This window comes from Rhinopithecus roxellana, chromosome 18, assembly GCF_007565055.1.
Source record: "Rhinopithecus roxellana isolate Shanxi Qingling chromosome 18, ASM756505v1, whole genome shotgun sequence".
NCBI lineage: Eukaryota > Metazoa > Chordata > Mammalia > Primates > Cercopithecidae > Rhinopithecus > Rhinopithecus roxellana.
The window spans coordinates 93638653-93909796 of NC_044566.1; the positions used below are offsets into that span (position 1 = coordinate 93638653).

Sequence of the window (271144 nt, forward strand, 5' to 3'; positions counted from 1 at the left end):
AGAAAAAGAGGTTTAATTGGACTTACAATTCCACATGGCTGGGGAGGCCTCACAATCATGGCAGGAGGCAAAAGGCACTTCTTAGATGGTGGCAGCAAGAGAAAAATGAGAAAGATGCAAAAGTGGAAACCCCTGATAAACCCATCAGACCTCATGAGGCTTACTCACTACCATGAGAACAATATGGGGGAAACTGCCCCCATGATTCAAATTCTCTCCCACCGGGAGATCCTTCCCACAATACATGGGAATTAGGGAGTACAATTCAAGATGAGATTTGGGTGGGTACATAAAGCCAAGCCATATCACTTCCTCTTTCTTTTCTCGCTTTCTTTCTCTGTCTGTCTTTCTTTCTTCTTCTTTTTTTTTTTTTTTTAAGAGATGAGGTCTTGCTTTGTTACCTAGGCTGAAGTACAATGGCATGATCACTGCTCACTGCAACCTCGACCTCCTAAGCTCAAGCAATCCTCCCACCTCAGTCTCTCAAATAGCTGGGACTACAGGTGCATGCCACCAAGCCCAGCTTGAATTTAATTTTTAGAACAACCACATGCAACAGCAATTGCTACACCATTTTATGGAGTAGGAGACTGATGTTCAGAGTTAATTTCAGAGATAAGTATTTTGTGGGGTAAGTATCATTTCAGCGATAAGCATTATGCAGAGATAATGTTCAGAAAGAAGTAATTTGCCCATTGCAGAGGCAGAAAAGGTATGATACCTTTCCTCAGTTATCCTAAGGGTCATGGTTGAAACTCCTATAATGAAAGAGGGGGTTAACAAGGGAAAAGCTTAACAGATTAATTCAATCAAAGTTTTATATGATACAGGAGCTTTCACAAACGAAGCCCCAAAGACCCAAGGAAAACTGTTTTTATGCTTCTGTTCAGTGAAGAATGAACAGCCATGTAAAAATGCCATTGGACAAAAGAGAGTGATCGAATTGTAAGAGACTAACAGGAGAAACCAAGCAAGGCTTGTCTGTTCAGATGCTTCTTGGCCTCTCTGTAGAGGTCCTTCCTCCTGGCTATGGGGCAGCAGCTCTGGAATGAGGGTCCTCCAGGGAGGAGGGAGGAGAGAGAAGGGAAAGAGTGGCCTTCCTAGGCTTTATGGCTGCTCTAGCAGAGATGAGTTTGAATTTCTATGATCTGCCTTAGGGAAGAGGAATTCCGGTTTCTATGACTTGTTTCAGGGGAGAGTGAGGGATAGGAGACAGGAAGATGGAAGAAGGTCTTAGAACGACTTTGCTTTTGAGGCTTCCAATCTCCTTTAGTTCAAGGGACTCAGCATGCCAAGGCACCAGATTTAGGAGCATCATTTTCTGAGCCCCAGTATTCCCCTGTCTGAAACTTCTTGGGAAAAGTCCAGAAATGGGATTGGTGGATTGTCTCATAAGCCACTGAATCAGTCTCTCGGTTCCACGAATAGTTCAGGTCAGTTAAACACTTAACAGCTGTGTCTCATTTTAGGAGGTAGTTTTGCAGACGGGCTTCCACCTGTATGTGGTTAGAGCAATCAAGTACTTAAGAAGAGGCATTTCTATGAAAATAAAAACAAAAAAACACACAAAGATTTGTGATTAGAATGAACTATAAACTCAGTTTTTGAGTCCAGAGGGCAGCCAGTCAAGAGGATTTTTAGCTGTTAGGCCCAAAACATCTTCAGCTGGAGTAAGACCAGTCAGTGGGAATCTGACAGATTTTCCTGGTCTGCAGTTGGCAGCAGCTGTGTTAGTGAACTTTGCGAGTAGTCCATACAGTAACACCGTGAGGCTGTCCATGAATAAGCTATTGAGGCGCTTTCCCTGAAGTTTACATCAAGTGGCCCAACTTCAGCTCACAGGGATTCAGAAACAGAGTGGTCTTAATTTCAATAATCCCAAGACTGGAGATGGGAGGAAAAGTGGAACATTAGTTTGGAGAGTTGTAGTCAGATATTGGAGGAAACTAAAAAATGTAGGATCCAGTCTAGATTTTAGGTAGATCATGAACCCTCAGAAACAATGAGGTAGAGTCTAATAACGAGTGCAGTATAGTCTCTTCCAAAACAATTTTTCTCTCTACAGCCGCTCCCATTTCTACCAAAGATAATCAAAGGAAGACTGATTTGTTGGCAAAATAGGTTTAGTCTCATTAAAATTGGCATGATAATTTACATAGGTGTGGTGAGAAGAGTGATGGGCCATGTAAAATTTGCTTTGCTGGAACTTTTGATAAGAAATCTCAGGCTGGACCTCCCAAGGTTAGGAAGCCACAGTAAGAACTTACCATCAGACTATGTCTATAACACTTATAGATTTGGGTGAATTCCTCTCTTCCCAAGGGCCCCAAAATATCATGAGGTCCCTGAGCCTTCCAGGAAGTGACAATCCTTACTCATCTGTAAGGCTGGGAACCCTCAGGCCATTTTTTCCAAGGGCATCTTTATTAGCTCTGTAAAGTCAACCTTACTTAGTTCTTTAAAGCTACCTGGTCATATCCGAAAATATGACATTCTATCAAAGCCTTGGTAATATAACCAGGGTTTCCAATTGTATCCTGTTACAAGGAGAACACAGTCTAATTGAACTTAGGCAAATAACTATATTACAATAAAAATAAGAATACTTACAAATAGCTACTACGTTCTGGAGGGATGAGGTAGGGAGAAAAAGTAAATGCTTCCATTTTTGTTCATAAAAGTATACTTTAACAAATTGATGTAAGCTATAGGTAGCAAAAAAAGTTTTCTTGGCTGGGAGTTGTGGCTCACACCTGTAATCCCAGCACTTTGGGAGGCCGAAGCGGGTGGATCACTTGAGGTCAAGAGTTCGAGACCAGCCTGGACAACATGGTGAAATGCCTTCTCTACTAAAAATACAAAAATTAGTTGGGCATGGAGGCGTTCACCTGCTACGTGGGAGGCTGAGCAGGAGAATCACTTGAACCTGGGAAGCAGAGGTTGCAGTGAGCCGAGATCATGCCACTGCACTTCAGCCAGGGTGAGAGAGCAACTCTGTCTCAAAAAAAAAAAAAAAGAAAAAAGAAAAAGAAAAAGAATCAGCAATATCCCAAATATCCTCATTGGTTCATTTAGTCTCGTGTAATTAATTCTTGTTCTGCTTGATGTTGGGATAACAGTTTCATAAAGCTATCAGTTTCTTCATTAGAGTTCTAGAAATTCTTATCCCATCCAATGGTATGATCTCAAAGCTATTCGAAATGTGTATTCAAGAGTACTCATTCATTAGTCTTTTCTATGAATCTCCATGAAGAGAAGTAATTTGAGATGGTAGCTGATCGTAAATGCTGTTGGAGAAGAATCAAAACAATAACTAGATCACAAAGACTTGAAATAGCCTTGCTTAGAATTCTGATGAAAGTTCATTACAGGCCGAGTCCCCTCGCCAGCTTCCCTCCGTCGCCGCCAAGATGATGTGCGGGTGCCCTCCGCCGTGCAGCCGGCCACCGCCGAGACCCAGGACATCGCCGACCGGGTGAGGTCCCAGCTTGAAGAGAAAGAAAACAAGAAGTTCCCTGTATTTAAGGCCGTGTCGTTCAAGAGCCAGGTGGTCGCGGGGACAAACTACTTCATCAAGGTGCACGTTGGCGACGAAGACTTCGTACACCTGCGAGTGTTCAAATCTCTCCCTCACGAAAACAAGCCTTTGACCTTGTCTAACTACCAGACCAACAAAGCCAAGCACGACGAGCTGAGCTATTTCTGATCCTGACTTTGGACAGGACCCTTCAGCCAGAAGACTGATAATTAAAGTGATCCTCCGGGGACCAGAGCATGCACTTGTGATCCTAAAATAAGCTTCATCTCCGGGCTGTGCCCTCGGGGTGGAAGGGGCGGGATTCAGCAGCTGCTCTTGCATTTCTCTTCCTAAATTTCATTGTGTTGATTTCTTTCCTTCCCAATCAGTGATCTTAATTACTTTCAAAATATTTTCAAAATAAATGTATTTTGAAAATCCTTAAAAAAAAAAAAAAAGGAAAGTTCATTATAAACAGCAATTAGCAAGGAAATTCGGTTATTTTTGTGGCATATAGCATTTAACATAGTAACTAAAATTATGACCAATAACGTTAGATTTCTAGGACTCTCATACAATTTTGGAACACTCATATCAATAACATACCCATACATATAACTTGAAGCTTTAGCAACACCCATTCTTTGACAATATTTCCCCTTTTTTTTTTTTTTTTTTTTTTTTTTTGAGACAGAGTCTCGCTCTGCCGCCCAGGCTGGAGTGCAGTGGCCGGATCTCAGCTCACTGCAAGCTCCGCCTCCTGGGTTTACGCCATTCTCCTGCCTCAGCCTCGCGAGTAGCTGGGACTACAGGCGCCCGCCACCTCGCCCGGCTAGTTTTTTGTATTTTTTAGTAGAGACGGGGGGGGGGGGGGTCTCACTGTTAGCCAGGATGGTCTCGATCTTCTGACCTCGTGATCCGCCCGCCTCGGCCTCCCAAAGTGCTGGGATTACAGGCTTGAGCCACCGCGCCCGGCCCTCCCATATAATTTAACTTATCAAAAAAGCCTAGTCATTTTAGTATTTATCTTTTACAAGGTAAGAGACCCCTTTGAACTTTTCAGGAGCCCAGTTGGAAAATCCCAAAGTTAATTAGAGGTCATAAAGGCTTAATTTGGAATTTGATTTTGGGAAATCAGCCAAAAATGCCAGAAGGTTTAAAACACTTGGTTAAATGTGATCTTGGTTATCTATTTAATTAAAGTGACAATAAAATATTTTAAAGACATACAGAAAGTTCCATAGTTGTGAATAAAAATTTAGCTCTTTTAATTGAGAAGACTTAGAAATTTTTTAAAATTTTATTTTAATTAATTTATGTATTTTGAGACCAGGTTATGAGACTGACTAATTTTTGTATTTTTGGTAGAGATGGGATTTTGCCATATTGCCCAGGCTAGTCTCAAACTTCTGGCCTCAAGTGATCCACCCACCTTGACCTCCCAAAGTGCTGGGATTACAGGCGTGAGCCTCTGTGCCTGGCCTTACTTTTTTAAGTAATCAAAGACCTAATAAAAGACAGCACAAGCACAAGAAATTATCTTTATAAAGCACAAAATCTGTTTCCTAGGCCAATTACTTTAAAATGAAAAAAAAAAAAAAAAAAAAAAAAACTCTTCACATTCTCAGACCAATACTTCAAACAAAAAAACAAAAAAACTTACCATTTCAACAAAGAAGAGTAAATTCCACTTTTTTTTTTTTCTTTTTTGAGATGGAGTCTTGCACTGTTGCCCAGGCTGGAGTGCAGTAGTGCAATCTCTGCTCACTGCAACCTCTGCCTTTCAGGTTCAAGCGATTCTCCTGCCTCAGCCTCCCAAGTAGCTGGGATTACAGGCACCTGCCACCAGGCCTGGCTAATTTTTTGTATTTTTAGTAGAGATGGGGTTTCACTACGTTGGTCAGGCTGATCTTGAACTCCTGACCTCATGATCCTCCCGCCTAGGCCTCCCAAAATGCTGGGATTACAGGTGTGAGCCATTGCGCCTGGCCTAAATTCCACTTTTGCAGCAGTGTACTATTAATACTAAAGCTAATTTTTTAAAAAATCTTAAACCCAGGCAATCTCAGTCAGCTTTGGCCACACAAGATTTTTGCAAACCTTATTATAACCTTTAAAAAATATCCATTGGCTTTTCTTTTTTCTCTTTTTTGAACAAAAATGCATTCTTCATAACTTTCCTTATAAGATACATTCTTTATTTCCTGTATACAGAGCTGTTTCCCTTAGAACAGTTTTAATTCTATTTATTAACTATAATGTTATTTCATAATAACCTTAATTTCTGGTGAAAGCCAGCAAGCGTTGTGAATGGTCTTATATCAGCATTCACCATTTCATAATATCTAGAAAGATGTTTCCCCAATCGTTCATGTATCTTAACAGAAACAAATATATTTAGTTTTTGCCATATAAAAACAAGATACCAAAGTATATAAACTTAAACTTATGCTTATTTATTAGTATTTCAGTATTTTAACTTAGAAATGATTCAGCCATTTAACACATACCTATTACTTAATTTCACTTTAAGGTTTCAAGTTACCAAAACTATTTTTGAAACTGTTTTTAAGTAGACCTCACATTTCCCAAAAAGGCTAATGAAGTTCCATATTATTCTTAGCAAAAATCAGGCCAACAAGAAAGGAAGCGGCCAAGGGCCCAAGCATGTAATTATCAGGGGTTCGAGAAGAGAGTTTTCAGTCAACTGAGAAGTTCCCACGGGAGAAGCAGGATCCCAAAGAGAGAACAAGAGCAGAGAGGCCTGAAAAAAGCACAGCGTCAATATCATCTTCCAATCAAGCCGACTTCTGACCATAGAGCTCTTTAAAAATAATCCTGGCCGGGTACAGTGGCTCACACCTATAATCCCAGCACTTTGGGAGGCCGAGGTGGGTGGATTACTTGAGGTCAGGAGTTCAAGACCAGTCTGGCCAACATGGTGAAACCCCCGTCTCTACTAAAACTACAAAAATTAGCCAGGCATGGTGGTGCACACCTGTAATCCATCCTATTAGGGAGGCTGAAGCAGAAGAATTGTTTGAACCCGGGAGGTGGAGGTTGCAGTGAGCTGCAATCTCACCATTGCACTCCAGCCTGGGCAAAAAGAGTGAAAATCCGTCTCAAAAAAAAAAAAAAAAAAAAAAAAAAAAAAAAAAATCCTTTGAAATATTGCACTATCAGATTTTAGCCAGGACAAACAGCAAATATTCCTGGCAGTATTGTACTTTTCCTCCTTTTTTAAAAAAGAAAGAAAACCAAAGGTATCTGCCAAGTGATTTGGAAATCGAAACCAATAAGCCTTTTATGACTCAACCAAGGATGTGTGGAGTCTCTCTAAAGAAGTGCAAAGACACAGCCCTCTCAAGATCAAGCCCTCCCAAAGACAGCCAAAAGAAGGGGAGACAGGTAACTCCCGGAGCCGGCAGCAGCTGGCATGCTTGCTGCATAAGGGGTCCCACCCACGTTCCTGTTCTGCTCTCTTCTTGGTGTTTGTGTAAAACAAAGACCATCTCCGAGAGGGAAGGGATCATAAAACAAGAGTTTTCAAGCCAAGAAAAAATCACCAGAGCCACAACCCCCAAGAACTAGTTCATACAAATAATTTTCTCCTGCTAATCTGAATTTGCAAAGGAAGGGATAAAGAGAAAATTTTACCTTCCATTCTCAACCGGGCACTGCAGGCAGAGATCTGGGAGAGCTGGCCTTGGTTAAAAAAAAGTTTTAAGGGTCTTAGATTTTCCTTGCCAGCGTTCTGTCAATTGTCCCAGGTTGGTGTCTGCAGGCTCTGCCACGGTCAGGTGTCGTAGGCGCTCCAGGGTTGGTGGCAGAAACTGTAGGGATGGAAAAGTGTGATCCCTTTTTCCCCACCATAACATCACAGCCCACACGGCTCTAACAAGGCAGGTTACCTAGAGAAAAGCATAATAACTTCTTTATGTATTTATTTGTTTAATCTATTATTATTTTTTTGAGACGGAGTCTCGCTCTGCCGCCCAGGCTGGAGCGCAGTGGCCGGATCTCAGCTCACTGCAAGCTCCGCCTCCTGGGTTCACGCCATTCTCCTGCCTCAGCCTGCGGATTAGCTGGGACTACAGGCACCCGCCACCACGCCCGGCTAAATTTTTGTATTTTTAGTAGAGACGGAATTTCACCGTATTAGCCAGGATGGTCTAGATCGCCTGACGTCTTGATCCACCCGCCTCGGCCTCCCAAAGTGCTGGGATTACAGGCGTGAGCCACTGCGCCCGGCCTGTACTTATGTTTTTAAAAAGTAGAGATGGGGTTTCGCCCATGTTGCCCAGGCTAGTCTTGAACTCCTCGGCTCAAGCGATCCACCTGCTTTGGCTTCCCAAAGTGCTGGGATTACAGGTGTGACCCACTGTTCCCGGCCACAAATTTATGTAATCAAAGTTTTATGTGATACAGAGCCTTCAGCAAGGAAGCTCTAAGACAAGGGAACACTGTTTTGATGCTTAAATTCAATGAAGAGTGAACAGCCATGCAGAGATGGGAGTGGACGAAAGGGTGTGATCTAACCGCAGGAGACTGCGTGGGGAACCCAGCAGGGCCTGTCTTCCAGATCCTTCTTGGCCTCTCTGTGCAACATTCCTTCCTTCTGGGTGTGGGGCAGAACTTCTCTGGAATGAGGGTCTTCCAGAGAGAAGGGAGAGTGATCTTTCTAAGTTTGACGGCTTGCTTTTTATTTTTAGGAGAGGAGCTCTAGTTTCTATGGCCGCCTTGGGGAAGAGGAATTCTGGTTTCTATGGCTTGTCTGGGGGTGATGGGGACGGGTGGCAGGTGTCAGGAAGGCAGGAGAAGGTCAGAGAGACATTGCTTCTGAGGTTTCTCCTGAGGCCTTCCAATCTGCTTTAGCTCACAGTTCTCGGCCTGCCGAAGCACCATACTTTGGTGCATCGTTTTCTGAGCTCCAACACCAATATTATTTAGGATTTACATTAGGATTTGAAGTTGTATCCATGGAAACCAAAATTATGCCATCCAGTTTGGTAAGGAGAGAGCCCTGCTCTATGTAGAGTTTTGGGGTTTGGCGACAATTTCTCCCCTATATCCTGACCACAGGGAGGCCCGGGGGCTGAAACCACTTTTGTGATCCTTAGGAAACTTTGCTGTCAATTCAGAGGCCTCACCCAGCAAGTTGAATGCCAGAAATAGGTGGGGCTCCCCCTAGGAATGCATGGTCCTCCTTCTCCATTCTTGTTCTTCCAGGCAGAAAGCTGCAAATTTGCTGTCTCTAGTGGGCCGTGGGTTCTGGGATAGATGATGGGAGAAAGAGAAGGATAAAAAAATGTCCTGTTAATGTCTGTGAAACTTTGCCTAGGTGCTCTAGTGCCCTCTTCTGGATATGTTGGAGTACTGCGGCTCAGGCCGAACTTGATGGAACCCCTTCGGCATTCTGGTGACGCCTGCAGACCTCTTTCCGGAATTATGTTTTAAAATGCATAAGATAAAGAGAATAATAAGGAAAATCATACTGAAATAAAGTTATGAAAATATCAAAATATTTTAAAAACACATTTATAGCTTATTTATTACCCTATTAGATTAAAATATCTAGCTTTGGATCTAGTAACTACTATAATTTCAAAGTAGTGATGAGCTTGAACAACATTTGCAGATATCTGCAGCAACCATCATCTTGCATGAAAATATCCGTGATTTCTGTTGGTGACAAACTTATACACAGTGTGTCTATGGGTTCCCTAGGGCTGCCATAAAAAGTTCCACAAACTAGGTGGCTTAAAATAATAGAAGTGTGTGGTCTGACCGTTCTGGGGGCTGGAAGTCTAAGTGCAACGTGTCAGCAGGACCATGCTCCCTCCGCAGCCTGCAGAAGAGGAGGCTTCCTTGCCTCTCCCAGATTGTGGTGGCCCCATGCATTTCTTGGCTTGTGGCAGCACCCCTCCAATCTCTACCTCTGTCTTTCTACGGCCGTCTTCTCTCTGCATCTCTCTCTTCTTATGAGGACTCCAGCAGTAATAGTATATAAATTAATATAACAAAAATATAATATAATAATATAATCCAGGACACCCTGAATTGTATCCATGGAGCATAGATTAAGATCCTCTAGAAGTTATTTTAAGTTAATAAGTATTCATCACGTTCATACCCTGTTCCCAGGAGAATCTCAAGGAATGTGAAGACATGAAAGATGCGCTTCCTTCCTTTGTAGAAGTTTTCTGTCTAAGTGGGATGAGATTTATACATGCAAAACAACCAAGAACACTACCCAGCAGTGTGAGACTTTGTGGCGTGAATTTCAGCGTTTCATCCCTCCAGAGGCCCAGAGAAGGGAGAGGCTGTGTGGATGGGAGCAGCGGGCCATGTGTGGATGGGAGCAGCAGGGCATGTTTTATGGAGGCTGGGGGACTTGGTTTGGGTTTAGGATGCCGGGAGGATGGAACCCACCAGGACATATGTCAGGTGGTGGAAACAGCATGAGCCAAATATTAATAAAATCTCAGAGAACGCAAGTTAAGCACCACGAAAAGATTTAACTCATACAAAAATGAAACTTGGGAAAGCGTACCACATTTAAAATCAATGGAAGATCTAATCTCCAGAAATAAATAAGAAAATGAGCTTGCATAATCAATTATGCTATTATAATGAACTCTACACAAAATGAGAGAAAAACATTCCGTTTAAACATTGTGTAATTTCCACTTCATTCTACAAATACTCCATGCAAAGGCTTAATTTCCCTAGTAGATAAGGAGCTCTAGATACAAACCAACAAGAAAAAAAGGACAAAAACAAAATGGTCAAAGAAAATGACCTGCCTACTCACAAATACAAAGGATAAAAGGCTCTGAAACTTATAAAGAGATGTGCAATCTTACTCATAAGAAAAGTACAAATTAAAATTATACTCACGTCATTTTAATCTATTAGATTGGCAAAGATTAAAACATTTGATAATATACTGCGTTGGCAACTCATTTCTTGCAGGAGGAGGGTGTAAATTGGTATAATCTCTTTGGCGGTCATTCTGGCAATATTTATCAAAATTGCAAATACATATACCTTTTGAAACCTTTTGAAAATCCACTTCTTTTTGTTGCAGGTACCCTTGCATGCATGAATATTACTTTTGAAAAGGTAATTAATTGCTCTTTGGCTTGCAAAAGACTGGAAACAAAATGTCCACATAGCACATCTATACAGTGAAATAATAGGCAACTGTAAAAGAAAAAAATAATAAAGGAATTCCTTTAAAACACTGCTGTAGGTGGGGAGGGGGAAATATGTGCCTTCTACACTTCTAGGTTCTCAGCTGGGGCCCCTGTAGCAAAAGACAGATGAACAAGAGAAAATAATACAATTTCATTTAAATTTTACCTGACCAGGAAGTCTTCATAAGGAAATAGGGACCTGAAGAAATGGTTACACCTGAGTGTTTCAGCCTCGATTTGATGAAGAGTGCTGAGTCATACAAAAATGTAGTAGGAGAGAAAAGGTATGCGCTAAGAGCAGTAAACTGGGGGAAAGTTAGCAAGGTCTGTGCATTCAGATTTTTCCTGGGGTCCCCTGGTCTCCAAAGATAAGGATGGTCTTTTCCTCCAGGAATAGGGAGGGCACCTCTCACATGAGGGTCTCCTGACCTACTCTAGGGGAAAGTCAGGGAGCCCTTTCTCTACTTACCTTTTCTCAAATTTCTTTGGCTTAAAATATTCACTATGCCAAGCTGCATATTTTGGGGTAGCATCCTGAATGTCCCTCCCTACTACGGAATGATTTCTAAGCTATCGTGAATGGAAAAAGCAGCAGTGCATGTATGTTTTCGCTCATAGATGAATAAGATATCCTACGAAGATACACGTGATGCTGGCAACACTGGTTGCCACTACCAAGACCTGGGAGAGGGACGTGCATCCTTCTGCACCTTCCAAATTTTGGACGACATCAATGCATAACCATATGCAGTAAGCTGATCACAATTTGGTAGTACTTTTGAATTACGACTGCTGTTACTAGCTTGTCTTTGATCCATTTATCCATTCGGCCAGTGGTTACGTGGCCAGCACAGAAGCACAGGGGCCGATCCAGCACCATCGTGGAAGGGCTGCTCTTGTCCGAAGTCTTCAGAGCTTCTGGTGTCCCAGAGTGGAGACTGTCCCACCATAAACCCTCCTCTGCCTAATATTCACTGACTTTCAACAGCAGTGGGTTATGATGCTATGAAAGTCTGTCTTTCTGCCCTTTGTGTCTTCAAATCCCCACCTCCCATAAGCGAGGGACTAAGAAACCGAGGAGTTGCCAGTGTAAAGAAGCACCATCCTGTACACTGTAGAAGGACCGTGGACACTAGGAGCCACCGAGGGCCCTGATACGATGGAGCATGGCCAGATTTGCCCTTTGGAGACAAGATTTGATGGCCAGGCAGGCACCTGCTGCAATTATTCCAGTAACATCAAAGGTGGGTGAAAAACAAACCCATGTAGAACAAGCTGTAGCCGCCGTCAATCCCAGGTTATTTTAATTATGCATCCCTGGACAGAACTGATAAGTGGTAACTGGCTCTCTCCTACAGAAATGAATCAAGCCAGTGCCACAATACCTGGCCAATATGCACTTGAGTGAGGACATTTGCGCAGTCCTTCACATTGCAGAGATTTGCTTGCACGGTTATCATGCCAGCTCTGCTGTTTTGGCCAAAGGTGCACAGTTTTGTCCCACTTTGTCCTTCTGTCAGAAGCCTCTTGTCCTCGTGCTGTCAGCCTTACCTCTGATTCCAGCCCAGGTGAGGGTGAACCGTTCCAACAAGTCTCAGCTCAAGCGAGCGCCATTTGTCTGTTGCATCCCATCCATGGTAGGCTGAAAAATGACCCCCCAAAGGTATGTCCATGTCATAGTTCGTGGAGCCTGTAAATGTGGCCTTATTTTGGGAAAAGGTCTTTGCAGATGTGACTAAAGGTCTTTGGATGAGGAGAGTGTCCCTTCTTATTGCCAGATGGGCCATGGATGTCATCACAAGGGTTCTTTTAAGAGAGAGGCAGAGGAAGATGTGAGGACACACAGAGGAGAAGGTGATGTGAAGATGAGGCAGAGGTCAGAGTGACAAGCCCACGTGGCCACAAGCTTAGCTGGAGGAGGTCAGGAAGGATCCTCCCCTAGAGCCCTTGGAAGGAGGCAACAAGTATCTACAACAAACATGGGAATGCAGGTGTCTTTTCAAAATACTGATTTTGCTGTCCTTGGGTATATACCTAGTAGTGAGATTGCCAGATCATATCCGTTCTATTTTTCATTTTTTGGGAACCTCCATACCGCTTTCCATTATGGCTGTGCTAATTTGCATTTCCACCAACCGTGTGAAAGGATTCCCTTTTTCTCCACATCCTCAGCAACATACCTTTCATCTTTTTGGTAATAGCTTTCTAACAGGTGTGAGGTTGTGTCTCCCTGTGGTTTTAATTTGCATTGCTCTAATGATTAGTGATGCTGAACAATTTTTCATAGACCTGTTAGCTATTCATATGTCTTCTTTTGAAAAATGTTGATTCAGGTCCTTGGACCATTCTTCAAATCAGAGTATTTGTTTTCTTGCTATTGAGTTGTTTGAGTTCCGAATATATTTTGGATGTTAACCCCTTATCAGATGCATGGGTTTATGATATTTTTTCCTATTCTGTAGGCTGTCTCTTCTTGCTGTTGCTTCCTTTCCTCCACAGAAGGCTTTTAATTGGATGCAATTTTGTTTATCTGGTTCCACTGTTGTTTCCTGTGCTTTGGGGGTTATATCCAAGAAATCATTGCCCAGACTAACTCATGATTTCCCCCTATATTTTCTTCTAGCACTTTTACAGCTTCCAGGTCTTATGTTTCAGTCTTTAATCCATTTTGAGTTGATTTTTGTATATGGTGTGAGGTAAGAGATATTTCATTCTTCTGCATGTGGACATTAAGGGAATTTTTATAAATGGAAGACTAAAGGATTAGCCAACTAGAAATGTGAGTATGATCACTATTAACTGGACAAAGTGACACCTATGGCTTTATTATTTTCCCATATTGTAGACTAGGATTTATTACACGAAGGCCCATTAAAAATGCTTGGCAGAGTGGAGGGAGGTAGGTGGTGCCTTGTCACATGTCCTTTGGGAATTAAATTTGGTGATGTTTTCATGTCCGTGATAACCTTAAAAAATGAGTAGGTTTTTTTTTTTTTTTTGAACCAACTGGATGGTGCGTTCTAGGGAAGTACAGTGCTTGCAGGGTCAGGTCCGTGCTGTGTCGATGGTGGGACGTGCCTACCGATCTCCTGCCCTTGCAGGGTTTTACTTTTAACGCAGTTTCTCAAGTTGAAGTCTCCGTTTATTTATTTTTATTTTTTTTTAATTCACAAGAAAGTATTTTCTTTCAAAGGAGCCTGCATGGATCTTGCGTTTAAGACAGGCCACTCTCACCATGCCTGGTGGGACTCGTGCAGAAGGTAAGTGGTTCAGAGCGTGGGTCTGGCCTGGGGTTAAGTCCTACACCCATTTCCTCTGTGCTGCGTGCCTCTGGACCGGCAACTCAACCTCTCTGAGCTGTGACAGCTCCCTGCTCTCTACATGGCAATGCTAACAATAGTTACCCAGTAGCGTTGTCATAGATATTTCATGAGATGGGGTTTGGAAAGGGCTTCCTTAGCACAGCGCCCACTGTATAGCTAAAGTTATATTACGCTCATGAATACCAGTCAGCCAGCACAAAGTGTGGGGGTAACTACATCAGTAGGGGGGCTGACATCACAGCAAGGAAACTGTCAGCGCCCTGGCCAGTCACCGCGTCATGCTCCCTTCCCACCACAAGGGGGCGCAGGCACTAGCTCAATTTATTTTACGAGCAAGAACCCGGAGCGTCCGCTGGGGGGCGCAGGTTTTGCGTCCGCCGCCTTCCTGGAGCCCCAGGAACAGTGTTCTAAAGTCCAGACTCTCATCGGAAGCATCAATAATAAAAAATAGCTGTAATTTATTTCATATCTGCTGGGCTCTGAGTGAAGCTGCGTGTGTGTGTGTCTGTGGGTCTGTGTGTGTGTGTCTATGTGTGTCTGTGTGTGTGACTGTGTGTGTGTGTGTTTGTGCGTGGGTCTGTGTGTGTTTGCGTGTCTGTGTGAGTCTGCATGTGTGTGTGTGTGCACATGTGTGCATGCAAGCACCTGTGGGTACATGAAGCGGTGGCCTGCCCCTCCACACCTGTGGGCGTTTCTCATTAGGTGGAACGAGAGACTTGAGAAAAGAAATGAGACACAGAGACAAAGTATAGAGAAAGAAAAAGTGGGCCCAGAGGACCGGAGCTCAGCATACAGAGGACCCACGCCGGCACCAGTCTCTGAGTTCCCTTAGTATTTATTGATAATTATCTTTACCATCTTAAAGATAAGGGAGTGGCAGGACAATAGGATCATTTTAGGGAGGAAATTAGTAGTAAGACATATGGATAAAGATCTCTGTGATGTGAGTAAGTTCAAAAGAAAATGCTGTGCCTTAAGATGCATATGCAGACATCTCCATAAATCTTTTAGTAGCATTGCGCCGGCAAGTCCCACCTTATGCCGTAAGGTGGTTTTCTATCTCAGTAAACAAAGCATACAATCGGGTTTTACACAGAGATGTTCCATTGCCCAGGGACGGGCAGGATTTTTAACCAGCAAGCTGCCTTCAGGCACTTGTTTAACAAAGACACATGCTGCACAGTCCAAAATCCATTAAACCTTGAGTCACCACAGCACATGTCTCTTGCAAGGACAAGGTTGGGGGTAGGGTCACAGATTAACAGCATCTCAAATACAGAACAAAATGGAGTCTCTTATGTCTACTTCTTTCTATATAGACACAATAACAGGCTGATCTCTCTTTCTTTTCCCCACAGGTACATACATACATATATACAGAAACATCATATGTACATATACCCATATAATATATTCTAGGTATTTAGTACATTTCAGGGTGGAGTGCACAGCATAAACACAATGAAGAAAAATTATACAGAGAAGCAGATATTCTCAGGACCTAAATACTTTATTATTTATTTAGTTATTTGTTTACTGAGACAGTCTCATTCTGTCCCCCAGGCTGGAGTGCAGTAGTGTGATCACAGCTCACTGCAGCTTCAACCTCCTGGGCCCAAGCGATCCTTCCACTGCAGCCTCCTGAGTAGCAGGGACTACAGTCACGCACCACCAAGTTTGGCTAATTTATTTATTTACTTATTTTTAGTAGAGACAAGGTCTAGTTTTGTAGCCCCGGCTGGTCTTGAATTCCTGGGCTCAAGTGATCCTCCTGCTTCAGCCTCCCGAAGTGTGGGATTACAGGTGTGAGCCACCGCACCCAGCATTGAGAAATTATTTTCTCTGAATTATCAGCCTGGGTTAAATAGGTACTCATTATCAGCTGAGAGGCTTGAAGTATCCAGATAGCTTTCTCAATAGTGTTTCTGGTGCAGGAGGAGATTTTTATTGTCCACAGGGTGGAAGTGTGAGATAAGACCCGGAATAGACAGGTATTTAATCTGTTGTGAGATGAAAAGCTATTAAATGTAGCTCTGCTATAAAGAAGATCTTTTTCTTGGAGGTTTGAGAAGCCAAGTGGTTACTCTAAGATACTCTGGGACAGTTATGGAGAGCTCAAGCAGCTGAGGAAAACAGACTCTGTGGTCTTGACTATATTTTCTTCTTTGTGTTTGCAAACATATCCCATGCTTTCTACAAGAGCATGAATTATTATAGTTTAAAGATTCACATTAATCAAAGCTAGTCCCAGCTGAGGCAGATACAGGTGAGTGATACATGATGGGGTGCACCCTGAGGTCAGGGAATCCGTTCATCAGCACGTTTGTATTCCAATCTCAGTGTGTGTATAGCACTGCGCTTGGTGATGGGGGAGACAGGAGGAGGAGCCACCGTTCTGCCATAAAGGGGAGGAAAGGGATGGAAGGGAAGGGAACTTTAGGACTTACTGTACCCCAGACACAGTTTATACACACGTGACTCCCTTAATATTCACAAAGGACGTCTGTGGAGCTGTTATTATGATCCTCATCCTGCAGAGGAGCAAACTGAAGCCCAGAATGGGAAGCTACTGTGCCAGGTAACAGCAAAACCTGCACCTCTGGAATCCCTGCCTGCCCTGCCCTGCCAGACTCGGGCCCGTGAAGGGTTCCTTAACAATGTCAGGCAGGCAGTGTGGGCCCTGGCAGGGGGAATGCTCCAGTGGGAAGGATAAAAGAGTTTTGGCCATCAGTCACTCTTATTTGGGAAACCAAGAAATTGCCCAGACTTTCCCAGAGGCACAGGGAGGTTTGGACGTGTTAAACTGGCCCCCACGTGGTGGTGCACACCTGTGGTCCCAGCGACTCTGGAGGCTGAGCTGGGCTTGAGCCCAGGAGGTCGAGGCTGCAGTGAACCACAGTCTTGCCACTGCACTCCAGCCTGAGCAACAGAGTGAGACCCTGTCTCAAAATAAAAATAAAAATTAAAAACGTGGAGCCCAACTAGAGGCAGAGACAGGCCCAGCAATGAAGAAGCAGGGGGCTGAGAGGGGTGGAGAGAGTGGGGTCCCTGCATGCTTGCCAGAGTCCCCCGAGGCACTTCCAGTTAATAAGTAAAATGTATTTAAAATGTGAAGACTGGCTGCCAATCCCTCATGGAACTCCCGAACTGGACTTACTTTCATCATCCTCTTTGTGCTGTCAAGCCAGGTGTTTCCAACAGCCCTGATAAAAGACAGCCAATGGCGTAAGACTTTTCTTTTTTCACATAAAAACCTACTAAGCTCCCCGCAGACATCAGGCCTTTCACCTGACTCAGGGCCCACGGTTCTCTGTGTGTAGACCTACGTTAGCAAACAGCAGCTTATCGGAAGTTGGGCCCTCTGACATCAGCCAGGAAGGAGCAGGCTATGCTGCTGGGAACTGCAGGCCTGAAAGGCTGTTTTTCTTACTGAGTGAGCAGTAAGGTCACTCCAATAACCCACTCCTGAGTCACGAGGCCTTTCTGACCTATGACTCTGGAGGGCAGCTCTGTTTATTTCTTCTTTGTGGTGACAATGTGGGTGTTACCTTGGGGAGCCCATTGAAGAAGTTCATAAAGTGAGAAGGCTCGGTCGGGTCTCCGGGGCCGCCGGAACAGACTCGGGGCCTCTGACGACAAAAATGTATTTCCTCGCTGTCTGGAAGCTGGGAGGACCTGGTCAAGGTGTGGGCAAGGCTGCTGTCCCCTGAGGCTCTCCACAGCATCTTCCACCAGGGGCTTCACGTGGTCTTCCCTCTGTGTGCGTCTGTGTTCTATTAACCTCTTCTTGTAGGGACACCAGTCATGGCACCTTGTTTAATCACAATCACCTCTTTAAAGACCCTGTCTCCAAATACAGTCCCATTCTGAGCTACTGGAGGTTAGGACTTCACCCTACGAATGTGTGGGGTGCAATTCGCCCCTGACTTCGCTGGAAGTGATGGAGGTGATGTTGGTCAGTGGGTTCCAATGCTCTGCTCTCCCTACGCTGATCGGGGACCAGCCTACGTCAGGCCTTGCCAGGTGACTGTGCCCACCCACTGAGAGCCAAAGATGGAGGCTCCCAGAGAGGATGGTCCCAGCCCTGCCCCACTGGCCTGGAACCCATCCTTCCAGCTCAGATCACACTCTGAGGAAAAAGATCCCTAATCCAGGCAGCTCAGACACCTGCTAGGACCTTCCAGACCCCCGCAAGAGCACACCCTGCAGTTCCGGCAGAGGGCAGAGTCAGCCACACCTCAACAGCACTCCACCTGCTCAATGGCATGACACAGTTCCGCGTCCACTGGACCTGGAGGGGGCGTCTTTCTAGGTCACCTACATGCAGGGCACCATGACGATTTGCAGATACAAGCGCCACACAGAGAGAGAGAGCCACAGCCTGCCTTATTCTGCTGCCCCCAGCATTTTTTAAAAAAATAGACAGGGTCTCACTGTATTGCCCAGGCTGGAATGCAGTGGTGTGATCATTGCTCACTACAGCCTTGAGCTCCTGCGCTCAGGTGATCCTCCCACTTCAGCCTCCAGAGTAGCTGGGACTACAGGTGTGCACCAGCTAATTAAAAACACTTTCTTTGTCAAGACAGGGTCTCAATACAATGCCTAGGCTGGTCTCAAACTCCTGGCCACAAGCAGTCCTCCCGCCTCGGCCTCCCAAAGTCCTGGGATTACAGGTGTGAGCCACTGTGTCGGGGCCCTGTCAATTTTTGAAGGATCCAGTCGCATTTCTTCATTCATTTAACACATGTTTGCAGAAGGCAAATTCGTGCTAGGCATAGATGCTTGGGATTCATTAGCCAACAAAACAGACAACAACCTGTGACCTCATGGAGCCTCCATCCCTATGGGGAGGGGTACAGCAGGGGGCTTCACCCAGAGACTCTTCCTGTGAAAACGCTCACTGGGTCCTGGGGAACCGGGAATCCCCGGCGGCTTCTGCACAGGGCTCCTGGGTGGTTTCCTGTTTCGGCTCCACAGCCGGGGGAAGTTTCTGCTGTTTGAGCCTCTGCACTCTAAGCCGAGACGTGCACACTCGCAAGCAGGGATTTTTCTGGTTAAGGAAAGTCCTGCGTCCTTGGGCACACTTTCGCAAGTGTGAAAATGCCAGTTCAAATGTGACTTCCCGTGAGAAACCCTGCCTGGCCTCCCGCCTCCCCGGCACTCTCAGCATGAGTCGCGTCCCTTCTTGCCATTGTCTTGCTCATCTGTGCCTGCTGCATTCCCTGAGTTCCTCCTGGCGGAGTCTCGGCCTTGTTCACCTTTCGACCTGGTGACCAGCACAGAGAATGTGCTCAAAGAATGTTTGCTGGATTGAATGACACACCCTCAGGTCCAAGCGGGCCATGCCCCTCTGCCTGCAGCCTGGTGGCCGCTAGGGTCAGGGCTCCCACGCTTTCTGATACCCAGGAGGATGGGTCTCTGACCACGGGATTTTGAAAAAGCAATGAGCCTGAACAACATTTTGAGATACTGGCAACAACAAAAGTGTGGAATGAAACTTCCCGTTATTTCTGCTGGCTAATACTAAGTGGTTGCCACCTATGTTCCTAATACAAGGAACTGCTCAGTTTCAAAGAGAGGTGAATGAAAACAGACGTCTTATTTTTTCCCATGTCAGTTCATGAGCCCTCTGGGTTCTACTTTCACGTAGCTCAAGGGTCCACTTGTGCTCCATTTAGAACCTCCGGACTCTACCGCTCATCCCCCAGCTTATCCTGTCGCCTTTCAACCCCCAGGAGCTCAGGTGTGAGTGGCTTCGCGTTGCAACTTAGCCTTGGTGTAAGTCAGGTGCCCTCAGCTCCTGCCCCTCTCCCTGAGTGACGTCCTCTTTCTACAGACAGAACTGGGCACCTTCTCCTGCTCCCCAGTGGACCCCAAGACACGAAAGCCTCAGCAAGCAGGGAGTGACAGGCACAGACCGCAGCAACCACCTGCAGCTGGAGCAGACTTCGTGTTCTCTCAGAGGCCCTCCTTGGTGGCTTTGGGGAGGCCTCAATGCCAGGGTTTGCATCTTTTCTTTTTCTCCTTTTTCCCAACCACTGCTGTGCTTTCTGGCTTTCCGCCTTCCTTCTTTGCTTCCTCTCCCGTCACTCCACAGACAAGGAGGCTCTGTCCAAGCTCATGTCCTGGCTCGCTCAGCCCAGCCTTTGGGTTCTCAGCCCAACACGAGGGTCTCCTTGGGTAGCCAGCTCAATCATTTCAAGCTATTTATCAAAGGATTTCTCCTGAATGCACCCAGAACTCTCCTCAAGGTTAGTTTTGATGAATACAATGTCCTCCGTCTTATTACAACAGGTCAGGGTCAATGGTTCTTTGAAGAATCTTGCTCCTTTGGGACTTTCCTCCACGGATGTGCCCTCTTTGGGGTCAAAGACATGATCCATATCTATCAGTATCTCCTTTTCTGCAATCACTGGACACCTGTTCATTTGGGGCAAGCTAGCGCAGCCCAGAGTCCCTGTGGAGTCCTTATCACATCGGGACGCTGGGTGGGACACAAGTAGTTTATGGCAAATAGGTTTTTCTGACAAATGCAAGCATGAGTGATCATTAGGGAATCGACCAATGTAATTCACTGCACTGAGTCATACAGACGTCTCAATAGACACCCCAAAAAGCATTTGGCAAATCTGAATATTGTTGATGAAGCTCCTAGCAGTCCGGGCTCAGAATGCTGCATTCCTAGCTTGGTAAGCGTGGCTACAGAAACTCACACAGATTAAGACATATAACAGCGAAACCTAAGCGAACAGGGGTGCCTGCCATCACTGCTTCTCTCCAACCTTGTAATGTGGGTCCTTGTCAACGTAGTAAAGTCAGAAAAAGGGGGCACGAATACTAAAGTGAGCAAAACCAAAACTGTCACCGTTCCAGATGATGTGACAATATGCCTAGAAAATCCCAGACATCCAACGAAAACATAATCTGCGAGCTTGGTGAGATGGCTGGATTCAAGATTGCCATACAAAACTCAATGGCTTTCACATCCATTAGGATGGCTATTATCAAACAAAACAAAATAACCAGTGTTGGAGAGGAGGGGCAGAAATCAGAACCCTTGTGCGTTGTTAGTGCGAATGCAAAACAGTGCAGCCACTGTGAAAAACACTATGGTGGCTCCTCAGAAAATTAAGTCTAGAATCACCGTAGGACCCGGAAATTCCACTTCTGGGTACGTATCTAAAAGAATTGAAAGCAGAGACTTGAAGAGAGATTTATACAATCATGTTCACGGCAGCTTACTCACCATAGCTGAAAGGTGGACGCAGCCCAAGTGTTCATCAACAGATGGATGGAAAAAGAAAATGTGATATATGCTTACATCAGAATATGATTCTGCCTTCAAAAGGAGGGAAATCCTGACATATTCTACAGCAGGATGAGCCTTGAGGATGTTATGCCAAGTGAAATAAGCCAATCATGAAAGGAGAAATACGATGTGAATCCACTTGTATGAGGTCCCCAGAGTCATCAAATTCTTAGAAGGTAGAATGGGGCGGGGGTGCCAGGGGCTGGGAGAGGGAAATGGGGAGTCTGTTTCATTGGTACAGAGTTTCTGTTTGGGATGAAGATAAAGTTCTGGAGATAGATGGTGGTGATGGTTACACAACAGTGTGAATGTATTTAATGCTATGTAATCATTTTTAAATAGTAGATTTTACATTATATGTATTTTACCACAACAAAAAAAATCAATGATTTTTTAAAAATCATTTTTGTTTTGAGACAGGCTCTTGCTCTGTCACCCAGGCTGAAGTGCAGGGGAGCGATCACAATCATGGTTCACCGCAGCTTCAAACTCCTGAGCTCAAGTGATCCTCCCCGCTCAGCCTCCCAAGCAGCTGGTGAAAGAGATCAAATGAAAGAAACTAAAAGGCAGAAATGAAGTCCACAGGCAAACAGCCCGGGCGGCGCCCTGACAGCCCGGGTGGTGCCCTGAGCCTAGTTAAAGATCGACCCCGGACCTAACCGATTAGGTTATCTATAGACTTCAGACATTGTAAGGACAAACGTTGTGAAAGTCTCTGTCCTGCTCCAATTACCGGTGTCTGCCACATATCTTAGTCCTGGGCCCAGTACAAACACATTCCTCTATTTGTTCCAAACTTCCTGAGCCCAACACAAACACATCCCCCCAAACATCCTAGAAACACCACCTAGAGAGCCCCTGATAAGGTCACAACCGTTTGTAGTTTTATTAAATGCACGGGAACAAATAGAAACTGTTAATTGTATAACTTAGAATATTAACCAATTACCAATTGTGATACTGTGACCAAAAGAATTTCTTTGTACCTCTGTAACCTTACATATCCTGTATGCATCGGGCTATAAAAAGCGGGCACATGCATCATTCAGGGCCCTCTTGTATGTTGTAGAACAGAGGGACCAAGTTCGAAATTGCGTTAAAGATCCTTGCCGCTTGGCTTTGACTCTGGACTCTGGTTGTCTTCTTCGGGGAACAAATGGTCTGGGCATAACACTGGGACTGCTGGCACCAGCCACCATACCAGGCTAAAAATCACTCCTTTTTAATGAGAAAATGAAGCAGGAAAGGAAGTTACTCACAAGAGCAACAAGAGCCATACTATAACCAAGAACGAAACCAGAATATAGTTTTTGTGATTAGAACAGGCAAACAAAAGAACAAAGCTGAGTGGAGAGTCCAGAATTCTCAGCCACCCCACTTCAAAGAATCGACCCTGTTTAAAAGCGGACACGTGCACAAAGGGATACGTACAAAGAGGCTCAGAAATAACATTTGCAGGAGCAAAAACATTGAGACCAATGTGAGTTTTCGTCAGCAGGAGAATGGTTAAATGAATCATGTTACCTCACATTTGCAGTTGTTTTATTTAGAAAGGAAGCATTGCTGTGAGTTCTGACATGGAATGATCTCAGCGGTATATTGAAAAGCAAGTTCTAATATAATTCATCCAGCGTAAACAAAAACTATATGTTGATATATTTATGCGTAGAGATAAATGCATAGAAAAATGCCTGGAAAGATACATGTCAAACCATTATTGTGGTTAGTTCTGGGGGCCATTTCCTTTAGATATTTTCTATGAGAATGTATTCGTGTAGTACCTGTCAATTATTTTCTTTTTAAATAAAATAGTAAGACCCAGGCTTCTTAGTGTCTCTGTCTCCAGCAGGGGAGGTATGGTTGGTGGCTCAGGGTTTCGGACGGTGCCACACCATGGTGTTTGCTCCAGCCCATCTCCTTGGGATCAGTGTTAGTGTGGAGGATGTGAGGGACCACAGCTGTGACCTCCTGGGTGGGCTTCCAGAAGAGGAGGTCTGGTGGGACTGCTTGGGGCAGGACCAGAGATTCCACTCCCTGGAAAGGAAGGCGTGGGATTCTGCCTCATGGTCCAAGCCAGTCAGTTACTTTAGGTTCCTAATAACTATTTTGTGCAGTTGTCGATGACTTTGACGTTGGCTGAAGATTGGAATCGCCTGGGGTTCAACACCACTGATGCCTGTCCGTGGAGAGAGTCTCATTTATTTGCTCCAAGGGTGGGGCTGGCATTGGAAGTCTTAAAAGTTCCCTGGGTGATGCTCTGAGGACCGCTCTCCCGAACCCCCAAAGTGCTATCTGGTGCATCGACTGCAACTTTTGCAATTGATATTTGAAACAAGTAAGAGAGTTGTAAAGAATATTGGACTTAACTGGTTTCTGCTCATCATTCTGTCCCACTGAGATCTTTCTGATCTGATCCGCTTTGCCATCCAGTGTATTCGGGCTGGGACAGCCATGCTTTCTGTATGGACGTCTTTCCGACGTCTGTATCCATAAGGAGATGCATCTCTGAGTTTCCTAGACATGGAAGCCTCACCCGAGCCAATCTTCCTTTTAGTTGTGTCGTTGTCAGAAGAAATGGTTTCTATGTGACTAACAATATCTTCCCCCCATTGATAAAAAACCAAGGCCTGGGAATACCATCCAGCAAAATAAAAATAATCGAACTACAGACAGCAGCATGCTCCAACAGGAACCGTGGAAACGTCGTGCTCAGCAAAAGAAGCCAGACACCAGAGACCAAATATTGTTTGAGTCCATAACAGGAGGTGTCCAGAAAGGCAAATCCATAGAGAGAGAAAGTGGATCAGAGGTTGGCTGGGGCCAGGGTGGGACTGAGAATAACTGTGAAAGGACACAGGGCTCTTTTTCAGTGACTGGAAAGGTCTAGAACTGGATTGTGGTAACGCTGCACAACTCGGAATTAACTAGAAATTGTTGAATCACACTGGAAAAGGTGAGTCCTGTGGTATATAGGATTCACTCTTTTCACCTTCACTTGGAAAGGATGAGTCCGATGGGCTCCCGGCCTCCCAAGGGCTGTGCAATGCCCAGGAATGGTGGATGCGAAACCTGTGACCTGTGAGGCTTGTTCTCGGGAGGGAGGCTGAGGCGCGCCACTCGCTGGCTCTGGCTGCTTCCTGGCTGTTTCCAAGAAGAAGGGGTGTGCCCTGAGAGGAAGCTGGGGTCCATTCTAAAACAGCAACGTGACTGGCTAGAACAGGGGAAACTCTCAAACTATTTTTCATGGAGTGACCAGAAGGGAGAGAGCTGTTCAATTCCTGCTGAAAACGGACTCCCTGCCCTCCCTCCTCCCTTTCATCCTCCCCTCCGTCCTCCCTTCCATCCTCTTCTCTCTCCTCTTCTCTATCCTCCCCTTCCTCCTCCCTCCAACCATGCTCTCCGTCTTCCCTTCCATGCTGCCATCCCTCCTCCCTTCCACCCTGCCCTCACTTCTCCCTTCCACCCTCTTCCCTTCTGCCCTACTCCCCCTGCCTCTCTTCCACCCTCTCCTCCCTCCTCCCCCCACCTTCCCCTCTCCTCCCTCCCGCCTCCCCCTCCCTCCTCCCTCCTCCCATTTATTCTCCCCTCCCTCATCCCTTCCACCCTCTCCTCCCTCTTCTCTTCCATCCTCTCCTCCACCATCTCCCTTCTCCCCTGCATCCTCTCTTCTCTCCTCCCCTCTCTCTTCTCCTCGCCCCTTCCCCATCTCTCCTGCGACCTCCCCTCCCTTTCCCTCCCTGCTGGCTGGAGGAATGTGCTGGGCATGACTCCTGCTGGACCTTGTGCTGGAAGGTGGTAGAAGCAGGGAGCAAAACCAACTTGGCCCCTCCTTCAGAGCTCGCAGCTCGCTGGGGACGAGATAGATTCATCTCATGATTACACACATCCAAGCCTGAGGTGAACACATACGGTGTCTGAAGGACAAGCCTGCCATGTAACCGGGGGTGTAACTTACAGCAAGGTCCTTGAAACGCTCTTGGCCAAGGGGATACTGAGGTGGAGACTTGCAAGGCGAGAGGGGCCCCCAGGTGAGGAGAAAAGAGGAGAGACGAGGAGAGTGGACAGAAAGGCCCTAGGCCACTTAGTGGCAGGAGAGGGGTGCAGGGCTGGGTGCGGAGAGGGCAGGGGAGAAGGCAGTGGAGGAACGAGGGGGGGGTCTGGCCCCTCCCCAAGCAATCTGCATGGCCTTTTCCTCTCCCACTAAAGGCAGCCCCCAGAGAAACACACTCCAAGTAAAAACAGTGGCTGCTGCAGGGACAGCCTCAAGACAGCCTGTTCCCCATCCCGTCTGCGGGTCAGAGATGACCAATCTGCCGTTGGTGGGTCTTGTCCTCAGACATGGGAAGGCATTGCTGAGGTGTGGACTGGGGTCAGCCCTGACCTCATTTAGGTCAACGACAGGCTGGGGAGCAGCTCATGCCTCTGAGCTGAGTGACGAGGGATGTTAGATCCAGGGGGGCAAGGTCACCCCTCCCAGGGCTCTGGGGTGGACTTGGGGTTGTGGCTGCATTTGGGGTGTGGCAATCCAGGCCAGAGAGCTTGGGTTAAGCACTGGTTTCGATGGGCTGAAGAAGAGCCTGGGAAAGTTTCTGGCCAGGGATTGGGTAGGGGCCTCCTTGGGAACTGCCCCCTGAAAAACCCCGCTGGCCCTTGATTTAGAGACAAGCAGGTGTTTTGAGAACTTCCTCCTCTCGCGGCCTCCCCTCCTCCAGGTCCTCTATTTATAGCGCTTCCTCTCTTGAGCTCTGCGTGAAAAGTGCTCTTGAAACACATAGAAGAGAAAAATTCTGAAAAATGTCAAACCACAGGTCCTTTCCCCTAAGCTTCTGTTAAATTCTAGGTTTGTACTATTCCTCGTTGACCCCAAAGTAGACAAGGTCAAATGGGGCATGCTCGGGTTATCACAGCGGTGTTCAGAAGGTGCTGGCTGAGTCCTGGCTCCTCTCTGCAGCCTGTCTGGGACTAACTCAAGGGGCAGGAACAGGAGACCCTTTTCCACCAAGAACATACGGGGTCATGAAGTATTTCGTGAAGTATTTTGCCTGATCTAGCACGTGAGTTTGGTGAGATGGGAGTTGGAAAATATCGGACCCTGAACTGGAAGCCTGATGCCATGTTCTAGTTCAAGCTCTGTTTGGGATATTACTTCTGTCTCTGAGTATATTTCCCTCTCTGTAAATTAAGAGTTGGACTAGACCCGTGTTTTACAAACTTTTAAAACACAGAGCACACACAATGGAAACAGAAGTCATGAAACAGTATTTGTCCTTATTACGATGCATTCCCTTTTCTGTTCTGTTTCCTTTTCTCTTCTATCTCATTTTTTAAAAATTCTGATCATGGCCCACTAAAATGATCTTGAAACCCACTATAAATTGTTAAAGTAGTAAATTTTATGTATATTTTATCACAATTAAAACAATTTTTTTTTTTCTTGAGAGAGGGTCCTGCTCTGTCACCCAAGCTGGAGTGCAGTGGTAGTCATGGCTCACTGCAGCCTGCATCTCCCAGGCTCAAGCAATCTTCCAGCCTCAGCCTCCCGAGTAGCTAGGACTACAGGCATGCAGCGCCACACTCAGCTAATTTTTAAATTACTTGTGTAGAGATTGGGTCTCACTATGTTGCTCGGGCTGGTCTCAAACTCCTGAGCTCAAGGGATCCTCCTGCTTCGGTCTCCCAAAGTACTGGGATTATAGGCATGAGCCACCTTGCCTGGCCCAAAACAGTTGTTTTTTTTTTTTTTTTTTTTTTTTTTTTTTTTTTTTTTAACCAACTAATTGTGGATTTTAACCCAATGGTTGAAAAATACTGGACTACACATATTTAAGTTCTCCTCCAATTATTTTTATTTCATTTTATTTTATTTTTTTTGAGACGGAGTCTCGCTCTGCCGCCCAGGCTGGAGTGCAGTGGCCGGATCTCAGCTCACTGCAAGCTCCGCCTCCCGGGTTCACGCCATTCTCCTGCCTCAGCCTCGTGAGTGGCTGGGACTACAGGCGCCCGCCACGTCGCCCGGCTAGTTTTTTGTATTTTTAGTAGAGACGGGGTTTCACCATGTTAGCCAGGATCGTCTCGATCTCCTGACCTCGTGATCCGCCCGTCTCGGCCTCCCAAAGTGCTGGGATTACAGGCTTGAGCCACCGCGCCTGGCCTCCTCCAATTATTTTTAAAAATCTAATTGTTCAATCACAGAGGAAAAGTGCCTCTTTGACAAAACATTGATCATTTAAAATTTTATTTTCAGTTTTTTAAAAAATCAAGTTTTAAAATGTTTTCTTTTTAAAAAAAATCAACCGAGGGTAGTTTCAACTAAAGCTGAATCGAAATACCCCATGGCCCAGCATTTCTCAATCTGGGTACATCCTAAAGAAAATGAGTATGTAAGTTCACCAAGTGACGTGCACAGAAAGGTTCACAGCAGCGCTGTTTGTAACAGCCCTGCATGAAATACAACTCAGATGTTTATTAAAAGGAGAATAACTGTAGTCCCAACACTTTGGGAGGCTGAAGCCGGTGGACTGCCTGAGCTCAGAAGTTTGAGACCTGCCTGGCCAACATGGCGTAACCCTGTCTCTACCAAAAAATACAAAATTAGCCAGGCATAGTGGCATGCACCTCTGGTCCCAGCTACTTGAGGGACTGAGGCAAGAGAATCATTTGAGCCTTTGAGGTCAAGGCTGCAGTGAGCCATGTTTATGCCGCTGTGCTCCAGCCTGGGTGATGGAGCGAAAGCCTGTCTCCAAAAAAGAAGCAAAAAAAAAAAAAAAAAAAGAGCATGAATGTGTAAGTGTTGGTACAGCCAAACAAATGAATAGTATATAATAATGAGAGTGAATGAGCTACAACTGTTAGCAATGTAAATGAGTTCCACCTGTTGGGCTCGGCACCTGATACCGCAAAACATGGCACCTTGGCAACTGATGAAGAAACAAGATGATCACAGACCCTTCCCTCACCCTTTTATGTGACCGTTGGCTATAAAGGAATCCTCTGACCTATTTCACCAGAAAACAGATCGTAAGATCCTCCTTCCAGGACCAGGTGTGGTGGCTCACGCTTATGATCCTGTTAGCACTTTGGGAGGCCGAGGCAGGAGGACTTGAGGTCAGGAGTTTGAGACCAGCCTGGCCAACATGGTGAAAACCCGTCTCTACTAAAAATACAAAAGTTAGCTGGGCGTGGTGGTGCACATCTGTCATCCCAGCTACTCAGGAGGCTGAAGCAGGAGAATCGCTTGAGCCCAGCAGGCAGAGGTTGCAGTGAGCTGAGATCGTGCCACTGCACTCCAGCCTGGGCAACAGAGTGAGACTCCATCTCAGAAAGAAAAACAAAAAACAAAAAACAAAAAAAAAAAAAAAAAAGAAGAAGGAAATTGAAGAAACCTAAAGAAACAGAGAGACCTGTGATTTTTCTGTGCTTAGGTTTGATGAAGAGTGGATGGTTTTGGAGAAATCAGATTGGAGGGTGAAAAGGGTCTGATCGAATGGGGAAACCCTGGGGGACTGAGCAAGGCCTGTTTGCTCAGGCTCCTCCCTGTGACCCTGGTGCCTTCAGAGGTAAGGATGTTCCTTTCCTCTGGGTGTGTGCAGGGGACCTTTCAAACGAGGGTCTGTAAGCTGCTTCGGGGGCAGGGAGGGGCATAGTGGGGGGTAAGGGTGACTTTCTTGCTCCTTGTGTTTTCTTAAATGCCAAGATGCCATATTTTGGGGTAGCATGGCCTGAACCCCATCATACTCCATGGGCGCTGACCCCCTGCCATGGGAACTGTAGAAAGAAGAGTGTCTGCATTCACCCAGTACACACATGGGGTGCTGGCGACTGAGTCAGGCACTGGGGGAGGACGCCACCTCCATCCTGCTGGAGGAGCTTGCTGCTAACGAAGTCTGACCGGGTGAAGAGACTCTCATCTGATGTTACCGACTCTGCACCTTTCAGGCTCTGAAGCTGCCCGCACAGTAGGATCACAGGTCGGGGATGGTCAGGACAGGGGATTGTGTTGAACCCAGGGATCTCCCCAGAAGTTGCTTTTCTGACTAAATAGCTCCTTGGGGCATTTTCTCGTGGAATTTTTGCCAACTGCTTGAACCACTCCTTTGGCATTTCCCTCCCGATCTTGGTTCACTGACTTGTTCCCACGCCCTGAAGCGAGGGTGGTTTTGTTTCTTTTGGATTATCACCTGGTGGCCAGCAGGGTGCCTTAAACATAAAAGGTGCTTAAATCACAATTTTTGATTAAAGGAGAGAAAGAAGAAATAACTCCATTAAGTTGCAACTTCCTCTTGAAGGAAGGGGGCAGGGAAAAAACACGGTTGCTTTCAGATATTTTGAGGCTCCTCTTACGCCACAGCATGTTGCACAGAAGTGGAAGGTGTCCACGTCTGCCTTTTCCTAAAGAGCGTTTGCTGCGGAGATCTGAGGCTGGTCTGCGTTGCAGTGACGTTGGTGGCTACCTGGGTGACTGCAGTGACTCAGTTCACCTCTCTGGGTCTCAGCATCCTCATCTGCAACCTGGCCGGACTAGACAGGAGCCTCGATCTGATTGCTCTGTGTGGTGACTCTGTGAGGCCAAGGGGAGACATAAGGGTGGTTTCTCATCCCCAGCTGTCATCCCCACGTTCAGTGCCATGTGGTTCTCAGTGACTTTTGGGTTTCTCAACTTTCCCCTCAACTTTTAAGCTCCTTGCAGGCCATGGATGTGCCTTCACACGCCCTCCCCAGTGGCCAGCACAGGGAGCTAAGCAGATGCTTGATGTGTCCTGTGGGAAGAAGTCTCTGGATGATGTGGGCCAGTCTCACAGCCACCCCTGAATTCTGGCCCCCACCACAGGCTGGATAATCTCTTCCGCCCCAGCAGAGGATTTATGTAAGAGCCTGCTGCCGTTTCTACCCCATGGAACTCAGCTGGCTGAAATGAAATGTCTCTGCCCAAGAAACAATTAGACAATAACCCAAGACAATGTGGCATTCTGTGCGTGGCCCCAGCGATAAACATAGAAGGAAGGACCAGCAGGAGTGGTGGGGGAGCCGCGGCACTTGGGGCAGGGTCTGGTTCTGTCAGGTTGCCTGGGCCTGTGGGGGCTGCAGCTCCCGCTTAGACAAGGTCCCTGATGGGCAGCAGAGACCATAACTTGGCACGGGGCGGGGCAGACTCCAGGCCCTCCTGTGTGGGATTCCCCTGCACATCCCTCCATCACTTGTACACAGGCAACTTAGCGCCCGTGGCTGAGGCCAGCTGTGGCTCAGTAAATGCTTACTGAATGAATCAGGAATAAACCCCGTGTAGGCGGGATTCTACCATTTCTTGCCTTTTTTGGGGGCCTTCTAGGTCTCTTTTTTTTCAAACATTTAATCCTAAATGTCATGAGGAGCCCCAGGACATTTCTCCTGGAGCTTGTGGTCTGTGGACAAGTCAGGCACCTTTGGAAACTGCCTCAGCTCTTCCTTCTGGGGGTGGCAGGAGGGGAAGGTTTATGGTAAAGGTATATGATAAGACAGGACCTTTTCATCTAAGTTATCCCCAACAGGCCTGGAGTTTTGGGGGCATATCTGAAGGCCCAATTTACGTATGGGGAAAACTGGGTCCCGTAGCCTCCGTCAATGGGAGGCCAGGTAAGGGAGTGTGTTGACCACATTCTAGATTGGGGGAAGCTGGGACATAGTGGACTGGGGGCAGCTGTTCCACTGGGCTGGAGAGCTGGGCTTCACGCTGGGTTCACAGGCAGCCTCAGAAAGAACGGGTACACTTACCATGTCAATGATGACAATAATGTAGTGAGGGCCACATAGTCTTAATCAAAGGAGCTGCTCGGTGCCTCATTTATTAGCTAGTGATATGGCAGCGAAAACCATTCTTGCCCTTTGAAATGAGAGGAGCAAAAGAGCGGTGGCCTGGTGGCCGCAGCCCCCAGCCTTTCTCTGCTGGGGAGTGGTGGGTTTAACCTGCAGTCCCGCTGCCCAGCCCCTGCTAACTGCTGCTCTCGGAGCACTGCCTGTCTGGGCTGCAAATGCACCTGTCAGGCCCCATCAAGGCACCTTGCCTGGTCACAAAACCCGGGAAATCCAGAGCCAGGGCCATCTCCCCTCCACCTTCACACACGGAGCTGAGAGTGCCTGGGTCCCCGGGGGGCACTTCTTGCTTTCCCTTGCTCACTGCCCCAGTGAAGGGAGGACGGTGGCTGCTTTTGATTTTTCTGACTCTAGTGGCTTCACTGTCACATCTATGGGCTGAATCCCAGCCTGAGGGGTAGGCAGGGAAATGGAGCTGAAAGGAAATTGGCCTCCTGGGTGACTTTCCTCCTCCTCTCTTTTCTAGGGGATGGTGGGGGACTCATGGCTGTGCACAGGCATCCTGTGGCAGGGGATCACCTTGGCTGATACCCTGGGTGGATTTTTTCTCTCTCTCTCTTTTTTTTTTTCAGCAGGGGTATAAAGGGAGGAAGAGTGTCGAGTCTCGTGCCATGAACAGATTCCATTTCTGCAGAGGACAGTGTGCATGGGGACACCCTCTGAGGCTTTGGAGCCACCCGGGAAGGAGGCTGGCTGCTCACAGGCCTCCACCGGCCTCCTGGTGCATGTTCTTGGTGGGTGAGGTAAGCAGGCCAAGGGGTCTTCCCAGGGCATGAGAAACGTGCTTGGGCTCGGCTTGCAGCTGCTCTGTCCCCATGGCCTGCTAGGCCGTAGCTCACTCTGCTTCCACCCGTCGTTGGTGTACAGCATGCCCTCACCTACACGGATACTCCAGGATCCCAGCCACTGCTGTCAGGCCAGAAGGAGCAGAGGCCAGCATCAGCCTCCAGCCACCGACAAGACCAGGCTAGCTTTGCTGGGTCACCCCCTGGGAGAGAATTTTAGACAACTTCTGGAAGCACTTTTGATAATTCTCCCCCTTCATGACTGCATTGATTGATCATCTCTGAGCAGAGGCACGCCTGGCACGCTGCACCCAGCGCAGTGAGTCTCGGAAGGCAAAGGACCTTGTGAGAGGGAAACCTTCTCTCATCTAACGTTACCGACTCTGCACCTTTCAGGCTCTGAAGCTGCCCGCACAGTAGGATCACAGGTCGGGGATGCCTTCAGATGAAGGCACAAATAACCGACGTTAGGTCCTTTCCTGAGAGCAGATGGGATGGGGGAAGGGTGAGGTGCTTGTGCTTGTGGGGAGAGACCTGGCAGGCCTGTAAGCTGGGCTGCTTTTGTCCTGGGAAATGGTTTCCCCCGGCTGCTTTCCCCAGGCAGGCGGGAGCCACCTGGGGGCTGTCCTTGACTCTTGAGCTGGGCCGAGCGCTCCGAGATCTTGCCATTCCTTCCGTTTGTTCTCTGCACTCTCCTTCCCTGGGAGCAGCTCATGAACTGAGGCAGAGGTGGCTTCTCTCATCAACTCCAGGGCATGGCTATTTACTTAGTTAAGGGGTTAGAATGCTAGAAAAACAACTCTCTTACCTGAGTGTAATCTGTAAAAGAAAGAACAATAGGAAATAAAGTAGCAAAAGGATCATTGCGTGGGTTTTTACATATTTCTTATGGTATTGCCGTTTTATCAGGGCCAAACTCAGAAGAAAGCAAAGCCTGAACAGCTCTAGCCACAGCTTTGCTTGAGCGATGTTTCCCCTGCACGTCTTCTCTTCTCAAACAGGTCCTAACACTCTACCGCAGGCAGTAGGAGACCATCTTCCAAATACAGCCAGTAGCTGGCACAGCACTTGGAGAATTCTTGATAAAATTAAAAATACGTTTAAATTCAATTTTCAGAGAGCATGACTATCTCTACCTCTGTTGATATATCAGCTCTATCTTCACCTATCTATATCTATCCAGCCACCCATCTCTCTATTCGTCTATCCATTATCTCATCTATCACCTCTAGATCCATTTGACATTATCTATCTATCTATCTATCTATCTATCTATCTATCTATCTATCTATCTAATCTATGGATTCATTCATCCTCCATCCCTCTATATCTATCCATTATGTAATCTATAATCTCTATATCTCTCTATCATCTGTCTACCTATCATCTATATATCTAATCTATCTGTCCATCCATCCTCTATCCCTCTATTCATCTTTCTATTATCTCTATATCCATCTATCTATCAGTCACCTGGCATCTCTATCTATCAACGCTGTCATCTCTATATGTAAGTAATCTGTCATATCTGTCTACCTACCTATCTAATCTAGCATCTCTGTCTCTATCTATTCATCTATCTATGCATCCATCCAGCCACCCATCCATCCACCTATCCTGAGGTTCAAAGGGCTTTCTGGTGCTCCTCTCTTGGGTTAGCCAATTCCTAGAGACAGTAAACAACTCACCCATGAACACGCTCTTCAGTTCTTCAAATGCAAATACAATGGAATAGCACTCAGCAATGAGAATGAGCAAACTACAACTACACCCAACAATGCGGGTGATGCTCACAAACTAACGTTGAGCCCAAGAAGCGACACACATAAGATCATATAGCATGGTTTCATTTATTTAAAGGTCAAAGGCATGCAAAACTGAGTTGTGATTTTACAAGTTAGGAGAGTGGCCACACTTGAGTGAAGGTGGAGGTTGGGAGGGCAAAGGAGAGTTTCTGGGAGGCTGTGAGGTTGTGCTTCCTAATCTGGGTGCCGATCACATGGGTGAGTTCACTTTGTGAAAATTGACAAGGTGTGCTTTTAAGATCTGCACCCATTTTTGTATGTATGTGTTGTGGTTTAAAAAATGGCTGTAGGCTAGGTGTGGTGACTCACACCTGTGATCCCAGCAATTTAGCAGGCTGAAGTGGGCGGATCACCTGAGGTCAGGAGTTCGAGACAAGCCTGGCCAACATGGGGAAACCCCGTCTCCACTAAAAATACAAAAATTAGCCAGGTATGGTGGTGCACACCTGTAATTCCAGCTACTTGGGAGGCTGAGGCAGGAGAATCACTTGAACCCGGGAGGCGGAGGCTGCAATGAGCCAAGATCACACCACTGCACTCCAGCCTGGGTGACAGAGTGAAACTCCATCTCAAAAGCAAAAAAAAAAGCTCCAAATTCTTCTACTTTTCTCCCATGGAGAAGTGAAGACTATTCTGCCCCTGTACCCCTTTGAATCTAGATGAGTTTGTGACTAGCTTGTAAGTGATAGAAGGCAGTGGAAGTGATGATAGGACACTTTCAGGACTAGGTTAGAAAAGACGAGGCAGTGTTTTAGAATAGAGAGTATTCATAGAAAATCTGGGGCCAGGCACTGGGGCTCATGCCTATAATCCCAGCACTTTGGGAGGCCGAGGCAGCTGAATCACTTGAGGTCAGGAGTCATGGTGAAACCCCATCTCTACTACTTAGGAGGCCAAGGCATGAGAATTGCTTGAACCAAGGAGGTGGAGGTTGCAGTGAGCCAACCTCCTCTGCACTCCAGCCTGGGTGACAGAGTAAGACTCTGTCTCAAAAAAAAAGAAAAAAAAAAAAAGAAGAAAAGTCGAGGTTCAGGAAGGCCAACAGGTCAGCAGATAACTGCCATTGAAGGACAGTTTGCTGCTCACAGATCCCAAGAGGAGAGGGCACACCCCATCACGCAGGACCACCGGGGAGACAGAGGGTTGGTCAGGAGGTAAAGGGAGCAGGCAAAAATGTGGGCAAGGGTAGTTTTAGGGTACACAGGCTTAGGATTGGCTGGTTTGAATCATTTCAGCAAGCTCTGAGACACGGGGACTGTCCCCAGTTGTGTGGCACCTGGCCCTGGGGTGGTTAGGGCAGGTGGATAGCGTCCTGGTGTGTGAGAGCCAGTAAATGGAGCCCATGGAAACGAAGGACTCTGGATTGGTAGGTTTGCATTTGAAGAACTGAAGAGCGTGTTCATGGGTGAGTTGTTTACTGTCTCTGGGCATTGGCTAACCCTGGGAGAGGCAGTCCCTCCACAGTCAGCGAGGTCCCCAAATATCAAAGCATCAGAGTACAGAAAATAAAAGACGTGGTTAACACATGCAGCTTCTGTCCTGTTTGCTGGGACACTCTCTTTCAGCACCTCGAGTTGTCATATCAGAAGTCTGATTACCCTGAGGCTGGCATGCTGGGAGAAGCCATAGGCATATGCTCCAGTGGACAGCCCTAGCCCAGGTTCCAGCCAGCAGACAGCTTCAACAGCCACACACGGGAGTGAAGTCACTTCCAGGAGGCCCCAACCCCTGCCCCGGAGTAACCCCCAGCTGTTGATCCTTCCCAGCAGACACCTCCAAGATTAGGGAGCAAAGAAAAGCCATTCTCACTGTGCCCTCTTGAATATCCTGACCCACAGAATCCACAAACATGATAAAACTATGTTTCCAGTTGCTGTTTGGGGTAATTTGTTACACAGCCACAGTAGCTAGAACAGTGTGTTGCATTTCAACAAAAAGCTTACTGGAAAAGATATGTTTTATTATACTTGTGCGTGTTGCCTCAGCAAAACTATTCATTATTACAACTCCAGAGGCACAACTCCACAGATACAGTGTTTTTTGTTTTTGTTTTTGTTTTTGTTTTCTTTTTTCCTCTCCGGGCACCTGCGTGAGATGGCTTCTGGTGCTGCTGGCGTGAGCAGCCTCCCCGGCAATGCCAGCTCCTGCCGTCCTCACCTCCCGGCTTCAGTGGCCGGCATGGCACTCTGTTCTACACAGCCCTCCTGGTCTTCAGTACCCCGGGGACATCCTTGCCCTTTGTCTTACCTGTCAAAAGGGCAGGAAGATCAACTCCACAGGTGTCTACCTGGTGCACCTGGCTGTGCCCGACCTGCTGTTCACTGTGGCCTTGCCGGGAAGGGTGGTGTGTTATGTGCTGGGCTTCAGCTGCCCTTTCAGCGAGGGGCTCTGCAGGCTGATGGCGTTTGTGCTCTACACCAACACCTATGGGGTGCTCAACCTCATGGCCTGAATGAGCGTGGACCATTAGCTGGCTGTGGTCTGCACCCCACTGGGGCCCGTGGCTCCACACGGCTGGCCTCGCCGGGCTGGTCTGCATGACTGTCTGGACCTTGGTGCTGCTGCAGACGATGCCCTTGCTCTTGATGCCCATGACCAAGTCGATGGCGGGCAAGCTGGCCTGCATGGAGTACAGCATTGTGGAGCTGGTCCTCGGGCTGCCCCTCATGGTCCTGGCGGCCTGTGCCGTTGGCTTCTGTGGGCCAGTGTGGATCATCCTGTCCTGTTATGTGAAGATCACCTGGAAGCTGTGCAGGACAGCTGGGAGGACCCAGTGACCAGCGGGAAAGGATATCACCGGCGGGACAGCCCGGGAGGACCCAGTGACCAGCTAGAAAGGATGCCACCGGCGGGGCTGCCCGGGAGGACCCAGTGACCAGCTAGAAAGGATGCCACCGGCGGGGCTGCCTGCTCACGCTGCTGGTACTGGTGGCCGTGGTGGTCTGCTTCAGCCCCTACCACCTCAACATCATGCGGTTCGTGGCCAGAGGGATGCTCCGCCTGCCATCCTGTGCCGAGCAGAGGGCTTTCGAACTGTTCCTTCAGGCCCCCGTGGCCCTCATGAACATGAACTGCAGCATTGAGCTCATCATTTACTTCTTTGCATCCACGTTTTACAGGAAATGGCTCCTGGGCATTTTAAAGCTCAAAGTGTCTTCCGCCTCCTCCTCCTCTGCCCCAGGAAAAGCTTCTTCAGAAACACCAAGAGTCACGCAGGCCAGAGGTTCTATGTCCTTAGTGGAGCATGTGGTCTAACGTGTCATTTGCTTTACGACTATATCTAGGGAGGGGTCCAGCGTGGGGGTATTGAAGTTGATACATTTTGGGCAAAAGGATCTTTAAGGAAAAGAATATAGAATAAGAAATATAAAATGAGGCCAGCGTGGTGGCTCACTCCTGTAATACCAGCACTGTGGGAGGCCGAGGGGCAGATCACCTGAGGTCAGGAGTTCAAGACCAGCCTGGCCAACACGGGGAAACCCCGTCTCTACTAAAGTACAAAAATTAGCCAGGTGTGGTGGTGGGTGCCTGTAATCCCAGCCACTCAGGAGGCTGAGGCAGGAGAAACACTTGAACCACAGGTTGCAGTGAGCCGAGATTGCACCACTGCACTCCAGCCTGGGCGACAAGAGCGAGACTCAGTCTCAAAACAAAAACAAAAACAAAAACAAAAAACCAAAAAGAAAGGAAATACAAAATTAGAGGCCGGGCGCGGTGGCTCAAGCCTGTAATCCCAGCACTTTGGGAGGCCGAGACGGGCGGATCACGAGGTCAGGAGATCGAGACCATCCTGGCTAACCCGGTGAAACCCCGTCTCTACTAAAAGGTATAAAAAACTAGCCGGGCGAGCTGGCGGGCGCCTGTAGTCCCAGCTACTCGGGAGGCTGAGGCAGGAGAATGGCGTAAACCCGGGAGGCGGAGCTTGCAGTGAGCTGGGATCCGGCCACTGCACTCCAGCCCGGGCGACAGAGCGGGACTCCGTCTCAAAAAAAAAAAAAGAAAGAAATATAAAATCAGAGACAGGGTCTTTGAAGGGACAGTGTAAGGATGGAGTCCTGAGGTTTGGACTTCAGTTTCCTGACGACCACAGCTCTAACATCTCTTAGTAAATGGCAGTGGAGTTCCTCTGCCCCTAAGGGGTGTTTTTTTTTTTTTTTTTTTTTTTTTTTCCCCGGGAAAAGTCTATTTTCATGTCAGTGCAGAAGAGACTGGAAGAAATGGCTGAGCACTAGGTCAACAATGGAGGCTGCTTCCAGTTTTTGGGGTGAAATGCTGTAAAGAGCAAGAACACTTCCCCTTCTCTTCCAAAAAAAACCTTCCCAATTCTTAGCATTAGCATTTACTAAAATGTCAAGGTTTTTCTGAAAAACTTGGAAAACAAGGAGAAGATGCACAGCCAGGCGCTGGGCTGACCCTCTGCAGGGGGTCGGGAGGGGCTGTGCCAAGCGGGGAAGGGACTTTGTGTGCTTTTGTGTGGTGGTTTGGATCTTGGACAATGCGAAAGCATTCACGGATGCACGTGCCATTGGGAAGAACACTGGGGAAAGGAAAAAGTCAGAAAAGCAGGCACTTTTTTTTCATTTGTTTAGTGTGTCAGAAAGGCTGTATCCATTTAAATGCTGCTTACATTAGATGAAAACAAACCTTTGCAAGAACGAACTTTGAAAGAAGTTTCATTGCAACTTCTTCAGACTAACTGAAGCATTTTTTTTTTTTTTTTTTTTGAGACAGAGTCTCGCCCTGTCACCCAGGCTAGAGTGCAATGGCACAATTTCATCTCACTGCAACCTCCATCTCCCAGGTTCAAGCGATTCTCCTGCCTCAGCCTCCAGAGTAGCTGTGATTACAGGTGCGCGTCACCACACCCAGCTAATTTTTTGTGTCTTTAGTAGAGACGGGGTTTCACCTTGTTGGCCAGGCTGGTCTCGAACTCCTGACCTCGTGATACACCCGCCTTGGCCTCCCAAAGTGCGGGGATTACAGGCATGAGCCACCGTGCCTGGCCAAGTCGGATGCCATTTATGGAGCATTTTGACATGGGTGACATGGGTAATTTTGTGTTTTGTAAAGTATTAGGTTGGTGCAAAACTGCGGTTCTGCCGTGACTTTTGCACCAACCTAATAGAATGTGTGCTTTCCTGTCAAGCGCATGTTCCTGACAGTCCCTGGCCCTCCCTGACAGTCCCTGGCCTTTCCCTCTGTCCCCACCATCCCTCCCACTCTGGCGGTTCAGACAGGAATAAACATGGAGTCCTGCCTCAAGCCCTCCCCAGTCACTGTCTCCCAGAGACCCACTTCTCTCCTGATGCTTCTTGCATCTTCCAATTTCCGGCTACGTTTTGGACATTTGACTCTCTTCAAGGCAGGACTTCACATACACTTTCTTGAGTGGGGAATATCTCATCCTGTGATGTTGTGATCAAATAAGGAACATGTATTTGGTCTTTCCCCTCGTTCCTGGCATAGAGCTCCTAAAACCCTTGGAATTTTCTAAGAGGTAGGGGTGAGAGGGCATCTTTCTTTCTTCATCACAAGCCCTTTTCGATCACACTTGAGTTTATGCCAATGAGGCGACTCTTGCCTGGACCCAGAAGATAAGGTTGGTTGCTGGAGGAACCACCATGTGGTTAGAGGGTTGGAACTTTCAGCCCCATCTCTTAGCTCCTGGAGAGAGGAGAGGGGCCGAAGATTGAGTCCAATCACCAATGATTTAATCAGTCACGTGTCTGTAATAGACCCTCCATAAAACCCAGAAGTAATGGAGTTCTAGAAGCTTCTGGTGGTGAATTCCACGTCTGGAGGATGGTGCACGTCAAACTCCATGGGGACAGAAGTCCCTGAAATCAAGCCCCTTCCCAACCCAAGCAGCTCTTCATCGGGATGTTTATCTGCATCCTTTATGTATTATATCCTTTTGAATAAGCTGGTAATTAATAGTAAGTAAAATGCCCCTTGAGTACTGTGAGCTGTTATAGCAAATTATCAAACCTGAGGAGGGGACTCTCAATTTGTAGCCAAGTTGGACAGAAGCGTGGTAACCTGAGGACCCACTACTTGAGACTGGCATCTGAAGTGGGGGGCAGTCTTGTGGGATAGGGCCCTAACCCAGGGTCAGGGGGCTGCACTAACTTTGGGTAGCTAGTGTCAGGATTGAATTACATTGCGGGACACCTAGTTGGTGTCCTCAGAGAATTAATTGTTGGTGTATAAAGAAGCACGTTTTGTTCCACTTACATCCTGGCAACTGGATTGCAAGGTCCTGAAGGAAATGTCTGCTGTGGCACCCTTGCTTGATGCCCCAGACAGCTGGCACTACCCCACGCAGGGAGTTAGCGCTCCGGATGCCCCACTGGTTTGAATGGACGAGGATCGTTTCTCTTATGAAGTCTGATTTGTCAAATCCTACGAAAAACCCTCAGGAGCTCATGTTGAGGTCCTGGCCACACTTCTCCTCCATGTCTGCTTCCAGCTTGGAGGCAGAGAGGCTCAAAGGCTCAAAGAATTTGGAACTCTGCTCTTGGAGCCCTGTGACTTCAAGAGTGAAGAAACTCAACTGAACGGCCTCCTCTGCATCTGCTGGTGGCCGTGCTGAACAAATCCTGTAGGTGCCTAGTAGTTTGCTTCCACACCTGGCTGGGGCTAAATGCAAAGCACACACCCCTGATGCATTTGCACTAACCGATCTCTTCTCAAAGGGCATGAAGGTACGAGAGAGCCTGGCCAGCCAGTGGTGTGAAGAGGAGGAGGGACCAGGGGCGGCAGAGGGGCCTCCAGCAGGGACACCGAGGTCTGGCTGCCTCTGGACATTACAGATCCTCCTTCCTGGGCCACCTCTCAAGTGTTTCTCACACCCAACCCGGCCTGTTACAGCTCCAAAGCTGCGTGGGGCTCGCCTGTTACAAGCATGAGGAAGCTGGAAGGAGACAGTCATACCAGAGGGCATTTGAGAATGAAACAGGAGCAGGAAAGAGGCCCAAGATCGCGAGGTCTGGCAAGAAGAGGTAGAACCGGGTGGGAAGAGAGAGCACAGCCGAGATGCCCTTCTGCTTGCGGTGCTGGCCATGAATGGCAGTGGGTGTTCTTTTTAGCGATGGCCATGATGGGTTGGATTTACAGAGAGAGGTCTCAGTTCTGAAGGCTGAGTTCTGAATAGGGACTGGATATTTGCATTGAAATGTGATCCCCAAGGTTGGGTTATGGGGGCGGATCTCTCATGAACCGTTTGGTGCCCTGTCCATGGTGATGAGTGACTTCTTACTCAGACAGGCGAGATCTGGTTGCTTAAAGAGCCTGGCACCTCCTTCTTCTCTCTCTTGTTCCCACTTTCACCGTGTGACCGCCTGCTCCTGCTTCACCTTCCACCAGGAGTCAAAGCTCCCTGAGGCCTTCCCAGAAGCCGAGCAGATGCAGATGCCGTGCTCGTACAGCCTGCAGAACCCGAGCAAGTTAAACATTTTTCCTGATAAATTACCCAGCCTCAGACATTTCTTTATAGCAAGGAAAACAGAGTAACCCAGGGCGATGGGAGGAGGCACCTTGCGAAGGATCTGCACCCACACCTCACTTTCCTCATCTGTTAAAGGAAACTATCATATCTGCACAAGGGACTATCATATTTGCCATGTGGAATATTTGTGGGGATTCCATGGAGCACCATGTGTGTCAATTCTTTAAAACTAAAAACTCATTTAAAATGGAAACAGATTGTGGCCACTGATATTTGTAAGGGGTGCTAGACCAACTCACATCAGTGGGGATATCAGTGTATCTTTTCTTGTTACTGGAGTTAGAAAGTGTGAACACCCAGGCCACCCCCTCAACCCAGGAGCCGCGGTTCTCAGACTGTGGTCCAGGGACCAGCAGCAGCAGCGACTCCAGACCCTGCCCAGATCTGCCGAGTCAGCCCCACTAGGGTGGGGCCTTCACTGTTTTACCAGCCCTCCGACGGACCTTTGGAAAATCCTAGTGCCCAAGTCTGAGAACCACTGGCCAAGATGAGTTCAGTCAGCATCTCTAGGAGAGGGACTCAGGCACAGGTTATTTATTTATTTTTATTTTCATTTAATTCAATTTTTTTATTATACTTTAAGTTCTAGGGTACACGTGCACAACGTGCAGGTTTGTTACATATGCATACATGTGCCATGTTGGTGTGCTGCACCCATTAACTCATAATTTGCATTAGGTATTTCTTCTAATGTTATCCTGCCCACAGCCTCCCACCCCACTACAGGCCCCAGTGTGTGATGTTCCCCATCCTGTGTGTATGTGTTCTCATTGTTCAATTTCCACCTATCAGTGAGAACATGCAGTGTTTGGCTTTCTGTCCTTGCGATAGTTTGCTCAGAATGATCGTTTCCAGCTTCATCCATGTCCCTACAAAGGACATGAACTCATCCTTTTTTATGGCTGCATAGTATTCCATGGTGTATATGTGCCACATTTTCTTAATCCAGTCTATCATTGATGGACATCTGGGTTGGTTCCAAGTCTTTGCTATCATGAATAGTGCCGCAATAAACATACATATGCATGTGTCTTTATAGCAGTATGATTTATAATCCTTTGGGTATACACCCAGTAATGGGATGGCTGGGTCAAATGGTATTTCTAGTTCTAGATCCTTGAAGAATCGCCACACTGTCTTCCACAATGGTTGAACTAGTTTACAGTCCCACCAACAGTGTAAAAGTGTTCCTGTTTCTCCACATCTTCTCCAGCACCTGTTGTTTCCTGACTTTTTAATGATGGCCATTCTAACTGGTGTGAGGTGGTATCTCATTGTGGTTTGGATTTGCATTTCTCTGATGGCCAGTGATCCCAGTCACTTTGAGTGGATTTCAAGGATTATCTGAATAGATGGGGAAGGAAGGAAGAGCGGGACCCTAGTGAGGGATTCGTGTTTTCTGGACTTTGGACAGGTCAGAAGGTGGGGTCAGTCTGCTTCAACTGTGGGAGGGTTGAGAAAGGAGAGAAGGTGAATGCAGGTGGGAGGAGCAAGAAGTTGCAGAGAGGAGGAGGTCATGGACTGAGACCCAGACTCACCCCCAAATCCCACCAGGACTCTGCTAGGCCAGCTGACAGCGGCTGGGAATGCTTGGCACCCCAGCCCTAACCGTCTGGCTGGTAAGGCAGGTACAAACCCTCCCACCTGAGTTCCCATCAGTTCTTCCAGCACAGACGTGGCTTCTGATCTTGATATCCTGCTGAGATTAGGAGATGAGATCAACTGTCCCTGTTCTAATAACCATCTTCTGCAGCTGCAGAAGATCTGAGTAGATCTGAGGCTGGAACTCGCCAAAGTAAAGCTGCAGTAGACAGTATTAAACAGGCAGGGAAGACTTCACTCAAGGCTACTGCAAGAGTAAAGAGGCCAAAGCTCAGTCGGAACTCAATTCTGTGGAAGTAAAGGGTGGAGGGTTTTAAACACCATAGTGAGCCAGAAAAGTCCTGGGTGATGTTGGGGGAGGTCCAAGGTCATCTGCGTTTGCTAAGTGGCTTTCTACAAAGGTGAAATAAACTTCTCATAGCTTTTGATGGGGGATAGTTGTGCAGGGAGCAAGGGGCCTGCCCTGCCAAAGGGACCAGGAGGCAGAGGCACTGTCTTCCTTGACGATGACATTTCAAAGAGATGGCTCCTGGGTCCTTGAGGAGGACAGTCCTGTTTCATACAACTGGTTAGAGGCTGGGAGAAGATTTCTGTGTCATAGAGGCAGAGAAAGAATTGACAATTGCAAGTTTTCTTTTTTTTTTTTTTTTTGAGACGGAGTCTCACTCTGTCGCCCAGGCTGGAATGCAGTGGCCGGATCTCAGCTCACTGCAAGCTCCGCCTCCCAGGATTACGCCATTCTCCTGCCTCAGCCTCCGGGTAGCTGGGACTACAGGCGCCCGCCACTGCGCCCACCGCGCCCAGCAATTTTTTTGTACTTTTTTAGTAGAGACGGGGTTTCACCGTGTTAGCCAGGATGGTCTCGATCTCCTGACCTCGTGATCCGCCAGTCTCGGCCTCCCAAAGTGCTGGGATTACAGGCTTGAGCCACCGCGCCCAGCCGACAATTGCAAGTTTTCTAAAGTAAATGCATCAGGGGCCTGTAAAGGGAAGGTCAAAGGCCTAGAATGAGGAAAGAGCCTGCTGACAGCCGAGTCAAGGCGAGGAGAACCTTAGGGCTGTCTTGGTCACACCAAGCCCATCAGGCCCTCCTGGTGCAGCCAGTGTCTGCTAAGAGCCTGCAGTGGGTGGGGGGCCCGCAATGGCTCTAACTGTGCTGCCGGCCCACTGTTGACAGCAGCTCTCCCATTTACCGAGGCTTTGATTTTTCCAGGCCCTGTGCTAAGCCATTCACAGAGACGATCTTTTTTTGCATTTCTCATGATTATTTCATTTAGGCATCATTATTATCAGCACACAACAGATGAGGAAACTGGGCCATCAAAGTCACACGGGGGTGGACAGCAGAGCTGAGATTCAAAGCCACCCCTGATGGCAGAGCCCACGTACAAATTCACGCTCGTCACAAAAAGGCTGTGAGCGCAGGCCCCGAGCTCATGACAAGGTCAGCGTGGCCCACGGTCAGCCCCCCACACCCCTGGGTTTCCACAGAACTCATCTATGGCAGCCTGCCCCGGGACACTGACTGCTTTCAGTTCGTCCTGGACAAAGCTCCTCAAGTTTCAACGCTTTAATGTGGACACAGGCATCGCCTGGGGTCTTAAGATGCAGCTTCTTCTCCTGTCAGTCTGGGCTGGGGCCTGAGAGTCTGCATGTCTAAGCTGATGCTGATGCTGCTGATCCAGGCCTTGTGCTTTGAGCAGGGAGCTCAGCGGTGGTGGGGCCCGTGGCCTCCTGGCCTGCTTTCCTCATCAAACCATTGGTCCGCAACTTTGGCTGCACATGAGAATCGTCGGGGGACTTGGAAAAACTCCTGATGCGCACCTGGGTCCCCCCCGCAGAGATCTGATGTAACTGTTGTGGGTGTGGCTGGTGTTAGGATTTTCCAAAGGTCTCCAGTGATTCTGATGTGTGGCCTCTTCTGAGAACCGGAGCACTAAAGAAGGGAAGAGATTTAAGAGACATTTCAAAGGAGAAATCAAGAGAGGAGGCCCGCCTGTGTTTTTTTTTTTTTTTTTTTTGAAAAATAAAGTGAGGGATTATATATTAGGGGTCTCCAGAGAAACAGAAGCAATATGACACACACACAACACACACACACGGATACACACACGTGTGTGTTTGCACCGTAGGAGTAGTGGGACCTCGCAAATCTGAAATCCACAAAGGAGGCCAGGCAGGCCGGAGACTCGAGCAGGACTTCTATGTTGTGGGATTGAGGTAGAATTGCTTCTTCTCCAGAAAACTCAGTCTTTGCTCTTAATGCCTCCAGCGGATGCGGGGAGGCTCACCTTCCCCCTGTTATGGAGGGCAATCAGCTCTACCCAAAGTCCACTGATTTAAATGTTAACCTCATCTAAAAAATACCTTCCCCACGACATCTACAGCAGTGTTTGTCCAAAGAGCTGAGCATCATAGCCTAGCCAAGTTGCCACAGAAAATGAACCATCACAGGTGACTACAAGGTCAAATGTCTATGGGAATGTGAATAAAACTAGGAATGATTGGCAGCGAAGTGGGTTTGGGGAGAATGTGAGTGAGTTTGACAGGCCAGGTCCAGGGCCCCTTTTTGGAGACCTTTGCCAACACCTGACTCTGGCCCACTGTGTAGTTGGTTCGGGCTGCTGTAACAAAGTGCTGTGAACGGTGAGGCTGAGACACAACGGAAACTTCTTGTCCCACAGCTCTGGAGGTGGAAGTCTGAGATCAAGGCACTGGTGGGGCTGGTTCCTTCCGGGGGCTGTTAGGAAGAACCTGCCCGTCCTCCCCAGACCGCTGGTTCTTGCTGGCGCTCTTCGACATTTCCAACCTGGCAGATCCGTTGCTCCAGCCTCTGCCGCCATCTTCGTGCGGCCTTCTCCCCCCGTGTCTCTCCTTTACCTGGTGTTTCTCTCCTCGAATAAGGACACCAGTCGTGCTGGGTTAGACCCACCCTAATGACCTCATGTTGGCTTGATTACATCTACAAAGACCTTATTTCCATTTAAGAACATACAGATGCCAGGGGTTAGGATTTCATATCTTCTGGGGGGACCCACAACACCCACCCATTTCTGAACACCCCTCTTTCCAGACACTCTCCTGTTCTCTGATTCTCATCTAATCCCTGACGCCTCCCCCACTTCAAGTCCCTACACACTGCCTCAGAGCCCGACTGCAAAGGTGAGGCTTGGAGAAGGAATGGGAGGGGTCTCTTTTAAACACTAGTTGCTTTTTAAAACAAGTTTAACTTGTATGGTTTGTTTTTCAGACCCTATCAAAATAATCTCGTGTCAAAATGGAAGCACGAGAGGAACCACTTCTAACGGTTTCCTCATCCCACAGGATCAGGACAGAGGCAGGGCACAGGCCAGGAGCAGCCCTGTGAGCCAGGGCTCCACATTACTCTACAGTAAGGAGGCCTCGAACCCTGTTCCCTGTGGGCGGACAGTGACCACCCAACCAGAATGTCCAAGGACTTTACCACTGACTGGAGGATGGTGTAATGACACCTAAGAATTGTAATCACTTGACATTTTAAGGAGGAAGAACAGAAAGTTTCATGAATCATGTTTGTAGATTCTCACATGTTCCGATGGGCTCTTGACTTTCTCCAGAAAGCACATTTCCACCGAGAGTCCCACTTCCTGGGTACTGCTGCACACCGCAGGTACCCACTATCCAGCTTTCACTACGGTTCTCTCACTTCACTAAGTCACAGCATACCGGAGGGACACAGAGACTAACAAGTTCCCCTGGCCTGTGACGGTTGTGGGCAGCCAGGCTTGGGGCAGGCCGTGCCACCTGAGGGCACAGCAACCCTGCGGCACACGAGTCAGACCACATCTCAGGCAACGCGAGTGCCTCTTGGTGTGGGCGCCCTGTTCCTCTGTAATTGAAGAAATCTGGAAAGTCACATTTTCTTTTTTTTTTTTTTGAGACGGAGTCTGGCTCTGTCGCCCGGGCTGGAGTGCAGTGGCCGGATCTCAGCTCACTGCAAGCTCCGCCTCCCGGGTTTACACCATTCTCCTGCCTCAGCCTCCCGAGTAGCTGGGACTACAGGCGCCCGCCACCTCGCCCGGCTAGATTTTTGTATTTTTTTTAGTAGAGATGGGGTTTCACTGTGTTAGCCAGGATGGTCTCGATCTCCTGACCTCGTGATCCACCCGTATCGGCCTCCCAAAGTGCTGAGATTACAGGCTTGAGCCACCGCGCGAGGGTCACATTTTCTAATGCCAAAGGCCAGTTTCACCTTTTGAGGCTCAGATCTGTGGATCCTAAGGAATCTTGACACATGGTCTGCTGAGCTCTGTGATTAGCAGGACAGGCAGCAGGGGAGTTGGTCTCAGGGGGTGAGGAGTCCATGTGTATGTGTGTGTGTGTGTGTGTGTGTATGTGTGTGTGTATGTGTGTGTGTGCGTGTGCAGTAATACCTGATATAAGCCTCTTGGGTAGGTTGCACATAAGGTGTAAAATGCTAGAAATTGACCAAGGTAGAACATTGCCAGAACTTCAGTCCCAGGCTGACTCAGCTCAGTCCCCGCGTGTAAAGGACTGCCCTCTGAGACATGGGTGAGGACGCATGCACAAAGCGCAGGGCGGGAACCTTCTTCAGCTCTAGTAATTTACGATTTTGTCTCTAGGCCAATACTCATCTTCCACATTCATTCCCACATTCATCCCGTGTGGTCCTGGGTGTTAGAGACATAGTGGGTAGATGTCGTCTCCAGTCTCGTGGCCCAGGTAGGCCAGCAGGGGACACACAGAATTGTAATCAGACAATTACAATGTAACATGCAAAGTGTGTTAGGTGCTGGGTGGAGACTGACATCGGAGAAGGGGTTAGGGAAATTCTGGGAGAGCTCCCGGGTTTGGGGTTGGGGGACTGGATTGAAGGTGCTGTCACTTCCTGAGATATGGAGTGTGGAGTCAGATGAAGTTTGAGGGTAGAAGAAGTGGGCTTAGGGGTCCTGGGACAGGCACATGGCGGTGTCCAGTATAAAGTGGGACATACGAGGCGTGCAGTCTGGAAGAGCGATTTAGGGTGAGGGCACAGGAGGGGTGAGGCGGACGACAGTCCCAGGGAGGCTTAACTGTAGGCTTTATTATTACTCACGTATGATGAGGCCAACAGATGAACCGCCGAGCACCATTAAAAAGACAGTTCGTTACTCACAGCTCCCAAGAAGAGGGACACACCCGGTCGCCCAGGGCCAGCGAGGGGAGCACCAGGGCTGGTCAGCAGGCAGAGGGAGGGTCAGGAGAGCATGGGCAAGGCCTTGAATGTGGTTTCCAGGGGAAGCCACAATGGCAGCGGGGGGCATGCAGGCTCTGGGGCAGAGGGGCTGTCCTCAGGTGCCTGGTACCTGGTACTGCTTGATAATGGCCTGGAGTGTGAGCGCCCCAGACAGGTGGTGGAGGTGGGGGGTACAGGCATTGGGTTGGCTGCCTTGCCTCTGCACAGTGTGCTCCCTTCAGGCCTTTTCCTGTCTCTAGGGATTGGCTGGCCCGGGGTACAGGGTTTGTCCCTCCAGGGTCAGTAAGGCCCCAAGATGTGAAAGCACTGGAAGGCAGAGAGTCAAAAGCCCTGGCTCACACGGAGGCCTAGAAAGGACCCAGGAGCACCAACATTGATGGGGAGGGAAGAGGCTGAGGAAGCTGCGGGAGAGACAGAGAGGCAGTGATGGGGGAACCAGGACAGGAGGCCGCGGCTCCAGCCATGGAGTTGAGGGGGTTACCAGCAGCCCAAGAGCAGGCCATGGCATCCAGCCAAAAACTGGCTGGTACGGACGGAGGCCAGGTGTTAGGGAGCTGACAGAATCGGGACAGCACATGTCACAACTCGTTTCAAGGAATTTGTCCTTAAAGAAATACCCAAGACTGGGTAATTTATAAAGGAAAGAGGTGTAATTGACTCACAGTTCTGCATGGCTGGGAGGCCTCAGGAAACTTACAATCATGACAAAAGGGTGAAGAGGAAGCAGCCACCTTCTTCACAAGGTGGCAGGAGAGAGGAGTGAGGAGCGAAGGGGGAAGAGCCCCTTATAAAACCAGTAGCTCTTGTGAGAACTCACGATCGTAAGAACAGCTTGGGGGAACCGCCCCCACGATCCAGTCACCTCCCACCAGGTCTCTCCCTAGACACGTGGGGATTATGGGTATTAAAATTTTCTTTTTTCTTTTCTTTCTTTTTTATTTTTTTGAGGCAGAGTTTTGCTTTTGTTGCCCAGGCTGGAGTGCAATGGCATGATCTCGGCTCACCACAATCTCTGCCTCCCAGGTTCAAGCGATTCTCCTGCCTCAGCCTCCCAAGTAGCTGGGATTACAGGCATGTGCCACCACGCCTGGCTAATTTTGTATTTTTAGTAGAGATGGGGTTTCTCTACGTTGCTCAGGCTGGTCTCGAACTTCTGACCTCAGCTGATCCGGCCGCCTTGGCCTCCCAAAGTTCTGGGATTACAGGTGTGAGCCACCATACCCGGCCTGGGGATTACAATTTTCAAGATGAGATTGAGGTGGGGACAAAACCAAACCATATCATGGTCCTTTTTCTTTTTTTTTTTTTAACCAGAGAAATTGTTAGGGAAGGGTCAGTAACAAGGGCAAAGGGGGAGACTCAGAGAAGGAAGGAGGAGATGATGGGCAGAGGGCTCCTGAAGCACCCCTTTTAAACACAAACCTTTTTTCAGGGGACAGGAGGTGGTGGGCACAGAGACAATTGCACCGCTGGCAAGTGCCTGGGGAGGGCGCCTCTGTCCCCCTGAATCTTTTCCCGCTTGGTGGGAACACTTTCCAAGGCCAGCCGGTTAAAGATATTTCAAAATCTTTATTATTCACTTTCAAAATCAGACCCTAGCTTATTATTCGTTGGTATTTCCAGTGGTACTAAGAATATGCCACAAACGCAGCATTTGACATTTTAGGAAACAGAGCCACACTCCCCATCTCCCTCGCCCTCCACGGGAGCACTCCAGCCAGGTGGAGCTGAGCAGGGCGTCTTCCCATCTTACAGAAATGCCCTGACATCCAAGCCATGCAGCCTCAGGGGACAAGAGGGGCTCTGCCTGGAATCCCAGTGTGTTTGATGGCTGCGTTATAAGAGGTCTGGAAAGTGAAGGCCACCCCTTTCTCTTCATTCACCTCTGTGGCCTGTTGGGTGACAGCTGCAATGTCCTTACTTCTCCCCTTGAGGTAGAAGCCTTGAACAGGAGGGATAAGGTTTGGGAGCAAACAGGAATCATCTGGAAAGTGTGAGAATCCGTGGGTAAACACCGAGGAAAAGCTTTGCCCTCTCCCAGCCGCAGCAGGGGCTGGAAACAGAGCTTTCACATGAAAGGAGAGGAGCGGTGTCAGAGGCTCTCCTAGACGGGAGTCTCCCCAACTCTCGGTGCTCAGGCTCCAGGCTGGAATCCCTTGCACCACGCTGCCTGGTCTACACCCCCGTCTACCCAGCTCCAGAGTTCTGGAGCTCTCCCAGGGAAAAGGGGTCCAAGATTGTATAGGAATCTCTGGACGAAGTTGGCAAATGATCAAAGAGGGGAGAGAATTTATCTTTGGAGAATTTCAACTTTTGATTGAATACATCATAATACAAAAGAGTACATACAGGATATATGTAGGACATTTAAAAACCAGTAAAACAGATACCCTGTACCTCCACCCAGCTTCAGAAATTCAAACTCCTGGAGCTTCTGAAGCCCTGGGGTGCCCTGCCCCAGCCCTACCCACTGTCTTCCCCTGCCCCGAAGGCAACTGTATCCTGATTTGCTTTTATCATTTTTTTTTTTTTTTTTTTTTGAGGCGGAGTCTCGCTCTGTCGCCCGGACTGGAGTGCAGTGGCCGGATCTCAGCTCACTGCAAGCTCCGCCTCCCAGGTTCACGCCATTCTCCTGCCTCAGCCTCCCAAGTAGCTGGGGCTACAGGCGCCCGCCACCTCGCCAGGCTAGCTTTTTGTATTTTTTTTTTTTAGTAGAGACGGCGTTTCACCGTGTTAGCCAGGATGGTCTTGATCTCCTGACCTCGTGATCCGCCAGTCTCGGCCTCCCAAAGTGCTGGGATTACAGGCGTGAGCCACTGGGCCCGGCCCCTTTTATCATTTTGAAGTAGTTTTGAGCTCTGAATTTAGAAATTTCATAATTTGAAATGTCATAATTTGAAACGGCCATTCACATAATCAGGAGTAAGACAGGCTAGGAGTGAGTACCTGGCTTTCTTCTTTTTTTCTTTTGAGACAGTCTTGCTGTCGCCCAGACAGTTTCGGGTGATCTCCAAGTAGGAGCCTCATCACGCCTCCCCCAGGGCTGGAGAAGGGCTCGCCTTGGCCGCTCTCACTGTGTTAAGGGGGTTGGTTTTTTAGAATTGTTTGCTAGACTTTTTATGTTTAAGCAAAACAAATGCACCCCTCCTTTAAACAGGCCTTAAGAGTTAATATCACCTTCATCTTTATGCACATTTAAGCACAGTAGGGGCCTACCTCCAAAGAGACTGCCTATTTTGCAAAAGATCTCTGTGGTTCCGACAGCTTTATTCATATGAAAAACTGGGGTCAGCCATAGGTTATACAAATGTGGGTTTTACAAAATCTGCATCGATAGTTTTAGGCTGATCAGCTTCCGGATATAATATGGTGCTTCTGTTTAACATCATATTAGCATCGTATGATAGGAACTCTGTACACAGAACTGCCAAGATAGCAAAAGAGCAAAACTGCCTATAGCCCCATGAAGCACTGAAAGCCTTGTTGAACAGAAAAGTCCATCACGTGGGCTCTGATATGATTGTCTAGGGACAGGGGAAGGCAGAGGATGGCGGGAGCTTCTCCCACCGGGGAGCAGAGCCGTCTCTGATGGGGCAGGGCTGATCAGAAGGGGAAGAAGTGGCTTCCCTGGGCTCCCTAGAAGCAAGAAGCCAGTGCCTGGGGCCCGTTGCCATCACCTCCCAGGGCCCTTGCCTTTGGTGTTCCCAGAGCCTCTGGCAACTCCTCCCTTTACAGCGGGCTGGTGAACACACTGGACAGAAGCGAGGGAAGCTCTCCCAGGCCTTCCCTGATATCCGCAGTCTCCATGCTTCCCTGAGCCTGGGTCTGTCTTTGGTGGATGCAAAGAGGTGTGCAAAGGCTCCATGGCTGCACATCATCTGGGGAAAACCCAACAGCAAATCCAGCTTTCTGCTCAGGTTCCAACTGGCCACCTTTGCAAAGGTGAATTGTCTTCAAGGCGAGTTGAATCTCAGGAGACACTGTGTCACCACGAGCCCACTTTAGCATGTCATGGGGCCATCATCCTGAGTGGCAGGAGAGCACCTTTGATTCCAAGGCCGAGTCTCCCATTCTGTCTGTGGCGATAGCCAGGTGGGCATGGCTTCAGGCAGATGTAGTGGGTTTGGAAGAAAACTCTGGCCCCAGGGGAGAATCGGGCCTGTGTTTCACTGCCACATCCCTCCGGGCTCCCCTCTTGCACAGACGGCAAGGAGGGCTGGCCTGAAGAGGAGCCGTGGGTGCTGCTGGGCACGGTGTGGGTGGGATGAGGGAGCAGGACAGTCCCAAGAGGAGTCTGAGGGCCAACCTTGGGGACCTTCTTGCTCTCCTCCCACTGCCTAGGTTGAGGGGAGGCCCAAAGCAGCCAGGGGAGGGCTGAGGACAGGCCTGGCTCAGGGAGCTGACTTTGGCCTCAAGTCCATCACGGCCCTCGGGACCCCAGCCGAGTTACCCTGGCACCTTCTCTGACCTGTCTCCTCAGCTGAAGAGGTGGGCTACACCAGATAAATGTTCTCTGGTTCCAACATTCTAGGAACCTGTGAGCCCCGTGTTTCAGAACAGACAGACCCTTGGGGAGAAGCGGCTGGGCAAGGGTGCTGTCAGCTTGGGGAGAGTCCACTGTGCCTGGGCCGAGTGCGATGCTGGAGGTTTTCTCCAGTCCTTCTGCCTGGAGGTCATGCAGGACTGTTGCTGCTGCTTCTGTTTCGCTGTGGTGAAGCTGGAGGCCCTGGAATCTGTGGGTCTGGCCATTTGGGGACAGCACCTTGTCTCTAAACAATTTTTGTGTCCGGGTGAGGACTATGGTGGGTCGTAACTCAATTTGCTGGTGTTAGTCTGGGGAGATTCCTATTGCAGACCTCTCTCCCCTACTCCTCCTCCACACACCTAGGTTCCTTTCTTCTCTACTACTCCAAGTACACTCAGACTCCCAGGGCAGCTCACACAGAACATTCCAGAAAGGTCACAGAACTGATCAACTTCCCTGGGAATTGTGGACTGGCTATCAGGGGCCTACACACTCCAGCTAGTTTCTTGGCATTGTGTAAATCTCCAGGATATTTGAAATTCCCATTAGGCAGGGGGTTCAGCAGACCACAACACTGCAGTTAATAAACAAAAGAGGGCCGGGCATGGTGGCTCACGCCTGTAATCCCAGCACTTTGGGAGGCCAAGTGGCAGATCACCTGAGGTCAGCAGTTCGAGACCAGCCTGGCCAACATGGCGAAATCTCTTTTCTACTTAAAATACAAAAATCAGCTGGGTGTAGTGGTGTGCGCTTGTAATCCCAGCTACTTGGAAGGCTGAGGCAGGAGAATTGCTTGAACCTGGGAGGCAGAGGTTGTAGTAAGCCAAGATGGCACCACTGCACTCCAACCTGGGCAACAGAGTGAAACTGTGTCTCAAAATAAAAATAAAAATAAAATAAAATAAAATAAAATAAAATTAAAAAGAGGCCAAAGCCATTGTTTCTGGCCAATGTAGATCCTTCGTGCTTCTCTCATTTGCAGATGTCCGTCCGCTCTCTGTTAGCCCCCAGGCCCTCCTCTATTAGGGAGCTAAAGACTCCAGGACAGGAGTTTCCTCGCCTTCACTCCTCATTTTGCCCTTCATCTTCTCCTTCCTCTAGGTCCAGGTGACTGAACGAAGCATGCTCCTGGTTCCTGTGGTGCCCCGCTTCATGGCTCCTGAGTGCACTCCATTCTGGGCCTGGATCTCATGGTCTCTGTCCCTGGCTCTCCCCTTCCCCCCTGCCAAGTGTCCTTGTTGAGCCTGTGCCCCACCTCCACTTTCTCACCAGTCTTTACATTTCCTCTGGAAGCCACCACCACTCGGCCCTTGCCCTTGCCCTTCCCAACAGTAGCGCCCCCAACCCTTGACTCTCCCACGTCCCCACTTGAGCTGCCCTCTCCTGATCCTCCTGCCGCCTCTCAGCCTCTTCCTCCTCTCCAGATGCCGAATTCCTCAGGGTTCCATCCTCAGCCCTCCTCTCTCCTAATTCCGATTCACTCCATTATCCCAAGAGCAGGACTTGTGATTTGGCTCTCTAGTCCCCGCCTCTGTTCAGACTGATTTCCAACATCCAGTGACCCCTTCCCCCATCCCTTCTACCTGAATCCCAAGCCTATTCGTGGCATTGTTAAAACGTAGCTGGTGGGGTTGTTTCTCCATCAGACAGGGCTGTATGGGCAGGTTATAAATTCACATGCTTCTGGCAATTTTCATCGCGTGTAAGATTTCAGTCTTAGAGCTGGAATTTTAGTCTGAGCTGGAAAGCCCATTTTGGCATTCTTGGTCCACCCCTTTACAAAAACGCTACTGGCTATTGGTTAGGGGAACTTGGAAGTGAAGAAACTACTCCTGACTCTCACAAATTAAATATCAGGTAAGCTCTCAGGTTAAGATAGAATTCTTAAGTCTATGGTTTAGACACTTCCATTTCAACTTAAGAACAACTGTAGGAACATAAACTCAGGGACTCACAGAATATTCTAAATGACACTGGAGTGTGTTCACAATTTTGTACTCAATTTCCCTAACATCTCCACCTTTCTAACCCAAACTCACTCTAGTTTTATGATTTGGAACTTCACAGGCAGGCTTTCCTTAATGTCAGGAGCAGGGGTCACTACGGACAATCTTCCCTCCTTTTCTCATTTCACAATCTATAATCTGCTCACCCGAAAATTAAGCCCAATCTGTTACCGTGTACACAAAATCCAAAGGCTAAACCTTTTCTAGACCTTAGGAAGCCGAGTCAAGCGGCTCACTGGCGCCCTCCTCTGGTTGGCATGGCTGCACAGGTCTTCCTCGCGGGTGCCATCAGTCTGAAGAGTCCCAGTGTCTCGACAAGAGGTGGGGGAGCTCTCAGGTATTCAAACTTCTGCCGGGAATGCCTGTGTCAATGCTTTTGTGTCAATATTTGCAGGAAGCAAGAGTGGGTGAGCTACGCGAACCCCTGTAAGACAGAAAACATGGCCAAGCGTGAAAAGGTAGACGTGTCTGTGTGCGTGTGACTGTCCAGACGGTGGTGATGGAGGGAGAGTGGCCTGGCAGTTGCATGACAAGGATGGAGAATCACGGGCCACCACTGCAAAGGTGAGGACTTGGCAGCTGCGAGGAACTGGGAAAGAGGCTCAAAGAACTAAAGAGAACAAACCAAGCCTGTAGTTGTCTCCCAGCTCTGCCACGATTTAGGTCCTCAATCCTCTACTCTCTGAACAACCGACAGAGGGTCACTAAGGTTCCCGTGGGCACAAAGGTCTCCAAAATACAATCTCATTCCCAAGGGAATCCTGATTAGCAAACACTCAAGAACAGCTGGCAGGTGTGAACTGAGGTCTCTAATTAGCTACTTGCAAAGGGGCTATTTGTTGCCCCCCAGTACCCAAGGGAGACCTTTGCCTCTGGTTTGGTTTTACTTGGCTAGGTGCTGTTTGAAGGGGTGGCATGCAGGAGGGGGTGTATTTTTGGTTGTTCTCTGCCTGTGCCCCTTTCACGGGGAACACAGAGAGTGGATTTTGGTTTGCCTCAGAGGTCAGACCCACATGGCTTTGCTCAGCACTCTCAGGAGGTGTTGAATGAGGCCTGGTTAGTGAATGAGGTCAGGGACGTCTCCACCACCGTCAATCGTTCCTTTCAACCTGAAGTGGCGCAACTCAGATTCAAGGAGGGGCTTGTGCGTGGGACCAGCTGGGCTCCAAGAAAGTCACCTTGACCCCCATTTCTGAGCAGCTCAGTGGCCCCAGGCAGCCTCAGTGAGACCAGGCTTCCAGGTTTCCACTGCTAATGCCACTGACCTGGGGTATTCTGTGGGCAGTGCTACTTACAGGAACAAAAGCGCTTCACTCACTTCAAACAAGCACTCAGTCTTCTGAAGAAAGACGAGCAGTGCGGAGGATTTGGGTGACTGGTAAATGCATAGCCTGGAACAAGGCTTTTATTTGTACAAGTCTGATAGAAAAATACTGAAGAGTGGGCCGGGCGCGGTGGCTCAAGCCTGTCATCCCAGCACTTTGGGAGGCCGAGACGGGCGGATCACGAGGTCAGGAGATCGAGACCATCCTGGCTAACACGGTGAAACCCTGTCTCTACTAAAAAAAATACAAAAACTAGCTGGGCGAGGTGGCGGGCGCCTGTAGTCCCAGCTACTCGGGAGGCTGAGGCAGGAGAATGGCGTAAACCCGGAAGGCGGAGCTTGCAGTGAGCTGAGATCCGGCCACTGCACTCCAGCCTGGGCGGCAGAGCGAGACTCCGCCTCAAAAAAAAAAAAAAAAAAAAAAAAAGAAAAAAAGAAAAATACTGAAGAGTAAAACACATTAAAAACTTTATTGTAAGTATCAACATCTAAATTTGCATCAATTTGATACATCGTTGCTCATTTTGCAGAACATAACAGTTGCACATTACAAGAGTCAACTTGCTTCGGGTCTTTTCATGCTCAGGGCGGTCCACCCCTGCCTTCCCTCTCCCCGACCTGCATCCCGTCCTCCACAGTCTGCCCTGCCTCCTGCCGCTACAGGTTCAAGACCCAAGCCCTGAGGAGAACCTGCTGCCAGAGGGGCTGACTGGCTACAAGCTGAGAGGGCCAGGCAGCTAGCCCTGCTACAGGAACAGGGCAGGCAAGGGATCGTTTCTCCTCTTCCCAGGCTGAGCCCGTGCCAGGCCAGCCACAGAGTGCCCTAGTCAGCCCATGTGACTCTAGAGAGCCTGCTGTTCTTCTCCATCCCATTTCACCCGCAGCCTAGTGGCTAACTCTGGATATTCTGAGCAAAATTAACCCAAGTTTCATGGAGAACTCCAGAACCTTGAACCAGTGCATGGTTATCACCATTCTTTGTTACTAGATATAGGAGAAGGTACTGCGGAGTCTCCTGGCCTGGAACAGCTTGGGGGAGGATTCAGCTCCCCATTTCTCCCTCACTCCCAAGAGATTTGAAAATAAGTTTGAGAGAAGAAACAGTAACTAAAAAATTCCATGAAGAAGGATCTGACATGTCCTTTGTGAAATAACATCCCCCTCTCCCCATCACAATGCAGGAGATGACATGTTACAGTAAGAGGGTTACAGCAATTCCCCATCTGGAGTGCCATTCGACTGCCTGCAGAATCTTCCATTTTAATACATTTTAAACACATTCAAAACGAGTGATGACTCTCCAACCTAGGGAAAATGCCCAATAAAAAATATAGGTAGAAAATACATGCTAATGTAATGGCAAACTTATTTCCATACTATAATGGCAACAGTCTTGGGGTTGAAGGCAGGGGTGCGGTGGAACCTCCCTCTTCCCACAAGAACGTCAGCACCAGAGGTGCTCGGTCCCCGGGCTGATCTGATGGTGGGGACCACGCACTGTCATTCGGCGGCCGGTCCGGTCCCAGTGTTGGCCTGGGACTATCAGTGCTGCAGCAGGAAGTTGGTGGCGACATTGAGGTCATTGTTTGAAGCTCTCAGGGCTTCCAAGGCATCACCTCTGGAAAATCCCATCTCCATGAGCCGGGCGACCTGCAGGCAGAGAAAACCCAGAAACCTGAGGGCGCTGACGACACTGCTGGCCCCAAATGGTCCTCAGGGGAGCCTTGTGGCAAAGGTCAAAACTGTTTACAAAAACCATTTTCATTTCAATATGGAATCTGATACTTAAAAGTTATACCAGGTACAAATTTTTCAATGTTTACTAGGGGTAGCTGATATACATGCATTCTCGCATGTAGCCCTCATTCTACAGACGAAGACATAGGGTTTCTGAGGGTCAAGTGGCCTAGTGGGACCAGGCCTTGGGAGCAGGTCAGCATGAGCTGCCTAGGCTCACTGCCAGGCCACACACCTCAGCGTCAAATGTGATTCCCTAGGATGGTGACACACGCTCAGCCCTGGCATCACACTTCTGGCGCCACTGCCACAGAACTGCCTGCCTTTGGGTGCTCCGACTACTTTTAACAGCTGTCCCACTCGCAGCCTGGGGCTTACACAGGCAGCAAAGTGGGGCTGAGCCTGGGGCAGCAACCGAGGGAAGGAGGTAGCGAAAGCCACCAGAAGCAGGGGGGAGCAGGTGTGCATTGTTTTTGACCACAAATCCTGATTCTGTGCATATGGAGATTTCCTGTACTTTCCTCTACAGGCAGTCTCCAGTATCGAAATTGGCAGTGTTACTAAAGCTTATTTGCAACCTTTTTTCCCAATTAAGAATGTATTACAAAAATATTCATGGCCCCAGATTGCCACGGGAATACGTTTTTTTGTACTTACATTAAAATAAACTGCACTTGCAATAACATCTCGTAAAAGTCAACAGTCTTGTACATGTTGAGTTTTTCAGTCACTTGCGCATTAAAGAGGCTTTTGTGGGTTCACCTGAGGACTTAGTCAGAGTTTCCAATTTTTTTTTCCGAAAGACAGCGAGCTACTTGGTGTTACATGGTAGAAAGAGAAGGGGCCCAGTATTGCCACCCCTTCCCCTGCTCAGGGGACTCGGGGTGTGTGAGTGGGGACTATGGCATGGGGTAGCTGGAGGAAGGGACGGGCATGTGTCTCCAGAAAGCCTGCTGTTCTTCCTCTCCATCCCATTTCACCCGCAGCCTAGTGGCTAACTCTGGATATTCTGAGCAAAATTAACCCAAGGACCCAGCAAGGTGAGGAAGAAGGTGCAGCCAGGAGAGAGGCAGGTGGGGGAGGGAACCCCCCAGTGACCACGCAGGCCCAGACACCCAGACCCCTCCTCCTCCAAAAGCCTTAGGGAAGACCTGAGGGCAAACAGGGACACACAGTGGACACTGCTCAGAAGCTGGAGTCCAGCCAGGGCTTTTCCAAACGGAGGTTGCTGCCCATGTCATGGGACCATTCAGTGGGTCAGGACTAGGCTTACAAACGCACGCACTGAGTGTGCTCCTTCCTGGAACATTGCTTTCAACCCTTAGCACAGGGACAGACGCACAGCCCTGGCTAGGAAGCTATGAAGGGCTGCTAGGTGTCCTCTACACGCCTTGTGGTGGGGAGGGTTGTCTCGGGGCAGCAAGAGGCCCAGCACCTGGGACACTATGGTACCCTCAGGTGACTCACGCTCAGCTGCCTGGGGCTGGTGGACAGCGTACAGCGAAGGCAGAAACCTTCTAGTTTTGTTTTCCCGCCAGAGGAGAGAGTGGTGTAGCTAACAAAACAATAGATAACAAAACTAGAATTGAAAAGAATTCATTTTGGTTGGCTGGAAAATGATCAGATGGAATTTAACAGAGATATGTACAGTCCTAGACTTAAAAGGTCAGGTAGGATTTGAGAGACCTGACCTGAGAGCATTTTATGTGAAAATTCCTGAGTGCTTTCAGCAGGCCCAGCTTAACTGGCCACACCAGTGATGCGGCTCCTTACACAAGAGCGTGCACAGACACACACACACACATGCACACTCCTCATGCATCATATGCACATCAGCTGTGGCTGAGTGCCCTGGCCTTGCTGCCAGGTGGCTGAGAACGCTGCCACCCTGGTGTTCTGCCTTTCATGAGCTGCCATTCGCACAACACCACAGCTCTTGATTTTGCCCTTTGAAGTAACCGAGAACAACCCTATTCTCTTTTCCTACATAAAGTGCTTTGCGGGTGTGACAGCCCTCTCCTTCCTCCCTCAACCCACGGGCTTTTCTCGGCCCCACCCTGGCCTGTGGGCACCGCGGCTTGTCCTGCCTGTTGCTATCTCTGCCCTCTGCCCTGAGCCTGCGGACTCCTCTTCCCCTGGTGAGTCTTGAGGCCCCTGCCCTTTCCCATGTCTCCCAGACTAGAAGGCTACCAGAGTGAAGTCTTCATGGCCCCACTGCCTTCTGTCCTGGGCTCCCTGCAGCTGTGTCTGTGGGGCGATAGCTTCTCCCCACCGCTGTGAACTCCCAGCATGAGGGCCGTGGCTGCCTTTGCTCATTCCTGTGTTTCAGGATACAGTTCCTTTCAGCCCAGTCCCCTCGCATTTGTGCACACCATCTCAGAACACCGTGCCCAAACTTGAGTGTGACACCATGGGTGTGGTCTCACCGGGGCAATGAGCAGTGGGGCTGCTGCCCTCCGACAGTCTGGCCCTTAGCTTCAATGAGAGCAGAGGACTGCATGAGGAGTGTGCATGTGTGTGTGTGTGTCTGTGCACGCTCTTGTGTAAGGAGCCACATCACTGGTGTGGCCAGTTAAGCTGGGCCTGCTGAAAGCACTCAGGAATTTTCACATAAAATGCTCTCAGGTCAGGTTTCTCAAATCCTACCTGACCTTTTAAGTCTAGGACTGTACATATCTCTGTTAAATTCCATCTGATCATTTTCTAGCCAACCAAAATCAATTCTTTTCAATTCCAGTTTTGTTATCTGCTGTTAATCATCTCCCTCAAACTTGCATATGCCTAAATTTGATTAGTAAACCTCTACAACTTTGTTCAAGTTATTATTGATGAAAATGTCAAACAGGTCAGGTCAAAGAGTCCAGAACTCTGTGTTCAAGGGGTTAATGAACATTTTTAATCAGTTTCAAACCCACTTTATTGCACTATCATTACCCATTCTGCATGTCACCAACATCTCTCATAAGCTGATGAGATGTTGTCAAAGGTCTTGGTGACATCTTGCCAACGGCATTGGTTTGGTGTCCTAGGCCACAGCTCTCTTTTCAATGTTCACAAATCATCTATTTGATAATAATCTGTTCTGGCTTTTGCCAGACGTGAAACTTCAATTCTGCCATTCGGTTCTCAGAATTCACACTTTCCTTTTCCTTAGGAACCATTTTCAAGCTAACTGCTTTCTCAAGCCTCCATCAGGTTGCGCAGGGAGGGGGCTGGAGGACTCAGGTTGGACATGTATCACGTGGAAGGAAAACTCTCTCTGATCAAGGTGGTCTTTCCAATCTTGGGTTGAAATAACCTGTATGATGTTGCCTCCAGTTACTTCCAGTTAAGGACCACTGTCATTGGTGGAGGTAACTCAGGCCAAATGGGAGGTGGCCTTCCTTCCTTCCACCTGTTATCCACCACCATGATGCCACGGCCCCCAAACAACTTGGCCACTCTTAATGACATTTATTTAAATGGCTTGGAAAAGCTACCTTTACTACTACCTGTAGTACTTCAAGCACAGCTGAAGACTGGCTGCTTCTTTGCACCCAGCCAGCAGAAACAAATCCATCTGCTGTCCACACTCAGCAATTTGGAGATTTGGTAAATCACGATTCATAATCTGGAGTGATGAAGTGTGACCTTAGGCCACAGCTCCACCTGGCACTTGAGCTCTCCCTCCACTGATGATGCATCTGGTTTGGAATCCAGAGGATGCTGATAATGGGCTGGCTGCACACAGGCCACCAAGACAGGACAGCAGCATGGACTGCACGCAGGCCCTGCCCTGCACGCAGGCCCTGCCCTGGAGAGGGAAGAAGCCCTTAGGTCTGGGATGGCTAGGCTGGGTTGTAAGTCATGTAGGTGACATCCTAGAGCAAGAACAAAAGTTTTCCATGTACACGAGATTTCCTTCTGAGTTCATTCTCTCTCAGACATGAATGACATGTGCCGTGGTGCTGGTTTTGACAACTAAGACTGGCTTTTCACAGGTCTCGGCAGAAGAGAGTGTCTGCTGTCACAAGCTTGCAGCAGGTTTGCTCTTCATCCTCTGAGGGGTGGATTATGTTCCTTTAGCCAAAGCTGGCTTCAGAGCTTTATGCAATTTTTATGGGTGAGAAGACAAGTGTGATAGGAGAACTTTCACTGCCCACTCACCTGTATTTTCACCAGATTAAAAACAACTGCTAAGTAGCAATAATGTTAGCACAGTTCTCTAAAAAGAATAAACAATTATGCTAAGAAATGGTACCTGAAAGTGTCCTCTAGTGTCCAAAACTAAACATTCATGGCAAACTGAAATTGCATGCTTCGGCTTGGGTATGCGATGACAACCAGCCAGCAAGGACGACGAGGGTCAGGGGATAGGTGTTCCGATGGGTGCTTACCCAATACTCCCCAGTGGAGGGGTGTGGTGCAGTGCTCACAGCCCTGCAAGTTAGCCAAGTGGCCCCTGCTGTCCTTTCTCTATGTAGTTTCAGTGGTTCACAATACAGACAGTAAGAACTGGAGTAAAAACTAGCAACACAAGAACAGTTGTCTACAGGGCTCTTTGGCAGACACTAACCATTACTGCTGGCTCTTACTATTCATCTGCTTAGAGAAGTCCAGCACAACCAATCCCCGCCCATCTCATTATGGTCTCTCCTGGGAAAGTTTATTTAGCATGTGAAGCATCAACTCCTGTGCTCAAATTACAGAAAGATGAAATTGAGGCCTGTGCAGATGTGCAGTCAGGTAGCAAAAACATACATTAAGCATTCCTAATCTGAAAATTCAAAATTGAAAATACTCCAGAATTTGAAACTTTTAGAGTACCAACATGGCAGTACAAATGAAAAAAGTTCCACACCTGACCTCATGAGATGGGCTGCAGTCAAAACGCAGGCCACAACATGTAGTTTATTCAGTGTCTCCAAGGGAAAAGAGACCCTCTCACCCTCCTTCAGCTGTGACGTGCCTTTTCTGCACATGCCCCGATTCCCCCACACAAGCACATGCCAGTGGGCAGGTTCCCCACAATGCCCTGCATGGGGCCAAAACCCATGTGCATCACTCACTGTGTTTTTTTGCTTACTTTCTGCTCTGTGTTATAAAAATGTTGTTAAAATATCTAAAAGGCCTGCAGATACCCTTCTGGGTACAGTGATAAGAAAAAGATTTATGTTTCTCTATAGCACAGAAAGTCAAGCTGTTGGAAAAGTGGAGAGCAGTGTGAGTGTAAAATGTCTTACAGGAGAGTATGGAGTTGGAGTGACCACCATATAGGACCTAAAGAAACAGAAGGATAAACTGTTGAAGTTCTGTGCTAAAAGTGATAAACAGAAATTAATGAAAAATAGAGGAACACTGCATAAAGCTAAAAATGAAGATCCTGATCATGTACCGAGGATGAATCCCTTGGTGTTGCAGTGAACACCTGCCACTTAATGCTATGTGGGTCAGGAAACAAGCAAGGATCTATCAGGATGAACCGAAAATGAAAGGGAACTATGAATATTCAACATGTTGGCTGCAGAAATTTAAGAAAAAACATGGAACTAAATTTTTTAATGTGGTGATAAAGCATCACGAAGCAGCAAAGAAATTCACTGTTGAGTTTGCCAAGGTCATTGCTGACGAAAATCTGATGCCAGAACAAGTCTATAATGCTGATGGTATCACTGTTTTGGTTTATTGTTCCAGAAAGACACAAACTACAGGTGATGAGACAGCCCCTCCAGGAACTGAAGACACCAAGGGCAGAACAACTCTGCTGGGATGTGCTAACGCAGAGGCATGCATAAGCATAAACTTGCATGACAGGCAAAAGCTTGTGTCCTTGCTGTTTTCAAGGAGTTAATTTCTTACCAGACCATCATTATGTTAACAAAAAGGCATGTTTAACTAGGGGTATCTTTTCTGATTGGTCTCACAAACATTTTGGACCTGTGGCTTGTGCTCACTGGAGGGAAGCTGGGCTGGATGATGACTGAAATATTTTGTTATTCCTTGACAACTTTTCCGTTCATCCTCCAGCTGAAATGCTCATCAAAAATAATGTTTATGCCATGTACTTTTCCCCAAATGTGACTTCATTCATTCAGCCTTGTGGCCAAGGTATTCTTAGATCAATGAAGGATAAATATAAAAGTACCTTCTAGAACAACATGCTAGCAGCAATGAATGGGTACGAAGATTTTCAAGAGGTGTTTGGCGTGAAAGCTGCCATACGTGCTGTTGCCAATGCATTCAACACAGTGACTCAAAACACAGCTATGCAAGCCTGGCACAATCTCTGGCCTCTGCTATGTTCAGTGATGATGATGAATGAGGTGGTGACTTTGAAGGATTCCACATGTCAAGTGAGGATAAAATGATATACCTTTGGAGTCTGTCAGTAAGTTGGAAGAAGTGGATGTTGAAGTTTTACTTTATTTCTGAGACACAGTCTCACTGGGTCACCCAGGTTAGAGTGCAGTGGCACAGTATCGGCTCACTGCAACCTCCACCTCCTGGGTTCAAGCCATTCTCCTGCTTCAGCCTCCCAAGTAGCTGGGACTACAGGCATGCGCCACCATGACCGGCTAATTTTTGTGTTTTTGTGTTTCACTATGTTGGCCAGGCTGGTCTTGAACTCTTGACCTCAAGTGATCTGCCCACTTCGGCCTCCCAACATGCTGGAATTACAGGCGTGAGCCAGATATTGAAGTTTTTAACATCGATAAGGGGGCTCCAGCTGTTTATCAATTGACCCATGGTGAAATAGCTGAGATGGTTCTGAGTCAAGGTGATTGTGACAACAGTGATGATGGAGATGATGTTAACACTGCAGAAAAAGTGTCTACAGATGACACGGTGAAAATGTGTGATGGGCTTACTGAAGGACTAGAGCAGCATGCATTTTGGATAAGGGGTACTCAATTGTAGGGACAGAAAACCAGGTTCATGTTTCTGTGAAATAAAAATGCAGGGGAGGCCGTATGCTGTCTCAGGTCTGCCTCCAGCGCTGGGTGGCAGGGGGACCCCAGCTCTGGAGTTGGCCCCGTGTGACCACATGCAGGGGACCAGGCTCTGGCTCTCTGTTTCCTCGCAGTTTGGGAGATGAGAGGGATGTATGTGAGAAGCCCAGAATAGTGATGGGCACATGACAAGCCCTCAATAAACATGACCTCTCAGGACCACTATTATCCTATGGAAGGCAGCGGGGTCAGGTGTGTGGTGGGCCCTAGTGAAGTCAAAAAGACAGGAGCAATCTTTTTAAATGGTGAGCATAACATTCTAACAAAAAGTCTGTGTTGTTCTAGTGACTCCTGGAAACACTTTATGTATTTATAAAGTTTAGCAAATACACAACTCTGATGACTATATAAATAATGGTATTTATAGATGGTCAGCCCATCTCCCTATCGAAAGCACCATATTTTAGCCACAACACACATTAACTCACATTGAAACCCTGAACTATTTCATTTTCTCTGCACGCTGCTTCCTGTCTTTGTAGTTCAGCTACTGGGATGAGAAGCATCAGAACTCACCACGAGCACCTGATCCGATCTAACATCCACAGGAAGAGAAAGTTTAATGTAAAATCTCCTGATGTCAAGTTGTTCAAGTACAGGAATGAATATTTACAGACGGTCTCCTCTGCTCTAAGGACTGGCACTAGGTACTTGCATGAGTTGGGTACTGGGTTAGGGCCTTGCATTGATGTGGTCTCCCTCACAGATGGTGAGCTCCCTGAGGGCGGGCACTAGGTCTGGCTTGCTTCCTCCCAACACAGAGCCTGACACACCCGTGCCTAGCACCGGTTAGAGAAGGCTGAACGTGAAGATCAAAAGTGACCAATAAACATGTGGAGGACAAAATGAGAATGCTGGGAGGACAATGAGACTCTGGAAAAGACCGCGTGCTAGGACCTGTTCTGGCGTGAGTGGAGGCAATGGCGAGGCGAGGCGAGGCGCGGCGCAGCATGCTGCAACTCCGTCAGCCTTGGCTTGATGGGCTTGTGGTCATTGGTCTGGAAAATTTTAAAAATGTCCCAAAGAAATTTTCTAAAACGGCATTCTTTCAACATTCCCTCTCCATCTCAGAGCACAGTCAGTACCTTCCTCCTGCTCAGGCATCACAGGAAGTTTCTGCCTAAAAATCCTCACCACAAAATATCAGATTAGAGTGCAGCTTGGTTTCTAGCCCCCAAATCGAAATGATTCCTTCCTCTAACCTCATTGAGAAGCCAGCTCTAGTTGGGTTCACCTCCAGCATGCTATGCTTTCCTGTCTTCCACATCTACTTATTTCTTATTTCTAGACACTAACATTCCCCAAATGTAACATCCAGAGCCTGCTTTCTGTAACAGGAAACCTGACTTCCAGAGGTGAGGAGCAGAGATAAGGCCACTCAGAGGACACCAGGGGGCGGCTGGTGCTGCGGCAACAGCAAACTCCAGCTCCGTCCTCAGGCGGATGAAGACCGCTCTGGAGGTGTCCAGGGTGCCCCACCAGAGCCCCCGCAGGGATGAACACCCACTTGGAGGTGTCCAGGGTGCACCAATGGAGCAAGGCGTGACTCCATCAGCTGCCTTTCATCACAAGCTCCTGAACCACAGGCGTCAGCAGCCCTCCCTCCACCAGCCCTGGTGTGACGCTTCCGCATGGCTGGCTGACCAAGGCAGACGAGCATGACAGAAACAGGCGTTGCCACAAGAGCACTGTCACCGTCACCTGACAATATTCCAAAGGAGCAAGATGGAATACATTCCCCTATAATGTACTTTTCAGAGAACTCACTGAATGAGGAAAACACCCTAGAGATGGAAATAAATCTGTACCAGTTTCTTTCCTTATTTTTTATTTTTAAACACCTTCTATGATTGGGATGTGTGTCCCTACTACCTTAAGATAATTCTCATTTAAGAAAACGCCAGCCTGGGTGACCCTTGTCTCCACCAAAACAAAAAAAAATTAGCTGGGCATGGTGGCATGTGCCTGTAGTCCCAGCTACTCAGGAGGCGGGGTTGGGAGGATGGCTTGAACCCAGGAGGTCGAGGGTGCACTGAGCAGTGAGCCACGTAGCACTACTGCACTCCAGCTTGGGATACAGAGCAAGACCATGTCTCAAAAAAAAAAAAGAGAAAAGAAAATAAATGAAATCCCACTTTGGTATTTTACTTGCAATTCAACTCCTCTTTGACATAAGTAAAATGGGACATTCATTCCAATGAGATTTCTAGCAACTCCCCTCGGTGAAATACTCCTCTTGGTTTATTCAAACTAGAGTGTGGTTTTCTTTAACTTCCCTTTTAGCTAAGCGCGTCAAAAACAAAATTTTTTTGGGTTTTTACTTCCCATATTCTGATGCTTGCAGAAAGTGATGCCCACCTGAAGACGGTCCCCACCCGATCCTGAGCTCACACTGGGTGCAGGGTGGCACGCACACCCTGTTGGGGGAGCCCAGATGTGCTGGGCCTGCCTCACTCACTGCTGTCATAGCAACTGGCACCGGTTACCAGTCGGCACCAGCCGCCCACCCCCATGCGGACGCATGGTTGAGACCATTGCAAGGCAGTGAAGCCCCCACTCCCTTTCCCCATCTGACCACTCTCTTCCTTGGGAGAACGGCAGAACCCCCCTCCTTTCACATCTCTTGGCTGAACTCAGGTTTCTGGTTATTATATGCCCCTGCCAGGGCTCTGGGCTGCTTTGAGATCAAGTGTGTCTAGGGCCTCGTCAGGGTCTGGTATGGAGCAGGTCTTCAGTGAAGGCTGGCCGAGCTCCTTTGTGTACATCTCTCAGAGCACCCAGCAGAATGAGACACCCCACACAAGTTGGTTGCTATTTGAGTACCACCTAGTATTTCATTGTAACACATCTAACTTTGGGATCTTGTTACAAAACATTTTCAATCCACTAGAGCAAGCAATGGAAAAATCTGGCATAATACCACTCTCTAGCACAGTTTTGACATGAAAACAAGAGTTCTGAAAGGGAAGTTTACTGGCCACACCTTTGTGTTCAACCCCTCTCCAACCGATGCTGGGGCATCTATGTGTATCAGGCTTTTCATAGGGTAGGAAACAAGGCAGACCTGGCCCCAGCCCTCAGGGAGCTTGCTGTCCACAGGGAGACCAGATGCCATGGGAGGTTAACCCAATACCCAATGTGCTGCCATGCTTGGCTACTCAGAGCAGAAGCACAAGTGTGTCTCGAAACCAATAAATATTAGATCCCTGCTTTCAGGACGTGAACATTTTAGGAGTTTAGGTGGGTTTTCTAGAAATAGTGGTAAGGATTCCTGAGATGAGAAGAGAGGAGACAGCCTCATTAAGATTTAGATTCTCTAATACTAAATACATTTTGCTATTTATCAGCTAAGAGTGAAAGCACCTTGTGGGTTTAAAGCCATTCTCTCTACTTGGGCTAATGGATATCTCAGACATAAACAGAATCCACACGACATGTCATGTGAATTAAACGAAAATTATGGGGGGCCATTGTTTTGAGCTCCCACAAACCAGAAGACCAAACTAAATGGAGTCACTCGTGCTAAATGCCACATAATCAAACTGAAACTTTAGGGAAGCAGGCAGATGCCAAAACAAAAAGACCTGCTTTTTCTAAAAATACGAGATCCCAGACTACAAGAGTCAGCATAATAAGGAACTCCCCTCTGCTTTAACCCTTAAGAAAAAAGCAACCTGAAGTAACTCAATGTTAACCTATCAGTTATTTGTCTATTGTTCTGTTTCCTTCTTACAAAACGCACTGTTTCAGTACTGCCTGGCGGGAGCTCACATTCTGTTTTGTAGAACGCAGGCCGCACTAATTCGTAAGCTGCAAATAAAAGCCAAATAGATCTGTCACTAAATTTGCTGTAATTCTGTCATTTGACATGCATTACAAATGTATTATTAATATTAATGCACCAAATGGTAACATCTCTTGTCTGGGCAGTTGCGCCAGGTTTCCTGGGCCTGGATGGAGAAAATTATATGACTATAACCTGCGCCCTCCTCTGTGTCCAGTCCATCCTCTTGGGAAACCCAGTGATGGTGTTTCTTGTGCAAGATCCTGCATGGTTCCTTAGTGTCTAGAGCATAACCACATGCCACACATCAGACCTTTGGTGAGCCTGTCTGGCCTCCTTCCTGTCCAGCTTCTAGAATCCCAGGCAGTGCCCTGGCCTGCCAGTCCCCTCCACTCCAGCCCACCCATCCATGGCTCCCCATCTCCAGTGTACTTGTCCTCAGGCCCCTTCTCCGCAACACCACTGCCCTGACGGCCTTTCTCGGCCTCAGCAGCACCTGAACACTTCCACATGTTCTTTGTCCACCTGTCTCCCTGCCCTGGGCTCACAACTCCTCAGGGCTGGACATTCTGCCTTATCCATCTCAGTGTTTTCAGAACTTAGCACAGCACTTAGCCCTGGCGCAGAGCAGACAGCTGGTCACTGTTGGCTAAAGGAAGGAAAGACATGAATGGGAGAGAAGAAACTGAAATTTGCTCATCTTCCTTTTGCTAAGTCCCAGCTTCGGTCTAGTCTTATTTAACTTTCTTGTCTGATTTTACCTAACAGTCATTTTCTAAGCTTTGGGAGGGTTCAGAAGAGATACGCTTGATGAGTTTTTTCCCCCTTTGTTTTTTTTTTTTGAGACGGAGTCTCGCTCTGTCACCCAGGCTGGAGTGCAGTGGCGCCATCTCGGCTCACTGCAAGCTTCGCCTCCCGGGTTCACGCCATTCTCCTGCCTCAGCCTCCTGAGTAGCTGGGACTACAGGCACCCGCCACCGCGCCCGGCTAATTTTTTTTTGTATTTTTAGTAGAGACAGGGTTTCACCATGGTCTCTGACCTTGTGATCCACCCGCCTCCGCCTCCCAATTTTTTTCTTTTTGATGGAGTTTCGCTCGTCGCCCAGGCTGGAGTGCTGTGGCGCCATCTCAGCTCACTGCAAGCTCCGCCTCCCGGGTTCACGCCATTCTCCTGCCTGAGCCTCCCAAGTAGCTGGGACTACAGGCGCCCGCCACCTCGCCTGGCTAGTTTTTTGTATTTTTTAGTAGAGACGGGGTTTCACCCTGTTAGCCAGGATGGCCTCGATCTCCTGACCTCGTGATCCGCCCGCTTCGACCTCCCAAAGTGCTGAGATTACAGGCATGAGCCACCACGCCCGGCCTCCCTCTTTGGTTTTAAAAAAATCAGAAGCAAATATGAGAAAAATGTAATCATTTGTTAATTTTGAGTATGAGTTGTAGTAGTATAAAGATACCTGTTTTTTTTAAAAAAAAAAATAAAATAAAATAAAAAAGAGAGAGATGGAATAATGGATATACTTATTATTATTATTATTATTTTGAGACAGAGTCTTGCTCTGCCGCCCAGGCTGGAGTGCAGTGGTGTGATCTCGGCTCACTGCAAGCTCTGCCTCTCGGGTTCAGGCCATTCTCCTGCCTCAGCCTCCTGAGTAGCTGGGACTACAGGCGCCCATCACCACGCCCGGCTATTTTTTATTTTTTTATTTTTTAGTAGGGACAGGGTTTCACTGTGTTAGCCAGGATGGTCTCAATCTCCTGACCTCGTGATCCGCCCACCTTGGCCTCTCAAAGTGCTGCGATCACAGGCATGAGCCATCGTGCCTAGCCTGGATATACTTATTTCTAAGATAGCAGATATCTGAGCACATTTGATTACTCAAAAGAGTTTTATCAAGTGGCCTTTGGTTTGGCATTTTTGCTATTGTTGACAAACAGTTTTTATTTATCTTCTTCTTCCTCCTCCTCTTCTTTCTTGCCTAGCTTTCTCTGGGCAACCCTGGCAGGACCTTCTTGCCACCCATTTTCCCTTTAGACTCAGAGCCAGTGACACCACCTGTCCTTCTCCAGCAGCTTCCCCACCTTGCTGTCCTAAGGCTGCTTCTCACGGTCACTGATTCCACAGCTCACCCAGCTTGTCTACACATCTCCAAAAGCAATCCCAGGGTCTATGGATTGGATGCTGGGGATTCTGAACAGGACAGGCAGTAGTCTTTGGGGGGCATTAGGGGGGCCTTCTCCTCACCTCCCTTAGCTGGTCCATAATCCTTCATTTTCCTCCCACAGCCTACTTGATCCACCTTTGTCCTTTCATCAAATTTAGACTTCTCTTTCCCCAGATGTTATCTTTCAACTCTAAGAGCACTTGGAAAGTTCTGTGAAATTGGTAGGAACTTGTGGGGTTTTCTTCTGATCTTCCTCCCCGCACGCCTGACAGGGAAGACACGAGCAGACATCACGTCCTGTGGTTTCCGGGGGTCGCTGTCGCCATCCTGACCATCTAGCTGGCAGGCCAGGCAGCACAGGGTGCACTGTGTGGCTTGGCACTCTCCAGTCTTGCACCGCCTGCCTGCACAGCAGCCTCCTTCTTGGGATATTCTTAAATGGGGCTGGGGTGGCATTTCTGAGGGGTGATGAATCGGCAGAGGTGCTGTGGGTTTACTCACCAGAAAGTGGCAGTGGATTCTGAAGAACTAAAAGTCTTGAATCTTAATAATAGCAGAAACAGCAAAAGTAGAAAAGGTGGCAAAAGATTTCTATGGCTATCAAACTATTATTGGATTTATTAAAGGATGCACATTCTTCTTAGAATCTTCTGCTTTCAAAGTACACGGCATACATTTCATGTCTACCAGGTTTTCTTGAACTCTCACTAAATTCCTAAAGTATTTGTTTACAGCAGAAAAAAACTCAAATAATCATTTCTATTTTTCTTGGCTTAAAAAGTTACTGAGTTTCTCAATGCAGTAAAATTACACGGCTCTGATATTTAAAAGAAGAAAATACAAACATTTAAATGAAAAATAAAGCAAAAAAAAAGCTTTTGTTAATTCAAGCTATCTTAACACATTATTAACAAATATTTTAGACACTGGTTAAACAAACTGGCCAAGAGATTATAAAATATAAATTTGTAAACTTTTTTGTAAGCATCTTGAGGGCAAGAACAGTACCATTTTTATCTTTTATAATCTCTATAGTACCCACCACAAGAAAACACCAAGAGCCTGCAGAATGAATAATGCCAGTAAGAACCTTGCATCTTTAAGGCAACAATGGTTTATAACAGCTGTTTGCAGGATAATCAAGAAACATCAAAAACAAGATTTCGAAAATCAATATATAACAAAGCGTATGTTAAAAACAACCCCTCATGTTTTTACAACTTCTCATAACAGCGCAAGGAAGAAATTAAGTGCTGTTTTAAACTGATGTTGACCACATGTAACCTCGCTGTTGTCATTCTGGGATGATCAAGGAAAAATGACTCATTAAAAAAAAAAACAACCCTGAAGACTTCAATCACACACATATTCCTTTTTCTCCCTTTTTGACACTTTTTTTTTCTGAAGTGCCCAAACTGAGAAATACATCACCTTTAAATACCTCATCTTAACGGCTGCCCCATGAGGAATGTGACTCACTGCTGTATCAAGTAAACAGTAATATAACAGAATTTTGATACTTCTTTTCAGCGAATTTGACAGCAGTATCTTATTTTTTAAACATATTATAGAAAGATTTTACACATGGTGGTTATTGGACTTTTCTTATCCATGGGGATAACCTTTGTCTATAAATTCTCTAGTGGAGGTAGAAGAGGAAAACTGTGGCTCCAAACTCCACCTGTTAATCCTGAAGAGCTACTGAAACCATCAGTCCGCGTGGAGAAGCCGCAAGCGGGAGGGGCTGGATCAATTCAATGGGCACATGACAGTGGTTTCTCTGGAAAACACCTGTCACAGCCTAACCCAGGGGTGGCTATGAGATCCCTGCCCAGGGGCACCTTTTGAGTTTTGGAAAAAGTGAGGACAAAGTTTTGCCACAGAGGCAGGTGCCTGGCATTTGTTCACTCTGGGGACAGGGAATGGGGAGGCGACGGCCTGGATGGTGTCAGCTGTGAAATGCTGATCTCAATTTGTTTTGCTTGCTGAGAAGAAAAAACAATAGGCAGAAGGAAACTTCAAAGTGTTATGATGGCAACACTCTTAACTTTCTTTTATAGATTTTTAAAAGATTGTAGTTTGAAATAATTTCAAACTTAGAAAAGTTTCAAGAATAGTACCAGGAACCCTTGATTCCTCCTTAACCAGATTCACCAATTGTTATTTTGCCATAGCCGCTTTCTCTTTCTGTCTCTGTCACACATACACACGATCACACACAATGTACTGACATGCACAGACATTATGCCTCAGCCATTTGAGAGCAGGTTGCACACATCATGGTGTTTTTTCCCTTCATACGTCAGTGTGTATTTTCTAAGAACAAGAATATTCTCTTTCCTAACCACAGTTGGTATGTACCAAGTCCTGGAAATGTAAAATTCATATAATACCAATATCCAATCCATAGTCCAATTGATGAAACTGATCCTAAAATGGCCTTTCATCAGAAATTTTTTCTTCAGTATAAAATCCAGTCCAGGATCACATTTTCCATTTGGACAGCATGACTCCCTAGTCTCCTTTAATCTGCAACATCGTGCTTCTAAAGAACATAGGCCAGGTATTTTACAGAATGTCCCTCAAATTAAGTTTATCTTATTTTCCTTTACGATCAAAGTTATGCACGTTGATTGTAACACATAACTGATATGTCCTTTTCAGGATATGAACATAATAATTCTTTGTTCCATAACTGGTGATGTTAATTTTGATAACTTGGTTAAGGTGGTGTCCAATTTCTCCTCTGTAGAATTACTGTTTTCCTTTATAATTAGTAAGTAACTTGTGGAGGGGTACTTTGAGAGTACAAGTGCTCCTCAACCTACGATGGGGTTAAGTCCCAATAAATCCACTGTAAGTTGAAAATATCCTAAGTCGAAATGCATTTAGTATACTAAACCTACTGAATATCACAGCTTAACCTAGCCTACCTTAAACATGCTCAGAACACTTAACATTACCCTACAGTTGGGCAAAATCAACTCTCACAAATCTAGAGTGTTGACTATCTCATGTAATTATTGAGTATTGTGCTGCAAGTGAAAAATTGAACGGTTCACAGTCGCTGCCCAACATCGCAAAAGAGTCTCGTACCATGTATCGCTAGCCTGGGAAAAGAGCAAAACTCAAAATTTGATGTATGGCTTCTACTGAGTATGTATCACTTTGCACCACTATAAAACTGAAAAATTGTTAAAGTTTGACCATTATAGGTCAGGGGCCATCTATACAGAGATAGCCTAGTCTTCATATATTGATGATTTTTCCCTGAATGGATTACTACAGTGCTTGCAAATCTGTGATTTTCCAATACTATCATTCTTTGTATATTTATTACTTGATATTCCATTCGGGAAAAGCATTTCATTTCCTCCAGTGTACGTATTTATACAAATATTTATCTACTAATATCATTATAATGCATGAATTCTTACTATCCTTCATTTATTTTGATCCCTAAAGCTGATGCCCCAGATGTGGCCAGCAGGATCCTGCAGCTGGCTCCAGTGTCTTCTGACATGCCCCAGCAGCGACTGATCACTTCCTTACTTTCCTGGCACACAATGATCCAGGGCTATCCTGTACGTTCCCTATCCTGGGCCTGGAATCCACCATTTCCCTAAAGAGGCCTGGTTCCTTTTAGTGGGGAAGAGTGTTTAGAAACCAGATCTGGGCAGTAGGTGAGCCCATTGCTACCAGGAGGCCACTGCTTCTGAGCCCTCTCAGTCAGAGTGAGGGTATGTGTACATACACACACACACACACACACTCATGAGTTTACAATGATAGTGATAATTCCTTCCCAACCCCACAGGGTTCTCCCTTGCCTTCCCCGGCTTTATATTTTTATTTTCCTTCTTCCACAATAAAATCAACCTAGTTCCTCATTTGCTCAAACCTACAATACAGCATAATTTTAGAATTGCTATACTCATACCCTTATGAAAACTAAACCTATGAAGAAATGTTTAAGATTTGTTTGCAGTTCTTTTTGTTTCTTCATTAGTCTGAGGGTATATCAGGTTCAAAAGTTACTGAAAACCATTTTCCCTCCTTCAATGTGATTATGTTATTCATTTGAAATGCAGTTAGATCATTTGTTTCTTTTCAGTTTTACATTTGTCCCTGTCTTTTGGTTTGCTTGATGAATATGTAAAACATTAACATGACTCAAAACCATACAAAAGTGAAACCATGCCAAAGGTACACTCCCTCCCTATCCTCCCACCTCCTTGTTCCCGATCCTTTATAGAGAACCAATCTCATTAGTTTCTTGTATATACGAAGTGTAAGAGCATCTAAAACAAGCTACCATAATGCATTCCCACCCCCTACTCCCAACCAATAATGCCTTCTTCAAACTTGTAAGAACCACAGTAGCAAAAAAAGGCCCAAAGTCTCTATCACGGTGGCAGATGGACCGCTGTCACCATCTTTGTATTTACATGCTTGATTACTTTCAAGTCCTGTTGATCGAAACTGCTTCAACTCTGAAACATGGATTTAGAATGAGTACCAGGTATTACTGATGAATTACCTGTTCCTCGGAAACTTCTAGAGGAGGGGGCGCTGCTGGCTCAGACTGCCGACCACCCTGATAGTTTATGTTTTGTCGCTGACGTAAAGGAGGAAAAAGACGATTCCAATTGATCATTCCTCCCTAAAAAGAGATCAACACACGGTTATCAGACACAGAAGGAGCAGAACCATCATAACGCTTGGAAGAGCTTTCTCTCAATGCAGTTACATCTATAGACTGGGAATGTAGTGTCATATTGATCTGCTCCAGGCAAGCAATTCAAATCCAAAAGTATCACAACATCCTTCAGTCAATAGCACAAAATTGGCACCTGCAGTAGGTGCTTAGGCGAAAAGAAAGTAATGGGCAGTGCAAAAGCTGTTTGTGCACTGTGGCTCTGGAAGGCAGTGAAAGACACATACAAACACTCCTAATTTCAGCCCGACTGTGACGCCACTGACTGTCCCAACTCCAGTGAACTCTTAGGAGCTCAGGGCTTGGCAGGGTGAGATAGGAAGGAAGGCATGGAGAGGAGGCTAAGTCACTGAGGGCAGCCAGATATCTGGTGTTTCCACCACGGCCCTTAAAATGCTTCCCCACTCTACCTTTCTTCTTCTTATGACTGAAGTAAATCCTGAGTGTGCCCAGTGCAGGAAGACTGCAGACTGTGATAAAAACTCAGCAACAGGCTAGAGAGTATGAAGGGAAATCTGACAAACAGGGAAAAGGTGAGAAGTGAGGATCAGTAACCATCTTTCTGAGGGTGGTTCCACGGATCCTGAAGACCGACAGCAATGCCATTCCTTGCTTAGTCTATGTCACCAACAAAAAAAGAAGCCACCATGGGAAGAAAAATGCATCACATGCTGCTTTTAAAAAATCCATGTTTCTAGCTATATGGCAATCTTTGAATTTATGAATTTAAATCTCTATTTCTAGAAGTCTTCTAGTCCTGACAAAATTATAGACTAAGTATCTGAAAATCTTCCTACTATAAAGACCTAAAAAAGCTATTAATAGATAAATATTTCTATACACAGCTAAACATGAAAGAAGTAAGTGGAGTTGCAAGGCCTCAGGAACAAGCGGGAGTGGAAAGCAGAGCCGCAAACAGTGAGCATCCCGGGAGACGGGGGAGCACAGGTCCTGCTCACCCAGAACCACACTGGGTTTTAGCACTGTTTGGGTTCAGAAGATGTGGCCTTGGGTCTGAAAGAGGCAGCAATTCTGAGCTCAATTATCTGTCTAAAGATACAATCTGCAAATGGCAGCACCCTCAGCGAAAGAGATGAAAAAAAATCAAACTAAAAAGCCTGTCCTCCCCCGGAAGACAGCAGGAATCTTGGTCCTGCCTGAGAATTAAGAACCACAGGCAAATTTGGGGTTCAAGTTATACTATACATATGTGGTCTCAGAACCCATCAAAAAAGTTACATAAAATTGGTTTTGGGATGGAGATACCTAAGGAGCCAAGCAAAAGCAAATGTAAAACTATTCTGGAGAGATATTCTCTTGCCTTGGGGTTACATGGGTTTTATGGAGCTTTATGGTTAAAGCTCCAGTGGGGAAAAACTCAGAATTTAAAACTACAAAATCCACAAGGAAATCACCAATGATGAGCAAGTCGGCACACACAACACAGAGGAGGACTGGGTCCCCAAGGACCTGAATATAGGAGGATCTGAAAATGACTACACACTTCAAAAAGACTAGGACGTCACAGGAGGACCTTAAAAAAAGACTAAGGTATTACGAGAAAAAACAGCTGTGAAAAAAAATTAGGGAAACAAAAGCCACTCTCACCTCTTCCCTACAAAAGATAAATCTAAAATATAAACACGTACACAAGTTGATGTAAAGAGATGGAAAAAAAATCAGAGAAACACTAATCAAAGAAAGCTGATGTTGCTACATTCATGCCAAATAAACAGACCTCAAAGGCAAAAAAAAAAGGCAGTATTAGGGATAAAATCAGTAGAATACATGAATATATTTATATGTAACACAATGGCATCAAAACACAGAAAGCAAAAATAAATAGAATTACAAGAGAAGTGGAAACATCCGGACATATATTTAATTTTCAGCACATAACTCAGTAACTGATAGATCAACCAGTCAAAAATAATAATACAAAAAATAAATAACAAGTTTATTTCTCAATGGACATATATACCTTACATTTAATAGAAAATATACATTCCTTTCCATTACATATAAAGTATTTACAAAGTAATTGTGCACTAGATCCTATATGAAATATTCACAAATACCAAATCATAAACATTACACAGATTATATTCTCACCACAATGCAATTAAACTAGAAATCAATATCAAAATAATAACTATAACAAAAAACCCCACACATTTGGAAACCAAAAAAATCCTCATAATGGAAATTAGAAGATATCTCAGAATGAGTAAAATAAAACTATTACCTACCTATCAAAGTTTATGGGATGTAATAAAGTGGTTCATGTAATTTTAAAATATTGAGCTTAAATTAAAAAAAGAAAACTGAAAATTAAAGGGTTATGTATACCTAATTTAAGAAGTTAGAGAAAGTAACAATAATCTAATGAAATGAGAAAGAAGAAAGTAGAAAGTTGACAGCAAATGCCAGTAAAGTGGAAAACAAAGAAACAGAAGGAGTCACTAAAACTCACTGCTGGCTGTTACAAAGTCAAATAAAATAGGCAAACCTGGCAAGCTTGATGAAAAGACAGACGAAGGAGCACAAATAAACAGTATTAAGGATAATACAAGGGATATAATGGCAGATTTTAAAAAAATCACAAGAATACTTTATTCATACCAATAACTTTGATGAATGACAACTTTCTAGAAAAGTATAACTTATTAAAACTTATTCTAGAGAAAACAGACATTGGTAATTATCTTTGAAAATTGCGGCTGGGCGCGGTGGCTCAAGCCTGTAATCCCAGCACTTTGGGAGGCCGAGACGGGCGGATCACGAGGTCAGGAGATCAAGACCATCCTGGCTAACATGGTGAAACCCCGTCTCTACTAAAAATACAAAAAACTAGCCGGGCGACCTGGCGGGCGCCTGTAGTCCCAGCTACTCTGGAGGCTGAGGCAGGAGAATGGCATGAACCCGGGAGGCGGAGCTTGCAGTGAGCTGAGATCCGGCCACTGCACTCCAGCCTGGGCGACAGAGTGAGACTCCGTCTCAAAAAAAAAAAAAAAAAAAAAAAAAAGAAAAAAGAAAATTGCTCAGGACCATCTACTTAAGCTGAGCCACACGTGAGACTCAGCAATTCCACTCCTGGATAAAAGAAATTCAAACACATGTTCATCAAAAGACATGGACTAGAATGTTCTCAGCAGCATTATTTATAATAGTCAAAGATGGGAACTACCCAAATGCCCATCAACTATAGAATGGGTAAGTTATGGTGTATTCACATACTGTAATCTAATAAAGCAGTTTGAATGAATGAACTATAATGACATGCAACAATATGGCTGAATCTCTCAAATGATGCTGGATAAAATAAACATAAAAAGTACATTTGTATGATGATGATTATTATATAGCATGTACTTTTCTGGATATATGTCATACTTTAATGTAATTGAAATAGTACTTAAAAATCTGCCCACCAAAAACCTACAGGTGAAGTGTATGAAATCTTTAAGGACTCCTTATCTTATATAAACTGCTCTAGAGTATAGAAAAGGAAGGAGAGTTTCCCACCTGATTTTTTGAGACTAGCATAACATTGTTTCCAAAATAGACAAGGCCATTATGAGCAAGAAAAATTATACAATGTATAGTTTATTTTTCTTGGGTAGATATAATAATCCTAAACAAAATATCAGCAAATTCAATCCAACAATGTTTAAAAAATAATTATCTAGTATGATGTACTATACTAGGATTTACCTTAGAAATCTTAGAAAATCTAGCAACATAATCCACACATGAACAGTTTGAAGGAGAAAAATCACTCATCTCAATAGGTATGAAAACAGTTTGACAAAATTCAGTACCCATTCATGAAGATACAAAAATGCCTATTACCAATTCTCGCATTCAGCACAAGTTACAGCATAATGAGAACAAAAACCAAACCCAAACAAAAATCTCAGGTAAAGAGAGAAAAAGAAAAACAAAACTCATTATTCAAATGATGACTGTCTACCTAGAAAATCCAAGAGTGTTTACAAATGTCTCTCAAAGCATGAGAACAAGAGAGTATAATTAAAAAGTAACATTCCCTCTACTGAAATCATTTAGAGAATGTATGTACAAAAAATTACTATTTATAAAGGGCAATAAAAAAATAAGGTAGTTAAGAATAAAATCAAACAAAAGATCTGCAAGATCTCTAAGTAAATGGAAAGATTCAACATATTCCTGAATTGAGCCTGGTAACATATAATCGTATAATCTATCCAGACACTGCCAACTCCAATCTAGCAGACTGCTGGTTCACTTCCAATATCCAATTTCCCTCTTTGAAAAAAACTGTTTTGGTTTTCTTGGGTGTGTATATATGTGTGACTTGCTACCTTTCTCAGTTTCCCGCCACATTGACTAGGTTCTGACAATGGTATGTCAGCAGAAAGGGAGTATGTGCCGACCAGGAAGATCCTCAGAGGCAGGGCTCGCCCTTCTTGGAGGATCAGGTGGAAGTCCTGCGCTGAGGATACAGCAGCAGCAAGGAGCCGGGGGCTGACACCCTTAGGACGCTGCCCCGCCGGCCTGGGCTGCCCACTGCTGGACTTCTGTACGAGATAGAAATAAACTGCCTTGTTTAAGTTTCTGCTATTTTGTGTTATCTGTCATTTTGGAGTCAGACTCCTATCATTATTCCTATTCCCATAAATTATTCCTCACTGCTATATACTCAAAATTCAAAAGTATGTACGTGTGTATATTTTGGTGGGACTAGACTATTTGAAGTTAAAGCTCAAAACTAGGCATGACTATTTTGAAGAAGTATGATAAGAAAGGAGTTCTCTACCAGTTATTAGGACTTAGTATTAGACTGCAGTAATTAAAGTCGTGTGGTATTAGTGCAAGTTAGGCAAAAAGTCCAAACAGGAGACAGAGTCTAGGAATCAACAGTAAACACGGGCACTTGGTTGTGAGTCTGCACTGAATACACAGTCCTGGGACAACTGTCTATAGACAGGGAAAAGATAAAACTAGACCTTTACTTCACACCACCCACAAAAAGAAACACTAAGATTAAATATTTAAAAGTGGAAAGCCAAACTGTGAAAATTTTTTTGAAGAAATAGGAGAATATTTTTATGTCATTAGGATAGGAAAGGATTTCTAAAACAGAAATATGAAGCGTAAATCACAAAGAAAAAAGTGGTTAAAAATTACTTTACCTGCAAGAACTTTTGCATTAAAAGTTCAATTGTTACTGAATTAAATAAGACAAACTACAGATTGAGAGAAAATGTTTACAACATATAACTGCTATATGCTCAAAACTCAAAAGTTACAAATCAATGAGACTTAATAAATCAAAGACACTTATGAACTTATAAGACAACACTTATAAATCATTGAGAAAAAAATAAGTGACTCAAGAGAAAAGCAGATAATGTATATGAATAGTCCATTTATAGAAGGGGAAATCCCAAGTCAAGAAACATATGAAAAGATATTCAATCTCACTAGTGTTAGGGAAAGGCAAATGAAAACAACAAGTTTTTTTTATACCCACAAGACTAGCAAAAATACACAGCCCAATAATACTGAGTGTGGGAATGATGTGAAAGAAATGGGAACTCTGATAAGTTGCTGATCAGAGGATAAACTGATACAATCTTTTTGGAGAGTAACATCTCAAGATCTAGTAAAACTATTCTAGTCTATGGCCTGGGAACTTCCCCTCCAGGGAGCTGTCAATGCTGAGGGGGCCATGTATGAGGATCTTTTGTGAAGCACTGGTTACAATATTAAGTAAGAAAATGGAAAAAATTCAGTTGTTCCTAAGGAGGGAAATAAATTAATAAGTGGTTCTATTATACAAAAGACCATTATAAAAGCAGCTAGAATAAATGAACTAGATTTACATGGGTAAATCTAAAATATACAATGTTGAATGAACAAAGTTGTACGAGAATATGCATATGCAATATATACATATATCATTTACATAAATTGTATGTAGTTTATGTAAATAATACAGATAAAACGTAATACCATTTACATAAATTTAAAAATACTCAGAACAAGAGTATATACTATTTTAACTTTTTTTTTGAGATGAGGGTCTTGGTACACCGTCCAGGCTGGAGGGCAGTGGCTATTCACAGGCACAATCATGGCGCACTGCAGTCCTGAACTCCTGGACCCAACCAATCTTCCGTCTCGGCCTCCTGAGTAGCTGAGACCATAGATGTGCACCATTGCGTCTGATCTATTTTAACTGTTTTAGATGGATATATGATAATGGTGACTCCGTTCTCCTACCCCCAACCCAGGAGATATTTGGCAATGTCTGGTCACAGTTTTGGTTGTTAAGTGGAGGGGAGAGGGGACAGGATGGTGGTGCTGTTGACATTTAGTAGGCAGAGGTCAGGGATGTTGCTAAACATCCTACAATGTATAGGGCAGCCCCTATAACAAAGAATGGTCTGGATCAAAATGTCAATGGTGTGTAGGTCGAGAAACCCTGATAAGTACGTATGTAGTGAAGATACAAAAACATGCAAAAGCACACAACACACCCGCTCCAGGACAGTGGAAGGGGAATGGCCTTTGAGTTACATTTCATTTCTTACAAGACAGTGGGAGAATCAAAGAGTAGGCAAAGCAAACAAAACCCCAATCCCTCTACTGTGATAGCAGAAAAGTGCTTAAAAAGCAGAAAGTTACGGCTCTAGGTTCTAGGCTGTTTTGACATGAATCTGCTCGTTACGCAGGGTTAAATATGAGCCTCTATAAACAGGAAATGTTTCCTTTACTTTGTCTTCTTCAAAAGCAATAACCACATATTTTAAAAATGAAGAAGGAAACAGCTTGCAGTTTGAACAGGCGCTTTATGAAGTATTTATTATTAGTTTGTAAGAAGATTTCAAATGAAGCAAAAATTGTTGTGTATATATACATGTATGAATGAATAAATATATATTAATACATACATACATACATACATGATGGTTTCCCAACTGAGGAGCAGTAAAAGTTTCTGACATTTTATTAAGCAGAAGTTCCATGGAACAGAAATCCATGTTCTACGGGCATTGAAAGATTTCTGGATGGGAGAGTCAGGCAGTGTCTACATCAGAGATGCCAGAAGAGCTCACGGGTGGCTGACCTCAGGCACTCGAGTGTCCACAAGAGAGTGTGAGCCAGGCACACGGTCTCGTCCTTGCTCCCGAGGAGTGCACCATCCCCCACGCAAGATACCCAGAAATGGAAAAGCCAGAACATAGCAAGATGATATATAATTAAGACGGGAGCTGTGAGGCCTAAATTAAAAGGACTAGAAAAGCTCAGAGTGGACATCAACCCACTGCAGCCAAAGCACAGGGGTAAGACTTCCAAGAGGATGGGGCTGGGGTTGAATATTAAAAGAGAATGATTTCAACGATGGAGAAGAAAGCAAGCAAGGCATTTTCCCCAAGGTGTTCAAAGACAGGGGCCTAAGTGGGTTTATACCGCTTTCAAGGAGCAAAGCAATGCTAAGGAAAAACGGCAGAGGGACAAAAAGGTAGAGGAAGCAGAGGGACAGAAAGGTTGAGGAAGCTGAATAAGAACAGTCTCTAGAGCCAGAACACCTGGGCTCAAATTCCAGCTCTACCTCTTACTGTAACACCTTAGGTACATTTTCAAACACTTCCATGACCCTTGGTTTTCTCACCTGTAAAGTGGTAATAATAACTGCACCCACCTCACATGGAGAGTATGAGAATCAAAAGAGTTAATTCATGTGAAACATTTAAAATAGAACGTAAAGCCATCTACAAGCTTATTGCAGCTTAGCTATGATTATTCTCATCCTTACTACCTGGCCTTACACTTTATACAGTATTGTTTTTCGTCTTCCCAACTAGACTAAAGGATCCTGGAGGGCTGCGAAGGATGGAAGACTTGAACATATTTCCCAGGTGGCCAGTACCACTCTCAGCTCAATACAGTCCTCGTACAAATTGGTGCCCCATAAAAGAGTAAAATGGAGAACAATTACAGAGGGGGCATTATGAATGTGATGTTTTAGAAAAACTCAAATTACTTCCAAAAGTATCTTCATCTTATTTTAAGACTGCTGGCCATTGGAAACAAATGCACCCTTTCTTCTCAGTCTCTGGTGCTCAGAAAGCCTTTATTGGCATGCCAGGTTTTGAAGTGTGAAGCATGCAGCAGGGCCACCTCCAGTCTACAATCGGTGGCCACCTGCAGGCCACCATGCAGGGAAGGTTCTGAGGGAGACCATGGGGTAGGCAGCGAAGGGCGATGTGACTGTTTAGGGGTGCTGTGCTTGGGCACACAGGAGGCAAGGCAGAGCCCACACAAGGACTTACTCAGTGTACTATGGACGAAGGCTTTCAAATGTTTTTCACCTCATGGCACACACAGACAAAGACAGATTTGCAAGGCCCACAGGAAAAGCCAAAACTGTTTACAGCTGGCCCAGTGTCTTCAGGCCCTTTCCAGTTGCCCCTAAGAGGGGAGGGGACCAGTATCTCAGCCAATGTATGACCATGGGACAGTGGCTGGGAAGCTCTACCCCAGGCCATAAGGAAATACCTACACATTTAGGAAACAGGTTGATTTAATAGGAGCCTCTGACAATGGGGATGACCTACCATGGAGATCAAGGGCATAAAAAGACTACATTGTTTTACTTGAATGAGTTAATGTGAAATCACAAAATTTTCACATCTACTAATGTACCTGGTGATACTTTCAGCAACAAAGGTAGAAAGAGAATTAAGACAACCTCCCTGCCTTTTAGAAGCTCAGAGTCTGGTATTCTAATAATGAAACAGTTTTTCCTTTTTCTTCCAGGTTATCAAAGCACCCTTTGTTAGATCCAGTGGATCCTCCTGAGCGCTCTCTGACCTGACTTCTGGCAGCACCAGGTCTTACTGACCACTCTTCCTCGACGTTCTCTTCCCCTGGCTTTGTGGCATCCCGCTTTCTTTCTAGCCCTCTGGCTATACTTTCTCAGTGTACTCAGATTCTCCTCCTCCCACTCCTGTCCTTCAGACACGGGTGTTCTTGAAGGTTCCATGTGGGAAGTGTTTCTCTCCTCCTTCTGTGTTCTGGGTGCCCATCCATTCCTAGGGCTTCATGGGGTAGAGACTCCTAAACTCGAACCTCCAACCCAAAAGCCGTGTCTCAGAGCCATGTAACCCACTGTCTCCTGGATACACTTTCATCTAAATGTTATGGAGACACCTAAGATAGAACACATCCCAAACAAACTCATCTCCAACCCTATATCTCTTGCTGTGTCCCCTGTCTTGGGGCGTGACATCCACATCCATCCACTGCATAAGCCAGATCTCCAGACTCTGTCCACTGCAACTCCTCCGCCTCTGTCTTCACCCTCACTCTCACTGCCCCGTGTGGGACCACAGTCCATGGCTGGGATGGCTCCAGAGTTAGTTCCTAATATACAAATCTCGTCAAGCCCCTCTTCTACGTAGAAACCTTTTGCTGGATCCTCATTGCCCTTTTATTAATTTTAAAATATTTAATAACTCATTAACGATCAAGGCCGGGCGCGGTGGCTCAAGCCTGTAATCCCAGCACTTTGGGAGGCCGAGATGGGTGGATCACGAGGTCAGGAGATCGAGACCATCCTGGCTAACACGGTGAAACCCCATCTCTACTAAAAAAATACAAAAAACTAGCCGGGCGAGGTGGCGGGCGCCTGTAGTCCCAGCTATTCGGAGGCTGAGGCAGGAGAATGGCATAAACCCAGGAGGCGGAGCTTGCAATGAGCTGAGAACAGCCACTGCACTCCAGCCCAGGCGACAGAGCGAGACCCCGTCTCAAAAAAAAAAAAAAAAAAAAAAAAAAAAAAAAAAAAAAAAAAAAAAATCACAAGCCTATTACTTGCTAATATAAACATAGATTTTTGAAATAAAAAATAACCACGTTTTCCCAAACAGAATTACTGAGAAGAGTGGAACTGTTTTCCATTTTTGCAAATCTCTTTAATGTCTGACTTACTAGAAGGTTGCTGGATTCTCCTATCTACTTCTGCATTGGATTCTGTTCTGTTACTCTGGCTTTTGAAGTACATGAAGCAAATCCAGTCACATAGATAAATAGTTAGAAAAAAAAGGAAGAGTACGTTAAGGGCCTTTTTGGATGACTATAGACATCCTCCCCTTTGATGCTACTCAATGCATCCCTGTTGCTTTCAGAATCTAACGGAAATTTCTTACCTGGGCTTACCAGACTCCTGTCTGCCACTGGAGTCACTTTCTCACCACCCCGCCCTCACATTCTCTACTCCTGCTGGGGAGCCTGTTCTCACCACCCCACACTCTTCTGTGTGCTCTCATGCCTCACCGTCCCTTACAGTGCTCAGCACATCCCATTTCACTTGCAGGCTAACTGGCTTGAATCTCATAATAGCCTATGAGCTCCATGGGGGCTGTGACTCTCCATCTTGTCCTGTCTGTAGATCTGGCCTCCTGTACGACCTGGCATATGCAAGTGCTCAAGAAGCAGTCGCAAAATGGATCGCTGAATGGACAAAGGCACAGTGAGGCGCGTCGCTGAGTTAAGGTGTACGGGGTTTACTTAGCCAAGACTGTAGTTAGTTGGGACATGAAGACCCAGGTGGTAGGTTACTAATGAAGGTGGGGTAGAAGGGGTGAGAAGGGTTAAAACAAGGAGACTCTCAAAGGACATGCTTGATACCTACATTCTTCATGGACATAGCACCCTCTTCTAACACAAGAACCAGGAGATACAAAGAAGCAACGCTGGGAAACTGTGGTGAAACCACAAATGGTAGCTCCTCATAGAAGAGAGTTATTTGCAATTCCCTGTGCTCTGTGGAAGCTACAGCTTTTGATGCATGAATATGCTTACACTTAGTTTCGCTCATTTGCTTTCTGTGCATAGTGCGCTGTCCTGGGGCCAGATAAGGAGGCTGTGACACAGAGAAATGACTAATTTCCTATGGCCCTGAAAAGAGTTTGGCTGAGATAACAAAACAAATGTACATTAAAAACTAAACAAGAAGCACTTCAGGACTGAACGAGAGGCACCTTGTTAGACTTAGAACTGCAGTCACGTGTCGCTTAACAATAGGGCTTCATTCTGAGAAATGTGCTGTTGGGTGACTTTGTTGCTGTGCACTTACAGAAACGTAGATGGGATCGCCTACTACTCACCAAGGCTGCTTGGTGTAGCCTATGGCGACCAGGCTACAAACCTGTACAGCAAGTCACTGTACTGAATACTGGAGGCAGTCGTAACACAAAATGGTAGTTGTGTATCTAAACATAGAAAAGACATAGCAAAAATATGGCATCATAATCTTATGGGACCACTGTCATACATGCGATCTGACGTGGACCAAAACATATTGTTATGTGGTGCATGACGACAATAGTGAGCACAACTAATACGGAGGGGAAAGACACCACAGAGGCTGCTGTCCTCAGCAAAAGCTTTGTGGCAAAACCGGGGAAAAACCAAAGAGCCCACCACCAGCACCACACACACAAACTAGCAACACATTCACCGCCTGGATAAGAGATGGGGCAACGCAAGGCCCAGAAGAAACCCTGCTGCATATTTGAAAACCTTGGTTCCTTGGCAAAGTCTTAAAAACATGAACCTTAGAAAACTCAGAAGACTGAATCTAACCCTGTTATGTGAAGTGCCACCCGTGACCTTCGTGTCGTGCTATAAAAACAGTGGATTTTATCTTTCTGTGCTGCTTAGCGGTAGTCTCAGTAGGTACTGGAAAAAATAATAAACTTTGTTCGCTTGAACAAAGTCCCAGACTAGTTTTGCAGCTCTCGGTTTCACTTTTCCTTTGTGGTTTCTTGCAGTGACCAGTGTTGATGGATGATATACTTCAAAGAGCACTATTTCTTCTAGGCAGAATAGAAGGCAGTTTCCATGGCAATACCATCAGGAGACACAATACATCCTGTTGCTCAGTTCTGAGAACCTTTTGGCTGGGAGGACAGACGTCCCCAACCATCGGCTGCCCTCTGCCCCGTCTCTTCTTCCTCTGTCTTGCTCTAGTTGGCTGGAGTCCCAAAGGACACACGCCTTGCCTGTGCATTCCATTCAGGGGCTAAAAGGGTCAGGGCCACGGCTAGTGTTCCAGGCACTCACTGGGGGTGGCAGTGAGGACAAGAGGTGCAAAGACATCTACAGAGCACATCAGGAAGCTCCAGCCCAGCTTAGGATGCAACCCAGCAGCCTCTGCAAGGGATGCTTCTACCGTGTGTAGTCTGACACATGTGTCCCAAGGCTTGTTTACTTTAATGACATTTCTTTTCAGAGGCCTGACATACCTAGTGCAGCTGATCTTACTGTGACATAGGTACAATTTTAAAAACAGGTTCAACTGGTTTCAACAGCAGCTGCAAACCCAAGAGAGACAGGTTTTCCCTTTGTTTCAACAAAGCACGGCTCCCAGCCAGTTCCATCTGCAGAGGCCTTGGTGGTGCAGGGAAAGGGCTCTAGAGAGAGCCATGGGACGCACATGGCTCAGCCATGCACCAGGGCATCCAGTGCGACTGTGCCGCCGCTGCCCCCTGCACAGAGGGGAGCAAGACTGTGGGTGGCTGCGGGGGGCGTGTGGCACCAAACACACTGCAGGCTGAACCACAGGCCGGAGCCCTGGCTCTCACTTGTTTTGAAAGGTGACTGACCCATCACTCCTCAAGGGGAATCTTTCCTCCAGGCACCATCAGGACCAGAGGTATCCCAACCTTTTCCTGTGTTTTGGTTTGGTTTTGGTTTTGGTTTTGGTAGAGAATGAGAACGCTAAGGTTGCTCTGTGAGGAGGAGGTGGTGGTGCAAGGGTGGCGTGAGGGGACCACAGGCTTCCACAGCCCACAGTCCGGCCGCAGGTCAGGGACATCAGTGCAGGAAAAGCATGCCAAGGCCTTGTCTTGCAGCTTCCTCACTCCCTTGACTGAGTGACATGCTTGTAAGCACTGAATGCTGGTGACGGTAAGGACCACACAGCGAGGACTGAGACAGCGGCTTTGAAGACATAAGAATGGAAGTGCATCTCTCAAAGTGTGGATTACCCATTTCTGCATCGTATCTTCCGTTTTCCCTTTCTTCATTTCTTTGGCTGCCAAATTTGGGGTCATTTTTTCCTTCCCAACGTTGGTTCTACACACAAATTATTAAGTAAAAGTGAAAATTAAAATTAGTTCTGGTACTTGTTACAGTAAATGTTTTGACAGAAACAGAGGTGAAACTCCTAATTAAAAATGAGACTGGGGATTACTCAAGGTTTCCCTTCTTTTTACATTTCCTCCGCAGAGAGTTCATCCATTTTCATGTCTTCAGTGACCGCCTGAGTCTCATTCCCGCACTTGCCTATCTGCCTTCACTGTGGCAGGCGTGTGTCCACTTTCCAGCTCATGTCTGGACTCGGCTCTCCTCTGTCCATCAAACCTAGCCAGCGCTCAAGGACTACTGATTTTCCCCTGGGAGGGGATCTGCCCATGTAGGTCCTTGCTATTGCATTCCAAGATTATGCTAACAATTTCTTGGATGACATGACTGCCAATAAGATTTCCCCAATCCAATCCACATGCCACGGTCAGTGAGTGTGCACGAGAAGCCCTTTCACAACAACACTGCCTCAACCGAAAACCCTCGGGCATCCTGTCTGAGTCTGTCCTGTTTTGCAGGTCTGCCCAAACCAGCCCCATCCTAAATTACTTCTCTCCTTTCCTTGGCATGCTCCTTCCACCCCATGTCGCCCACTTGATGCAGACTATGTCGGTTCAAACTGTCCCTGCCACCTAAAGTGCCCTCCCTGGTCCCTTCCATCTGCATAGGGCCCAGCTCCTGTTTCCCATCTGTAAGTGGCTTCTCAGCAACCCAGACCCTCCTGTTCCCCCGCTCTGCTGAACTTGTACAGAACTCAGGCAAGCCGCCAAGTGAACAGAGAATAAAACACTGAATCTGGGTTTCCCCAGCTGTAAAATGGAAAGCTGGACTAGATAGCCTTAAGCTAGTTATGAGCTGCCTCTTCCCAATCATTATATTAAAGAACATCTGGAAGGCCAAACAGTTCTCTCTCAAAAAGAAGCCTCAGACCACCCGCCAGAGCCGCTACAGGAGGAGCTCCTGGGCAGACGCTGGGTTGATACCCCCATGTCACCCTCCTCACACTGCTCATGAATGTCACCTGTACGATCCCCTATCTCCAATAAGACATGAGCTCCTTGGGCAACTGCCCTGTGAGAGCCACAGCTGTGGACAGTGTCCATGTGAGGGAGCAGGTGCAGAGGAGTGAAGGGGGGTGCAGTGGCCTCCCCCATCCTAAACCCACGATCTGCCTGCATCCCCTGTGAACAGGCACTGTGCACGTGCACACGTCTCCATCGCTTAGACAGAATGCTTTTACCAAATCTCAGTATGGCTAACTAAATCTGTGCTCTAATCTTGGGTGGGAGATTGTGACTCACGACACAGAAAATTCCTGGCCTCTGGCTGCTTTCTCCACAAAACCATGTCTGTCAACCACAGCAATGGGCTGCTGGCTCTGAACCCTTAAGGAGTTGCACGAAATCAAGGGCCCCAGGAGTTTTTCTGAGATGCTCATGGGTACTCCAGTGGTCTGTTCCTCATTAAGAGTGTTTTCTGGTTTTGAAAACCCATCAGGACGGCTTTTTTTTGGGAGGAAAAACTGCCCAGAATGATTATGAGGAGGATTTTTCTAATATTCCCCTGGTTTAACAAGATACTGCTCCAGAGTACATCTCTAAATTCATTCATCCTTTCAAAAAGTGATTAATAAGTGATGAAAGGAAAACCCAGGAAAAGAATTAGGATTGTTGATAACTTTTACATCTTCAGAATGCCAAGTACCTCATCATCATTTGCTTGTTTTCTGAAGTATCATGAGACTGTACCTCGCTCTTCTTTCTCATGAAGACACCAAGGCGGAATGGAAAATAGAAATGATTTTCTCAAGGTCACTTAATGAGTCAGTCTTGGAAAAGGATCACACTTAAGATTGATCCTATCTTCCTGTTCTGAATTTTGTCAAAAAGATCAGTATGATCAACTACAAAAGCACTGGAAACATAACAGTAGTTTCTGCAAGGAGGTACAGATTGAGATAAACAACGTAGCTTTAACTTCACTGAAAATAGAGTTCTTGCATGTAATTTTCATTTAATTTGCAGATTTTTATCAACTAAGCCCTGGTAACTTATTCCACATCTGATGCTATACACTTATAAACTCTTGAAAGAAGAAAGTCATAAAAGAACTAGCTCTAACTGATTAGATTGCTTTGTTGACAAGGAAGCACAGCAACTCGAAAAGAATCGTTTTCAAATCAAATTGCACCAAAAAGTGAAAGAGCATAGCCAAAAAGGAAAAGTGCTGAGAAGGGTGCCACGTGTCAGCTTGCTGTCTCTGAGGATGCTCGGGACATGAGAATTCGCTCCCTTTGGATTCCTGGTGGACTCCTTTGCAACACACGTGCAATGCCCCGACCCCTGTCACAGGGGTGGAGATGGAGGTACAGAGTTTCTGATGGTGCTGCCTCCAGACACGATTTCTTGACTCTTCCTGGCTGCGCTACACATTTCTCCCAGAAAAGTGACTATCACATTTCACTGTAACTGACGCTTTCTACTCTAAGCTCAGGGAGAGGAGGGATTGTGCTGCCTTGGTCACCGTGGGACACCCCAGAGCCTGGCACTGAGTGTATTCTGCGGAATAGATGGTAATGAAAATGGTAGCACTGGTGAGGCCAAGAGGCAACAGGAAGCTTCCTAAGGAAGCTGGACCAATGAAGGGGCAGTGACAGAAACTGATTTGGTGGGGTGGCACTTGCACACATAAAGCTCTACTAGGCAGATCTTGCTATGTAAACCACAGAGGGAAAATCAACCATGCTGCAATACGCGTCAAGCTCAGAAACGTGAAGCTCAGCGAAAGAAGCCAGTCATAAAGATCAGCTACATATGCTTCCATTTCTATAAAATGGCCAGAATAAGCAAGTCTACAGAGACAGAAAGTAGATGAGTGGCTGCCTAGGACTGGGCGGATGGGAATGACTGCTAATGGGGCGCAGTTTCTTTTGGGGTGATGAAAAAAGTTCTCAAATTGTGATGGTATTTGCACAACTAAAAAATACTAAAAACCACTGAATTGTACACTTCGAAGGGGTGAGTTATATAGTATGTGAATTCTATCGGCTGCTAAAAAATACATCAAGGACCAGAAAATACTTTTAAAACACTAAAAAAAGTTATAGAATTAAAAATACTTGATTAATGAGAGGAACCCTCATGACTGACAGGGCAGCTCTGCCCCCCCGATGCACATCTCAGATGATACCAAATGACTGTTGCTGGGGGAGGATAAAGAGAATTTTCACAGCCACAAAATGTTACTAAGGGAGGGTGTGCAGCTAAACTCACTGTAACCAAATGCTGCGAAAATAACTGAAAGCACGTGTGAATAACGTTGAGCTGCTCTGTGTGTCGGTAGCTTCTTTTCTTGCAGGTGAAACACAGAGGTGATAACCAACCAGTTAACACTGGACAGCCCAATGAGATGAGGAGGCAATTAAAAGAAGACCACCAAGGACTCCAGGGCTTTGCTGCCAAATGTTCCACTTGGCTTGTACCAACAAGCAGGATTCATCCACAGTGGGCTTCACCTTAGCTCTGCTTCTAAAATAGATGGAAATTTTTACAGAAAAGTCATATGGAAAGCTTTATCCTCAAGTTTGTGTTGTGGTATATAACAGCATTCTCATCATCAGCCAACTGAGAGAGGACTGGTTCCCACAAACAACAGATGACCAGAACTAAGAGAGAACTCACATTTCCAGGTAAAAGGTTACTTTGAAAGCTGCTGGCTATATAACCTTCTAGAGCAGGGGCCGGCAAACATTTTTCTGTAAAGGGCCACATAGTAAACATTTTAGATTTGGAAGACAAAGAGGCAAGAGATCAAGGATATTATGTAGTTACTTATATAACCATTTAAAATTCAGAAACGGTTCCCAGCTTCAGATTATATAAAAACAGGTAGTTTGGTCCACAGGCCATCACCTGCTGACCGTTGCTCTAGAGGTTACAAGCTTTTACGCATAGTAACTATCAAGGTTGGCTCCTAAATCAGGACTCTCTCAAACTTTCTGAGAGCCACAAAAACAGATGCCCAATACTATGATAATAACAAATATCTGATAGAGCGTCTGGTACTTAAAGGTAATTTTGTATAATTTTTTTTTATCCCCAGTGACAACAGTATTCTACAGATTGTGTACAGATGTCCCTGTCAACCCAGGATTGAGTTCCTAACTGCCCATTCTTGTTGTTTTCATTATATTACACTGCTTTCTATCGTAAGCACGGCTCTGAAGAAAAACAACACTGTTTTCCTCCTTTCTACACTCACACACCACTCAATACAACATTCTGACATCAGATGTGCTGGGGGGCTTCCCCCATACCCCAAGCAGTGCTCCAGTGGACACCAGCAGGGTGTCCTATAACTTAATTCAATCCCCACACTATCTCCCAGGAGATAACATCAGAGCCCACAGGTTAAGGGCCCAGTCCCACAAGACTGCTCCCCTACTTCAGGTGGCAATCACCAGCCCTAACCTAAGCTTCTGATCAATGTGCTATAAATGAGGGTTCCCGTGGTCCACTCCTCTTTTGCTAGGACGGCTCACAGATCTCAGAGAAACACTACCCATTTATTAGAAAGGACATTACAAGGGATACAGATGAACAGTCAGATGGAACAGATGCACAGGGCAAGGCATGGGGCGTGGCCCCAGCCCCTCTCTGGCACCCCCTGCACCCTGCTCTAGCACATATTCAGCAATCTGGAAGTTCTCTAAACCCTGTCCTTTGGGGGTTTTATGGAAGCTTCATTATGCAGATATAATTGATTATATCACTGGCCATTGGTGATTAACTCAATCCCTCAACCCCTCTCCCTAATCACAGGTTGGGGGTGGGGCTGGGGCTGAAAGTCTGAACCCTCTAATCACTTATTAGTTCCCCTCGTAACCAGGCCCCATCTGAGGCCACCCAGGAGTGCCCGGACATCAGTCATCCATGTGAAAAGACACTTCTCACTGTGCGCAAAGGATTACCCAGGTGCTGAGGTAAGAGACTGAAGGCACAAACTATTTCAGTATAATAAAGAAAAGAGTTAGAATAAGAATAGTCATAATACAAGTTAGATATAGAGATGGTCATGGACATTATCAATCATCATAAACATTATGAATCATTAGCTTTTAATATTACTCTTTGTTACATTACTAATATAACCTAGGAATAACCGGTGGGCATAGGGTCTGGTGCTGAAGGGACATTGTGAGAAGTGATCTAGAAGGCAAGAGGTGAGCCCTCTGTCACGCCCACATAAGGGCCGCTTGAGGGCTCCTTGGTCAAGCGGTAATGCCAGTGTCTGGGAAGATACCCGTTACTTAGCAGACCATGAAAGGGAGTCTCCTATCCTTGGAGGAGTCAGGGAACACTCTGCTCCACCAGCTTCTTGTGGGAGGCTGGATATTATCCAGGCCGGCCCGCAGTCATCCGGAGGCCTAAACCCCTCCCTGTGGTGCTGTGCTTCAAAGGTCGCGCCCCTTGTCCACTTTCGTGTTCCTCCCGTATTCCTGGTTCCTCTTTGAATATCGTAGTAGATAGCGGTAGAAGAAATAGTAAAAATCTTAGTCTTTGATCTTTCTTATAAGTGCATAGAAGAAAACACTGATGTATTCTGCCTTCTCTCTCTCTGCTTCGGCTACCTAAGAGGGAAGGGCCCCCTGTCCTGTGATGATGTGACTTGCTTCACCTTGTCAATCACTTAGAAGACTCACCCTCCTTACCCTGCGCCCCTTGTCTTATATGCAATAAATATCAGTGCGCCCAGCCGTTCGCGGCCACTACCAGTCTCCACATCTTGATGGTAGTGGTCCCCCGGGGCCCAGCTGTTTTCTCTTTATCTCTGTCTTGTGTCTTTATTTATTACAATCTCTCGTCTCCGCACACGGGGAGAATACCCGCTAAGCCCCATAGGGCTGGACCCTATACTCACTGTGGAGATTCCAACGGCTTTAGGTGCTGTGTGTCAGGGGCCAGTGGTAGAGAACAGATACATCTTTCTTATCCCAGCACACAGAGCTTCTTTGCTACAGTGAGCAAAGGGAGGGAGACATGCACCATGAAGCTGTGGAGACTCAGGTCGCACAGGCATCACTCAGATGATCATTACTATAGGAGACTCCAGTGATTGATCTGGAGGTCTGAAGACAAGGAGGCTCTGCAAAGCCTGCCCTGGTCCTTCACTGTGATGAGCTAAGCACGCTCTAACTCATCACCACCAATATCATGAGCACACAGAACTTCCATCGTCTCCCACCTGGTCTTCTTCCTCTACTGTCACCTTTTCTTTTTTTGAGTCGTCACTGCACCTTGACCTTCAGGGATCAAGTGATCATTCCATCTCAGCCTCCTGAGTGGCTGGGACTATAGGCACATGCCACCACACCCAGCTGATTTAAAAATTTTTTTTTGTAGAGAAGAGGTCTCACTATGTTGCCTAGGCTGGTCTCAAACTCCTAGCTCATGCTATCCTCCTGCCTTGGCCTCCCGAAGTGCTGGGATTACAGGCATGAGTCACTGTGCCCAGCCTAGCATCATCCCTTCAAACAATGTTCATATTATGAATAAAGTGAGCTTTCTTAAAAACAAATCTAACTTACTCTCCTGTTTGAAAGGCCTCACTGACCCCACCACTTCTGGCAGGATGAACACAACAGCAATTCTTAGTTTGGTAGAAGACCCCTGTCCTGGCCTCTGCTCTCTTCTGAGCCATGTCTTTCATCGCCTCTTTCTTATGGGAACCTCAGTCTCAGGCGAGTGCAATTCCTTGCTGTCCCCACAGCTGTTATGAGCCTCTATGTGTTTTTTTTCATAAGGTCCCCTGTGACTGAAACACCTGCCCCAGTGCTGGCCTCAAGATTACCCCCACTGTGTCCCTTAGGGAGAACTGGCCACGGCCACCATTTAGACCTCAGGGTTCTTTTTTCTCCTCTCTGCACAGACTCCCATAGAAACCTAGTGCCTAGTGCAGCCTCATGTCTTCCCCTTGCTGGCTGCAAACTTCTTGAAGGTACAGGCGGTGTCTTATTCAATCCCTCAGGGCAGTACACTGCATTAGAGCCAAAAGACAAAGAAGTACAACAGCTCCTGTCCTCCGAGAGCTCATGTTCTACTGGGGATGAATAAAACACAAACCCATGACAAGTTATGTAATGGCCCTGGCAGTGGAAAGACGATCGCAGCTGCAAGTAGCAAAATGACTCTGAGATGCCACCTGCTTTGGAGAAGGCAGTTATGCGGGGAGAGAGGAGTGAGTCAGCAGGCAAGGAACTACTGAGAGCAGCTTATGTGTGTCCAGCACAGTGTCCCAACATGAGTTTACAAAAGAACGGGACAGCAGTGGATGCGGAGGGAGATGAGAAGTGGGCGTCACAGGCTTCAGCCAACGCTCTGCAGCCCACTCCATCTTCACTGCCACAGGCCCATGAGACAAGCCTCCAAAGGCCTTTGGATAGTCAGTGCTGGCGGAAAACGTCCAGAAAGATCTGTAAGAGGTCAAAGCACACTTGATGACGTTATCACATGCCTGTGCTTAATGATGAGTGTGGGACCACTGTACCCTGCACCCGTCAGCACCTAGGTCTCATGTCCCAGTTGAAGTGAGATGTACAGAGCCATCTCCCTGGTTACTGTTCGTCAGAGCTGTGGAATGGGAATATGCCACACAATGGACTAAAAATGCTTCAGGAGCATAAGATCATATTGACTTTCCCAGAGTGAAAGTAACTTCAACTGGTACCAGCGTGACCACAGTGATGTCCCAGAACGAGGCCAGCCGGTCAGAACAGAGTGATACTGACCCTCCCCCACTTCCAGCTCATGCAGCACTTCTCATCCCCATGTCTCCACCGAAACCCTTTTCAAAAGTGAACTCATTCTGCTGAATCCAGTGGTCTTCTTCCAGTCATCATCTCCACCTGGCTTTTTTTTTTCAGGGTGTGGGGGTAGTAACATCTGAATCCGTTCCTGAAACACCTACTTTCCTGAAACAGGCTCCCTGGCCACTGAACTGGTTTTCTCCTTGGACCCTGGGTGTTCTTTTTTTTTCCCCCTCTTTGCACTCTCTAAACATGGGTCTTACTTTCTACTGTTCTCTCAGAATATCTGTAGTTCTTTTTTTTTTAAAATAGAGATGGTGTCTCACTGTGTGGCCCAAGCTGGTCTCAAACCCCTGGGCTCAAGCAATCTGCCCACCTTGTCTTCCCAAAGTGCTGAGATTACAGGTGTGAACCACTGCGCCTGGCCTCTGTAGATGTTTCCAGCCCTGATTATTCATCTGTATGCAGTTTGCTTAAAGTCTTTCTGTATCTATTTATTACGCTCATATTTGCTCATTAATTCCCACAGTTTCTAACAACTGCCAGGCATTATTCATATACTGGAGATATGGAGAAAACAAATCTGCTCCTTCCTGAGACACACTGGGGGAGACAGGGCAGTAAATCAGCAGTGAGCATCAGGTTAGCGGTGCCACGAGAGACACACAGTGGCTACAGGGGTAGAGAGAGCCCTGGAAGCCCCCTAGGAAGCTGGGGAAGGCTTCCCCAAGGAGGCGATATTTGTCAGGAAAGCCAAGGAAATAGGAGCTAGGCAAGGGAAAAAGATGTGTATGTGGGAGGGGTGGGGGGAAGTTCATTCTGGGCAGAGAAAAGGGAATATGAAAAGGTGAGACTGCGTGAAACAACACAAGCAGCGGTGAACTGCGAGTAACCCAGAGCGGCATGGCTGGCCTAAGGGCTTCCACGTGTCAGCAGAAAGGAGATGCGGCCACAGAGCAGGCAGGAGCCTTGTGTTGGAACCACCCTGAAAGCTATGGAGAGGGCCTGAAGGATGATAGCTGGAGTGAAACAATTAGATTTGTGTTTTCACAGAGATCACTGGTGGAGGCTGTGGGGCAGGCTCAGGAGGGAGGCAGTCGGTGACAGAGATGGAAGGGAAGAAATCCAGGCAAATGGCGCCAGTGGCCTCAACTACAGCACTGGAGATGAATGACAGACTTACATCAAGGAGGGAGACTCTTTGGGGCTGAACTGGTGGGGAGGGCAGGAAGGACATGGATGCATAAGACGGAAACCCTGGGGTGAAACCCTAGGTTTGGACTTTCGGGTAAATGATGGTTCCTCAGGTAGGGAGTGAGAAAGGGAAACGAATTTAGCAAAGAAATAGTACATCGGCTGTGCACGGTGGCTCACGCCTGTAATCCCAGCACTTTGGGAGGCCAAGGTGTGTGGATCATGAGGTCAGGAGTTCAAGACCAGCCTAGCCAACATGGTGAACCCCATCTTTACTAAAAATACAAAAATTAGCCGGACGTGGTGGCGAGCGCCTGTAATCCCAGCTACTCAGGAGGCTGAAGCAGGAGAATTGCTTGAAGCCAGGAGACAGAGGTTGCAGTGAGTCAAGATTGTGCCACTGCACTCCGGCCTGGGCAACAGAGCGAGACTCTGTCTCAAAAAAAAAAAAAAAAAAAAAGAAACAGTACCTGTCAAGAGCCGATGGGACACTGAAGTGGAGAAGTCTTATAGGCAGTAGGATATTTTGGTCTGGGGCCCCAGGAGAGAGGGAGGTCCATTCTCTGGATCCTGAAGGACTCACAGGAGCCATGAGCTCAACAAAGTGGTGAGGACAGAGGCTGAGTGGGTCCCCTTAGGTGTCTAGCGTGAAAAGCTCAGTAGGCAGAGAACTGAGTCTTGGGAAACAACCTATTTAGGGAGTGAACAGAGGAAGAAGAGCTCAATCCAAAGTTCAGCATCAGCCCCGCCAAGGCACTCCTCTGAGAGCTGGGCTTTAGAAACCTCCTTCTATTTGTCTCCTCCTCTGGAGTTTCCCCTCTCCCCCGTCCATCTTACACACTGCAATAAAATGACATTTGTCTGAGATAACTGTCCTATCTTTGTTACTGAATAAACCATTTTTCACAACCAATGTCCAAGCCGAAATCTACCGTCAGGTTTAAACTACCTCCCTCCATTATGAGTTACTAGCTCATTCCCCATTTCTCACTACATATCTGCCCACATGTCAGTCACAGGGCTCCTGGAGGCCTCTCCTTTTTAGGGTCTCATTAGCACCTCCATGCCTCACTCTTGCTGGTCCTCTCCTCTGGAATGATGTGCCTTACCCTCTCCACCCATCCAAATTCCACCCGTCCTTCTACTTCCTGAAATCTTTTTTGGCAGCATCAGTCCACATCAGTGGCTCTCTCCTCAGCTTTTCACTGCATGGATGCTTCAGTAAATATTTCCTTGTTCTTGGATGTTCATCTATTTCAAGTACAACTGCCTGAGCTCCCTGAAGCTGGCCACAAACTCACGGAGGGAAAGGACATGTTCTTCATTTCTTTTGTGCCCACAGAGAAGCCACCAGTATTGGTCAGAGAGCTTCCCAAGCAGTCTGTGGCCCCCAGAGTCACATGAGGAGCACGTGGCAGGGGGTGGCAGCAAGCACCTGCCAGATGGCAGGATGAACTCTGGCATAAGCAGGCAAGAGAAATCTAAAGAAATACAACACTGAATCAAGACTTGAGTGTTATTTTGGAATACCTGAAATGAAAAACTGCAGACAGATCATGTGTAACATACGGTAGTTAGTAACTGAAAAAAATGACATTCTGACTAAATAAACTCAGATTCTATGAAAAGCATCTAAAAATCAACAGTTTTTAAATAAATAACAACTGCATTTTAAATGAAATACACAGTATGAGATTGCCTACAAAAAAAGATACAGGAGCAAACAACAAAAACATATATTTGAAACATAAAGAAGAAGATGGAAGCAAAAGTTCTTACTTAACCCTAATTAAACCTGAAGCCTGGCACTGAGTTTCCTGCCAGCCAAAGTGAAAAGGGGAAAAAAAAATCACCAAGGAGCTCTCACATTGGGAGGTATATGAGTTAGGGATCAGAAACACAGATCTCAGAGTCAGACACAGCTGGATCTCACTCCCAGATCCCCATCAGCAGCTGCCCCTGGACAAGCAAGCACTCCCCTGAACCTCCGGGGCCATGAGGGAACACCTGCATCTCTCTAGGCACACACTGGGCATAAATGAGATAACATATACTGAGTACTTACTATAGGACTGGCACAATAAATGGTGGTGGTCTTTTGACTGATAAAGAGTGAAACATGCTAATTCTGCAAGAGAGACAGGACCTAAGCTCCATAAGAAAAAGGACTGGGGCTATCTTTCTTATACCTGTGTCCTCAATGTCCAGCCCTAGGCCTAGCATATAATAAGCACTAAGTACTTATTTGTTGAAAAGTAACTGAAAATCAAAATAAACTTTTCCCCTGGTATTACATTCTGATACAACTGCACCCTGTACAGTACTCGTGCATGCACACAAACATGACAGACAATTTCCAGTGGTGGTTTAACAAGAGTTCTCTACGTGGTGATTTATCATACTTATGTGAATAAAACTGAGACACAGCTGAGTGAAGAAGTTCAGCAGGAGGCTAAGCGCTGAGTTTTGGGTGTACCCATGTGTGGACCCTAGAAGTAAGCTTAGTAAAAAATCAAGTCTGGTCTGTGCTGCCCAGCAGACCACTCAACGTAAAAGCCCGGTAAAGGCCCAGGGGCTGGTGTCCTGCTCTGGACTTCAGACCTGTTGGTGAGACCATCCTATGAAAGTGGAAGAATCTGACAGCAGTACGGACAGCCATAAAGGCCTGTGCCACTTCACAGGCGCCTGGTGGGAATGCACGCTCCAGCAGGGCAGGGATTTGGGTCCGTCTCATTCCCTGAGGCCTGGGTGCAAGCTGGCAGATCCTATGATGTTCCAAGTACCTGGGGTGGGGAAAGACACCATGTGGAGTTTACGGCAAGGCAGGAAAGGAGAACCACGATGTGGGTCCATAGGGTCCTGGAGCGAGGGCGTGCGCACGCAGCCAAGAATCCCACTTGTATAAACTACTGCTGCACCACGAAGTGCCTGTCCGTAGGCCGTAAAGTGAGCATGTGGTCAGCAGTGGAGACCACCACGTTACCAAGCCAGGTGGGCCGACAGAAACCCATCACCAGATGGACATGGGCATCTGGGCTCAGCATGAGTGGGGCTGCAGAGCATGGGTGAGCTGCAGAAGCAGGCATGCCAGACCACCCTGGCAGCCACCTCTGCTGCACCACAGCCTCTTCCCAGCTAACACCGACTGCCACAGCGGTTGGGCCCCTCATGACCAAGTGACAGAGGGGAAAACAGCCAATGGATAGGCTGGCTCAGGACATGAGTGGCAGCTGAAAGAAATGGCTACATGATGGCTTGATCTTGAAAGACAACGATCAGGGGAACCCCTATAGGCAGAACCCGGGCAGCACATTTGGTCATCAACTCTGGGTGGAAAGAGAAGTGGCCTGAGGCAATCACACGTGCGGATCTGCTGGGCATGGCAGATCACCTGGTTGGTTGGTCAGGGGACTGGAAGGAAGGGCACAAGGAGGACCCAGCTAGAGGAAAAGCAGCATCAAGTGTTTTGCAGATAGTGCCCACCACGGGCATCCACCACAGAAAAGGCACCAAATGGAAGGTGGGCAGAATGGCCGTGGCTCCATCACCAGATAACCCAGTGCTGGCACACGAATGGACGGCCACGGTGGCGGCACAGAGGAATGTGCGGTCCCCTCACCCAGACAGACCTATCTCCTGCCACTACGCAGCATCCAACGTGGCATCTACAGAGACTGCATGCATCTGATAACTACCGTCCGCAAGGAGAACAGTCACGCAGCGCCGAGACTATGCTGGGCCCTTTCCACTCTGCAGTGTTATGGAACACACTGTCCCCCACCCCTTACCCCTGCCCCAAATTCACACACTGAAGCCTTAATCCTACGATGTGACTGTATGCTGACAGTGTTCTCTCTTAAACTCCTTGTATAAAAATCTTCCTGGGGAGGCCAATCTGAGAAATGCAGCTTCTCTGGTTTGCTTATGAGTACGAATTCAAAGCTCTCCAATGGAGAATCTCCTCCCAGAATTCCCAAGGTATTTCAGACAACATATTTCCCCCAAATCTGCTCTTTTGATATTGGTGAAATGGAACTATCAGTCGTCTATCTTCAAGATTATCTAGGCCAGAAACATCAGAACATCCCCTCATAAGCTCTGTGCCTCTACCTTTATACTCAATCACTGCTCAATTTTTCTGACCTTGATCATTCTGAGTTCTCATACCTTTCGCTCTTCTCTGTTTCCTTGCAGGATTTACCTCCTGCTAAATACAAGGCTTCATCTGTAGCCTGTGTTCACCTTGGATGTAGTTCTTCTCTTACAGAACTTATTAGTTCTTTGCTTTCGGCTCTCAGCTCTCATCCCTACAGAGGTGACTCCATCACCTACATATATATGTAGCTTCCACATCTCCAAGACAGAGATGTCCATCCTCCAGCTTTAAATACATCATGAGCATCTTTATGGCATGTTCCAGAGTCACTCAAATTCAAGCACATCTTTAAGAAACAACTTCTGCTTCTCTCTTTCTCTTGTAGACTCTGCACCTGATAAGGTGTCCCCTTCCTCCCATCCCGATATAAACTCTGGGACCTGCATCTCCAAAGAGACTCTAAGGACCTCAAACCTGATTTCACTTTTCCAAACCATCGTGAGATCTGCAGACCTACTTCTTGCATCCAATGCTAGTGGGAGACAGAGAGATGGCAGAGGTAATTGTATGGTTTACAACTACCCCAGGGGTAAAGAAGGTAGAGGCTAAAAATGGGGAGCCCTGTAGGCTGGCTCACAGAGGTGTCCTAGAAAGATCAGGCCTGAGGTTTTAGCCTGATGTGCACTAACCCTCCTTCCCTCGCTGCCCATGGAAGACAAGTGTGGTATCAGATTGTTTGGATGCAGTATTTGTAGACAAATGTGCAATAGTTTCTGATTATTGATAGCAAGGTTGAGAAAACACAGCATTTTTTTAATCTACTCCTTGGTTGTTCCATTGAAAATCTTCTTACCTTCATATTCTCTTCATTTCAATTAAGGAAAATCAAGAAGTTTTACATTTGTTCTTCACTCCATGGCATATGATTAGCATTTTAACAGGAAGACACTGTGGCTTTTACAAGATTATAAAAACAGATAAATAGCACATCTTGTTAACTAGGTTGGTGTTTCTCTAAGAAGTCATGCTTATCTAATATAGGTGGAAAAACAATGTCCAGTTTGACCAATCTTTCAGCTACAATTTATTTTTTACCTTCTTAAAAAACTAAGAATCGCCACTAACAGAGACCTACATTCTCTTTGGAAATGTCAAAATCTGCTTGCAAGGCACTGGAATAAAATGTAGTCTCTATCTCACATGCAATCACAGAGGAAAGATTTGCTGAGGCCACTGAGATTTTCTAAATTTTTAGTGATTATTATCACTTTTACCTGCTGCTGTCTCTGTCGCCTCCCTTGTGCAAACTGAGAGAACATCAGCTGCCGGTCCAGCAGCTCCATTCTCTGCTGTCTCTGGATGTCTAGCGTGGCTCCCATCCCAATTCTGGCTTCGCTGGTGGGTTCTGAAGAAGAGAAGATGGGTTCAAGTGTCCAAGAAAAGAATTTTGCCATCCAGCTGGGGATGCAGAGCACCTGATGCACCTGGAACATTTTGCTGTTGTAGCACAGACCGGACATCTAAAAGAAAAACGTCCAATGTGATTGATTAAATGTAGTATCATTTTAAAAATGTACATGACACAAAAATCAGCAGCCTCCAAACACTGCACATAGTGTTCTTCTTAGTCATAGCAGTGTTAAGCAATAAGCAAATTCCTCTACCACAGAACACTAAGCAGTTCAAATCAACACAAAATTGAATTTACTCAGTAAAACAAAATTGTTTTTTATTGAATTAGAAGAGCTAGCAAAATTCTAATTATTTAGTATACAAAGTTCAGGTAAAAGATTGTCAAGACACTGTCTTCATTTTCTAAAAAGCTGTAAGAGATCTGATTATTGAAACACTTTCACACTGTACTGACTCTGCGGTTACCTTTGTTGGCAGATGGCCATCGCAGAGACACCAGCAGAAAACAACTGCCATGTCTCAGCTGACCCAGTCACACGATCAATTTATCAGAGAATAAACACAATCTAAAATCTTGGTTTTTATTCACATAGTGTTTTAATCAGTTTTTCAAGTACTGATTTTTCTAGATATTTAAAATCCTCACCAACATTAGTTAGCAATGAACAATTCCATTTATAAACCAACCCTGTCTTCATCTTGAAGGTCATTTATAATGTAAGGTTACAGAAGTCTCAAGGCTTCCTATGATTTTCTAGCTAAAAATGACTATGGCTATTCCCTTGTTTAACAACAAAAAAAAATCTTGATGTGAATTTGATTCTTAGCATTAGAAGATCAAATTAGAACATATTTGACAACTTTCTAATATAAGTATACTTCAATGTTTTAATAATAAAATTTAAATTGATGAATTGGCAAGAATTCTTTGAGACTGTGTTATACACCAGGCACTGTTCTGGGAACTTAGAATACAGCAGAGAACAAGATAAGCAAGGCCCCACTCTCACAGGGCTTATAGCAGTCAATGTAGAGAACAGGCAGTAATCAAGTCAACACGTGAAACTATTTCCGGCAAGTACTGGGAAGGAAATAAAGTGACTTGGGGCATGAACCTACTCTGGGGGCGGCAGGGGAAATCAGGGGTGCCCTCGGAGAAAGTGATACTTGAGTGAAGATCTTAAGGATGATGGGGTGCCCATGACTTGACAAACTGGGGAAAGAACATTTCAGGCAGCCCGAGCTTGGGAATGTCTATTAGATATCTTGGGGGGCCACTGAGTGGGCAGGTGGCGATGTAATTCTAGAACTAAAGGAAAAGGTGGAGATAAGGATTTCGGAGTCACTGGATATGATATGACATTTAGGGTAATGGGACTAGAAGAGATAAAATGGGGGTGGGGGAGATACAGTAGAAGAGAGAATAGGACTAAGGACTGAACCCAGTAGTGCACTAATATTCTATGGACGGACAGAGTAGGAAACGCCAGTAAGGAAATCTGAGACAGGGCTGCCAGTGAAGAGAAAGGAAATAGAGGAGTTCAAGCTAAGAAGTGTTTTAAGATAGGGATGGTCAGCTACATCGAATGCAGCTGCTAAGTAAGACAGAACTAGCCGATGGATGTCGCAAATGGAGGTGTTTGATAAACAAGGTGTTTACAAGAACAGTTTTGGTACCAAAGACAAACTGTAGAGGGCTGAAGAGTAAATGGTGGACAACTTCTGGTTTCAAATAATTCCTGTGCCCCTTCTCTCAAAAATAGTACAAGACAACAAAGAAAATGAAGACAGAAACAAACTCCAAGGTCCGTGAAACTAGAAACTGTAATCCTGAACCACGGTAACAAAATAGAAAGCTTATCAAGTGATTATAAACCACTCTGCATATAAGCAGCTAAGTCCAAATGCCTGCAGAGAGTCCTGTGGGACTCAGACAAGCACAGGGACTGGAACAAGCTTGTTCAACCTGAGGCCCATGGGCCACATGTGGCCTAGGACAGCTTTCAATGTGGTCCAACACAAATTTGTAAACTTTCTTAAAACATTACAAGGTCAGGAGCAGTGGCTCACACCTGTCATCCCTGCACTTTGGGAGGCCAAGGTGGGTGGATCATAAGAGGTCAGGAGTTTGAGACCAGTCTGGCCAACACGGTGAAACCCCATCTCTACTAAAAATACAAAAATTAGCCGGGCGTGGTGGTGCACACCTGCGGTCCCAGCTACTCAGGAGGTTGAAGCACAAGAATCGCTTGAAGGGTGGTGGAGGTTACAGTGAGTCGAGATTGTGCCACTACACTCCAGCCTGGGCGATACAGCGAGACTCTGTCTCAAAAAACAAAAACAAACAAAAAAAAAACCAAAAAGAGTTATGAGATTTTCTTGCAATTTTTTTTTAAAGCTCATCAGCTATCGTCAGTGTTAGTGTATATTATGTGTGGCCCAAGACAATTCTTCTTCCAATGTGTCACAGAGGAGTCAAAAGACTAGATACCCCTAGACTAGAGGGTCTAGGCCCTGTGGAAGGAGGGTTACTTAAGTCTGGGTAAGAGGCACCCCAGTTCCTCCTCATGCTCCATGTACCCTTTCTCTCCTCCACAGAGAGAAGGGAAAGCTCTACAGGCCATGAACCAAGGAGGGTCCATGTGGGTAGGGAAGGCCAAGGCCTCTGTACAGACAGACTATGTGCATCTCATGGGGCTGTCAGCATAGGGGTTCCAGAAGAAGCCAACAGAGGGAATACAGATATTATATTTAAAGAGATAAACAGCTGAGAGTTTTCTGGAATAAAGAAAGAATATAAATCCTCAGGATGAAAGTGCAAGAGTCCCTAAAATAATGTTAAAATGAAATTTACATCTAGATTCACTGTGGTGAAACAAAAGAAAGAAATCCTTAAAAGAAAAGCAACCAGGGATAAAATACAGACTGTTTGGAAAGAAAAAATAAACTGTTAGCAAATAACAGCAACAAAAACGATAAGATACTTGGGAATTTTATATGTGTGTGTGTGTGTGTGTGTGTGTGTGTGTGTGTGTGTGTCTGTGTGTCTGTGTGTATATATACACAGAAAAAATGAAAAAGATAGTAAGGGATATTTTTTCAAAACCAACCCTAGTGATAATAAAGATACCAGTTCCATGAATAGGAAGATGCAAAACTGTTAAGATACCAACTTTCATCAAATTAATATGTAAATTAAATATCATTCAAAATAAAATCTTAACAGGGTGTTTTGTTGGAATGTAAATGCCAGTCCTCAAATTCATGCCGAATATTTAAGGTTTGCTTTTTAAAAACACCATGTTGGGAGAAAGAAGCCAGACCCAAAGCCTGAAAACATGATTCCACTTCTGTGAGTGAATTAACCTAAACCACACACTAAGCAGCAAAACGAGACAGCAAAGCGCAAAGATGATGATGGTGTGTGCTAGGAGGAGTCACAGAAGGGAGGGAGAAAAAAGGGGAAAGGGGTCACAGGAGAGAGGTGGGAAGGAAGGGGGGCACCATGGGCTGCGGGGCTGGCCAGGCATGGTCTCTACCTGCATAGTGGATTATGGATATATTTGCTTTATAGTGATTTACACAGCTTCGTGACAGTTACAGTTTGTGTTATACATCACAATTAAGAGTTAAAAGACAAAAGAAATAAAAAATCCAGAAAAGGCAAGGCAATTTTAAAGAAGCATAAGTCCTTTCAGATTCCAAGACATACTATAAAGTTGGGCTACCTAAAACAGTGTGGTCTTTATCTAGGGTTACTTAAATAGACCAAGAGAACAAGAGCTTAGAAATAGGATCCTCAGCATAAGGGCACCTGGTATTCAGCAGACATGGGTAGATTGGGAGGGAAGGGGCACATGGGCTATACACGAGGAAGAGACAGAACAGGGCCCCTTCCTGACACCAAACATAAACTTGCAATGGAATAAGGACTCAAATAGAGTTCATAAAATTGTAAATCTTTCTGCACAAAATACAGAAGGAATACCTTTTTGGCATTGGGGTGGCAAAATATTTTAAAATAAGAAACATAAGGTACAAACTAGAAAAGAAAACACAAGTTGGTCTACTTTACCATTTAAAAGCTGTAGTATGCCAAAAGCTACCATAAATGAAGTGAAAACACAAGTAAGAGGCCTGAAGAAGGTACTCAGAATTCATAGAGCTAACCAAGTCAGCATTCAGAACGTATCAAGAAACCCTAAAAATGTGTAAGAAAAAGCCCAGTTTTAAAAGCATATGAATAGGTAATTTCGGAAGAGAAAACTCAAATGGCTAACAAACTCATGAAAAGACGTTTATCCTCACTTGTTTTTAGGGGACTGAAATCTAAAATGAGCAATCTTAAATACAGCAACAACTGGTAAAAACGTAAAGGTCCTCTATCATCCAGTTTTATCTCTCTTTTTTTTTTTTTCCATTTTGTGGCGAATGGGGTCTTGCCATGTTGCCCAGGCAGGTCTTTTTTTTTTTTTTTTTGAGACGGAGTCTTGCTCTGTCGCCCGGGCTGGAGTGCAGTGGCCAGATCTCAGCTCACTGCAAGCTCCGCCTCCCAGGTTTACGCCATTCTCCTGCCTCAGCCTCCCGAGTAGCTGGGACTACAGGCGCCCGCCACGTCGCCCGGCTAGTTTTTTGTATTTTTTTTTTTTTTTAGTAGAGACGGGGTTTCACTGGGTTAGCCAGGATGGTCTCGATCTCCTGACCTTGTGATCCGCCCGTCTCGGCCTCCCAAAGTGCTGGGATTACAGGCTTGAGCCACCGAGCCCGGTCCCAGGCAGGTCTTGAACTCCTGGGCTCAAGCATCCTCCTGCCTCTGCCTCCCTAAGTGCTGGGATTCCAGGTGTGAGTTTTGGTAAGGATGGAGGGAACTGAGAACTCTTACACAGTCCCAAGGGAAGGTGAAGCTATGGTGCCTCTGGGGAGCAATGTGGCAACACCAAGTAGAGCTGCCATGTGCTTTGAGGCACATTCCACTGCAGCCCTGAATGAGAGAGAAAGGAAGCAGAAACAAATCATCCCCAGGAGGGGAACAGCTGAAGAGTGGGTTATTCATACAACACAGTACTATACAGCCATCCAGATGAACTCCATGTGTGTGTACTGACGTGTTTAAAGTGGAATGAAAAATACACATAAAAGGTATCACATGTTGCGCTTATCTTCTTGCAAAATTTCAACAAACAAAATAATAGTCTATGCTGTTTGTGCACGCATCTGTCTGCAGTAACTACAGAATCACAGAAAGTAGCCTTTGCTGTAGAGGGGTGATGGGGGACACGGTAGGGGGTAGGGAGTGGCATTCTTTGTAACAAATACATATTTTTAATGAAGAGAGATATATGAATCAATATGGAAAAAAAAACATTAATGAATTGGAGGTAAGGAAGTAGAAATCCCTTTTCTGAAGATCTGGTATAAAACAGAAAATGGGGTATATATCAGCATTACACTGATTTCAGCAGAAAATAGCAAAATGTTATAAACATAACAAAATATTAAAAATATAAGACAAATTAGAGCTGTGAGATTTGAATTAAGTATAAAATTAAACATTTTTATTTTTCGGTCTCAAAGCATCCAACTTGATTGATTTGTTCATTGCTCCCATTAGCTATTTTAACTTCATGTATCTGGAAGCTGTTCCTGTTTGTGGATGCTGTTATTAGGCACACAAACACAACCTACCCTCTCGTCACAACAAAGTATTCTGCTGCGTGTTTAGTAATACTCATAGAGAAGTCTACTTTGTCTGATCTTAATACAGCCATTTCAGCTTTTTTTATGCTGTTTCCATAATATATCTTCATCCTTTTAATTTCAGGCTTTTTTCGTGACTTTGTATTTAAAGTGTGTCTTGTAGATAGCATATGGCAATTTTTTTCTTTTAAATTAGTCTGACAATCTCTACCTCTTGATTGGAGTGTTTAGCTATTATTCATACTTAATGTATTTGATTGAATAGCTGGATTTTGCTATTTGGTTTCTGTCTGTCTCATCTGTTTTTTACTCTTTACTCCCCCTTTCCTACGTTCTTTTGTACTATGAAATATTATTTAGTATTTTGGTCTTTTTCAGCTATATATCACTGTATTTTTCCCCACATATTTGCCCTAGAAATTATAATATGCATTCAAAATTGAGCATAATGTATTTAGAGTTAATACTGAATTACTTCATGTAAAACAGGAGAAGCTTGCAAGACCCTACAGTAAGTCCTCACCTTAACTCACTGATAGGTTCTTGGAAACTCCAAATTTAACTGAAACAAAGTATAATTTTGTCTCCTCAATGCTATAATGAAAAGATGCTGAATGAAATGACATTATTTGAATGATGTTTTGCTTAAAGTCAGAATTTCCAAGAACCTACTGACAAGGTTAAGACTTACTGTAGTTCCATGTAATGTCTTCCCATCCACTGCGCTACTTCTGTCATATGTTACACCTATATATCTTAAAAGCTCAACAATACAATGTTGTTTCTTCTGTGCTCACGCTTGTAATCCCAAAACGTTAGGAGGCTGAAGGAGGAGGATCACTAGAGGCCAGGAGTTCAAGACCAGCCTTGGCAACAGAGCAAGACCCCATCTCTACAAAAAAATAAGGATAAATAAAAAGAATCAGCTGGGCATGGTGGTGCATGCCTGTAGTCCTAGATACTTGGAAGGCTGACATAGGAGGATCCCTTGAGCCCAAGAATTCGAGGCTGCAGTTAGCTGTGATTGCACCACTGCATCCAGCCTGGGTGGCAGAGCAAGACCCTGTTGCTAATTTTTTTTAAATCATATTTTTAAATAAATTAAGAAAAATATAACGAAAATGCAGTTTTCGTCAGTATTTAAGGAGCTCACAATTTGGTAGAAGCTCTTAATTTATGGGGTGAGGCCACAGACAACCTTAAGAAACTGAGGAAGGTTAAAGATCTTCACACTCCTGTCCATGCCTTCCCTGTCCCCACAATGACAATGAGACATGAGTATACACTCACAAAACTATGTATTCCATTTCAGCAGGACCCTTCTGTGAAGAATATGGATCCTCCCCCCAGTAATAAACAAAAATAAGACTGCAAATTCCGGCAGGGAAGTAGGGCTTTTGTGTTCATCTGCTTACATTTCTATCCTATCTATCTAAATGTAAACTCCGAATGGGGAGGATTTGGGTTGCTTTTGATCACTACTTGGCCTCTGCACTTAGAAGAGTGTCTGGCACATGGTACTCTAAGTATTTCCGGGGTGAATGGTGAATTAACAAATGCTCCACAAAAATAAATACATTATCTTAGATCCTTTTAAAGGAAATTGGAAAGTTATGCACTCTTTTTGGTTCCAAGTTTATACTTTCCCATATGATAAAAGATAAAGAGTTCACTTGTCCATGCCACTGGCACACGAGCATGACTTCAAGTTGTCAAATAAAGTGCTACTGCACAATGTTTGAGATTTTCACAAAGGAGTAAAATATAAAGTGCTTAAAACCCTATTCTATGGAAATATGGGACAAAAATAATTACATTAGATTTCACTTAATTACTGCCAAAAGCTTTGAGAGAGCATCAGTTATTATAATACTACCTTAAATTTACACATTATTTTTAATTTTAATTTTTATTATCTCTCTCTCTCTTTTTTTTTTTCCTAGAGATGGGGTTTCGCCATGTTGCTCAGGCTGGTCTCAAACTCCTGGCTTCAAGTGATCCTCCCATCTCGGCTTCCCAAAGTGCTGGGGTTACAGGTGTGAGCCACCATGGCTGACCTAATTTTCATTATCTCATAAACCTTTTTACATTGGGTCTTCTGAATGAGAGAGTTTTGTTGAAATCCATAGACCCTGTGAAAAGCAGGCTTTAGAAAAAGACCATATACTTGGATTTGTGTGTCAGGGGGCTGGGGGAGCTCTACCAAGGAGGTCTTGCAGGCCCTCAGAGCTGGGGAAGCCAAAGAGCAAACAGAGGGGCCACTGAAAAAGAAGGCAGCAGTGGTGCAGTCTCTGGCAGGCAAGGGGTCAGTGCAGGACGACCAGATAAAGCAAAAAGGAACAAAGAGCATATGCCTGGGAAGACAAGCTCGAGCTGGAGTTTGAGCACTTGGGCAACAGGAAGTAGGAACCCTGTCTAGGAAAGGGGACACATGGTCACGCAACCAGAGAACCCCTGGCCCACATCCAGCTGAGAGTCTAGGCCAAAGACCCAGGCTGGCTCCGCGTTACAGGGAGCAGCCCCCTATAGGCCAACAGCGGAAGCTGGGACCCTGTAAGTCTGAGAATGTAAGGCAAGAGGAAAAGCTTTTCTCTTAGTCCACTAATAAACATGGACATCGATTACACGGTTCTTCAGATTTTCTAGATGCTTAGCCCTTTTAGGAAGGGAATCATGAAATAATGCTCATCAGGCAAATAATTTAATTTGCTGGGTAGAAAACATGCAAAACACTCTTGATTATAGACAGTAAACTTCAACTGTCCTCTGGTCCTGTTTAGTACTAGCCTGAAACCACAACAGGCAAAGGTTAGAAACCATGACTTTGCAATGACACACAGGTGTCGACTGCTTTCTTTGGCCAACTGTGGCTGAACAAAAACCCACAAGGCAAGCTGGGCCAACCACCAGTCCCACATTCAAGAAACCGACCATCTACTGGGACAACAGGACAAACCTAGGGGGCTGCTTTCCCAGGGGCATGATACTGCCTCTGCATGACAAGGAGCAGCCAAAGGAATAAATGTCCCCTTGCAAATGAGCCCCAGCACACAGACTTAGTGTGCCCTCAAGGCCTGTGGTAACCAGACCCACTGAGACCTCATTTATTCATTCCACAAATATTTACTCAATGCTAATATGTGCCAGCCTATGTTCTAAACACTGAAACATAGTAGAGAGCAAAACAGAAAAATCCCTGCCCTGATGCATCTTACATTTTTCTATTCCTTCTTCTGCACTGAAAATGTTAGAGAAAGAATAAGGGAACTTCGTACATTCCCTAATTTATTATCCCAAGAATGCGAATGCAAATTAGAGATGCCCAAAGTTATTTCTGCCATTTGTGAAACGTTTTGAAAAGATTATTCTTTTCATGAGAGACAGAACCAGATGCCTTTCGCACTTACTCTGGGACTGGTTATTCTTTAAGTGAAAAATTGATTCAGATTGAATTTTCTATAGTTTTTCTATCTCATATGAGGGAACAGAAATATTAAACTAAAAAATTTTGAGGTACCTAATTAAAATGCTGGCTATCCTTCTGATTCTTGGAAAACCAAATTGGAATAGAGACAGAAATAATTAGGCTAATCGCAGATCATTCATTCCTCACATACTGTCTTAGAAACCTGCTCTAGGCTTTTCCTTTTGGGAAACCATGCATCAGGAGGATTAGGTCAACTATGCTAAGTAGAAAACTTCAAACAACAGTGGCTTAAATACAAGAGAAGTTTATTTTACCTTCATATTTAAAAAGCTCCAACCATCTTAACTACAGTCAAAGCAGTCAGAAGAAAAAAGTAAGAAAGGACAAAAAGGACAAAAGGCTACTTTAAGGAGCCTTCTCAGAAGTCTCACGAATATGTGTGTTTACACTTCAATGGCCAGGATGCCAGGACTTAATCCAGTGGTCAGACTGAGAGGGAAAGGATACCGAGATATGTGAGCTCAGCTGGAGGCACTGCTGGCTCAGAAATACACTGGGAGGCAACTAGAGTCTCTAGCACATGGAGAAAACCATAATCAGGTGCTTATATGTAAACAAACACCTTCTAATATCTATTTTAACATGGAGACCATCCTCCTTTAAAAGCTACAGGTACTTTCTTAAATGGATTCAACAAATGAAAAATAAAAATATGGGCTTATTTCAGTTGAAACTCATTTCTTACGTTTGATGAAAAATAATAAACTAAAAGTGAATGTGAAGATCTAAAAGATTTGTGGATTTATAGATACAGCCTCAATGGTGAAAAACTCAATGTTTTCCATCTAAGACCAGGAAGAAGCAAGGATATCCATTTACCACTTTTATTTAATATTCTATTAGAGGTCTTAGCTAGTATAATAAAGAAAAATAAAAGGCACAAATTGGGAAAGAAGAAATAAAGCATATAAACACACAATATTTATTTCCAGATGATACAGACCATCTATGTTGAAAACTCTAAGGAATCCACAGAAAAGCTACCAGAATTAATAAACACATTTAGAAAAGTTGCAGGACACAAAAACAAAATACAGAAATCAACCGTATTTCTTTTTTTTCTTTTCTCTTTTTTTTAGAGACAGAGTCTCACTCTGTAGCCCAGGCTGGAGTGCAGTGGCATGATCTCAGCTCACTGCAACCTCGGCCTCCCAGGTTCAAGGGATTCTCCTGCCTCAGCCTCCTGAATAGCTGGGATTACAGGTGCCCACCACCAAGCCTGGCTAATTTTTGTATTTTTTAATAGAGATGAGGTTTCACCATGTTGGTCAGGCTGGTCTCGAACTCCTGACCTTGTGATCAGCCCACCTCGGCCTCCCAAAGTGCTGGGATTACAGGCGTGAGCCACCGCGCCCGGCTAATCAACTGTATTTCTATACGCTAGTGACAAACAACTGGGAAAACATGTATAAAACCAATTCCAATTGTAATAGCATCAAAATACCAGAATTACTTAGGAATACATCTAATGAAAGATGTGCAAGGCCTATACATTGAAAATTTTAAAACTGCAAAAGGGAATTAAAGAAGAGCTAAATAAACGTAGAGACTTATCACGTTCATGAGTTGGAGAACTCAGTACTGTTAAAATTGCTGTATTAGCTGTTGATTACTGAGCAACAAATTACCCAAGACTCAGTGGCTTAAAACAATAAGTATCTATTATCCATACAGTTTCTGTGGGGGCAGGAATGTGGGAGTAACTCAGCTGAGTGGTTATGGCTCAAGGTCTCTCATGAGGCTGTAGTCAGTCAAGATGTCAGCCTATCTGCACTCATCTGAAGACCTGACTGGCACTGGAGGATAACCTTCCAAGGTGGCTCAAAAACACACCCAGCAAGTTAGTGCTGACTGCTGGCAGGAGGCCACAACTGTTGGCCATGTGGACTCCTCCACAGGTCTGCTTAAGTGTCCTCATGGCATAGCAGACGGGCTCCCCAAGGGCAAGTGATCCAGGAGGGAGCAAGATCAAAGCAGCTGTGTCTTTTATGATCTGCTCTTGGGAGTCACATTCCATCATTTTTGCCACATTCTATTCATTATAAGTATCACCAAGTCAGCTCAAACTCTAGCAGAGGAAAAATAAGCTCCACCTCTTGATGTGTAAAAGAATCTGTGGAAACACTTAACGACCATTACCATGGCAATCCTTCCCAAGTTGATCTAACGTTTCAATGCAATAGCAAGCAAAATCTTGACTCTTTTTCCCCTTTTTTGAAGAAATTACATGCTGATTGTAAAGTGTATATTAAAAGTCAATGTCCTAAAATAAGCAAACCAGTTTTAAAAAAGAAAAACAAGGTGGGAGGACTTATATTGCCTGATTGCAAGACTCACCATAAAGCTGGAGTAATCAGTGCAGTGTGGTATTGGCATAAGGACAGACATATAGATAATCAGGAAAGAAAAGAGTCAAGAAATAGACCGATACTGGTCAACTGAGTTTTGGTGCCAAGGTCATGCAATGGAGAAAAGGGTCTTTTCAGTAACTGGTAATGGAACAATTGAGTATCTGTGTGGAAAAGAATAAATCTTACCCTTTACCTCAAAAGAATTATACTCAAATTGGATCACAGACCTAAATGAAATGGCAAAAACTATTAAATTCTAGAAGAAAATATAGGAGAAAATCTTTGTGACATTGGATTAGCCAAGATTTCTTAAACAGAACATAAAAAGCACAAACTATTTTAAAAATCAGTTAACAATGAATGAATCAAGATTTTAAAATTTTGCTTTTTGGTAACAGACAAGCCATAGATTGGAATACAATTTTCATAAAACATATCCAACAAAGAGCTTATATTCAGAATATACAAAGAATTATTTTAACTCAATTAAAAGATAAATAGCCTAATGAACAAAATGGATAAAAGATTTGAACAGATACTTCACAAAAGAAGATATGCAAATGACCACTAAGCACATAAAAAAAATGCTCAACATCACTAATCATTAGAGAAATGCAAATTAAAACCACAAGATACCACTACATACCCAACAGAGTGGCTAAAGCTAAAACGACTGACAATATCAAGTGTTGACAAGGGTGTAGAGCATTTGGAAGTTTCATACATTGATGGTGGAAATGCAAAATGGTAGAGCCACTTTGTAAAATAACATGGTCGTATTTCCTAATGTCAAATATACACTTATCATATGATCCAGCAATTCCGTTCCTAAAGAAGGAAAACATATGCCCACACACAAATGTGTACACAGATGTTCATAGCAGCATTATTCATAATAATTCAAACCTGAAAGCAACTCAAATGTCCATCAATTGGTGAATGGATAAACAAAGTATGGTGTATGCTGTATCCATACTATAGATTAACACTTAATCTATTAATTGTTACTTAATACAATAAATGAAAAATTAATTTAAAAAATTGGTGAATCTCAGAAACATCATGTTCAAATGAAAGAAGTAAAACCAAAATACTTCATATTATACAATACAAGTATATGAAATGCCAGCAAAGGCAAAACTATAATGACATGAAGATCGGTGGTTACCTGGGGCTGGCAGCTAGATGTGGGGAAAGACAGCATGGGGCATGAAGACACCATTCATGGTGAGGAGACTGCTTTCCATACTGATTATGGTGGTGAGTACATGACTGTATACAACTACCAAAGTTCAATGTACTATACACTTAAAATTGGTGAGTTCTATTGTATGTAAATAACATCTTAATAAACAAAAAAAGGGAAAAAGAATTTTTTAATAAAAAAGAATGTGAAGATCTAGAAAGATCTAAAATAGATACGTAAATCTTTTAAATTTTATAAGAGGTAGGATTTTAGCAGAACAAAAACAAGCTTTTAACAACAAAAACCTGCTGCTGCTTTGAAAATGTTCTCAGCTGTCAACATAAACTAACATGAGAAGACCTTTGATAACATCCTATGCTGTTTATAAATAATAAATAAATTCAAAACAACACATGTTAATTTTACCATAGTCCCTTCCCAGAGACAGAAAGGAAGCATCAACATAGTCAGTCCCCAAAGACAAACATTGGACACTTACATTAAACACACACACAGAGAGAGAAAGAGAGAGAGGGAGAAAGAGAGAGAAACCAAAAACCAAAAAACAGAACTACACAGTTTAAAGAGATAATCAAAACTGATGAAAAAATTTTAATTTCTTGATAAAAAGACAATGTGAAGACCCCAGGGGAAAATGTTCTGTGCTGCAACGGACATGATAATCTACCAGTAATCTCTACAATGTAAAAGTAGGGGTGTTTCTTGGCAACCTCTTCCTTATCTCCACTTCTTTTTCCTTTAATCAGTAACACTACTAAACCAGCCTAATATACTTTAAATTATCCTTTAAGTTTTCTCTAAATGTTTCTTTACTTCAGATTGAGTATGACAATGCAAGAAATACAAGACAATGAGTTTGTTGAAGGTGAGGTTTAAGCTGCATTTTTAACTAAGCATGGAGAGAGGACCAGTTAAATATCTTGATGATTTTAGAAGAGAAAGCATAGCTATACGCCACACTCTTCATATTAGGAAGAAAATAGAGACTGCTAATGAGAAAAAATTTTCCTTGGCTATTGGTCAGCATACAGAAGGCTGCAAAAAGTTGTTGATTGTGTCTTTCAGGGCCTCTGGGGACTTTGAAAACCTCTCCATACCCAAGATTGCCCTCCAGAATCATGTCTCCATTGCTGATGAATGGGGCCTCATCCTAGTGGTGTGGCTAAGGGAAACTTTAAGAATAACTGTCTGTGCATCTCGTGGCTGGAACAGACATGGACGAGAGCCTTGAAATGTGCAGTGCAAGGTGCTGGACTCACTGGGCCTGGAGCAGAACACCTGGCCTTTGTCCTGGCTCTACCACCCATCATTCGTGCAACCTGAACCTCAGCCTCCCTATCTTTAAAATAGGCAGTCCAGGTACTCTACCACTATAGAGAACACATCAAGAACCTAGTAAGGCAGTACACGTTGCAAGCATCCTGACAATCATGTAGTATAATGTTTTACAACACAGAAATTATTTTTTGACACTATTAAGTTTTTAAACTAAAAAATTATTTTTAGAATGTGTATCAAATAGACGTTGTGATAGGCACTGAAGATTACGAAGAATAACATATAATTCCTATAAACTAAAAGGACTCTCCTACAATTAAATACCAAAAAACTAATAACTTAGTTTAAAAATGGGCTAAGAACCTAACCAGACATTTCTCCAAAGAAGACATACAAATGGCCAATAGGTACATGAAAAAATGCTCAATGTCACTAACCATCAGGGAAATGCAAATCAAAACCACAATGTGGTATCACCTCACACCTGCTGGAATGGCTATTATAAAAAAACAAAACACCAAAAGACAAGTGTTGGTGAGGATGTGGGGAAAACTGGAACCCCTGTGCACAGCTGGCAGAAATGCAAATGATACAACTATGGAAAACAGTATGGAGGTTCCTCAAAAAATTAAAAATAGAACTAACATGATCTAGCAATCTCACTATTGGGTATACATCCAAAAGAAATGAATCAGGATCTCAAAGAGGTCTCGGCACTCTCACGTCATCGCAGCATTATTTGCAATAGCCAACACGCGGAAACAACCTACGTGCCCATCGATAGACAAAGGGATGAAGAAAATGTGGTCCATGCATACAACGCAATACTATTCAGCCCTTCAAAAAGAAAGACATTTTGTAATATGCGATAACGTGGATGAAACATGAGGACCTATATGCTAAGTGAAACAAGCCAGTCACAAAAAGACAAATACTGCATGATTCCACTTATATGAGATATATAAGATAGTTAATTTCAAAGAATCAGAGAGTAAAATGGTGGTTGCTAGGGGCTAGAGGCAGAGGAAAAAGGAGAGTTAAAAATCAGCAGGCATAAAGTTTCAGTTAAGCAAGATCAATAAGCGCCAGAGATTCACTGCACAACCCCATACCTATAGTCAACAATAACATACTGTAACTGAAACATTTAAGAGGGGAGCTCTCATAAATAAAGTCAGGACTGACTCAGGAAAAAGGTTGGGCCAGGACTTAAATGAGTAAGATTTCCTAGAAGAAGGGATATGTGAGTGAAAGAGGGGATATAATTGGAAGAAACTGCATGTGGTTATGCAAAGCTATCTTTTAAGAGCATAGACACAGGCCAGACGCGGTGGCTCATGCCTGTTATCCCAGCACTCTGGGCAGATCACGAGGTCAGAAGATCAAGACCATCCTGGCTAACATGGTGAAACCCCGTCTCTACTAAAAACACAAAAAAATTAGCCAGGCGGGGTGACAGGTGCCTGTAGTCCCAGCTACTCGGGAGGCTGAGGCAGGAGAATGGCATGAACCCGGGAGGTGGAGCTTGCAGTGAGCCAAGATCGCCCCACGGCACTCCAGTCTGGGTGACAGTGTGAGATTCCATCTCAAAAAAAAAAAAAAAAGAGCATAGATACTACAGTTATGCTACCTACATCTGAATCCTGTCTCCACTACTTTTCAGCTGGTGTTCTTGGCAAATTACAGTCATGTGGTGCTTAACGATAAGGACACATTCTGAGAAATGTGTTGTTATGTGATTTGGTCATCATGTGAACATTATACAACGTACTTACACAAACCTAGATGGGATATGTATTTTTATGGATCTATGTTTTTTCATACAGAAAATCAGGTATTCCAGCACCATGACTGAATATCAGTCATTTCCCCTACTCGATCTGTAGTGCCAACACTGACTGCCATACTCCAGGTTTCTACCTATGCGCCATTAGAATCCACAGGGCCACCACTGAATACGCACTCGGTTGTTGACCAAAACGTTGTTATGCAGTGCATGACTTAGTTAATGTCCCTGTGCCTCAGTTTCTTCATCTATAAAATGGGGAGAATAGTCCCGAGTTCTTCGGGTTTTTATAAGGATTAATTAGAATAATATTTGTAAAGTGCTTAGAAAAGAGTACTATTAGTCAGCTTTTTCTAAGTTATACTGTGGTAACAAATTATCCCAAATTTCAGTAGCTTATAACAAAGATTTATTTCTTGTTCACGCTACATGTTGGTACAACCCTGCTCCATTTGACTTCTTCATTCTGGAGTCTGAGGAGCAGCCCCTCTCTGGGCCCTGCTTTTCTCATGGCAAAGGGGACAGAGCAATGGTGGAACCAGGCAGTGGCTCTTCAAGCTTCTGCCTAGATGAAGCATTTGTCACTTCTGCTCATATTTTAGTGGCTGGTGTAAGTCAAAGAACAAAACCTGATGTCAACAGGGCACGCAGAGGCCCTAGAGGGACGGCTTCAGAACATATTTTGTTCTGAGGGGCAGAACATATTTTGACCAAATATATTTGAACAAACAAAAATACTAGAACAAAAAATCTACCACAAGTGTCTGGTACATAGTAAGTGCTGTGTGTTTGTTAAAGAAAAATACGTGTTTGCACAATGATACAGAATCCTGAAAGTGGATGTTTGGGAACAGTAAAATATTGAGTGTCGTTGCAGTGTATGGTTCACAGAAGTGACAGGGGTAGGTGAGGAGGTCGCATTTTGAAAGGCTTTGAAAGGAGGCTACATTTTTGCCTACAGGTAGAACATAAGTTGCAACAATAAAGTTTTATAGCTATTTTTATAAATTTTATAAGTCAATTCTATCTGCCAGCTTTATTAAGACAATGGCATCATTTCATTTATTCTGCACTGAACATTTAGAAATCACATGTCGACTGGTCACTACCTCCCTGTGTTAACAACGGCCTACAACACCATTTGTCATCCTGGGCCTGAGTTGCAATTGCCACAAGGAAGAATATATTAACAGAAGGCTTCTTCTAGTCGGTCCCGGCTCCCGGTCGTCAGGACAGGGAAAGGGGCATAGAGAGGGAGGGAAGAAAAAGGAGAGAAGGGAGTGCATATGGATGAGTCAACGTGAATGTGAGTGTGTGTGGGGTGTACAATGGACAAGCACTGACATCACACTTGCTATTTTAATTATAAAACACCCGCCAAATTTGGATGTTTCCTAAGGACCCGTCTTCAACTTCTACACATGGTCCTTTCTCAAGTCCCACCACCCTCATGGCTTTGGTCAGCCTTGAAATTTTTGTTTGTTTGTTTTTTGTAGGAACAGGGTTTTGCCATGTTGCCTAGGCTGGTGTTGAACTCTTGGGCTCAAGCGATCCACCTGCCTCAGTCTCTCAAAGAGCTGGGATTCCAGGCATGAGCCACTGTATCCGGTTAGCCTTGATTTTTCTTTGCAGCTTCTGTCTTCATTTTCAATGAACTACTAGAAAATAATCCAAATCTAAGTTTAACTGGGAGGCTTGTGCATCAGAGGAGTTATCTGACCTGCTACCTATACCTCTCTTTGGTCAATGGAGAAGCAATCTAAGGGAAAGAAGGTTAAGTAGGAGAAAAGGAAGCATGGAGAGAAGAGAGCTGGGCACAAGCAGAGGCAGTGCAGAGGAACCCGCACCTACCATTCCTCGCCTAGAAGCAGGCCAGGGCCTCAAAACATACTCTAAGGATGCTTATGCTTCCACAGCAGGTTATGCTGTTTCCATTTGTTCACAGTTACTTTAAGACAGTAGTGTGGGTTTTTTTGTTTGTCTTTAAAAGTACTACAGAGGGAAGAGAGAAAGGCAAATCACAGACCGCAAATGAGCTGTCCTGACTCCCTCCAGATGGCTCATTTTCCCTATCCCCGTCCTATGATCTACAAACCCTGATAAGGCTTCTGTAATCTGGCACCATCGTAAATTCTTTCCTCTTGAAGTGCTTTAAAGATCCCCACTGCTTACAGAAAATAATCCAAACTCAGACCACATTCGAAGTCCCAAATCTTACTTTAGGGTGTAACAGATTTTTTTTTTTCCACACTAAGGTTGCTGGATCAGAGATAATCAAAGTCTGATATACTAGTAACGAATACTGTACACAAGTAACGAATGCAGGAAATGGGTACAGTGAAGGGCTGCGTTGAAGGGAGAAGTCTGAGGAATATAGCCTGTTAATTCACTCTCAAACAGCTTGAAAGAGGCTCAAGTAAAGATAAATGTGTGAACTGTAATAAAAAGAAAAATCGGCAAAAGAAGGCTCTTTCTATTTTAATCATGCCAGAATCAGATCAGTCCTGAGGCCTCGGCTTTTGAGAATTAGGGTGCATCCCTGTGGTAATGACTCAGTACTATGATTCATAAAATTGCAGAAAATGAAGAAGTTCTGGGATGTAGACGGCTCAAAAGCTCTCTGCAGAACCACAAAAAAGAATTTAAATGAAGTTCAGTAAGTAAGCAACGCTTTAAGGAAAAGAAAAGTATTAATGTGTAACAAAATTAGTGGAATTAGGAATATATGAAGACTGACTTCAATTTCTGAAGGTCTCTCACCAGACATTAAGAAGAACAGTTAATACAGTCACTGAAATGTTGAAGTATTTGTTTAAACTGATATATGTCACTTGGCTGTAACAGCCAAGCTTTTCAATTACAATTTTGCAACATTTCATGAAAAGTCCTATTTTAAATACTAAATGTTTGCATTAAAAATCAGAAATGTCGGCTGGGCGCGGTGGCTCAAGCCTGTAATCCCAGCACTTTGGGAGGCCGAGACGGGCGGATCACGAGGTCAGGAGATCGAGACCATCCTGGCTAACACGGTGAAACCCCATCTCTACTAAAAATGCAAAAAACTAGCCGGGCGAGGTGGCGGGCGCCTGTAGTCCCAGCTACTCCGGAGGCTGAGGCAGGAGAATGGCGTGAACCTGGAGGCGGAGCTTGCAGTGAGCAGAGATCCAGCCACTGCACTCCAGCCTGGGCGACAGAGCAAGACTCCGTCTCAAAAAAAAAAAAAAAAATAAATCAGAAATGTCAAAGGAGGAAAAAGGCAACACAAAAACATTTATCAATGATACATGTGAATAATCTTACAGTAATCTTTAAGTACAAGGGAATCCCCCTCACCTTTCCCGGGCAGCAGCTGGAGTCTCTACTGGATAACAAAAGAGAACTGAGGTCTGACAGCCATCCTGGGCAAACTAACTTACTATTGCTCCTGTAAGCTAAAAACTGTCCTCCCTCAACTCAGAAAAATGATTTAGTTATTTTCTGTGATATCACTGAAGATAAAAAGTGGTCAATTTACCTAGTAAAATACTGTACTGACATAATTTATCAACCTTCTATTTTAATCAGTGGAATACTTTAAAGTTATATATTCAAAGACACCTATAATTATGCAAGAATAAGGGACACCGAGGAGAGATTAAAAATTAGTCTAGGCCAGGCGCGGTGGCTCACATCTATAATCCCAGCACTTTGGGTGGCTGAGGTGGACGGATTCCCTGACGTCAGGAGTTCCAGACCAGCCTGGCCAACATGGTGAAACCTCGTCTCTACTGAAAATACAAAAAAAGTAGCCAGACGTGGTGGCATGCACCTGCAATCCCAGCTACTCGGGAGGCTGAGACACGAGAATCGCTTGAACCAGGGAGGCAGCAGTTGCAGTGAGCCAAGATCATGTTATTGCACTCCAGCCTGGGTGACAGAGCAAGCCTGTCTTTAAAAACAAAAACAAAAACAAAACAAAAAAAACTAGCCTAAACAAAATAAATCAACCAGTACCTAGCTAAATAAAATAAGCTCAATCCAAAGTTGGCAGCTTTCCAGAAAAGCATGAGTAAAGTTTTTGGTTTCTATGACAGCAAATAACAAATTACTTATGCTTCATACAAATATCTGTTTAAAAAATACTCTTTCTCTTAAAAAACACGTTAGTTGCCAGACTGAAATAAAATCATTGCTTAACACACATGGTTAAGTGAATTATTGGTTTCAATACCAAAACGTGAAATCTCATCAACGGGTTTTGTAACATTTCCCAAAACACTGAATATCATCTATGATTATAATTATCTGTGCATTTCTTTTACATAGTAAGAATTTTATTTTGTTTGTATTTTATTCAGCATAATATCTCCCCAAAAAGGGAAGTCACTTGATCTATAAAGGAAGAGGGGAAGTCATGTTGAGCAAGAGCCATCTGGAATAGGCAGACTGTGACTTTGTGAATCTCAGGCTTGCATCCTATAGTCAGTGATGTGCGAATCACTCACTCACAAATCATACTGATACTCTCTTTTACAATCTTCCTTACCTAAAGTATGCCATATCACAGTAAATATTTCATAATAAAAATGAGAATTTTCTAGACAAAAAAAGAAAATGTTCCTTAGGTTCAAAATAAGCACCAACGCTTATGGTACAGAACGTAGGAAAACTGGCTATGATTCATGAATATTAATTATTTTAAATAAACACAGTCATCTAATTATGGCAAAATAATAATAAAGAACAAGGTTAATATGAAGATTTATCAGATTTTTTTGTCATAGAAGGTTGGTAACTTTGGCTAAATCAATGACTGTAAAAGGCTCAGAAATGTTTATTATTAGCAGGGTTCTTCAAAATGCTACATCATCTTTGAACAATATTCCAAACACACTGTAATTCTATTCACGCTTCTGAAACAAGGGAATTTTTTTTTTTTTTGTCAAGAATTTTATTTTAAATGTCTGATTCCTTTTAAAAACTTAAAACAGGTACCCCACTACCTGTTAAACATGTGTACTGGAAAAGACTATGATCTTAACATACAATTTTAGATTTTAAAAAGCCTACAAAGAGATGAAAAATGCAACCTCCAATTCTAGTGCACTGAATGTCACACAATGAAACTTTCTGAGGAGACAGCAAGCACTAAAAGCCAGGAGTCTAAAAAAAGAATAAAGAAAGAAAATGGAATGTGTTTTAAAAAACTGAGTCACATAAGAGTTACTAAAGAAGGGGACAAATATTGAGAGTAAAAGAATTAATAGTAACTAACACAATGAAAGCATATATAATAAGGTACTTCAATATTTGAATGCTTTTGGAAAATACTTAAAACAGAACTCAAAACCATTACTGCTAAGTGAAACAAATATGCCATGGAAGAAATGGTACATCCTTAGGCAGCTCTCATGATCAAAGCAATGAGCTCCTTCTTTGCTGTTCTCAGGCTGGTTAAGTCTTCCTCAGTCACGCAGCAGTACTAACTGCGTGAGCTTAGACTTGGGAGAGTCTGGCACCTGTGTCCCAGAGAATCAGTCTAATCCCAGGATGGCCCTAAGCCACCACAAGTCTCAAGAATACCAGACGGATAGCTCAGGTGTTCTGAAGACTTCACAACAGGGTTTAGTTCTGTGGTCCTGAAGCCAAATCACGTATCTGGGCAGATGTGAAAATTTTTAGGGAGGAGAAAACAAAGTGACTTGGAGCCCCAGAATCTCGGCTGCAAGCATATCAGCCATGGGGAACGAAGGCATAGTTTTAAGCAAAGAATGAACACAGAAAAGGAATAAAGAGAGCTTAAAGGAAGAAGAGGGGTAAGCAGGTATACAGGATGACACACTGGCCCCAAATACCAGTCATTCACCCAAGAAACAAGGATAGTGATAATTTACTTGAAATGTGTGCAGTCCTTGCAGTGAAATGTGTATTATTATGAATCCATTCTGTCATTTTTAGTCTTTTCCAAGAAAGAAATTAAAACTATGCTCTATAACCACTAGTTAAAATGTATTTTTATAAATCTGGAGGTTCAAATTTAAGTCATGGATGAAGAATAAAACTCCATTTCATGCTCTAATTTCTTTTTAAATACCTCATGGAGAATTTAGGACAAATGCTTATTATTAAAATAAAATACAATAGCATGGGCAAGATGAAAAAATTCCAGCACACATACTGAGGCTGCTTGGTTCATTCCCTTCTTCCATGATGAGTCCTTTGGGTCAGGTCCAACCCACCTGACTTTCCAGTTGGCATGTTTTCTCCCTCGTGTGATAATGTCTTTTTACCAAATGAGCAGACTATCTCTCCTTATTTTTAGTAAGTCCAACTTCTTCATTTTCAGGCTTTTTTTTCTCTGTGATTTAAAAACGATAACACTAACAAGAAATCCAGCTAAAACTTTCATCAAAATTACCTTGAAAGCACAAACTGGCCTCCCTTGTCTCAATTTTCCATGTGACTGGCCTTTTTTTTTTTTTTTTCAGAGGGAGTCTCGCTCAGTCGCCCAGACTGGAGAGCAGTGGCGCCACCTCGGCTCACTGCAAGCTCCGCCTCCTGGGTTCACACCATTCTCCTGCCTCAGCCTCCTAAGTAGCTGGGACTACAGGCGCCCGCCACAGCGCCCGGCTAATTTTTTTTGTATTTTTAGCAGAGATGGGGTTTCATCATGTCAGCCAGGATGGTCTCCACCTCCTGACCTCGTGATCCACCCGCCTCGGCCTCCCAAAGTGCTGGGATTACAGGCGCGAGCCAACGTGCCCGGCCGTGACTGGCCCTTTTTAATCACTACAGAAGTAGCATTGAGCCAGACCTGCCATGGTTAAAAGAATGTTGAGAGCCGGGTGCAGTGGCTCATGCCTGTAATCCCAGCACTTTCGGAGGCTGAGGCGGGCAGATCACCTGAGGTCGGGAGTTCGAGACCAGCCTGACCAACATGGAGAAACCCCATCTCATACTAAAAATGCAAAATTAGCCGGGCAGTGGTGGCGCATGCCTGTAATCCCAGCTACTCGGTCTCCTGCGGCAGAAGAATCACTTGAACCCAGGAGGCAGACGTTGTGGTGAGCTGAGACTGCACCATTGCCCTCCAGCTTGGGCAACAAGAGCGAAATTCTGTCTCAAAAAAAAGAATGGTGAGACAGTTGAATATGATGCAAAATCTAAATAGGACAATTTTCCTAATGTTTTTACAGGAGAGAGAATTGGGTATAAAAGGGTAGTCACACTTACAAGTCCACTTATGGCTACAATCCAGATGTAGGAACCAGAGGTGAAAAGCTATAAAAGAAAAAAAAAAGGCAACTAAAAATAAAATTCAACTGCCAGTCACAGCACACTTATTTTTACATAACTACAGTCATGACCATTTATATCAAGTATTAACTATATATGCCATAATACAGAGAAGCAAATGGAAAATTAGTAAATATCAACTGTTTAAAAGAAAATTATATATTAATTTTTTTATTCAGACATCAGACTTTGTATAGCCTAAAACAAGTTGAACGTGGCCCACACCCCATGCAAAGAAAAATAAGTGAAACCAAAGTATGATGTTATTTATAAACTTCAACTGACTTAACGTAAAATACTACATACAAAGAAATTATTAGAATTAACAACATACAAAACAGGTAATCACCATCCCATGCTTGGCAATGATGTGATATTTATGTAAATAACTTTCTCATTTTAATTTCTTAACATTGTTACCCTAAATTTAGATGGGAAGAACCCTGCCAGCCTACTTAGGTCTATATTCAATGGTGACTTTCTCAAGTGTTGATATTCTCATTCTAGTTCACCCAAGGAAGAGCAAACTAAATCACAGTAATGAAGTTAATTAATGGCAAAAGTAATCAGAATTAGATCTCATGAAATTCTTCCCTTTGTTTTCCAAATAGTTTATATCTTAGAGTTGTGCTCAGGGTAATTAAAAAAAAATCATAAGGACTCTGAAAACGTTCCTGCAACAAAGAAATGATTTGTGGGTTATTGTTGGTTAATTTTTAGAACTCTAGATTGGGGGTTTACTTCTGATCGTAGAGGAAGAGGCAGGATACTCAGGCAGGACAGCCCAGGTTCATCGCTGGCATTGTGCTAGATGAAAACCTCAAAGTTCTGCACACTTACCAAGGACACACAGAAAGAAGACAGACACAAAAGGTAAGAGCTGACATACACAGAGAGGCTGGCAAGCTTTGCTCTAGTGATGGGCTCACTTAGAAATGCGCACTGGCTGCAACTTTAAATCTGAACCTTTGATGGAGCATGGACATTGGTTCAGTGGAAATGACTCTGATAATAATGATGGGAACCATGTAGACAAATATTTTGCTGTAGTTTTCTTCTACAAATAGAAGGAACAATAGACTAGCTAACACTTTCCATGTGTCAGGCATTGCTCTCAAGGCACTTCAGCAAAACCAAGTAGTTAAGCAATTTGCTGCAGGTCAACAGCTAGCAGGTGGTGGGCTGGAGTGTATCCAGGACTGCCTCCACAGTCATGCTCTCCACTCTTCCATGTCTCATATGCAAGTAAAAAGAGCATATCATTTTGTCATTAAAAAAGTAATTTCCTCTGGGTTCTGAAGCCTCTCATTGCCTGTGTGGTCCCCAGTATGTCTGCCTACATCTTGCCAGTGTCTGTGTGTTTTCTCATGGCTGGGCTCCTTGAGGACAGGGGATACATCTCACTCAGTGGGTGATACTAATTTAAGTATCGGATAGCTTGAGAGCCCATAACATCATAGCCCATTGCACAGGGCATGATGTTATGGGCTCTCAAGTCATCAGATACTTAAATGAGTCTTAAGCATTTTGGCTCTTCCGATTATGATTCAAGTCTTCATTCATTCATTCATTCTTTCATTCATTCAACAATGTACCTGGTTGTAATGGGGAGAGAAAAAGGCACAGAAACACATGCAAAGGCTTGGAGGGGAGGGAGGCAGGCAGAGGATGTACACTTTAGCAATAAGGAGTTCAGTTACACTCCTTCAAGGTGGGCACAAGTGGGAGTTGACACCAGACAGGCAAGAAGAACCCTGCATGCCATTGATGCTAAGGACCCAGATTTTATCAAGGAGCCAACGAGGCATCTCCACCTCTATTTTCTGATCTCAACTTCTCCCTCTCAAAGTTACCAGAAATAATACAAAAATATTGGAAATTTTATTATTTTGAAAAACTATCCGTGGTAGTTGCATCTACTTTTCTGCTTTCGGCAGGGCTAAGAGGGATCCCTCATGGTGAGCTGTGTAACACCGCAAAAACTGCACTAGATATTAGGTTGGTGGAAAATTGCGGTTTTTGCCTTACTTTAATGGCAAAAACCGCAATTACTTTTGCACCAACCTACTACAATGGCCCTGTGACAAAGGCCATGCTGTGTCTCTTCATCCAACTAAGACCCCCTTTCCCCGAGAGATTAAACATAATACTTATTTTGCTTTATGCCAAAAACAAAACAAAACAAGAAATACATTCACAATCTCAGAAAAATGAATGGTGGTAGCTATAGAGACATAAATTATTAATTAATAGTAACCAATTGACTTAGCTCTTATTATCTGTTCAGATTACACTAAACACTTCATGCTATCCTTCAAATACCTCTATAAGGTAGATATTATCATCCCCACTTGATAGATGGGGAAATGGGGGCTCAGAAAAGGTAAGTGACAAAGCAAATCATTACCAGACCAAGTCATTAAACCGAAACCCAATGACTTGGCTCCAAAGACTTTCCACAATGCCACACTGAACTCCTACTCCACAATTAATAAAACAGTGTTTTCATTCTCAAAGATTCTACATAGCTTTAGAGTTGGAAGAACTATACAGTCAATGTGAGGCTCAGAGGGGTTCCAAGACTCAACCCAAGTCTCATGGCTGGAGAGAGCCAACATAGGACTAGAACTTGGGTCTCCTGAGCAAGGTCTGGAGTGCTCTTCAAATTCCACATGGCCTCCGTTATAACAGCTTTAAAAATATTAAATCTGCTATAGCAAATCCTACTTATAAGAATCAACTGCAGAAATAGGCTATTTGGTTACATGGATATCAGGTAGGATCAGGGGGGTGTTTAACAATACTGGGGTTGAGAGATGGAGAATAAACAGATTTCATGAGAAACGGTTGTAAAAGTGGTAAGAAAACGCCCCAGATGAGCCATTGATAACACATGACAGCAGACTGGAGAAGTGAGAGGAAATGCTAAAGGTTAAAAGGGGAGGGAGGAAGGCATTCTGAAGCGACGCTAGTATCCGGTTATATGTGTGTGGGATAAGGAATGTTATGAGTATTAATCAGTGGATCAAAAGGCCAAGTGACACATGGTGACACAGGAAGCTGTAGAATAAAACTACATCAAAAGTCGTGAGAGTAAAAGAAAAGTGACAAGTAGTACAGATAGAAAACTGAAAATCATTCTCCTACCACAGACCTGGAGCCCAGCAGGGAGCAACTGACATTCGCTGAGGATTGGCAAAGAAGCTTTTCAAATGTAAGCTGGACAGTAGTACTCTAGTAGTCTTCACAGCAAACCATTTAGCAAATGGTGACACTACCATCACAGCTACACAAACAAGGAAATAATGAAGCTGAATGCTTCTTGAAAACTCCAAAGCTCGGGTTGGTAGAGCACACTCTTCTTCAGAGCTTTATTTGCGACACTGTATTCAATAAATTAATTTTGATACTCATTTTCTACTTTCTACCTTTTGATTGTTCTCATTTGTTTCCACTTCATACTATGATTGTTAAAAAGCACTCACGTGCAATTGTACGACGAAATGAAAATATTTTCCACAGATACAAATTACAGTGAAAGCTCTTATCAGATTTCTAAAGACTATGAAAGTATTTTAGTACCTTCTATATACCTTGATGTTCTTGTTCTGTAACACTTCCTTTAAACATTTGATATAGATCATGAAGCCAAGATTATGGGGGGAAAAAAACCATTGTTTTCAAGGAGATCAAATGAGAGAAAGACCAAAAAACCCGATCTGGTTAAAGAAAAGTGAACATAAAAATGCATACTATACCTGTAGTCCCAATATATAAATCAATGTCTTGTTTGTGATGGACAACGGGCCCAGAATTTGTGCCACTTGGACTCTTGGTATGGAGCAGTAAAATGGTACAAACAGAGCAAACACAGGTGCCAGGCTATGCAAACAAATAAAAAAAAATCACTATAATAGTGAATTTTAAACACCAATGGCAGATGTATCTTTGAAGTAACACTGCTTACAATTTTATTTCAGTCTGAAAGCATGGTCTCAGATATACACATTGATTTCCAAATATGCATCATGTCCAAAATAATTTGTACAGAACACTTTATGAAAACTCTAATCATTCTATCCTTATTGACCCTCCTGAAACCACCGCAAAGAAGTGGTTCAGCACCTACTAATTGTGAGAAAAGTGGAGGCAATGTTTTTTCCCCAGGTATTACTAAAATCTAATGAGAAACTAGACAAACCAAAAGCAGCAAACATTAGAATTCTTCACAGTCAAATCCAAAAGCCTCATCTCAGGCCCTGTCTAGTGATCTGTCACCATGGCTCCGACACGGTTCGCCTCTGGCCCTTCCTTCCTCGCATTCCTTCCTCCCTTTGTCTGAAACCCTGTTTCTTAGTGGTTGACCAGTGATTTCTTACACCACTCTTCTGGCTTCTCCATGGTTCCATTATAGCCTTTTCTTCTTGCTCGCTCATCTCCTCATATAATCTCAACCCTTTCTATAGCTTGGGCTAAGAAAATGAAGTGAGACCTAAAACTGCCTGCCCATTACTGCCTGCCCATTTCTGAATGTCAATTTGACACCTTCACCTTGACAGATTCAAAAGTCCTATGTGTCTTTCTACTTACAGTCTTGCTTCTCTCTGATCCATTTCTTAACATTGTTGGCAGTATTCTCTTCCTAAAACACAACACTGATCACATCACTCCCTTGCTTAAAAACCCTTCCTTCCAGCTGGGCATGAGCGGTGGCTCATGCCTGTAATCCCAGCACTTTGGGAGGCCAACGCAGGTGGATCACAAGGTCAGGAGATCGAGACCATCCTGGCTAACATGGTATAACCCCATCTCTACTAAAAATACAAAAAATTAGCTGGGCGTGGTGGTGGGCACCTGCAGTCCCAGCTACTACTCGGGAGGCTGAGGCAGGAGAATGGCGTGAATCCGAGAGGCGGAGCTTGCAATGAGCCAAGATTGCACCACTGCACTCTAGCCTGGGCGACAGAGCGAGACTGTCTCAAAAACAAAAAACAAAAAAAACAAAAACAAAAACAAAAAAAAACCTTCCTTCATAGGCTCCAGTATCCAAAGATAAAATGCTTCATAAAGATGTGATGGCAAAGCTCCCCAGTTCGCTCTCATCACTGCACATTGTTACCACTGTCCTCCTCTCTGCTTCCCCTCATCTGGCCCATCACACACAAGGCCCCCTCAAAAATCCACACAGCTGCTCCTTGAACACGCTAGCTGCTTTGACTCTCCACTGACGCAGGTTCTGCTTTCCACTTTCAGTCCTAGGAAACTCAGCTTGTGCAACACTGCTCAGCTCTTCCCACAAGACTTCTCTGACTCCTCCTGGCAGCTGGTGGCTTTCCTCGTGGCCCCCAAGCTATGTCAGTTTCACCGCTGCAATGAGTCAGTGAATCAAATGCGTGCCGAGGATGTCACGGCAGGATGCCCGGCATAGGAGCTACAACTATGTCCAAGAGAAAGAAGCAGTCCTTGACCTCAAGGAACTCATCACAGGCCTGAAATCTTACATTCCTACAAGTGCTGGGCAGGTAATATGAATGAGTAGAGTGGTTTGGGCACAAACTTGCACCCATTTTTCATTAAATACTTGGCTTAATTACTCAGTCTGTTTTATTTTCCCACTTTTGGGAAAAGGGCACCAGAAAAAAAAAAAAAAGAATTATTTCATTATCACAAGAAAAATGCAAAAAATATGTTTCACTTCTACAAAGAACTGCCCTTGGTGCCATTTTGTGGAAACACAGGACCCTCCTGGCCTCTTGTGCAATTTGTCATCCTTGATAGAGACCATGTTATTCTGAAAAATGCACTGTCCTCTCAATTCTACTATTAAAAACAAAATCAAACCAAAATATAACAAACACAAAACAAATGTGATAAATGGCAGCTGCATCAACAGCTATCAACACAGACGCAGCAAATGCTAGAACAGGGAAAGCTCCAGCTGATAAGGCCTAAGCGCAGGCCCTGTGTCAGGACTGGAGACACAGAGATGCCAGATACACCCGGCTGGCCATCCAGGGAGAAGGATGGCAGGGACCGGGTGGCAGACGGAGGCGCACGTCACAGCGGGCTCCTAGCGCCACTTGCCCAGTCTAGAATTCCTCACATATCAGACCTTCCTCCCAGGCTAAGCACCCCAGGACAGGGAAGAAGAGGCAGTCCTGGTTCTCCTAGCACCTGGCATAATGCTTGGCACAGTTTAGGAGCTCACTATATTTAGGGCCACAAAATAATCCTTATTCTAGAACAACTGTTATGACTCACATTTGAATTGACTATACAGAGTTCTCAAAAACTTCAGATTATTAATTCTGAGAGAAAGCATCATATTTTATCTAGCTTTGCCTAATGCAGATTCTTATACATGATCCATATTCAATATTGGATTTTTTTTAAATTAACAAAGCAGTTTTTAAATACTACACAAAATAATTGCTTTTGTCCAATTATAAACCCAAGCACAATTGATTAAAACAGCTGGGCCTTCTTTTCATGGAAAAGTATGAGTTAGTCACTCTTGGGCATAAATCCTCCAATGCCTCCCCACCTATAGTCATGAACAAGACATCCCAGGCCCTGAGTCTCTGTCCCCATCCTGATCCTGTGCTCCACAGGACAGCACCTTCTCAGAGAAGCCCTCCCTGGCTGCCCCATTTCAAACCACACCTCCCACCCTCTCAGCCTTCCCCCTCTGCATTCTCTACTCTCTTCCTGACTCTCTTCCCCCACAGCACTTACAGCCTTCTCATCACTGCCAGCTATCGTCTATCTTAAAAGTAGAATGGAAGCTTCACAGAGACGGGGATTTTGCTCTGTTTTGTTTGCTGTTTTATCCCCACTGTCTAGAATTGTGCCTGGCATAGAGTAAGGTTTCAATAAATACTTGCAGAAGAAATGAATTTTCCTTTAAAACAGTAAAACCATACAGCAGAACTTGCCTTTTGTTTTAAAAAGCCCCCTTCCTTTTTATCATTTTTAATGGGATTAAAACATATGGCTTCATATGTAGCTCAAAATATGGCCTGCTCTCTTGGTGATTATGAAACCCTACCTGGGGAGCCAGTTGCACCAGAGGTCTCTTACCACAGAACATGCCCTTCGAGTTGCTTAATTCATAGAAGTTCTTCTGTTCACATTTAGTAATAAAGTACAAATAATGATGTTATAACTAAATAATCTAAAGCAGAGTTCTTGTTTGAGGTTACATTTCAATGTAAACTAAAAAAATACTGGTAGAAATTTTAATGACCACTGTTTACATTTCACATACCAAGAGAAGTTTAAAAATTCCTTAAAAAATACTAATCACTGTATGATTTTAAATGATGACTAAATACTAGGCCACATATACACATTTCAGACCAAAACTACACAGGGTGTTCTGCAGAAATTTTCTGTTGCTATTTCTATACACACAGACTTCACAAAGTACCATAATGTTATTAGTCATTGACCAGTCTTTTTCTTTTCCTTATTTTATGACAACATCTGTTCTTTATACTGTCAACAATAATTCAGTTTGACCTTTTTTCATACTGTGAAGAACTACCTTCTGGAAGCCCTTTCTGGCTTAAGCAGATGAGGCTGTAGCACAGAAAAGAGAAAGCAGGTTATAAACATTTCATCCATCCTTTCTTTTTTTGTTTTATTTTCTTGAGACAGGGTATCTGTCTGTCACCCAAGCTGGAGTAGAGCGCAGTGGCACAATCACGGCTCACTGTAGCCTCTAATTCCTAGGCTCAAGCTATCTTCTCGCCTCAGCCTCCAGAGTAACTGGGACTACAGGTGTGAGCCACCACACCTGGCTAATTTTTAAACATTTTTTTAGAAACAGGGTCTCGCTGTGTTGCCCACACTGACGTCAGTCTCCTGGCATCAGGCAATCCTCCTGCCTCAGCCTTCTGAACTGCTGGGATTACAGGTGTGAGCTATTGCTAATTCACCCTTTAATAACACTAATACTTACAGAGCATCTACTGCTATATATTTGATTGCACTCGATAGAAAACATAAAACAACAGAGACACCTGTTCAGGTTGCAAATGTCCATTTCACTTTTTCTACAGAAAAGGTCACTGGATGTGGTGGCTCACACCTGTAATCCTAGCACTTTGGGAAGCCAACTGCAGGCAGATGGCTTGAGCTCAGGAGAGTTTGAGACCAGCCTGGGCAACATAATGAGACTTTGTTTCCACAAAAATAAATAAATAAATAAATAAAAATACAAAAATTAGCTGGATTTGGTGGCATGGGCATATAGCCCCAGCTACTTAGGAGGCTGAGGTGGGAGGGTCACTTGAGCCCAGGAGGCAGAGGTTGCAGTAAGCCAAGATTGTGCCACTGCACTCCAGCCTGGTCAACAGAGTGAGACCCTGTCTCTCTCAAACAAACAAAAAAACAAAAAACTGTAAAGATCAACTCTATTTTTACAGTACAATCACAACTCAAGAAACCCTGGTAACTTTCAACAGCAATAAAACAAGGTTTGTGAGCTCATGAAATGATCTAATATACAGCTTCAGTGGCCTCTTACAGGATAATGACCCCCTCACCTCTTCATCTGCCTGACTACTCTGATATCAAAAAAAAGGGGCTGGGCACGGTGGCTCACGCCTGTAATTCCAGCACTTTGGGAGGCCAAGGCAGGTGGATCATGAGTTCAAGAGATCAAGACCATCCTGGCCAACATGGTGAAACCCTGTCTCTACTAAAAATACAAAAATTAGCTGGGCATGGTGGCACGTGCCTGTAGCCCCAGCTACTCAGCAGGCTGAGGCAGGAGAATCGCTTGAACCTGGGAGGTAGAGGCTGCAGTGAGCCGAGATCGCGCCACTGCACTCCAGCCTGGAGAGAGCGACACTCCATCTAAAAATAAAAATAAAAATAAAAAACAAAAATAAAAACAAAGTGGGGGGACAGATCCAGTTTGTTAGAGGAATTACTTTAACTAGTTGAGTCCTTCACTATATAAAAATGTTTTACTTAATATAACTATTTCAAAATTAAAAGCTAAAACCGCACCAGAATGGTCTTTCAACAAACTGAAAAATTTATCAACAGTGTCTTCTTCAAGTACTCTGCAGTCTAAGGTTTGTTTTTTTGTTTGTTTGTTTTGAGACGGAGTCTCGCTCTGTCACCCAGGCTGGAGTACAGTGGCGCGATCTCAGCTCACTGCAAGCTCCGCCTCCCGGGTTCACGCCATTCTCCTGCCTCAGCCTCCCAAGTAGCTGGGACTACAGGTGCCACCACGCCTGGCTAATTTTTTGTATTTTTAGTAGAGACGGGGTTTCACCATGTTAGCCAGGATGGTCTTGATCTCCTGACCTCGTGATCCACCTGCCTCGGCCTCCCAAAGTGCTGGGATTACAGGCGTGAGCCACTGCGTCTGGCCTGCAGTCTAAGTTTTAAATGAACTAGTTCTAGAATATGATGTCATGTTTATCCACCAAGTCATAAAATCTCTGTAACACCCCCTCATAGAATTTTTGTACTAGGAATTACCTTGGAGATCATTTAGTTCAATACCTTTAGTTTATACACAGAGAGGTGGTGGCCCAAAGAATTCAGCTGACTTACTTGATGCTCCTTCTTGTGTCTGACAACGTTTCTCCATACTCTCAGCACTTTAGAGGTTAGAAGAACCTAATGACATCTGTGGGAGGCAAAAGCTACTCGACTATTTTTACAGAATCCTGGAGCAGAAAGGCCTCTGAGGTCACAGAGTTACAAATTCCTATCAAATGATTCAATTCTGTCTACATCACCCCTCAAAATCAACATCAAGTTTACACAAGCATCTAAATAAGAAACAGCATACTCCATTTTTTAAAATAATCACAACTTTTGGGAATGACTCTCATCTTTTGATGGGAAAGCTATCTCCAGTAACTTCTTACTGGCCCTCCCGCTAGTCTCTGGAGTTAGGAAGACTGACATAAGCAATGTAAACACTTTTCTATGAGAGTTTCCAAAAGCATAAGGATAATGACCCTCTGCCTACAAAGCATATACATCCCCAGCTTATTTAATCAGTTCTCCTAAGACCTGCTATCCAGGCCCCTCACTGCCACAGCTGTCATCTATGTCATTCATAAAATGCAGCACCCAGAAGTGGCTGGGAATGGCCAGATCAGTCCTGACTAAGTGTAAACATCACCTCTCCTGATCTGAGTGCTGCATATCTGGTAATTTAGCCTACAAATAAACTGCATTCTGACAGATATGTTATGCTGTTGGTTTAAACTGAGTCAACTAAAACTATGAAGTGAATGGCGTAAGTCTCTTTCATCCTGTGCTGAAGCGGCTGGATTTTATCTATAATGGGCTTCCCTTCAACTATTTCCCTGTTATTCAAGTACTCGCGAAGTCACTGACTCAGGCAGCCTCTCGACTGAAAACGGCGACTAATTCTGTTCACTCCACATCCTGGACTGTCATTCTCCCTCACACCACAGAAACCTGTTTCTTTCTCATAAGCTGTGGATAAGGTGGAATGTGTAAACTACTCCCTGATACCAAGTTTCCAGGTAAAAAGCACTGTCAAAGTTGACATTGTTTTCCTTAAAACATTAAAAAAACCCACACGTTTACACAGAAAATCAATATAAAATCATCAGTAACTTGGTCCTTTTTTTTGGTTAAGGTTTATTGCTTCAGTCTCTTTCAAAGAATTTTTTGATACTTAAACCTTTACAGAAAAATGTATAAAGTTCCACAGGTATCAACAATTCATAAATTCCAAGGGGTTTTTGGATAGTCTTTTTTTTGTTTTGTTTTGTTTTTTAATAACTATAAAAAATTTCACTTCCCATTTAAAACAAAAAAAAAGTGCACACACGTACACGAGAAGAACTGCTCATTACATGCTCAGTCACAGGGTGACAGAAAAAAAAAAGTCACCACCATAAAAGGATGTCTGCATAGCCTCTCCTAAAACAACATGCCACAGTTAACTTACTTCAGTTTGGACAAGTACTGACAGCTACTACACAGGGACCCAAACGAGTCACTGATACGTAAGTACAAGATCTTTTGCTTTTTCAACAAATTTTTTAAAGAAAAATTTTAAAAGCCTAAGTTTTAAGTTAAAGGTAAAAAGGAAAAGAATCTATTTAAGAACAAGCTACCATCACTTCTAACAAAAATTATATTAATAATGTAAGTTTAGACTCTCTGCTAACTGGTAGGTCTAGTTAGTTCTTACAAAGCTGAGTGAAAGCGATGGGTCCGCCAGAAATATCTTTGTCAAAAAATAGGGCTTACTTCATGTACTACTGTATAAACTCACAATGACAAGAAACAGTATCAAGCAAAACTATGCAAATAATGCCAATATTTCAGGATAACTTAGTATGAAGGAAAAGGAACAAAGTTATTTTAATATAGAATATTCCTACACTATAGGACTTATTAGAAATATAAGATTATTTCTCAGGATGGAATCTCAGTGGTAGAATTCCTAGGGCAAAGGATATATTTTCTAAAGCTTTAGATATAAAATGGTACTTTTTGGTTTACAAAAACATTTTACCAATTTACCCTCCCACCAGCAAAGAGTACCAATCTTTGTTTTTTAAATGCTAAATACTACTAATTAGATAAGCGAAAAAAAGTCTGTTGTGTGGTTTATATTTACGTTTAGTTAGACTAAACATATCTTTTCTATGTGCCTGGGCGGGGGGTGGAAATCACAATGAATTCTATGCAGTGCTTTGGCAACATTTATGTCCAGGTTGGGAATGGTGGTAACAGAAACTTGGCAAAATAGAACCTGTGAAGAGACTTCCTTTAAAGGGGGGTGAGGGTTTTGTATATGTGTATTTGTGTGTGTGCTGGGGGAGGGGGAGTAGTATTTTGTTTATTTGGTGTCACTCTGAATACAATATAGTGTAATAAGAGCAAGGGCTCTGAAATCAGGCTCAAATGTAATTTACAAGCTGTGTGGCCCCCCCACGCAAGTTACCTAATACCTGACTTCAGCTGCTTTACCTGTAAAATGGGGAGTATTATTACTGCCAAGTCCTTACAACATTGCCTCTCAATATAAGTGCTAAGAAACTGTCTCTTACGATTCTTCTCCCATCCCTCTGGCCGCTGACGTACCAGAGGGAGAATCCAACAGATATGTTATGGATATTTTACATAAAGACCCTGAATCTGGCTGGGCGTGATGGCTCACTCCTGTAATCCCAGCACTTTGGGAGGCTGAGGCAGGCGGATCACCTGAGGTCAGGAGTTCGAGACCAGCCTGGCCAACATGGTGAAACTCCATCTCTACTAAAAATATAAAAGTTAGCCAGGCATGGTGGCACTCACCTATAATCCCTGCTACTCGAGAGGCTGAGGCAGGAGAATCCCTTGACCTGGGAGGTGGAGGTTACAGTGAGCTGAGATTGCGCCACTGCACTCCAGCCTGGGCGACAGTGCGAGACTCTGTCTCGATAAATAAATAAAATAAATGGCCCTGAGTCTATGGATGATCACACATCTAACTGTGCTTACTGGTAGGACTCCACACTACTTATATTTTAGCATGTTTTCTCTCTGGGGGCTCATTGCACTTTTTGGACATAAAACCACAAAAAATATGCTACTCCACAAAATGTTCACTCACATGTTTTTGTATCATGTCAGTGATAATGGTGATGATCCCTTGTATAAATTACTTTCATCTGGCTTCCTAGAGCTAATTAGTATCATGACCAGTCACTTAATGGAATAAATATTAACTCAGGTTGCTATATGACTTTAATTCATTTATTTATTCTATAGATATTTACTAGATATCTATTGTAGGTTGGTTCTGCAGCATTCTATGGGATAAAATGTTGGATGAGATCAAGTCATCATCCTTAAGAAGCTTAAGAGCTTCGCACCTAACAAAGCTGTTTACAGGGATGCTTTTCTCTCTGCTACGGTTAAGGCCTGCTGGAGTTGTTAGGCAGCCCTGGACATGGCCTGTGTAGAGGACGTGTGGTGTCCTCCGGTCTGGGGGGTTGATCACCTTCCCAAGAAGTCTGGGTATCATATAAAATGAGATAACGCAGGTGAAAATCCTCTGAAAGCTGTGACAGTAACACAGATGCCTGTGGTGTTTTGGAAGCCCAAAGAGAAGAATAAAAATGTTTTGTTAAATCTCTGCAAATATCTAAAAAGTAGTTTAAAAATCAATTAACAGGATAAAAGCCTATTCTAGGTATTCACCATATTTTTTCAATTGAAATTTCAGTCTAAATTGCTTTATTATTAAAATATTGTTAAAAGAGTAAAGTCTAAATCCATTTATAAAACCTTTACTTACTTTAAAATATGCTACAAATAAACTAATAAACTCCTTCATTTGAATCAACGTCTCCTTCTCCCTGCCCCCACTCCCTTCCCCAGCTCTCCCAGTCTTTCTTGTTCAGATGGGTATGAGTTAGTGTACGTTAAGGTTTTGAGATGCCTTCCTATTTTACTTGTTTTCTACCCATAATAGCAGATCATGTCGGAAATAGGAGACAAACTGTATTGTACTGAATATGACTTCTGAAGCCAAACCGCCTGGGTCTGAATCCTGACACTTAACAGCTAGGTCTCTAGTCACTTAAGTGCCCAGGTGCCTCCGTTTCACCATCTGTCAATGGACTTGTGAAAGTTCTGAGAGGATTGAATGAGTAGACACACACAGAGTGCCCAGGGCAGGACCGGGACCACAGTCTCTGCTTAGTAATTTTGGTGATTATTATTCATCAAGGGCTTACTGTAGTGTAATAAAGAATCTTTCATTAAGGATTAAGAAAGCTGCAATGTTCCTATTCTTTAATGGGTATTTATTGAATATCGATCATACATCACCTAGAGATACAAGAAATTAACACCACAGGATTCCCACTCACCGTACTTCACAGGCTCATGGGAGACAGGGAAGAAAATCAATGATACAGATACTATGACAGAGCACAGCACCCTCACAAATACAGCCACCCTGCCCTTCAGAGGATGGAGAACAGGAACACTCCTGCGATATTTAGAACTAAGCTTGGAAGGAAAGTAGGAGCTGAGGATACAGGACAGGGGCCAGGAGACATCAGACAGAGGGAAGAGTGTTACCAGGCACAGAGTTGTGAGGGAACATGGGACATCCAAAGGTTATAAGTAATTTTGTACGGCTGGAGCCAGGGCACAATCAGGAGAAGCTGGCCAGCAACCCTCCTGAAGAGGGAACGGAGCTCAAATCATGAGGGAACTTGTGAGTCATGACACAGAGCTTGTGGTTTGCCTGGGGTTGGATGGGCCCTGTTTGAGAGCCTGGCGGGAAGCTGCTGCCGTGGCTGTGGGCAGAAGGGCGGGAATGGCACACAACAGGCAGACAGACAGACACAGATGTGCAGCAGAGCACAGGCTGAGGCACAGGGACTGCTCGTTGACTAGTGGCAGTAGGTGATGGAGAACACGGACTTCTGGGTGCCTTCATGAACCCTGCCTTAAGTACCCCAGTAAGATCCCTGAGCAAATGACCGAGTTGACCTGGAATTTGGTTTATCCATAAAATAACGATATCTAACGTTCCTCCCTAATTTCCATGCGATAATAGAGACAAAAACAAAATTGAAACTCCTTGAACCTGAAAGAGAAAAGGTACATATGATTTCCAGAAACATTCAGGACTCAGAGGAGAAATATTAAAGACACAGAGCTTCGTTATAAAGAGCCTTTTTATATTATGCAGTTAGTTTTCCCACATGTTGCATTCTACAAATCATGCCAGATAGAAACACAGAATATCTTTCTTACACTAAAATGAGTATTATAGTGGGATTCTTAGTTTCTTAGTTCTCTAAACATATGTCATCTTCATCTTCAATAACTTCCATACTTTTCAATATAAAAGCCACCAAAAGCCACACAGGTGGCTTTTACTAGTGAAAGGTGAAAGAAAATAACTGGAATACGTGAAACCTCAAATATGCAAGTGGGTGTTCAACCAAAGAATTCCTGCGCTCAAGCATCTTTCCATCATTTCCAAGGAACGCGTCTATGAAACTGAAGTGGGTCTTCACTGTACATTCACTGCGTTCGGGACACATATAAAGCACAAAGAGGAAATGGTAGACTGCTAAACACTTTTTCTGTCTTGAAGAGGTTTTTCTGTCTTGAAGAAGTTCTCTGTGCTTGGTCCTGTAAATAGCCTTTTGCAGATCTATTGGGAGCTGGTCTGACCCAGGCTATGCAATGGGGTCAGCAGGCTGGTCACAGAGCTCCTCAGTAAGGCTGCCTCTACTAAGTCCCTCGGCTAGTCACACTCCATAAGCTAGAAAGCAAGCCCCCCAGGAGGCAGGGGAGGTCCCCCAAACAGATGGACCACAGTCAACTCTATGCTGAATATTACTCTGGTATGCGTGCTTTTTTGAAAGGATATAGGGAATATTGTTCTCAATCCTTCTAAAAAATGAATCATGGACCCAGACATAGCTATCAATTTAGGACTCAAAGTTAGTTGGGAAAAAGTCACCTTACATTGTACAAAGATGTATTTAACCAGGCCACAGAGGCATGTACTGACTACTATGACAGTTGGTTAGCAGTGTATTATTAATAGAATGGACAATCTGACTTTACTAATGAAGCACCAGGAGGCTCTGACTATGCTGGTCACATTTCCACAGCAGTGCGGGTTCCTCTTGCACACCAGGAATGCCTGCTTCCCACAGTCCATTTTACAGGCAAATGGCCCCCATAATACCTCAGATGATGGCTGTTTAGTCAGTGAAAAAGGTATGTGTGACACTGGGCCAAATTTAGATGTCCCTGTTTGAACAAGAAGGTGTTTTCAAATAATTGACAAATACTTATAAAACCAGGTAACCAGAGGAAGAAGTAATGATTTCTTTCTTCCGTGGAGCAGGTTTATTCTCAAGGGAGCTGAAACAGTCCCGGCCTGCCATCTGATACATCTGTGCTTGTCGTTATTTCCTCAGTAGAAACATATCCTTGTAATTTCAATTAACCCTGAGCTTTCGTCTCCCCTCTCCTTTCCAAAGATTTTATTTCTCCCTGCTCCAGAAATTTTTCCTCAGTCTTAACCTTTCCTCAAAGTAGCCAAAGGACAGTGTATCAGAGAAAGAATCAGATCAAACAACACTCATCACTTAACAATACACACATATAATTAGTATCTGTGTGGCCGCATCTGGGTGGCTCCCCTGGCTGTTTTTGAAAGTGAGCTTCTGGAAGTTCCTCTTTGGTACATTCACTGTGGGCATGTTGATTCAGGTCATTTCTCTGTAAAAGCTGAGTCTAGAGCAGATTTGAACTACAGAGAAGTCACCTCCAATTGGTGATCATCTCAACACAACTGGACCCATTCCAGTCACTGCTAATGGCTACATTTAAACAGAATTCCTAGGTAAGCCCCTTTTCATTCAAGGTGTTGATTATTATTAAAATAAATAACTATTAGAGGGCAAAGGTGACATTTCAGCAAAAACCAAAAGCTGTTATTCTAGTGCCAACTAAATCCCCGAATACGGTAAAGGTTTTGTTCTGTTTCTGCCCAAATTAAAGGCTGAGAAAACACTTTAATTACTTGAGTGAGTAAATTAGGACCACGGAAGCTACATGTCCTCTGTGAAAACTCACAAATCCCTCCAAGTGGGTATCTAGGGTAAACATTTCCAGAGTGCAAACTACATCAGCGCTTAGACAATTTTCTTAGATACTAAATAAATGAGTTTTGGGGGGCCTTTTATTTTTTTTTCCTTTTGTGGCTAGAAAGAACCTGTCAGTTCATGTCAACATGTCCGGTTATGCAAAAATGAGATGATAATATCTCAAGAAGTGTTACCAACTCTATTAGCAATGAAATACATTCTAGAGAAAAACACACACAGGCTCACTTCCCAAAGCATAAGTAAAAATACTTTGGAAGATATTTTGCTGAGGAAGAAACTTATTGTTTTACACATGTTAGGATAACAGTAAAGTTAAAAGGACTAAATACTGCATTAGAGGAAAAACTGGGATGGTGTCCTTGTTTACCAATACAAATAAGAGAATGGCATAGATGGCTTCCAGGGTGGCTCCCAGCAGAAGATACAGGAGCCTTGAAGGCTGACAGAGCCCTGTTCCACAGGTGGAACCTGAAAAACGATCCAGGCTTCCTGTAGCCCAGTCATTATCCATGCCCTCCAGGGAAAGGCCTCCATCCTGACTCCTGTCCCTCAGTGTGTGCAGCACGAAGGACAGCTGAGGAGCCACGTGCACCTTTTCATTAGAATGCATTATGAGGAAGCTCTAATTCTGATATTAGTGTTCTAAAGAAAAAATATGGGCCGGGCGCGGTGGCTCAAGCCTGTAATCCCAGCACTTTGGGAGGCCGAGACGGGCGGATCACGAAGTCAGGAGATTGAGACCATCCTGGCTAATACGGTGAAACCCCATCTCTACTAAAAAATACAACAAACTAGCCAGGCGAGGTGGCGGGCGCCTGTAACCCCAGCTACTCGGGAGGCTGAGGCAGGAGAATGGCGTGAACCCGGGAAGCAGAGCTTGCAGTGAGCTGAGATCACGCCACTGCACTCCAGCCTGGGCGACAGAGCGAGACTCTGTCTCAAAAAAAAAGAAAAAAGAAAAAATATTCAGAACAAACATTTATTTGGGCTTTTCCCTGGGCAATACAATGATACATGATAATACTTTCTAGTGTACCTCAGCGTATATAACTTAAATAACATGTCAGAAGCTGCTGCCTAATAATTAAAATGTAAAATACTTAAAATATACTTAAGAATAAATTTTCTACCTGAAAATGATTAAAAGATAACTATACTATCCAAATATTGACACTGGTGCACTGTAATGCACAAAGTGAGCAGAATACTGCTATGTATGAGGAGGAACCCAGCACACACTGCTGTGTGTGTGAAAGAACCCTGAGGAACACCTCACTCAGATAACAGTACATGCTCAACGCTGTATATTCACCCTTCAGTTCCAGACCCTCTGATACAAAAAGGTACCATTTCTGCATTCCCAGCATCTAGCACATGGAGGCACTAACAGCCATTTTTCTGCTGAATAAAAGAATGGACTTAATTCAAGTTTCAGAAAGGAATCCTTAAGAAGATTAAAGGAAGATATAAAGTAATATCTCTGAGGGAAGACTGTAATAAATTGGGACTGGCTGATATAAGAATGGGATAGTAACAGTCACCCATATGAAAGGATTTTCCTCTCAATTTGGGATCATAAAATTGGCTAAGACTACTGCATTAATAACACAGGATAAATATAAGCAAGAACCAAAGTGACATATTAGGGCTACCTAGTGGAATCATCCTTCAAGAGGTTACTAAACATCCAAATATCCAAAGCATGCATTTACCTTTACCTAAGATCATTTCCAAGCCATCCCACTTACACGTCCACATTCTGCAAATGCCTTTCTTTGGCCACCTCCAGCGCACAATGATGGTCAGTTAAGGACCCTCAACAGGCTACCCCTTGGGGCTCAATGATGTGTGGCCACAAGTGGCTTCCCATTTGGGAAGGCACCTCTCGTTGAAGTGGGCATCCCCTGCCCTTAGAAGGAGTTGTCCCTTTGCTCTGGAGCAGCTGGGCCATGTTGCGCATGTGCCATGATTATAGGTGAGGATGGCCCTTACAGCCTAGACCACTTTGAAACCACAAGCCTTCAGTTCTTTAAGGGCAGCATGAAACAGCTGCCTGTGCAAAGAACTGAACACAGGAAGAAACCTGAAGCCAGGTCATCACAGAGAAGGATCCAGCATGGCCTTTAACCCCAGTGTGGCCTTTAAGAACCACTCCAATTTTTTTCCTGTGCAAAATATAAAATTGGTATTTATTGTCAGTTTCATCACCTGGTAAGTAGGTAGGGGTAGCAATGCTCAAGCTTACAGGACTGCTGTGAGGTTTCTACATGATGATACAATGCAAAGGTACAGAACTAGTAAGTTAATGCAGAAATCTGAAAAAGGAACTCTGAAGGGCAAGCTTCGAAAAGCATGTCGGCTAACAAGGTTTTTACAAGAAGAGGTGAATTAAAGTTTTCTTCCATTAAAATTTTTTTTACCTATTTATTCATTCCAGTCACTGAACAGAAATGAACATTTTGAATAGATATGTTCAGCATTAAAAATCTAGAATATATGAGTAAAGCCCCAAAATTACTCATACAAAATTATGTTTTGGCATACAGACATCTTTCTGTGTGTGTTCGCGCGCGCGCCCGCGTGTGTGTGTGTGTTCGTGTGTGTGTATATTTGCTTCCCCATCCCCCAAAAAAGTGGCATGTTGTATAATCTGCTTTCCTCACTTAACATAATTTCCAGTCAAGAAACAGGCATTTTCATGTTGCCATTTTCAGAGCTGCACTGTATTCACTGCATGGCTGTATTCCTGTATTCCACTGTATGGCTATGCCATAAAATATTTAATCCCCTAATGAAAGATATTTGAACTGTTTGCAAACTATGTTAAACATTCTTGAACTTTGTTCTGAAACTCCTGCAATCTCTGGCTCTCCCAGATGCTGCATCTTATTTGGTGATGCAGTCAGACACACATTTGTATACAAACTGGCAAGCAATGGCACCTTCTCCTCTGAGTCTTACATGAGTGTTACTTTCCTAATTTCTACAATAATAATTATTCATATGGAAGATTTGCAGACTCTACAGTGAAGTATTTTTTTCCCGTCATGTATTTTAAAGGCAATTCCCATGAATCTGCTTATAAATACTCAAAAATATACATTCAGATTTTTGGGGAAAAAACACTTTCACAGAACTTAGAAAAACATTAATAAAAGTTATTGTTGCCTATTCCAAAGCTGCAACCATTGCCTGTAATTTTCACCTCTCCTTTGTGTCTAGTCTTAGTTTCTGAAAAGCTGCTTCTCACACTAAGCTTTTCCCAAGTAAATGGAAAAATCTTTTTATACTTTTATTCCACAATGCAATCCCTATGATTTTCTATTTAAGAACCACTCCATTTTTTTTCTGCACAAAATATAAAACTGATATTTATTGTCTTTCTTATCTCATTAATTTCCACAATTATCTCTCTTGTTTTCTTCTACTTGCTTTGGACAGTTATTTTCTAGCTTCTTGAACTGTATATTTAACATATCTATTTTAAATCTTTTCTTTTTTAAATAAAGGCATTCAAGGCTTTATATCTATCTCAGATTGCCTTATCTGCATCCCACAGATTTCACAGGTAGTATTTTCATCATTTAGTTCTAAGCATTTGAAAATTTCCACTGTGATTTCTTCTTTAACCCATGAGTTCCTTAGAAGTATATTTTTTCATTTCCAGACTTTCCTTTTATCTTTTTATCATTGGTTTATAATTTAGCTGCACTGTAGTCAAGCAATGTGATCAGAAAATAATTATTTTCTGAAAGCTTTGAGTCTTCTGGTGACCTAGCACACAGTCAAATTTGAAGATACGCTCATGTGTCTTCAGTACAAGTTCTGCTAGCTTTTAAATCATGTTGAGTAAATCTCCTAAGTCTTTAATCTTTTTATCTAGCACATTATAATACAAATGTGTTAAGATCTCCCATTATGGTTGTGAATCTGCCAATTTCTCCTTCAAATTCTGTCAAATTTTGCTGTTACATGCAAATTTCATGATTATTTTTATATTCTTTGTAGACTGTTCTTTTTAACCTCTGTATTCCTATTAATATTGAATTTGCCTTGAATTCTATGTTTTCTTTGTTAATACTGCCATTCTACCTTTTTATTGGTTGGGATTTGCTTGGTACATATTTTCCCTTGCCTTTACTTTCAACCTTTCTGAATCACTTCGAGCTGTATCTCTTCTAAGCAGCATACAACTGGATTTTTTTTTTTTTTAAATCTAAACTGATAGTCTCTGTCCTGTAATAGGCAAGCTCAACCCATTTAAGTTTGTTGTGACACATCCCTACCCTCTTGTGTTTTCTACTTACTATCCTTATTCTTTGCTGTTTCCCCATTGTCTCTTTTCTGGATAATAAAATGTTTTACTTCCATTTTTGCTCTCTTTTGCTTTAGGTTTTATTTCCATTTAGGTTATAATGATTAACCCATCAACACTGTACAGAATGCATACCTCTAACATAACATGACCACAACCCCCGATAACCCTCAGTGTCTATGAACATCAGTTTTAAGGTTGTTAGAATGAAGTTAGCTGATATCCAATTCATTTAATACAGCAGGGAGAGCAGCAGATTTGCAGACAGTGCTTTTGATCAGGGCAGAGATAGTCTTTAAGGAAATACTGTATATTTCCTTAAATATACAGTAGCAACATCACTAGATGAACGTGCCCCTCAATTTTGGTGACTTCTAGGTGAGATTTACATACACACAGTTCTATCAGAGGAATTATTTTTCTTCTAAAAATAATCACACAGGATTTATTGCTCTGCTCTTCCTGCTTTAATCAAAGTTTACCCTCATCTACAGAACCTTATTGTAGGAGTTTTCCATTTTTCAGTTTAGGACTTAAAATTTCTGTCTTAACATGATTTATAACAAGAAAAGAATTGGAAAGAATCCAAAAGTTCATCAAGGGAGTGGCTAAGCAAATTATGCATTGACACATTGGAAAACTGTAGAATACCTATCAAATGTTTATATAAAAGCTACACATATGACAAATATATACATTGCACTGATATGAAGATGTTTAGTGAATAAAGCAAGAAACAATATATAATGTGTGATGCTTGCTACTACGCGCAAAGGTAGAAGTGTAGATTGCACAGATCCATGGAGTACTTGCAGATTGGTAGTTTTAAAATTTAATAATTTCTCCTTGAAGTAGCTTAAGTCTTTTTCTCTCTCATTTTATCTTTCTTCTTTTTTTGTCATTTTAGTCATGGTTGTTGTGGTCGTCTTCTTCTTCTTTTTAAAAAGAAAATCTAACTTTCAGTTCCTAACATGGACTAAGCTTATTTCTCAGACTTTTAGGTTAACACAAATCAGAACACTGTGGTAAGTTCGTATTTCACTACATAAATGTGGCGACTGATTTCATTTCCTGGCAGTGATATGCATTTGGTTAAAAAAAAAAAAATCCAACTGAAATTAAATTTAAAAGCAAAGGTTAATGCCTGTCTGAAATGTAGGGTGCTTTACTTAACCAGACAATGATTCAAACAAGGGAAGGGGAATTTCTGCCTAAAAAGTTACTGCATTCCCTTCTGTCACAAAAACGCGTTTGCCCTATTTAATTGGTTCTGTTTCCTTTGCCAGAGCTTTGCCAAAGTCAGCAAATTGTGAGAGTAAAAACATAAATTTTATTCTGTTCTTCCTGTTATCATATATTTAACCATATTATAATTACAAACTGTTAAAAATTGCATGTCATGAAATGTTAAAACTTAGATATATAAAAGACAATTTGGACTGCTTTGATAGATTATTGAAATCTTTTTTAAACTAATGATTAATCAAATTGAATACGTATGCTTTTACTTAAATGACACTTCTTGGTTTTTTCTAGACACCTTGACCACCACCAATGGATATACAAATGGCTAACAATTTTACTACGCCCTCTGCACCTCCTCAGGGAAATGACTGTGACCTCTATGCACATCACAGCACAGCCAGGATAGTAATGCCTCTGCATTACAGCCTCGTCTTCATCATTGGGCTCGTGGGAAACTTACTAGCCTTGGTCGTCATTGTTCAAAACAGGAAAAAAATCAACTCTACCACCCTCTATTCAACAAATTTGGTGATTTCTGATATACTTTTTACCACTGCTCTGCCTACACGAATAGCCTACTATGCAATGGGCTTTGACTGGAGAATCGGAGATGCCTTGTGCAGGATAACTGCGCTAGTGTTTTACATCAACACATATGCGGGTGTGAACTTTATGACCTGCCTGAGTATTGACCGCTTCATTGCTGTGGTGCACCCTCTACGCTACAACAAGATAAAAAGGATTGAACATGCAAAAGGCGTGTGCATATTTGTCTGGATTCTAGTATTTGCTCAGACACTCCCACTCCTCATCAACCCTATGTCAAAGCAGGAGGCTGAAAGGATTACATGCATGGAGTATCCAAACTTTGAAGAAACTGAATCTCTTCCCTGGATTCTGCTTGGGGCATGTTTCATAGGATATGTACTTCCACTTATAATCATTCTCATCTGCTATTCTCAGATCTGCTGCAAACTCTTTAGAACTGCCAAACAAAACCCACTCACTGAGAAATCTGGTGTAAACAAAAAGGCTCTCAACACAATTATTCTTATTATCGTTGTGTTTGTTCTCTGTTTCACACCTTACCATGTTGCAATTATTCAACATATGATTAAGAAGCTTCGTTTCTCTAATTTCCTGGAATGTAGCCAAAGACATTCGTTCCAGATTTCTCTGCACTTTACAGTATGCCTGATGAACTTCAATTGCTGCATGGACCCTTTTATCTACTTCTTTGCATGTAAAGGGTACAAGAGAAAGGTTATGAGGATGCTGAAACGGCAAGTCAGTGTATCGATTTCTAGTGCTGTGAAGTCAGCCCCTGAAGAAAACTCACGTGAAATGACAGAAACGCAGATGATGATACATTCCAAGTCTTCAAATGGAAAGTGAAATGGATTGTATTTTGGTTTATAGTGAAGTAAACTGTATGACAAACTTTGCAGGACTTTTCTTATAAAGCAAAATAATTGTTCAGCTTCCAATGAGGATTCTTTTACATTTCTTTCACTGGGCACTTTCCCATCTCCAACTCGGAAGTAACCCCAAGAGAACAACATAAAGCAAACAACATAAAGCACAATAAAAATGAAAATAAATATTTCATTTTTATTTGTAAACGAATACACCAAAAGGAGGCACTCTTAATAACTCCCAATGTAAAAAGTTTTGTTTTAATAAAAAACTTATTAATATTTCTTGCCAACAAATGGCAAAAGAAAAAGGACTGAATAGATTATATATTGCCAGATGTTAATACTGTAACATACTTTTTAAATAACATATTTCTTAAATCCAAATTTCTCTCAATGTTAGATTTAATTCCCTCAATAACATCAGTGTTTTGTTTTGTTTTGTTCTGTTCTGAGTCATAAAACTTTGTTAAAGAACTCTTTTGGAATAAAAAGCAGGATGCTGCAAAGTTATAGTCTGTCCCTCAATGCTCACTGTCAACTACCAGTGGGAGTGTCAGGGAAAAGATAATTGGCAATAGATAGACTCTGAATTGCAACATTATAAATAATGACGATGACTGAGGCAATGAAAGCACTGAGCTTTTCCTGGAGCTGCCAGCATAGTTTTTAAGGGCTTCTGCTTAGCAATATGAAAAAGACTTTATGTGGAGGTGCCCACTGGGAGGAGGGTCTACTTGTTAAATTCATCTTGGGAATAAAAGACATGCATATATGATTGGTTTTCTTGGGATCGCTAGGGGATCATTTCTCTTTTCTTCCCCCAAGCTGTTAGTACCCTACATTTGTATTTCAGTGGTTTGAGTTATCACGTAGGAGAAGAGTGGTACATGATAAGTAGTGGAAAATACAGTTGCTGCTTGCTTAAATATGATAGAGAGTAAAATGCAAACTTACAAAATTAAGCATCTTAGGATTCTTTACAATATTATATACTTGCTGAAATAAGTACCTTAGTAGGAGTACCAGGACCTTTCCAAGTAGTCAACTGGTCTGCCAGTTCAAATTTGTTTTATCCCCAAAACAGTATTCTTTGTTGGCAATGACACCAATTTTTATAATGGTAGATAAAGAAAATGTTAATTCTGAGTCGTACTTTAAAAATTTTTTTCAGAAAGGGGGTCTCACTCTGTTACACTTTAAATTTTTATTGGACTTTATATCCTGAAAACATTTTATTTAACGTTCTTGTCTTACTCATTTTCAACTTTTTCTCTGTAAGAAAATTAATCTTAATGGTTGACTCAACATCATTTACTAATATATTCAGATTTGCATTACATTTATTTCACAAACAGCCACCTGACTTTAAAGCCATTGTCAAAAATAGGCATTGGTCTTTGTAACATCTTATGTAGACAGGTGAGACAACATGGATGAAAGCCCAAATCTTAGTGCCTTTCCTTCACTCCACCTCTAAACTTTCCCAAGTGAAGGAAAAGAAAGGGCAAAACAACAAATTGCATGTAAGTTGGCACTTAGGTAGTCATCTGAGTTGGATCTCTAAAGAGGAACCATTGTGAAGACGACTAAAGGAAAACCAAAAAGAAAGCTTCCTCCATTTCAGAGCTTCTCTGTGGTGCCCTGGTTCTGTGACTACACTGGAGTAGAGACACTTTCTGGGATGTATGAGCCAACACGCTCTCTTAGGGTAGGCAAGAGTCCTCTCTGGGCTAATGGAGTCAATTCTTAGGATCCTGCAAACAAGAGAGTAAATACCTATGACATTTGACAACAGAATAACATTCTTTTATCTGTTCAGTTTTCTGCCTCTTCCTTCCTCCACTATACCATAAATCTATATAAATGATTTTATCCAGTCATCAGCAACCATACTGCCAAAAAGGTAAACTCTAATCCTATCTCCAATTAATGTTTTCTTATAAGTCTGTAGTCCAATCAAACTCAGCTAATCACTCCCCTTAAAGGCTGCCCATTCTACTCAACAAGCCACTGTTCATACATGGCTGTGGGCATCCTCTCACTGTCTTGTTATTAGTTAGCTTTACATTTATTTCTGGGGCATTCCCCTAACCAGGAGGTCAACTTGGAGAACAGGGCAGGGCTGTATAACTGTTATATTCTGTTATAGAACATGACTTTATTATATAACATATTGTTTGAAAACCACAGCCCTGTAAATATTTTCTACATGAATTGTGTGATATATTATTAACAATTTTAAATAATAATTGTGAGCTAGAAAAACTAATCTGGGAAAATGGATAGTTATTACGGCAGTTGACCACATTAAAAAAGCTATTTAGTTTGGATCAGTGTAAATAAATGCATTGACTACTCAGCGAGAGGAGAGTATATATAGAACAGTGTCAGATACTAGAAATGGCATCATGTATATGTGAAGAGCTCAATAATTTATAAAACAGTCCATACATTATATAACGTCTTCCTTTCTACAATCCTGTGAAACAGGTTGAGCAAACAGTGTCACCCAGACTTTATAAAGAAACCTAACTTCAGAAGAGGCAGCCTGATAAATTAAAGGCAGCATTAGGAATGTAACCCCAGCCAGGCGCAGTGGCTCACGCCTGTAATCCCAGCATTTTGGGAGGCCGACGCAGGTGGATCACGAGGTCAGGAGATCAAGACCATCCTGGCTAACACAGTGAAACCCGTCTCTACTAAAAATACCAAAAAAAAAAAAAAAATTAACTGGGTGTGGTGGGGGGCACCTGTAGTCCCAGCTACTCAGGAGGCTGAGGCGGGAGAATGGCGTGAACCCAGGCGGCAGAGCGTGCAGTGAGCAGAGATCACACCACTGCACTCCAGCCTGGGCGACAGCACAAGACACTGTCTCAAAAAAAAAAAGGAATGTAACCCCAATTCCATATCCTAGCCATAAAGAAGACAACTCAATCATGTGGCCCCTGAAAAGGTGTTAGAAGCCTCAATTGCTTTTGCTTTATTACATGCTAGCAAACTGCATAATCCTTAAATAAGACAAATAACCCAACAATAGTATAGATTATAAACTTGACTAAGATGTGGGCTCGGTGAGGGCAAGTGCCTCTTCTCTTATATACACAGCACCGCCATAGAACCTGGTACACTGAAGGTCCTCAAATATCCATTTAATTGACAATGTATGTTTTGTACTATTACTAACAAAATTCTAAAGCCCTACTGAAATATCTGTGAAGTTCGTAATTCTCAATGAAAAGAAATAACCCAAATGTTCAATTACACATGTAGAGCACGTGTGTAACTGAAGGCAGTTACACAATATAGAGTATATGCCCTTGAAGAGCCTGTAATTTAAATTAGATACATTAAAGGAGAGCGCTAATTAGCCGACAAGGGAATTTAAAACTAAATACAGAAATAATTTTATATTTCAAGAGGCAAGGGCAGTCAGTGGCTCCTACCAATGAGTACAAGGTGGCATGCAATTTTAGAAGGGGAAGCACTGATCTTAAATTAGCCCTTAAAATGGTCTATTTTAGTTACTTTTCAGCCCATTGTAATTTCTTATTCTCTTCATAGCTAAAAGATATTCACTCAGTGACTATTTGGGTGAAGAATGAGAAAATGAAAAGCATGTGGATTACAAGTGACCTGGTGACAAGGCCATTATTTTGAACCCAGGGAGGACTACATGAGTACGCATCAGAACTGCTGCCAATGGAAAGTTTTCATTAAACTCAGAAAAGTGGGTTGCTTAAAAGACAGCCCCCAAATTTCTATTCGATTAAGACCTTGCTGATCACTGACTACATGCCACTTTCCAAGTCCTCTACAGGCATCATCTTATTTAATCCTCACTACCTTAAGACATCGTATGACTATCATCCCCATCTTGCTGATGAGGAAACTACAGCAACAAGGTCACATGGTGTGGCAGAGCCGGTTTAATCCCACACTCTGGCCCCAGAACCTGTGGCCTGACTTGGAGCATTCATGCCACCACTTACTGAAACTTGCTTAGTAAGAGGTTCCACGCTGTAGCCTGAGCTCCATTCCTCCCTTTCCTATTTCCCCCAGGGCCTTGGATATCTCCCCATCACCACATCTGAATTCAGTTCACCCTTCCCCTCAAGCCCCTGAATTTCTCTGCAAACTCTACCTGCAGTCTCTGTCACCCACACCTGATACTTTTCTCTCAACCATGGGATTCAGGTGGTGAACAAATCCCTACCTCAGTGCTCTCCTCTTAAATGCACTCTTGCCTATCTTTTCTTTTTCTCTATTTTTTTTTTTTTTTTTTTGGTGAGACAGTGTCTTGCTGTCACCCAGGCTGGAGCGCAGTGGTGCAATCTTGGCTCACTGCAACCTCCACCTCCTGGGTTCAAAACTATTCACCTGCCTCAGCCTCCCGAGTAGCTGGGATTACAGGTGCCCACCACCGCACCCAGCTAATTTTTGTATTTTTAGTGGAGATGAGTTTCACCATGCTGGCCAGGCTGGTCTTGAACTCCTGACCTCAAGTGATATACCCACCTCGGCCTCCCAAAGTGCTGGGATTACAAGCGTAAGCCACCGCGCCCGGCCTTGCCTATCTTTTTCTTTGCCCACTGTCATCATTCTAGTCCAAACACTGGCCATGGCACATCTAATTACAATCTCTTTCCCCCAGGCCTCTTGATGAGAGTCAGAAACTTTAGCCTTTCTTTAGGATGCTGTACCAGAAGCCAGCAGATTAAATGATGACTAATAACAATAATAAATACTTGCTAACAATTCTATAGCATAGTGCTTTAAGCACTTTACATATATAAAGTGCTCATTCAAATCTCACAAGAATGCTGTAAGGCTTGTTCTATTACCAGTCGCACTTTCCAGATGATGAAACTACGCTACAGAGGCTGAGTAACTTGCCCAAGGTCACAGTCAGCAAGCGGGGCAGCCAGGCTCTACACTCTGGGGTCTGGCTCCAGGGTCTGCACTCTTCATCATCGTATTTTCTCTCTTAAAGAAACGTATATGTTCCAGGTTCTCAGAAAGCCTTGAAAGAGACACACACTGCTCACCAAATATCCTCAAGTTCCTTGAGGGTGAGGAGGAAGAGCATGTGACTACCTCTGACTAATGGGCTGGGGGCAAAAGAGGCATGTGTCATTTTTAGCCTAAGGTGTGAGGGAGCGGCATTATCCTCTGCCACAGCATCCGGCAATGTTCTAGATGGTGACACCTTTGTCAGCCTGGGTCCCTGAATGAGTAAGTGAGAACTCCCACCCCATGACCCACCCAACTGTATTAGGCAAGTGGTGCAAACAAGAAATCCACTATGGATTAAGCCACTGTGATTTCAGGGTTATTTCGTGGCTGCAACATAAGCTAACCTGTTCTGATTAATACAGTGTTTAACCTACTTGGAATGAGAAAAAAAAAAGACCAATGTACAGAGTGTAAGAAAAGAAAAATGCAGACACTATCCAGTTCTTCTGGCAAATAATTTTCCTTAATTTCACTTTCATTGTGTCATTTCATGCTCAGGGATTGAGAATAGTTCCCCATGATCTACCACATCAAGTCCAAGTTCCTCTCCCACACTTTCAACTCCCTCCAACCTAATTTCCCTCCATTGCCCAATATGAGCCTTTCAAGTTCATCTGGTTGGTTTTGTCTCTGTCCTGTGGATAAAATGTTTGGTTCTCACTTGTGGGATTCTTCTGCTTGCTTCCTCCCCTTCCTGTTTACACTTACATCCAAATCACACCGCCTCTCTTAATCCTTCTTTGACTACTCAAAGCCATCCATCTTCCTTTCCTCAACTTATTTGGCTTTTACAGTATATGCCACATAGCTTTAATTTAGATTTTACAACAAAGGAAGAAAAAACACACTGGCCTGGAGATTAGTGGCCTGGTTCTGTCTGACTCCAACCCAGCTCCATCCCACTTTGTCCAGTCTTTGAGCCTTCCTAGACTTCCAACTATTTTGTCAGTGAAGTAAGTGTTAGATAATAGGCAAGCTCTTTGCCAGCCATCATACAGTCTATGGTCTATTACTTCATGTGCAATATTCTTGCATCCCTAAAATGAAACATAAACTCCACTGGGGAAGAGACACTAGTTTTTCCTTCTTTCTATTCTGGATAGCACTGGGCATGACACCCTGAACATAGACGGGTGCTCCAAAAAATATGTTGACTATAGGTCATCAAATATTAGCTGAGGAGACTATATGACTTGTAGTTTTAAAGTATGGTGAACAAGAGGTTGATATTATTGCATGTCATAATTTGTTAGGCAGCAACAGATAACTAATACATGCTTGGTACTAAAATGTTAATCATGGAAAATACATTAAATTAGAAACTAGAATGACATTTAAATCAGTCAGGATTTATTTTCCAAAAAGAAACTTTTCTGTTGAGCGTATAAGAGGAGCACCACTAGCTTTTCTGTTTCCTTCCACATGTAAAAAAAGCAGCATATGACTGCTATCCTACTTTATCTCTGATAATGCATACCCCAACTGAGAGAAATCCTGGCAATACTGTAGTTGTTAGAAAGAAGAAGCTGTTTAAGAGGGCAATACAATATATTATTTCCTTTTTGTTTCAAGAGTTCATCTTCCTCAAACATTATAAAGCTGTTCTCAAAGCTGTTCTCTATCTGCATGCTAACTGTGTTGCTTCTCGTAGTTAGTAATGCTCTTAGATATCCTGTCCACTCAACTGAAAACCATTCCAGAGCAGGGGCCACGTCACTTTCTGCCCCACATGGCACCTACCGCAACTGATCCAAAACAAGAACTCAAGTGCTTTTCTGATTGGCTTTTATCCGTTTTCTCAGAGTGCTAAAACATTTATTTCTGGTTTCTGTGTAAGAATGACTTTTCCCAGGCAGATATGGAGAAGAAAAAAGTGTGTCAGAATGAAACTACACAGAGGCTACAAAAGGTTTGAGACCTAACCTAAAAAAAGTAACATTTTGATATGTTCTTATTGCTTGTGGGCAGCAGTTTCACAATTTTCCCATCAAGTCCTGACATGAAATATCAAATTTTTGGCAGAGGCTACGTAGTAAAAGTATATAAGGTTACTGCCTATATTAGCCTATAAAAATAAATGCAAACGTTATGTTTTAGCATATCATGTATTATATGTTCAAGAGAGTAATGAAAGTATACGCAAGTGCCATTTCATGTATTATTGCTTATTATTTTCCCCAGTAAGGGAGCCAGGGCAAGGAGAAGGTCCAAAAGTTGAACATTATTGGTTTGTTAAAAGAACAGCAGCTAAGGCTGTGCACGGTGGCTCATGCCTATAATCCCAGCACTTTGGGAGGCTGAGACAGGAGGCTCACTTGAGCCCAGGAGTTGGAGATCAGCTGGGGCAACATGGTGAAACCTCGTCTCTACCAAAAAAAAAAAAAAAAAAAAAAGAAATATTTTTCCTTACTCTTGTTACATCATGGGGTGGAGGCAGAAATTCAGGACGGATTCAGAAAGAACTGAGGCTGGGGTGGGAGAATCACCTGAGCTCAGGAAGTCAAGGCTGCAGTTAGCCATGATCGTGCCACTGGACTTCAGCCTGGGTGACAGTGAGACCCTGTCTCAAAATTAAAAAAAAAAAAAAAAAAAAAACAGCACTTAAGAGGAAGACGTTACCAAAGCAGACCCACAGGCCTGACACCCATGTGACAAGAAATCAAGACAGTCCTGGTTTTCAATCCCAACAATCTCTCATGGGCTCTACCTGAAACCTGGTACCTGCCTGTGCCTGCACTCGACACTCAGGCCTCTGGAGAGGCCCGTAGAGATACTGGCAAATCTGAGGCAGGGGCAGGGTTGAGGGATACTGTAGGCCACCACCATGGAGAATTTAGGAAACACATGGTAAAATGAGAAATGGAAACCAGTGTTCCATTAGGGATCCAGTTGTCAAATTATTTGAAGTTTGTGTGTTGAAAAAAATGATTAAAAGGTGATGGGTACATGGTAGTCATTATACCATTCTCTCTGTATCTATGTATATTTGAAAATTTCTGTAACACATTTCTCAAAATGGCAAGACTGTTCTCTAACACACACCCTTACTCTTGTTACATCAGAGGGTAGAGGCAATATTCAGGGATGGATTCAGAAAGAATTGAGAGAGACATAGTTACCAGTCTCCATCTCCAATCAGTTAAGCACAGCAATCCAAATCATAGGAGAATGGGACGCGCACTGGCCACATTCTAAGATCACATGTGAAGGAAGTCTCAGCACACCTTCAAGAAGTCCTAATACTAACCTGGCAAAAGGAAACTAAATTCTGCATGTTTGTATGTATAAGTGGGAGCTAAACATTGAATATACATGGACACAAAGACAGGAACAACAGAACAGACACTGGGGACTGCTTGCAGGGGAAGTGTGGGGTGATGGAGGTTGAAAAGCTACATATGGGGTACTATGGTCACTACCTGGGTGATGGGCTCATTTGTAACCCAAGCCTGAGTGATACACAATTTACCCATGTAATAAACTTGCATATGTACTCCCCTGACCCTAAAAGTGGGGGGGGGGGGAAATTAAAAATAAATAAAAATGAAAAAAAAAAAAAAAGAAGTCCTAATAAGAGATGGCTGATGGTAACAAAGTCACCAGCAAAGAACAGGTTACACCAGAAAGCCATATGAAAAGATCAGCAACGCTTCATAAACACACACACAATGTTCTTTGAGGAACTTGATCTCCTAACACAAAGGACCACAAAGAAGAACTATGTCCCAGTTCAAATCTAAATGTTTCAGATCCAGGTATGTTGCTTTGTATACATACATTTGAAGTAAAATATAAATGTTACATTCTTTTGATTAGCAGTTCTGTCAGCCAAGGTTAAGCTATAGATAATAGAAACCTCCTCAGCTATTTTGGGCAGCAGATTTAGTACACAGAAATCGGTGCTTATACAATTGTTGAAAAGGCTAGAAGGGCAGATCCAGTGCCTCCAGGAATAGACTCCTGGAACACATAAGGACTGGTCTACCAGGAGAACTATTTCCTCTGACACACTGAAGCGTCTGGGAAACCACGAAAGTTAATTACATCAACTGTGAGCTCCAAGGTCAAACCACTTCGGCAGAGTCTAGGGATCAGGGAGCTTCAGGGGGTTGAACTGTGAACTCTGGCACCCCGTTGGATGTGTAGAACTGCACCAGGAAAATGGCTAACTCATATGCCTTGGCTCATACTGAATTCAAAAGCCACACGTTTTTCTGAATAACGGAACCTAAATCATGTCCAGAACTCCAGGCAAGGGAGTTTAAGAAATAGAACATTCAGTTTTCTAACCTCTGCTTTATGGGAAGTACAACAGGAGAACCCTGGAACAGATAATGAGCCAGCTGGTCGGGCATGGTGGCTCATGCCTATAATCCCACACTTTGGGAGGCCAAGGCAGGAGGATCGCTTGAGGCCAGGAGTTTGAGACCAGCCTGGGCAACATAACGAGACGTTGTCTCTATAAAAAATTAAAAATTAGCTGGGCGTGGTGGTGCATGCCTGTAGTCCTAGCTACTCAAGAGGCTAAGGCAGGAGGATCCCTTGAGCCCAGAAGTTCGAGGTTACAGTGAGTTACAATCGCATCACTGCACTCCAGCCTGGGTGACAGAGCAAGACACTCGTCTCTTAAAAAAAAAGAAAAAGAAAAAAGGTAACAATAAATAAGATAATGAGCCAGTTAATCTAGTATATCCACCATACCATTCTAATAAAGTACAAAAATACTCTACCAAAGGGAGGAGGAGGAGGAGGAGGAGGCCAGAGGAGCAGCAGCAGCTGCTACTTAAGATACACCACAATCGAATGCAAAAGCAAATGTAAAAGGGCATTTCCAAGCTAATAGGATAAATGTGGAAACAGTAGTTTCAGTAGTAAATAATATTACAGAATTATGAATAATTTTGTTAGGTAACATTATGAGTATATAAGAAATGCCATTTTAGAGCTTACTGAACTATGAAATATGGTATTATGACGTCTGGAAATTGCTTCAAAATACTTTAACTAAAAATGCCAGGGAATGGAAAGAGGACAGCAAAAACACTAATTACTAAATCTGGGTAATAGGGCTCATTTTATTCTCTCTGCTTGTTTCACTGAAATTTTTCATGAAAAAGTTACAAAATGTTATTCCAAGAGAAATATGAAAACTACACATTATTTTCATCTACTGCTTCACCCTCACAAACTTTAATTTTCCCACAGCCTTAGAATATGTATCATCTTCTGTAAGTCCTGGCTTTATAGTCTTCAAAAATACCAAGGTCGCCCAAGACAGACTGAGGAACAGTCCGGATTAAACAGTAAGGGAATGTACCAATGAAATGCAACATGTAATACTGAACTGGACCATGGGCCAGAATTTTGTTTTTCCTCTTTGCCATAAAGGACATTATTATGACAATTGCCAGAGGTGAATAAAGTAATACATACTCATGGTATTTTGGAGTCAAAGCGACATTATGTCTACGACTTGCTTTCAAATGATTCAGAAAAAACACCATGTGTGTAGAGAGAAAATGATAACAGCGAATGTGGAAAATGTCAATAATGGGGGCATCTGGTTTTAGGGTATATGGGAGTCCTTTGTTCTATCATTGCAACTTTTCTATAAACCAGAACTATTTTAAAATTTTCAAAAAGTATAAAACATAAGTGGCAGCATTTGGTGGCTACTGAAGAGAAACAGCAGTTTCTTCAAATTAAACAGCATTTTAATTAAATGAAAATAAAAGTAATAGCTAAATAACTGGAACGTCATATAGTGCTTCTTCAGACCCCATTCGTGGGGGCACCTCCCCCCAGTTGGAACTTTTTTTTTCTTTGCATTGTGTGTTTATTTGTACTTCTAATTTTAGCAACAAAGTTTGAATACAATCATATAAGTTGTCTTTGGACATTTACATTGCTGCAGTTGAAATACACAGCCTCAGTTTGGCAAGTTTATATGCTCAAGTTGCTTCCTGCTATAGTGACTAGATGACCATTAACTAGACTGTTTTACCTTAAAAAATAAAGTGGTATTGGCCTGGCATGGTGGCTCACGCCTGTTATCCCAGCACTTTGGGAGGCCAAAGAGGGCTGATCACGAGGTCAGGAGTTTGGACCAGACTGACCAACATGGTGAAACGTTGTCTCCACTAAAAATACAAAAATTAGCTGGGCGTAGTTGTGCACACCTGTAATCCCAGCTACTCAGGAGGCTGAGGCGGGAGAATCGCTTGAACCTGGGAGGCAGAGGCTGCAGTGAGCCGAGATTGCGCCACCGCACTCCAGCCTGGGCAAAAGAGCGAGACTCAGTCTCAAAAAGAAAAAAAAAAAAAATGTGACATTAAGGCATTAAGGAAATGTCTGAGCTACAATTCAGATGGGCATGAGTTTCCATCCAGGCTTGCCACTTAAGTAGCCATCACTTAGTGACTCAATCCTCAGACCCTCAGCTTTCTCATGTAGAACACAGCAATACCAACATCTACTCTTGCAAGTCTGCTTGTGGCTATTCATTTAAATCAGGAACATACGTCAAACAAGGTTCTATGGTACAAAATTGTTCAATACAAATTTATTAAGCTTTCTTAAGAGAAAGGGTAAATCCTGCTGTCAAAAAAAAATCTCCAAATGGAATGTATAACGTTAACATTTCATAATGTTACTCCACATTTTTTCTTCATATTGTCACTAACAAACCTATCCTTGGTATTGTCATTTATTTATACAGCAAATAATTATCAAGTGCCTCTATGAACCAGCTGTTATTCAGACTGGAATAACAAGTGAAAACCACACAGACCAAGTTGCTCTCTGAATCCTACATCCTAGAAGCCAATATTAAACATTAGGTAAGCAAACAAAACAATTTTAGGAGATAGGAAAATTGTAAAGTGTTGATTCTAGCTCTGGTGTACCCAAGACTGATTATTTGCCTTCTCAAATATTCTCTGAGCTACTTTCATAAATTCCGTTTCTGCTGAATCAGCCAGAATTCATTCTATTACTTCAACTAACAATCCAGCCAAAACAGAGATGCCTATTCTCTTGTAACTGACAAAACCTTTTTCCTTGAGTTCAGGTAACAAAAGCACATTAGATTTCAAGCACATTAGATATTTCAGAACTCACATAACATGCACCAAAAAATCCAACCCTAAGATAGGTATGAGATTATTTTTGTGTGTTGTGTATTTTGCTATGGTTACCAAGACATGGTTAGCATTTCAAATTTTTTTTCTTAGAACAATACAATGATCTAAATCTAAAATCTTTCACAAGGTGCAACTTTCCAATGATAAACAAGAACAGGAAGTGAATCTTGAATACAACAACCAGACTACAAGTTCCCTTCACTATTAAAGTATCTCCTTTGCTGTCTGTCACCCGAGTCTGACTTAACCTGCGTTAAACTTCCATCATTCTAGCCTAACAGTTATTAATATCTTTATTTCTTTTTGAACAAAACATATTTCCTATCAGACTGGAAATTTTGACACACTCAAATGTCTGAAGTCCCAAGAGGAAGACAGCTAAAATAAAGGAATTGAGCAGCAAAGCAACTCAGAAAAGCAGAAATGAAAACAGATGTTAAACCTCTTTAAAACAAATTTTTACTAATAGCCTCAACCAAAGCTATTTCAGTCAACTACTAGAAATATTCTACCTAGTCAAAAGGTCTCAACAAGCTTCATAGGTCATCAGCTCCTCAAGGGTGTGGGCTAATTCTTTCCAAGGTTCTATCTACCACCCAGCATCATGCATGTCATGACCCTCCATCATTGGTGACTTTGCCCCCCAAGTGTCATTTGGCATTATCTGGAGACATTTTCAGTTGTCATGACTGGGGTAAGACTGGAGGAAGGAGGTTTTGCTACCAGCATGTACTGGGTGGAGGCCAGTGATGCTGCCAGCCACCCTGCAGTGCACGGGACCGCCCCCACCACAAAGGGTTATGCAACTAAAATATCAAAAGTGCTGAGGGTGAGACAACTCTAGCTTAGGTCAATGATGCCACTGCCCTTCATGTTCAAATACAAAATCACTGATCATGCGGCTTCATGTAGCCTTCTGGCAACAGCTTACGGGCCCTTTTAAACTGGATACATTAGGTCTGTTCCCTGGTAAGACTCTGGCCCACGAGACTGTCACTTTTGAAATTCCTGCAGTGTTAAAAGCCTGAGTCTCCTTTCACAACTAGCCAGCAATTCCATAAGGTAAGTACCTCTGCATGCCACTGATTCAGAAGGCACAGATCTTCAAACGTTACTAAAATCTTGTTAAAATGATTGGCAATCTCACTTCCTAATCAGTCCTCAGGCAACGTCAAGACATAAGTGAGACAAGAAAAGCCTCTTCGTCTTGTTATGTTATCTTCTAACATCATGATTTTTCTTTTATCAATTTATAGAAAATAGCACTGAAGGTTTCTGAGCCTGTTTCCTCAAAGCAGACGCGAGTTCTCACCTTCCAGGGCTGTTATGAGGAGGGAAAGTGGCACATCAATGGGCACACCTGCAGAGTGTCTGGGATGAGCCTGGCGTGTGCTCACTGACTGCCAAGGTGACGTAGTGCCAAGCACAATGCCGGACACATGGTATTCAACACCCAAATACTGAACTGAGCCCAAAGTGTGAGAACTTTTTGGTGGAGAAAGGAGATATCTTGTGAATATAAGAATGAAAGGATTATATGCTTCTCTCTAGGTAAGATGGGGAAATGATTTTATAAGTCCACATTTCAATCCTTTAAAAAAAAAAAAATCACTGAACCCAAATGTGAAATTCAACTTTTATACTTTTCTTTTTTTTTTTTTTTTTTTGAAATGGAGTCTCTCTGTCACCCAGGCTGGAGTACAATGGTGTGATCTCATCTCACCGCAACCTCCTCTGCCTCCTGGGTTCAAGCTATTCTCCTGCCTCAGCCTCCCAAGTAGCTGGGATTACAGGTGCCCAACAACACATCTGGTTTATTTTTGCATTTTTTAGCAGAGATGGAGTTTCACCATGTTGGTCATGCTGGTCTCAAACTCCTGACCTCAAGTGATCTGTCTGCCTCGGCCTCCCAAAGTGGTGGGATTACAGGCGTGAGTTACCACGCGCAGCCTATATTTTTCTCTTAAGAGATTTGAAGTAGCTTACTGAGTGAGAGAGAGAGAGAGAAAAAAGAAAGAAGGAAGGAGGGAGGGAAGGAAGAAAGGAAAAAGGACATTAGCAGAGACACAATAATTTAGTGCAAAAAAATAACTGAAGCAACTAGCATGTGGCAGACCGAGCCCAGTCAGCTTTCTTTGTCTCTTTGGTATTAAAGAACACTCCTCACTACTCCATGCTGAGGGAGCTGTAAGAGAGAGTAAGATCCTGCTCTTTCAAAAGCATCCAGTTGAGAGAGTGGTCAATTAGGTAAATATTTACAATCTCAAGGAATGTTTGACGTAACTTACAAGCACAAAGTTAACTGGGAGCAGGAAGGAAGGAGACGTTAATTCCAACCCTGGCTGGAGCAGGGTTTCATGGAGCAGAGCTATCCAAGCCGACACTTAAAGTTCTCCTTGTTTTCTTGGTAGAAGTTTGTCAAGTAAAGAGGAGAAAAGGTGTTGTAACCACAACTGTCGTAATAAAGGAATCCAGAGAAATCTGAAATGATGTATGTGTGACAGGCAGTAGTGAGTAATGCAATTTAGGTGACAGGCAGAGTATAAGGAAGGGATGACAGAAAATGAGGCTGGGAAGATTAGCTGGAGCTCTGAGGTGTGTCACAAGCAAGTTAAACTTTATAAAACAGCAGGAGGAAGCCATAGAAGATTTCTTAATGTGTAAAGGAATAAGACATCTCTTTTGTAGATAAAATTAGGGGAGTGGGGCAGTGCAGAAGATGGCATTGAGATGGTAGCAGGGACAACAGTTAGGAGGCTACATTAATAGTCCAAACAAAAGGAGATGAAATCAAAAGATGAAATACTTTTCATTCATCTATTTGCTCTATCAATCCATCCATCTCGCAGTTGTGTCCACTACGTGGGAGCCACTACGCGAACCAAGTGCTATCAACTGAATGTTTCTGTCCTCTCCAAATTCATATGTGAAAATCCTAACCCTCAGTGTGATGGTCTCAGGAGGTGGGGCTTTTGAGAGATGATTAGGGCACAAGGGTGGCGTCTTCGTGAACAGAATTAGTGCCCTTATAAAAGGGAACCCATTGAACTCTCTGCTTTCTGCCATGTGAGGACACTGTGAAAAGACAGCCCCAAACACCAAATCTGCCAGTGCCTTGATCCTGGACTTCTCAGCCTCCAGTACTGTGTGAAATAAATATCTGTGGTTTATAAGTCACGCAGTCTAGGGCATTTTGTTAGAGTAGCCTGAACAGACTACGGCAGCCAGGCATCATTAGTGAGACAAACTAACACAGTCTCCTCCTGGCACAAAGCCTGTATTCTAGTGGAGGTGGCAGATAGCAAATCATTTGTTACATCTTACTTACTATCTATAGTGATGAATGCTGTAAGAAAGAAAAATGTTCTAAGAAAGCGTATCACAAGAGACTGTGACCTAATCTGAGGGTGGGGGTAGTCAAAGACAGCTTCTGCAAGAAGTGACCTTTAAACTTTTCCTGAAACCTTTGAACGGTGGCAGTTTATTTTCTCATATCCTTTATTATAAATACAAATTTTGATTTTTTTATTAGTCAACTTTGCTCTGTGCAATCACATTCAAGTATTTAAGTATTTATTTACTAAAATCCTTGGTAGGGCTAACCAAACCAGTAGGTACTGTTGGGAGGGGAAGAGGAGTGGGGATCACAGCAAAAGCAGGGGAGATAAAGGGGTAAAAAAAGGAGGTGGCAAGCCGAGAGGGAGGTGGGAAAAGGAAGGAGAAAGAGAACAGCTCAAAATCCAAAGGCTTTGGCTACACAACAGCAGACTAAAGTCTACTTTTCTCAGTATAAATACTAAGTAACTCATGAAGGAAAGAAAGTCAACATTCACACACATTTGTTATAATCAATACTCAGAAATACAATTCTCTGCAAACTGATGGAACATGAGGAACCATAAGCCTGTCAGTTTCTGTTGCTTTATCTTGACTTGGAGGCACAGTGGTTTTAGATTCAAGTGATGTAGGTTAAAATTTCAAGAGTTATATGTTTCGGGACAGATTTCTTAGTCTCTCTAAAAATGTTTTCTTAGCAGTAAAACAGATATAACCTTATCAACAAAGTTTATTTTTTAAATAGGAATTACAGGAGAGAAGATATCTAAAAATATCTATTCATTCAACTTATCTAATCTATTAACACGTTCACGTGATCGCTTCAAATTTGGAGATCCTGGTAGTCCTATCTTTAGGTTGAGAAATATCACTTTTTTTCACTTTTAAAGACACTGATCATTTTTCAAACTATGATGACTATTTACATGTTGGCTATTTAGCCCAAATTCAAAGCAGAGACACAATAATTTAGAAAGCTAACTGTCACTTATTGCTAACTTTGCCCACAATACCCACTTCCCTTAAAAATATTCCAACGGTTGCAATTCAAGATGACCACAGATGATTGTAGGTGTGCTGCTACTCTCTGACTGGCCCTCACCTCCAAACAGCGCAATCCCTTCATGTGCCCGAGACAGTGAATACTACTGCCTGGTACCAACTCTATTACCACATGTATTAGTAATGTAGTAATAATTAATAATAGCATAGCCCCAACGAAAGCCACACACAGGGCTACAAATTAAAGAAAAACATTACATAAAATACCTATAATGGATTCTTTTAAATAGGTCCAAATAACCAAATTAATCCACAGAATAATGTTGGCACCATTACAGCTATTTCTTAGCTTCCCGAATTATCCGTGCCCAGTCCTGGAAAGCTTTATCCTGTGCAATACAAGAGGCAGAACTGGAAAACATGGAGAAGGTGAGACCTGTGCCCTACATTAATCTGCTCATCGAGAACAGCAGGAAAGGCCCCTTTATCGGGAGACCATGAGGAAATTTATCCTACAGAAATTGGGTATCTGCAGAAATTAGAAGAATGTTATGTTCCTATAGATGGATCCTGAGACTAAGCAAGTTCCCTCTTGCTCATTTACCACTACCCACCTCCGGATTAGAGGCTACATGAGGCTTGCGGGTGGTGACAGAGGGGATGGGGCAAAACTGCCTGAAATACTCAGAGACTCGGTAAGTAGGCCCAGAGAGTGAGACAACAGAGCACAGTGATTACAAGGACAATTTTATTTCGAGTAAGAAAGTGATGCTTGAGGATGACACAATGTAAAATGGCCTTGACAACATGTTTGAATGATTGTAGAGGTAACTATCAAAGGAGAAAAAAATGATTTCACGACTGCAAGTATTCTTAAAACACACACCTTTTTAAAAATCAATATTGCCTTTTATTTTATTTATTAATTTTTGGGATAGAGCTTCGTTCTTGTTGCCCAGGCTGGAGTGCAATGGCGCGATCTCTGCTCACCACAACCTCCGCCTCCCAGGTTCAAGCAATTCTCCTGCCTCAGCCTCCTGAGTAGCTGGAATTACAGGCATGTGATACCATGCCTGACTAATTTTGTATTTTTAGTAGAGACGAGGTTTCTCCATGTTAGTCAGGCTGGTCTCGAACTCCTAACCTCAGGTGATCCACCCGCCTCAGCCTCCCAAAGTGCTGGGATTGATTACAGGCATGAGCCACCGCACCCCGCCTTACTATTGCCTTTTAAAGATGGTATTTTGAACATACATATTTATCTCCTCTGTTCTTTCCTAAAATCTCATAAGAGTGACATTAAAAGGATTTTTTTAAAGGTATAGGCCCACAAAGATAAGGAAGAGTAGATGATCCTAAAAATTTTTCTAAGTTAGAAAACAGCAACACTGTACAGGGGTAGCTATCTTGGCAAACCTGAGAAAGCCAAATACTAAGCCAGCAGTGGTGAAATCTGAGAGGCAACCTGATTAACATTTGACTTCCCAAAGGTTGCAGGGCCAGGGTTTTCCAAAAGTGCTAAGAGGCAGGCAGAGCACTGCCCAGCCACCACCCGAACTCTACCCACCTGCTGGCTGGCTGTGGTATTCTACAAAAATGTATTGGTGTTTGGCTCCCAAAACATCTTTGAATCACCTAAGTGACAGAAGTGTCTTTTCTTCTTCATAATGAGCCCCTTTCAACCACATCTGAATTTACCCTAATGCGCTATTTAGGGTACAGCCCCTGGATAGCCTCAGATGGAGCTGGTTGACCAGCAGGAAGACCAAGTGACTACAGGGGTGGAACTTTCAGCACCACCCACCCACCTCCAGGAAGCGGGGTGGTGGGAGATGGAACCCTATAAAAACTCTTCTTCAGTGACATTCAGACAGCTTCTGGGTTGGTGAATACATGGAGGTGCTGAGAGGGTGGGGTGCCCAGAGACGGCATGAGAGCTCCATGCACTCTCACTCCACCGTCGCACCTTGCCCTATGCGTCTCTTCCATTTGGCTGTTCCTGAGTTGTAGCCTTTATAATAAACCAATAAACGTTAAGTCAAGTATGTTCCCGAGTTCTGTGAGACATTCCTGCAAATTTATCAGACCTGGTGGGGGGAGGGTTATGGGAACCCCCAATTTACAGTGGGTCAGTCAGAAGAACAGGTGTCCTGCAACGTGTGACTGCCATCTGAAGTAGGGACAGTCTTCTGAGACTGGGCTCTTTGACTTGTAGGATCTGACACTAACTCCAGGTAGAGTGTCAGAAGTGAACTGAACTGCTGGACGCTCAGAAGAACTGGAGTACTATTTGTTAGCGTTGGAAAACACCCCTCACTGCCTCACCCCATCTTGTCAGATGACTGGAGGTTTATTATTTAGAAGCGGTAAAACGGAAGGTCTTGAGACTGGAGGGACTCTCAGGCACCACTGACAGTACAAATACAATACCAAAAATCAAAATTGGTACACTCAAGTCAAGGTTTATTAGTAAATATTAAGACTCCCAGGCTTACACCCTACAGGTATTAGAGTGGAGAGTATGATCTGGGGAATGTGACCAACCCATTGGGGATGGGCAGGGAAGAAACAAACGCACAGATCCTGACACTGGCATTCCCAAACATCCTCACCAGAGGACCCTAAAACAGAGCCCACGGCCATCCAGGACCTCATCCCGAGACTCCAATCAGCTTTTAAAAAGCTGGATCTTAAATCCAAACAGATAACCAAAGGCTTAGAGATATGTAAGGAAAACTCCTGACATCAAAAGCAGAAAACAAAGAGGTAAAAAGGAAATCAGAAGAAACAGAAACTGTGTAGAGAAATAAAACCTGGGGGGTGGGCGGAAGGGGCAGGTGGTGAAGAAACTGTCCTCATTATGAGAGGGATAAAAAATATTGCATCCACAAAATGAAAACAGGATGTCAGGAAAAATGAATATTCAAAAAATAAAGAGCCAATAAAAATTTTAAATAGGTTATAAATATTTTTAAGAAAACCAGGCCGGGCGCAGTGGCTCAAGCCTGTAATCCCAGCACTTTGGGAGGCTGAGACAGGCGGATCACGAGGTCAGGAGATCGAGACCATCCTGGCTAACATGGTGAAACCCCGTCTCTACTAAAAAATACAAAAAAACTAGCTGGGCGAGGTGGCAGGCGCCTGTAGTCCTGGCTATTCGGGAGGCTGAGGCAGGAGAATGGCATAAACCCAGGAGACGGAGCTTGTAGTGAGCTGAGATCTGGCCACTGCATCCAGCCCGGGCGACAGAGTGAGACTCTGTCTCAAAAAACAACAACAAAAAAAGAAAACCAAAACAACAAACCAATAAATGAAAACCTACTCGATCTCATTTGTCATCAAGGAAATGTGAACTGAAATCACAAAAATATATCACCACACATCTGCTGGAATAACTAAAATTAAAAGGACTGCAACATTCTTGGAGCACTCACCTGGGGGAAGCTGTAATAGCTGCCACGTCAGGAGGCAGCTCCATGGTGAGGAGCTGAGGCTTCCTGCCAATAGCCCCGTGAGTCTTCCAATCCCAGTAAAGCCTGAAGATGACTGTGGTCCCTGACATCCTGACTACAACCACATAGGAGACTCTAGGCCAGAATCACCCAGCTAAATTGCCCTTAAATTCCTGACCCACAGGAAAACTAGCAGTATCTTCCAAATCTAAACATATGTAGACACTATGATTTCTCTTTCAACTCCTAGGTACATACCCAGCAGAAGTGCATACATATATGCAACAAACGACATGTTCAAAGACATTCAAGATGGGTGCAGTGGTTCACACCAATAATCCCAGCACTTTGGGAGGTGGAGGTGGGAGGACTGCTTGAGCCCAGGAGTCTGAGACTAGCCGGGGCAACATGGAGAAATCTCATCTCTACAAAGAACACAAAAATTAGCTGGGAGTGGTGTTGCACACCTGTAATCCCAGCTACTTGGGAGGCTGAGGTGGGAGGATCACCTGAGGCCAGGTGGTTGAGGCTACAGTGAACCATGACTGTGTGCCACCACACTCCAGCCTGGGCAACAGTGAAACCCTGTCTCAAAAAAAAGAAAAGAAAAGGAAAAAGGATATTCGTAATAACAGTATTTGTAATATTCCCAAATTATAAACAATCCCAATGTCCATTAACATTAACGGTATTATGAGGCCAGGCATGTGCCTTACATGTGCCTCATGCCTGTAATCCTAACACTTTGGGAGACCAAGGCAGGAGGATCACTTGAGCTAATGAGTTCAAGACCAGCCTGGGCAACATAGCAAGACCTTATCTCTACTAAAAATAAAAATTAACTAGCCAGTCCTGGTGGTGTGCATCTGTAGTCTCAGCTACTGGGGAGGCTGAGGCAGGAGAACCACTTGAGCCCAGGATGTTGAGGCTGCCATGATCATGCCACTGCACTCCAGCCTGGGCAACAGAGTAAGACCCTATCTCAAGAAAAAAATAAAAAGTAAAATGTATAAATGGTGGTATTCATACACCAAAATATTATACCAATAATGGAAAAAAAATTAACTACAGCTACATACAGCAACACAGGTGAAACTAAACAGAATACTGAAAAAAATAAGCAAGATACAGAAGAGTCCACATTTCTATTATCTAAAGTTTAAAAACAGACAAAACTAGATCAGGGTGTTAAAAGTCAGTGGAGACTTCTGGGAGGAAGGAGTAACTGTAAGGCAGCAAAAGTAGACCTTTTAGGGAGTTGGTCACATTCTGTTCTTCAACTGGATGGTGCTTAGAAGGTGTCACTTTGTAAAAAGTCTATGAGCTCTGGACTCAAGATACATACATTTATACCTCAATAAAAATTTATTTAAAAATATTAGTTAGAATAATTGGAAGGTAGAACCCAGGAAATCTCCCAGCAAGGAGAGCAAAACACAAAGAGAAAGAAAGGAGGGGGGAAAAAAAAAAAAAGATGAAAACTGGACCTGTACAGGAGACTGAACTTCTAGATAATAGGATTTCCAGAAAGAACTGAGAAAAATGGAAGAAGAAGTGATTAAAATAATTCAGGAAAAATTCAAGAAGAGAAATACAGGGATTACCTGATTGACAGGGCCCACACCAAGCATACAACCTAAATGGATGAATCTGTTTGGATTCATCACTCCAAAGCACCTCATCAAAACTGTCACAAATTATTAATAATCAGATCAACACTAAATTCGTCAACAGCTACACTGTAAGGTAGGTATTGGTGACAAGAGATAGCATTTCCTTACCCATTTCTTCCTCTACATCTTTCCTTTCCCCCAGGACAGGCAAACTACCATCTAAAGAAACTGCTTATTCTCAATACTGCTAATTTCTGAGAGTTTAAAAGTGAATCCCTCACTAGCCAAGACACCTCTGGAACCTCACCAAACAGGAGTGGATCACAAAGGTCCTGCAGTGGCTATGGGTTCTCTATGCTGGGCGCTCACTGCCCCTCTTAACCTAACTGACTCTGCTAAAGAACACCTTTCAGGGAAACATGAGTTCAGAGGCCAAAATCACTAGGCAACCTTAGAACACAGTCACAACAAAAAAGAAACAAACTGAACAATATCACTAATTAGGAAAGCAACATTTTTAGAAAAGATGAACCTCAAGTGATAAAATATATTAATAGATATACTAATAGAAGAGATAAAAGAAAATATTATTATCTCAAATTCCAGCTGAATTTTTAAAGATAACTGATTAACTTACTCTAAAATTTATATGGAAGAGTAGTTAGGTTAATCTTGAAAAAGATGAACCAAAAAAAAGAGTAACCTGTTCTACTAGATACCAATATATACTACAAAACAAAATAGTTAAAAATACTAGCGCATGAACAGACATATGGACCAATAGAATAGAGAGTAAAGCAGATACACACACAGACTCAAAATGTACACACACACACACACACACACACACACACACACACACTGCTGAGCACTGAAGTGTGTCTCCCACCCCTAAATTCATATGTTGAAGCATTAGCCCCCAATGTGGTGGTATTTGGAGGTAGGACCTTTGGGAGGCAATTAGGTTAGGTCATGGGCAGTCATGAGGGTGGGGTCCCCATGGTGAGATTAGTGCCCTTGTAAGAGGAGGAAGAGAGACCAAAGTGAGCTCTCTCAGCCATGTAAGGACACACCAAGAGGGTGGCCATCTGCAAATCAGGCCCTCACCAGAACTTGACCATGCCAACATTCTGATCTTGGACTTCTAGCCTCCAAAACTGTGAGAAAATAAATTTCTGTGTAAGCCACTCAGTCTTTGACAGCTTGAGTTTACTAAGACACTCATATATCCTATAACCCTACATTCCTGCTCCTGGGTTTATATGCCAAAGAGAGTCTGTCACAGACCCATGAGAATAGCTTAAGAGGAAGGATATAGATAAAACAACGTGGCCATGAGTTGATCAGTATTGAAGGTGGGTGATGTTGAAACATGGGGTTCATTATAGTGTTCTCTCCTTTCTTACACATGCTTAAAAATTTCTCTAATAAACCCAGATAACAGAAACAAAGATAGAAATTAAAATATGGGCTGCTTCAGTGGCCCACAAGGGACTTGACCTAGATACAAGCCTCTGGAGTTGTGGGCTGGGATTTTTAGGTCTAGTAGAGCTAGAAGAGGTGACCTCAAGCAGCTCAAGGAAAGAGAGCTGGGACTGAGCCCAGACCATCAAAGATCACTGTCTTTTAGAGAGAAGACTAAAAATATTCCATTTATAGTCTGCTGAAACAACAAAGAAAGTTAGCTTACATTAAAAGCCTTGGAAATAAAAAGATCAAACAGTCCTGACAAAAAATTAAAATCTAAGGCCAACATCATACCTGAATTTGTGACCTAGATTTACCCCCACTTGAATGGTCTGGGAGTGCTAAGGTAAGAAAATAACATAAAAGCTAATCCAGGACAACAAAAACCCCTCAGGAGCCAGCAGTAGTAAACACAAAATCCATCAACAGATACTTTCAAGAGCTGGGGGACATGGGGATTCCAAGAGCAAATGAAACCACTGAAAATGAGTTCACAATAAAAAATTAAAACTGTAAGAAACAACAGACTACCCTGAGGGAGAATTTGATAACCTGAGAAGCAGAAGTGAAAAACAATTTGAAAACTATAAGTATGTATAAAATGATTACGTGCTTTTTTAAAAAAGAATGGGAAACAATGAAAACACAGCACAGGCCAACACGACTTCATCTCCCAAAGCATCATGCAATGGCTTCCGAATGCCCTGATTAAAGGCCAAAATTAGTACAATGGCCTGAAAGGCCAGTAACCACTCTTACCTCTCTGGCCTCACCTCCTACTATCTCCCCACACCCCGTCCCCCCAACACTCTGCTCCAGCTGTCCACGTATGGGAGGTCCCGTCTCCACCTGAGGGCCTTGGCACTGGCAGTCTCTGATATCTGGAATACTTCCCCCAAGATCTCCACATAGCTCACTCCTTGACCCCTTCAGGTCTTTGCTCAAATATTACCTGATCTCTGAAGCTTTTCCTTACTAGAATCATTAAAACTGCAATCCCACTGACATCTGGCATTCCCTTCCCCAGTTTATTTAGTTTTGTACAACATAGATCATGATCTGGCATATATATATTATAAATTTTTATTTTGTTTACAGTCTTTTACCCTCAATTACAATGTACAGTCAATGAGGACAAAGATTTTTGTCTGTTTTGATCAGTGCAGGATCCTCAGAGCCCAGAACAACGTTTATCATAAAGTAGGTGCTCAACAAATAATTTAACAAGAGGAAAAGAGAATGCAAACAGATTGGGGAAATCAGAAAAGAGCCGATTGCTCTTGTAAAATACGAGGTAGAATTCTCTCATTCATTCATGCATGCATACACGCTGAAACATTTATTAAGTGGCTACTTTATACAAGGAAGTGTCAAGGTGTTCTCTTCCTCACTTTGGAAATTCTTTCTTCTCCTAAAACATGACTGAAATTGACTTTCCCAATAATTAACCATAAAATATTAGCACACTTTCTAACTTAATAAAAGTACACAATGTACTGAAAATAATCTTTTACAGTTCAGCTTCCTGTTCCTTATTTTTATCCTTCTTCAGAACTCATGTGCATGTCCACACCACCAACCATCAATTTCTACCTATGTTGTAAGTACAAACTCTCATTCCCTACTTACTCACTTTCTGGGTTTTGAAAATACTCTACTTGTTGTTGATACCAGTATACTCTTGGACATTGATACAGAAATGTAAAAAGCAGGAATTAAAATCTAACACTTGATCTGTGCCCAAGAATTAGCTAAGGAACATTATTTAGGAAGACAAAAGTTGATGACTATAAATGTGACCATAATATTCACCTCTGCTAAATTCCAATTATTTTCTTATTAATATTTACATATATGTGCATTCTAGTGAAAACAGTTTGTGGCTCATATAAGATTTCAAAGAGACACAAAATGGCAAACAATATTACTATATGCCCTTGATAAAAATATCTGTTTACAATTCTCTTTGATTAGCCCAATAATTTTTAGATAATGATTATTTTTTTCTTTAATGTACTATTAGGACCAAGTAGTGTGTCACCTCACCTTACGTAGTTAAAATTTGGAACTGTGCTGTGCTGAGCCCATGAATAATCACAACTAAAAATCATTCTTAGGTTTACATCATAGGAGTTTCACAATTGCTATACCAGTGGTGTTTAAAATAATTTATTGTGTTGTTTAGGAAAAAATTAACACACATACACAATACCAGTTTTTAATTCTAACTACAGCACACATCTTTTTGAAATAGTCACAGGGTATCAAACTGTTAAAGGTGTTTGTATAAAGTATAATACCATTGTTATTTATTACAAAAGTGTTTCACCATATGAGCCCCATTTAATAACTTCTTTTAGAGGAATTAAAGTTTTTATCAAGTTCTACGTAACACTGCCATCTAGTGCAGTGTTACTGCAGGCAACGCCTATTGAACTGCTGAGCATGCTCATTTCAGAAAGTGGAAAACAAGCTTACGGAGTCTAGATTAAAGTCCTGTAAGAATTCGTAGTAACGATATGAAAAATGTAATTTATTTTGAATGTTTTATTACATAAATGTTTCAAATATGTCACCCTAGCAACTCATTATTTAGCTCTTACCTTAATAGTGTCAGGATTTTCTCATTCTGTTCCTCTTCAAGTATTTATAGACTTTCTGGAAATATGTACTTCAAAATTTAAAAATACTTCTTACTTATAAGAAAGCAAAAAATCAATCACTTAGATTATATAGAAAAAATATCAAACCTCTTTGTATTACAGAGTTTATTTGAGTAATGTAATAATAACTCTATATTGCAGTGAATTATGTCCTGGAACAAGTTCTGCTGTACCAGTATTAGGCTGCACAGAACATCCTGGGAAATGTGGTCCCTTGGCTGGACTCCAATTAATTTCTCTAGTTCTCTAAGCCTACCTGTGAATCTCACAATAAAGAAGAGCACAGAATCAGAATATAGCTCATTTAAACCACAGAATGCTCATGGTTTAAAGGGATTTCATAGGCACTCCATTTGTGTTACCTACCAATGAGTGGACTTCCTGCAACACCCCTGCCTCGCACTCTCCCAGCCACTGCCTGAGTATCCTCAGTGTCAAATTCAGCAGCTCCCAAGGGAGATCACTTCATCTTGAGACAGTGAGTGCTGCAAAGTTACTCCTTATGCCAAGTCCAAAGCTATACACCGTAGCATGTCCCCGTGGTCTTCATTCACCACAGGCCATCTGCCCCTTATTTAACTCCTCTTTCACTGGGCAGCCCTTTCAACAGTGGAAGACAGTTCTGCCCCAGTTCCTTCTCTCTGGGGTAAGCAATCCCTGTTCTCCACCTGTTTCTCCCATGGCCAGTCTCCATCTCCACCCCATCCTGATGCCAACCTGGACCACAGTAACATCCTTGTTTCCCTGTAATCCTACAAATGGCATCTGGGAGCACATTAGTGTCAACTGGCAGTCACTCCATGATGCCATTTCACAAGCCAAACAACTCTGTCATTCAGTGCCTCTATAGCTGATTTTTTAAGACTCAAGAGAAAGACCTGATGTTCTTTCTCTTACCTTCTTCACCTTTTGTGTTTCTTTTTTTTTTTTTTTTTTTAAGACAGAGTCTCACTCTGTAGCCCAGGCTGAATGGAGTGCAGTGGCAGGATCATGGATCACTATAGCCTTGGTCCTCCAGGTTCAGGTGATTCTCCCACCTCAGCCTCCTAGGTAGCTGAGACTACAAGCACACACCACCACGTCTGGCTAATTTTTTGTATTTTATGTAGACACAAGGTTTCGCTATGTTGCCCAGGCTGGTCTCCAACTCCTGAACTCAAACAATCCACCTGCCTCCGCCTTCCAAAGTGCTGAGATTACAGGTGTGAGCCACCACGCCCGGCCTCCTTCTATGTTTCATATTTTGACTATAAAGCCCAAAACTCCAGCTTGCTGAGGCAGCTAATGTGTTAGAGCTATTGCTCTTCTGAGAAGGCTGCTAGCAGCTCCCCCAAAACCCACTGTTCCCTTATCTCCAGGGACACCGCTGCCCAGGTAAGATTATATCCCTCCACCTCCCTGTGATTAGGTGTGGCCACGTGACCAAGTTCTTGCCAATGGTTTGGGAGCAGGAGTGACAAATGCAACCCTGAAGGCACCTGGGGAAAGGCAATCCCTCCTCCTGCATGCCCCTTCTTTCCTCCATGCCAGCTGGAAGCAGAACTCATGGAGTCTCCTTGGAAGGCACATGTTGAGGAGAGCAGAGGTACTCCACCAGCCCAGGCCCCTGACGACCTACTGGTACAGAGCCTACCTACCCCACAGGGTGGTTACAAAAGTGAAATGAACATCTGTGCTCTTTGAGCCACTGTGTCAGCGGTTTGTCACAGGAGCTTCGCCTCCACCATTACTGAAATATCCTCCTAGTTTTTGTAATTTGCAAATCGGATGAGCAAACACACTATATTTTGATATTTTTTATCACTGATAAAATATTAATCAGAACAGCAGGGACCAAGAATGGTATAAAAAGATAAGTGTTACTCTTTCAATTTCAAATGACTGTAATAATAAAGGCAGATAGTTTTCAGAGCATAAGAAAGCAGCACTAGCAAGTGGAAGTCTCTGAAGGGAGCAGACTCTGGAACAGAGCTAGTTTCTTCCTGCCTTACTTATATCCTCCTGGACAAGGCAAAGGTGCTGAGGACTGCAGGAAAATACTGCTTCCAAAATGACTCATTGATTTTACTCAGGATAACTTCCCCTCACTTCCCCTCACCATTTAGAAATCCAAAGCTATGACATTCATCCTTGTCATTAGTATACGATAAATGAGCAGGTCTAAAATATGCTCCAAAAATTGCATCAAAGGACACAAACAAAAAAAAGAGGCACCCTATGGAATAAGAGAAAAAATATTTGCAAATCATCTGATAAGGGGTTAACATCTAGATTACATAAATGAGCTCCTACAACTCAACAACCAAGAAACAAACAACCCGATTAACAAATGGGCAAAGAACTTGAATAGGCACTTATTTAAAGAAGAAATATAAATGGCCAAGAAACCCATGAAAAGATTCTCGAAGTCACTCATCATCAGAAATGGAAATGAAACCACCATGAGATACCACCTTATGCCCATGGGGATGGCTACTACAGGAAAGGAAGGCAGGGCGGGGAGGGAGGGGAGGGAAGGGCGAGCACAAGAGAGGTATGTGTGTGAGCCAAGATAGGGAGAAACTGGGCATTGTGTTGCTGGTGCAGCTGCTGGGGAAAACGGTACAGCCGTTCCCCAACAAACTAAAACCAGAATTACCACATGATCTGGCAATTTCACTTTCAGGGATATAACCCAAAAGAACTGAAAGTAGGGACTGAAGAGATATTTGCTGTATGATGGACACAGGCTTTCAGTCTGGATAGACGAAAATGTCCTGGAGATTGGCTGCACAACAATGTGAATGAACTTAACACTACTAAACTGCACATTTAAACATGGTTAAGATGAAAAATTTTCTAAGATATATATATATATATATATTTTTTTAACATGTCTAATTTGTTCTAAGGCCACATTTATGTTTAATATCTTAGTATAATATCAGATACAAATAAGAGTAAAAATGGAATCTTCTCAAGGCCCTAACCCAGGAATACACATAGTCCTACAGACGAAAACTGTTTCCTAAAAAAGAGGATGCTTCCAAAGAGGGCAGAAAATGGTCTACAAGCCAAAATGTTTCAGAGTAAGCTCGTCCAAGCTGCAGCCCAGGGGCCCAGGACAGCTTTGAATGCAGTCCAACACAAATTAGTAACCTTTCTTTAAATATTATGAGTTTTTTTCACGATTTTTTTTGATCATCAGCTATCATTAGTGTTAGTGTATTTTATGTGTGGCCCAAGACAGTTCTCCCTATGTGGCCCAGGGAAGCCAAAAGATTGGCCACCTTGTTTTACAGGAATAAGTTCATATCTATTATATAAAACTATATATTATATAGTATTATGTAACATAATATAGAAATATTCATAAAGTAACATTAAAATATTTTATAATATTCCACCAACTAATAGCTTTTTTAAAAATTTACTTCAATTTTGGAAAGACTTTAGAACGGGTAAGGCCGGGCGCGGTGGCTCAAGCCTGTAATCCCAGCACTTTGGGAGGCCGAGACGGGCGGATCATGAGGTCAGGAGATCGAGACCATCCTGGCTAATACGGTGAAACCCCGTCTCTACTAAAAAATACAAAAAACTAGCCGGGCGACGAGGCGGGCGCCTGTAGTCCCAGCTACTCGGGAGGCTGAGACAGGAGAATGGCGTGAACCCGGGAGGCGGAGCTTGCAGTGAGCTGAGAGCCGGCCACTGCACTCCAGCCTGGGCAGCAGAGCAAGACTCCGTCTCAAAAAAAAAAAAAAAAAAAAAAAAAGAACGGGTAAAAGTGAAGAGCTCCAAGACCATTAATCATCTGTAGGTGGCAGTAGAAGCACAGTATTTATGTCAAAGCAGCCCTGAACTGTCAATCGGTATGGAAAACTGGAGACCATACGTAAGAAATCTAGATCTATTTCATGTTCAAATAAACTGTGTGAGTACTCCTACATTCAATAAATTACAACTAGCTTCTCTGATACGAAACCTTTTTAACTTGCCCACTTTCACTTTAAAACCTCTACACAGCCAATCCCAATCTACCTATTTCTTTTTGCCTCATTATTTTATTTGATATGTCTTTGTGATTGTATCTACCTAGAAACATTAGCCATTCATTTTTTGAGACATGGCATAACCTTTCTTACAGAAAAACACAAACACCAGTCGAATTCATATGCCTGTTAACAGGGCCTGCTGGGTGAAGCACTACTCTAGATATGCTGAAACGTTTGAAGATGCACGTGCCAGGTCCTTGTTCACAAGACACACACAAAACGAGAACAAGAAGAAAAGGGGTGAAAGTGCAATCAGGGATCAGTACCCACACGACTGTCAAAGACAGACGTGTCACAGATACTTCAAACTCCAGCTCTGAAACCTGTAATTACTGATCCTAAATCAAACGTTCCATTCATGTTAGAAGAGCAAACCCTACACCAGAGGCAGAAAGATGTAAGCAAGGGTCTGAGACCCTTCATTCCAAAACAGCACAGCAGCAGATGGCCTGGGGGTCTCAGGGTGGTCCTGCCTGCCTCCTTCCTTCCCTTCTCTGTTAAGACTCTCTTTAGACTGTGTGGCTTGCTGAGCCCAAGAGGCTGTACGAGCTGAAAATCACAAATTTCTCATAAAGTCTACCCATACAAATAGTATTAGCAATAAGAATATCGCTGCAAATATTCAACTGAATGGAGCACTAGTTTTATTTTATAAGCATACGAGGCAGAGTTCTGGTAAACACCTCGTCTGAGTAACCAAAATCAACGCAGTTTCATTACCAAGAAAAAAATAACAGGTCTTCCTCTGTAGGTTGATTATAACGTCTTCAAGAGGTTGACATATATGCTGAAGAATAATAAAATAATAATAATAATAATAATAAAAGATGGCAAAGATCAGGAACTAAAGTGACCCCATCAGGGGACTGAGTGCTTTGCATTTAGAGTAGGCCCAAACTTCAGCAGACACATTCTTGGTTTTCCTCCCTGGGATGAAGACTTAGGAAATGAATACTGGACGCATTCAGGCTTCCATGCAGACTCCTGCTGGCTCCTATCCACAGTCCTACAGAAATTCAGAGGAACACCAAAGGTAAATACTCTGCAATGGGGCCGGGCGCGGTGGCTCAAGCCTGTAATCCCAGCACTTTGGGAGGCCGAGACGGGCGAATCACGAGGTCAGGAGATCGAGACCATCCTGGCTAACACGGTGAAACCCCGTCTCTACTAAAAATACAAAAACTAGCTGGGCGAGGTGGCGGGCGCCTGTAGTCCCAGCTACTCGGGAGGCTGAGGCAGGAGAATGGCGTAAACCCGGGAGGCGGAGCTTGCAGTGAGCTGAGATCTGGCCACCGCACTCCAGTCCGGGCGACAGAGCGAGACTCCGCCTCAAAAAAAAAAAAAAAAAAAAAAAAAAAAAAAAAAAAAAATACTCTGCAATGGAAAGAGTCGGGGAGAGGAATGCCTTCAAATTACATAAGGCTGGAAGTGGATGACCCCAAACAGAAGGCCTCACCCAACTTCCCCTGGGGAGAGAGACTATCAGAGAAATGAGCTAACATGGTTAAGACAACCTGGTCAATTAGTGGCACAGGCTGGGCTCCTGCACAGCTATCCAGTCCCAGTCTAAAGACAGGAAAAATATAAATATGCTACAAAGAAAAAAAAGGGGACAAACGAGGCCGAGAGAACTAGTACTTAGTGTCTACAGCATGTACTTCACACAAGCTATAAGACAGTTTTTGAACAGGAAAGGTAACACATATATAGAAAAGTGCAGCATGATAGAAAATCCATTTGCTTCTTTTCCCTTCCCTAGCCTGTTCTCTGTCCCAGAGGCTGGTGGGTCCAAACACCATGCAAAGGCTCGCGGCCCCCTGGCTTCCAGCTAAGTCCTGCTAACAGGAGCCTCAGGGGAGATTTAGGCCAAGAGGAACCTGAGGTCAGGGTGTTTATTTCCCTGGTTCCTTCCTGTAAGGGAACATCAGGCTTACCGTCTCTCAAAAGAAAAGCACTGCTCCAAGGCAGCTGACTTGACTGGAGTCTCTCCTTCCAAGTTCTAGTAACCTCTCCCTCCCTCGATCTCTTTGGGCCTAAGGGTGGTGAGGGTAAGAAAAGCAACAGCTCCAGGATCCTGCCGTGCAGATAGATGATGGGGGCCTCTTCCTTATTATTACACATGACCACACCCCACCCAAAAGGTTTACCACCTAAGCATGAATTCCTAAGCACTGTATTTTCATTTCGTCTGCTTTTTGAAATTTATACAAATGTAATCATATGATATGAATTCCTTCATGTCTGGCTTTTTCAACTTAACACTAGATTCATGAGATTCATCCATGCTGTTCTATCTGCCCTATCTATCATCAATTGTGATTGTGACTGGTACTCCACTCTATGCCTACACCACAAGTGACTTATTCATTCTACAGTTGGTGAACATTCAGGTTGTTCCTAATTTGGAGTTGTTATAAATAATGTTACCGTGAACATTCTTGTCCATGTCTCCTGGTACGCAGCATGTGTTTTTCCTGGTTATAGACCTAGAAGTGGACTCTGAGTCATGGAGTGTTGGTATCTTCATTTTAATGCTTAATATTAAACCATTTTCCATGTTTAAACTCCCACCAGCAATGTTCCTTGTTACTCGATATCCTCATCACTCAACATCCTTGCCACCACTTCGCATTGTCTGTCTTTTTCATCGTAGACATGCTGGCGAATGGCTAATACCTTACTGTGGTTTTAATTTTCATTTTCCCAATTACTAATAAAAGGTTGAGCAGACTTACATTTTGACCATTTGGATCTACTCATTCTTGAGTGCTTGTTCAAGTCTTTTGGACACTGAATGGCAGAGATCCCAGACACCACAATTACATGTACAAGCTGCCAGAATCCAGCTATAAAACCTTTCCTTGAGAATATCAACTCATTAGCACAAAACAGGGAGATAAAAAGATGATCTATTCCCTCAGGAGACTGTTTGCTGTAAGTCAAATTACCATTTATGATGATTCTCTATTAAGTAGGGCCAACTTCAACAATAATTACTAAAACAAAGTATAATATCATAATGCAAAATACAGAAAGAACATACACTCCGAGAGTCAAATGTAGCCAGTCCAAAGGGCTCGAATGGACAGCGAGATGAGGAAAAAGTGAGAGTTCACCCCAACCTGAAGCCAGGCCTATGGAGAGCCCTCAGGTCTCCTGGATGCCTCCTCTAAGGGCCTGGCAATTCAGAAACAAGAATGCCCCTGTGTACCGTGAAGAACTCAAGTCTTGATGAGAGGACTCTTCTAGACACATGCCATCAATGTATCTGTTGATTTTAGCAGCAATAGGGAAGCTAATCAATACTTAATTTTAGAAAAGTAGTAAGCTACGTGAATAAGGAAAGAACAGATTAGGTCTGCAGGCAGGCAGATTTCTGTCCAGCTGAAGTATCAAACTCCTGTGTGATGTATGAAATACAACATCACATATAAAAAATTGATGAACGTAATTCAGCCATAAGAAGTCATATCTAGTGGACAGATCAGTATAATCACCTCGGAAGAAGTTATTACAGGGGGAAAAACTGGGTCTGGCTTTACCCTGAGTTCTTAAGCAAGGAACTGGTCTTCAATTTCTTCATCTACACAAGAAATAGTTGCTATGGTTGTCTCCAATACTGCTAAAACCCATCATTCTGGCAGGTTTAACAATCAAAAGTATTTTATCACCAAAGACAAGGATTTAAGTAACTTTTCTAAGCCACAGACTTACTATGGTTTTGTCTGAGGGAAAAAAAAAAGGATGGACCCCAAACTGTCTAAAATTCAAAAAACAAATACATTTAAGTTCATGTACCTTTTAAAAGTTGACAAACCATGTAAACCAAATATAAAGATAATTAAAATTTTAGGATAAGCAAATGAGAGGATAAATTTTTTTTAAGAAATGAGAAAGTAAAAAAAAATTAACCTAACAAGGCAGGCAGTGATTCGTTGCTCACTTCCCTTTCTGTTGGTTTCATTTCCCTTCTTAGGTGAAAACACTCCTAATATGTAAATCAGTCCACTAAAGACTTCAGAGTCCTTTCTGTTAAGATTTGCAGAAATTTTTATGCAAAAGAAATTATTTCTAGACTTCCATGCACTAGAAAAGCAGACTTACAAAATACAGCAAACTAAAGTGGATAAATGTATGTGGCAAAGCAGAAGCAAATAATCAAGGATCCTACTTTTAAACATTTAGAATTGTTTAAATAGTAAAAAGTGGAAATGTGGATATTCTATGATTTTTAAGAACTTGGTAGTAAAAAGTGAGACTTCATTTAGGATTACCTACTAAGTGCCAGGTACTATGTTAAGCACTTGGGACCTTTCTGGTTTAGGGCCCTCACAATCCTGCTGGATGGTATTATCTCTATTTCAACTGTACAAAAATGAAGTAGGAACAAAGGGTTAGTCAGAGTAGGCAGGTAACTAGACAAAGTTACACAGCTTAGAAAAGCAAAGAAGCTAGACTTTAAACCCCTTTTTACTCAACATCAAATCTCCTTCTCTGTCCATGGATGATGCAGACTTTAAGCATCAAAGTACACAAACTGAAGAAACTTTGTCCTTTGTATATAATTCTCTTAAATATATGCCATCATTTCAAGGGGAGCTTATGCTAAGTGTGACTTCATAAACGAATCATTTGTGAGAGAGAAAAACCACATCCAGGGTAAAGTCATAAGGTGAAAAAGCCTCTTTCAGAGAGCACTTCCTGAAAGAGACAAAGCAGCAATTACAGTCAGCCCAGCACCAACTCCCATGCCAAGCATTACACTGGAAACTACTTTTTAAAGCAACAAGAGTCTAAAACAAAATAAAACATTTCTTAAATACACTGTTTCCAGAAGGAGCTATTTTAACAGAAGCAACTCAGATATCCCTTCGACAGAAGTGGAAGTGCTGAAAAATGTTCATCTCTCATACAGACTTTTGATGGACAGGAGGTAAGCAGCATTTAATTAACTTCATGATTATTGTCAAAAGTAATGCTTTATGTACTATATTTCAAAAATCATTTCATTTTAATAATGCAGGCTGGGCGTGACGGCCCACACCTGTAACTCCAGCACTTTGGGAGGCCAAGGCAGGAGGACCAGTTGTGCCCAGGAGCAACATAGTGAGACCCCGTCTTTACAAAAAAAAAAAAATTGATTAAAAAATAAACGTAACAAACTATGTTGGTGAAAGACCTTGAAATAGGCTATATAATCATCTTTCCACAATACAATTTTACATTTATTTTCAATATTGCTTTACATTAATAGTAAATGTAATTTTTTTCAACTTAAGGAAAGAAAATGTTTATGGTAAATCATACGTATATTTAGAAATGTTCATCACATGGTTTCAATTATGTTGTTTCATGAAATAACTTAATGGTTTTTAAGAAAAGAAAAGCTACAGATAGCCATGGTATCTACAGCTTTTAAAAAGCTGACTTTAAAGTCAATCACTTTTTAGTATTTATCCAAAAATTTCTGTGTTTGCAGAGGACAATCAATACTATAATGCCTTTAAAACACATGCATCACTCATTTTTTTTCAAACTTGAGCAAATGAATACAAGTATTGGTGACAAGCTACATAAAAACTGCTTGAGCATAACATGGGAAAAAAGACTCAAGATGGTTTGTAAGTATAGGACTTATGTCACAAAATTAAATGATGAGGATAGGTGAAGGGAGTCCTGATGCAATACTAAAAAAGAAAAATACAAAATTTCATTTCTATTATAATTGCTACTATTTAAGAATTCATTCCAGTTAAACATAAGATTTAAGCCTCCATGATTACTCTCCTTTGAATGACACTAGAGATATAATTTTTTTCTGTAACACTTTCCTCATTTAATAGAAATTAATATTCTAGTCACACCAATATTTGGAAAATTTAATATGTTTTTAAATATATAGAATTATACTCCAAAATCATATTTAACCTAAATATTTGAGAAGGAAAGGAGAAGAAGGGAAGAAAGGGAAGGGGAAGGAGAAGGGGAAGGGGAAGGGGAAGGGAAGGGAAGGGAAGGGAAGGGAAGGGAAGGGAGGGAAGGGAGGGAAGGAAGCAAGGAAGGGAAGGGAAGGGAGGAAGGGAGGCAGGGAGGCAGTAGGGCAGGGAGGCAGGGAGGCAGGAAGGCAGGAAGGCAGGAAGGCAGGCAGGCACGTTTCTTGTTTATCCACAGCAATTGCTCAAGTTAATTTTTAATGATCAATAGCCCATGATGCCACTGACCACAGATAGCAAATCTCCCCCACAGTTTTCCTTAAATAGAAATTCTGGGCTGATCTGAAGACAGCCCACTCTGCAAAGTGACATTTTTGAAGGAAACTTTTCATCCACCTCTATATTTCAAGGGGATGCCACAGGTTCCATCTCATTGCAGCAAAGTCTGTTTTTAAAGTCTGTTGTTGATGTTGCATCACGGGGGAGTGAAGTTTCACACTGAGGAGTCAATGATATTTGCAACCCCAAATAACCTCCTTTCCATTTAAAATGGGCAGGTTTTTTTATGTGGTGATGGAAATTTGTTAGTTTCTACATACACATCAAGTTACTGAATGACTTCTTATTAATATCTACTTGTCTTAGATACTCCTTTTTTGGATTTACTTTGAAAATTTTTTAAATTTAAATAATATTGAAGCTTCTGAATCTAGATGGAATGAGGATATGAAAGTTACTAATAGCACTAGCTTGTTTTCAAGGTGCTGCTTTCTGTGAACCACTGAAGTACAGCAGTTGAAATCACAAAACTTGGAAGACTTGGCATTAAGTACTCCCAATTGTGCATTAGAAAATAGGTCATCTATTGCTCTAACAGTCTAGTTCTTGATCTGCTGACCATGGCACAAAACACTGCTGTTTCTAGACTTATGATAATTTAAAGAGAACATAAGGTAATAAACACTATGAAGTGTTTCCACTTTAAAAAAACAAAAAGTTTAATAGCCAGCTACACAAGTCTTCATTTCCAAACTAGAGATTTACAAACTAGAGTTTTTTAGCAAAGTAGAGTTGCTGTGAGTCATCTCATCAAAAGTTCCTTCCTTTATTTATTCATCAATTCAGTAAACATGTATTTATTGAGTACCTATTACATGCTCAACAGACAGTGGGGCTGCAGCTGTAACACAGGAAAAGTTCCCATTCTCTCTCAAATGAGAACTACTGTGAATGTTCAGTAGTTAACCAGCCGAATGGTTCCTTGATTAATTTTCCACATGTTTCTATTTACATATTTTGTATATTAAAATTGTATTTAATGAAAAAATACATTATTTGGACATTACTCATCTGGTTGCAAAATATTTTAACAGAATGAAGATGATAAAAAGTGGCAAACAATTGTATTAAGTCAAAATTCAGAATGGCCTTTTCCCAATTAGTCCAAATTAAAGGACACTTATTACAGGAACAACGGCTACCTAATTTCACACTATAGGAAAAAATTGTAAAGAAATGGTTATTCTTGTAGGAAGAAGGGAAGTGAGCAGGGAGAGAGAGATGAATGAACTTGCCCAATGAATTATGACACCAGGATCATTTTAATAGATTAATACAAATTAGGAATAATCTCTAGGGAATGGATTCCTTAATAAATACTAAGACACATCGAGTGAGTTTATAACATAAAATGCTCTCAAACTTAAAATTCACTGGCAGTCAAGCTGAGTGGGAGAATGTTAAGCATTTGTTTTTTAACCGAGGATTTTATTCTTCTTTTTCTTAACTATTCTTATTTTTCTTAACTATTTTTACAGTTTCTAAGTATCATGCCCACCAACAAGCTGTAAAATGATCACCCTGAACAATCAAGATCAACCTGTCCCTTTTAACAACTCACATCCAGATGAATACAAAATTGCAGCCCTTGTCTTCTATAGCTGTATCTTCATAATTGGATTATTTGTTAATGTCACTGCATTATGGGTTTTCAGTTGTACCACCAAAAAGAGAACCACTGTAACCATCTATATGATGAATGTGGCATTAGTGGACTTGATATTTATAATGACTTTACCCTTTCGAATGTTTTATTATGCAAAAGATGAATGGCCATTTGGAGAGTACTTCTGCCAGATTCTTGGAGCTCTCACGGTGTTTTACCCAAGCATTGCTCTATGGCTTCTTGCCTTTATTAGTGCCGACAGGTACATGGCCATTGTACAGCCGAAGTATGCCAAAGAACTTAAAAACACATGCAAAGCCGTGCTGGCGTGTGTGGGAGTCTGGATAATGACCCTGACCACGACCATCCCTCTGCTACTGCTCCATAAAGACCCGGATCAAGACTCCACACCCGCCACCTGCCTCAAGATTTCTGACATCGTCTATCTAAAAGCTGTGAATGTGCTAAACTTCACTCGACTGACATTTTTTTTCTTGATTCCTTTGTTCATCATGATTGGGTGCTACTTGGTCATTATTCATAATCTCCTTCATGGCAGGACGTCTAAGCTGAAACCCAAAGTCAAGGAGAAGTCCATAAGGATCATCATCACACTGCTGGTGCAGGTGCTTGTCTGCTTTATGCCCTTCCACATCTGTTTCGTTTTCCTGATGCTGGGAACGGGGGAGAACAGTTATAGTCCCTGGGGAGCCTTTACCACCTTCCTCATGAACCTCAGCACGTGTCTGGATGTGATTCTCTACTACATCGTTTCAAAACAATTTCAGGCTCGAGTCATTAGTGTCATGCTATACCGTAATTACCTTCGAAGCATGCGCAGAAAAAGTTTCCGATCTGGTAGTTTACGGTCACTAAGCAATATAAACAGTGAAATGTTATGAATAATAGAAAGGTTCTTTTATCTCAATCCCATCAAAATTCACTTCACTAACTACTCTGGCGTCAATGGATATTCTGTATAATATTATCAAGTCCCTTTTCTCTTGAAAAAAGTAAATTCATTATCTTCATTTTAAAAACTTATATAAAACATTTTTGTGAATTATTCGGAGAAAAGCATCTGATTTGTCTTTCACAGTCAAGCCTTATTTACACAGATAATTAACTTTTTGCATTTCTATGTGCAAGTGACACATGTATGTTAATCAAGTCAGTAAGGGGGAAATCAAACTACCATACAAAATAATTTGATTAAATTATTTTCTATCTAGATGCAGCTCCCTTAGGTCTAATTTGCACTAGGAATGGACTTATAAATCCAGTACTTTATGTCCCAAACACCGAGTTCCAGAATTCCCATATAAGAAATTATGTTGAACTCATTACTGTTACTTACTACAAGGCAAAATTAACAGGAACAAGAACCCAAGGGGCCTGTAAAGACCATCCCGATCAGCCCTCCCCTACTCTGAATTCATCCTTTTGAAAACAGAGGATAGTCATTCAACAAACACTGAGAGCCTACTATGCACCAAACTCTATTTAGGACTAATAATGAAAATCTAACCTGAGATGCTATTTCTATCCAATAATCCAAGTTCATTTCTATCATCTATCTACTATATGGTGAAATGCCATTCTCCAATACAAACAGTTTGTTCTTCTTATGTGGTTCAAGATCCCATTTTTACAAAAGAGGTTGATTTTTTTTCCCAGGCCATATGTCACAGTATAAATAGTACTATGGGAACCTTGGATTCTTAGTCTTGCCATTTAATTTCTCCGAATAAAGTAACAAACCAAGTGACTTATCCATCTAACAGAAAAAAACTGAAGTATAATCAGTAAAGCCCCTATTATTCTTAATACTTATGGAAGTAAAATAAATGATTCAACTATAACTTCCTCTCTTTATCATTCTTAACATGATCATATCCTACTGGGGCTTAGAACCAAATATATGCATTGGTTAGAAATTTATTTCTGGCTGGGCATGGTGGCTCACGCCTGTAATCCTAGCACTTTGGGAGGCTGAGGTGGACGGATCACTTGAGGTCAGGAGTTCGAGACCAGCCTGGCCAACATAGTGAAACCCTGTCTCTACTAAAAATGCAAAAATTAGCCAGACATGATGGCAGGTTCCTGTAATCCCAGCTACTTGGGAGGCTGAGGCAGTAGAATAGCTTGAACCCAGGAGGCGGAGGCTGCAGTGAGCCGAAATTGCACCACTGCACTCCAGCCTAGGCGACAGAGCGAGACTCTGTCTCCAAAAAAAAACAAAATTGATTTCTGGAAATAACATAGGTAAATTCATATTATTAAAAAAAAAAAAGAAAGATTAAAAAAACACAAAAAGTCTAATCATAAAATGGCATTTTTGCACTAGACGGTCCCTTAGACAATCTTCTTAGTACAATTCTTCTCTTCAAAATATAAAAAACTGAAGCCTAAAGAGGTTATGTGACTTGCTCAGCTAAAGAACCACCCCTAGAAACCCAGGTCAGTTCTTTCATGTCGAACACTAATTTTTCAATAATAAAAAGCAAACATGCTTAAACATTCTCAGAGCTACATAAGGTGGTACTGAGATGCAGTTTCTCAAAAAAGAGAAAAATACAAAGTTTTTAGTTTCAATAGTCAAATGAGTAAAATACTTATCTTTATATACTTTATATACACAAAATAAGTCTCTTTATAGATATTATATCTTTATATATTATTTATATATCTTATATATTTAACATATATTATTTCTAAAACAAGAAAAACAACTCTTGTATTTGACATATAGGTTTATTGTACACATATACATAGTCAGAGCCTACTCTCAACCATACAGATGAATCTACTCTTAAATGTATTAGATGGAAAAGTTATCTGCCAGAGCTTGTCTTGATAAGAAGAGTTTAGTCTCAAAGCAAAAAGCACAACAAAAGATTCTACTGATACAAAATCAACAAAGTGAAAATGTATGCTGTGATTCTCACAATAAAATTGTAAATCATCTAAATTTTAATTGTAGATCACTTAAAAGTTATTTTTAAAATAATTTACTTAGCATTATAATCAAATATATTTTAACATAATATGTAAAATTCAAAATTTCACTGTATTCTGGAAAACAATGTAACATCCACATATAAATACTAACAAAAAATAATAGGTATATAAGGCCAGATGTGTGGCAGGACTGAGTTACTAGAAATGCCTAATACATATGGCTTTTAATAATGGAGTTATCTCTACTTTCAAAACCTAACAGTTACATTTTCTGAGTTTAAATCATAGTCATGAGCATCCATCATATGTCAGCTACAATTTCTATGCAAAGCACTAGAAAAAGAAATGAACAAGTCTGTGGTTCAAAGGCCTTCCCTTACAGTCTTAGTGGGGCCACACTGTAATCAAGGCTTGCTTGCCCTTCACCATTACTGAATGTAGGGCAATGAGCACATAAAGTGAAACTTGGTTCTCCCTTAAAGAGTCAGTGGGTAGCCTAGAAGGCACAGACAATGACAAGGTAATATAATAAATACTAATAGAGATAATTAATACATGTGCTGTAATACACATGTAAGGGCAATCTGCCAAAGGGCAAAAGGAAGCAGAAAGCAAACCAAGTAGGCATTGAGAATGCAAATGCGTAGCAAGCGAAGAAAGCTGGATGACCAGTTGGAAAGTGGTTTGAGACTAGCTGGTGGTCAGACGAGGAGGGCTCTGAAAGGAAAGAAGAGCTGGGCATAGTAGCACATGCCTATAATCCCAGCTACTCAGGAGGCTCAGGTGGGAGGACTGGGCTTGAGCCTAGGAGTTCAAGGCCAGCCTGGATAACATGGCAAGACCTTCTCTCTTAAGAAAAACAATACATGGAAGGGGTATACGCTTGTTTCTAGAAGCTTGATGTAAGACAGCTTCTTTAATTCTCGGGGCTACCCTTTGAAGCACAGAAACCCCACCGTTGACATGTGAGGGTCATCTATAAACTGAGCTCAGGAAATGGAGCTTGAGAGAAGTAACTTGCTCAAGATTTCACATAACTAGTAAGTGGCAGAGCTGGAATCTCAAATCTGGTCTGTCTGATGGCAAAGACTGTGCTATTTCCACTATTCCAGACTGCCTGGATAGCATCTTGGAGGAATCTGACTTTTATTCTGATGGATATGAGAATTTGAGGGTTTTTAAAAGAACTAGTGTGGTTAAGCCTGCATTTTAGAAAGATAACTTCTGACAGCATTGTATGGAATGCTTTGAAATTCACAGGGAAACTAGAGAATTACTGTAAAAAAGTAGACAATAAAAGATGTAAGAGTTGAGACTGGGATAACAATGACAGTAGAAGTAGAGACGAAGGGATGAATGAATGAGTTATTCAGGACTTTGCATTACTAAGACTCAGTGCCAGAAGTCCTAGCCAGAGCAACTAGGCAAGAGAAAGAAAGAAAAGGCATCCAAATAGGAAAGCTCAAACCATCTCTCTTTACTGACGATATGATTCTATACCTAGAAAACCCTAAAGACTCTGCCAAAAGGCTCCAGGAATCAAGAAACAACTTCTCTAGAATTTCAGGATACCAAATCAATGAAGAAAGATCAGTAGTAGTATTTCTATACACCAATAACTTAGTTCAAGCTGAGAGTCAAACCAAGAACACAACCCCATTTACAATAGCCACACACACACAAAAAAAGATACCTAGGAATACATCTAACCAGGAAGGTAAAAGATCTCTACAAGAACTACAAAACATTGCTGAAAAAAATCAAAGATGGCCAGGCGTGGTGGCTCATGCCCATAAGCCCAGCACTTTGGGAGGCAAAGGCAGGCTAGGCTGATCCCAAGGTCAGGAGATCGAGACCATCCTGGCTAGCACAGTGAAATCCCGTCTCTACTAAAAAATACAAAAAAAAAAAAAAAAAAAAATAGCCAGGCATGGTGGCACGTGCCTGTAATCCCAACTACTCAGGAGACTGAGGCAGGAAAATCGCTTGAATCTGGGAGGCGGAGGCTGCAGTGAGCCAAGATCGCGCCACTGCTCTCCAGCCTGCGTGACAGAGTGAGACTCCGTCTCAAAAAAAAAAAAAAAAAGAAAAACGAAAAAAAATCAAAGATGACACAAACAAATGGAAAAAGCATTCCATTCTCATGGACTGAAACAACTGATATCATTAAAATGGCCATACTGTCCAAAGCAATCTACAGATTCAAGGCTATTCCTAGCAAACTACAATGTCATTTTTCACAGAATTAGAAAAAATTATTCTAAAATTCATATAGAACCAAAAAAAGAGCCCAAATAGCCAAGGCAATCCTAAGCAAAAAAGCAAAGAATAAAACAAAGCCAGAGGCATCATATTACCCAACTTCAGACTATAAGGCTACAGTAAGCAAAACAGCATAGTACTGGTACAAAAACAGACATATAGACCAGTGGAACAAAATAGAGAACCCAGAAATAAAGCCTCACACCTACAGCCATCTGACCTTCAACAAAGTTCACAAAAATAAACAGTGGTGAAAGGATTCCCTATTCAATTAATGGTGCTAGGATAGCTGGCTAGTCATATGCAGAAGAATGAAACTATACCCCTACCTTGCACCACATACAAAAATTAACTCAAGATGGATTAAAGATACAAATGTAAGACCTCAAACTATAAGAATCCTAGAAGAAAACCTAGGAAACACCACTCTGGACATCGGCCTTGGGAAAGAATTTGTGACTAAGTCCTCAAAAGCAATTGCAATGAAAACTAAAATTGACAAACGGGACCCATTTAAACTAAAGAGCTTCTGCGCAGCAAAATAAACTATCAACGGAGTAAACAACCTATAAAATGGGAGAAAATGCTTACAAACTGCATCTGACAAAGGTCTAATATCCAGAATCTACAAGGAACTTGATTCAACAAGCACAAAACAACCCCATTAAAAAGTGGGCAAAAGACACAAACAGATACTTTTCAAAAGAAGACACACAAGTGGCCAACACACAAGAAAAAATGCTCAACGGTAATCATCAAATGCAAATCAAAACCACAATGAGATACCATCTCACATCAGTCAGAATGGCTACTAAAAAGCCAAAAAAACAACAGATGCTAGGGAGATCTGGGAAGAAAAGGGAAACTTATACACTGTTGTATATAAGTGAGAAAAGGGAACTCTTATACACTGTTGGTGGGAATGTCAATTAGTTCAGCCACTATGGAAAGCAGTTTGGAGATTTCTCAAAGAACTTAAAACAGGACTACCATTCAACCCAACAATCCAACTACTGAGTACATAGCCAAAAGAAAATAAATCATTCTACCAAAAAGACACATGCACTCACATGTTCATCGCAGACCTATTCACAATAGCAAAGACATGGAATCAACCTAAGTGCCCATCAACAATGGACTGGATAAAGAAAATATGGTACATATGCACCATGGAATATGATACAGCCACAAAAAAGAATGAAATCATGTCCTTTGCAGCAACATGGATGCAGTTGGAGGCCATTATCCTAAATAAATTAATGCAGGAACAGAAAACCAAATACCACACGAACTCACTTAAAAGTGGGAGCTAAACACTGGGTACACATGGACATCAAGATGGCAGCCATAGACACGGAGGACTATTAGAGGGGGAAGAAGGGAAGGGAGCAAGGGTTGAAAAACTAACTACTGGAAACTACACTCACTACCTGGGTGACGGGACCATCTGTACCCCAAACCTCAGCATCATGCAATATACTCATATAACAAACCTTCATGTGTACCCCTTGAATCTGAAAGTTCAAATTTCAAAAAATAAAAACTAAGACTCAGTGACCTACCCCATTGACAAGCAAAATGAAAGATTTCCAGCTTGCATGACTCTGGGTAGATGCTACTAACTAAAATAAGAAGAAAGAGGGGAAGAGGATAGAGAGAAGGCCAGAAGAGAGGAGACCTTCTGAACATGAGTTTTCTTTGAGTCTATAAATAATTAGGAAGTAAGACTCTAGACCAGACATGGTGGTCATGCCTATAATCCCAGCACTTTGGAAGGCCAAGGCAGGAGGATCACTGGAGGCCAGAAGTTTGAGACCAGCCTGGGTAAAATAACAAGACCCCATCTCTACAAAAAAAAAAAAACACACACAAACAAACTAAAAAAAAAAAAAAAAATGGCCGGACACGGTGGCTCATGCCTATAATCCCAGCACTTGGGGAGGCCAAAGGCAAGGTGGATCACCTGATATCAGGAGTTCATGACCGGCCTGACCAATATGGTGAAACTCTGTCCTATTAAAATTACAAAAAAATTAGCCTGGCATGGTGGCAAACCCAGCCACTCAGGAGGCTGAGGCAGGAGAACCACTTGAACCAGGGAGGTGGAGGTTGCAGTGAGCAGAGATCGCGCCATTGCACTGCAGCCTGGGCAGCAAGAGTGAAACTCTGTCTCAAAAAAAAAAAAAATTAGTTGGTCATGGTGGCACACCTATAGTCACAGCTACTCAGGAGGCTGAGCTAGGAGGATTACTTGAACCCAGGAGTTTGAAGTTACAGTGAGCTATGATCTGGGCAACAGAATAAGAAAGTAGTGTGGGTTGGAAATAGAGAGCTTGGAAGCAAACAATACATGTTCACTGTAGTTGAAATCAAGAAAGTGCGCAAGATAGTCCAAAACGTTTGAGAAAAGAGCTGCACGCAGTAACTAAGGTCAAAAAGAACTAGCAAGGAGCAGTGTGTGGGACTCACGAGAGCAGGTGGTTTCATGAAATAAGGAGAGGTTAAAAGCATTTAATGTGCTACTGAAAGGTTAAAGAAGATGGCCAGTGGCTTTAGAAATTAGGTGGCCACTGGTGACCTTTATAAGAGAAGTTCCTGTAGTGGTGAGGTGAAGAAAAAAAAAAAAAGAGATAATTAAATAGGAAGTAAAGAACTGTAGAAGAGTGCAGAAAAATTTGGTCCTGATGGGAAAGAAAAGTATTAGATGTTAGGCGAAAAACATTGAAAGCTGTAAAGCACATATTTTTATTTTACTTTAAGTTCCGGGATACATGTGCAGAATGTGCAGGTTTGTTAAACAGAGGTATACATGTGCCATGGTGGTTTGCTGCACCTACTGACCCATCATCTAGGTTTTAAGCCTCGCATGCATTAGGTATTTGTCCTAATGCTCTCCCTCTCCTTGCCCCTCACCCACAGACAGCCCCCAGTGTGTGATGTTCCCCTCCCTGTGTCCATGAAGTACACTGATTTGGAAAAAACAAACAAACAAACAGTAGTTTCCTCTCTTTAGTTTTTGAAGCTTTGCTATCATCAATAAAAGATATATTTGTGGCTGGGTACAGCGGCTCACACCTGCAATCCCAGCACTCTGGGAGGCCAAGAAAGGAGGATCACTTGAGCCCAGGAATTCAAGATCAGCCTAGACAACATAGCAAAACCTTTTCTCTACCAAAAAGTAATACTAATAAAAATGTTTTTAAGAGATATATTTACAGAATACAAAGTTTATTGTGTTCCAAAAAGTCTATGTTTGAGAAAGCCTCAAGATTTAAAAAAGTCATACTATATACTATGTTTGTGACTTGAAAAGGAAGAGAAATATATTCTTATTCAGGAGATGGCTGAATTAACATTTATAGTGTCTTTCAAAGGGGATGCTATAACTTTTCAACTTATTCAAGTTTGTAACTCTTGCTACAAACTGAGATTTAAGTAGGTAAATCCCTTCCCTCCTCTGAGAGTAAGCAAAACTATTCCCGCCAACTTCAAAATTGAATCAATCTTCTTTTTATGCACAAGTTAATAGGATTCCATAATTAAATAAATGAATACAAAAGTTCTACTGTCATTCAACTCTATGTGCAGCAGGAAAAAGAAGACAGGGAGACAGTGTAAATAAGAATTAATGCTAAGTTACTATCCAGCTCCAAAGTTCATTCTAACACAGACACACATACCTCCCATCACTCAGCAGGCTATACAGGGAACGAAAAAGAAATGGCCTGATAGGAGATGTTTTGGGGAAAAATTATGATTTAGCAATGCTGCTGCTTCCCTGAGTCAACGTGGAATCATTCCTGATGTCAACACTATTTTCCCCAATAACAGAATACTCAACTTTAACTTCTCAGTCTAATTACAATGACCACCTGTGGAATTCAAACTTCATGCTAATTCTGACACAGAATTTTATGTCTCCATTCAAACATTATTCAGAATCATACATTATTAAAACAGCTAAAGGTCAACATTCATGGATATTCACAGCAATTATAATTCACAAAAGGGAGTAACACTGTAAATATTAACAATAAATAAAAATTAACAGGTACGAAAGCTATTAGAACACTAATTATAATTTTAAAATAGGGATCCAAAGTGAATTTGAATCAAGATACATACAGTAGCTTAATAGTTCTCAAAACACATATTTAAAATTAAAAGACTGAAGATAGTACACACAGAATTTTAAATATCTGGTATCTATATTTCATACTATCTCATTTCCCAAATAGTGTCTCAGATACTTTGTTCAGATGCTTGGAGGTCATTTACATGTGCTAACAACTCTGCTCCTAGATTCTGATTATTTCACACACTAATACATGGTTTTTGGGGGGTTTTTTGTTTTTTGAGAGGGAGTCTCACTCTTTCGCCCAGGCTGAAGAGCAGTGGTGTGATCTCAGCTCACTGAAACCTCTGCCTCCCAGGTTCAAGCGATTCTTCTGCCTCAGCCTCCTGAGCAGCTGGGACTACAGGTGCACGCCACCATGCCTGACTAATTTTTGTATTTTTAGTAGAGACGGGGTTTCACCATATTGACCAGTCTGATCTCGAACTCCTGACCTCGTGATCCGCCCACCTCAGCCTCCCAAAGTGCTGGAATTACAGGCGTGAGCCCGTATTTGAAGCTTTGCTACCATCAATTACGGGCTGTTACCACGCCTGGCCTGTTTGTTTGTTTGTTTGTTTGTTTGAGATGGAGTCTCGCTCTGTCAACTCTGCTCCCAGAATCTAGTTATTTCACACACTAATACATGATTTTTTTTTTAAAAGAAGATCAACGCAATATGAAAGCACACAAATTCTGAGTGGGTTGGCCACTGCAGGTTGTCTACAAAGTTATAACCTATACACTGGCTTTGTTTTATGTTTGATGGAAACGTATAAAACATTATCAGCTTTTAAAAATTATTCTTCAGAAGCCTAACTTCATACAAATTAATTTTGTTTCCTAATCTAATGAAACTATATTTTTGTGTTTAGTTCATAAAATTACAAAGACACATTTCACTATAAAAACACACAAAACTAATTCTATCAGGATCAGAATAGGAAATTCACTTAAAATTCTCTAAAACACAACATTTCAAAGCTAAAAAAAGAATGTGGCTGGGCGCGGTGGCTCACACGGTGGCTCAAGCACTCTGGGAGGCCAAGGAGGATGGATCACCTGAGGTCAGGAGTTTGAGACCAGCCTGGCCAACATGGCGAAACCCCATCTCTACTAAAAACTACAAAAATTAGCTGGGCATGGTGGCACGCACCTGTAGTCCCAGCTACTTGGGAGGCTAAGGCAGGAGAATCACTTGAACCCAGGAGGTGGAGGTTGTGGTCAGCCGAGGTCACACCAATGCACTCCAGCCTGGGTGACAGAGCGAGACTCTGTCTCAAAAAAAAAAGTAAAATAAATTTTAAAGAAAGAATATAAAATTGATTATATTTCAAGAACATAATAAAAATGTAGGCATAGATTAGGCTTTTTACATATAAAATCAATTTTACTATATCTAAAAGTTTAAAATATTCTTTTACTGACTTTCACATATAACACTTTAAATCACATTCAAGTTGTTCTAAATTAAGTCAATCTTTAAGTGCTACTTACAATCCAGAAGGCAAATTACTAGCTGCAGTGATGCCCAAGAAATACTGCATAGCTTCGACGAGGAGAAAGTCAAATAAGGCTGACAAAACCCAGGAACCCAGCAAAAAGGACTACAAGATAAAACAGCAGAAAAATTATAGAGATGAGTCTCCTAAAAATAAACTAACATTTATTCAACTAGAATCAGCTCAGAGGTATGTATTTGTATGTATGTGTGTGTGTATATATATATTCAAAAGTAATTGTTTTTATTAAAATAGACTTTCGAAAATCGGCAGAGTAAACCCATATTGCTCAAATGTATTAACATCCATAATTTTTAAGTAGGTTGAAGATATATTTTTAACAAGTAAAACACAAACCACTAAGCAAAATAAATTATAATTTTATTAAAGTCAAAGTATTAAAATTTGTATTAGCTGTTCACAACTAATACTATATATTATCATTATCACTATTATTATTATGCTATTCTAAAATTTTCTTTGGTTAATGCCCATATGCCTCAAATCAGATACAGAATAGTATAATTTTAAAAAAACTGTAAATAATAACACCAAGTTTAACAAAGTAAAATCCATTTAAACAAAATTTTTTTCTATAGCCTAAGTGGCAAAGACAAAAGACATAAAAACTTACTGCAAATTTTCTGCTTCCATATCTTCTTTCAAATATCCTAAAATTATAAATAAGCAGACTACTGCAGAAAGTATCTTTCAAATCAAGGCAAATTATTCTTCCACATATCAACCTCCAAATCTAGATGGGGATTTAAAAAAGAACAACAAACAAGAGTAAAATTTGTTCGGATCTCTTCCTTAGCAAATTTGTTATGTTTATACTGTCTATTTTTAATAGTCTAAACAAAATCATAATGCACACACAAAAGGAACATTATACATGTATGTTCTCTGAGCTCAAGTCTCTCACAGTAAAAATTCCTTCCAACAGTGGCACGAAAGGTACTTGAATTTTTTTGTGCTTATAAGAAAACATATTCTCATTAAGATAACAGAAAACTGCCTATAAGAAATTTTAGGATTGTGTTTAGTAAGATTTTAAAAAGTATATACATAAGCTAGAATGAAAGGCTAACAAATGTTCATTATTATGCTACTGAATAAGACAAAGGTGTAACTGAAAAACAACTTAGGTATAAACTCAAAAATATACATTTCTGAGCTTAATTTTAATCATCAACCTACTTCAGAGCAACTATGCAAAGTAATTTACGGCAACTGTTGCTAAATATGACTAGGTTTGAAATATTAGTTTATTTAAATCACTGTTTCACCCAACTTCCGGTTGCGTAAAAACATATAAGGGGACACACACACACAAAAAAAAGAGCTACTCAAAAGCCTATTTTTGAGTCTGCTTAAACATTTTTCAGATTTTTAAAGATAATCCCAATGACATTTGAAAACATCCTAATCTTATTTCCCCTTCACAATGACCTTATGAGATAGGTAAAACAAATATTAATGACAATTTTTCTTTGTATTTTTATTGTGGTAAAACAGATACAAAAGTTGTAATTTTAACTACTGAGTATACAATTCGGTGGTATTAAGCAAATTCACAATATTGTACAATCATCACCACTATCTATTTCCAGAACTCTTCATCATCCTAGACAGAAACGCCATGCTAATTTCCTGTTCCCTCTCCCCACAGCCACAGGAAACACCATTCTACTTAATGTCTCTATGAATTTGCTTATACTTGATACCTCATGTAAGTAAGGTCACATATTTGTCCTTTTGCATTTGCTCATTTCACTTTGCATAGTATTTTCAAGGTTCATAGTAAAGCATGTATCAATCTCATTCTCATTTATAGTTGAATAATATTCTATGGTATGTATACACCACATTTTGTTTATCCATTTATCTGTTAATAGGCATTTGGGTTTCTACCTTTTTGCTATTGTGAATAATGCTGCTGCGAACATTGGTAATATTAACTCTTTTCTTTTTTTTTTGAGACAGGGTCTCACTCTGTTGCCCAGGCTGTAGTGCACTGACGTGATCACATCTCACTGCAGGCTCAACCCTCTGGACTGATTCAATACTCGCACCTCAGCCTCCTGAATAGCTGGGACTACAGGTGTGCACCACCACACCCATCTAATTTTTGTATTTTTTGTAGAGATGGTGCTTTGCCATGTTGCCCAGGCTGGTCTTGAACTCCTGGGCTCAAGCAATCCATTCGCAAGCCTTGGCCTCCCAAGGTGCTGAGATTACAGGTCTGAACCACCACATCCAGCCAACTGTCTTAAGGAAAAAGAGGCACAGAGAAACTATCTGTCTAAAGTCACACAATCTGTGCTCTTGCCAACAGAAATAAGAATACAAATGAGAAGTCTGACCATATCAACTGTCAAAACATTTCACATATGTCCCTACTCCAAGCAAGACACCAGGCAGAGTCTTTGTCGTGACTGTACTGGCCACCAGAGTTCATTTCACCTGCCAGCCCAGCTGACCTGGGGATGGCTGCCTACAAGGCTGTGCTGAGGCCATAGCTGGGCTCAAGGAGAAACAGTACCAGAGTCACACTGAAACTTTAGGCAGCATACACCTCTATCAATATGATCAATGAGGCAGTACACATGAGAGCACAAAGTACTTTACCAATGGCAGATGATGATGACTGTCATCTCCGCAGCAAACACCAGATTCAAAAACCATAAGAGGCAGCTCCAAGTCCTCTATCCCCACATTTAATATTACAATGAAAATACTCTACTCAGGCATAAGCTCTGAGAGCCACTAAGAACATCTGGGGATTAAGGAAATTGAAACTTTGTAATTAGTAAGATATAACAAACTGCATTTCCAGAACCCCATTTTTCTTCAGTTAATGAAAATAAAGCTGCTAGCTACAGTTTTAAATAATTTATGTGTTGCAATGATGCTCAAGGACACAAAACTATGAGAGCTGGTATAAGAATGAACCACTGCATATTATTATACAGGTGAATGTCCCCTAAAGACTGGTAACTGGCTACAGGCTTGCACTCAGCAAAGCACTGCTTCTGCAACTCAACCTAAAGAAACCTGATTGTACCTCTGCATTAATTGCCAAAATCTGGAGGTTCAGAACTTACAAAATAAAGCCCTTCATTATCTGAGACCTCCTGGACTTCTCCAATCTAATTCTGGGTTTGCCTCAAAACCTGGGTTTGCCTCAAAGCATGCTTCCTATACCACACTCCTAAAGGTCTGAAATTCATGTTACTTCCTGAAGTAAAATGCCCTTCCTTCTCTTCATTGCTAACGAACAGTCATCCCTTCTTTCAGACCAAACTGAAAGCTCACATCCCTAAGACTCTCTGGAGGTATTCCCCCAATACTGGTGCCTACTTCCTTTATCACCCCCCAAGGATGTCATGTACACCTGTGACCTACAGAATCACGTTCTTACATGTATGTGCGTGTTTAGATTTCCCAAGGCAGAACTGAAACTCCCGTATCTCTCATGAATATACACTGACAGCCTCTTAGGTGTTTTAACAGTGTTAATGTGGAAGTGGGTATTTCCATTCCTGGACAGAAGGGTGGTCGGTCCTCTTCCATCCAAGCAGGTCACCACCTTTAAAGCACAGATGTCCACAGAGTGAGTTTAGCCAAACGAACCAAATTAACTCCAGAAATTAGGAAGGTATCAACCCAAGGCCCGGGGGCCCTTACATTAGTGGTCTTCAAAGCCACCCATACACTAGAATCCCCGGGGGGTTGTTTTTAAATGTACAGCAATGACCAGGTACCACCACCAGACTCTGTGACTCAGTTGTTCTGGGGTGAGATAGTAGGTTTATGTAAATCTAGGTATAAATTATACCTTCACATAAGTATAGATATGCAGACAGAGCTCTAAAGTTTTTCCAGGTGATTCTAATGTGTGTCCAGGGTTGAGAACAACTGCATTATAGCAACTGAAATAATACAGAAGCTATACTACCTTCTGACAAATGAGTAATACGGATAAATAACTGAAAGACCTGCACAGGAAGTTGGTGAAGCCAATCTGAGCAATGGTATTAATTACATGACTATGAAGAAAAGGTGTCAGTGTTCAAGAAATGGATTATTATGCTTTAAATGGGCTGGCCAAGTGTTTAGCAAAGAAAGGGTGGCAGTCATATACCAGAATGTGCACTAACACTCCAATTCACAGACAAGAAGCCAGCACCAGCGTTTTCAACAAGATCAGTCCAGAAACCTTGAAAAGCACTTCCGCTCTTTCCCACAGCAGAAACTCAAGAGAAATCTCTTACTTCATTTAACCACCACCGTAAAAGTTATCATAAATTCACAATCTGATACAGCTGACAGAGCCTAGCTCCTCTCATCAAACATTCAAATTGAGACAAGGTTTTGGCAAAGCTAAGTATGCATACTGGGCATTAAAAAAAAGATTTAACATTGTTTTTAATTCCCTTGAAGTTATAAGTTGCACTTCTCTAAATAAAAAGTGAAACTGAAAATAAATGTACCTAATAAAAGGAAATACTGCCATTGCTTCATTATTATCTGCTTTGCTGAAAAATCAATAAATACAACTAGAAAAGTTACTTAATGAAATATTAATAATAAATATTTCTTACAAATTGGGGGCTTTGAGAAACTAATAGCAGGAAGAAAAGCAAATCTAAGAAGAAAAAACAAATCTAGAAAAAAAAAAACTGTCCTCTCTCCTCCAAGGGGCCAAAGAGGCAGAGCTCACCTGGAAGTCGTTCTTGACTGCGTGGAGGTCATACACAAACAGCTTCTGGCAGTGAGGCAGGAGGAGGGCTAGCAGGAGGGAGAGGGCACTGGGGACCAGCAGAAGGCTCTTCGACAGAGGCGCCTTGTCTGGAGGGAAAAAGGAAACCACTTTCAGAATGATTGTTCCTAAGATTTAAAAAACCACATGGGTGAAAAGCGGGAGAATTCACTTCTTTTAAATCAGAATGAAGACAAAGTTCAGAAACTCTGAAATCTGGTTCTAACATCCACTTTCAAAACATCAACCTCGGGAAGTAAGTGATCAAAAGACACTGGAAACAAGCAGAATGCCCTAGCACGGCTTCATTGGCAGTTGGCTCTTAAATGAGACCAAGTTTACAGCCAGAACTTCCATAGAACACCTTTGAGAAAATGGCTACCCAAGTGTAAAGAAATAGAGAAGTATGTTTTCTATCAAATCAGCCAGTTAGCTCCTGAGCATGCACAAAATTCATACATATGTAAAAATACATTTTTAATTTTATTTTTTAATTGATACCTATTAGGGAACACATTTTGGGAGTACATGTGATAATTTGATACATTCATACAATCATATTGAGAGAGAGTCTCATTTTGTCACCCAAGCTGGAGTGCAGTGGCGCAATCTTGGCTTACTGCAACCTCCACCTCCCAGGTTCACCGCGATTCTCCTGCCTCAGCCTCCTGCATAGCTGGGATTACATGCACATGCCACCACGCCTGGCTAATTTTTGTATTCTTAGTAGAGACCATGTTTCGCTATGTTGGCCAAGCTGGTCTGGAACTCCTGGGCTCAAGCGACCCTCCTGTCTCAGCCTCCCAACGTGCTGGGAATACAGGCATGGACCACAGCAACCAGCCCGGCTAATTATCTTAAATATCTCTCTTTTCTTTGGCTGAATTATTCTCTTCTAGCTATTTTGAAACATACGATAGATTAGTGTCAACTACAGACACCCTCCTGATCTACTGAACACCAAGTCTTATTTCTTCTAAGTGTGTATTTGTACCCATTAATCAACCTCTTTTTATCCCCCTCTCCCTCCTACCCTTCCCAGCCTCTGATAACCACCAACCTACTCTCTATCTTCATGAGATCCACTATTTTAGCTTCCATATGTAAGTGAGAACATGCAATCTTTGTCTTTTTGTTCTTAGCTTATTTCACTTACATGTCTTCCAGTTCCATCCATGCTGCTGCAAATGACAGGATTTCATTCTTTTTATGGCTGAATAATATTTCACTGTGTGTGTATGTGTATATATATTATATATACATATATATACACATACATAAAATTTTCTTTATCCATTATCCATATTTTTCTATTCATCGGAAACTTAAGAGGGAACTAGTCAATAAAGATGAAAGTATACAACAAAGAGGGCCAGGCGTGGTGGCGCACATCTGCACTGATGGACACTTCAGCTGATTCCATATTTGGCCATCGTGAATAGTGCTGCAATAAGCATGGAAGTGCAGATATCTCTTTGATATACTGATTTCCTTTCTTTTGAATATATATCCAGTAGTGGAGCATATGATAGTTTATTTTATTTTATTTTTGAAGAACCTCCATACTGTTTTCCATCATGACTGTACTAATTTACATTCCCACCAACAGTATACCAGGGTTCCCCTTTCTCCACATCCTGGCCAGCCTCTGTTTTGTTTGGTTGTTGTTTTTGTTTTTGTTTTTGTTTTTTTGAGACGGAGTCTCACTCTGTCGCCCAGGCTGGATGTTGTTGTTTTTGAGACAGAGTTTTGCTCTTTCGCCCAGGCTGGAGTGAAGTGGTGCAATCTTGGCTCACTGCAACCTCGGCCCTACAGGTTCGAGCGATTCTCCTGCCTCAGCCTCCTGAACACCTGGGATTATAGGCACCCGCCACCATGCCCAGCTAATTTTTGTATTTTTAGTAGAGACCGGGGTTTCACCATGTTGGCCAGGCTGGTCTTGAACTCCTGACCTCAGGTGATCCACCTGCCTTGGCCTCCCAAAGTACTAGGATTACAGGCATGGGCCACCGTGCCCAGCAGCCAGCCTCTGTTATTCCTGTCTTTTTGATAAAAGCCATTCTAACTTGGGTGAAATATCTCATTGTGGTTTTGATTTGCATTTCTCTGATGATCAATGATGTTGAGCACATTTTCATATGCCTGTTGGCCATTTGTATGTCTTCTTTTGAGAAATGTCTATTCAGATCTTTCGCCCACTTTTAAATTGGATTATTTGGGTTTTTGCTATTGAGTTGTTTGAGCTCCTTACAAATTCTGGTGACTAATCCCTTGTCAGATGGATTAATCTGCAAGTATTGCAAGTATTTTCTCCCATTCTGTGGGTTATCTCTTTGTTAACTGTTTCTTTTGCTGTGCAACAGGAGCTTTTTAGTTTGACATAATCCCATTTGTCTATTTTTCCTTTGGCTGTCTGTGCTTTTGAGGTCTTACATAAAAAAAAAATCTTTGCCCAGACCAATGTCCTGGAGCATTTCTCCAACATTTTCTGCTAGTAGTTTCATAGTTTCAGGTCTTAGACTTAAGTCTTTAATCCATTTAGATTTGATTTTTATATATAGTAAGAAATATGGGTCTTTCATTTTTCTGCATATGGTTAACCATTTACCAGCACAATTTTTTTTGAGACAGGGTCTCACTCTCTTGCCCAGGCTGGAGTCCAGTGGCATGATCACAGTTCACTGCAGTCTTCAACTCCTGGGCTCAAGTGATCCTCCCACCTCAGCCTCCCTAGCAGCTGGGACTACAGGCACAAGCCACCACACTTGGCTAATTTTTTTTTGGAGAGATAGAGTCTTGCCATGTTGCCCAGGCTGGTCTCAAACTCCTAGCCTCAAGTGATCCTCTCGCCTCAGCTTCCCAAAGGGTTAGAATGATAGGCATGAGCCACAGCACCTGGCCCCAGAACAATTTTTTTTGAAGGGACTGTTCTTTCTCCATTGTATGTTCTTGGCATCTTTTTTGGCTGCAAATGCATGGATATATATATCTGGATCTTCTAATCTGCTCCACTGGTCTATGCATCTGTTTTGATGTGAGTATCCTGCTGATTGGGTTACTCTGTAGTATATTCTGAAGTCAGGTAATGTGATACTTCACCTTGTTCTTTTTGCTCAGGATTGCTTTGGCTACTCAGAGTCTTTTGTGGTTCCATATAAATTTTACGAATTTTTTTTGTTTGTTTGTTTGTATTTCTGTGAAGAATGTCGTTGATATTTTAAGAGGATTGCATTGAATCTGTAAATTGCTTTGGGTAGTATTGCCACTTTAACAATACTAATTCTTCCAAACCATAAGCATGGAATACCCTTTCATTCTTTTGTGTCCTCTTCAAGTTCTTTCATCAGTGTTTGATAGTTTTCCTCGTACATATATTACACTTCGGTTAATTGATTCCTAGGTGTTTTGTTTTTAAAAAATTAAATGAGGCTAAAAGTGTTAACACCGCTGACTGCAGTGGCCTCCTGAAATTTTCCACCATGAGTACAATTGGAGCCCAGATCATTTTCCAGGAGAAGCTTGTGTGACCTCTGCCTTGTACCAAAAGCAGTCACGTCCCTCTTCCTCCTTGATCTAGTCATTTACATATTAAGTATGACAGAATTATACTACTAAGGGTATTTTAGAAACTATAAATGTCTTCTCTCTTCCCTCTGATATGAGAGAAAAAAAGAAGCAAATTATGTTTTCTTCTAGCTTACTTTTTTTTCCAATAGAACAAAATATCAGCTTTTACCTACTCAGGAACATTTCCTCCAAGCATGTCATTTAATCAAAATGTACACTATTGTGAGACATCTAAGTAGCTCTTCTCTCCCTCTGGTCTTCCTTGGTTCCACCTTTGTATTTTCATGCCTTCCTCTCTCACAGACCCTGAAAACAAGCCCCTTGTTTTCAACAAGCTACTTGCTGAGCTAATCCATGGGACAGAACAAGAGCTATGAGAAGGGAAAGGACCTGGGGCCCAGAAGACTTGGTCTGGAACCCTCATTTTCACACTTACTGATGCTTGCCATTGGACACAGTATCTGACCTCTCTGAGCTTCAGTCACCTCATCTGACCTAATTCTCAGGGTTACGATAAGAAAGAAGTGAGGTAATACATGTAGAAATGGCTAGCACAGTGTCCGGCCCATGATGGGGGCTCAGAAAAAGGAAGTGAATCTCAATCTAGGAAAATCACTGAAATAACATGTTTTCCTTGGAAATAATTAATTACTTTATATAATAACCCTGTACCTCCCTTTGTATGGGAGCCCTGTTTTCACTCTTATTAAATCTTGCAACTGAAAATAATAATAATAATAATAATAATAATAATAATAAAATAACCCTGTAATATTTATAGTATCAAAAGACTAGTCTTGAGAATTCAAGTGGTACCAGCAGATTTGGTTACAAAAACATGACTGAGATTTCCATCAAATAATGAAACACTAAAGCTTCATAGGAACCAAAAACATTGCCTTTTTTTTCTCTTAATATAGTTGTTTTCTCCCATCCTTTTACTGTGAAAAAGTTTACATTTAAGACTTACGCTGGGGCTTACATAATAATAATTTTGATAATTGTGTCATTACTTTTCTATTTCTTAGCTGGCCTTCTGTCTTCGTTCTCCTTGTATCTCGGTATCACCCTACACTCATGGATTTTTACTTAATCAATGTGTTACAATCAGTTGCATTCTTTTTCCAATGTTCAAACTGTCCAGGTGGAAGCCCTTTGACCAGCTCCTGTGGTCTTTCAACCATAGCCCTCAATGCCTGCTCTGTCTGCCCCAGCTATCCTTGCTTTAGGCTCACCTGTACCCGTCCTGCCCAAGACCTAGAATTTCTCTAAGAATCCCTGTTAGGGAATGTTGGGAAACGGCCTTTAGAAACCAAATCTGAGGCTGGGCACAGTGGCTCATGCCTGTAATCCCAGCACTTTAGGAGACCAAGGCAAGCAGATCATGAGGTCAGGAGTTTGAGACCAGCCTGGCCAACATAGTGAAACCCTGTCTCTACTAAAAATACAAAAATGAGCTGGGCATGGTGGTGCGTGCCTGTGATCCCAGCTACTTGGGAGGCTGAAGCAGGAGAATCGCGAGAACCCGGGCAATGGAGGTTGCAGTGAGCTGAGTTCGCGCCACTGTACTCCACCTTGGGCAACAGAGTAAGACTTTATCTCAAAAAAAAAAAAAAAGAAAAAGAAAAAAAGAAAGAAACCAAATCCGAGCACTAGATGTACTCAGTGTCATTTTGGGTCCCAATGCTTCTAGCTCTTTCAGTAATCAGAGCTAGAAAATATATTTTTGAAATCATGATTCATAATGATATTTCCAATTCAAATTTAACAATTTAACACTACAGTGCCATTTTTCTTTTCCTTTTTTGAGACAGGGTCTCCTTGTGTTGCCCAGGCTGGAGTGCAGTGGTGTGATCTCAGCTGACTGTAACCTCCATCTCCTAGGCTCAAGCAATCCTCCTGCCTCAGTCTCCCAAGTAGCTGTGATTACAGTGGCAAGGCACCACAACCGGCCATTTTTTTTTTTTTTTTTTTTTTTTTTTTTGTAGAGACAGGGTTTTACCACATGGCCCAGGCTGGTCTCGAACTCCTGAGCTCAAGCGATCTGCCCGCCTCGGCCTCCCAAAGTGCTGGGATTACAGCTGTGAGCCACCATGCCTGGCCTACAGCGCTTTTTCCTAAGCTCTTTGCATTTCTGTCTTTTCTCTCTTAATTATTAAGAGTTACCTGCTTGCTTTATCCTAGGTTATACATAAAATTTTAATATTACAATATCAGTATCATTACAAATAATAACCTATTCATTAAGCCCACTGGGCAAAGTTTAAAATATCTTTGAAGATTTTTTTTTCTTTTTTGGTCCTTAGAGTGTGTTTATGTGTATATATATCTCAACTAAGGATGGACAGGGTCTTGTGTTCAAAAGCTACTTGAAATAATTCTTTTCCCTAGTGGTTATAACACACAGATTTGTTTATTTCTGTTTACATTCAATATTAAAGTTTGCTTCTTTCTCCGTTAAAATTTTTGAGTATGTTAAATATTTACATTGTTCAAAAACCAAAACTATGAAAAACAAAGGTTTACTTTCACTTCAGTTATTTATCCCCTCTATCCCATACCCCCAACCCACTCCCATAGATACACACTTCTAATAACTTTTATCTTAACTCCCAATTTTTTTTTTAAAAAAACAAGTAACACACATTAACCTATATAAATACACATGTAGACATGGTACAAAAATACACACACTGGCAGTTCCTCATTTCTGCATAGCTCTAATAGGCACAGACTTCAGTTACCATGATTTGGTAAAATAACGCCAGCTCTTCAGTACGTAGATCATTATGTCAATAAGATGTGCATTATGACGGGCAACCAATTATGTATGTCACTTCTTTCCAAGTCTGTCAGTCACTGGTCACTGGGCAGCTGTTATTCCATTCATGCACAGACAGTGAAGCATGTTGTTGTGTTGCCTCATCTTCCAATGATAAATTCATGTGACGTTTTACAAAAATATATCATCAAAAGAAGGAACTAGTCAATAAACATGAAAGTATACAACAAAGAGGGCCAAGCCTGGTTGCTCACATCTATAATCCTAGCACTTTGGGAGGCTGAGACGGATGGATCACTTAAGGTCAGGAGTTTGAGACCAGCCTGGTCAACATGGCGAAACCGTCTCTACTAAAAATATAAAAAGTAGCTGGGCATGGTGGCATGCCTGTAGTCCTAGCTACTTGGGAGGCTGAGGTGGGAGACTCACTTGAACCCAGGAGACAGAGACTGCAGTGAGCCAAGATCATACCATTGTACCCCAGCCTGGATGACAGGGAGAAACTCCATCTCAAAAACAACAACAAAAAAAAGTATACAGCAAAGAAACAAAAAGTAATAGTGCTGAAAGTGAAATCTGAATCAAATGCTATCAGGTTATAAAAGAAATATCAAACCACAGGAATATTGACACTGCCACCATTCAAGGTAGGCAGCTAGAGAAAGTCAGTGAAGGTGAACTTACCAACCGGAAGGTGACTGTGATAGAATACTGGCTCCCCAAGGAGGTCCACGTCCTAATCCCCAGAACCTGTGACTATGTTGGGTTACACAGCAAGTGGGAGTTAAGGTTGCAGACAGAATTGAGGTTGCTAACCAGATGTCCTTGAGATGAGATTATCCAAGATATCCAAGATATCCAGCTGGATCCGATGCAATCAGAAGAGTCTTTTTTTTTTTTTTTTTTTTTTGAGACAGAGTCTCCCTCTGTTGCCCAGGCTGGAGTGCAGTGGCACAATCTCCGCTCACTGCAACCTCTGCCTCCCGGGTTTAAGCGATTCTCCTACCTCAGCCCCCCGAGTAGCTGGGACTATAGGCGCGTGCCACCACATCCAGCTAATTTTTTGTATTTTTAGTAGAAACGGGGTTTCACCATTTTGGCAAGGCTGGTCTCAGACTCCTGACCTCATGACCCACCCACCTTGGCCTCCCAAAATGCTAGAATTACAAGCGTGAGCCGCTGGACTGGCCCACAGGAGTCCTTTTAAATGCAAGAGGGAGGCAGGAGAGTAAGTTTCAGAGTGACAATGTAAGAAAGAGTCCACCAATCACCCTTGGCTTTGACGATAAAATTGGGTCATGAGTCAAGAAATGTGAGCTGCCTCAAAAAGCTACAAAAGGCGAAGAAACAGATTCCTTCTCAGAGCTTCCAAAAGAAATGCAGCCCTGCTGACACCTTGATTTTTTCCCAGTGAGATCCATTTTGGACTTCTGGCCTCCAAACTGTAGAATAATAAATTCATTTTGTTTTATTTATTTATTTATTTATTCGTTTATTGAAGAGACAGAGTCCCACTCTGTTGCCCAGGCTGGAGTGCAGTGGCGTGATCTCAGCTCACTGCAACCTCTGGCGCCTCCCAGGTTCAAGCGATTCTGCTCCCTCAGCCTCCCAAGCAGCTGGGACTACAGGCGCACGTCACCACGCCCAGCTAATGTTTTTGTATTTTTAGTAAAGACAGGGTTTCACCATGTTGCCCAAGCTGGTCTCAAACTCCTGAGCTCAGGCAATCCGCCCACCTCAGCCTCCCAAAGTGCTACGATTACAGTCATGAGCCACCGTGCCTGGCCATATTTCTTTTGTTTTAAACCATCACGTTTGTGATAATTTGTTAGAGAAGCAATAGTACAGTAAAATAGTGATTGTGATGTCCCTGGGGAAGTGATGCTGGCAAAAATCTACATATTAAGGAAACTCTCAGAGATATTTTGTCACATTGAAAGCAGAGAGAATAAAATAATGGAAACTCAGCCAAACTCAGAAAGGCGTATGACAAGTCACAAGGTATCATAGAGATACTCCCCGTAAGTTACACAATAGGAAGAAGGCAAACACTGCTCAAATCGCTCTTTGGAAGTTTCTTACAAAGAAACAAAACACTGTAATTCTCAATGTCGCTAATGTTTTTAATAAATTACAGTATACTGTTTTACTATTTTTTCATTTCCCTATGCATTTATAACTATATAAGAGAAAGTCTAAAGTTTTAACAAAGCATTCTTTCAACAAAAATTTTTAAAAATCACGGAACAATTCAAATTTTCCCCATTGATTATTAAAATAGCTTTGTCTGGTTTCAACTTGCACAGTCATTTTTACGGTCCTGCATCACCTTGCAAAGGAAGGACTATCTGTGTGTGTGTATGTGTGTGTGTGTGTGTGTGTGTGTGTGTGTGTGTGTGTATACTCTTTCCTAAAACAAGGCTGCAATGTGGTCACTTTGGTATGACCTTCAAGCTCAAATGACAAGTCCCTGTCCCTGGTTGTCCAGACCTCCCCACATTCTGGGCCTCCTGCTTCCTCAGCACAACCTCCATTGCTTTGTTCTCAGGAGCCTTTGCTGCAATCAAACCACACAGCTCACTACCTCCTGAACATGTTGCTTTCTGTTTCAATGCCTTTGGAAATTTTTTCCAGACTTAAATCCCCAAATATCATCAATGCCTTCCTTACTAGCACAGATATTCCCTTATCTAAATCTTATGCAGCCTTCAAATAACAGTTGTTTCTACTTTCCTCCATCAGCCTGAGCGAACCATTTTAGCCTGAAGGGCTTTTCCCCCACTCTGCACCCTCGTTCCCACACACTACTGTGAGCAGCCAGGGTTTGTACAGTTTTGCTATCCCAACTACAATAAAGATTCCTGAAGGGAGGCCACATGCCTCACTCTTCTCTACATCCATCATAAATCCTAGCATCGTCCCTTGCACAGATGAAATGTCCAGATCATTAACAGGCAATATCACAGAAAAGCCTCACTGATGGGGACAGTCTCAGATTCTGTGAGGTGCACCTTCATCTTATTCATAAGAAATTCCCTGGGGGCGAATTTACCAGTTACAGTTGACATTGTGGTTATTGTACTTGTTTAAGCATATAAAAATAGCCCAACTATTTCCTCTCTGGTAAGGTCTTGCGAGCATCTAAACTGCAACCATTAGTAAAGTGGTTGCACACTTTCTTCATGACCAAAATGCAAACAAGGCTCCAAGGAATCTAAAATTTAACCGAGTTCCTCATTGCATAGTAATTCAAATGTAGAGGAGAGTACCATGACTATGAGCCTAACCAACCTAAATCCTTTCTTGAGCCATTTCAGCCTCAATTTTCCTCATCTGTAAAATGGAGACAAGAATCTACCTCAAAAGTGTCATGAGAAGAAAATGAAATAAAAGAATGAATATAGGGGCTGGGCACAGTGGCTCACACCTATAATCCCAGCACTTTGGGAGGCCAAGTCGGGCAGATCACCTGAGGTCAGAAGTTTGAGACTAGCCTGGCCAACATCGTGAAGCCCCGTCACTACCAAAAGTACAAAAATTAGCCAGGCGTGGTGGGAGGGCATCTGTAATCCCAACTATTCAGGAGGCTGCAGCAGGAGAATCTCCTGAATCCAGCAGGTGGAGGTTGCAGTGAGCCGAGATTGTGCCACTGCACTCCAGCCTGGGCAACAAAGCGAGACTCCATCTCAAAAAACAAAGAAAAGAGGCCGGGCGCGGTGGCTCAAGCCTGTAATCCCAGCACTTTGGGAGGCCGAGATGGGCGGATCACGAGGTCAGGAGATCGAGACCATCCTGGCTAACACGGTGAAACCCCGTCTCTACTAAAAACACAAAAACTAGCCGGGCGAGGTGGCGGGCGCCTGTAGTCCCAGCTACTCGGGAGCCTGAGGCAGGAGAATGGCATAAACCCAGGAGGCGGAGCTTGCAGTGAGCTGAGATCTGGCCACTGCACTCCAGTCCAGGTGACAGAGCGAGACTCCACCTCAAAAAAGAAAAAAACAAACAAACAAACAAACAAAAGAATGAATATAGAGAATATTGCTCCTACCACCAGCACCATCACAACACCCCAGGCTTCCCCCATTAAAGGCAAGCTCCTTTGTGACTCTGACAGGACTGAAGATGGAGCAGGGGTGATATAAGTGCAAGGGGCAGCTTGATTCATGTTTCCTTCAACTTGGGTTTCCACTTGTCCTTTTGCAATGGGCCCCGTCATTCCTTCCTCTTCCTTGCCGGTTTGAGCAACTCAACACGACTGGAGAAAGTCACAGAGCTGAGCTACAAGATTTCACCATAAATTCTTGGGTCTCAAATCTCAAGGTGACACTCTCCACTTACCAGCGTTTCCATTGATTTTCTCTAGTATATCTGCTCTACAACTTCTTATCTCACACCATCTCTTCCTCTCCAACCTCTCAAATCTCCCTAATCCACATTCCCAACTTGAATACCAAACTCCCAACGCATCCACCAAATGAATAAATGAGTGCTTTGCTTTGGTATTCTCAATCACTCTCTAAATATGAGTAGCCATCCATGCTGTACCATGCATTATTCTAGGTCCTGAGGCACAGCAATAAACTGTGGACAAAGTCCCTAGTCTTGTAGTTTAGAGTCTAGACAGGAGAGAAAAGCAACAACAAATAAAACAAGGTAGATATACATTATGTCAGATGGAAATAAATCCTACGCAAAATGAACTAGGGAAAATAAAACCTGTGGCTTTGTTATTCACATATTTCCTGTCTCTTCCCAAACCCATGGTAGGACTGCTCCCCACCCCTACTCCCAAACGAAGTGAGGCATGGCAATGTGACTTGCTCTGGCCAAGTAAATGAAAGCTATGTCACTTCCAGGAGGAGCCTTTAAGAGCCAGGGAATCATTCTTGCTCTTTTCATCTGCCAATGTGCCAGATGGTAGTGTAGCCATCAGCCAGCTCCCGGGGCTGACGACAGTTTAGAGTGGACCCCTCCCAGGTAACTCGCAATGGAGATGGAACAGCAGTGAGATGTGAGCCTTGTTGTCTCGGGTTCCTGATATTTCAGAGTTGTTTGCTACTGCAGCATAACTTGGCCCACTGCTGGTGGGGAAGGAGGGGTGCCGTCTTATCCAACCTGGTTAGGGAAGACCTTCTTGTCATGTGGATCTGGGCAGAGACCTGAAGATGTAGGCCTTGCAGATACCTGAGGGAAGGGTGATCCTGGTGGAAAAAAAAGCAAGTACAAATGCTCTGAGATGAAAACATGCTCAACATGATTAAGAGATGATAAGGCAGCCAACCGGCAAAAGCAGAATGAGCATGAGGCAGACAGGGAGGGAGCTAAGGTCAAAGAAGTGGTGATGGGAGAAAACAGTCGAGAGCCCTACAGTCTATTATGAGGACTTTAAAATCTTTCCTCTGGATGTGCAGGGTGCTTTGGGGAGGTCTCAGTAGAGGAGTAACATGATTGGACATGTTTTTAAATGATCACTTTGGTTGTTAAATTGAGAAGAAATTACAGCAAGGAAAGGGTGGAAGATAGGAGACCAGTTAGGAGGCTGTTAGGGAATCCAAGGAAGAAAGGAGGATGTTCAAACCAGCAGGGTGGAGGTGGAGATGAAGAGGGGAGTCGGAACTGGGATATGTTGTGAAGGTGCTGCAGACAGGATATGCTGACTGACTGGGTGTATGGGCAGATGGAGAAGTCAGGAATAAAACTAAGTTTTGTTCTGGGCCACTGGAAGAACTGCTGGCAGTTGCTGAGATGGCTCTGACTAAGTTCCGGACATGCTGTCTTTCCCACCTACAAGATCCGGGCCCATCTAGCAAAATGCGTCCCCAAGCCTTCACCTGCCAGGTCTCTCTCCTCTCTACCAGTGCCACTCAAAATAACCAGTCTGCAAAGTGCTACCAGCTCACACTGGGGTCAGAGCTTGTGCCAAATGTGAATCAACACACTGCCTCCTTCAGGGATGATGTCCTGCTATTAAACACATCATTTAAACTAAACATGTGCTCTGCTCAAATGTCACCTTATCCTTTGTCCCGCTTTTTTCATAGTACTTAACAGTGGATTTAATAGTGATTCATCAACTCTATGATTCAAACTGATACACCATTATTTTTATGGCCACTAAAAAATAAACGCTGCCAAATATAATTCTAAGACATCATCAATTATAAGGCCGCGTTCCAACTTTAGAATCATTAAAATGTGGGAACAAATGCATTTTAGAATCAAGGAAATATACTTCTTGGTCTACCGTCCATTCCCCCACCTTCAGTCTCCACTAGAACACAAGCTTATTTAGGGCAGCAGCTTTGTCTGGTACATTCCCTGCTGCAGCATCCCTCATGCCTCTAACAGGACCTGGCACGTAAAGGCAGTCAAGAGTGTTTGTTAAACAAAAGGGGAGTGATGTGAAGGAGGTGCTCAAATATTGGCGGGAGCAACCCAAGTGTCCACTGGCAGATGAATGGATAAACGGGTAAACAAAATGTGGCACACACATATAAGGGTGATCAATTCAGTCTTAAAAAGGAAGGAAACTGGCACACGCAACAACATGCATGAACCTTGAGGACATTATGCTATATGAAATAAGCCAGTCACAAAAAGATAAATATTATATGATTCCACTTATTTGCAGTACCTAGAGTAGTAAAATTCACAGAGGTACAAAGTAGAAAAGTGGTTGCCAGAAGAAGGGTATAGAGGAGGGGAGGAAGGGGGAAATGGGAAGTTGTTTAATGGGTACAGAGTTTCAGTTCTGCAAGATAAGAAGAGTTACAGACATCGGTTGCACAATATGAACGTACTTAATACTACCGTATAGACACAAAAATAGTTAAGATTGTACATTTTATATTATGTACATTTTACCACAATTAAAAATTAAAACTAAATATAAGCAAATACTTACTGAACTAATAACTGACCCTGTTTACACAACCATTTTAATTCTGTCCAGGACCAAACAAACCCCTAAAAATACAAATCTGATAATTACCATTAAGTATTCCTCTCAAGATGAGCAGAAGTCAGATCTCAAAAACCTATGTGGAAAGCAATAATACACAAATATCCAAAAAGTTGCACATCACAGGATAAGTATACAGTATCATTATACACAATAAGATTCACTCATCAACTCAAGATTTGTACTTTTACCACATAAAAATTTTAACTCAAAAAAAACCTTTAAATAATTCTTAAACTCTGGTTAATAACAATGCACATTTAAGTGTTTAGAGAAAATGTGACTATAATCTACTTTGAAATGCATTTTAAAAATAATATGGTACTGATCAAATAAATAGAGGGATTGATATTTGCTAAAGCAAACATACTAAAATGTTAATTGTAGAATCTAGGTGGTGGGTATATGGGTGTTCAGTGTACCACTCTTTCTACTTTGTGGCATGTTTGAAATTTTTCATAATTAAAACATTGGGTGGGGAGTACACAGAGAATCATAGAATCTGAGAGCTGAGAAAGGACTTCAATGAAGCAAAAATTAATAGAACTGAAATGAGACATAGATAAATCCACAAATATAATTGGAGAATTCAGCACTCTTCTCACAGTAATTGATAGTACAAGTAAACAGAAAATCACTGTTATGGACTGAATGTGACCCCCTCAAATTGGTATGCTGAAGCTCTATGTTGACTGTGTTTGGAGAGAGGCCCTTTAAAGAGGGAATTAAGGTTAAGTGAGGTCATAAGGATAGATGGAGCCCTAATTCAATGGGACATGTCTTTATAAGAAAAAGGAGAGACCCAGGGATGCTCCCACACACAAAGGAAAGACCATGTGATGACCCAGCTAGAAGGCAGCAGGCTCCTGCAAGGCCCCAGGAGAAACCAAACTTGCCAAGACCCTGAGCTTGGACTTCTAGCTTCTGGGTCTGTGAGAAAATTAATTTCTGTTCTTTAAGCCACCCAGTCTGTGGTATATTGTTATGGCAGCCCAAGCTGACTAGTAAAATCAGTAAGGATATACAAGACCTGAAAAATATTATCAACCAATTTGGCCTGATTGACATTCATAGAACACTCCACTCAACAACAGCAAGTTACACATTTGTTCAAGTGCAGATGGAGCATTCACCAAGATAGACTATATTCTGGGCATAAAAGATTCCTCAAAAAATTTAAAGGAATTAAAATCATACAAAGCATGCTCCTTGGCCACAAAAAAATTAGAAACCAACAACAGAAAGATGGACAATCCCCCAAATATGTGAAAACTCAACAACACATTTCTAAACAATATCTGGGTCAAAGAGAAAGTCACAAAGGAAATTAGACTATATTTAAAACAGAATTAAAAACTGAAGCACAACAAAGCAAAATTTGTGGACTGTAGCTAAAGCAATGCTTAGAGAGTAAAGTGTAGCATAAAAATGCTTATATTAGGAAGACAAAAGGTCTCAAATAATGGTGTAGGTTACAATCTTAAAAAAAAAAAAAACAAAAAAAACAGAAAAAGAGCAAATTAAAACCTAAGCAATCAGATGTAAAAAAATAATTAAGAGTAGAAATCAATGAAATGGAAAAACCAAACCATAATAGAGACAAATCAATGAAACTCAAAGCTGGTTATCTGAGATCAATAAAACTGATACACTTCCAGCAGAAATGATCAGGACAAAAAGAGAGAAGACACAATCATCAATATCAGGAATAAAGAGGGGGCATCACTACTGATCCCAGAGACATTTAAACGACAGTAAGAAGTTGCACAACAATGTGAATGTACTTAATGTCACTGAACTGTGCACTTAAAAATAGTTAAAATAGTAAGTTTTATATTATGTATTTCTTATCACTACTAAAATTTATCACAACTAGATTTTTTTTGAAAGGGAATGTTACAAAATACTTTATACCCATAAATTTGACAACTTAGATGAAACAGGCAAACTCCTTGGAAGACACAATCTACCAAAGCTCATTCAAGAAGAAATAGATAACGGAAACAGTCCTATAGATATTATGAAATTGAATTTATAGTTAAAAGGCTTCCAACAAAGAAAACTCCAAGCCTGATGGCTTCAGGGGAGAATTCTACCAAGCATTTAAATACCAATTCCACACAAACTCTTTTACAACACAGAAAAATAGGGAACACTTTCCAGCTCACATTATGAAGCCAATGATACACTGTTAGCAAAACCAGATAAAGATATTAAAAGGCAAAAATTAGACCAATATACTTTATTAACATATTAACAGATGCAAAATTCTCAACAAAACATCAGTAAATCAAACCTAGCATTATATAAAAATACATCATGACCAAATAAAGCTTATCCAGGGAATACGAAACAAATCAGTGTAATTTACCATATCAACAAGTTAAAGTATACTATGAAACCATTCTCATCCTGCCCAATTACTGCTTATTCTATGAAATCAATTTGTCATCAACCCATAAGGCTAAACTGACCACTTAGTGCTATTTGTTAACAATGGGCTATCCCTTTGATCTAACCTCTACTATTAATTACTAATATAACCAACTAGTAACTACTAATGCCAACCAACATTTATTAAGCCCTTAGGAAGTGGAGGCATTAGCATGACACTTTATGTGTGCTACTTTGCTCCTGCCACTCCACTACAGGGCCTATGTGCCTGTTACTCTCTCTACCCAAAATGTTCTTCCCATGTCCAGCTTATCCTCATCATTCAGTCCTCATTTCAAACAGCACCTCCCCAGAGTGGCCTTCAATCGTGATTTTTTGCTTTTGAGTGCGTCATCCTGGTTAATTTACTCTGTGGCATTCTTTTTTTTTTTTTTGAGACGGAGTCTCGCTCTGTTGCCCAGGCTGGAGTGCAGTGGCCGGATCTCAGCTCACTGCAAGCTCCGCCTCCCGGGTTCACGCCATTCTCCTGCCTCAGGCTCCCGAGTAGCTGGGACTACAGGCGCCCGCCACCTCGCCCGGCTAGTTTTTTGTATTTTTTAGTAGAGACGGGGTTTCACCATGTTAGCCAGGATGGTCTCGATCTCCTGACCTCGTGATCCGCCCGTCTCGGCCTCCCAAAGTGCTGGGATTACAGGCTTGAGCCACCGCGCCCGGCAGGCATTCTTTACTACTTGAAATTCTTTGTTTGCTTCTTTGTCTGTCTCCTTCATCAGAAGGTAAACTCTATGAAGACAGGGTCCTAGCTGTCTTGCTCACTGCCAATATCCCCATAGCCAGAATGCCACCACTTGGCACACAGTTGCCTTTCAGTAACTATGTGGTGAATGAATGAATTACATGGTTTAATCCTCAAAATAACCCTATGAGGTAGACATTACTCTTCTCAGATTTATACGGAAGACAAAAATGTGACTCGGAGAATACCTATCCATGACAACACAATGTCTTAGCCGGGGTTCCCCTGAGAGTAAAAGGTGAGGCAAAGGCTTACAGGCAGGTACTTTATTTTGGGATATGATCCCAAAATAGTGGTGAAGGACACAGGGAGGGAAACAGAGGAAGAGTGCAAAGAAGGGCACTGACAAGTAGGCCATCGCCATGAGTGACAGATGTTTCTGACGGGTGTTGGAACCTACAGGACTTTCTAAGAAGCCTGGTGAATGTGTCTCAACTACCATCTCAGGTGGAACAGGGCAGCATTTTTATCCATCAGCTTCCATCCTCAATGGTCTAGAGTGGCCACAGAAAAGAAGCTCTCCACAGGAGGAACAGAGAAATAAGAACAACAAACCAGCTTATACACCAAATGGGACTCTGTAGAAATAGAATAAAAGGTGAGGCAGAGTACACTGAAACAGTGCGCAAGAAGAGGCTAGTGAGCAGCAGAACCAGAATGCAAGCTCTGATAATCCGGACTGCAAGCACAACTGACTACACTGCATTGCCATACAGTGCCACGGTTCAAAGAAATGTTCACCTTCATGGTGGATTTCAAGTAAAAGACATACACAATCACAAACAGAACAGAAATCAAAGCACTAACAGAAATCAAAGTGGTGCCCTGTGTAACAAAAGTAAATGTAATTGTGAATGAAATATAGAAAGACTGCAGTCTGTGGAGGCTGCAACACAGATCCAAGAAATCCATTTCTAGAAATTTAGCCCAAAGTAACTATCATAAATGAGCACAAAGATTTTGCTACAAAAATGCTCATCGCAGCACTGTTTATAATAGTGAAAAGACTAGAAACAATATGAATATCCAATTGGGAAATGGGTAAATTATGTTCTATCCATAAAAATGGAATAATATTCAACATTAAGAAACAGGTTGTAGAAAAATATTTCACACCTTGGAAAGATGTTCCTAAATAGTAAGTGCAAAATGGTCTAGTGGTATTATTATACAAAAAATAATATATCGATACTTTTTTTAGAAGCATCTACGAAAATATTAACAGTGATAATCTCTGGCCTGTTCATGGAGATCTTAATTTTTTACACAAAAAAATCTATTTTGACAATTAGAAAAAATAATTTGTAACTAGTTACTAATTCAAGAAAAAGATCCATATGGCGAATCCTTACACACTGAGATGGGGCAAGTCACTAGCAATCTTCGGCCTCTCTGTGAGCAGAACCAGGAAGTGGTTCACACATACAGAACCCAAGGAAAGATCAAACAGAAGGTTAAGAAAAAGTCACAGCCTGTAATCCCAGCACTTTGGGAGGCCGAGACGGGCGGATCACGAGGTCAGGAGATCGAGACCATCCTGGCTAACACGGTGAAACCCCGTCTCTACTAAAAAATACAAAAAACTAGCCGGGCGAGGTGGCGGGCGCCTGTAGTCCCAGCTACTCAGGAGGCTGAGGCAGGAGAATGACGTAAACCCGGGAGGCGGAGCTTGCAGTGAGCTGAGATCCGGCCACTTCACTGCAGCCCAGGTGACAGAGCAAGACTCCGTCTCAAAAAAAAAAAAAAAAAAGAAAGAAAAAGTCACTTCCCGGCAGGAGATCCTTCCACCTTTGAAAATAGGGATGCTACAAATTTTGAGAATAACAGACAATGCATTAATCTAAAAGTAAAAATGCAAAATACCTCTCTGGCAAAGATAATATAAAAATACAAAGTTTAAGATTTCCTTTCGGGTCTGATTTCTTTTTGGTTTGACCAAAGTACACAGTCATTTCTTTGAGGCAATAAATACTAATCAGGCTTGGGTGACTATGTATTATCCTAAAATAAATGTTACAGTATATGTGGAGTATTTTATGCCAGGCACTATGCTAATAAAAGCACTTTACATGTAATACCATCTCAGTGATTATAATAGCCCTAAAGCAGGAATTAATTATCAGCATTCTCTAGGTGAAGAAATAAACTAAGAAAGGGTAAATAACCCACTGAAGGTCACGGTTAGTTAGTAGAGGGGCCGGGATTTGAACTTGGTTCTGACTGACTATAAAGAAACCATTTCTTTCTAATATATAAGAAGGAAGTACAATAACTTTATATGATTACTATTTTAATACTTAAGATATATCTTTTTGGTTCCTCAAAAAGTCAAGCATATTATTATGACATGACCTAGCAATTACACTCTGAGGCATATACCCAAGAAAACTGAAAACACAGTGTTTTTCCACAAAAACCTACATACAAATGTTCATAGTAGCATTATCATGGTAAGACAAAAAGTGGATACAAACCAATGTCCATCAACAAATGAACAAAATGTATATCTATACAATAGAATATTATTCAGCCATAAAAGGAATGGATCTTGATACATGCTACAACATGGATGAACCTCAAAAACAGTATGCTAAGTGAAAAAAAAGTCAGTCACACAAAGTTACATACTGCATGATTCCACTTATATGAAATGTCCAGAATTTTAAAATCCATACAGACTGAAAGCAGATTAGTGTTTGTCAGGGGCAGTTGGGAGAAGGTAGTAGGGCATGACTGCTTTATACAGGGATGTCTAATCTTTTGGCTTCCCTGGGCCACACTGGAAAAGAAGAATTATCTAGGGCCACACATAAAGTACACTAACACTAACAATAGTTGATAAGCTTAAAAAAATTGATAAAATCTCAGAATGTTTTAAGAAAGTTCACAAATTTGTGTTGGGCTGCATTCAAAGCTGTCGTGGGCCACATATGGCCCATGGGCTGCAGGGTGACAAGTTTGGCTTAATGGGTACTCTGTTTCTTTCTGGCGTGATAAAATGTTCTGCAATTAAATTGTGGTTGGTGTTAATTGTACAACAATGTAAATGTACTGGAAGTCAGTAAGTGAACATTTTTAAATGGTTAAAACGGCAAATTTTACCTGAATAAAATATGTATCTTTTGGTTACTGGAGACACTAACTACAGGCCTTGCAAAGTTTTGTCCTGTGGGCTGTTACAGAAGCATTCTAGCTGAAGACAGACAGGTAGGGGAGCAACCCAGAAATTGCCTGCCTCCACAAGCCACGCTTGTAAAAATACAGACATCAAAAAGCCCTGTATGGTTCACACCCTTGAGAGGAGGGGCCGCCATATCCTACCACAACATTGGTTTTCCTATGTCTGACTACTTAACTATTTGGCAAATTTCTCAGGGTTCTCACAAGTATGGGGTGACTTGATGTCTCATAAAGTAATTTTCTTACAAAGTTTTTCATCAGAAAGGAGCTAAACCAAAACTAAGGGCAGAAATCCATAAACACATAGTAAACCCATGCCTTGCAAGAGACACCTTCCACTTCCACTATGATTTATTCCTCAAGTCTCTGGACTTCCTAGAAGAAAACTTAATGAAACTTAGATTCAGTGACCACATTAGGGAGGAATGAGTGCCTCCTGGTGATCATCTCAACAAAGACTGCCCAGGAATCAAAATGTTGCAGATTTATTTTTGTTACACCCATTTCCCTACAGTGTTTAGAAGTAAAACACTGGAAGCCATCAATCAGCTCCTGTCCCTAAAGCATTGGGGAGAATTCAATGACACTGGACACTTGCCACACTGAACGCTCCTCATACAGGTCCCCGAACAACTGGGCAGAGTGACTGGCTCAGGGCCGCAGTCAATAAACACTTGTTATCAAAGCAATAGTTATACAGTTTATCTGGAAAATAAGCTGGAGAAAGTGCTAAGAAGTTTCCAGAAAAAAAAAAAAAGGTCAGGAAAGAGAAGGACTTACCCTCTATATACAAAAAATGTGCTCCACATCTAAAATACTTAAACAGTGTGAATTAAAGGAGAGGAAAGAGTGAGCTGTAAAATTTTAAAAGGAAGTCCTAAAACAGCACCAAACACAGAGGCCTGCATGCCAGAGAAAAGTGTATCAAATCTGCAAGTCAGCAAAGGCACTGGGCACCTAAATGTTCATTTTGGTCCCACCGCTGTGGTGGCCAACAGTTGGGTTTATACTTCTTAGGGAGATTTTATACAGACATTAACACTTTCATTAAATGTAAAAAGCAGCAATTACTAAAAGTACTAATTAGACAAGAAATATAGTTATAATGAAATAATAATTTTAAAAGCCAAAAGAAGTTTAAAAAATTATGACTGTAACACACAAATATGGGATAAATCAGTTAACAGTGGGAATAACTCTTAAAAAGTAAATCAGGAAGCTTACAGAAAGTTCTGGCCCATGTGATAAACTGTAAGAGAGAATAAATAATACTTCTCAAGGGGGGAAATGTGTGGTTAGTGGCAAGAAAATGTGTTGTAAATTCAAGTGCCTACAGAGGCCAGGCAGACAGTGAAATGGGGGAATCGATGGCAAGAAGGTGGGCGAGAGCTCGGTGGATGCTGCCACATAACAACTCATCCGCCTCAGGACATCACAGACACCTGAACTTAGGTCTGAAATAAGCCAATTTTAAAGTGCTGGCAAGTAACTCTCCTCTCCAACCCGCCCCCCACAACCTCTACAGAGACCAAAGGAAACGCCTGGGGCCTGGAGAAGCCCCGCCGGGTGGGCATCCATGAACGCAGCTGAGACACCAGAGGGCCGCATGCCGGGGCGTGTGCGGTAACAGCTGGCCCCAAGCCGGGGTGCCTCCCTGTGTTCAACGACCCAAGGAGTCGGAATCAACCAAACAGGGTGACAAGCAAGCATGCCCGAGCTACAAAGATGGCGCTGGAGCAATCCCAGGCCACACAAGAGGGTCTGCCTCCGCAGAGTTTCAGCATAGCCTACGTGAGTCTGGGTTGGAGAAAGAGGGCAAGCAGAACACACGCCTGCACGGCGGAGAAACCCAAGTCTTGTTTTAAAGCTTTGATGAGCCACGGGACCTCTCCCTGGGAGAAAAGCGTAAGAGCTCCGAGCAGAAAAATCCTTGCAAGTTTGGGCTTCTGAGTGGCCCTTCAGCACCTAATGGGTGGGGGGAGCTGATACTGAGCAAAGGCCTAGCTGAAGCAGGGAACAAGCCCCATTGAAACCCCAAACACTAAAATTAATTCAAAAAAGAGGAAAGAGGCCGGGTGTGGTGGCTCACGCCTGTAATCCCAACACTTTGGGAGGCCGAGGCGGGCAGATCACCTGAGGTCAGGAATTCGAGATCAGCCTGGCCAACATGGTGAAATGCCGTCTCTACAAAAATTAGCCGGGCGTGGTGGCAGGCGCCCGTAATCCCAGTTACTAGGGAGGCCGAGGCATGAGAATGGCTTGAACCCAGGAGACGGAGGTTGCAGTGAGCCAAGATCGCGCCATTGCACTCCAGCCTGGGGGACAAGAGCAAGACATCATCTCAAAAAAAAAAAGAAAAAAGAAAAAAAAGAAAAGAAAGAAAAAAGAAAAAGGAAAGAGGAAAAGAATCCAGCAAAAACAATGAAACCAAGAAGACCGCCAGGTAAAATTCCAGTCTAAGACAGCAGACCCAGGACACCTGTCCACCTTCCCGCCCTTCCAAAGTTGTTTCAAAATAAAAGAACCCTCAAAACACCAGAGAAATGTGTCCTTTCAACTGAGTCCAGAGAAAGAATCAACAAATACCAAGACCTGGGGAAGAATACAAGCAATCCTCAGGAGAATTGAGGGCATTTCTCAAACTGCAGGCATTACCACTACAGCACCACAGTTTCTGCCTGCCCTGATCCTGTTATTTAATATTTTTCTTTAAATCACCTTACTGTGATTTACATAAATATTTTAAAGGAAATTTGGTATCACTACAGTAAATGGAAAACAAGTGTCCCTTTCTCATTAGTAGGTGGTAACTATAAAAATAAACACACTAGGCCAGGCACGGTGACTCACACCTGTAATTCCAGCACTTTGGGAGGCCAAGGTGGGCGGATCACCTGAGATCAGGAGTTCGAGACCAGTCTGGCCAACATGGTGAAAACCTGTCTCTACTAAAAATACAAAATTAACCAGGTGTGGTGGTGGGCACCTATAATGCCAGCTACTACTTGGGAGGCTGAGGCATCAGAATCCCTTGAACCAGGGAGGCAGAGGTTGCAGTGAGCCAAGATTGCACCACTGCACTCCAGCTGGGGCAGTCAGAGTGAGACTGTGTCGCAAACACACACACACACACACACAAATACAAGTTGGTACAAAAGTAATTGCCATTTTACTTTTAATGGCAAAAACCACAATTACTTTTGCACCAACCTATTACAAAACAAAGTTATTAAAGTCTAATATTACCTCCTGCTCTTTTTGTTACAATGGGAAAATAGCCATTATTAGAGAGGTCTTTCAGACTAGCACCAAACCAAGATTTTCTATTTGATCCAATCACGAATAGTAAGAACTGAAAAGGGCAGTTTGAATCACGGTGCGACGAAGGAGTAGGCGGTGGGATCTCACGGTGGGTCTGATTAGCCCTTTCTCTGCCTTGCTTAAGCTTCAGCAGAACTCGAAATGGCTGGCAGTAAGGCCGGGAAGGACTCCGGAACGGCCAAGACAAAGGCAGAGAGCCAGCTTGCAGTTCCCAGTGGGCCATATTCATCGACACCTGAAATCTAGGACGACCAGTCACGGACGTGTGGGCACGACTGCCACTGTGTACAGCACAGCCATCCTGGAGTACCTCACCGCAGAGGGACTTGAACTGGCAGGAAATGCATCAAAAGACTTAAAGGTAAAGTGTATATTACCCCTCGTCACTCGCAACTTGCTATTCGTGCAGATGAAGAATTGGATTCTCTCATCAAGGGTACAATTGCTGGTGGTGGTGTCATTCCACACATCCACACATCTCTGTTTGGGAAGAAAGGACACCAGAAGACTGTCTAATGGATGCCTGGATTCTGTGTTATCTCAGGACTCTTACACACTAGAACAGCTGTCCAGTGTTGGTGATTCCAGTGGACTGTCTAATGGATGCCTGGATTCTGTGTTCTCTCAAGACTCTTACACACTAGAACAGCTGTCCAGTGTTGGTGATTTCAGTGGACTGTCTAATGGATGTCTGGATTCTGTGTTCTCTCAGGACTCTTACACACTAGAACAGCTGTCCAGTGCTGGTGATTCAAGTGGACTGTCTAATGGATGCCTGGATTCTGTGTTTCTCTCAGGACTCTACACACTAGAACAGCTGTCCAGTGCTGGGTGATTCCAGTGGACTGATCTAATGGATGCCTGGATTCTGGGTTATCTCAGGAATCTTACACAATAGAACAGCTGCCAGTGTTGGTGATTTCCAGTGGACTGTCGAAGGGATGCCTGGATTCTGTGTTCTCTCAGGACTCTTACACACTAGAACAGCTGTCCAGTGTTGGTGATTCCAGTGGACTGTCTAATGGATGCCTGGATTCCATGTTCTCTCAGGACTCTTACACACTAGAACAGCTGTCCAGTGTTGGTGATTCCAGTGGACTGTCTAATGGATGCCTGGATTCTGTGTTATCTCAGGACTCTTACACACTAGAACAGCTGTCCAGTGCTGGTGATTCCAGTGGACTGTCTAATGGATGCCTGGATTCCATGTTCTCTCAGGACTCTTACACACTAGAACAGCTGTCCAGTGTTGGTGATTCCAGTGGACTGTCTAATGGATGCCTGGATTCTGTGTTATCTCAGGACTCTTACACACTAGAACAGCTGTCCAGTGTTGGTGATTCCAGTGGACTGTATTTCTGTGAAAAACACAATTTTGTCTTTTTGTGATTCTATTTGAGCAAGTTGGAAGTTTAATTAGCTTTCCAACCAACTAAATTTCTGCATTTGAGTCTTAACCATATTTAAGTGTTACTGTGGCTTCAAAGAAGCTATTGATTCTGGAGTAGTGGGTTTTGATTGAGTGGACTGTTTTTAAAACTGTTTGGATTTTAATTGTGATGCAGAAGTTATAGTAACAAACATTTGGTTTTGTACAGTCATTATTTCCACTGTGGTGGATAAGCTCAATAAAAATCATATCTCAAAAAAAAAAAAAAAAGAACTGAAAAGGGAGTCAAGAACTGAAAAGGGAGTCATGACCTGACTTTTATTTCAATGGTGTTTACTGTTGGGCCCACACCCTGTCTAAAATCATCTCCAGTGGTGCAAATGCCACCGAGCAAGCATGATAGTGGGGCCTCAAACCCGTCCCCAAACCCACTGTCTACAAACAGCCTTTCCCCCACCATTCCAGGTTGGAAAAGAAGTTTATTTATTCCCCCAAAATAAAATCCTAGAAACTCTCCAGAAAGGGTGGGGTGGGGGGCAATCTGCTTAAGGAGAACATTAAGGGGGTTAGAGGTCTGCAAAAAACTAGAAGAGAGCTTGGGGTAACTTCAAACTTCCAAACCAGATCACAGCACAAGTGACGGGGAATGGAAAAGGAGGGTAATAAGAAGGGCAGCTTCACTCAGGAGTACAAGCCACAGAAAGCGCTGAGTCCCGCTTTGACGCTTTGACGACTGCAGGGGGTTCTCACATTCCTGCCTCCCCCCACCACTACCTACTCCCCACCTCTGCACCCTATATGCAAACCAGCCTATTCATATGCCTTGCATACTGAAACAGAACCTAGAGTCAGCCCTGCCATTTGAAGTTTGAGCCTCTTGCTGGAAAAGGCTGTACCCACAAACAAAGAGGAAACCCACACTAGGTACTTAGGAATCCAGTCATTCAGGACTGCACAAGAATGGCCAAGCAAGATTCAGAAGTTCACTACCTGTGTCCTTACACGAAAAAAATTTACTCCAGGAGGGATTTCAGGAAAAAACAAACAAACAAAGATGCCAAGGCAAAAAATAATGCAAGATTCAAGAAACAACAGGGCAGGTTTTCTGACCTAGGTTCTAACCCTGGCTCTACAATAAATACACAATCAGGCCAGGGGCAGTGGCTCACGCCTGTAATCCCAGCACTTTGAGAGGATGAGGCAGGCAGATCACTTGAGGTTGAGACTTCAAGGCCAACACGGTGAAACCCCATCTCTAGTAAAAATACAAAAATTAGCCAGGTGTGGTGGTAGACACTTGTAATCCCAGCTACTAGAAGGCTGAGACAGGAGAATCGCTTGAACCTGAGAGGCAGAGCTTGCAGTGAGCTGAGATCATGCCACTACACTCCAGCCTGGGCGACAAAGCAAGACTCTGTCTAAATTAAAATAAAATATTCTTATCCTTTGACTCTATAATTCAACATTTATGATTTCTTTAAAATGAAGTCAAAGATGCAATCAATAACTTAGTTACAAAGATATTCTAAGTGTTTCTAAGTGAGAAAATACTGCAAAAAAACTTATTTTAGTACGATAAAATGTTACAATTGACCAGGTGCAGTGACTCATGCCTGTAATCCCAGCACTTTAGGGGGCCGAGTTAGGCGGATCACCTGAGGTCAGGAGTTCAAGACCAGCCTGGTCAACATGGTAAAACCCTGTCTCTACAAAAATACAATAATTAGCAGGGCATGATGGCAGGTGCCTGTAATCCCAACTACTCAGGAGGCTGAGGCAAGAGAATCACTTGAACCCGGGAGGCGGCAGTTGCGGTGAGCTGAGATCATGCCATTGCACTCCAGGCTGGACGACAGAGCAAGACCCCGTCTCAGAAAAAAAAAAAAAAAGTTACGGACAGGGCGTGGTGGCTTATGCCTGTAATCCCAGCAATTTGGGAGGCCAAGGAAGGCAGATCACCTGAGGTCAGGAGTTCGAGACCAGCCTGGCCCACATGGTGAAAACCCATCTTAAATTAAAAAAAAAAATTTTTTTTGAAAAAAAAAGTTATAACCATTCAAACTCATGTTTTTTCATATCTGAGATGCTGGAAGAACATCAAATGTATATCTGAATGCCATTTCTGTATAAAACCAAATGTATAGGTGTATGGATGTGTGTATACACATGTATCAGGAAAAAAAAGAATGCATAGATAAGCACATACACAGAAAAAGTCTAAAAGAATGAGCACTAGACTACCAACAAGGGTGATGTGGGTGTGGGAGTCACTATGTGGGACTAGTCCTTTCTACACTACATACAATATTTGTATAATTTTTGAACTTTTTCAACATGTTTCAGTTTTGTAATAAGGCAAAACAAAGATAATGGTAAAAGTTGGCTTGAAGATTACTTAATGACATGGAGTGAATTCATTCAAGAAGAGTAAATGAAAAAAGCAGAGTATGAAACTATAGATAGGCTGACCTTTCCTTTAAAAATGTGTATTTACATGCACACATAAAGGAGAAAAAAAATTATACAACAATACAGAAATAATGATCAAATCTGGGCAGTACAATGAAATGGAAATTTGTTTGTTCCCTATATTTTATTTCCCCCAATAAATCTTAGAAACAGTTAATAAAGTCAAATAGACTTCTCTGTTGCAGGGCTGCAAAGGGTCTTTGAAGTGTCAATCTGCATCGTCAATGTCAAAAAACAATATGGCCAACAACATACCCAACCTAACTTGGCTATAGAACCCTTTCCAAAGATTAGTGTCATGCTCTTCCCATTGTATCATGTCCACCGACGGGACTAAATTCTGGGAAATGACTGAAAACAATGGCAGTGTAACTTAGAAAGCCTTAGGGAAAAATCTGGGGGGAAAATCATGATTTAAATAAGGATTACTTTATAATTCTCATTTACACTCACAATTTAAATGAGGGTTAAAACTTCAGGAGCTCCTCATAGTATCGTTTCACAAAGCACACTTCAAAAATGCTAAATTATTGATGAGATATGCTTTAGCAAGTTTCACTTATTAAAATCCTATAAAAATGCCAATTTTAAAATTTCTTGATGTAAGATAGGTTCCACCTACATTACTAAAACTGATATTGAGACAGACTGAGAATGGAAAAAGTTGGAAAAGGAAGATGACTTGATAAGGGAAGAGAAAAACAGAGGATATACAAATAAAAACAACTGTAGAGCACTAACTGCTACAAAAGATCCTAATTAGGACATAAAACATGTCTACCGAAGGTAAAGTGGATCTTGGTTCTGATGTGGGGAGAGGGAGACTGGTGCACTGGCAGCCAGGAGAAGGAGCACGGTACAGCCCAGGAAAGCAGCTGCCATGGTCCCAAGGGGAGGAGGGAAAAGCACATTGCCAGGACACAATGATGCAGTTTCCAATGACTGAGACTCAAGCTCTACACTAACCTGAGCTACTATTTACATCACTCGCCTAAGACAATCCCAGTGGTTGGGAGACACACGGAGATAAACTTCTTTAAGGCTGAGAAGCAGTAGTGAGCAACACAGAATAGGGAGCCAGACCATCTGGGTTCAAATCCTAGTTCTGCTCCTCAGTAGGAAAGTTACTTAAATGTCTGTGCCTCAGTTTCCTCAGCTGCAAATTGGGGAGGATAACTGTCTACCTCGCAGGGCTGTTCTGAGAATTAAGTGAGTCAATATATGTAAGCTGCTTAGAACAGTGCCTAGCACATAGTATTTTATCAGTAAAACCAAAAATAACTCACACTTATTAGTCACTGATTGAAAAGGTATAAGAACTATATATAGACATTTAGCACCCTTGTTTAAATAATGATTCTTTTTCCCAGGTGTTTGTCCTAAGGCTTAACAAGTCATATTGCCGTTGCCATTTTCTACTAAAGGGACTAAATTTTCACTGTATGATACAGTAGGAAGCACAGGCTTTGGAAGCAAGCAAATTGGAGTCAAATCTCAGCTCTTCCACATACTACTAGCTATGTGGTCTTGGACAAATTATTTTCTGAGCCTGAAAAGCCTCGTTTGTGGAGGGGAAAAATAACAATACCTATCCTCATAGGGCTACTGTGAAAATGAACTGTAATAACTTAAGAAAAGCAATCTTTTCTCCCTTAAATTGCTGGTGGAGTTGAAATTGGTACTACCCTTTGGGATTGGAATTTGGCCGTATGTACTTATGTACTAAAAGTTATGTGAGAATACACTTTATTTAACTTACTTTCACTTCTACGAGTATCTGAAAGTTAAGATGCTCTCGGCATTACTAAAATAAAATACAATAAAATAAAATAAAATAAAGAGGGGAGAAACAACCTAATTCTGCAAGCACAGCATCCTAGGGGAACGCTTATGACAAAGGGAAAAAGCGGGGCCCGGCATGGTGGCTCACGCCTGTAATCCCAGCACTTTGGGAGGCCGAGGTGGGTGGATCACCTGAGGTCAAGAGTTCAAGACCAGCCTGGTCAACAAGGTGAAACCCCGTCTCTACTAAAAATACAAAAATAGGTCAGGCGTGGTAGCTCACGCCTGTAATCCCAGCACTGTAGGAGGCCAAGGCGGGCGGATCACCTGAGGTCGGGAGTTCAAGACCAATGGAGAAATCCCATCTCTACTAAAAACACAAAATCAGCCGGGCGTGATGGCACATGCCTGTAATCCCAGATACTTGGGAGCCTGAGGCAGGAGACTCACTAGAACCCGGGAGGCAGAGGTTGCAGCAAGCCGAGATCGCACCACTGTGGTCCAGCCTGGGCAACAGGAGTGAAACTCCGTCTCAAAGAAAAAGAAAAAAGCGGAGTGCATACATGGTCATTATGATTACATTTTAAAAGATTCTGTTGGGTGGAATAAAAGCAAGTAAGAAAATAGTATTGAGATAAATTTATTTTTACCTATTTATTTAGATACTAGTTTTTGTACTGGAAAAACAGCAGAAACACCAAAATATCAATAAATGCCATTTTATTTCTTCCTAGTGCTTTCCTGCATTGCACTGAACTCCTTTCCTACATCGCAGAATTGTCTCTGATGAACATGTACTCATTTTATAACAAACTCAGTTATTTTAAAACAAGAACATAAGTGTACAGAAAAAGAAAAGATGAAGAAATTAAATTAAATGCTAAGACTGGATTTCTCTATTTTCCAAACTTCCTATAGTGTGGTTAATGTTACTTTTACGACGAAAAGAAACATTTTTTAAAGCATCCTCTCTTTTTTTTTTTTTTTTGAGACGGAGTCTCACTCTGTCGCCCAGGCTGGAGTGCAGTGGCTGACTGCAAGCTCCGCCTCCCGGGTTCCCGCCATTCTCCTGCCCCAGCCTCCTGAGTAGCTGGGACTACAGGCGCCCGCCACCTCACCCGGCTAGTTTTTTGTATTTTTAGTAGAGACAGGGTTTCACCATGTTAGCCAGCATGGTCTCGATCTCCTGACCTCGTGATCCGCCCGTCTCAGCCTCCCAAACTGCTGGGATTACAGGCTTGAGCCACCACGCCCGGCCAAGCATCCTCTCTTAAGCTTGTCCCTCCATAGTTAATGCCTAGTTTTCCTTTTTAGCTAAATTTTGTTTGTTTGTTTGAGACAGAGTCTCTCACCCAGGCTGAAGGGCAATGGAATGGTGCAATCTCGGCTTACAGCAACCTCCACCTCCCGGGTTCAAGCAATTCTCCCTGCCTAAGCCTCCCGAGCAGCTGGGATTACAGGAGCCAACCACCATGCCCGGCTAATTTTGTATTTTTAGTAGAGATGGGGTTTCAACATGTTGGCCAGGCTGGTCTCGAACTCCTGGCCTCAGGTGATCCACACGCCTTAGCCTCCCAAAGTGCTGGGATTAGAGGTGTGAGCCACTGTGCCCGGCTGCTAAAATTTATGAAGAGTATATTCCTCAGAAGTTTCAATAACACAGTTCCCAAAAACGTAAGACAGGTGGGGAAGAGTGTGTCCCCAAGAGTAAATGAGCTGTTCAGGTTTGGGCAACCCAGGCCTGGTTACAGCAGAAAAGTATAAATGCTAAAGCCTGCCTTAAAGAAGAGAGTCAAACAGTTCCTGGCCCACAAAACACAAAAGCAACCAAAACAAGATGATAAAACAGGAGTGTCCACTAAGGTACCAAAAGAGAAGGGCTGCGACCACCAAAGGGAGGCTCCATAGCAGAATGCAGAACTTCCCAAGAGTGACTGCAAGGCAGTCCCCTGGGTCCCACAGTCCTCTCAGCCAGGTCAGGGCTACAGACAGTGGAATGTGAGGGTTCCCTCCCATGAAGACAGGACAGGAGGAGGTGGCTTTGTGAAGTGAACCCTTGAGTGCCTGTGAGTACAGCCACACTTTCATACCAAGCTGAGGTCGTGGTTCGATGGCCTATTTCATGCACTAAATCTGTGACCGGCAAGGATACAGTGGATCTCCAATCCAGGAAATCTAGAGAGCCGGGGAAGCTGTGCTGAGCACTGGGACCCACGTGCACAACCAGGGCAAGGAACACGCAGTACCAGCCGGCTGTGCGCGAGAGTCAGCAGAGGGTCTTCTTGGGTTCAAACAACAGTGCCCCCACGCAGGCCAAAAGAACTCCAGCAGGAGGAAACTAGAGGGGAATCTAAGTTCCTAGGTGCTGAGGAGTCACCAAAATAAACTGGCCAAAATAAATCGACCAAAATAAAGATGCAAATCCTCAGGTTAAGGAGGCAGCAGGGATAGAAGTCAGGAGTCTCTGAAGAGCCCACTGAAGCACCTGCAGGACACAGGGTCGGCTTTAACCACGTGCAAGGCTCAGGGAGCCATAGAAAAACAATCTGAGTGCCTCACCACTCCTTCCTTCTCCTATTCCACGCAATCCAGAGCCTAGTGAAGTCAGACACAAGAAATCTGAGGGACAGAGAGGAGCCGAACGCACCAGAAGCCTGTCACACTGCTTTTTCTGACAGAGATGGTTGCCAACTACAAGTTTTAACTGGGAAAAAAAGGGGGGGAAAGTCTTATCTTTGAATGAAGACTAAAGTGTTGATTAACATATTAAACTGGACACTTTTAATTTTTAAAGAGAGCCTACATTTCAAGACTTCTATCACCTAAGATCATCACCACTTAAATGCACATGTGGCCTTTTACTTCCTATTGAATCCTGAGAACCTAGGAGACCGGCTGGCCCACAGGAGTGCTCAGTAAGTATCTGCTGAATCAGTGAATGAAAGCATAAAGGGTAAGTCACAAGGCCTGATAGCTTTTCATAAAAGCAAACAGCTCCCCCACTGAGTGTATTTTAAAGAGGCAGTGAAGGCCAGGCACGGTGACTCATTCCTGTAATTCCAACACTTTGGGAGGCAGAGGCAGGCAGATCACCTGAGGTCAGGAGTTCGAGGCCAGCCTGACCAGCATCGTGAAACCCCATCTCTACTGAAAATACAAAATTAGCCAGGTGTATTGGTGCATGCCTGTAATCCCAGCTACTTGGGGGGCTGAGGCACGAGAATCGCTCAAACCCAGGAGGCGGAGGCTGCAGTGAGCCCAAATCACGCCATTGCACTCCAGCCTGGGCAACAAGAGTGAAACTCCATCTCAAAAAAAAAAAAAAAAAAGAGACAGTGAGAGGCAAAAATAAAGATTTATTTGGATCATCTCCCACACTGAATGCATACTTAAGAAACAATGTCAGTAGGAACATGGTTTGCTCCTTCGTGAGAATGCAAAAAAAAGGAGTCAACGTTGGTATCCAATTCAGCAGTATGCGGGGGACAGGGTATCAGGTTCTGAAGGCAGGATCCTAAGCTGGAATGAAGGTGGAGAGTACAGGCCTCGAATGACCCTACCAGTCCTGAGGGCTCACCCAGCTCTACAGTGAGACAAATGTCCACGCCACGGGCTGATACCAGTGGACCTTAGGCTCATCAAACTTCTCTAACTGCATCTGGCCCAAGGCTCCCTACCAAATGTTTTGGATCAAGTAAGAGTTTCACTCAGATCAGCTCAGTGGTACAGTGGAACAGAAGCAAGCCACAATAAGCCCAGAACAGGGCCCTGCCATTGAAGAGTAGCAGACTAATGGCACAAGGCTAAAAAGTGAAGGGAAGTGAGAAGGGGGAAAAAATAAGGGAAGACCACCTTTTAAGAGCTGGAAAGAAGGTGGTCAGTAGTTGGGAAGGCACACGCTAGAGTTGTTGGATGGGTTGTACTTTTGTATTTTTAAGAATAGACTCAGAAGAAAGATCCAGTTAATACTACTTACACCTGAGTAGTTACTATGGCAAAAATTCTAGGAGCTCCACACACATTAACTTTTCTGATCCTCCTACCCATCAAGAAAGCATCTGAAGTACAGGCAGTCTCACTTCCAGGCCTGTGTGCTACGTCTCTATACTATGCCCTCTCACCAAATAAGGATGCATCCCCCCAGGTCAACGCAGCAGCAGGTAGAGGCTCCCAACTCAGGGAGGGGGTGCCACTAAGGCACCCGCTGGAGAAACCATCAGCTGTAACCACATGCCAGGCTCATTCCTGCAGGAGAGAGAATGAAGGTAAAGAAGCAGGAGTGGTTCTAGAAAAGACAGGAAAGAGTTCAGAATCGGTGGCGGGTGGGACTCAGGAGGAGGCTGCTTCATTCTTCTGGATTGGAGGAAAGGAACAAAGCTGAGTGTGGACGGAAACAAGTCAGGGAGAGGGAGCAGGAAGTAGAAGGAGCACCCAGGTGATGGCCCCAATTTTTTGGATGGGTGAAGAGTGAGATGGGGAGTGAAGAGATGGGGAGAGACTGAGAACAGCCTTGAGCCAAGGACAAAATGGAGGTAGCATAAGGAGATGACTGAATCCCAGAAACTTAGCTGAGAATTGAATACCAGAAACTTAGCTGAGAAACGGTGTCAAGGGCCCAGACTTGACCCCATAAATCATTACGAAGTTAGGGTTTTACTCGATGAGCACCGCAGAACAGACGTGCCAGGTCTCTGAGAGTCTGGATGAGACCATAGCTCTGGTAATGAACTACAGGTTCCAGACTGGATATGAAGAAAGAGATGCCACAAATGGGCTGATACGCTGGAGACAAGGAGGGATCAGAGGCTGGCAAGCAGAGAAACAGTGGCGAGCAGAGCCAGGGAAGCAGCTGTGGGATGAGCGCTTCCGTGGAAGAGGGCACATCCATCCACTGGACTAGGGGAGGAGACGCAGCTCATCCTACAGAAGCCCCCAGCTCTGCCTACTTTCTGCCTCCCCTTTCTCTATCCATCCCTTACATACTGGAATGGCCTGAAGATCTGTCCTCAGCTTCCAACTGTCCCCCCCCCCCTCTGGAGTCCTCACTCACACCCACAACCTAACTCTCACCTACTCATGTCCAATCCAATCCAGCTCTGGATTTCTTTCCCCAAGTGTCCCGAGTACCTCTGACTGGACTCTGCAAACCCCTCAACACTGCACAGGTCCAAAGCTAACCTCATCTTCCCCCGAAAGGAGCTCCTGCTTCTCTACATTCCCTCTCTAGCGACTGGGAACTTTATCTATCCACCCAGCTGCCCAAGAGGTAAAGCAGAGTCAACTTCAACTCCTCCCTCTCCCCAGATCCAATCCGCTTTATTGACACAACCTACCAGAATACACATCTTTAGAATCCTTCTATCTTCTCTCATCAGCCCATCAGACTCCGTTCTCTCTGCCCTGCCTACGGTTTCCCTCCTGCCTCCATCTCAATCTGTTTGTCCACTAAAATGTCCTGGGGTGGGGGGACAAGGAGGCTTTAAAAATACACATTTCTTAAAACAAAAAATAACAGGTTTCTGACACTCATGCTAACTCTTTTGAATCTGACCCTCTGGGGAGGAGAACCAGAAAGGTGTGCATTCAGAAAACACCGTGATTGATTTCTGTTTGCAGCTGGTACAGGAGCAGCATTTGAGAACCACTGCTCCATGACCAAAAGTAACCCCTCCTCTTCCCTCCCACAGCAATGAGAAGCACACCTGCCCTGGGCTCCAGATCCTCACCTCCTCACAACTCAGGTCTATCACTCATTCCTGTCTGTATCTTCAACCACACCCTTCCCACTGGGTTTTTCCCAACACCTTTCAAACACGCTAAGCCTCCTCTTCACTTAAAGAAACTCCCCCAGCCTGGCGCAGTGGCTCACGTCTATAGTCCCAACACTTTGGGAGGCCGAGGCAGGCGGATCACAAGATCAGATCAAGACTAACCTGGCCAACATGATGAAACCCCGTCTCTACTAAAAATCCAAAAATTAGCCAGGTGTGGTATCGCACACCTGTAGTCCCTGCTACTTGGGAGGCTGAGGCAGAAGAATCGCTTGAACCCAGGAGGCGGAGGTTGCAGTGAGCCGAGATCGCACCACTGCACTCCAGCCTGGTGACAGAGCAAGACTCCGTCGCAAAAAACAAACAAACAAACAAACAAACAAAAAAAAAACTCCCCCTTAAACCTGCGGCCACCTCTAACCACAACTCACTCTCTTGATTCTCAGAACTGAGATCTTGAAAGCACTTTCCAAGCTCACTGTCTCCCATTTATACCCCACTCATTTCTCAGCTAATTAGAATCTGAATTCTTTCCCCAACTATTCTGGAAAGGTTCTGGGGGGCCTCTTTCTGTCCCACAGGTCGCACTTCAGGCCTGTTTTGAAAATCTCTGCAACGTGTAATGCTATCAGCCACTCTCCCCTGAAATTCTCTCCTCCCGCGTGTCCCCCTACTTGGCCATTCCTCAGTTTTCTTCCCTGGCACTTACTCTTCTCCCTCTTTAAAGTTTAAAATGTTCACAAGTTCTGGCGGGGCGCGGTGGCTCAGGCCTGTAATCCCAGCACTTTGGGAGGCCGAGGCGGGCGGATCACGAGGTCAGGAGATCGAGACCATCCTGGCTAACAGGGTGAAACCCCGTCTCTACTAAAAATACAAAAAATTAGCCGGGCCTGGTGGCGGCGCCTGTAGTCCCAGCTACTCGGAGGCTGAGACGGGAGAATGGCGTGAACCTGGGAGGCGGAGCTTGCAGTGAGCCGAGATCGCGCCACTGCACTCCAGCCTGGGCGACAGAGTGAGACTCCGTCTCAAAAAATAAATAAAAAAATAAAATGTTCACAAGTTCTGTCCCTAGTTCTTGTCTCACCTTCCACTGTCCTCTGAAAGACTTCACCACACACCTCTTAGGAACTGCTCACTCCAGCCATAACCACCCCTAATTCGTTCCCTCCTGCCTCTTTGCCAAGCCCTGTCCAGTCTCTGTCCCTCCCAGAGGCCTTCTCCTCACTGTGATGCCTGCCAGACTCTCAAAATTCAGCCCAAATATTGCTACATTGGGAAGTCTTCCTTAACTGTGCCTCCCCACAACCAGCCCACCCCCTGCAACAAACCCACAGCACCGAGCACAGACGTTCTTTTTAAAAAAGTTTTGCCCCATAGACACTGAACTCCTTGAGAGTGGGAACTCTATCTGGAAAATATTAGGCATGCAATTAATGTTGGCTGAGTCCATCATTACACAGTGAACACACTGTGAGGTAAACAGGAGCTTATTAATAAACGCAGTAAATGATACACGTATTACTTAACGTAGAGCTGAGTGACAGCATTGGTCTATAAGTAAGGAATCTAAAATAAGTCATGATCACTAATCCTACGCACTTTTACCCGGTCATAATTACGTGACTGGGCAGACAGCAATATAGTTTCAAGCACTTGAAACAGCCACAGCAGGGTGTTTTCAACTGTATTGCTGTCCCCTTTCTTCAAAATGAAGAGTTTTCAACAAACTCTCATATGGCTGGCTCCTTCACACCATCTGGGCCTCAGCTCAGTGTCACCTTCCCAGCTACCCTCTGTGACCATGCGTGCTAACGTGGTCCTCCACCATAACTTCGGTGTTTACAGTTACCCTTTCATTGTCTTCATGTCACTTACCACTATGTGAATCATACTGACTTGTTAGCCTGTTTGATGCTGGTCTCCTTTATCCTGCTTATTACTTTATCCTCTGTATATCAACAATGTGTGGCTGATATAGGTACTCAACAGACACTTGTTGAAAGGCTGAGAGAGAAAGGCAAGTTGAACACTAAAACACTATTATCTACTAACCACAAAACGTTGGAAACATGCAGGTGGTAGGAAATGTCAGGGATTTCTCCCTGGAAAGGGACTGTTATTCACCACCCATGGGGGTGGGGGTAGGCACACGTATCATCCTTCTTTCAGATTCTTACTCAGGATCAGAATTTTGATTTGCTAAAGGGTCCCTCAACTTATCTAAAGGAAATCATGGGCAGTGGCTCACGGCTGTAATCCCAGTACTTTGGGAGGTCGAGGAAGGAGGATCACTTGAGGTCAGGAGTTCAAGACCAGCCTGGTCAACGTGGCGAAACCCCATCTCTATTAAAAATATTAAAAGTCAGGTGTGATGGTGGGCACCTGTAATCCCAGCTACTTGGGAGGCTGAGGGGGAAGAATCGCTTGAACCCGGGAGGCGGAGGTTGCAGTGAGCCGAGATCTGCCACTGCACTCCAGCCTGGGTGACAGAGTGAGACTCCATCTCAATAAATAAATAAATAAAACAAAGGAAATCACTTCCCCCTCAGCGGGTAGCTTCTCCAGAGAAAAATGTTAAAGCTGACACACAGCCTTTTCTAATGACCAGTCCTGGAAAACTGTGCCTAAGCTCCGTCAGCACCATAAGCACTGAGACCAGGACCTGCTCATTGCTGCATTCCCAGCACTAGCCCAGTTCATCGCCCAGAGGAGATGCCCAAAATGTTTGTAAAACCAGCATGTAAGACACAGCCTTCTGAGGAACGGCCATCCCAACAACTCTTACACTGCAGAAGCACTTAATTTTAGAAACAGGCCAAGACAGCTGCAGAGGGGCTCTGGGCCTAGGTCTCTCCCTGGGCAACAGTTTGGTTCCTAGAATTCAACACTCACCACCATGTGCCATAGATAATAAAACATTATCATCCCCACAGTCGCCCTGTATCAAATTTGAATACACTTGGCCAATATAATCTCATGGCTAATACAGTACAGCAACCAATAACAGATTTCTCTTGCCCTTTAAATTTTTTCTATGTACTTTGGCCAGCAAGAATAGATCAAAATGCTAAAGAACAACAGAAATTGAAGAATTCTACCATTAATTTCATAACCACCAGTACCTGGCTCACTGTATGATCCCAGGAAAACCACACCGCCTTCTTGAGCTGTCAGCTTCAGCTACAGTCATAACGCTCTTTATCTACAGGGTAGTTTGGGGAAGATTAGTTTTGTTTTGTTTTTTGAGATGGAGTTTCACTCTTGTTGCCCAGGTTGGAGTGCGATGGCACAATCTTGGCCCACTACAACCTCCACCTCCCGGGTTCAAGCAATTCTCCTGTCTCAGCCTCCCGAGTAGCTGGGATTACAGGCATGCACCACCACACCCGGCTAATGTTGTATTTTTAGCAGAGACAGGGTTTCTCCATGTTAGTCAGGCTGGTCTCGAACTCCTGACCTCAGGTGATCCGCCTGCCTCGGCCTCTCAAAGTGCTGGAATTACAGGCATGAGCCACCAAGCCAGGCCAGGGAAGATTAGTTGGTAGTTGTAATATACTCTGGGACCAACGCACGAAAGATGCCATAAATCAAATTAATTATGAAACAAAGGGAATCATAAATATTGAAACCACTTCAAAACCTGAGAAATTGAGAAGTGAGGAAGATTTAAAATCATGCCTGTGGCTCTGATACTAACTTACTGTCAGACTATAAGACAAGACACGTATTCTCCTAAGATTCATGACATTCCCAACAGATCTTTAATATTTGGAAATGTCAGATGTTTCTGTCCTCCAGCAGCATTAACTTCACATGGAGTATGAACAGTGACAAGCAATTGCAAAATTAGAGCAGTTCTCCGTTGCTGTACCCGTGCCTAACTGTTAACACGCAGTCTACCGTACGCAGTCAATTCCACACACTCAGTGTCAGCGAGAAAAGCCGTTCAACTGGCTGTAAAAATACTTCTCCGCCCCCTACCTGCTGACCACCGCAAATACGCCAAGAAAACAGCAACATCCAGCAGCACAGCTGCGCTCCCTCGCCACAACTTCCTAACTTCCCTCCACTTGAAAGCACTCTCATCAGTGTTTGTTTGTCTAAAAACTCTTCTTGAAGACTGGAGAAGAAACACATCCAAGTGAAACTGAGAGGTCAGCTTCTAAAGCGGAGGCTGAACTTTGCAAGTGGGGCCGGGGGGAGTCAATTCGGTCCCCCAGGAGCCTAAATGAATGGGGCAAGGTGAGGGGACGGCCCCTTCCTTCAGCGCGGCACACGCGCCGCAAAGGGCCTGGGGTCGGCCCACGAGAACACCAGGGCACCTGCCCACTTGCAGCGGCCCCAAGAGACTCCTGGGCATCGCACCTGGGGATACCAGGTGGGGTCCGGGCGGGCAGCGGGGCTTTGTTCCCATTAACCCCTCCAGGCCTAAATGGAGACGGTTTCCGCTGACCCCCAAGACCAGGAACTAGCAGGGTTCGGACGCCGGTCTGGAGGGTCGGCCCCACCACCTCCGGCAAACCCGAGGGTGCCCGCTGCCCCAGCCTACTCAAAGAGGTGCCCAGGATGGCGTGTAGGGGGCAGCCAGAATGGCGGAGGCCAGTACTCACAGAGCCCACTGGAGCCGGTGCTGGAGAACATGGTCCCGCCGGGCTCGGAGCCCCCGAGGGGGCCGGGGGAGGGGAAGCTGAGGTGGGAGCCCCGGCGACCGCGCAAGCGCACTCCCGGCAGAGCGACGAATCCGGCTCCGCGAGGCCACTCGCCGCGGATGAATGGCGCATGCGCAGCCAGGGGCGTGTGCCCCCGGGGTCAGCGCCCTCCTTCCTGCCCGGGAAGGGAAGTGCGTCCGTAGGGGAGGGCCCATCTCTCCAGGTTGAAACGACGGCGGTCAGAGCCGCCTAAGGCAAAAACGGATGGCACTGGGGCAGCGGAGCCGTAGCTCCCGGGAGCCTCACACTTGTGCTTAGTGCCGCCTCACACTTGTGCTTAGTGCCGCCTCACCTCTGGTGGATCCGCGATGGCCGCGGATTCCTCTGGATTGCCGGCGCTGGGCAGGAACGCCATCTCTAGTCTCTCCCGAGACTGGACGCCCGGCGCCTTCCCCGCGCGTTGTGTCTTTCCGGGCGGTCCCTCGAAGCTGACTACCCCGCGGGCTGTTGACTGCAGTGGGATCTGGTCACTCAGATGCGGATGGAGGGGTACGGGAGCCGGAGAGGTGGAACAGGTCCCTCCGGGTGCGGAGAGCTGGGCCGTCCAGCCCACTCTTTGTTCCCTCGTGGGTCCCACGCGGAATCCCCACCACCGGAGCCGAGTGTCGTGGCCCCAGGAGTCAGCACCCTGCCCTCCCCGCCGTGGTGGCAGGTGTCTGGGGGTCCCCGGCGCGGCAAGCCCGGCGGAGCGACCCGGCACTTGTGCCCGGGCGAGCTTCCGTACTCAGACCATTTAAATTTTTTCCCCTAGAAGAATGAGGTTACTCTGCCAAAGTCACGGTTTTTAAATGAGTGTGAGCCTGAAAGCATATTATGCAGTCGTTTTAAAAAGTTTTTTTTTTTTAAGTTGATCTCGTAAAAGTAGAGTAAAAGAGTGGTTATTCTTGGCCGGGCGCGGTGGCTCAAGCCTGTAATCCCAGCACTTTGGGAGGCCGAGACGGGCGGATCACGAGGTCAGGAGATCGAGACCATCCTGGCTAACACGGTGAAACCCCGTCTCTACTAAAAAATACAAAAAACTAGCCGGGCGACGAGGCGGGCGCCTGTAGTCCCAACTACTCGGGAGGCTGAGACAGGAGAATGGCGTGAACCCGGGAGGCGGAGCTTGCAGTGAGCTGAGAGCCGGCCACTGCACTCCAGCCTTGGTGGCAGAGCAAGACTCCGTCTCAAAAAAAAAAAAAAAAAAAAAAAAAAAAAAAAGAGTGGTTATTCTTGTGCAGAGGAGAGTTAGTGGGGAGGGAGGATGGGGAGAGGCTGGTCAACAGGCGCAGTTACAGTTAGGAGGAATACGTTTTGGTGTTCTCTTGCACATTTGGATGACTATACTCAACAATAATGTTAACTTCAAAATAGTTAGAAGAGAGGATTTTGAATGTTCTCTACCACAAAGAAATGACAAGTGTTTTGCTGATGGATGCGCTAATTACGCTGAGTAGATGGTTGCACAATGTGTATATGTATGGAAACATCACACTGTACCCCAGAAATACATACAATTATGTAAGAATGTATATTATGGGGAAATTGACCACACTACCCAGCTAAATGAAAGGGATGGACTATGGAGTACTTTTTTAAAAAAGAGCTTTTTCAGTGCTCACAAGTGCCAGCCAGTGTGCTAAATCTGAGATTCGTAGATCAAGAGTCCCTACCCTCAAAGAGAGGTTCCAGTAGGCCAAAACGTTAACATTGATTATTTTTAGAAGGCAAAAGTATGACTTTTATTTGCTTCTTTAGGCTTTATTCGGAAAGTTCATTTTCACAGTCTTTTTTTTGTTCGTTTGTTTTGAGACGGAGTCTCACTCTCCCCAGCTGGAGTGCAGTGGCGGGATCTCGGCTCACGGAGACCCTCTGCCTCCCCGGTTCAAGCGATTCTCCTGCCTTAGCCTCCCAAGTAGCTGGGACTACAGGTGCCTGACACCACGCTTGGCTATTTTTCGTATTTTTAGTAGAGATGAGGTTTCACCATGTTGGTTAAGCTGTTCTCGATCTCCTGACCTCTTGATCCGCCCGCCTCGGCCTCCCAAAGTGGGATTACAGGCGTGAGCCCAGCCCATTTTCACAGTCTTGAAGTACATTTTACATTTACCTTTAGGTTCGTTCGAGTTATTTTTCAGGAAAACGACAGTCAAAACGTCCTTTAGGTTTGCAGAAGCTGTTGATTGGCTACACCCTGACCCATTAAGGGGCTGCAAAGTCCAAAACTACTTTCAGAGTAATGCTAAGACAATAGTTTTATTTTCTGCTCTCTCAAATATACAGTGGAGTTTCCCACTGTACAGTTGGACCACTGTACAGAGCTACATAACTGGACTTTCCAGTTGACTGATGCATAATGTTATGAAATCTTATGTGGGTAAAAGATCAATTTGAACCATAAAATACACCAATAAACTTTAGTGTAACAGTCCAAATTGTTCATTCATATGGTTTCAGATTCCTCATTGCAATTAACCTTTAAGAAACTACCACTTGCTAAGTTATGGTGTAGTATCAAAAAATAATGTATCGTGTGAAAGGGTATTAAAATGCTTCCTTTTCCAACCACAGGGTGTATCTAGGTGAGGCCAGGTTTTCCTCATATGCTTCAACCAAAGCAGTGTATCGCAACAAACTGAAAGCAGAAGCAGCTATGAGGACCCAGCTGTTTTCTATTGAACAAGACATTTGCCTGCCAGACACAGTGGCTTAGGCCTGTAATTCCAGCACTTTGGGAGGCTGAGGCAGACGGTTCGCTTGAGGTCAAGAGTTTGAGACCAGCCTGGCCAACATGGTGAAACCCTGTCTCTACAAAAAGTACAAAAAATAGCTGGGTGTGGTGGTGCACACCTGAAGTTCCAGCTTCTCGGGAAACTGAAGCATGAGAATAGCTTGAACCCACAGGCGGAGGTTGCAGTGAGCCAAGGTTGTGCCACTGCACTCCAACCTGGGGGACAGAGAGAGACCCCATCTTAAAATAAATACATACATACATGCATACATTTGCCAAAATGTTAAACCGTGCTATTCTTCCAATAATTTTTGCTTGGGGAAGTAATTTTGCATAAAAAAAGTTAGATATGTTAATATGTAATGGGTATGTTACTGTTATTTTTTTTAATGAACTTCATTTTTTTTACATTTCTCAGTTTCAATTCCTACTATGGTAAATACTCATAGATATAAACCCACATAAACTAAATATCTGTAGTTCTTAATAATTTCTAAGAGTAAAGGGATTCCAAGACAAAAAGTTTGAGAACTGAAATTGAAAAGTGCTCTAAAGCTTAAAAAAACGTAAACCCTTCACTTACGTTCAATTCTATAAATATTCTTTGCAACTAAATGCAAGATAGTATGGTATCCAGACTCTGCTCGTGAGTATCTGCAGTGATCCGTACCTTGATTGTACATCTGCTCTGCATACCGAGGACCTGAACAGGCTAACTGGTGGCTGCAGATTTGTCTTCTAAGGAGCAATTGTGGTCTGTGGACAGGCAGCTTCAGCCTCACGTGGGATTTTGTTTGCACTAGTCAGTGCCAAGCCCTACCCTAGACCTGTTAAAGCAGAACTGGTGTTTAACAAGACACCCCAGGAAAATTGTGCGTACCCTAAAGTCTGAGATGCACTAATGTAGTGATTCTCGGGGGACAATTTTGACCTCCAGGGGACAATATCTGGAGACATTTTTGGGTGTCACAACATGGTGGGGGAGGATGCTACTTGCATCTAATGGGCTGCGGTCAGGGGTACTGCCAAACATCCAGCAATACGGGGCCAGCCTCCCCCAACTCCTGTCCACAGTAAAGAGTTACCCCGCCCAGATTGTCAGTAGTGCAGAGGTGGAGGAAACCCTACAGCCGTGTGACTCATCTGACCTTTACTGTGAATTCCTGGAACTCCTGGTGCATACCATTTCTGTCACCCTGGCTGATATTTCCACCTTTTCTCTTTAGATTTTATTACAAGAACTCATTCTGTTGATCCCCAGGAATCACCTATTGCCTTGCTATGTTTTGTTCAACCTGTTTTTGAATATGCTTTCTACATTGGGGAAATAGGAGGACGTTTGTAAACCTTAGATAAAGCTACGTACACTATAAGGAAATCACCGGACATGTGGATAAGGTTTGCAGAGGTGAAGGGCTGTCTCCACCAGAGAGACCCAGGAGTCAGGGTAAGCCTGACTCATCATGAGATCAGGTATCCCAATCCACAGCGGACTTCCACAGCTCACCTTCCTAGGTAACCGCTCTGCCTTCCCAGGTAAAGTACGAATAATATCAGAACTTACAGCATATTTTGAGGTCAAATTTATAGAATTTGGTGATTTCATTTTTATTATTACTCAACCTTTTATTTACAACCAAATTAATAAGGCTACTTACACATAACAATGTGTGGACATACACATTAAAATAATCATTTGCTGCCTAGCACTCCTACCCAGGTACTTTAAGAACATCATTGAGTGGATAAGTTACCCACTCCCTCTGCCGGGTAAAATACTTTGCACAATATCAACTGAAATGATACCTCTTCCAAACTGTAATGGCAGAAGTAGGTGTCCCCTCTTTTGTGCTGGCATCACGCTTGATGCACACCTAACTTATCATACTTAGGCCAGTGTCTCTGTTGTTGGGTTTCTGTCTTCTACTGTGAATGGGTGAGCCCATAAAAATCAGAGAATGTGTCTTACAAAATGTTGTATCCTGCTCATTTTGATGTGAAGCTATTGTCTTCCTTCAATAAAAACAGCATTTCTGAGGTCTTAGCATCAGGAAAATCTCCAAGTGGGTAAGGTTAAAGAAAAAATTATTCATGACACTTATTCAATGTGGTCCAATAGTCTGTTCTTACACTGCTATAAATACCCAAGACTGGGTTATTTATTTATTTATTTTATTTTACTTTTTTTTTTTTTTTTTTTTTTTTTTTTGAGATGGAGTCTCGCTCTTTCGCCCAGGCTGGAGCGCAGTGGCACAAACTCAGCTCACTGCAAGCTCCACCTCCCGGGTTCACGCCATTCTCCTGCCTTAGCCTCCCGAGTAGCTGGGACTACAGGCACCCGCCATCACACTTGGCTAATATTTTTTTGCGTTTTTTTAGTAGAGACAGGGTTTCACTGTGTTAGCCAGGATGGTCTTGATCTCCTGACCTCGTGATCCACCCACCTTGGCCTCCGAAAGTGCTGGGATTACAGGCATGAGCCACCACACCCAGCCTATTTTTTGATTTTTTTGAGATGGAGTCTCATTCTTGTTGCCCCGGCTGGAGTGCACTGGCACGATCTCGGCTCACTGCAACCTCTGCCTCCCGGGTTCAAGTGTTTCTCCTGCCTCAGCCTCCCCAGTAACTGGGATTACAGGTGCCCACACCACATCCAGCTAATTTTGTATTTTTAGTAGAGACAGGGTTTCACTATGTTGACCAGGCTAGTCTCGAACTCCTGACCTCAGGTGATCCACCCGCCTCGGCCCCCCACAGTGCTGGGATTACAGATGTGAGCCACCACACCCGGCCAAGACTGGGTAATTTATAAAGGAAAGAGTTTTAATGAACTCACAGTTCCACATGGCTGGGGAGGCCTGAGGAAACTTGCAATCATGGCAGAAGGGGAAGCAAACACGTCCTTCACAAGGTGGCAGGAGAGAGAAGTGCCGAGTGAAGGGGGAAAAGCCCCTTGTAAAACCATCAGATCTGGTGCGTACTCAGTATCGTGGGAGCAACGTGGTTGTTGTTGTTCCATGTCCAGTCACCTCCCACCAGGTCTCTCCCTAGACACCTGGGGATTACAATTCAAGATGAGATTTGGGTGAGGACACAGCCAAACCATATTAGATGGTAAAGCAGACTTCCATTTCAGGGGGCCGTGATGATAGGTAGTGGGGCACTGCAGGGCCTTGCAGTGGGGAGAAATTGAACTCAACACCAACTCTGCCAAGGACATGTGGGGATTTATAATCAAGGAGCAGGGAGGAAAGCAGCGCATGGAAAATTACTAAGAGGAAGTCCCAAGGATAAGGGGGTTTCTGTCTAAACAGACCTGATAGGATTCTCGCTGAAAGCAGACCAGGGTGACCAGATAGCAAGGGTGATCAACCAAGAGTAGGGGCTTTTCACTAGACCCACTTAGCAGGATTCTTGCTCACAATGGGCTCTGCAAGGACAGAGAGAAAAGCCCAAGGTTGGGCCTAGTCAAGCAGAGAACTCAAGAGAATCCTGACTGGAGTTTTGATCAAAGGAGAGAGTCTTTTTCAGGCAGGAGGGAAGATGGTTGGCCAAACATCCTGAACAACCATTTTCCCCTTGCTTTCACCTGCCTTTAGTACAGTGCTCCTTCTGAATAGCTGAGATACACTGAAATTCTTCCTACAAATTACTGAGTAGTAGAGAAGGTGAAAAACAACAACAAAAAAGAATCACAAACTTCCAAAGTATCGAGCTGCATACAAATGGTATCTACTGTCCCCACAGCATAGAGGTGATATCCGGTTCCACTTTGTGGCTGAGAAGTCCCTCTCCAAATCTCCAGAGATTCTCTGCAGCAGCCTTCTGGGGAAATCGGTAGATAATCACTAGGGTTGGTGGTCAATCCTTGGATAAAATAGGCTTCAAATGTACTTTGCACTGCTTCAAATCCATTTTCAACATATAATATGAAACTAATACTTATTAGAAAATGGGGCTGGGCACAGTGGCTCACACCTGTAATCCCAGAATTTTGGAGGCTGAGGTAGGAGGATCCCTTGAGGCCAGGAGTTTGAGACCAGCCTGGGAAACATAGGGAGGCCTCACCTCTACAAACAAAAAATTTTAAAAACTAGCCAGGCGTGGTTGTGTGCATCTGTAGTCTCAGCTACTTGGGTGGCTGAGGCAGGAGGATTGCTTGAGCCCAGGAATTCAAAGCTGCAGTGAGCCATAATCGCACCGCTGCACTCCAACCTGGGCATAGAGTGAGACCCCTTCTCTAAGAAAAAGATAAAAGAAAGAAAGTGGGTCTGGAATCTTTGAAAAGGGTAGTTAAATCTTTTCAATGATCCAATAGTATTCACAATGGATGTTTACTCAACAGGGAGCAGTTTGGAAACTCACAGGGTATTTTTGGTTGTCGACAATGAATTGGGAGATATGACATGAGGTCCAACAGTGGCAGACACAATGCTGCACAAAAACCAGATTGTTCTCGATTCTAACCACCTTTTGACTATCTTACCACATGCTTATTATGTGGGTGAAAAGCCTGTTGGTATTCTTTCAGGTCTGGAGCCTATCCCATTTTACATGTTGCTCTGGTCTGAATGCTTGTGTCCCCCAGAATGCATATGTTGAAATGTAACCCACTGAACAGTGGTGCTGGTAGGTGGGTCATCTGGAAGGTGATTAGGTCATCAGAGCAGAGCTCTCATGAACAGGATCAGTGCCCTTATAAAAGAAGCCTGAGGGCACTTGTTTTGTGCTCCCACCATGTGAAGGCACAGCTGGAAACGAAGAGCCAGCCCTCATCAGACACCGAATCTGCTGGTGCCTTGATCTTGGACTTCCCAGCCTCCAGAACTGTGGGATATATACATATATACATTTAGACAGGGTCTCACTTCGTCACCTAGGCTGGAGTGCAGGGGCATGATCATGGTTCACTGCAGCCCGACCTGCTGGGTTCAAGCAATCCTCCTGCCTCAGCCTCCCAAGTAGCTGGGACTACAGGGTGCATGCTCCCACACGCAGCTAATTATCTGATTTGTTGTAGAGATAGGGTCTCACTATGTTGCCCACACTGGTCTTGAACTCCTGGGCTCAGTGATCCTCCTGCTAAGGCCCCCCAGAGTGCTGGGATTACAGGCTGGGACTGTAATGAGCATGAGCTCATTGTGAGCTCATGAGCCACCGTGCCCAGCCTTGCCTTCCTTTAAAATGGGAGCTGTGTTATTTATTATAGCATTTCCAGCTGCATATTTGGGTGAAAAGGATTTCAGTGAAGTGGAACAATTACTGCAAAAGTAACGAAATGTAACGGAACATTTGACATACTTTTTAAAAGAATTAGAACTTCATTAAAGTTCATCACTCAAATTCTTAAAAATATTTCATATTATTGCCATCTGTTTCAATCTGGGTCTCTCCAAAAGCAGACTCTGAGACAAAAGTTTCAGATACAAGTAGGAGATTCTCCTGGGGGTTATAAGCCCCTGGGCACTTGCAGCCTGCTCTATGCCTGGGCCAAGCACACCCCTGTATCCAGAGAAAGCCCTCAGGCAGAGGCACCTGAGGTCTTACATGAGAATTGCCACTGAAGCACTAGGTACTTCCAGGGTGGGCAAAGGGAATGCGGTTGGGACACCAGTAGCATCTCCTACAAGTGAAAAGAAGGCAGTTAGCCTCAATTTCCTAATCTCCCTATTCTCCTGCCTCTGGTCCCAGGCAGGATATTTTTATTACCATGTAAACATCAGAGTGTACTTACACAAACCTGGAGGCTGTAACCTACCACACCCCTAGGCTACATGATTTAACCCATTGCTCCCAGGCCATAAACCTATACAACATGGGCTTGTACTGAATGCTGTAGGCAATTGTAACACGATGGTAAGTATGTGTGTATCTAAACACAGAAAAGGTGCAGTAAAAATATGATATAAAAAGATTAAAAACGGTCCACCTGCAGAGGGCAAGTGTCTTGCTATGTTTTGTTGAATCTTCTTGAATCTGCTTTCTACATTGGGGAAATAGCCCATCACCATCCATCACCATGGATGGAGCTTGCAGGACTGTAAGTTGCTCTGGGTGAGTCGGCGAGTGAATGGTGAGTGAATGTGAAGGCTTAGGATGTTACTGTGCACAAGTGGAGACTTTACAAACACTGGACACTTAGTCTGGCTGCCCTCCCCCTCCGCCACGCTCTGTGGTTTGCTGACACTCCTGTCACTGGGTGTGTGGCCGGTTGCACCTTTCCCGGGTTGTGGGTGCACCCTCAGCTTTTTTTTTTTGTTTGTTTGTTTTTTGAGACGGAGTCTCGCTCTATCGCCCAGGCTGGAGTGCAGTGGCCGGATCTCAGCTCACTGCAAGCTCCGCCTCCCGGGTTTACGCCATTCTCCTGCCTCAGCCTCCCGAGTAGCTGGGACTACAGGCGCCCGGCACTTCGCCCGGCTAGTTTTTTGTATTTTTTAGTAGAGACGGGGTTTCACTGTGTTAGCCAGGATGGTCTCGATCTCCTGACCTCGTGATCCACCCGTCTCGGCCTCCCAAAGTGCTGGGATTACAGGCTTGAGCCACCGCGCCCGGCCTGCACCCTCAGCTTTTACAGAGGCTCCTTCAAGTGGAAAGAAGGAAGTGAGGTCAAATTGCCTAATCTCCTTATCCTCTTACCCCGGGACCCCATCTTTCTCCTTCCCCTCTACCCCTCCCCCTAGTATGGCCAAGGGATTTCCAAAACTGTTGTAAGACAAATTATATTCCAGGAGAGGCTCAGAAAGTCTGCTGGCAGAGTCTCCTCTATATTGCTACAATGATATCATCTATTTGTAGAAGCTGGGGTTGGTTAAGATGTTAAAGTGAGATCATTGCGCTGATCTGCCAAATGTTTATATCCTTCTGCCTGCTAGGGATGGCGTATTTGTTTAGAAGAGAATTTATTCAGTAATGAGTATCCCCACCAATGCCCAAAAAGACACGAAATAATAACTTCTTGGATTTTCTGAGCCAGCAGGTTTAGGAGGGTTTGCCCTCTGCAAACACAACAGGGGGACAGAGTGGGACTCAGGTGGACCCTGCACAAGGAAGCCTGACTCTAAGGAGGGAGGAATGTGCACAGGAATGGTGGGATCCTGACACTAATTTTAGATAGTTCTGATGTCCACGTGTCCATCTGGGTGCGTTTCCTTTAATAAACCACTCCCTTTGTGCGCCACCCATTCTTCCAACTAAAACCCTCCCACTGTTGGGTACAGCCCCGATCCCTGGTACGGAGGCTCTTCAGTTTTAGTCCCTTGCAGTTGCTGTGTGCAATGGCCTTAACCAAATCCGCTCCGTCAGCCACAAAACCAAAACATCTGCTCAACATCCTCTTGATTTGTTTATTCATCTATTTGAAGTGAATTTTGCAAACACCTTTCAGCCTTTTCTACTGCAGACTAAATATTTCTGTAACTTTCCAACCCTTTGGTAATTCTAATGTTTTTGAATCCTCTCCAATTTTCCATATTATCTTTACATCATGGAGTTTAAATGGTATATGAGACTCTACCTCTAAAACAGAGGGATAGCATTCATTGATCAGTAACCTATTGTGATGACAACTTACAGGGTCTGGTCCCTGACTCCCGACTTCTAAAGGAAAGGAAAAGAGACTCTAACACAATCTGCTAATTAACCCACAGGTTGGATTGAGAAGGAAAAAAAATCCACCTGAATTCTCAAGATAAAAGGTATCATTTAAATAATTATTCTGGGTCTCTGCTTCTGTTTGACAAGACAGCCACATCTTTTTGCGCAGTGCCAGCTGCATCCCTCAGACACCATGGTGAAAGTTAAGGCCAGAAAAAACAGATTTGGCCATATTGGGGGCCTGGTCACCAGGGCTGCCAACTCTGGCAAAGTGGATATTGTCACCATCAATGACCTCAACTACATGGTCTACATGTTCCAGTATGATTCCTCCCATGGCAATTTCCACGGCACCATCAAGGCTGAGAATAGGAAGCCTGCTATCAATGACAATCCCATCACCATCTCGCAGGAGTGAGATCCCACCCAAATCAAGTGGGGTCATGCCAGCACTGATTATGTTGTGGTGTCCACCAGCATCTTTGCCACCATAGAGAAGGCTGGGGATCACTTAGATGAGGGAGCCAAAAGGGTCATCATCACTCTCCCCTCTGCTGATGCCCCCATGTATGTGATGAGTGAAAGCTATGAGAAGTACTGCCTACAGTAAGAGCTTGCTACTATTAATATCACCATTTTAGTAATCATACTCTGAACATTGGCAAAGAAGAAAAGACAGTTCTGAAAATCAAATCTGTCTGTTTCTGCCAGAACACTCATGAGACACTTTGTTCCTAAAGTAGCAATTAAGAATAAAGAACCAGAACAGTGTGATTGTCCAAGAAGTCAGCTTCTGGCTTAGCTCCGTCAGGATCCCAATTCTCTAGGGAGTCGAGCTACTCTCCGTGGCGTTCCCAGGGGCTGATAAAATAGAGAGGAAGAAGTCATTCTCCCACCTTCCTTCCACATCCATCTATGGCCTGATCATCACTGCAGCACCTCACTGCCCTGAGGTCCAAATAGGGGTTGGCGCACTCAGAGGTCCACAGGCGCCATCGAGGAGGGAAGCAGGCTGGTGCAATCGGTCAACACATGCACTTCGCTTTCATGCTCGTCACCTAGTAATAGTCTCCACCTACACAACTAAAGGTGTGCCATCTCCCAGATTCTAGAAACACAGGCTCCCTTGATTTTTTTGAGACAGAGCCTCACTCTGTCACCCAGGCTGGTGTGCAGTGGCATGATCTCAGCTCACGGCAACCTCCACTCCCTGGGTTCAAGCAATTCTCCTGCCTCAGCCTCCCTAGTAGCTGGGATTACAGGCATGCGCTACCACACCTGGCTAATTTTTGTATTTTTGGTAGAGACGGGGTTTCACCATGTTAGTCAGGCTGGTCTCAAACTCCTGACCTCAAGTGATCCGCCCACCTCAGACTCCCAATCCGCTGCACCTGGCCCAGGCTCATTGGATTTATCTTGCATTTTTCCATTTTTGATAGTGACGCAGATATAGAGCACGGGTTTGTTCAACACTTCAACAATACAGACATGGTCATGACAGTCCCTCAGTGTTAGGAGCAACGGGGAAGAGTGCACGCTGTGCTGAACTGATGGGCACATAACTGTCCCTTGAGTTGAGCCATGCCTGAGCCGTGTGCTGAAACACAGGGAATGGAGAGCTGTAGAAAGGCAGCCCAGAGTGTGGACTGTGCTGAAGAACCTCCCAATTCTTCAGTGCTGGCTCCTGTGGATACATACATAGGGCAATCAATGCCACGGAAGGCCTGCAGCAGACAGATAGCACACATCCACTGCGTAAGCAACAATTCTTTTCTTTTTCTTTTTCTTTTCTTTTTTTTTTTTTTTTTTTTTTTTTTGTCGCGACAGAGGCTCACTCTGTTGCCAGGCTGGAGTGGTGCAGTGGTGTGATCTTGGCTCCCTGCAACCTCCCACTCCCAGATTCAAGTAATTCTCCTACCTCAGCCTCCCGTGTAGCTGGGACTACAGGCCTGCACCACCACGCCCAGCTAATTTTTGTATTTTTGGTAGAGATGGGGTTTCACCATGTTGGCCAGGATGGTCTCCATCTTTTGACCTCGTGATCTGCCCACTTCAGTCTCCCAAAGTGCTGGGTTTACAGGCATGAGCCACTGCACCCAGCCAGCAACAATTCTTTCTAACTTAACTCTGAGCAGAGATTCTTTTTTCTTTTTTTTTTCTTAAGACGGAGTTTTGGCTTTTGTTGTCCAGGCTGGAGTGCAATGGCGTGATCTCGTCTCACTGCAACCTCTGCCTCTCGGGTTCAAGTGTTGTGTTTCTCCTGTCTCAGCCTTCCAAGTAGCTGGGATTACAGGCACCCGCCATCATGCCCAGCTAATTTTTGTGTTTTTAGTAGAGACAGGGTTCCACCATATTGGTCAGGCTGGTCTGGAACTCCTGACCTCGTGATCTGCCCACCTCAGCCTCCCAAAGTGCTAGGATTATAGGTGTGAACCACTGCACCTGGCCACCTGCCTCCTATTCTATTCAAAGTCACTCCTCTGCTCACTGAGATAGACGCATATTTGATTTGCCTTCTTTGGAAAAGCTCATCAGAAACTCGAAAGAATGTAACTGTTTGTGTATCACCCATCTGTGACCTGGGAGCTCCCTCCCCTTTTTGAGTCTTCCTGTCTTTGCTTCAAGTTGTCCCGCCTTTCCAGATGGAACCAATGTACTTCTTACATATATTGATTGTTGTCTCATGTCTCCCTAAATGTATAAAACTAAGCTGTGCCTTGACCACCTTGGGCATATGTCGTCAGGACTTCCTGAGGCTGTGTCACAGGTGCGTCCTCAACGTTGGCAAAATAAACTTTCTAAGTTAACTGAGACCTGTCTCAGATGGTCTGCGTTCACATTTTGGTAACCACGAGGGGATTCTGAGCGGAGGTGCCCCTGACCTTTGACAAATCTATTGGTGCTTGGTACCAGCATGAGCTAACTTTATGGTTCAAGCCAATAGGACAATTTGCTGAGGTTTGAGAGCACTCCCTCCAGAGAATCCCTGATCTCTTAAAATTTGGTAGAGATCTAAAGTTCATTTTGCTGTACAACTCCTCTTTTTTTTTTTTTTTTTTTTTTTTTCAGTTTTACTTGCTTCTAACAGGAAGGCAAGTTTTTCTGCTTCTATGATGATGGAAGGCAAGTAACTCTTTTATGGAGTTTGAACTGGCTTCCAACAGGGAAGATGAGTTTTTTCTTTCCTGCTCCTAGGATGGCAGAGAGTAGTCTACAGCCTGAGACCCACCGCTAGGTAAGAGACTGGTTTGAGATTGTCTTGCAATTTCCTTTTAAATGACTAAAGTTAGCACTTAACAACCAGCCGGTGTAATTTCTGCTTTCACAAAGAACACTCAGAAATTGTATAATTTGTGTGATCATTGTTAGTTTAGCAGCATTCTGTCCTAGCTGAAATATGGTAATAAGACTAAAAAAAATTTTTTAAAGGAACTCAATGGTTAAAAGTCAGCTTAATTAAAAGGCTAACATCCAACGTGTGCATGTGTGCATGTGTGTATGTGTGCATGTGCGCGTGTGCATGTGTGCATGTGTGCGTGTGCGCGTGTGCACGTGTGCATGTGTGCGTGTGTGCATGTGTGCGTGTGCGTGTGTGCATGTGTGCGTGTGTGCATGTGTGCATGTGTGCATGTGTGCGTGTGTGCATGTGTGCGTGTGCGTGTGTGCGTGTGCGTGTGTGCGTGTGTGCGTGTGCGCGTGTGCGTGTGCGTGTGTGCGTGTGTGCGTGTGTGCATGTGTGCGTGTGCGTGTGCGTGTGTGCGTGTGTGCGTGTGTGCGTGTGCGCGTGTGCGTGTGTGCGTGTGTGCGTGTGTGCGTGTGCGTGTGTGCGTGTGCGCGTGTGCGTGTGTGCGTGTGTGCGCGTGTGCGTGTGCGCGTGTGCGTGTGTGCGTGTGCGTGTGTGCGTGTGCATGTGTGCATGTGTGCGTGTGCATGTGTGCGTGTGCGTGTGTGCATGTGTGCGTGTGCATGTGTGCATGTGTGCGTGTGCATGTGTGCATGTGTGCATGTTTGTATTTGAAAGGCCTTCATGTTTTCCGGTTTTTTTGGTTTTTCTCTCCTAAGACATTGTCTTCTTTTTGAGCATAAGTTTTGTTTTTCTTTTTCTTCTCATTTGACTGAATTTTGTTTTCACCTATTTTTTTTTAACTAAAATAGTTATTGCAACAGAGGCTACTCTTAGGTTTTTAAGGAAGAGTATAGTTTAATTTTTTTTTTTTTTGAGACTGAGTCTCACTTTGTCGCCTAGGCTGGAGTGCAGTGACACAACTCACTGCAAGTTCCACCTCCCAGGTTCAAGTGATTCTCCTGCCTCAGCCTCCGGGGTAGCTGGGACTACAGGCATGTGCCACCACACCCAGCTAATTTTTCGGGGTTTTTTTTTTTTTTTAGGCGGAGTCTTGGTCTGTCTCCCAGGCTGGAGTGCAGTGGCAGGATCTGGGCTCAGCCTCAGCCTCCCGAGTAGCTGGGACTGCAGGCGCCTGCCACTATGCCTGGCTGATTTTTTGTATTTTTAGTAGAGACGGGGTTTTACCGTGTTAGCCAGGATGGTCTTGATCTCCTGACCTTGTGATCCGCCTGCCTCGCCCTCCCAAAGTGCTGGAATTACAGGCGTGAGTCACTGTGCCCAGCCCAAAAACTTTTATATAATCAAATTGTCATATTATTAAGTTTTGGTTTGCTTATGAAAAAAAAGGAGATAATTTTTTTTTTAAATTAAGGTTATTACATCCATGTATCTTCCTGTATGTACTTTTTTTTTTTTTTTTGAGACGGAGTCTTGCTCCGTCACCCGGGCTGGAGTGCAGTGGCCGGATCTCAGCTCACCACAAGCTCTGCCTCCCGGGTTTATGCCATTCTCCTGCCTTAGCCTCCCAAGTAGCTGGGACTACAGGCGCCCGCCACCTCGCCTGGCTAGTTTTTTGTATTTTTTAGTGGAGACAGGGTTTCACCATGTTAGCCAGGATGGTCTCGATCTCCTGACCTCGTGATCCGCCCATCTCGGCCTCCCAAAGTGCTGGGATTACAGGCTTGAGTCACCGCGCCCGGCCGGGAAACTCCTGTATTTCTGATATACCTTAGTGTACATTATCAGTAATAGTCATAATTGTTGTTAAAATTATTGTGTGTCACAGAGGTAACACATTTCCTTGTCAATTGTGTTTTTTAACTATGGCTGCCTTAAAACTTTTTTTTTATCCACAGACAATTCTCTTGTTTTATCTTGTTTTAAACCCTCTTTAAAAGGTGGGTTTATAATCAGTTATAGGACTAACAGGTGCACTTAAATGCAGGTTTTTCTGATAACTTTGGAAATTGTGACATTGGAATACAGGAATAAACTTTCAGAACTCTCTTGGAGAGCTGGAATGTTCATGACTATCAAACAGAACAGGAGTTAACTGAAGTAACTGAACCAATAGAAAACTAAAGTAATCTTTTTGACCTTTTTGCTTAAAACATTGCTAATACTTTGTTTTGTTTTTTAGAGTTACGAAAAGCTATTTACAGCTTTTAACAATTGAGTAAAGTATACTGTTAATAAAATTTGGAGCATATTTGCTTCTATCTGGTTTCTCCAGAATTTGGAAACTATTTGTGAGTATTCTTAATTTATGGCAATACAGTTATTTGCATAAGTGTCGTAAGAATCTGTTTTCTTTTGCAATAGGATACAATTGGAGAAATTGGTTATTTTACCAAGGCTTTGACTGGAATGGTGTGCTTTCCTTTAAGGAATGAAACTTGACTTGTGGAGCCAATAAAACCTTTGGAAAAACTGGCCTCATATTTTGTGAACATAGTCCCTGTATAGGGTTTCTGACCTGTGTAAGTAAAGAACTCACTTTCTGACAGGCACAGAAGCCCCAGGTTTATGTTGGAACCTCAAGAGGAGAGGAAATTCACCCAACTCATAGATATTTGATGGCACAAATCTATGGCTGGGCTTGGCTTTTAAAAAGTGTTTTCTGCTATTCCTTCTATGGAAGAAAGTTCCATCAAAGCCAATTTAAAAGCTTATGTAAAAAATAATTATTCTTGCTGCACTATATAAAGATAATTAGGCCAAGTATAATAAAGCAAGCCAGTCCTACCATGATTTGTCTTTAGTAAAAAAGGGAAACTGAAGAGAGAAAAATTATGTTTCAAAACTACAGTAGACCTGTTGTTAGATTCTAGTCTGCCTAATGTTTTTTTCAATTTTTATTATTTTCTACAGTTTGGACTGAATTCTGATTTTTCTTGGCTACAAGTCCTTAAAATAATGTTTTCAATTTCTTTTCCTTCTTTTTTTTTCCATTTTTCCTAATTTAGAGTCACTGAAAACTAAGCTGTGTTTTCTTAAAACCTTGTGAACTGAAGTCAGACAACTTGAACTTCAGAAGAAAATAACAGCAACCTATTTACATACATAAGCCACTTTCTTTTTTTTTTTTTTTTGAGACGGAGTCTCGCTCTGTTGCCCAGGCTGGAGTGCGGTGGCCGGATCTCAGCTCACTGCAAGCTCCGCCTCCCGGGTTTACGCCATTCTCCTGCCTCAGCCTCCCGAGTAGCTGGGACTACAGGCACCCGCCACCTTGCCCGGCTAGTTTTTTTTTTTTGGTATTTTTTAGTAGAGACGGGGTTTCACTGTGTTAGCCAGGATGGTCTTGATCTCCTGACCTCATGATCCACCCGTCTCGGCCTCCCGAAGTGCTGGGATTACAGGCTTGAGCCACCGCACCCGGCCCATAAGCCACTTTTGTACTTGCCTACTAATGTATGGACTTCAGAGTAATGTGGCCTATATCCATTTTTCCAAGATTATTCTTTTGTTTGTTGTTGTTTTTTCTCCCTTCCTCCCTGCTATTTTCTCTTCACAGAACATGAGACTTCACAACCTGCTAAAAATGAGCTTTTGGGACCTACCTATCTAGGAATAAACCATCATAGCTATGAGAGATCAGATGAAGCCTGAGACCAGAGACTCATTTTTTTGTAAAATGCTTTCTCCAAAAGATTTCACAAAAGAAAAGTGGTGGGGGACGGGCACAGTGGCTCACACCTGTAATTTCAGCACTTTGGGAAGCCGAGATGTGTGGATCACCTGAAGTCAGGAGTTCGAGACCAGCCCGACCAACAAGGTGAAACTCCGTCTCTACTAAAAATACAAAAATTAGCCAGGCATGGTGGTGGGTACCCATAGTCCCAGGTACTCAGCAGGCTGAAACAAGAGAATTGCTTGAACCCGGGAGGCGGAGGTTGTAGTGAGCCGAGATCACGCCACTTCACTCCAGCCTGGGCGATGGAGCAAGACTCCATCTCAAAAACAAAAAAAAAGGGTGAGAAACGTGAAAGGAAAATCTCTTGGGACCCTAAAATCACTAAGGAAAACTCCAGCTAGAAACTGCTTAGGACAATCCTGCCTCCCATTCTATTCAAAGCAGCTCCTGTGCTCACTGAGATAGATGCATATCTCATTTGCCTCCTTTGGAAAGGCTCATCAGAAACTCCAAAGAATGCAACCCTTTGTGTCTCACCTGTCTGTTGCCTGGTCTTCCTGCCTTGGCTTCAAGTTGTCCTGCCTTTCCAGACTGAACCAATGTACTTCTTATGTATATTGATTGATGTCTCATGTCTCCCTAAATGTAAAAAACCAAGCTGTCCCCCGACCACCTTGGGCACATGTCCTCAGGACTTCCTAAGCTGCATCACGGGTGCATCCTCAACCTTGGCAAAATGAACTCTCTAAATTAACATCTGGCCTGCCCCAGACGTTCCAGGTTCACATGAGTAACTCCTCTGCATGTCTTCTGCATTCAACAGACACCACTGAACAGGAATTCCCTGCGTCCCTCCTGCTGGGCAGGAAGCCAGATGCTAGGATTGCAGAGCTTCATGGGTGGATGTGCATGGGACAAGTGTGAACACAGCAGGACAGAGCAGGAGAAGTAATGCTTTGACCTGCCCTTAGTCACTCCTCCTGGAAATGACGGAAAGAAGCATGTTAAGAATTGGGAGAGGGCTGACCCCTCTCCCAATTGCTCATGCCTGTAATCCCAGCACTTTAGGAGGCCAACGTGGGCAGATTATTTGAGCCCAGGAGTTTGAGACAACCCTGGGCAATATGGTGAAACCCCATCTCTACAAAAACTTTAAAAATCAGCTGGGCATGGTGGTGTGTGTGCCTGTGGTCCCAGCTACTCTGGAGGCTGAGGTGGGAGGATCACTTGAGCCCAGGTGGTGGAGGCTGCAGTGAGCCATGATCACACCACTGCACTCCAGCCTGGGTGACTGGGTGACTGAGCAAGACCCTGTCTCTAAAAAATATTGGGATAGGATATGAGCTCAGAGAGCTCAGAGCTGAGTTCCACAGGACATGGGAGTGGGTTGCACTCAAAAGAACCTGTGGAAACTTTGGAATTGAAGAGGAAAAAAGTGTTTTATCCTCTGAGGCTGACCAAAAGGAAATTGGCTGCAGAAATGTTTGTAGATTGTGGTGGGGGTGGGACAATGTTTGAGGTCACCCATAACAGCTTCGATGTTCTGGATGAAACAAAAGACCAGCTCATTCTTCCTAGAATGAGGGGTCTTGGGCTAAACCCAGGGCCTGGCAAGGGCATTAGAGGTTTGAGATAGTGGCTAGGTGGTTGTCTTAGCCCATTTTGTGCTGCTGTAACAGAATACCCGAGACTGGGTAATTTATAAAGACCAGAAATGCATTTTGCATTGTTGTGGAGGCTGGGAGGCCCAAGACAGAGGCACTGGCATCTGGTGAGGACTTTCTTGCGGTGTCCTCACTTGGCAGAAGAGCAGGAGAGAGTGAACCCCTTCCCACAGGCCCTTTTCATAAAGGCATCAATCCATTCATGAGGGTGGAGCCCCTGTGACCTAAACACTTCCCAAAAGGCAACACCTCCCAACACTGCTGCATTAGGGATTAAGTTTCCAGCCCATGAATATGGGGGTACACATTCAGACCATAGCAGGATTACATCAGTTAGGGTTCCATCAGGAGACCAGCAGAAACACCAAGAATATGAAAAGAGAGAACTAAATACAAAGACTTATTAACTACGTATGACGTTAACCAGGTAACTGAAGGTGTAAGGAATAACTCTGAGATATCACAGAGGAAGCAACTACCACCTCTTGGGCTGGGCAAACGGAGGGAAGCTGGTCCAATGATTAAAACCTTGAAACCTGGCCAAGTGTGGTGGCTCATGCCTGTAATCCCAGCACTTTAGGAGGCCGAGGTGGGGGGTGGTGAATCACTTGAGGTCAGGAGTTTGAGACCAGCCTGGCCAACATGGTGATACCTAGTCTCTACTAAAAATACAAAAATTAGCAGGGTGTGGTGGTGCATGCCTCTAATCCCAGCTACTTGGGAGGCTGAGGCAGGAGAATCGCTTGAATCTGGGAGGTAGAGGTTGCAGTGAGCCAAGATCGCGCCACTGCACTCCAGCATGGGCAAAAAGAGTGAGACATTGTCTCAAACAAAAACAAAAACAAAACCTTGAAACTTAGAGGAGTGGTCCCAGGGGACTAGGACCAGACCTCTGAGAAGGATGCACTGGCCAGCTGGTGGTGTGCTGGGAGTGGTGAATCTAGCTCTGCTAGTGTTGCAAGCACTGGCACCTGGATTCAGCTGCTGCTGCAGAAAGCAGCTGCATCTGCTGGGTGGAGTGTCGGTGGGGTATTGCTCAAAGGGGCCCCAAGCAGCAAGGAGGTCACAAGCCCCTCCTTCTTCCTCAGCTTCCTGTAGCACCCCAAAATGGGAGAACCCAACTCGTGGTTTGCAGAGTCTCAGCCCAGCATCACAAAGCCAAGCAGAGAAGCCCGGGTTTGGAGTGAGAGGCAGTAACTTGGTAACTGTCATGGGGAATGCACAAAGCCATCCCTCATTGTGTGAGTGACATTTAGGGACTGTGCAGGCACGTGAGTCTGTACATTGGCTGAATTTCTTTCCTTTGTCTTCTGCAAATCATTTTTTATTCTCCTAGGCCCTTGCCATATTGGAGAAATATCAGAAAGTCCTTAATGGGTCTCCTGGTTCAAAAGGAACTGAACAATGATTACAAGTGTCTATCAACAGATGAATAAATAAGCAAAACGCAGCAGAAACATATAATGGAATATTGGCCTTGAAAAGGATGGAAATCCTGACTTCTGCTATAACATGGAAGAACCTGAAGACTATCTGCTAAGGGAAATAAGCCAGTCACAAAAGGACAAATACTGAGTGGTTCCACTTATATGAGGTGCCCAGAATAGGCAGATGCCTGGAGAGTTAAAGGAGAGTGGTGGTTGCCAGGCCTGAAGGAGAAGGGAATGGGCAGTTGTTCAGTGGGTCCAGAGCTTCAGTTCTGCGGGATGGAACTTGTTCCGCGGATGGTGGTGGCCGCGGCTGCACAACAGCGTGAATGCATTGAATGCGTGTGACTGCACACTGAGAAATGGCTAAGGCGGGACGTTTCCCCTGATGTGCATTTGCCCACAGTCACATATTTTTGGAAAGGTACTAGGCTGGCTGCAGTGGCTCATGCCTGTAATCCCAGAACTTTGGGAGGCCGAGGTGGGTGGATCACTTGAGGTCAGGAGTTCGAGACCAGCCTGGCCAACATGGTGAAACCCCGTCTGTACTAAAAATACAAAAATTAGTCAGGCATGGTGGTGCGTGCCTGTAGTTCCAGCTACTTGGGAGGCTGAGGCAGGAGAATCGCTTGAATCTGGGAGGCAGATGTCGTAGTGAGCTGAGATGGTGCCACTGCACTCCAGCTTGGGCAACAGAGTGAGACTCTCTCTCAAAAAAAAAAAAAAAAGAAAAGAAAAAAAGAAAAGAGGACAAGACAAGACAAGAAACTAGGCAGAGGTTAGAGCTGGAGGACACAGGTGGGCGCCCTGAACCTGATTTGTCGCATGCCTTCGTCCTCCCACCTTGGGTGAACAGGATTTTCCTTGCTTTGCTTAGCGAATTCTGACGTGCAACTGTCTTTGTCGGCCCTGCTGCACACCCACCCCAGGTGTATATAAACAAGGGCAGACTGCCCCTTTGGTAGTCCGGGGAATCATGAATTGATTCCAGCAGATGATAATATTACAACAGCTAACAGTGTGATCCGCGGTACACCCATGTTGTAGAGCCTGTTATCACCTCCATTTTACGATGAGAAACCTAAAGCTCAGAAGGGTTTTGTCTGGCGTCCGGTCACCCACCTGCTAAGTGCAGAAGCCGAGGTAGAAACGGGCTCTCCCTCCGGGAACTTGTGCCCTTCACCGCGGGACTCTACCGCCCCCTAGTGGACCATCTAGCCTTGCATGGTCTCACCTACAGTTTCTACCCAGGTGGGATGCTCAGCTTGTCTCCACTCCATGAGAGGTAACTTCGCAGTCGCTGTTTGCTGTTACACAAGCACGTCCCCTTCTCTTGCCCTAGAGCCACGTTGGCTGTGTTCCAACAAGTGGCAGCAGTGCTGAGTTCTGCTGCACACCCAGTGAGGCACCCCAGACTCTCACCTGCCGGGAGCACTCCTGGGGGCTTCAGAGGCGTGTGGCAGGATTACCAGGTGTTCCTTATCATGGTCCGTCAATTCCTGCAGGAGCAACCCTGGTAGATTTAAGAATCTTAAGCTTCTGTGGCTGTGGAGATCCTTGGAATGGTAAAGAGACTTCTGGATTTCTTTCTATAGCCCAGCTACATAAATTACTTTTTTGAGTCAACCATTCTCCAGGTTTCTCCCTTGATCGGAGGGGTCTGCGTGGGATTCTGAATGGGGGAGGCATCCATTGAGAAGAGCCTTTTCCACACCATGCAGGCACCGTGGATGCCTCTGGGATTCTGGCAGGTGAATCTGGGTATCCTGGGTGATACTGATGGCTTTTGTTGTTTGATGCAGGATCCATATGAGGTACACATATTGCGTTTGATTGTTATGTTTCCTTTTAAAATTTAACTCTTTTTTTTTTTTTTTTTTTTTTTTGAGATGGAGTTTCACTCTTGTCGCCCAGGCTGAAGTGCAATGGCGTGATCTCGGCTCACCGCAACCTCTGCCTCCCGGATTCAAGCGATGCTCCTGCCTCAGCCTCCTGAGTAACTGGGACTACAGGATCTCACAAGCACGCCCGGCTAGTTTTTGTATTATTGGTAGAGACGGGGTTTCACCATGTTGGCCAGGCTGATCTTGAACTCCTGACCTCAGATGATCCGCCCGTCTCTCAGGGGTACATGTGTAGGTTTATTTTTTAAGTTTCAATTTTTTTTTTTTTGAGAGAGGGTCTGGCTCTGTCGCCCAGGCTGCAGTGCAGTGGTGCGATCTCGGCTCACTGCAACCTCCACCTCCCAGGTTCAAGTGATTCTCCTGCCACAGCCTCCGGAGTAGCTGGGACTACAGGCATGTGCCACCACACCCAGCTAATTTTTTGGGTTTTTTTTTTTTTTTTTTGGCAGAGTCTTGCTCTGTCTCCCAGGCTGGAGTGCAGTGGCGCCATCTCGGCTCTCTGCAAGCTCCGCCCCCGGGGTTCAGGCCATTCCCCTGCCTCAGCCTCCCGAGTAGCTGGGACTACAGGCGCCCGCCACCATGCCCGGCTGATTTTTTGTATTTTTAGTAGAGACTGGGTTTCACCGTGTTAGCCAGGATGGTCTTGATCTCCTGACCTTATGATCCGCCTGTCTTGGCCTCCCAAAGTGCTGGGATTATAGGCATGAGCCACCACGCCCAGCCTGTAGGTTTATTATATAGGTAAACTTGTGTCATGGGATTTCATTGTATGGATTCTTTAGTCACCCAGGTATTAAGCCCCGTACCCATTAATTATTTTTCTTTAGCCTCTTTTAATCTAGAATAGTAACCTCTGACCACTACCTTCTTGGATTTTTCTGGTTACATGGAACCTTTGGGGTTCAGGTCAGTTTACTAGATTGTCCCCCACTCCATGCTGAATTTCTATAATAGTTTCTTCATGTTTGGATTCAGATCAAATATACTTTGTAGGTGATGGTTTGTACTTCTCACTGCCTCATATCAGGAGGAACATAAAACCTGACCTGGGAATCACACAGTCAACAAATGCATCTTAGCAGTATATTACATTGTGTGGTGTGCTGAGTCCTCTGCTATATAGTAAACACACAATGGGAGCTATTGATATGATTGGGACATGCAGAGATAATGAAAACCAAAGGGCAGGCTTGTGGGTTGGGAATAGGTACACTTAACAGAAAATTCAACTCACGATAGTCCATCCAAACACAAATCGGGAGGCAGGCAGCCCAGAGCTGATGCAGCAGCTCCACCTAATTCAGGGTCTTGCTCTCTTACACTCAGCCATCACTGGGGTGTGGTCTTGGGTCTCACGAATCCAATATGGCTTCTGCCACCCCCCCAGACGTTGGGACCCCTTCCAGATAGGGAGGAGGAAAGGGGCACACCAACTGCCCTGATCCCCTTTTAAAAAGCTTCCCCAGTGTGGCACCCAGTGATTCCACTCACACCGCATTGGTTGGGACTGAGTCGCATGCTGAACCCAACATGCACGACTGGGAAATGTAGTTGTCAGGAGCATCGCTATCCTGAGAAAAACATGGTTCTTTTAGAAAGGAAGAAGGAGAGAACGGATATTAGGTAGGCAACTGGCAGTGTTTGCCCTGAAGAATAAGGCAGATTGGGGTTTGTTTTGTTCCTTGATGTGTGATCTTATCATTTGTTATTCTTAGAAGAATCTTTTTTTGTTTGTTTGTTTTGACAAGACTTGAACTTGGAGGTAGAATTTCTCAGAGAGGACAGCTCTGTCTCTTGGCTATCTGTTCTTGGCATTTTTTTTTTTTTGGACCTCCTGCCTTCTCTTGACCAAAAGTTCAGCATGTTCTGCTCTGCAACCTCTTATTTTCCTAAATATGCTGTTTCTTCAGAGCAATAGGCCTACATTCGTGTTGCTGGGCACATGGAATAACCAGACTGAATCTTGGGTGCTTTACTCTCAGGTCTCTTACTTTCTTTGTTTAGGGGCTTTCTCACAAAACACTGGTGTTCATGATCTTCTTTGGAAAGATGGAAATGTTTGTGGATTATGCTATCTGTTCTGAGCCCCAGGACAGAGGCCCAGTAGCATCAGTCAGTCCAGGAATATCCTCCTCTCCTTTTTAGCCAATAGTTAAGTTGAAAACACTCACATTCGCATCCATAATGCAATCCAGAACAGACTTGAATTTTCTTTAAACTTTTTTTAAGATACAAGGTCTCACTCTGTCACCTAGGACCAAGTGCAGTAGTGTGATCACAGCTCATTGCAGCCTTGAACTCCTGGGTTCAAGCAATCCTCTTACCTCAGTTTCCCCAGTAGCTGGGACCCAGGCGAGAGCCACCACACCCAGCAGACTTGTGCCTCTTTTCTCCAGTTCTCCTTGGTCTCTAACAAGAATGCCCCCTATGCAATGACACATGGGCATGGCCATGGTCAGGACATCCTGCTTCTTGGGGGAGACTGGTTTGTTGTTCCCATCACTGTCTTGGACCACATAACCCTTCCGTTCTTTTCACCCAGAGCATCAGAATATGCTTCTCATAACAGGTCCAAAGTTCCTGTTCATCATCCACTTCAATGAGCTCCTGGCAGCCGGTAGCTGGGAAGATCAGCTTCATTTTGAAGCAGCTGATCATCTCCAACTCCCTACGAAAAAGAAAAGATAGATTTTTTATGGCTAGCGGGACAGCTACACAGATTATATCAGAGTTTAAAAGTTCCCACAAGCCATTAAAAAATGGATTATTCCTGAGATCTGTTCCAAGATGGCTGAATATGAACAGCTCCGGTCTGTAGCTCCCAGAATGACTGATGCAGAAGACGGGTGATTCTGCATTTCCAACTGAGGTACCTGGTTCATCTCCTTGGGACTGGTTGGACAGTGAGTGCAGCCCACAGTGGGCGAGCTGAAGCAGGGCGGGGCATCACCTTACCCGGAAAGCACAAAAAGATTTCCCTTTCCTAACCAAGCAAAGCCGTGACAGACTACCTGGAAAAATGGGACACTCCTGCCCAAATACTGAGCTTTTCTCAAGATGTTAGCAACCAGCAGACAAGGAGATTCTATCCTGTGCCCGGCTCAGTGGGTCCCATGCCCACGGAACCTTGCTCACTGCTAGCGCAGCAGTCTGAGATTGAACTGCGAGGCAGCAGCCTGGCTGAGGCTTGAGTAGGTAAACAAAGCAGCTGGGAAGCTCAAACTGGGTGTAGCCCACCGCAACTCAGCAAGGCCTACTGCCTCTAGACTCCACCTCTGTGGGCAGGGCTTAGCTGAACAAAAGTCAGCAGACAACTTCTGCAGACTTAAACATCCCTGTCTGACAGCTCTGAAGAGAGCAGTGGTTCTCCCAACACAGTGTTTGAGCTCTGAGAACAGACAGACTGCCTTCCCAAGTGGGTCCCTGACCCCAGTGTAGCCTAACTGGGTGACACCTCCCAATGGGGGCTGACAGACACCTCCTATAGGTGGGTGCCCCTCTGGGATGAAGCTTCCAGAGGAAGGATCAGGTGGCAATATTTGCAGTTCTGCAATATTTGCTGCTCTGCAGCCTCCGCTGGTGATACCCAGGCAAACAGTGTCTGGAGTGGACCTCCAGCAAACTCCAACAGACCTACAGCTGAGGGACCTGACTGTTAGAAGGAAAACTAACAAACAGAAAGCAATAGCATCAACATCAATGAAAAGGACAACCACATCACAACCCCATCTGTAGGTCACCAACGCCAAAGACCAAAGGTAGATAAAACCACAAAGATGGGGAGAAACCACAGCAGAAAAGCTGAAAATTCTAAAAATCAGAACACCTCTTCTCTTCCAAAGGATCACAGCTCGTCACTAGCAACGGAACAAAGCTGGATGGAGAATGACTTTGATGAGTTGACAGAAGTAGGCTTCAGAAGGTTGGTAATAACAAACTTCTCTGAGCTAAAGGAGCATGTTCAAACCCATTGCAAGGAAGCTAAAAACTTTGAAAAAAGATTAGATGAATGGCTAACTAGAATAAACAGTGTAGAGAAGACCTTAAATGACCTGATGGAGCTGAAAACCATGGCATGGGAACTTCATGACACACAGCTTCAATAACCGATTTGATCAAGTGGAAGAAAGGATATCAGTGATTGAAGATCAAATTAATGAAATAAAGCAAGAAGACAAGGTTATAGAAAAAACAGTGAAAAGAAATGAACAAAGCCTCCAAGAAATATGGGACTATGTGAAAAGACCAAATCTACGTTTGATTGGTGTAACTGAAAGTGACGGGGAGAATGGAACCAAGTTGGAAAACACTCTGCAGGATATTATCTGGGAGAACTTCCCCAACCTAGCAAGGCAGGCCAACATTCAAATTCAGGAAATACAGAGAACACCACAAAGATACTCCTCGAGAAGAGCAACCCCAAGACATATAATTGTCAGATTCACCAAGGTTGAAATGAAGGAAAAAATGTTAAGGGCAGCCAGAGAGAAAGGTCGGGTTACCCACAAAGGGAAGCCCATCAGACTAACAGTGGATCTCTTGGCAGAAACTCCACAAGCCAGAAGAGAGTGGGGGCCAATATTCAACATTCTTAAAGAAAAGAATTTTCAACCCAGAATTTCATATCGAGCCAAACTAAGATTAATAAATAAAGGAGAAATAAAATCCTTTACAGACAAGCAAATGCTGAAAGAGATTTTGTCACCACCAGGCCTCCCTTACAAGAGCTCCTGAAGGAAGCACTAAAGCTGGAAAGAAACAACTGGTACCAGTCACTACAAAAACACATCAAATTGTAAAGACCATCAATGCTATGAAGAAACTGCATCAATTAATGGACAAAATAACCAGCTAACATCATAATGCCAGGATCAAATTTACACATAACAATATTAACCTTAAATGTAAATGGGATAAATGCCCCAATTAAAAGACACAGACTGGCAAATTGGATAAAGAGTCAAGAACCATCAGCATGCTGTATTCAGGAGACCCATCTCACGTGCAAAGACGCACATAGGCTCAAAATGAAGGGATGGAGTAAGATCTACCAAGCAAATGGAAAGCAAAAAAAGCAGTGTTTGCAATCCTAGTCTCTGATAAAACAGACTTTAAACCAACAAAGATCAAAAGAGACAAGGTCATTATGAAATGGTAAAGGGATAAATTCAACAAGAAGAGCTAACTATCCTAAATATATATGCACCCTATACAGGAGCACCCAGATTCATAAAGCAAGTCCTTAGAGACCTACAAACAGACTTAGACTCCCATACAATAATAATGGGAGACTTTGACACCCCACTGTCAATATTAGATCAACAAGACAAAAGGTTAACAAGGATATCCAGGACTTGAACTCAGCTCTGCACCAAGAAGACCTAATAGACATCTACAGAACTCTCCACTCCGAATCAACAGAATATACATTCTTCTCAGCACCACATCACTTATTTTAAAATTGACCACATAATTGGAAGTAAAGCACTCCTCAGCAAATGTAAAAGAACAGAAATCACAACAAACTGCCTCTCAGACCACAGTGCAATGAAGTTAGAACTCAGGATTAAGAAACTCACTCAAAACCACACAACTACATGGAAACTGAACAACTTACTCCTGAATGACTACTGGGTAAATAACGAAATGAAGGCAGAAATAAAGGTGTTCTTTGAAACCAATGAGAACAAAGACACAACATACCAGAATCTCTGGGACACATTTAAAGCAGTATGTAGAGGGAAATTTATAGCACTAAATGCCCACAAGAGAAAGCAGAAAAGATCTAAAATCAACACCCTAACATCACAACTAAAAGAACTAGAGAAGCAAGAGCAAACAAATTCAAAAGCTAGCAGAAGGTAAGAAAGAACTAAGATCAGAGCAGAACTGAAGGAGATAGAGACATGAAAACCCCTTCAAAAAAATCAATGAATCCAGGAGCTGGTTTTTGAAAAGATCAACAAAATTGATAGACTGCTAACGAGACTAATAAAGAAGAAAAGAGACAAGAATCAAACGGACACAATAAAAAATGATAAATGGAATATCACCACCGATCCCACAGAAATACAAACTACCATCAGAGAATACTATAAATATCTCTACACAAATAAACTAGAAAATCTAGAAGAAATGAATAATTTCCTGGACACATACACCCTCCCAAGACTAAACCAGGAAGAAGTTGAATCTCTGGATAGACCAATAACAGGCTCTGAAATTGAGGCAATAATTAATAGCCTACCAATCAAGAAAAGTACAGGATTCACAGTCAGATTCTACCAGAGGTATAAAGAGGAGCTGATACCATTCCTTCTGAAACTATTCCAATCAATATAAAAAGAAGGAATCCTCCTAACTCATTTTATGAGGGCAACATCATCCTGATACCAAAGCCTGGCAGAGACACAACAAAAAAAGAGAATTTTAGACCAACATCCCTGATGAACATCGATGCAAAAATCCTCAATAAAATACTGGCAAACCAAATCCAGCAGCACATCAAAAAGCTTATCCACCACGATCAAGTTGGCTTCATCCCTGGGAAGCAAGGCTGGTTCAACATACACAAATCAATAAACGTAATCCATCACATAAACAGAACCAATGACAAAAACCACATTACTATCTCAATAGATGCAGGAAAGGTCTTTGACAAAATTCAACAGCCTTCATGCTAAAAATGCTCAATAAACCAGGTATTAATGGAATGTATCTCAAAATAATAAGAGCTATTTATGACAAACCCACAGCCAATATCATACTGAATGGGCAAAAACTGGAAGCATTCCCTTTGAAAACCAGTACAAGAC

General features: G+C 43.5%; 3 protein-coding genes, 1 long non-coding RNA gene and 2 pseudogenes across 5 annotated transcripts; 5 read left to right on the top strand and 1 right to left on the bottom strand.

The window, feature by feature from the left end:
• Positions 1–3410: 3410 nt before the first annotated feature.
• On the top strand, positions 3411–3912 carry LOC104666443 (annotated as a pseudogene). Its single transcript, XR_004054758.1, has one exon. The product of XR_004054758.1 is annotated as a cystatin-B-like (transcript).
• A 24812-nt stretch (positions 3913–28724) lies between these two features.
• Positions 28725–32806, top strand: LOC115894569. Its single transcript, XR_004054695.1, has 3 exons — positions 28725–28904; positions 31767–31937; positions 32062–32806. It is a non-coding gene; the product is annotated as an uncharacterized LOC115894569 (long non-coding RNA).
• Positions 32807–53487: 20681 nt separating this feature from the next.
• UBAC2 (UBA domain containing 2) lies at positions 53488–242116 on the bottom strand. The gene is made up of 10 exons (XM_010368522.2): positions 241953–242116; positions 202891–203018; positions 198799–198918; positions 198160–198269; positions 129860–129983; positions 126039–126086; positions 102882–103127; positions 75197–75319; positions 57483–57634; positions 53488–55084 (listed from the first exon to the last, which is right to left on the bottom strand). The coding sequence occupies exons 1-9, from the start codon at positions 241981–241983 to the stop codon at positions 57527–57529; spliced, it is 1038 nt and encodes a 345-aa protein (XP_010366824.1). The 5' UTR covers positions 241984–242116; the 3' UTR covers positions 53488–55084; positions 57483–57526.
• Positions 136963–150238, top strand: GPR183 (G protein-coupled receptor 183). The gene is made up of 2 exons (XM_010368521.2): positions 136963–137113; positions 148602–150238. The coding sequence occupies exon 2, from the start codon at positions 148620–148622 to the stop codon at positions 149703–149705; it is 1086 nt and encodes a 361-aa protein (XP_010366823.1). The 5' UTR covers positions 136963–137113; positions 148602–148619; the 3' UTR covers positions 149706–150238.
• GPR18 (G protein-coupled receptor 18) lies at positions 183951–188394 on the top strand. The gene is made up of 2 exons (XM_010368518.1): positions 183951–184380; positions 187198–188394. Exon 2 carries the CDS (start codon positions 187232–187234, stop codon positions 188225–188227), a length of 996 nt encoding a protein of 331 aa, XP_010366820.1. The 5' UTR covers positions 183951–184380; positions 187198–187231; the 3' UTR covers positions 188228–188394.
• LOC104666445 lies at positions 226072–226446 on the top strand (annotated as a pseudogene).
• Positions 242117–271144: the final 29028 nt, after the last annotated feature.

Excerpts from the sequence above, each read along its gene's own strand:
- GPR183 (XM_010368521.2), top strand. The coding sequence starts at position 148,620 with ATGGATATACAAATGGCTAACAATTTTACTACGCCCTCTGCACCTCCT.
- GPR18 (XM_010368518.1), top strand. The coding sequence starts at position 187,232 with ATGATCACCCTGAACAATCAAGATCAACCTGTCCCTTTTAACAACTCA.
- UBAC2 (XM_010368522.2), bottom strand. The coding sequence starts at position 241,983 with ATGTTCTCCAGCACCGGCTCCAGTGGGCTCT. Across the intron at positions 198,919-202,890 it reads CAGTCAAGAACGACTTCCAG|ATTTGGAGGTTGATATGTGG; the intron begins GTGAGCTCTGCC and ends ATCCCCATCTAG. Across the intron at positions 198,270-198,798 it reads ATGGAAGCAGAAAATTTGCA|TCCTTTTTGCTGGGTTCCTG; the intron begins GTAAGTTTTTAT and ends TTTATCTTGTAG.